Source organism: Telmatherina bonti (assembly GCF_933228915.1).
Source record: "Telmatherina bonti genome assembly, chromosome: 22".
Taxonomy (NCBI): domain Eukaryota; kingdom Metazoa; phylum Chordata; class Actinopteri; order Atheriniformes; family Telmatherinidae; genus Telmatherina; species Telmatherina bonti.
In genome coordinates this window covers 33239622-33527979 of record NC_136631.1, presented here as the reverse complement: position 1 = coordinate 33527979, position 288358 = coordinate 33239622, and the positions used below count along the sequence as shown (strand labels likewise).

Below are 288358 nucleotides of genomic sequence, written 5' to 3'. Positions count from 1 at the left end.
GTTTTAACATCTCAGATGAGCATTAAAGCTGAGTAAAATCTTGGTTTCTATGTTGCAGTATGTCTCATGATGTGAATATAATGTATTTGTGAATGAAGACTAAACTTGAGCGAATGGTTTGAGCCTGTAACTGCCACAAAATGAACCATTTATGGATTCATTTTCATGACAGAATGAATCCACAAAGGGCTTTAAAATGTCTATGTATTCACAATCTGCCTGGTCCGAGGACACTTTGCAATTTAGAGTTGCTAAAGACTAAAAAAACTAAATCAATCCATGGAGAACTTTATTGTAAACCCAAAGAATCTGTCTTTAAACGACATTTAGTATTGAGACTGTAATGAGAAATGTTAGGTATGTTTTTTATTATTTTTTTAATATTTAAATTTAACATTTAATATTCATCTGTTTAATGTTGGAGTTTCCAGAGGTATGGAAATTTTCATAAGGCTGAAGTTACTGAGTTCAGTAAATACAGAATTTACATTTGTTAGAAAATATCATCTTTTACACCGGCACTACAGGATTTCAGTGTAACCCTGCTTCAACACACCTGACCCATATGAAATGGATCCAACAACCCATGAACTTCTGCACATTTGAGTCACGTGTGTCGCTGCAGGGAAGTGTTGAAGAGCTGCAGGGCTGCAGCCGTCGTGGTATCGAGTTAAATAGCTCTGTTTTACACCATCAGCATTTTCAGATCACTGATAGCAGAATGATTTTACACAGCAGCTGATCGATCAGGGTGATCAGCTGATATAACAGACAAGAAGAGTTACCTTTCAACACCAGAAGGACACCAGGCAAAGCCGTGCAGGAAGCCTGCAGCACGAAAAGAGACTGGTGTTGCTGCAACTTCTAGTTGCTTCGGCCTCATAATGAACAATGTTAGTGTAACATTGTCATGACAGTTGCTTATAAATATTATTACTTTTCTCCCACATCCACATGCTGCTGATACGACTGCGGTGTGACACTGACTGCAGCATTAACTACTAACTGAATTTGAGTCATAAAAGTAAAGAAGCTCTGGCTGGAAGACATGATGTTCCTTCATTCTTAGTGTGCGTCCAGTCACAACAGAGCACAGCACCTCTTATACTACTCAGTTGGTGGTCCGAGCTTGTTTTACGCCCTGGGCAAACATATATCCATAATTTGACATGGATATTGGTGGTAATGAAACATTTTCTTTTGCTCGTGCTCTGCTGTGCTGCACACACTGCTGCCCCTCGGCGATTGCCGCCCTGGGTGGCTGCCAATGTCGCCTTAATCATACAGCGTCTCCGCTTCTACTCAAACATTCAGAGTATTTTCCAGTATCAGCCGTGTCACTCCACCTCTTCTAATAATAATTAATGCCAGTACTCCATCAGTGGTCATGAATGAATACAAACTGACCCTTTTCTGCAGTGTTTATAAAGAAGGAAAAAAACCAGAGATGAATACTTGACAGTTGTAAATTTGAAAACAGAAAATGCAGAATCAAACAGATGCTTTTTCCTTACATTTAATCCATTCAGTCATATGGATTAGTTGCGTTTGTCTATTGACTGAAAAGAACTACAGATGTGGTTTCAAGCATTGAAAAATTCTCAAAATCTCTGAGGAATGTTGAATCTGTGACACCAAGAATTAAGACAGTCCTGAAAGAAAAGGTTGGTCCAACCAGGGTGGACTAAAAAGTTATCAGCAATCTGGCATGAAAGGAATTTTTCTTTCATGTTATTCATTACATCTGCCGAGGAGGTTATGTTTTACCAGCGTTTATCTGTTTGTTTGTCCGTTTGTGTTCAAAATTACTCAAAAAGTTATGAACAGATTTTCATGAAATTTTCAGGAGTTGATGGAAATGTGAAAAGGAAGAACTGATTTAATTTTGGTGGCGATCTGGATCACCGTTTGGATCCGGGAACTTTTCGAAGGCCTTGGCGGAGGTTTGCGCTCTGCAAGTGCTTTTCTAGTTCATTATATTTTGGGCATTATTTGTGATCTTTATTGTTTCAACCTAGTCCACCTTCATTTCAAAGCTGTAGATTAGTAAGGCCAATATTTCTGTGGCTTTCTCTCCATCGTGTAGTTGCTGTTTCCAAGCAGCTCCATCTGTCATGACTCATGGAGTGTCACTAAATGAGCAGACGCCAAGCTGCAGTGAGTATACTGATATTTGCTGGAAGCACAGTGTTTGAGACCAGTTCACCAGCAGTGTCATTTAGTGCAAGCTTGAATTCATTTTTAGTATATTGCTGCCTCCAGGACAGAGCAATGCAGATGATTGGCTTTCACTGTATTTCCACACCAGGTTGAAAATGGCTAGTTCAACATTCATTTAAAGTTAATTGTGTGAGTCATTTCAAATAAAAAATCTATTAGGGAGAAAATATGAAAACAGCATACAGTCATGTGGAAGTATACACTCTTTCAAATACTAAATGTCAGGACATAACAAATGCTTGATCCCTTTTTGATCATGGCAAGTGGATGCAAGATAACACATCGTGCCATAATTTATCTAAAAAACGTGATAAACAATGCAGAAGCAGTGTGTAAAAGAGCAAAGTACACTATAAACACAGTACAGCATATGGACTTGATAAACTAATCATCATAATCTATAAAAGCAAATGTTTTACTGTCTGGTCTGCATTCAGCTAGCTATGTATTAACACAATGCCAGGGAGGAAAGACATCAGCAACTGACTCAAAACAAAGATGGCTCATGTTTCCAACCCAAATGGCCTCATGAGACTGTATTGTCCAGAACACTAGTTGCCTTGGTAACTCTTCACTGCGAGCTCACCCTTTAACTAGACTGTCCAATTTGCTGAGACAGGCTTCATTTATCATGCAAAGTGTTCAAGTTTTTGACAGTAAAACTGAAAAAAAATGACTGAAAAAGTTTGTTTTGAATGTTTGTCAAAATAAAGCCCATTCTCTCTCAAAGGGACTTGAAAGAGCAGGACAGCGTCAGTTTGGAAAGTTGCATCTGGAAAAAAAAAACAAGCCTTTTGGAGCCTACAGCTGTGATGGACTGGTCAGACAGAGATGGACGGGTGTACCTGCATCTCACCCAATGATTGCTGGGATAGACTCCAGCCTCCCCGCGACCATTAATCGGACTAAGCAGTTAAGAAAATGGACGGACGGACGGACGGACGGACGGATGGATGGACGGATGGATGGGAACAGACAAAACCAAGGTGGAGATTTTTTAACTGCATCCAAACCGCCACATTTGGAAAAAAAACAAAGACTATTTTAGTACCATTAACAATGAAGCACTGTTGTGGAAGGCTGATCGTTTGGCCTTTTCCTGCAGCCAGATGAACTGGACATCATGCTGTCACTAAGTGGACTTTGAATATGAGGCCACCTGACAGCTAAGGCTTGGCTAAAACTGGGTCACACAACAGGAAATAACCACAAAGACAGCAGCAAATCTGCAGCAAATAGCTGAAAAGATTGAAGTCAGTCAAAGTCCCGACCTTAAACTGATTGATTTGCTTTGGTGGTTCTTCAAAAGAGTCGTGCATAAACACATAGGAGCAAACCTCATTCATGTAAGTGAAGCAATTTCATCAAGAAATGTGGGTCCAAATTCCTCCACATGAACTTGAGAAACTTATTTGCGTCCAGGGGTAAATGAAGTTGTAGTTCCAGCATGTTTCATCAACACAACGTCTTCCCTTCTCATCATGAATCCCATTCAGATCTGGAGACATAAGCCTGTTACGCAGCACTGCCTGCCGAGCTCTTCAATTAATTTTGCTATTTTTTGTAAAAGCACATCAGTGAAATTAAATGTGATCAGGTATGCAGTGAAGCCAGTCCACACAGCACCGAGCCCAACTCCCATTCCCTCAACAAACCCCCTCAAAAAAAAAAACAATGAATCCAGCACAAAAATTACATGCAGTGTCATTTTCTCTGCATGATCACACAGATTTTCCTACTGCAGACTTTTGCAGAAAATGTGTGAGTTTATCTCTGCCATGTAGTGGAACTTCTTCAGCACCGACGCCGCTGTCAGCAGTACAAACAAAAAGCTGATTACAGAGCAGAATTATCTAGATTGCCAGTCTCTTTTAGCATCCGGAGATATCATAGCACCCAAGAACAGGGAAAGGTACTTGCCTCGCACACACTTGTTTATAAGATAATATCTTTTACGATAAGTCCCTATTCCCAAGCTCCGCCCCAAACAATATAAATGTATATGAGGGAAAACTAGGGCAAGCCTGAATCAGAATTTCAATAGACCACATTTTGTTTAGACTTGCAATTTTAGCAGTAAGCTCCACCACACCCAGAATATCAATCACAAGCTTTTTTTTTTTCTAATGTCCTCCAGACATGTTTGGCTTGGTGGAAGTGGTGCAAGGGAAAATATCTATATATCAATACAGAAAAAAAAAAAAACTCACTACCAGATGTCACAGGTTGTCACTTCTTTCAGCAACATGAATTATTCCTCTGATATGAAGCACCGGTGGCTCTCTCACTCCCCCACACTGCTATGAACACCACGACATTTCCCAGACCTCTGCACCTCCCCTCGACACATTAAAGGGAAACATTAACTGCCGTTCTGCTTGCTTATTCACTTTCACAGTTTTACTGGGACGACGCTCGGAGATGTTTGGCAGCAGAGGCTAAAAGAAGGAGAGAAGGCGATGATGGATCGTAAAGTATCAGGTTTATTGGACGTAATGGAGCTCTGCTTATGGGTAGAATAGTGATAGACTGAAATAGGAGTGTCAGCTGTGTGTTACAGAGGCCATAAAGCTCCCGGCTTCCTTTAGGGAGACGGTACTTTTGGGCAGGAAGCTGTGCTAGTCAGATGTTAGAGAAGAATTAGAAAAGATGGGTCAGCTTTGTAATGAGCTCAATTAAAGTTACTTAATATTCCAAGTCTGAATGGAGCTGCTTCTTAAGTTATGGCCTCAATTTGAGAGTTAATTGTAGGAAGATTTTCCCTCCAGAAAAGGAAACGACAGCCCTTTTTTCTTAAGATGTCACAGAATTATATTAAAGTTTGGAGAGCACCGCCCACTTTGAAATACTGGATCCTCTCTTCTGTTGTAGCAGCATCTGAATGTGGAGGTTTGTGGGTTGGTAGAGATGTGAGGAAGTTCAAATGACAGGCTGAACCAGTCTGACTGCTAGCCCTCACAGCTGATTGACTCCTGGCTCATCCTCATTAGTGAGTTTGGAGAGAAAAAGTTTCATGCAGGTGGAGTGGGGAGGGAGTTTCACAGAGCATGAAGGCCAAATGTGCTGCATCTCCTGACAATACCAAGGACACCATTCTGCCGACAACAGGACCGTGGCACAGACCTTGGCTCATATGAAATGCAGTTTCACATAATAGGCACGAGCTGGAAACTAATAAACCAACCTGATAATGAGGCTTTCCCTCAATTTCAGTGACATTTTTCCAATAAGAGTCATCTGTGTTTTTTAATAGACAACAAACATCTGCTCTGCTTTAGTGTAATTTGTTTGGTAATTGTTAGTAGCGAGCAGAGTGAGCAAATCCTGTTTTTTACTTTGTCAATACCTATTAAAGTTCTTAGAGGGGTAATAAGATGGTTAGTCATTCCTGTATACATTACTCTCATAACAGAACTGCTGAAGTTAGAGCGCAGTGCTCAGTACTCAGGAATGGGTATCTTTCCAGTTAAAGTAAAGCTATCTGGAGAAATGTTTGGCTAGTCCAGATGCAGCGCGGTGAATCATTTGCTGTCTCTGTGAAAACACCTTTAGAAACTTTCCTTTACAGATGCCTCTTGCACTCATGCTGGTAATTTATGGCAGGTTTCTATTTGCGTGTATTTGAACTGTTTCAAGATCCAATAATGACCTTAGCAAAGCCAGTGGGTGTCACTCCAGAGCAGAATAACCTCTGCAGATGATCCAGAATGCCGTAGCGCGTCTGGTTTTCAATCAATCCAAACGAACTCATGTCACTCCGCTGCTAATCGCACTCCGATGGCTTCCGGTTGAAGCACGCATCAAATTTAAAGCTTTGCTTCTGGCTTACAAAACAATAACTCAAACGGCTCCTGTCTATCTTCACTCCTTAATCCAGACCTACACTCACCCTCGACAGCCAAGTTCCACCAGTGAAAGACGCCTCGTGTTACCGCCAATACGTGGGACTAAACCTCTAGCTAGCCTCTTTTTCCTCTGTTGTACCACAATGGTGGAATGACCTGCCCAACTCTGTCCACTCTGCAGAGTCCTTATCTACTTTTAAGACTCAGCTCTTCAGGGAACACTTCAACACTTAGTATAGCTATTTGTCGAAAAGTTTGAGAACTTAGCCCAGTTCTTTGCAACAAACAGTATGATATTATTTCTTTGTACTTTAACATAGGTGATATTATGGGGTGAGAAGGGAGAAAACAAAACAAATAAAAAGCTTGTAGCACTTCATGTAAGGACCTGCGTCCAACTGGACAGTCCACCAGCACCTTCCTACGATGTCCTCTACTGTTTGATTTCGTGCGTGTGTTGTTCTCACTCGCTTTAGATAAAAGCGTCTGCTAAATGACTAGAATATTCCAAAATAAATCCAATTTCAGGAGGAATATAGATGGAAGAATTGATTTTAAGGCCAAAAATCCAGCTTGCGTTGGACTTAACAGAGACCTACATACACTTGAGAAACCTACGGTGACACACTGACTGCTGAAAAAGAAAATATATGCAAAAGAAAGGGAACAAGGGGAACTGTATGCTATTGTGGGATCATCACTTTAACCCTTTAAGGCCTGACTCATGAAAAATTAAAAAATATAGTTTTTCAAAAAATGTATTTGACAATTTACCAAGTTAGAACAAAAAATTACAAAAGAAGTTTTACCTTAAAGTGATGCTTAAGGTCTCAGAAGCTGTGTGTCATATATGTCACACTGGGCTCTGCTGGGTAAAAACTAGAGTATAAATTCATCAAGCAAATCACTGGGATGACAAGTTCTTCGCAGGTGCAAGTGATGCACGTAACACTAGTTTTCTGAGCTTTCTACAGTGTTATAGTGTTGAATACTCATCAGACATTTGAGCGGCACCGTTTTTAATCACCTAAACACGTTTGAGTTTTCCAGCACTCTCTACATTTGGTTGAAGAGAGTTTTTCCTACTTAAAAATTTTAGTGACGTCCCGAGGTAGGGATTCAGTGATTGGTCATCTTCTCTAGGTTGTGCATGTTCATGAGAAGAAAGCCACACCCACCCTCACTACTCCTAGCAGTTGACCAATCAGACGCAGCCTGCAGGCAGGACATGGGGAGGAGCTTTCTCTGTTCGGTTGTTTCTGGCAGAGGCTGATCTGAGAGGATCAATACAAAATGAATGGAGAGGTTTGTGAAAAATGCTTTATTATTTCTTGCCCTTCTGAACTTGCATATTAAAATAAATTGAACTGAAATGTGCATAATAGAGACACTAAGGCTGCGTTCACACTAAAGGCTGAAGTGACTTAAATCCGATGTTTTGGCCCTGTGCGACCTGTAACCGATCTTTTCTTAACAGTCTGAGCGACACAGATCTGATATTTTCGAATGCGACCCAGGCCGCTTGGATATGTGGTCCTAAATCCGACATGTATCTGATCTTTTGCCATGCGACTTCAGTCTGAACGATCAGGTCGCATTAATCCGACCGATGTGCCATTGACACACAACAAACATCATTATTCTGCATTTGTTGTTTATGAACTCTTTGCGCTCACATCACTCTCCCACCAATCCTGACTGCGACTCCGTACCCAAACGTTTCTCTCAGTTGTTGCTGCCACAGCTCCACAAAAGGCCTTCACCAAAAGTTTTACTTTCCTCTTCCGGAAACGTCTCCTTAAAACGAACCCATTCACAATGCTGTGGTTGGACAAAACTTTTAGCATTTTTTTTACTTTTACGGTTGGACCAAACGTTTAAAATAGCAAATGCTCTGCTGCCGTCCATATTTACGTCTGCAAACACAAAGGCATCACACACACACGCTCACTGCACGTCGCCCTGTCTTCTACACATGCGGGACGCTTCTGGTGCGCATGACATTCATACAGGAGATCACATACAAGTCACATTTGAACGGAAATGTGAACAGACTTTCAAAAAATTCAGATTTCACAAAAACATCTGATATGAACAGCAGCCCTGCAATCTGAACGTAGCCTGAATCTGAAGTTTTATCATGATAGTAGCGTTATTCTTGACATTCCACATCTCTCTCAGCTTTGCACCTTTTAACAAATGCTGAAAACCAGATGTTTGGCCAGTGAGCAAAAAAAAACGACATGCTGAATTTTTAAAGCTTGAAGGCTAGATTACAATTGTTATAAACACCCACAGTCTTTGATTTAATTTTGGATGATTAAACTAGAAAATTCAAGTTCACAGCCTTGTTAACTTGTCCATGAATCCCATACAAGAATCCACATTTTGAGCAATCAGCACCCTGGCTGAGAATATCCGTGGAACAATGTGGAGAGCAGAAGGTGGAGGAAGCACGGCAGAAAGCATTCAGTGGAAAGGCAAACACACTAATTATAACTTACAGCTTCAAGGTAGATAACCAAAAATGCTGCTGTGCAGAAAGACCATGAAATCCACGAGAAAGGGCAGAAAACCAGTACAGGGCTGAACACGAAGCAGATATTATAATGCAGTGAACCATGAAAGGAATCAAAGAGCTTTGGACAAAGAAGGAAGAATGGAAAGTTTACAGGCATTAAGAGATAAATTAGATTGGGATAAAGCAAGACCTTATTGTAATAAACATAAATAAATCAGGAGAATCTCCTCCAATGACAACAAAGGAATTAATTTAATCCATAAAGCAAATGAAGGTTGCAATTATGATTCATATCAGCATTTAATCAAGCCTTATCAACAAATAACACACGATTAACAAGATTCATAAAAGAAAAATGGGCAAAAACAACCAGAAGTTGGAGAATAATTGGCAATACATTTAAAAAGAAGAACGAAAAAAAGAAGAATGAAAAAGCTTCTATTTCACAATTAGGCTTTTCTTTATAATCATCCCTCAAATGGAAAAAAAAAAAGTAAACACTTAAACATATTGGAAAAACTGAATTATTTCAACAATAGCAATCATCTTTTGGGTTTATATATATATATATATATATATATATATATATATATATATATATATATATATATATATATATATATATATATATATAAACACATCTGTTTTGAAAAGACATTAATAAAGAGTTGGAAAAAGTACTGGGAAATGATTTGCTTGACAGTCTCCATTTTGCACCTTGATAATCTGTCAGATGAACACAGAAGGGAAAGGAGAAAACTTAGTTAAAATCTGAACAGTGGCTTCTGAAAAATCGATAACAAGGAAATGGACTAAGAGATTTATATGATGAAGAAACTGGCAAACAGAAGAAATGGAACAGATCATAGAGATGCACTGACCCACTTTTTTGGTTTTCTGACTTGATGTTGAGACCTTAAATTAGGACATTGATCGATAAACTGATTCCAACAGCAAATATTTTAACATGAACATTATTTTGATTATGAACAATGTTGTTGTTGGTGTGATTTTACTTTAATTAATCAAACACTTCTTAATAAAAATTTAAAAAAAAACAACTGATACCCTAAATTAATCCAACAAAAAGTTTTCTGAAAGAATTTCTGTGAAGAAACCTTCTGAAGTAAATCAAAGACAATGTGATTATAATTTAAATTTTTGAGTATTTAAAGTCCGAGTGAATGTGTTGAAAGAAAAAGCATGATGTACGTGGTCTGCAGTATCACTCGGAGGGCTTGTTTCTGCCGAAGACAACTTCTGGTCATAGAACCTGCTGTTCAGTGTGGCCACAACGTTTCCATGTAGCTGATTAGCAACAACTTTTAGTTCAGTCCAAAGATCCAACAAAGTTGTGAATCTATTTTTACAGCTTTATGTGTGTTAGTGAAGGTACGCTGTGAAATTAGTCCCCTCACACTCAAGAAGTTGCAGCATATAATAAAAACAACTGAGATTCCCACGTCCTCCTTCTGCTGCACGGCCATGCAGGGTTACTGCTTTTAGCTCGCACACTTTTCCAGCATTTTTTAGAAATCGAGTCAGTATTGGAGTCTGATACCGATATTAGATCATATCAGTCCCAACTCCACCAGACAGGGAATCAGCGACATTAGGAAAGAAAGAATGTACTGCAAGCAAAGCTCTGCAGTAACTTGCCAAAGGCAGGTTGAAATTAATCTCTGCATGTATAAGAGAACATGTATTTGCCATTTTGGAAGGTAATGAATAAGTTTTGTCTTTTTGCAGTGAACCAGAACAACCAACTCCCATCAGGGAGAATCGAATCTTCAGCTTCTCTGGCCGAAATGCCTGCAAGGAGGGGCGGGACTTTAGTTTGATTGCCTCACCATGCAACCAATCACATCCGAGGACAGACAAGACATACTGTTATGTGAAAGAAGCAAGTCGGGTTTCACATTGCAAAAACAGATGGGTGAGTTGGATATAAACTAAGCGGCAACCTCCAGCCGTTAAAAGTAAAGAATATGTGTCAAAATTGATAGTTCCACAGTTATCCTCTAGGGGCTCCAAAACAGAACAAATCCCCTTAGTCTCCGATGTTAAAAAGACCAACTTCACAGCAGAAATAAACATGTTACAGCCTGGTACAAAAAACATTTTAGGTTTAATAGGTCAAGTTTGTCTTCATGATGACTGTTGGGGTAGTAAATTTTTTTCTAACTCCTCCGTTTCGGAGTTATTTCATCTCATAATTTGGCATAATTTGGGGCGTGTCCTTTTGATTGACATGTACCCGATCTCCTGCTTCAACAAGGAGGAAAGTGGAACAACTGCCATTTTTAGCTGGTTAACAACATGATTTAGCTTTGGCCTGTTTACCTCCATTAGCTGGTTAGGTCCTGTTAGCTCCGGGTTAGTTCGGATAGCTCTTAGCTACAAGCAGGTCAGAGTTTGCTAGATGTCAATCATACACCCCACCCTCACAGCCCCCTCTCAGCTCTTTGCCCATTTGTATTTTTTTTTTTTTCTATTTTTTGTATTTGTATTTTCTGAGAAAGACGACACACATGACGCTGCCAAGATGATGATGGTAGGAGCCACCCAATGAGCTTCAGTTCAGCTCATTAGAAACCAATGGGTGACGTCACAGAAACTCCGACCATTTATCATAGTCTATGATGTAAATACAAGTACACTGAGAGAAAGTGAAGACATTAACAAAACATGTACCAGACATGGCAAAGCTGAGCAAAGAACTTCAGCAAGTCATGTTATCTAAACTTTCATAAATGCTAAATTTAAGAACCAGATCTTCTGGAAGAGACAAATCAATTAAGAGTTGGAACTCCCAACACTGTGTTGCATTCACCACATCTCCTACAAGCATTATTCCACAATTTACAGGCACTGTCTGTTTGGTCATTACTTTACTTGACTTACAATTTTCATGAAAAACAAAAACAACAACAAAACATTAATAAAAACAATTTCAATAAACATTAAAAAAAATAAATAAATAACCAAAACATTAAATAAACATACATAAAATGCATTCATTTCCACTAATTAATTTTTTGAACGTCTCCACAGGATACCTCATGGGATAACCCACAGGACATCCAACGGGACACTCCACAGGACACCCGTGGGACATCTTGTAGCTGAAAAATCATTTTTATAACAAATAAAATACCAAAAGACATAAATATAGAATTTGAAGCTGCAACCAAGACAAAGTCTAAAAAACAACAATAAATCTTGATACTAAGTGAGATAATAAACAAGATGCAGGTGTAGAAGTCAACAACTGAAACCTTGATACCAAACAAGATCACAAAGTAAACAAACAGAGAAGAGAATACGCAGACGCACGTCTGTTGGTTTTGGTTCCTTGGTGTTTTTTCTCACAGCTGGTTGGAGTTTACTCCCAGTCTGCATTCTGTTTGTCAGATCTCCCTTCAATATGTCCTATAATTTTCTCTGTTTCTCAGCAGTTCCTTCGCAGCACATCTTGTTTACTTCTGCTTTCTTTTGCTGTGTGTTGCACTACTGGCTCAATGTCTGTATGGACAGAATCTTGTTTATGTAATATTTAAAACATTTTTATTTCCTCATCTCACCTGAGATAGACACTATTTTCAAGTTACAAAATCAAACATAATGTGTGTTAACTGTCCAAGGACCTCGGGATGCTGCTGTATATTAAGTTGTATTTTCACACCTGTGGCCCTGACCCCAGCAGCATCAACGTTTATTCAATTAGCCATGATTTAGATGTTTTGTTAATTAGTGAGAAAAAATAATTACATTCATTCTCCAGCGTTTGAGGCCACATTTCCTCTTGGCTTGATCACAGCTGTGCCATTTAAAGCAGAAAAACCCAATTTGCGACTAAAAACGATATCATCTCCTGTGGCAAGAAACAGGTGGACAGAACAAGTTGCCACATTAGGGTCTTTACATAAACCCACAGTCACATTTCACCACAGCTCGACTTGCTCGGATTAATTAGCCTGGTTTTTTTTTGTTTTTTTTTTAGCTCCTGTTAGGTAAACATGAGAGTAAAACACTTGTGAGATCAAAGCTGATTATGTCAGATAAACTATTTTAGTAAAATCATATTTTTTGGACTCTGCAGATGATGGATGGATTTTATTTTGTAAATCTGGTGATATGAAGTTTGGTTCTGTTCATTGATTCTTGAGCATTGACTCAAATCAGTGGCTAATCAGCAGACTGGTGCAGAGTTTAATGTCAAGCTCTGCACCAGTCTGCTAATTAAGGCTGATGTGTGTCAGGTGTGTTGTAGCAGGAAAACTTTGCACATCCCCTCCTCCCAAGTTCTCTGGCGTTTCAAATTTGTCTTCAGTACAGAGAGTGAAAAAAAGTGCAAGTTTAATTGTTGGTATTTTTTCGACAATTATTGAGTTTCATTGATTCAGAAGAGACAGAAAAGCTGACAATGTGTTTATAGATCACACACTCATGGACCACTTTATTAGATTTGCCTGTCCAGTTGCCCATTAACATGAGCAGCTTATACACTGTAAAAATGAAAACTTGTGTTTGTTCAGCTTAATGTGTTTTTTAACTAAGATGAACTTAAAATATCCAATCGTATCATAAACTCATAATTGTGGTTTTCTTCAACTAAACTTTAAAAGTTTTCTGTATGAAGTTGGGCTTAACCAAAAAATTATGTTGGCAAAACAAAATTTTTCATTAGACCCGAGTGCACAACAGTCTAAGTCAGACCAACTACTGTTCATATGCTTTAAAAAGAAAAACTTAAACTTGTTCAGCTTACTATGACTTTTAAACAAATTGAACTTTAAATATTTCATTGCATCAGAAAATTATTTTTGTTTTCACAACTAAATATTATAAGCTTTTTGCTATGAACGTTTAGCATCAATAAGAGCTATTTCAATTTCCCACTTTTTTCAACTTATAACAATCTTGTAGAAACTGGTTATACGGACAATATATTTGGTCATTTCCCCAAACAGTCAAAAATACAAATGTTGTGCAAACGTAGGCTTGCGGTGTAAAGTTTTTTGGTTTTTTTTCAAACTTTATTTAACCAAACAGACACAAAATTACACAATCTATTCTCCGTACAAGTTGGTGTTTACTAAGTGGTCTTGAGTATTTGCGGGGGAAAGTTAACCTGAAGAAATAATTGACGTTGACGCAACACGAAAGTTTTCATGAGATGGATCAGATCCGGGTGAAGGTCGGGGCAACCGCCATCTTACCTGCTTAACAGAAACAACGGGGTCTACCAGAGTTGCAGGGGTCTTTACTACCACACAGCGCTTCAAGCTGCACTGTTCGTGGAATACTATCTGCATTTACGCTTTGACGGTGAGTAGTTTTGTTGTTTAATAAGTTTAATATCGGACTTAAGGTTGCGGGTTTATTTTTTCTATTGACGTATACAAAATGTGCTAACCGACACCAGTGTGCTAATGCGGTCAATAAGTGGACCGCATTCAACCTAGCTTACAATCTAGCTAACATAAGAAATGTTAGATATGGGGGATAGTTAAATATTATGTATGGTGAGGATTTAGCTACCCAAGAAACATTTTAATGCACGGCGATGTTATCCGAACCATGGCAACAGGTTTACCGGGTGCAACGCAAGTATGTTGACCGCTGCACACATATTTCAGGCTAGCCTGGAGGGTGGGAGGATTCGGAGGAAGAGTAGATAGCGAAATAGGCAAGTAAGTGTGTGCCGAAAATATGAACTGAGATTTTAGCTTGACTCATGTAAATTCCGTGTGTTAGTTGGGATCATGCTGACTGACAAAATGCTGCATGAGTGGGTTTATAAGATTAGTTGGCAGGCACTCTTATGTTTAGTAGCTACCAGTCTAATGTTCGGTTTCATGTAGTTATTTTATTTAACCTTTATTGTGAAAGCTAAACATTAAGAACAGGGTCTTATTTACAATGTTTCCCTGGCAAGTACCAATCAGGATAGGGGGAAAAAACAATACAAAAACACTTATATTACACATACATGTCAGTACATCATTAGAATTAAAAAGTAATGATAGTTTGTTTAGTACAAAACTTTTACTGGTCCAGTTAACTCAAGCTAGATAAAAATTAGCCCACTATATTAATGTTCATGTTGTATACTGTTAATGTTTATATATATATATATATATATATATATATATATATATATATATATATATATATATATATATATATGTATATAGGCTATGTATATCAAACAAAACTGTGAAATGTAATTCCAGTGTCAATAACCTATCTTCTTATTGCAGTTACTGTGGCTGTGCATCCAGTAACTGGAAAGGTGATGGTGGCCCCAAGGTGCTTGGTGCACTAAATGCCATTGTATGTTGTATTAATTCACTTGCTTAATAGATAGCTATTTTACACACTGGACTGCACTTTTTTTTTTTTTTTTTTTTTTTAACTTCATTTAATCATAGTACCAGATATCCTTCCTGTCAGCAGACATTGCTTTGTGGAACAAAAACTTTGTACTTCATAAACTGATTATTATTATTTTTGTTTATTCTTTTTTTTTAAAACAAACAAACAAACCTTTCTATTGCATTGAAATTTTCCTTCTGGGATAAAGTAATTTAATTTTAATTTAAGCCTGCATAGTTTGGAGGAGAATAAGTTGGGTTTTTTTTTTTTTTTTACTTTTTTTCTTTTTTTTTTTATTGTCTTGTGGGGGAGAATAAGTTATGTTAAGTTGTGTTACGTTATTAACACATTTCAAGTTTTCTGAAGTATATCAGCCCTCTGGCATTTATAAAGCCACTTTACAGTTAAAAAATTGGTACACGCTGAATAGTAGATTTTTGTTATTATAGAGGTTTGCATTATGTATCATAGAAACTATAGTTAACATAGTTAAACTGTAACTTTTTACCTTATTGAATTACTTTTTTTAATTAGTTAATATTGTGTGAAATATCTATTCTATTCAGGCTGCTCAACTTTCAGCTATGAACATTTCTAAGATAGGTTTGAAACCAAGAGTAATTTCTTTATTTGTTTGTTTTTAGGCTTTGTTACTTCAAGTAAACATCAACCCAAATCTGGTTCAGAAAGTCCAGCTTACTGAAACCCCTGAATCTGTCCTACAACTCTGAACTTGAACTTTACAATATAAAGACCTGGATAATGGGAATATACTTTCCAATTTGATGGACATTGCTTAGTTGCCTGCAGAAAGACCTGTCTTCTGCATTCTTTGGAATACAGAACCACAAGGGGTTTCTCCAGGATCTTCCATCTCTTCTCTTGATACAGCCAGTGTCAGCTCAGCAGCCTCATCCCACAGCTCATCTTCAATTATTCGGAGGATTATGCAAGACTATTCGCAGTGGTCCACACCCTTCCCTGTGCCTGCTTTCTCGTATGATGTTAAGACTTCGTAAGGGCAATGATGCATATTCCAAAACTGGCAGAGGATTAAGTGTAATAAGAGACATTAAGGAAATTGTACATAAACTGTTACAAGAAATATTTTCCATGAAAGCCTACCCTGACAAACATTATGTTGAATCTGTTGCCTCTGAACTTGTCAACAAATATCTTTGTCTTATGGAGCCTGGTAGCAGTAAAGTCTACGATGGCTGGACAACAAGCATAAGGTACAAGCTTGGGAACTACAGATCAAAGCTGCACCAGGCTGTATGTAATGAGGTTTGTGTAAACAAGAAGGGAAGGAAAGTTGATGATGATGTTAGGTTTTCCTTGAAAAAAGCCAATCAAGGAAAAGTAAATCATGTTCCGGATCATCAAGAGAATTAGGATGATGATACAGTTGAAGACCAAAGATGTGTCCTGGTGGATGCAATGAAGAAGTCCAAAGACATGGAACTCATCAGCCAAAAGATGGAGCTTCCATTTTCCCTCAGGAGAAAAGAGATTGTTGAGGTGGAGCCAATGGTGTTGGAGATTCAGGAGAGATGGCCAGCTCTATTTCTTGGAAAAACAGCCAAGAAATGTTTTATATGTTGTGTTTTTAAATCTATGCATATTTGAACGTGTAGACTTGCATACACAAAATTACACACACAATGACACAGTCACTGATTGTTGCATTGTTGGTTTTATATGGGCTATGTGTTTCTACAGGTTTGAGGACTTGATGGGAACCTTTAGAGCAGTTCTAGACCAGTACACTCAAGACTGCTGAAACTGTACCATGCCAGAAAGGGAGCCTTTGGTGATACAATGGAGGAACTATTGGATTGAGGCTTGAGGAACAGGTACACTCATGTACTGAACATCATCGTTATTTTGTATGTTATTATCTACATGATTTGGATTTATTAGGCCAAAAGACCAAGGGCCTCTCGAAAACCCCCTTGTTATTATTTGTAGTATTTTCAAAACAGACTTGCCTTTATTGGGGACCTGAACATCCCTCAAGACTCATGACATTTTGAATACCCCCCAAAAATTTCTTCATATAGCATCACTCAGCTTCTTTTTTAGTGTAATCAAGCTTTTATTAGCTATGTTTGAGTGTTAGTAAACATTATATTTATTTCCTGTTTATATAAAAACCTTATTTTTTGTGTCTAAAGACTTAGGACTATTAACATTAAAAAAAAAAAAAAAAACTTCAAATGAAAAAGTGAGCTCAGAACCAAGGTTTAATTTTTTTTTTTGTTTGTTTCAAACTTGGTTCATTAGGATTTTGTCAGGCATGCTACAGTCCTTTTTTTATTTCTAGAACTTATAATATGGTAATACATTCATAACTACACAATAAGACAAAGAAAAATATAAAGTGACAATAATAAATTTTAAAAAAAGTACTAAGCTGGCTAAGTGCTGGAGGGTGCTCCTTCTGGGGACTCCATTGTTCTGCTGGGGGACTTCAATGCTCACGTGGGCAATGACAGTGAGACCTGGAGGGGAGTGATTGGGAGGCATGGTCCCCCCCCCTCTGAACCCAAATGGTGTTTTGTTATTGGACTTCTGTGCTCGTCATGGATTGTCTATAACGAACACCATGTTCCAGCATAAGAGTGTCCATATGTACACCTGGCATCAGGATTCCCTGGGCGCAGTTCAATGATCGACTTTGTAGTCGTATCGTCGGACCTGCGGCCACATGCCTTGGACACTCGGGTGAAGAGGGGGGCGGAGCTGTCAACTGATCACCACCTGGTGGTGAGTTGGCTCAGATGGTGGGGGAGGAAGCCGGTCAGAGCTGGCAGGCCCAAACGTGTTGTGAGGGTCTGCTGGGAACGTCTGGCTGAGTCCCCTGTCAGAGCGAGCTTCAACTCCCACCTTCAGCAGAGCTTCGAACATGTCCCGGGTGAGGCGGGGGACATTGAGTCCGAATGGGCTGTGTTCCGTGCCTCTATTGCTGAGGCGGCCAGCCGGAGCTGTGGCTGCAAGGTCGTTGGTGCCTGTCGTGGCGGTGATCCCAGGACTCGTTGGTGGACACCAGCAGTGAGGGATGCAGTCAAGCTGAAGAAGGAGTCCTATCGGGCCTTCTTGGCCTGTGGGACTCTGGAGGCAGCTGATGGGTACCGACGGGCTAAGCGGCATGCGGCTTCGGCCGTTGCCGAGGCAAAAACTCGGGCATGGGAGGAGTTCGGCGAGGCCATGGAGAAAGACTTCCGGACGGCTTCGAGGAGATTCTGGTCCACCATCCGGCGGCTCAGGGGGGGGAAGCAGTGCTCCATCAATACTGTGTACAGTGGAGATGGGGAGCTGCTGACCTCAACTCGGGACGTTGTGGGTCGGTGGAGGGAATACTTCGAAGACCTCCTCAATCCTACCAACACGGCTTCCCATGAGGGAGCAGAGCTGGTGGACCCAGGGGTGGACTCTCCTATCTCTGGGGCTGAAGTCGCTGAGGTGGTCAAAAAGCTCCTTGGCGGCAAGGCCCCGGGGGTGGATGAGATCCGCCCGGAGTTCCTTAAGGCTCTGGATGCTGTGGGGCTGTCCTGGCTGACACGCCTCTGCAGCATCGCGTGGACATCGGGGGCAGTACCGCTGGATTGGCAGACTGGGGTGGTGGTCCCCCTTTTTAAGAAGGGGGACCGGAGGGTGTGTTCCAATTACAGGGGAATCACACTCCTGGAGTCCTGGGTCCTGGAGAGGAGGGTCCGCCGGATAGTCGAATCCCGGATTGAGGAGGAGCAGTGTGGTTTTCGTCCTGGTCGCGGAACAGTGGACCAGCTCTATACCCTCTCTGGGGTCCTGGGGGGGGGGGCATGGGAGTTTGCCCAACCAGTCTACATGTGCTTTGTGGACCTGGAGAAGGCATTCGACCGTGTCCCCCGGGGGCTCCTGTGGGGAGTACTCCGGGAGTATGGGGTACCGGACCCCCTTGTATGAACTGTCCGGTCCCTGTACGACAGGTGTCAGAGCTTGGTCCGCATTGCCGGTAGTAAGTCGGATTCGTTTCCGGTGAGGGTTGGACTCCGCCAAGGCTGCCCTTTATCACCGATTCTGTTCATAACTTATATGGACAGAATTTCTAGGCGCAGCCGAGGGGTTGAGGGGATCCGACTTGGTGGCCTCAGGATTGGGTCCCTGCTTTTTGCGGATGACGTGGTCCTGTTGGCTTCGTCTGGTCGTGATCTCCAGCTCTCGCTTGAGCGATTCGCGGCCGAGTGTGAAGCGGCTGGGATGAGAATCAGCACCTCAAAATCTGAGACCATGGTCCTCAGCCGGAACAGGGTGGATTGCCCTCTCCGGGTCGGGAGTCAGGTCCTGCCTCAAGTGGAGGAGTTTAAATATCTCGGGGTCTTGTTCACGAGTGAGGGAAGGATGGAGCGTGAGATCGACAGACGGATCGGTGCGGCGTCTGCAGTAATGCGGACTCTGCGCCGGTCTGTCGTGGTGAAGAAGGAGCTGAGCCAGAAGGCGAAGCTCTCGATTTATCAGTCGATCTACATTCCTACCCTCACCTATGGTCATGAGCTGTGGGTCGTGACCGAAAGAACGAGATCTCGTATACAGGCGGCTGAAATGAGTTTCCTCCGCAGGGTGGCCGGGCTCACCCTTAGAGATAGGGTGAGGAGCTCAGTCATCCGGGAGGGACTCAGAGTAGAGCCGCTGCTCCTTCGCATCGAGAGGAACCAGTTGAGGTGGCTCGGGCATCTGGTCAGAATGCCTCCTGGACGCCTCCCTGGTGAGGTGTTCCAGGCACGTCCCTCTGGGAGGAGACCCCGGGGAAGACCCAGGACACGCTGGAGGGATTATATCTCTCGGCTGGCCTGGGAACGCCTCGGGATCCCCCCCGCAGAGTTGGCAAATGTGGCTGGGGAGAGGGAAGTCTGGGCTTCCCTGCTTAGGCTGCTGCCCCCGCGACCCGACCCCAGATAAGCGGCAGAAGATGGATGGATGGATGGAAGCTGGCTAAGTAAAGACCAGTATTAGTACCAAGGGTCAGTTCAGTTAATTACAGCTCCAGAATAGTGTTGTTAAATGCAATAGTCAGCTTTCAGTCCCTATCTAAAAGTCACTTGCTTTCTTCCGTTATTTTCAGACATCGGACATTGTTCTGCACATGAAGAAAACTTGTCTGGAGGGGTTGCCCATATTTGTACGTGACACTTCTGAGAAGCTGTTATTGACATGCCTGGTAAGTGGAATATAGTTTTGTTTGTTTGTTTTTTTGTCACAAGGATAAATTTGCTGTTTGTTCTTATTCTTGTGCATGACACTGAATAAGATAAATGTTTATTATCAAATCAACTGAAATGTAATACAGTCTTCCCACTACATGCTGTGTGATTGCTAAGCATTTCAACTTTTGGTTTCAAAGGACACAGATCCAGATGACGAGCAGACCACGGCTGTCAAAATGGGTATCCTCACTGTTTGAGCAGATGACACTACACCTACTTCCATACCGACAGTGAACAATATTGCCATTCTGTTGGAAGAGTCCATTCTACTCAGAGACCTTTCAGATATCTCCACTACCTTTGCATATCCTTTTGGCCTGCTCTATGCATTGAACATGGAGTTCCCCAGACAACACAGCATATCTTCTTGGAACTTTCAAGCACTTCCTCACAGCATGTCAGAAGTTTGAAGACTAAACTCTTAGTCTAGGTTTTAAGAAGATGTGTTTCTTTTATTTCCTTTTTAGACACTAAAAGTGCCACAGCTATTCAGTTTTATCTCAGGCAAGGTCGGGTGTAACCATGCAGATTAATGTAATTTCATTCACCCATGTTAAAACAGTTGGCTCATTCTGGATAGTACTTTGCATTGTTTGTGAATTTGATCCTTTTTTATCGCCATTCAGTCAACCCCAGGGGCTTTGGACTGCTTTAATTTTTGTTTCTTTTTAAATATAAATGTAACACTAAAACTTTCAGCAACAACCTAAACTTTTGTGGCAAGTTTTAGTTTTTGCCAAAAAATAATTCAGATTTCCAACAACTTTAAAGCAAAATGTATTTTTTAATAGCATGATGAATGCTAACTCATCTCCTTTTTGCTTTCTTGTTTTCTAAAGTATGTCATTTGAGAAAGTTACTAAACATTTATATTGATTCTACCTGGGAATCTGTGAAGTGTTCAGTTGCACTGCTGTTTGTACAAAATAAGTGTTTGAACTGTTTTTATTTTGTTGTACACAGTAATAAGTTTACAAATTTTATTTAGCAATTTTGTTAACTGAACAGTTTTACATTTTACAGATGTGGAAACATTAATTTTGGGAACAAAATAAATATTTGGAAGGACTGATCTTTGTTTGCCATCTTTACCCAAAATTGTGAGTTTGTAAATATGTGGATAATGAATTGTCTTAACAAGAAAAAAATAGTTGGACCAACTGAAAGTTATTTTGTTCAAAACTTGAAAGTTTGAGTTGGATTTTAAATGTAAAAGTTTGAGTTTGGTTTAAAACGTAAAAGTTTGAGTTGGGTTCAAAACTCAAAAATCTAGTGCAGACGGTTGCCTTGAAATTTTGAGTTTTCTGAACTTTTTCATTTTTACAGTGTATAGTATGATGTCACAATACGTTGCTATGGTTCAAATGGAGGAAAGTAATAGAACGGCGATCAGTAACTTCTTATCTACTTTGATTTTCACACACAGCCATTTCTAGAGTTTAGGTGTGAAAAGAGAAAATATCCAGGGAGCAGCTGTCTGGACCTAAATGTCGTTTTGAAGTCAGCAGTCAGAGGAGACTGGACGGACTGGTTGGAGACGATAGAAAGGGAACAGGAACCTAAACAACCAAGGTAAACAGAATAATGTCTCTAAACACACAGCACGTCCAGCCTTGAAGCAGGTGGTCTCCAGCAGCAGAAGACCACACCGGCTGCCACTCCGGTCAGCGAAGAACAGGAAACTGAGGCTACAATTCACACACAGTCACCAGAACTGGACAATGGAGGATGGAGAAACGTTGCTGGTCTGATGAGTCTCCAGTTCAGCTCCACATTCACATGGTAGGATCAGAATCTGCTGGAAACATCATGAAGACATGGATCCATCCTGCCTTATAACAACAGTTTGGGCAAATAAAGGTAATTTAACATTATGGGGGATATTTTTGGCACACTTTGGACCCATTAGTACCATCTGTTGTTCAAACACTATAGCTTACATGAATATTGTTACTGACTGTCCATGCCCCACAGTGCAGCACTGTCTGATGTAAAAATGACTGGTAAAACCACAAGTCAGGCAGGGACAGGAGAGGTTGCAACATGAGACATATTCTTACGCTTTCAGTTAAAAATAGTTAAGCATCAAGATAACTGAGTTCTGAGAACACAATCTGCAAACAAAATAAAAGACAAACAAACGATGTGACAGGGTTCTGTGCTGTTCCTAATGATGACAGCGCAGTTGGGGCTCTGTTGACATGTTTTATTGCTACGTCCTCCAAAGTGCAGCAATATATACAGTGATACCAACCAATATGTACAATATTTAAAATATTAACTCATTTTTCCTTAACCTCTATTTGTTGTACACAGTAAATGTACATTTATAAATATCTCCTAATGGACATACATTTAAACAATCCCAACATCATCACAATCAACATTGTATACAAAAGATAAACATAATAATTAGACGCTATGCAGTGTTTCCGTGCGTCACTTGACAGAGACGTCACTGCAGCATCGCGACACACATCTGCATCTCAAGCGTGACTCGAACATTGCCTCGGTTTCCCCAAACTACCAGCAAACATGGCGACACACGATAAATAAACAACCCATTTGGTAGAAAGACAGTTAAGTGTGCACCCCTAATTGTCTGTGAACTCTAGGTGGAATGTTGGGAATGCGACTGTTAAGTGGTGTCATGTTCGCTGTTGGCGTGCCAGTACAACAGTAAGGTAAAACCATTAGTGTGTGTGGAAGGACGGGTGTGATGTTGGATTGCAGTAATCGTGACAAGGCCTCTTTGTCACAAACACTATACTAAGTTGTCAAAGCTCAGTCCACCATTAGGCTCTGACAGCCTTCACAAGAATACATATAAAGCCCTCCACAACCAGGCACCACTATATATCAAAGACCTCATAGTTCCTTATATACCAAGCAGAGTACTTCGTTTGCAGACTGCAGGCTTACTTGTGGTTCCTAGAGTGTCAAAGAGCCGAGCAGGAGGCAGAGCCTTTGGTTATCAGGCCCCTCTCTTATGGAATAAGCTCCCAGTTAGTGTTAGGGAAGCAGACACCCTCCCCACCTTTAAGACTAGGCTGAAGACTTATCTTTTTGATAAGTCCTATAGCTAGGGATGGTTAGCATCCCTTAGTTATGCTGCTATAGGTTTAGACTGCTGAGGGACATTTCCTGAAACACTGAGCTTCTTTCTCTCTCTTTATCTCTCTCTTTTACCCCCCCCCCCCCCCAATAACAGTATTGCATCATTAACATGTATGTCTCCTGTCTCAGCAAGTCTCCCTGGCCGGGAGTAGCAGTTCCTGTTGTCTGTTGTCTTTCTGTCCTCTTCCCCCCACACAGCAGAGGCAGATGGCTGCCTGTCCTGAGCCGGGTTCTGCCGGAGGTTTCCTTCCTGTTAAAAGGGAGTTTTTTCCTTCCCACTGTCGCCAGTGTGCTTGCTCAGGATGGGAGATTGAATTGGATCCTCCAACTCAATCTGTTGGTTTCCTTATATAGGCTGTTATGAATTAGCCTTCATTATATTTTCTTCTCTGTCCGTAAAGCGCCTTGAGATGGCATTGCCGTGATTTGACGCTATATAAATAAAGTTGAATTGAAAGTTGAATTGAATAAACCAAAGCACATGCAGGAAACCAGAACGTCCATAATGGCAAGATGTTTCCAACAAGCACACCTGAGATGAATGTCTGTCTTACTCAAGCATGGGGACTCACAGGTGGACAGCTGACAATCCAGTCAATCATTGATGGGTGATGGCACTTCCAACCACTCCCCATTCAGATCCATACTACTGACCAATCACATAGCTATCACAAAACACACATATTTACATAAATTCATTAAGGCCAAGGCCAGGGGCCGTAACAATGACCAACACCAGATCTCAAGGGCCACTGTCTTACAGGTCCTGCCTTCAGAGGCCCTTGAGGTTGACCTTTAGTAATCCTTGTTCCACTAGATGTCACAAAGCTCAGATCATCTCCAACTGCTTTATTCAACATGACGATGAGTTCACCGTACTCCAACGGTCTCCATAGTTACCAGGTCTCAGTCCAACAGAGCATCATGTGATGAAAATGGAGAGTCACATCATGGGTGTGCAGCAACTGTGTGATGCTGTCACACCAAAATGGCACAAAATCTCTAAAGGAATGTTTCCAACACCTTGTTGAATCTGTGACTAAGACTTTTCGGAAGTAAAAACGAGCTCCAGCCCAGTACAAGTAAGATCTAATTAATAAAGTCGCTGCAGAGTGTAAATGTAAAAAATTCCAGCAGCTGGACTGAATTAAATATTCTAATAATCAATACATTGAATTTAGCAGTCATGACCCTTCGTGCTTTGTGAAACAACCCTCCAGGCAGCCGACCTCATCAGAGTTACTTGCTTCATCGTTGTACCTCAGTCTGTTGGGTTTGTTATATCTCAGACCGTACAATAAAGACAGAGAGGAGGCTGTAAAGATAGGACCCTTCCTGGGCTGCGCTCCCGTCACTGAGAGCAAAACAAATTCATTGCCCAGTAATTGTTGCTGGGGAAACAGGGTGCTTGTAAAGATTTGTCAAATCACAATATGACACACCTTTTTATTAGGAGAATCTCAGCCTGATAAGAGATCTCTCCAATCCAACAACAGACTATAACAAGACAGAAAAACAATACAAACACATGAAGACAAGCAATACTATGACTGATGGTATAATACAAAATAACAAAGCAAAAGCCTGGTGTAAAGAAGATAATATTACACTGGGACTGAGGCCCACAGAAAAGCCTCCAGCTTCCATCTATTGATTGTGGATTTTTGGATGTTTTGTCGGATCATAAAGGCTTTTATCAAAGCCACCGTTGTGATCTGCCTCTTTTTAGCCCGCAAACAGAAATCTTCGACTTGTCGATATTCAAATGAGTCAACTCATCACATGTGAAATGTTCAGTGGCTGAAAATCAAGCCAAAATCATGGCTGATGCATGTGGGTTCATAATGTTACGTTTTCCAACTGCTTTTACTTTTCCTCCCAACACGTCAAAGTGGGCAACGTTTTCTGTGAAAGTTTGTGCAGTTGGAGGCTTCTAGGTGAGAATCCTATATTAGTCCAGCATGTGAATAATTTCTCTTCTTTTTAATATCTCTTTGGCACTTTTTACAATAAAATAAGCAGTTCTTGTACACCGTGCATTTGATTTCCATACAACATAACATCATTTACACATTGAACTAAGACTTAGTGCATAAGCCTCAGTTCTCGTAAGATCTTGTCCGTCTCAAGAGATTTTACGGAAATTGCTGCGTAAGCAAGGTAGACGCGTAGCGTTATTTTGGTGTTTTTCTAGTTGCTGCGGAGAATTCGCAATGACTATATTGCTTTTCTCCTTATTTTCTAAAACTTATTTTATCAGAAATTAACAGGTCACAACCCCCCCAAGTCACATCTGGAGGCATGTATGCGGAAAAAAAGTGTTTCGATTACACTTTTGCAGTTTGTTTTTATATCAACACTACTGAAAAATCACCTCATGACAGTGTGAAGACTCATTCATTCTCCTAACCGCTTAGTACAATGAAGGGTTGCGCGGAAGCTGGAGCCTATCCCAGCAGTCTTTGGGCGAAAAGGCAGGGTACACCCTAGACAGCTCGCCAAACAACCGCTTACACTCACTCCTAAGGGCAATTTAGAGTAACCAATTAACCCAACATGCATGTCTTTGGACAATGGAAGGAAGCCGGAGAACCCACGCATACATGGGGAGAATATGCAAACTCCACACAGAAAGGCCACTGTCCAAGCCTCCCCCAGCCGAGGATGGCACCAGCAACCTTCCTGCTGTGAGGCCACAGTGCTAACCAGTATGCCACCGTGCAGCTGAGCATATTTGAGACTGTAGATGTTTCCATTAGCGTTTTTTAATTGTGATATTTAGTTTTTGTGCAATTCTAGGTGTCATGGAAATGCACCTAATGTGTCTGAAGAATTTTATATAAAAGATATATTCTAAACAAGCTGTAGTGGTTCCATCTTTTTCTATTTGTACAGACATGAACTTAAAAAAATAATGTGCTGTCTGAGGCCTGTGGAGTCTGAAATGTATCTTGTTTTTAATTTCTGAGTATTGCAGTCTGACCTTGAGGTAAACTTTTTGGGATTTACACCCCTGGGCACATTGTCATCTGTCTAGAATGTTTTCCACTTGTAAATAATCTTCCTCACTGCAGAGTGATGAATATGTGATTGGAAATGACCTACAAATCCTCCCCAGATTGATGTGCAACACCAGTTGCTTCTGTAAGATCAATACTGGTGTCTTTCATCATTAACATTGTATTAGCACACAGCTGAAAGCATAAGACCAGCAAACTGACAAAGCTAATGATCGTCATTTAAGCAAGAGTTTGAGAGTTGATTAGCCTTTAGCTGAACTCAGTTTTTCCACACACTGCTTCTCCCTTACTCTTTATTAAATAAATAAATTTTGATCAATTGATCTCTCAATATGATCTCATGGTTCTGTGTACAAATGTATAAATGGATTCTTTGCGGCATTTAGCATGCTATTTACGTGCCTTTTCTGTGTGTGTCTCATTAAAATTTCATGCCAGATAGTTTGGATTAGGGTGAAATCACAGGGCTTGGCGTTCTCCTCTCAGTGTACACTGAGTGAATAATAATAATAATACACAATATGATTTGACATGCAATAGCTATGCCTTTTTATGGGAACAGACTGAATCTCCTACTAGATTCATAGAAGAGCAATTAATTTATTTCACGTTAGTTTTTCCAACCTGGGCTGTGATTTAGTTTTCGACTGGTTTTAGATGTTAATTTTTCACTAAAAATCAGTGACATACCAATCATAGTGAAGTAGCATGAAAAAACACATAACAACAGCACTTTTTTCTAGTAGAATATATTATTGCAATGTCTTGCTCTCTGCTCTTCCAACCACAGATTATTTCCAACCGAACTCAGCAGCACGTGTCATAACGAAGACCAGAGGATGGGAAAACATTGCATCTGTTTTAAAATCACTGCATTGGCTCGCCATGTGTTTCAGGATTGATTTTAAGATTCTTTTAGTAATTTATAAATGTCTTTATAAAGATCTTGGGCCTTCTCATTTAACTGATCTGCTTTTAGATTATCAACCCTCATGGTCTCTAAGGTCCTCTGGTACTGGCCTTTAAGTTGTTCCCAAGGTCTGATCCAAAACTTATGGGGAGGCCTTGTTTCTAAAATATGGCCCCCGACCGTTATCCTTATTTGAATTTGTCCTTGTGTTATTTTTCTGTGTTTTTACTGTTTTGATTTACTAAAGTGCACTCAAATTATTCACTCATTCATTCATTCATTCATTCATTCATTTTCTTAACTGCTTAGTTCATTTAATGGTGGCAGGGACGCTGAAGCTTATCCCAGCAATCAATGACTTCTGGTGGAAGTGTAGTGGTGTGTGTCACTTCCTGTACTGCCCGCTGCATTCAAGGTGCCAACTTCAACATTTAAACAGGTCTGAACATCCCAACATTGTCAAAATGTAATCATAGGAAAGGCAATGAAACACATAATTCAGAGGGTAACAACCACAAAAGGTTCAATTCCTGATGAATACAGATTACCCATGAGCCTTTACTGCTACTATTGACCTGTGAATCACAAGAAAAATATACATTTTTAGGATACTAAAATAATGTTAAACTTCATTAAACTTTAAACGTTAAACTTTGGGGCAAAGAAAAGTTCTTGTTTCCAATATGCAATGGACATATTTAAAGAATCCTGTAAAAAGTTAGAACGTAAAAATTCCTTCTAATTTTTTAAGGCACATTTAATGAAGGCACATTTAAGGCCCTGTTTTTGGAGACTTTCTTAGAGTGTATGACTACATTGAAATTAATCCAGGGTGATTGAGTCATAGGAGTACAGCTTGAAACAGGGCTGTTATTTCCTGCAAAACATATCCCAACATGAGCCTTGAGTGACCATGTGTGATCAGCTCTCAGTCACCCACTGAGAGTGTGATGTGAGTGTGCACCTTTTAACTAATTATACATTTGCGTTCATGATGCTGTTGCATTGCTGTCACTGCAGCTACCTTCATAGACTGTTTAAACGATGGACGGAGCCTCCATGACATCACCTGTAGGTTTCTGAAGAGCTGAACTGAAGCTCATTGGGCGGTTCCTACCATCGCCATATTAGCAGCGTCACATGTTCCGTCTCTCCTGGAAAAAACAAAAATTGGCCAAAAGGTAGGGCTGTGAGCATTAGGGTGGATGACTGACATCTATCAAACTCAACCAGGCTAAGTTAGCAGTTCAGAGCTAACTAAGCTAACCTGGAGCCAAACAGCGCTAACCAGCCAATGGAGGTAGGCGGGCTGAAGTTAAATCTTGCTGTAAACCAGATAAAAATCACAGTTGTGCAACATTTTCCTTCTTAAAGTGAGATAACGGGTAAACTTGGCCTTTTAAACTGAAAATGATTTTCGTACCAGGCTGTAAACATGTTTATTTCTGCTGTGAATTTGGTCTTTTTTAACATGTGAGTCTATGAGGATTTGCTCTGTTTTGGAACCCCTAGTGGAAGAAGGGGGGACTGCAGCTTTTTTCCTTCCACATAGGCTTCACTTTTTACCACCGGAGGTTGCCGCTCGGTTAATGTGAAAGATGCCTCCACCAAGGCAGAAGTCATGTAATTAACAGCATTTCCATGTCCATATGTCTGTTAGTTAATTCAAAAAGTTAATGACCAGACTCTGAAATGTCATCGTTTTAGTGAATTGATTTTTTTTACGAGTTAAATAACTATTTGTAATTAATGTAATAAAGTCTTAACCCTAGTGATTACAGTGATTACATTTTTATATTTTGGTTTTGTGGATAATCCAGTTTACCACCAGGATCCAGGATTTTTTTAAAAGGATCTTTGGGGAAAAAGGAATAATTTTTTAGAGATTCTGACTAAAACACAATACCATATAAAGTGCCTTGGCGGAGGTCTGCTCTCTCCCTGTAATAGACTTTTGTGCAGTTGCACAAAACTGATCAGAAAGAAACAAGGTATTTAAAAGGTATTGGTTTCACTCTGCAGACTAGAACATCATCTGGAGAGAAGAAAATATATTTAAAAAATCCATTGATCAACTTAATCTCCAACTACGTCTTGCAGAATTTGGCCTTCTGATTGCCTTCTGTTCACATGAGACTAACTTTTTTATAAAACTTGTCTTTTCAACTGCAGTAAAGCAACTGGAGTCACTTTTACTTTGTCTACACAGTCCCAACTTTTGTCTTCAAGGTGCCTTCCCCCCGCTGTGATCTAACTACAGCGAGGTTTGTTTAGCAGTAGTGTATAAATGCTAGGCTTGTTATTTGAAGTGTGTGTAGTCATGCTGATCTGCGTCTGTTAAAACATGATGGGGATTACAGTGTCTGTGCTTAATGAACTAGATTGAAATGTAAATGTGACTCACTTAAAAGCAGCTGTTTAATGCCGAGTTTGTTTGTACTTCTGCTTTAACAAGGACGCTGAGTGACCTTGTTTGAAGGCAGCGCGTTGGAAAACACTAGAGCTCAGATGCTGCAGGACAAAATTTTCCCTTTTTAAGCTGTCAAATGTGGACCTTAACATTTAGTTGCATTTAAAAGCCCTCAAATTCATGTACCTGTGAGGCCATTTAACACATTTACTATCACGACACTAAAAGCAATGGTGTCGGCTATGTCAATCACAACCAAAATACAGAGAAGCTTTTTATTACAACTCAAACCTCAGTCTTAGAGGTTGCTCTCTGTGAAACTAGAGGAACGAAAGCGTGGGTTCTTTGTCTCACTAATGTCACTCATTTTACTTTTAAAGCAGGTGCATTTTGGAAAATGTGCTCTTGAACTTAGCCTGCCTTGCGTTAATGGAAGCTGTGCTGTTGGAGGTGGAGGGCTGCAGCCCTCCAGGGATCCTTGATAAAAAGCCATTAGTCTCTTGTGGGCAATACCTGCTACTTTACAGTATATAATGGACTTAATATGCCGATCATGTAGCTTTGTGTTCTGTATGTTATCCAGCATACTGGGATTAATCCCTTAAGGCTGATAGATGCTAAATGAATATTTATGACCCTAAACAGTGAGGTTGACTACTGTAGACAAGCACACAAACTGCAGCCTTCCCATTCCACCACAGGGTTGTCTGAGTCCGCAAGGACATGAGTGCTTATGTGCTTTCAAACTGGCCGACATAATCAAATCCTCACACAAGCAAAGCACTTCACTGAAATATGAGTTGATAGATTTTTTTTTTAAGCGGTGAAATGATTCAACCTGAATGCACATTCACTGAGGGAACCAAATGGTTTGCTTAGTCTGTGATGACTGTCAGTGAGACTCATTTTGACCAGTGAAATTAAGCCCTTTCTGCCTCATTTGTAAAGTTATAAAACCCATAATTCCAGAAGAAGAGTGTGTGTTTGTCTCTCTCTGTGATGGACAAGCGACCGGTCCATGGTGTACCCTGCCTTTCGCCCAATGATTGCTGGAATAGGCTCAGGCTGCCCACAACCCTTTAAGTTAGGGTAGGTAATGTTGCTCAGAGACATTTATTTTTACTCTGGGTGAAGTGGTTTCTCGTCCTGATAGTAGTCTATACATTTTGTAATCATGAACTATAAGAAATATAGTTAGACCCCTCAGTTTACTGTAAATCTGTAAAAACTAACCAATCCAAACGTTCGACCGAAATGGAGTTGTTCATTTCTTATATTTTGTAAGCTTCTTCTCCCAGCTCCCCTCCTCCCCCTCCAGCAGCATATCCCCAACATTACCTACCCCAGCTTTAATAGGACTAAGTGGTTCAGAAAATGAATGAATAAATTTCAGAAGATGCAGCAGATTCTCTGAGAAGGCCTTCCCAGACAGCTGTGTTGTGCTGCAAGTGAATGTGATTGTTATCAGACAGAGTACTGATCATTATTGATATTCCCTTTAAAACCATAAGATATTTTATGTACGAGTACATAATGAATAAAAGAAAGTCTGTCTTTACAAGGTCTAACAATAAAACCTCAAATAAAAAATACATCAAATATTTGCATTTCATTTTTGTTTAGGTTTCTAACAAAAACTAAACCAAAATGCAGAAATAGCATTTCCTCCCAATCATTTAACTGCTTGTAAAACTCCTTTCAGCTGCAAAAACTTGACATGATTTTTTTGCATGATGTTATCAGTCTTGCAGATTGTTGTAGAAGAATTTTGGTGCACTTTTCTTTTTACAAGGTAATTTCAGTTCATTCACATTTGCATTGTTTGCTCATATACAATTCTCTTAAAGCAACAGTACAGAACTTTCCCAGCTTAAAATTCTGTGCAAATGACCCGTTTTGATGCTACACAGACATTTATTATGCACATTCCTGGATCTTTGACTGACTTGCGGAGTACCAAGGCTGAGAAACGGCACTTAACAGCTTTGTTTTCCAGCCTGGGGCATCACAGCCGCATTCTACTTTATACGCTGCATCACATGCCAGCAAGTGAATATCAATACACTGGCTGCTTTTAATGTTCACAGTGGCTGATGCAACAAAGAAACGCAACAGGACATTTTTAGAGGAAGAGTGGAGGAAAATAAAACGTGACATAGCAGGAGATGAGATGAGAGTCAACATTGGACTGACTTTTACTGGCTGGAGAGAGCTCAGAGAAGAGACATGATTTAAGAACCTTGGTAAGGGGCACTGCAGTGTGAAAATCTACCATAGCTCAGCAGTGCCAATTTAAGCCCCCACTATAGCATTTAATCAATCTTAAAGAACTTCAGGATGTTTGTTGCGATGGTTTTATTTTCCTTGTCGGCATCTCCATTGTCGATAGACTGTGTTTGGTATCATTGTCATGATACATGACCTAGTTTACCATAAGGTTTCTGTGGGTCTTTCTAGCTTTAGTTTGCTTTCCATAAAATGTTCACTGTGCCAAATGGACAAACATTTGTACTTTACTTTGCTCTTATTTAGCTTAAGAACATTGTTTTAATCTGTAGGAGGTTTAAGACTTTATAAACCTAAGTTGTGCTGCCATGTTCTTTATAGAGAACTTTCTCTGGAATTTCAGAAACTTTGCAAATAAGGAGGAGAAAGTACTCTGGCAAAGCACCTACATGCCTAAAATTAGCTTGTCGCAGAGAAAATACGAGAGTCAAGTAATAAATTTGTTGTTTGGGCATTACATTTGTGCATTTCCTATCCTATTCCAAGTCAGACCTAAGTTATTGTGCTGCATTTAGATGGGGGTGAAGATGAGCTTAATTCTGGGACTGGCTTCGGAGTAAAGCCAATGACCATGCAGTCATGATCAGTCCGCGGCCCTTCCCACATAAGTTGACCCAGGTTGCCTAACAACAAGCATGCTTACCATATACTTTATGGCAGGGGTGCCCAAGTCCAGTCCTCGAGATCTCCCATCCTGAGACCTTTAGATGCAACCCCTGTCCAGCACAGCTGGATCAAATAGCTGCATTCTTCTTCTGCATGTCATTCAGCTCTGCAGAGGCTGCTAACGGGCCACTTATTTGATTCAGGTGTGTTGGAGAAGGATTGCACCTCTAAACAGCAGGATGGTAGATCTCCAGGACCAGACTTGGGCACCCCTGCTTTATGGTGTTTTTTGTTTTGTTTTTTCCTTGGTGATGATGAGGATGGAGTGGGGTCAAACTGTTTTGATGCATTAAATAGGCTTACTGTATGGCAGCCATTGCCAAAATTCAGCATCAGTGCTACACAGCTCCACATTTTCCCTCCATATTTGAACAGTCTCTGGTTAGTACCTGCCTGCAGCATCAAAGGACTCCAAGAGTGACGTCTGTCTCGGCCTAGCAGCAAAGAATTGAAGTTTTACCCATGAAAAGTGTTGGTGTCATGCTCTGCCCACTGAGATGTGCACATCCACTGAGTAACCTGACAGCGTTTCAGATTTGCATTAAAGTCTTTCTGATGTCATCTTTAAGAATCTGAAATGGCTTTCATGGAAATGGTGAAATTCTCCCTCGTGACTGCCTGTTTGGTGATTTAGAGCACTTCTTAAAATGATTTTGCTGCAGTGCAGTTCAAACCACTGAGCTAACTCGCTCTCAATGATGTCAACCTAGCTGGAGTTGCACGAAATTGCAAATCAGTTGCTGGTGACAGTCTCTGTCATGTTTGCCACGAGTAAAAGAGAGAGAAGAGGGATGAGAAGAGAGGAAGCCCAAACAGTATCTAACACCTGCAAATAGAAACTGTCACAGCTTGATAACAAACCCAAAGGATGTCTCGCAGTACACACACTGAGCTCCATGGTGTTGCTGCTTAATGAGGTTTTCAATGACAAAATTGGATGCGATGGAAAGAAGAGTGGCATTTGCGAAGTGAATCAGATCTAGCTCCCATCTGTGACCTCTGTAAGGATCTGTAAGCCTCAGTGGCCATACCTTTATCTTCTTCCAGTGACCAAGATCTTATAGAGTATCATAAATGGAGTCACCGCCACAGCTGGATGCTCAGCTCTGCCTCTGATTTAGTGCAGGGAGATGGTCAGACGCTGGTGCAGCCTTGCATGACCAGAGGTAAATGAAACAGGAAACTGACCGCCTCATCTTCTCAAGGGTTGATGGGACAGTAGGGAGGTGGGCACGGTGATAGAGGGAATATAATTTACTAATGAGGACATGCTTGACGTCACCTGTGCTTGTGCAAACAGATAGGAGGGAGAGAAATGATGCATGTTTTATAAATGTGCCTGAACATGCATGCAGTTGATCCCTGCAGAGCCAGAGTGCTTGTCAGCCATCTTTGCAGTGTAATTTTACCTCCATACATAAAATATGTTCATGTCCTTCACTGAGTCTTGTATACATTCTAATGCACTGCCAACACTCAGAATTAATAAAGAAAAATATGAAGCCGCAACCTATGAAACACAGTGTAATTGCACATTCCCTGCAAACTCCAGCACACTCGCTTACACTGTCTTGGCTAACTGGCTCCATCATAAGCATAATTGTTCACATTGTGCACTATGCTACAGGGAATAGTTGAGAACTCAGGCCAGGTAAAGTTGCCAAATTGGAATGGCAAAAATAATGAACACAGAGATGACTGAGGAGATCAGAAATTGACTCTCCTCAAGGCCCACTCTCCTGCAGGTAGAAGACATTTCCCTGCTGTTTCAAATTAAATGGATTTCTTACAAACTCTGTAAAAGTCTGCTGTTAGGCCATTAATTTGAGTCAGGTGTGTTGAAGCAGGGCATCATTGAAAGTCTGCAGGGCAGTGACCCTTGAGGACCAGAGTTGGGATTACCAATGCCAATGGCATGTATGGCCCCTAAACTAAACTCCTAATTTTTACTGTTTTTAATACTCAGAAGTTAAATCTAGTCATATTGATCCCTACACAACAAGTCTTCACAAGTAAACGTTTTGCATGTCAAAGTCAAGACTTCATTAACTGAAGTCCAGATCAAGCTGCAAATGACTTTTAGTTGTTGTAAGTAATCTTCAGTGTGATGCCTGCTGTCTGTTGTGCTCAGAAGACTGAATTATAATATCCAAAGAATTTAAAATAAGTACTCACCTTCATCTAGCAGGAGTTTGTTACAGCTCTGATCTTTAGCTTAAACCAACAAATGTTCTCCAGACAATTTCTTTGCTTTTCTGAATTCAGAAAACCAGTAGATGAACATAACACAACATAATCAGCTCCTCAGACAAATTTTCAGAACTGATACTGCAGTTCATAGCATAAAGAGAAAGGCCAGTATGCTAGATCTTAGCGCAGGATCACCAGCTGTCCTGCAGGGTTCCTGCAGATTTCAGACGTTTCCCTGCTGCAACACACCTGATCCAAATGACAGCTTGTGGTAAAGCTCTGGACAAGCCTTTTATTGACTCATTAATAATTTGACTCAGCTGCATTGCAGGGTTAGTGGATCTTAAGGTCCCTAGTTTGTGATCCCTACACGACTGCATCAGGAAACTAAAGAGCTTTAAATGACAATGAGAAGCGTGTCAAAAATTGTTTATTTGAAACATTTTACATTTAATAATAACTCATGAGGACCTTGTTGCTGTAGCTGTTTGTACAGATATCAGAAACACAAACGACTGAAGAGGTGGGGGTGCAGTACCATGGATAATTTTAAAAAACCAAATGTACATTTGCATAAATTATCATGTTATAAAAACTTAAAATCTTATGTTTAGCAAGTATACGTCTGTGGTAACAATCTTTTTTTACTCAGCATCTTAATGGTTTGATCATACAAAGATTCAAGGGGTTTCAGAATTGTGTTGTTTGCTTTGACTAGTACAAGATATCATGAAGAAAGTATGACAAGATCAAAGTCAGAAGAAAATAGATCCTTTTGGTGTGATTGAATTTCTGATACATCTGGAATTAGCAAGATTGTATTTCAACGTGTGACTCGTGTTTTATTTGCTTTTTAAAGCTGAGTGCTGGATCCAGCGTAATATCATAGTTGAACTCCATTAACTCATTGGCTGCCAGGCCTTGTTATAGCAGAAAGCCCCATACTGCCAGCATTTTGGCTCAGAATGTTGAGTTCTGGGATTACAGATATGGATGACTGATTTGATTTGGCCGGTTGTGTGTGGCATGGTTGAAGCACGTTCTCAACGCATTGGGTGCGCACTTCGAGCGTGTGCTTTGAGGATGTTTTGATGCACGTGTTTGGCCATATTGGCGTCTTTTGGCATCTTTCACGTCAAAAGATGCCTTTGGTTGCCAGTGAGCCAGTGAAAAATTACTGAAAAATTGTAATTAAGTAAGAGTATCTTTACTTTGCTTAAATACTATCCAAGTTGAAACACCCACCAAAAAATCTTCTCTAGTAAAAGTAAATAATCTCTAAATTTTAAATTTACTTTGAGTAAAAGTTAATTAGTTACTTTCAATCATCTGATGTAAAAAAAGACAAGTCATAAATCCAATCCAACGCTGTTTCTAATAAACTGGAATACAGTTCATCAGAAAGAATTATGCCCACGCAAACCCACGCACTTCTGTGCACGTACATGCATGTCCGCACATTTTCCTTTTAGTGGACATCAAGCGTGACCAAAGCAGATGAATAGTAGAAATGGACAATCAGTGAAATTCATTATCATGCCTGTTCAGACTGATGTTTTTTCCTGCATTTTATTTTTTACTCAGTACCAGAGGATGTTTCCACGTTAAAATACTTAGGTCAAAATGTACTCGAGTACACATGAAATATCTATTTCAAAAACTACTTTTAAAAATGACAAATTACTCACAAAAACTCGTTTTTTACTCAGTAACAGGGAACGTTTCCACTGTAAAATACTTGGGCCAAAATGTACTTGAGTATACGTAAAATTACCCATTTCAAAAAATACTTAAAAAGTTAAATTACTCACAAAAACTACTTAATTACATTAATGTGAGTAACTCTGCCAACAAGTTAACTTTTATTTTTTTAACTTTTTTATTTTTTTAACACAGGAAACCAGAACTAAAATACAAAACAAGAAACCAAGACCGAAACCACAGGACATAGAACATGCCCATTTCCCCACCTTCTTCATTATGGCGGATAATCTTTCAGTCATTTGTTCAGCATCATTCCCATGTGCATAAATGACATCTGATTTTCTATCATCAGGGAGCAGTGGACCTAAAACAGAACCTTCCGGTACTCCCATGGTCAATTCTTTGTTTCTGACACTGCATTATTTATGCTTCGGGACAACAAAATGACATGCACACTGAGAAGATGAAGAAGGAGAAACTAATTAAAAGGTAAACACAATGTTGCATACTGTCACATCTCTGAGATGCACTTTGACACTGGCAGCAGAAGCCTGCAGGGTAATGCTTCTGTAAGTCCTGCTGTGTTTTTCTGCAGGAATGACATGAGGCACATCATACCAAAAGTGAACAAATAAATAAAATAAAATTTCTCAGCAGTGTAGCTTTGACCGAATGCTTTTATGAAAGGTGTTCATGCTCTCCGAGAACCCCTAACCATGGCAGTCAACTTCCACTTCAAGCACGTTGGGGGTTATTCATTCAGAGCATATTAAATTTTTCTCTGTCAGTTTAGATTGTCTGGACAGGTAAGAAGAATAGGTTTCAGAGAGTCCAGGTCGGTCACTCTGTCGGTGATTGCGTAACACATGTTGATAAAATATGCCGAGAACCTTTTGAAAGTCATTCATATTCTAGTTTTTCACCTGTTTAAATTCTCCTCAGCTCCTTCAAAAAGAAAACAGGAATAAAAAACTACTTTCCAAAAGTAGTTTCCGCAGTGAACAACATTGTCTCATACATACCACTTCTGCTTGTTGCAGCACTTTAAAACAAAAAAAAACCAAAAAAAAAAAAAACCAGCTACACCATGTAACGCTGACAGAGAGGTAAATGTTCACACCCACGATATTGTGTTTTATGGCTGCAGCATTAAATCAAATTGAAATGTTTTGGATGTACTGCTGCAGAATTTTATGCAAATTCCCTGCAATTCAGCCTGACATATTTTTGTATCCCTGGAAACCTGGGGGATCTCCACTCAAGCTCAAAAGCAGTCAGGCAGATTTTAGTGATGATAATACAGAGGGGTCGACTGGTGGTTTAAAAAGAAAAAACAGCACAATGATGTTTCTTGTGGGTTGAAAGGACAGAATACAAATGCATGTTCACTTCTCCCTGGAGAGAAGCGGAAGCTGGCCCAGAGTCAGAAACATCAGTCAACATAAACACCCTAAAATATGCAAAACACAGTTTTAAAGTGTGTTTAAACACAATTTATTTCAGGAAACGTTTCTTTGAAATATAAGCCTGAAAGCAGGATGATAAATGTAACATCAGTAAACATGTCAGGTTTACAAATTCAGTCAGGTTTGATCTGTCCAAATCTAATTTTTTGTGACTTCTCAGCTCACAATGGTCACGTTTACATGGAAATAAACCTTCTCTTCAATGTTGTCACAGGGCACTTTACATACACAAATCAACACACACATCATTTCAAGCCAATTCATACATATCCTGTAATAGAAACCAACTGATTGCATCGAGTCATGACTTGGATCCAATCCACCATCCAGAGCTGCACGAGGCGACAGTGGGAAGGAAAAAACTCCCCTTTAACAGGAAGAAAACCTCCGGCAGAACCCGGCTCAGGGAGGGCAGCCATCTGCCTCGACTGGTTGGGGTGGAGAGGACAGGAAAGACAGATCAACATGTACAACTGCACTTATTCAGGAAGACCTGCGGAAAAAAGGAGGAATAAGTTAGAGACGGCAATATTGGCATATATTTATACATTAATATATTAGAGAAATAGAGCGAGGTACTTCTCAGTGTATCAGGTAACATCCCCATTGCTACATAAGTAATGGATGACTAGACTACCCATAACTATAAGAGCAATGAGCAGAACCTGGACAGTTGGGTCCCGTACATGCAGACTCCAACTCAGGAGATGCTCATATCCTAACTATAAGAATCATGGAAAAGGAAGGTTTTCAGCTCCATCTTAAAGGTGTGGAGGGAGTCTGCCTCCTGAACCCACAGTGGGAGCATGAAATAGCATGAAATAGCATTTTAGCATGAAATAGAACATAAAACTCCAAAGATTCAGACAACTTGACTTAGCAGGAAACACAATGACTATTCCTTTTATAGAAACAGGCTAAGTCAGTTCCTCGGCTGAATTTCATGTCAGCATCAGAATATCATTTCTCTTCTGCTAAAAAGTACCTCAATGTTGTTTCTGTACTACACTTTAAAACAAAGTTGGCTGGTCTTGATGTGTGAGGATAAAACTCAGTACCAGTCCAGAGCTTCTGGCAGGAGCGAACATGAAATAAACATTTTTAGACTTTTTAAGTGCAGCTGATCCAAACATTAACCTGGTCAGACATGATAGTGTGTCTCTGGATGCTAAAACAGCTGACACAAGCAGGAATAACACCACTCACAATACAGACAAGAATGTTAAAGATTTTCTCCACCAACTAAACTATAACTTGATGAAGTCAAGTAAGGATTAAACGACGAGGAGCTGTGTATTACACGGTTATAATGCAGAACGTGGCATGTAGAACACCGCGATGCACAGCAGAAGTGCATTATAATAATGCTAGAATCCCAGTTGTTTAATCGTAACACGGTCCCACACAGTACACATTTTATAACAAACATTTATTTATTTCTTTTTACAAAACTTGCTAAATACACTAAAATATAACCATTTCATGTTGGCCTTAATGTACTTTTAATGCTAAATAACCGTCAAGCATCTACATCTCGTTTCTGTCCTTCACCTTTCAAGAGCCAGCTAATCTGAATCAGCTGATTAACACGTTGCTATGGTGATGCTTTTAACGGAGTGATTTTACAGTGATTTAACTCCCTGAACTGCCTGTATGTATATAGAAAAATAATGCACACCGGCTAGCATTAGAATTATCACTGAGCGTTGCATAAAGATTATTAAAGCAAATGTTACCAAATGCATAGCTAACGGTGTAGAGTGTGATTTAGTGACCGTTTTTATGAGCTATACATGAAGATGACAGAGCATCTTACAGATTTCAGCAAATTTTTTAGACATGTAAAATTCATGTCAAATTAAAGCTTTTTTCATTTACAATGGAAAACAAATATATAAGCATTAAATAAATATTAAGAACTATATTGTGTAGAGTAATATAATCATTTTGACTGAAATTCTATCATCCCTTTCTGGTATTTGATGGTTTCTGTTCCAGACTTTGTTCATTGCTGCATAATTGGAAAATTTAAATGAATTTTATATTTTACTTTGAGCTACGCAGCACCAGGCCTCATGAAAATAAACTCTCTTCTCAGGTTTCACTTTCACCACTTTTTATTCAGTACGGTTATTGTCAAAAGTCCATTATTAAAACAAATATGTACAATCAGTGTGGCGACACTGATAACAAGGTTCTTTTCCTCATCTCTGTAATGAATGGAATAATCAGCTCAGTGAGGCTGCTGTCCAAAGAACGTCAGCACTAAACCATTTCTCAGCCACGCTCCTTCTCCCCCAATGAGCTCATTAGTGTGCTGCTGAAAGTTGCACACCACTGCTTTATAAAGTATTTATTGTTTAATTTTTTTTCTTTTTTTGTCAACTCTTTCTTGTTGACTTTGTTTGCACTGCAGTGTCGTTCACAATTCTCTTTACCTTGCTACATCACACTGTATGTGTCTCTGATATGGTTGCTTTTCTTTAGTTAAACAACTTATTGGCATCATGGAGTAAAACTACTCGGATTAAATAAAGAAATAAGTGCGGGATCATATTGTAAACTATTGAGATTCATTATACTGAAAGAGCAAGTTTTCCTCAGATCTTCATTCCACTAACCATGTTTTCACACTAAAGATAGCATAAACTTACACTTACTGGTCACTTTATAAGATGCATATTACATGATTGTGGAAACTATGACATGAAGCATCACACAGTTGCTGCACATTCATGATGACATCCCAAAGCTGCTCTGTTGGACTGAGATCTGGTGACTGTGGAGCCGTTGGAGGACAGTGAACTCATCGTCATGGTGGAGATGATGTGAGCTTTGTGACATGGTGCATCATCCTGCTGGAAGTTTCCATCAGAAGATGCTCCACTGTGCTCAGAAAGGGACGGACATGGTCAGCAGCAGGACTCAGGCTGTGGTGGGTAAACCATGCCATGTTGCTTCTAAAGGGCCCAAAGTGAGGCAAGAAAAAATCCCCACATCATTACACCAGTGGCAGCCTGAAGCTTTGATCTAAGGCACAATGGAACTGTTCACCATCTAAAGGTGGAGCTGAAATGGACCATTTCAGTCACAGTTTCTTTTCAGACCAGCAACAATTTTCCATCTTCTATTGTCCAGTTCTGGGGCTTCATTTATAAAGTTTCACGCACAAAACCCAGTGCACACCAATTATAGTCAACTGCTGGGATTTACAACAGGGAACACGACTGGGCGGTAAAATGTCCCTACCTCCACACCCTGGCATACGCACAAAATCTGGACAAACAGGAATTGCTGACACCAAAGGCAAAAAATAAAACCAAAGAAACTGTGTGAAATTTGAGACATTTGTCTAAAATTAAATACAAACTTTCACACATAATGTTGTACATTAACATTATTTGCAAAAATTGAGAAAATGCATATTTGATTTTCTTACTCCACAACGTAAAACTCAACCACTAAAATCTGTTCTGAAACGAAGCGGTTCTACATGACAAGTAGGAACACCAGTATTTTAACAATAAAAAAAACTGGAGTCAGAGACGTCTCATTTATGTACGTTCATTTTATAATCGGAAACAAAGGAATAAACCACCTGTAGCATCATCCAGGGCCTCTGGCATCTGGTTCCAGCGTATCTGTTGACTTGTATTTTCCCTGCCAGCTTCAAATCTGTGCAAGTGAGTGAGTAGCACCCCCTTCCTTCCTGGCGAACATACTGAATTGGGAAGGTTTTTTGCCCCGCATTTCCTAGTCATCATTGCTCCAGACTTAAATAAAATGAATGGCAGTGTGGCTTTCCTTAGCTTTTGTTTAATTTGAAGATTTAACTTCATTCATTCATTCGCTTTCTGAGACTGCTTAGCCTATTTAAGATTTAAATTGGATTAACTTGACTGATTTTCCCTCCATCCATTTTGCCCAACTTGGTGTAGCTGGAAAGCTGGGGCCTATCCCAGCTATTTTTAAGCACGAGGCATACCCTGGACAGGTTGCCAGTCCATCACAGGCCCAACAGGGATGGCGGGAGGAAGCTGGAGTACCCAAACATACAAGGGGAGAACATGCAAATTCCACACAGAAAGGCCACTGTTCAAACCGCCTCAAAACAAGGCTCAAACCAGTGACCTTCTTGCTGTGAGGCCACTGTGGTAAACCACTTTGCCATTATCCAGGCAGTGAAACTGAATATTATTTACTTGGGTTCTTTTGTATTTATGAATTCTTGGGGGTAATTAAAACCCTTACACTGAAAAGGTCATCATGGTTAACCAGTTTGATTCCTCACAATCATCAGTCTCTGAATACTCAGACCAACAGCATTCCAATTCAAAGTCACTTAAATCTCCTTTCTTCCTCATCTTGATGCTCAGTTTGAACTTCCGCAAGACATATTGAACATGTCAAGATGACTAAACTCATTGATTTGCTGCCATGTGTAAATCTCCTAACTTTGTTAGTTTTCTGCCCACTGCAGGCTAATGGATCAAATTTAAATCAACAACATAAAACAACATTAAATGTAATTCATGCACCATGTATAGATGAACAGATAAGGTAAAGGCTACATGAGAGGTCAGACATTTCTACAGGTTTTTTTTTTCTGTCTGTGAATTTGTGTCTACATCCACATTAGATGAGCAGGGATGAGGATGCAGATGAGGAAGCACATCTAACATGATGAAGCCATGCAATAAAATCATTTTACTTTTCTACAGTCATTTTCTATCTTATCATTAAAAATGAAAGATGACTGACAACATGGGAGTGGTTCATATAATTTTCTCCCAGACAATTGTAGGGTCTTATATATTGCCCAATATATGGCACTATAGAATATATTCATCTGGCTTTTTAACTACCCAGATACCAATCTGATCACAGTTTCTGTGGGAATCTACAAAGACCCAACCCCACCACCAGACCCAGCAGCAGAACAAAATGAGAGTGAGGACATTCCATATTTTCAGGGGTGCATACGCTTCCACCTACATTTTGTCTGCCTCAGGCTTAACAAGTGGCTCCATGGCGACTGCTATGGTATTTACAAATCATGTTGCATCCCTAAAAAGGGGCATTTAATCCTAAAATATAAAACAAAAAATACAGTAGTGTGTTGTTGTGTACATTTATTCCATTCAAAAGTCAAGAACAGCAACAGAGGCTGGAGCATACAGAGCAGAAACTTCCAGCTTCACTTATCTCAGAAACACAAGCAGCGATGTCAAACTGAAGGTAGTTACAGAAGCTAGGAGGCACACGCAGCAACAAAGCACCCCCCCTCTGCCTGGAAATAATGAAATTTAATTTGACTAAAAGTACAAATGCTAATTAGCACTGCTACTCGTGCTCCCTTGCCACAGCTAACCATGCTAGCATGATTATTAACTCAAGTGTAACTTTGGTGTTTACGTTTCCAGTAGAAGTGGAGCAGTATGGCGCTGCATCCTGGTCGCTCACGTCTGCACTGTCATATTTTCTTGTATTTTTGTGGAAATAATTTTGTACATTTTATTTTTCTGACCAGAGGTAACAAAAGACAATTTACTGCTCCGGCTATTGGTGACCATGATGATTTTACTCAATGACCCGCCTCCCTTCAGCTGTAATTGGTTAACAATTGTATGTTGGTTGGACTATAGGACTGACAAATCAAAGTACATAGGTTTAATAGCAGATAGATACTCCAACAAAAACTAACAAAACTCAAATTAGGAAACCTTGCTTTTAGTCTAGGGTGGGCACAGCTGACTTAATTCCCCCAGGACTACCCACCACCTTCAGGCACTTGTGGGTCTGTCTGTCTGAAGGTGTGCTGGTACAAAACACTCTAGGATACCCTGGAATGGTGTTTGTCCACATTGTGATTAGTAAGACCTCCTCAAAAATATACTGGTGGTCATTTTTATGTCAGATGAGTGAACAGCCAATGCATCCAGCAACAGAAGCGTCAGTTTTCCCACAACATAATAGTATGTCCACTATGTTTCGGATGAATACACTTCGATTCCAAATAAATTTTACGAATATTTGCTTCAGTGTAACAGAAACCACCATGTTTCCATTGTTCCAGATCAGTCTAAATGATCTTCCACCGTAATTTTAACAGTCCAAACTGTAAGAATGACAAAGCTGATATGTCATGATATAATCTTCATTGCTTATTTTTTGGTCTCTGAATCTGTTTGGGGTTTTTTTTTAATGGAAAATTTTTTTTTTAATGTTTTGTAACTTTATCGGTCTGACAGGTTTTATTTTTGCTGATTTAATGATTTTTGACACATTTAAAACGTGAAGATAATATAAAATAAAGTCCAAATGGAAAGATTAGCAGAAAACTGCATCTCCCAAAGATCAGATTGTGAGCAAAACTGGAATGTCTGTTTTGAACATAGGAAGAAAGATAATGGATAAGTCATCATCATTTACTGATATATCTTCTGTCCAGCAGCTGCTAAATGTCCACCAGTATGTCTCTGCGGTTGGACTGTCAAACTCCCATCCATAGATGTGATTGTGCTTTTGTGATGCTGAAACATAGCATGCATGCCAAATCAAGTTACCCAGGATAAATAATATGGAGCCAGATTAGTGGCAGCAAAGATTGTATTTGTATTGCATAAATTTGAATTTGTCACCCTCCCGTTAAGCTCTTGATCTGAATACTGAATTTGTGGAATAAACAAGCTCTAAAAATTGAAGCAAATTTAAAGGATTACAGTTTGCTCCAGTTACATTTTAAATAAACTTAACATGTCTTGTTGATGCATCTGTTACAATTGGTTATCTTCTTCTCTTCCCTCTGCTATTTCTCAAGATTTGGACGAACTTCAGGCAGTCCATATAATTAAACCATTATTATTTAGCTCCTTCTCATCCCACAGCAGCAGCTCTGACATATTGGAGCATGGACATGGCTGTTTTGGGAGTGTCCTGCACTGCCTAGCTCTGGGATGTTGGCAGTGAAGTGTTTTGGTCTTGTTGAATGTAGGGTTGGTTTGTTTGTGGATTGGTCTTGGTCAAGCGTAGCCTATAGATGATTGATCCAATTGGGATGTGGGGACTTTCTTGTCAAAACACCAAAGCAACTCTGTTCCCCAGCACATATGTGGCTGGGTATGTTATCCCTGGCGGGTCACCCATGTGTATTTTCCTCCATAGCTGTCTACAGTAATGGTTGTACATGTCAAAGAAAACTCCCCAATCAACGACCTGACATTTGCCATAAATGGTAAATGTCATTCATTTCACCTGTCACTAGTTTTAATGTTGTGGCTGATTAAAAACACTTTACAAGATCTGAACTTTCTGGGTAAAAGGTCATTGCAACTCCCATTTTTAAAAAGAAAACTTGGAAATTTGCAAAGTTTTCCCACTAATTTGAACTAATTTATTTCTTACAGTGGATCATAAAAAACTTGAAGATAACTTTTACTTTTATTTTCATTCACAATATACACACTGTGGTATTTGAAATATTTTCCTACACCTATGTTGTATTGACCCTTGCAAGAATCGGGCCGACTGTTGTGGGCCAATGTTAATCAGTTGTAATGGTTGGTTATATGGTTAAAATGTCGTTTCTATCGATCTATACAAGACTTGGACACATATTTAGTGTTCAAGTGAAATGTTGTATATATTGTTCATTTTTTTAAAATTTGTATGAAACATGATCATATGTTTATTGTTCAAGTATAATGGACTACCTCTGGAAGTTTAAGGCTTACTACAGAAACAGATACGGATACCCTCCTGGTCCTTTCTGTGTGTGTGTGAGTGTGTGTGTGTGTGTGTGTGTGTGATTTCTACAACTCTCTGCCAAACTGATACATGTGTATTGTAATGCGATAACATTACAGGGTAATAAACTTTGCAAATGTGATATTTTATTGAATTGTTAGCAGACCACAACTATATGATCCAATGGAAGGAAAACTAGAGGATGCAAAGAAACAGTTTTAACAATATTAAAATCTCTGAGGTATGTTTACAAACCTTACTCAATCCATGACACCAAGAATGAAGACAGTTCTGAAGATGAAAAGGGGGTCCAACCCAGTGATTGTAAGGTAGATCTGATTAAAAAAAATGACCAGGGGACGTATGCTGTATAAGGTTAAAAAAAAAAAAAAAAAAAAAAAACTAAATCCCATTTTGAGCCTTCATTGTGTGTGTTTTGTTCTTCGGTATAACTCAGTAATGTTATGGTCTCTTGTTTCTATGTATAAACTCTACATAATGCAAACAGAAATTTGATTATGTTATTTAAAGTTGATACGGCATAGTGTTTTGTCACCTTTCAAGGAGAAATGTTTGCAAACCAGTGGCTTTAAGATTAAATTCACTGCTTTAAAGTAGCACTTTTTGTGAATTTTGTGATCTTAAAAAATGTTTTGGATTTCTATTTGATGGTACGGTGACATTTATTATGTACATTCCCAGAGTTGCCCTGGAGCCTCCGGAGGCTAAGAAACAACACTTCACATCTTTTTAAGTCATATTCCAGCGGAGTTTCGCTTTACGCATCACATTACACCCCAGCAACTGGATACCAACACACTGCTTTGAACTCACACTGTGGCTGATTTGTCAAAAGAAACCAAGATAATTTTATTGGGAGGGGAAAAATACAGAAAGTGGCAAAACAAAACACAAGACGGGTCAACATCAGACTGACTTTTACCTACTGGATGGGGCTCAGAGTAGAAGTAGGATGAACGATGGATGAGGAATTCCTCACTAAGGGGCGCCTCACTAAGAAAATCTGCCAGAGTTCTGTAGTGCTTCTTAAACAGTAAGCTATTTTCCATTATAATCTGTGTTTTTTTCTTTTTTTAAAGAAGTTTTACAGGAACTACTTTCTAATCAATTTTTTCTACCCAGATTCCTTCATTTTGAAAACTGCTGGAGGCCAAAATACCCAAATATTATTTCCACCATTGCTTATTCTCATCTTCAATTTTTAATTTGTTTGAGGGAAATGTGTTTTATTTAATCTTTTACAAGGCACATTCTTGCACATTACCATCAGCACAGTGGAAGCTTTCCTCTACACCATCTATCAATTTTTATTACTCTAAGAAAAATTGTGATTCAAAGTAGAAACCAGAGCTTGCGATGATTCAGGGAAAACACGTATATAACTAGTAAAAAAGAACAAACATACTATAGTGTGAGTAATGTATTTCAAATGCACCTGTGTTTTGTTTTGTATTTTGTTTTTTAAGTCACTCTACACCTACAATATTCCCTAACATATTGCTTTTTTTCCAATAAACAAAACAGTGAACTCTGACAACACATAAAAAAGGCAGATTTAGCTTGCTGTGTTGTACTTGGCATGACGGGCTAAATACTAAAAGCAATGATCCACTTATGAGAAAATGTCATATTTTTATACTTCACCACATCTGCCTGTTTAAGAATTCAGCACTTTTGGCTGCTTCAGGGACACACAGTCCTCTTATGGCTGTCTGAGGGGAAAATAATCACACAGGTTGAAATGGGGTTGGGGAGGGGACTATTTTCTTACTCTTCCAGTCAGAGATAATGTTGCTCGTCAGTAATTATTGATATCAAGAGCAGGGGGAGAAAGCTTTATCTCATGAAATGACATCAGCTCCCCTGATAGCAAATTTAGAGGTCGACTGCACCTCAAGTGTTCTTGAAGGCTTGAATCCAAGACGTGAAAACTTTCTGACACGATGGCTGCTTCGTTGCTTGATGTAGGGACACCGCTGTACTTGCTGTGAACATGACCAACAATCTTCCACTCTTTTGGTTATGATCCTGAACTGCCATGGTTTAACTAATGATAGGATATGAGAACTTCAACACTATTGAACAAGTTTCGCAGGCGATATCTTGTGGCAGAGAGCTGCTATGTTCTGGGATTTTCCTCTGCTATATCTGCACATCTTTTACAGTTGGTTACTGACCGTATTAGGTTGTGGCATCTGCCGTTGGCCAATGCTGGACCAGGATCAAGCAAGCAAGCTTCTTGCTGCTTCCTGCAGCTAGCCAAACGCTATAGTTCCATGCTCAGTTTAGTTTGTACTGTGTACTCCAGCTAGACCAGGGGTCGGCAACCCGCGGCTCTAGAGCTGCATGCGGCTCTTTAGCGCCGCCCTAGTGGCTCCCTGGAGCTTTTTCAAAAATATTTTTAAAAAATGGAGAAAGATATATATTTTTGTTTTGATCTGGTTCTGTAGGAGGACAAACATGACACAAACATTCTTAACGTTTTCCAGCGCTGTAAAAATGTGTAGAATAAATATTAAATTTCAACATTTCTGTCAAGGAAGATTTGCGCCAGCCTGCGACTCACATAGCCTATCAGCAGGGCGGGAGGAGGCAGGTGGCGTTGTAAACAAAACCGGGGCTGTGTGATGGGACATGGATCCCAAAGGGGAAAAGAGAAAATTAACCGAGGAGAACAGAGGATTCAACATTTCTTGGACTGCATTTGTATTAATTGCCAACGCGGAAGGATTGCCTGAATGTTTGCTCTGTAGCGAGAAGTTGTCAAATAACAAAAAGAGTCATGTGGAAAGACATTTCCAGGGAAAGCATGCTACATTTGCAGCCAGTACCCAGTTGGGAGTGACACAAATTGTGCGATTGCATTACTGCTGGAGAAATTAGAGAAGCGCAAAAATAGATTTAAGTGGATTGCATCTCCAAACTCCACTACTGCTGCAAGTTTAGTTGCAACCCGGGAGATAATAAAGCGTAGAAAACCGTTCACAGATGGTGACTACATGAAGGAGTCAGTCATCAACATATCAGGACACGTATTTCCAGACTTCAGAAAGAAAACCGAGATCATACAGAAAATCAAAGACATGCACCTCCCCGCTAAGACAGTGAAGGAAAGGACCATTAAAATGGCGGCAACATCACCGATCAGCAAATCAAGGACATTAATTCAGCACAAGTTACATCTTACATGTTGAGAAACTGACCAGTGATGTCCGACAACAGAAGTCACATTAAACGGGTAAGAACATCATCCTTCATAGACACAGACTGAGTAACAAAGTGGATGTTTTTATGAAATGATTTCTGATTTTTGTCAGTATATATGTGGAATGACACGTGGTAATGGTGCTCAGGTCGGAGGATAGCTGCGTTGGTTGCGTGTCTAAAGAGAAGAGGATGCTGCTGCGTTTTACCCTTGCACCGACTTGCTTGGCATTTGCACAGTAATCAAAAGTATTAATTTGATTTATTGGTTTATTTTTTATAAATGCAGGCAGCGTTTTATTGCGCTCTGTTTGTTGCCCAGATAAGGGGCGCATTATGCACATTCCATTTTGTTGTTTTTTTTTCGAATCCTCAAAATAAAAATGACATAAAAAAATCGGATTCCTATATTGCATTTTTTTAATTTCATCAAAGCAACAAAACATAACTCATTAATATAGTAATGAAGTTAAACATGAGACGGCATCGTACAACAGAGTAGTCACGTGGTGCGTCGTTCTCTACAGGATGCGCTGCAGGGAAATAAACATTTTATCATTAAGGCTCATTATGTATTTGTAGCCAACTTAGTCATTTTCATAGTAGGCTAATATGGCTAATATAGATGCATAAAGCATGTGTTGCCTTCATGATAAGGCTTATATTAGGCTTTTATTTTTTTGTGGCTCCCGACATATTTGTTTTTTGTTTTTTTGGTCCAATATGGCTCTTTCAACATTTTGCTGTTGTAGCCTACTAATACCTCATCGTTTTCTAGCTTTGTGTTTCACCTTTCTGCACAGAACCTTCAAGTAAAATATGCAGTTGATTCAGTAAATAACAATTGCCAATATTACAATTTATCTTAAGTGGTGTGATAAAATTTTAATGCATGATATGATGCAATATTACAATGACACACACAGTACTTTTAGAACTTGAAAAGTACTCAGGGGACAGACTTCCACCAAGAATTGACTTGAAATTTCAGTCAATTTGGGGTAATACTAACTTTCAGTAACTGTATGAACTTATGATTATAGCATTAAATCTACTGGATCATATTTACTGTGCATGATAAGGCAAAAATGTTAAAACAGTGTTTATCAAACACATGCCTTATAATCTGTCAATAAGGCAATACAACAAAGGCATGTTTCTTTTCTCTTCTCTCAACACAGCTTAGTAACAGCATAATCAATTGATCAACTAATCATTTGAAATATTTTCAAATATCATCTCTGTCACATGATCGCTTGAACCAAACGTATGATTTGATGGAGGAGAACTGCTGTGTATTTTTGGATAAAGTCGAGGCTAAAAGGAGCTGTACATGATGTGGACCATTTACAATTAAGCAGAGGTCTAAATTCCAACACACTGAAGTTAAAAGAACCGAGTTATTTTTGTGCTTGTTCATTTCTGTCCGTTGTGTTTAATTTCTCTTCTGCATGTATAAGTCACTGACTCGAGGTTTTGTGCTACCGCATGAATATTAGTTTAAAACATAGCCAGCAAACAAATGGCATTTCAAACCCTGATCCGTAACTAACACCCCCCCCCCAAAAGAGAAAAAGAAGAAGTTGGCTAATTGCTCCTTTGGTTGTGAAAAAGTTTCACAAATATTGCAAGACCTATAACTTCCTTAAAGGCAAATTAAACGGGAAAATTATTTCATTTGTGTCAGGAAAATAACAAGGCTCCCTCTTTTTGCATCTCGCTAATGAATGGAATAATTAGGTCTCTCAGGCTACTCTTGAATAACCGTCAGCATTAAACCATTTCTCATCTTGACTCCCTCTCCCCAGATGGCCTCATTGATTTATCCATTTCCACGCATCATTGCTACGTTTCTGAAATATGCCACTGCAAATACATCATGAAAACAGCCACAGAGTTGCAGAGGGTGCACTGTTTCTTTTTTTGCACTGCTTTTCGGACACCATCTGTTTCATCACCTGCCCTTTGCAATGGCGAGGTATTACTGCACTAACAGTACAAGGATGGCTCCCTCATCCCTCAGTCTTGTCTCCATTTTTTGCTTTTCTTTCAACATTTCTTGTTACAGTTAAAGCCTCCAATGTGAGCTGGTCCTGCAGTAGACGGACACACCTGGAGGCAAGGCCTTTTTTATTCAGCTTCGCCTTCAAAAGGTTTTCATTGTAGTTGCAAAGTCTAGTAACAAGTTGGCATTTTGATGACATGGCCTGCACTATGGGAGTAAATCAGAAATATGTTACCCATCACAAACTGTACACACTGTCCATCCTTAAGGATTCACAGACAGGGTCTCGTGAATTACAAGCAGTAGTAAAGACATAAAGCCTTCCAGCAAAGGCAAAAGAAACTGCCTGTCAATGCACTCAAATAAAACAGACTATCCTTGAAGTTTTAAAAGAAAACATGCTCTTTATGAATTAAGTCCTCTTTCAAAAAGACAAGTTACTGAGTCATTGATCTATATGGAACATATTTTCTATTCTTCCATTGCTTTTATAAGAAATCCACTGCAACAGCCAAGATGTTCTGTAAATCAAATAATAGACATGGACATTAATATTGTAAACTCAAGTCCTGGTAATGTCTGGATATTTTATTTCATAGCATTTTAATTCTAAACAGTAGAAAACAAATAGAAAATATTCCTGGACAAAACTGAACAGACTTTAATTTAATGTGTCAATTTAAGTCCTAAAAGCTCCAGCTGTCCACAAGATATTATGGTACATTTAACGTTTTATATGTTTTCATTCACAATGTTCATCAAAAGACATTAATATCTGACAGTCAGCAAATAGAAGGTAACAGAGGTGTTAACCTCCTATGTGAGGCCCAATCATGCTGCATTTTCTTTTGGATGTGTGTGTGTGTGTGTGTGTGTGTGGTGGTGGTGGTGAGGCTTGCGGGGGAACGACTGAGGCAGATGTCATTGCTGCCCACAGAGAAGAGTAAAACGACTTTTATGTAATTGTCCAAAAGTCTCCAATAACACCAGAAGACATCAGTAGATATGCCAGTTGTTGGTTTTTTTTTTTCTAAACAGAGAAAACTCATAAAATACGGCTCCAAAGTCACTAAGCTGTTAGCCAAGCTCTGACATATGCATCAGTGTGATCACCAGGAAATCATGCAGCACTTACAAGTGTTCCAGGGTGTTAGGAGTGGTCCACATCGCACATCCCCACCTGTCATGTTTTTGCCATCCTGATCTCCTGGCGCTCATCATTGGTAACTCGATCCACCTGCTGGCTTCCTAATTGCCTCTGCTACCTCATTCAGTTCACCTGGTTTCCTTTTCTCTCACTGCCTACTTAAGCTCCCTCCAATCCCTCCTTTTCTGCCAGATAATAATCAGACCTATGTCTAGTTTTGTTCCAGCGTTCTACGGATTGATCCTCAGTTGCCGACCTTCTGCTTTATGCCCCTGGATTACCCTCCTTGCCTTGCCCTCGACGGACACCGCAACTTTTCGGATCTTCTGGTTACCGACCCTGCCTGTCTTTGGATCTCTGAGCCTTGTCGTTGCCTGGACGAGTATTTTGCCATCCTGTTTACCTCCCAGCTGTTGCCTGGTTTCTTCTGCAGACCATTCCCCCGGACTGATCTTCTGTTCATACTCCTCCACCAATAAACTGGTCATTTGTCCAGAACTCCCTGTGTGTGGCTGAATTAAGGATCCTCAGGGTAACTCATTACACCCACCCCCGCCCCCAAAATACACAATGGTTGCTGACACAACCCTTTCACACTTTTACCTTCAATGCTGTCCTTTAATTTATTCTATATCCATATTTAGCAAAGTTGTTTTAACTGCAGTGATTTATTTGATTTTGTTTGTATCTGAAAACATGATTTTACTGACCTTGGTGGAAAATCTACTTAACTTTGCCGCTCAGTCTGTCGGAATGAGCTGAAAAGTAGATGAGTGGTTTAAATCGAGTCAATGCACTTTTAATTCATTTGGCAGTGATTTCATTCTTATGATTCCACTACTTTTTAATTTTATGTTAATGTATATCTTTTGTTGACCTTTTAAATGGATATACAACCAAACATTTCTGAATTATGATCAAATGAGTTGTTCTCGGGGAAAAAAAAAAGACCCATGCAACAGATAACCATACAATTTGCATGTGGACCACATCATTATATTTGCTACTGCATTCTACAGAGTTGGAGCTAAGCATGTGGCCTAGATAAACATGCCATTTTTACTTTCCATCTGTATAAGTTCTAGGAATTTATTGCCGAATCCATTAATAGCTGGGCGACATTTTCGGTACACAGAATTCGTTTCATAGAATTCTATCAAGTGAGCTGCACAGCACCGAGAATTTTACGCTCTAACATCAAATGAGACGTGCTGAGTTTCATTCCAGTCAGATCTCAAATCACTGCTCACAAACAATGCTTTTTCCACCTTTAAAGAAAAAGCACAGGGAGTGTATTGTCACAGAGCAGCTTTTATAGCCCACCACAGGAGCTGAATATGAAGATGGCAGAATGTCAGGGAGGCAGCGAGGAAAGGACCATCGGTTTGTGTTGGAAGTCTTCCCACAGGTTTACAGTGTAATGTGTAATGAACTGAGTTTATTTCAAGTAAATGATCATGGATTGCTGCTGTCCTGATGAAGAAGACAGTGACTCATAATTAGATTATAAATAATATTATTTTAAATGTTTGAATTAGACATAAACTCTGTTCTGATGGGTTTAGTTATACCTAGGTGACCACACATAATAGTGGAGATTCTCTGTAATGTTAATCCCTGTGAATCGGCCATGTTAGTAATTTGCAACGAAATAATTCTCTCACAAATTACCTACAATATATTTAACTCTGAGGTTCTGTGACATCTCTGTGGTTTGCTCAGAAATGGATGAGATCTGATATGTATTTGTTTCCTGGACCCATTTTGTTTCCATTTTTGAAAAGGATGGATGTTGCCTTAGTGTTTTGACAGCTTTTTGGGGTCTTAGACCAGCAAGACCCAATTGGCCCATAACCTACGGAGGCAAAAAGCCTGAAAAAGAGCAACATAGGGAACAGATGGTGGATCAGTTTATGCACTGCAATGTGTAGTAAAAGTATTTTACTGATTGTACCAGCCACTTCCATCCATAGATGTAAATCCAGATGTGATTCATATAACTACACAAACAAGTGTTTTACTGAACGCGGAAGTTGGAGCTACAGCGCTGCGCTTTCTGCTTCGCACCCAACGACACCAGGAGCGTTTCAGGGCACAATGTCTCTGCTGTGTCTGGATTCTCTCGCACTCAATCACACAATCGTTGCTGCACTTATGGAGATCCATCCATCCATTTTGTTAGCCGTTTCATCCTATTTAGTGTTGCAGGGAAGCTGGAGTCTATCCCAGCAATCATTGGGCGAAAGGCAGGGTGCACCCTGGACAGGTCGCCAGTCCATCACTGGGTCACTAATGGGCATTTAAAGTGAAAATAAACCAGCAAACACTGATATGGCCAGTTCGACATGTGTCATGTGCTTTCTCTTTGATCTCTGCTCTTTACATTGACATCGTATCCGGTAGATGTCTGTGAACTTCGGTTAATTATCAGACCTCTGCTGTCCTGTAATTGGTTGGAGCTACAGTATTAGAAAGAAGTTTAGGTATGTTAATCTCAATTCTGATAATCTGATACCTGCGATCAAATCAAACCAAATCAAAGATACTTTATTAACCCCCCGAGGGGAAATTCAAAGTTCAAGGTGATTATGGTTTCTACATTTCCAATCCAACTTGAATTTTTCACAACTCCAGATATCAAGTTTATGATCAGATTTTTGGTTCAATGTTTTCTATTTTCCTTTAACTTTTGGACTGTGTTGGAGTTTTTCCCTGCTTTTGCTTTCACACCATTTAGGATTAAAGTAGAAGGGTGGGGTTTAATTTACTTATATTCTTAGGTTAAGAAGTTGCAGTTAGAAGGGTTGAGATTCTATCCATGTTCTCAGTAGATTTAGGGTGAGAACATGAGAAACAGGATAGACACGGATACATGGACATTGTTTTTTACACCAAAACACTCAAAGGGGAAAAGTTGCCATCTATTTTTTTTTTTTTTTTAATAATTTTTACTAACCAAAAACTGCAATGTTTTATTGTGTTAGAGATGTAAGCACACATTTCCTGATGAGACTGAAATATTACTTTTAAGATATCTGTCATAGAAAGACCATCAGGGTCTTACCACATTAGTACAAATATTGTAACTGGCATCCCAGCTGTTTGTTTTCAAGCTGCAGATAATAACGTAGATTAAGGATACAATGTTTCAAACTCATGACTACATTATGGAATCTGAAAAAGAGTTTGTGCCTTTAAAATTAAAGCCATCTCCGCTGCTAACTTCACAGTACCCTCACCTCTTTCTATAACCCAGTATCTAAATATAGTGAGCACAAATTAGGAGATTATTCATTAAGGAGACATAGTGGACCTTTTATAAAGTTCTTTTATTTCACAAAGAAAATGTAAAAAGTTAAATGTGACTTCTGCCAGGAAAGTAATTAAAGCATGTCCTTGCAGAAAATGTTGGTGGAACTAATGACAGGCTGAACTTAACACTGTAGCCATCACCGTCAGCACTGCTGTTAACCTCTTAAACCATGGATTAATCCCACTTCAGGATGCAAGATTCCAACCAATACCCATGGAACTGAACCTGTTGAAGCAATGCCTTTAAACATAACTTTAATAGAGTGAGATAACATTGAACTCAGCACTGTGGCACTCATTGCTCTCAGCTCTACTGCTGAATGCTTCAGTGGTCCAACTTCCTCCATTCCAGCTGTCCAGGATGAAAACCAAAATGAACTTTTTAATGAGCTGGATTACAGACACATACTGTGGATCCAGTCCAACAACCAACATGTGAAATAATCATGAAAACTTGATCTACTGATTCAAGTTAACCCACAGGCTTTTCCTGTTCATTCATGCTGCTGGAGTGGAAAATAACTCCACAGAAGAACAGATTCTCGCTGGACATCATGTTTTGTGAGTTGCATTTAAAAGGCAGAAAATCCACATCTTAAGGTCAAAGAGGTTGTTTACACATGTCTGTCAGTCAGCCTAAGTTATACCTTTGCATTCATTCATCTTCTGAAATCTGATTAAGGGTTGCGGGGAAGCTGGAGCCTATCCCAGCAGCCTTCAGGCGAAAGGCGGGGTACACCCTGGACAGCTCGCAAGTCCATCACAGGGCCCTAATTTTTGTTTTGCTTCTAGTTTAGAGGAAATAGAAATGCTCACAATTTTGTCAAATTGCGCTCAATGCTAGTACTCAATACTTTTACACTTTTCAAAATTCTAGATCTAGATCAAACTGTTTCAAATCCGTGCCAATTAGCAATAAAGAGTACACACACACACACACACACACACACACACATCTATAAATATATATATATATATATATATATATATATATATATATATATATATATATATATACATATATATGATTATATATATATATATATATATATATATATATATATATATATATAAATATAAATATAAATATAAATGAATTTGACACGATAGACCACACAACTACTATCTAAAGCACAAAGCAGAAAACTACACAAATGGCTTAGCTGCAATATGTGAAAAATAAGTTTGATGTGCAGGTAATATGTGGGGTTCCACAAGGATCAGCTAAACTCTTTGTATTCTATAGCCTAGAAGCAATATTTGTAATTTTTCAAGATTGTTTGATTTGACTTGTTGATGACACAAATTTGGTTGTGCACCAGTGGAAATTTAAACCAGCTTCTGGATACAGTGCTGACAGAGTTGGATGCTTTGAAACAGTTCAGTGTCAATAAATGATCTTAACTAAACTAAATAGTTTCATAGTTCCACACATTGTGTGAAGTTTGGGGAAGAGCATATCAAACAATCAAAGAACAAATATTTTTGTTGCAAAAGAAACGAATTAGGCTCATAAACAGAGCTGATTATTGCAAGCAAACATTAACAATTCCTAAACTTTAAGGTTTTCAATTTTACAAAGTCATAGACTAGAAAGCTGCTTCTCTGAAGTACAAAGCACACAAGTAGATACTGCCATGCTGGAGTTGTTTCAGACCAGACAATGTGACTATGAGCTGAGAGGCTGAGAGGCATGTTGACAAAAACTGGAAGCAAAACAAAGCAATTTGTGTTTCCGTTTATGGAGTTAGTTTGTAGAAAGGATTAGAAACAAGAATAAAAGAATTGTTTAAATAATTGTTTGAACACATTGTGTATGTGTCGAAGGATGATTTAACAATACAATTTGAAGTAGCAGTACTCCTACAGGAGTACAGTTTTTGGCTACTCACATTTGGTTTGTATTTCCTAATATAATATGATGGTATGACGGAAGTTATTTAAGTTGGCACATGAAAAAATAAATCAAGTTTTTGACGTGATATACAGTTGTTTCCCTTTCAGCTTGTCCCTCTGAAGGGGTCGCCACAGGGGATCATTGTTCAGATGAATTGGCACATGTTTTACACCAGATGCCCTTCCTGAAGCAACCCTCTGCATTCATTCAGGTTTGGGACCCACAGAGAACAATCCTCCTTGGGGATGCGGCAGTTTAGGGGCGCAGGACTCAAACCATCAACCTCCAGGTCACAAGACAAGCAGCTCTACCACTTGGGCCACTGCCACCCCCTGACTTGATATACAGTACAACTTTGATATAGAAGATTTCCTCTGCAGCAAGCTGACTTAAAGATGCCCATTTCCATAAAACAAGCCACAGTGGACCCTGACTCGCCCGGACGCTGGCTGGTTGCACACCCATATCAAAATCCGTCTTTAGTCACCTGTTAGGCTTTGAATTAATCAAACTTTAATAACATTTGCATTTTTCTGGTAAAACTCTGCCCTCTTGTGGTGAAAATGTTTGAAGTGTAAATACATAAACAACACCTTTAACTTATTGGAACTATTTTTACTCAGAACGGAACTTGAACTGCAAAATGAAAACATTTTTATTTGTGTACGCCGATGGTCTTCACAACTTCCATTTGGCATTTAAGAGTTCCTGTTTCGTCATTGGCAAGTCTTCTACATGTTGTAAATGTGTGAAGTCCTTGCAGACCACCAGGTTGATAAGACATAGGATAACAAAAAGAGGACCCTAGATTTAAAGCAGAATAAGATGCTGAGAGAAATTCAAGTGAAACTGTGTGAGACTGAGACAAGACGAATATACCAGAATAAGAGAGAGCTGGATGCTGGATTGCAGTCAACCTTGTGTCATTATCATGTAACTGTGGCTTTGTTGCCCAGCCAGTCTTTATTTATGCAGTGTGGCCTTCGAAGCTGTTCCAGCATCTGATTCAGCTCCATCACTGCTCAATAGAAGGACTACAAAGTGACTCCATCACAGTCGTGCAGTCCCACTGAAATGGCGATGTGTAGGTGGTGCAGCACCATTCTCTCCATTTTAATTTCTTTCCTTCTCTAATTTCTCTCTCCATGTGTCTGAACGAGACTATAGAAATCGTTTTGAGAAATAGAAACAACTCAGAAGTGGGCATTCATTTGAATACATGAACACATCTCTTCAAGCCCATGGTAAGTGTGTTCTAGTTCACAGCTAACCCAGCAGGTGTTTGTCACACATCCTCTCCTGGCTTATGACATCAGAATCATAAATATTTTAAATGGCAAGCATCTTTGTTGAGCGACAGAGAGTCAGCTGGAGTGAAGGCAGGGATGCAGAAGATATTGTTCTGGAGGGATTTGATCCAAAGTGGGGAGCTTGATGTTTGAGTCGTAGGGCAGAGGTGGGAATCAATGTGCAATCTTTTATGGCATACTCTGTAATTTGGGGGTGCTTTTAGTGGAGGGATTGACCTGTTTCAAAGGAAATAACTCAGTGAAATCTTGTTCTAAGCTACACTTCTGAACTTGGGTGGATTTTCACACTTTTGCCCTTTGTGATGAAAGCTAATTCACGAGCAAGGACCGTGCCATGACGGTGTAAGCTGAAAGTGATTTTATTAGGCAGAAGGAAGGAGGATGTGGAGTGGACAAAGTAGCAGCAAAGTAGTGAGCCAGTCAGGGAGAGTCAGGGTGGCGTTGCCATGTTGGATTTTCAGGAGACTAGCATGATTCCCCACCAGATGCTAACTGTAAGAAAAATGGCAGAAGGGATGGAAAAAGGTAAAAATGAAAAACAAAATAGAAGACAATGAGTCAGGAGAGACAGAAGCAGCAGAGGAATGGAAGGAAAATAATAATAGAAAAGAAAAGAAGGACTAAGGTAAAGTGAAGGAAGCACAAACAAAAGAAAATGAAGGGGGGTCAGGGATGGGGAGAGATAAGGAGAGAGGCTGGCAGGAAAATGGAAGGCATGGGGGTGGACGATTGATATCTTTCAAACTCTGAGCTGCCTGTAGGTAAGAGCTAACTGAGTTAACCTGGAGGTAATAGGAGGTAATGGGAGCTAACCAGCTAACAGAGGTAAGCAGGCTAACGGTGTGTTCAGACCAAACGCATTTTGAGCGTCGAAAGCGCTCAAAACTCTGAACACTCAACGCTGCTCACTAAACTGCCACTTTTGTGTCCGACGCCCAAAACGCTCCAGACGCTCCCGTCGCATCTGCAGCAAGCGGAAAACGCAGCGGACAAGAGAGGGGGAAAGGCGGCGCTTTCCTTCCGGTCAGTCTGAATGATGGTGGATTCAGTAGAGATATGGCATGATTTTATTTATTAAATAAAGCTAGAAACATTGTCGTAGGGCAGTAATAGTCACTGTTAATGCAACAAGAGCCGCACTCAGCAGAGAACCACTCCCCCCCCTAAACAAAGCGTTGCCAGGCAACGTGTCCAGCTACGTTACCAAATCAGAAACATTCAGCTTTTTAGCAATGAACGGTAATCCTCAATATTGCACGGAGTAATGGCGTCTCAGCCCCGTGTCTGGGTTCACCACAAGAATCCTCCAGGAGCTGCGAGCTGATCGCTCTGATTGGTTGACGGAACACGTCGAGCTTAAAAAATTTCTTAAATTTTCAGCGCGGAATGCCGACGCCCAAAACACGACGCGAGAAAGCTTGACGCCCCATTGCCGCGCCTCCACATAGACTTTACATGGAAACCTGCCGCTCTTGACGCTCAAAATGCGTTTGGTCTGAACACACCGTTAAGCTGAGTCACGCTAGTCTGCTAGTCACACAAGTCTGGCTAAAAAATATGGTTGAGCTGCACTCTGCCTTCTGTTAATAAAGAGGATGTGCTGCAGTTATGCCAATTTCAAGATTAAACTACTTCTAAAGGTATAATTTATACCTTCAGAATTCTGCAACCCTTCCACCTCCTACCAGCAATGTTTATTTAAACATGTTAATTCTGCTGTGAAGTTGGTCTTTTCAACATCGGACTCTATAGGACTTGTCTCGTATTTAGAGCCCCTAATGGATGAGTTTTATAACTGCATTTTTTTTTTTTTTTCCACTTTTTTAGAGGACTAACTTTTAACCCCCGGAGTTGCTGCTTGGTCTTGCATGTAATCTTTTCTTTAAGCTCTTTCAAGCAGGTTAAGATTTGTCCAACATTGGCTTGCTTTTTCATTTTCTTTCTTTCGTTTTCTTGCTTCCTCTGATCATGTAAGCTTTATATGACTGAGTAAGCCATGGTAGATTCGAAATGGCCAGTGTGTTGATGTCCAGTTAATGGTATGTGAGTAAGTACCAAACAAAGCTCCACACTGGAAAAACAAAGAAAGTTGGGAAGCACAGTTTCTCAGCCCCAGGATTCTGCAAGCACCAACGGCTCCAGGAAGACACTGTGCCATTGTGCCACCAATACAAGTCAATAGAACACAGTTTAAGTTGCCATACTCATGTAATATTGTTTGAAACCAAAATTACTGTTCTGTCTTTTTAAGATCAGGGATCTGAGGAAGTTTCAACTTGATGCATATCTGTACAACCATCACAAATCTGCAACACTTGTTTGTTTTCCTATCTGTTAAATCTGCCTTTTGTAAGAACATTGTGTGTTTTTCACCATGTTTTCTTGCTGCCAAACCGGAGGAATATATGTGGAAAAAAAAAACTTTTGTGATGAAAATCTAAAACCAAAACATTTAAACATCAATCCTGCATTTTCCTGCATTTTTACTTCATAAACCTGTTGAATTATACTGAGAGTAACATATCACATAGTTTTTTCTTTCAAATTATTTAAATCAATTTTTTGATGAATGATGAATGAATCTATCAAACCATCGTACAAGATCGTACAACTCTAATCAAACGCATTGATCAATATTGGATGTGCCAGAACTTCCTTCAGTTAAACAACAACAAAACTGAAATTACAGTTTATGGAGCTGAAGAAAAAAGGTTAAAAGTCAACAATCAGGTCAAGATAAAAAAAATTTGAAAACCAGCTATGAAGCCAAAAATCTGCAGAGCTCCCCTGTGGGGGCAGATCCAGCACCATTCACACACCATTCACAGCGCCATGCATTGGGGAAATGCATCAAAGATTTTTTTCTGAATAAAATGCACAACGAAATCGTCCAACAGCGCATCATAACAACTGTGTGGATCGCGCTATAAATACCTACCCCATTAAATACCACAAAGCACACTCATTAAACAATCACACAATCTCATGACCTTTTCATAAAAACAACATCCTTTCCAGTTAATAATACCCCTGTGAATGCTTTGGCACAGTCTGCTGAGTTTAATATGAACAATATTAATAAACACCTATGATACGCCCATTGCGTGTGTACTTTTAATAGAAAGACTTATAATCTTGAGATGAATGTTATGTTCATGTTTTTATAATAACTACATGGCTACATGCTTCTTCTTAATCTAATCGCCTTCCCGGTGGCGTTGGGTGGGGGAGGAGTGGATGTGGGAAAGTTTGTTTTCTCCTGCGTGGAAGTGGAGGTAGCCTGAGTGGAAGCTGCACAGCAACTGTTGTCACGCTGCAGCCAGACCATCTCAGAGTCCTGCACTCATACCTGCATTTCAGCATCACCAGACAGTTATGAAGTCGCTTTTAATCACTTTAAAGAACATATCGAGGATAAAAAAGACTGATGTCCCAGCAGGATTTAGATAAAACTTGACCATGTATTTAGCCTTAACTGAAGCAAACTCTGTTAAATAAAGACAGAACAGGGCGGTTTGGGATCTGATTCAGTTGTAATAACTGTCTGAACATGCAGCATTCAAGCTGTAGTTCCTGTACAACTAAAAATATTTTCATATTACATGTTTAAGGGAATAATATTCCTGTGTACCTTAAAGGAACTCATAAATCTAACGTGGACATACACACACACTCTGTTGCCTGTTTAATAACGCAACATCTGCCAACTTCAGGCAGATGACTGGAGCTGCTGTGCTGCATCCCGTGTGATTTGCCTCAGATGTTCATGCTACATATCTAACATCCCCATCTAACATGGGTGGCCTGTTTAAGCTGCATACCTCCTCCCTTGCTAGACTACTACGAACTGCACTACTGCGACGCTCTCCTTACAGGTCCAGAATGTTGCTGCACGAGTCATCACCAAGACCAAGGAAGGGGATTATAAAGGTCTTTCTGTCAGTCAAACATGACAATAAAACCCTGTAAGTGTATAAAGCACTGGATAGTTTTCAGGATCTTCTGGTCTGTTGTGAACCAACCAGATCCCTCGTCATCTGGGTCAGGTGTACTTTCTGTTCCCAGCATAGACTGTATATAGAGATGGGCGGAGCCTCCGTGACATCACCTGTAGGTTTCTGAAGAGCTGAATTGAAGCTTGGTGGGCGGTTCCTACCATCGCCATCTTGGCAGGGGCATGTGTGTCATCTCGCCCGGAAAATACATATATGGGCAAAGAGGTGGAGCTGAGAGGGGGGCTGTGAGCGTCATGGTGGATGATTGACATCGAGCGAACTCCGAGCTTTCTGTAGCTAAAAGCTAACTGAGCTAACCTGGAGCTAACAGGAGCTAACCAGCTAACAGAGGTAAGCGAGCTAAAGCTAAATCACGTTGTTAACTGGCTAAAAACTGCGGTTGTTCTACGTTCTTCTGACTTGGAGCAGGAGATCGGGTACCTATCAATCAAAAGGACACGCCCCTAAATATGCCGAACTTCGAGATTAAATTACTTTTAAATGGGCGAGTTAGAAAAAAATTTACTCCCCCACAGTTGTCATGAAGGTAAACCTGACCTGTTAAACCTAAAATGAATTTTTGATCCAGACATGTTTATTTCTGCTGTGAAGTTGGTCTTTTTAACATGGGAGTCTATGGGGATTCGTTCTGTTTTGCAGCCCCTAGTGGATGAAGGGGGAACTGCAGTTTTATGCACTTCCGCATAGGCTTCACTTTTAACAACCGGAGGTTCCTGCTTGGTTCCCAGAGTCAGACCTAAACATGGAGGCGGCGATCAGTTTTTATGCTCCTCGCTTGCGGAACAAACTCCCAGAAACCTGCAGGTCTGATGAAGCTCTCAGCCGTTTCAGTCATTTCCTTCATTTTCTGTCCTGCTGAGTCAAATCCGGGTTACAGATCAGTGCTTTTACATCAAAGCTAAAAACTTATTTGCTGCTTTCTATCGAAACAACTGCTCATTTCTCACACTGGAACTTTTTATTTTCATGCATTTCATCTACGTTACTCTTGTTTTATTTGATTTTTTTACAGGTTGTTTTTAAAGCTTCCAGCACTCTGCACTCTCAAAAACAGAGGTACAAGATCAGGACATTTCTGTACCTATAGGTACATTTTAAAGAAATGTTCTCTCAAAAGTACAATACTGGTCTTTAAGAGACCAGAAGCACCTTCAGAGTACGAAAAAGGGTTCAAAGTGACATAAAGTACAAATTTGTACCATTTCGACCATAAGGGTACCTGCAGCATTGAAAAATGTAAAGTTAATGGCTGTAATGTTACAAACTAGAGCAGAGTTGAGTGATGACAGTAGAACTACTTAACAGTCATTTACTACACCAGACAATGAAGGTCAGATGCTGCAAACTAAGTGTATGGCTGGTCAGTATTTTGAGTTTTTGAAGATTATTTCTAGATTAAAGATAAGATAATATTGCTAAGTGGAATGGACCAGGCCTAATCCTGTGGAAACATAAAAAAACATAACTTGATAAGGTGAGGTTGAACTTGATAAGGTACAAAAATAGACCAGAACTGAAGGGTACAGAAATGTCTCTCAAAAGAGTACACCCCCAGCGACAAGCATTCGTACCTTTTTAGGTACAAGCTGGTACCTCTATTTTTGAGTGTGTGCTGCAATGCTTCATGTTTAGTAAAGCACTTTGAATTGTCGTGTTCATCCAGTGCGCTTTACAAATAAACTTGCTTTTATTCAAACTGCGTTCATGAACAATAAGGGATTATTATGCCTCTAAATAATACAATTTTAGAGCATTAAATGATATTTACAGCCAGGAACAATGGATTTAACAGATATTTCCATCTTTAAAGTTTATTCCGGCTTGTGGAGCTGCTATTGTACATAATTTAGAAGCTCAGGAAAGTAATGAATCTTCAGGCTAAAGAGGAAACTTTGGAAATGCATCAGACAAAATGGGAAACCAGCAAGTAAAACTGCAGTCTGTGAACAACACATAAAATTGTCTTTGGCCAACAAATTCTACATACATCGCACTGCCTGCTGCATTTTTCCCACCGCCTCAGTGCAAGCTAAGCCTCAGAGTTCTGTTGTGCCCACTCTTCCAGGAAGAAAGTCAATGTTTGTTGTGTCTGAGGTGTGGAAGCTTTGTCTCCTTTGGAAAATGAAGACCTTTCCTGTAATCTAAAAACATTTTTTCCTTTTCTTTTTGTTTTGCATAAAAACTGCATGAATATGCTTCTGAATAAATTGCCCCTGAGGTGTGGTAAAATTTCCAAGAATTAGCTGAAGGAGGCGAAACAACTCCCAACAGAGCAGCTGCTCAAACATTCATTCCTCAACTATGAAAGTCAAACCACTTGTGAAAATAATTCAGACCAGTTTTTAAGTGCAGTTTTGACTAAATATTCTGGGCAAATAGTTCAACTTCTTAATGAAAAAAAGTAGGTTATTTCTCAAAATAATCAGAGTAGAGACCGACCTCAGTGTCAATCATGCCTGCTGTCCTGAAAACGCAGATTAAAATAGATTATTCTTGGTGGTGTTCTGGAAGATGAGCACATTAGACAGCAGGCTGCTTCAAAAAGCCCCTGCTGACTGCAAGATGATGGTCTCTTTACTTTTACCATTAACAGGCAGGACACCGTGAGTCTGCCTCTGTTTTTACTGCCTGCTTCTGCTGAAAGATCGTTTCAACTGCCTCCAAATTCATGACTGACTGAGGTAGTTTATCTTTTTTTGGGGAGGGGGTGTATAACCTACTTATAGAGAACTGTGGATATCCACCAGCCCATATGCACCATTATACTCAGGTTTGTTATTTCCATTTCATGGCGGGATGAAATAGGCTATTGATTTAACTTGTCCTATTTCAACTTTGGCCAAGATTGGATTTTTTCCCCCCAAACGAGCTGGGATGGGCAGCTCCGGCCGGCCCGCCGTGGGAGCAGGAGATCACAAGGACTGAGAGAGTGCAAATCGACGCGCCCGTGATTCCTCCGCAGTTTCCAGGCGGCGCGCAGGTGGAGGCGGACAGGAGAGGAGACAGCAGCTCGGGACGGATGAGGCGCGCTGGGATGCCCAACACGCGCACGGCTCGATCCGCGTGAGGAACCAACTGTCTGCCTTTTTGGCTTGGCGTGACATTATCTCGGAGCTGTGACCCGTTTCCCCCCACCCCCTCCTCCTCCAACGACTAAAAAGTTTGAGTGGTAAAAAAGGATGCTGCGCTCCGCGGATGCTTTCCACGCAGTGCTGTGGATTCCGGCGTGATCCTGAGTGGCCAGTCATCACATGAGAAACAGCTGCGACTCCTTTTCCTCTCAATCTCGGTGCCAATTACAACAGAGGGTCTTTTTATTATTATTATTATTATTATTATTATCCCCACGCATCAGCAGTCGCCCCAGGATTGCGTCCACATGATTTAACGTCGCGCGCCATCATGGACTTCCTCGGACTGTACTTCTTGCAGCTCGCGCTCGTCGGTAAGTTGATCCACACTTGAAATGCAAACAGTCAACTTGCACAGAATGGAAGTGATGTGATGGGAATGGTCGCTGCGGAAGGTGTGTGACCTGTTTTCAGCCTAGAGTCGTGCTTACTGGGAGCACTGGTTTGGTTTGTGAGCGTAAAGTTGAAACGGGATTTGCTGCGGATGCAGCAGAAACCAGAGATGGAAGACTCAGACCAGTCGGAAATAAAGAGAAGAAGGCTTACTAATGTTAACTGGTGTGTGTGTGTGTGTGTATATGTGTGTGAATCACGCACGTCTGTTCACGGACGGATTCATGAAAAAAGGGAGTAAATATCTAAAAAAAAAATGTGTTGGGGAAAAAAAAAACATTGACAGTTGGAACCAGCGTGTCTGTGTTGTAGTGCGCGCGTGTGCACGCGCGTCTGCACCTGCCTCTGCAGGTAAATTGTGGCGGCTGGGCGGCGCGCATCGGAAAAGCCAGTCTTGTTTCGTGCGCGCGCGCGTGTTTGCACGCGAGGGTCGAGCGCGTGCGTGTTGTTTGTGTAAAAGTGGTTTAATAAGACAGGAATCAAAGTGGTGTGTGCGATCAAATCAAACAGTGAGTTCATCAGCAGTGACCGCCAGCACTGCACACACACACACACACACACACACACACACACACACACGCACACACACACACACACACACACACACACACTGCAATCTCATTACAGATCCTGCATGCCTCATTCTGCCAAGTGGGGCAAGTCATGTTCAATGTCAGTTCTGTTTTCAACTTGTCAAATTCATCTGTGATTTCTTTTTTATTTTTTTATTTTTATTTTTATTTTTTTTCTTGATTTTACTGCAATATTATCCAAGAAGAAACAAACTTCCCTGCAGAGCACCGCAGGCTGGAAACAGGACGTGCAGGCAGGAGGGGATTTGTATTCCAAAGATTTATAGCCTAAATGATGAGAGCTCCACATCTCAGGCTCCATTTCCTTTTGCTGCAGCTGTGATTTCAGCCACTCCGGAGGGTGTGTGTGTGTGTGTGTGTGTGTGTGTGTGTGTGCGTGTGTGTGGGGTATTTTAATGCACCCCCAGCTTGCAGCCCTGCAAGATGGGGGTGCATTAAAATCCTGGGGTTCCTTTACAAGATGTTCTACTACCACCCCCCCCCCCCCCCCCCCCACCCCCCCCCAACCCTGTCTTGCCTCACTTTTCACATCATATGTAAAACATGTGTCACCGTGCCGTGCTGTCACTCAAGATATGAGCGGGGTGGATAAGTGGAAGCTGGATGCGTCGGGAGGGGGAGGCAGTCATTGCTTGTCTTTCCTCCGCTGATATTCTCACCTTGTCAAAGAGATGTGTCAGAGTTTCCCTGGCAGGGACTCATGATCCCGTCCATCAAGCGCCTGCAGAGGTAGGCACACTGGAGGTGGAGAAAAGATCAAAGCAAAGCAGGAAACCTTTGCCTAGATGTTGGAAAAGGACGAGACAAAGGTGGTCTGTTTGATTGTGCAGGTTTGGGCTGAGGCTTTCAGTCTGTGTGTTCTATAAGCAGCTTTCTGCTCCCAGCATATAAAGACATGCAACTTTACAACACGCCTGGATTAACCAAGCTTTAAGTACTGCCTGTGGTGTCTGGGGCGGCGATAATTTCCATCCAATCTAATGATCGTCGCTCTCTGATGAAGCGTGTTGTATGAAGTTGATGAATGTGAGATTAGCTTGCTGCACTATTGCATATCATTAACTCGTGAGGCTAAACTTGCACAATAAAAATTTTTTTAAAAAATGGAGGGAAACCATGCATATGTATTGTTCACATTTAACATCTTTACTGCCCAGTCATGTGATGCTTCAGTGATTATCTGCGTGCGTGGCTGTGAACAGTTTGTAGTCATTATTGTAATTAGCTGATCAGGTTTATTTGCATGTTTCTCTTCTCTTAGTGAAAAAAAACCCTACAGCCATGTGAAATGAAGTGCACCCTTTTTTAAATACTGAACTTTTACATATCAAGGCAAAAAGATTAAAAAAACATCTGGTCCAAATCCTGTCAAGTCAGAGCAAAGGGCGCCATGTTGACTCTGCAGAACTCATGTAGCATGTTAAATGTTAAAAATCTGGCCTGGAAGGAATTTGCAGAAAGAAAGATTCTTTTGAAAGAACATGGAAACATGCATTATGTTTTCCATGTTGTGATAAATAAGATGTCTGTAAAAATATCCTGTTTATCACCGAGCACAGAATATCAGTTAAATAAGCGCAAATCATCTGTCAAGCACGGTGGTGGAGGGATGGCGATCTGGGCTTGCTTTGTAACCACGGAGCTTGGACACCTTGCTGTCCCTACGTGTGTTTCCATTACATCTAGAATTGCGCAAAAACTAAATATCACAATAAAACAAAACGCTAATCGAAACATTTTGAAAAAAGTCTCAAATGTCAATAAAAAGTTTTTATACTGTAAAAAGGTGTTGTTGTATTTTTTTTTTTTCCAGACGTTTTGATATAAAAACATATCACAAAAGTGGAATAGAATTTTTTTTTTTTTTTTGCATTTATGTGTCTTTGGATGTGACGTCAGGGATTCATTTCCGGTAAAGATGGCACAGCGTTGAACAAACAGCAGATTTTCAAAGTTTAGAAAATAAATCGAGGGAGAAAAGCTACAAAAACGGTAGCAAACTCTCCGCAGCTACTAGAAAACCCCAAAATAACGCTACATGTCCACCTTGCATGAGCCGCAATTCTCGTAAGATCTTGTGAGACGGACGAGATTTTATGAGACTTGAGGCTAATGCACCAAGCACCGGTCAGTGAAAGACCCGCAAATTGTGATTGTTGTTTGTCAAAACTTACAAATAACGCTTTTATTTTGTAAAATAATGTAATGGAAACGCAGCTACTGAGTCGACCAAGATCTCTTCTGCATTACGGGTGTTAGAGTTTATTTATGTACTGAAATATTACAATATTTTGTGTGATGATATTATATCCATATTTAAAAGCAGTGTATTAGTTATTGTGAAGAGTTAGCTCTATATGCAAACAATAACAACAGTGTTTTGTTTTTGTGTTGCACTTAAATTTTACTTGTTTTTTTTTTTTTGTTTTGTTTTGTTTTGTTTTTTTTTGCTCAAGTTTACTTTAAGATTCCTAAAACTTTCATTTTTATACATAAAGATGTATATGTTAAAACAATATCCGTAAAATTTTGTACCAAGCAAACTTTTTCTGGTAAATACTTTGAAAATGAAAACTGATATATTTTATAAAACTATTTCAAATCTTTACTAAAAATGTAGATTTTATTTTCTCCATTACTCCTGTCAAGAGTAAATTCTTTTCTATGTTCTGTGGCAAACTGTATTCAGTAAGTTGATGTCAAGCATGTAACAGCTTTGTTCTTCCTTACTAATAAATAATCAGTAGTAAAGTATTGCGATTTGTCCCAATATATTGTGATATATCACATTATATCACATTGTTACTTCTTTATTATGAAACATATCATATTGCCAGATTCTACACACCCCTATTCTGATACTAAAAGTACTTTAAACCTTTGAACGTTGAGAGTTGGTGATGTTACCAGGTTGTTGCACCATCTCAGAAGACATTTAACGGATTTGTGAGCGCCTTTGAATTTCTTATAAAAGAATAAAGACACAAACCCAATGTAAAAACATGTGAACGCCAGCAGTTTTGGTGATTGTGATTGATATACCAATTTTTATGAACAAGCCCGTTGTAACAACGTAATTATTAATGACAACTTTTTGCTGCCTAATTAGAAAACTGAAAGACAAAATATGTTATTAAAGTTTTTAATAAAGTCAACAATGGTCTTGAAATCCGGAATCTCTGTTAATTGTGAGTTCGCTGTTTAGGAAGATAAGATAAAAAAAGTCCTTGTTTAGAGTACAACTGGAAGGCACCGTTAAGTTTGAGTCCATCTGACAGCTAAAGCTTAGCTTAGCTGAAGCGACCCAAAAAGAAAAGAATCAAAGTTTTGCAGTGATCTAGTTAAAGTCCAAACCTCAACCTGATCTAAAGCCTGTGGTGGTGCCGAGAGAGAGGGTTACATAAACAAGACCTCAATGAACTGAAGCAACGCTAGAGAGAAGAGTGGGTCAATATTCCTCCAGGTCAATGTGAGACTGAAAACATCACAGAAAACGATTACCTCCATCTTATTGCAGCGAAAGGTGGTTCTGCATGCAGCTGAACCATGGGCGGTATCTTTGTTTGCAAACCTTGAACTAAATAATTCCTTTTTCACCACAACCCATTAGTGTTTCATAACGTGTCAGAGAGTTTTTACAGCAGAGTTGGAGTGTGACTGGCAGAAATATTAATGCTTAGAAATGATAATGGATGGCATGTGTGTGTTGTCCATAAACAGCTGAAGGTAACTGGCTCCATGACTACTGGTGTGAGGTGGTGATGTGATGGATTATATCACCTTAGACTGGGGGTCCAGTAGTGAAAGTGACTGATACAAGTGCAGACAGAAACTGTTACTATATAAAGGTCTTTATGTCGGCCGTTTTAACAAGTAGCCAATAAACTGTCAACAATATCAGTGAAAATATCCACAATGGTTATAATGACGGATATTTTTAGTTTAAAATTGTAAAATGTTACTAAATAGTCTCCATTTAGAGACTCAGCTAACAAACTGGTTGGTTACATGATAAATATTTGATGAAGGATGGTGTCAGTAGAGCTGCAATGTAACACTTCTCATGATTTTATATTGAAGAGACTCCAGAGCCGAGTCACGCAAAAAAAAAACAATTATAGTATTTAGACTGCAGCACTGAGAGCAAACTGACTGCTGATTACTGCCGATCATTAAGGTAATTATTCATTACTGTCCAAATGAATACACTGTACAAAACAGCTCTCCAATACTTCCTATCATATGTGGTTTCCAGATTCATTTTGTCTGCAGAACGAAGCAAATCCTCATGTCTGCAGGATGTCCCTTTTACTGTAACACTCAGAGATGTAAATCATTGTTTCTGTTGGGATTTTTGCTTCAGTTCCAAGACAGACGATGGAAAATAAAGTTCTCCTTCGGCATCTGTACTGAATTAGGAGAAGATGTAGTTGTGAAAACACACTGCAATTTAGGATATCTCCCTTTGATCTTGTAGCTTTATTGGATTTTGGTGAATTAAGACTTTATTTCGCGTACAGACACAAATGTGTGTCTCCCCTGATAGAGATCTCTGTTCATTATTAAATACTTACGCAGTTGGGATGGTGGAGATTTACTAAGAAATGTAAATTACTAGACTTTCTGATTATTCATTCATTCATTTTCCAAATCAGGGTTGCAGGGAAGCTGGAGCCTATCCCAGCTGGCTTTGGGCGAAAGGGAGGGTACACCCTGGACAGCTCGCCAGTCCATCGCAGAGCGACTTTCTGATTAGAATTACCTAAACATTTTTCTGCTAATAATCAAAAAAGCATAATTTAAGTTGCAACAGTCACAACTTTCTTCATAAAGTCTGTTTTTTTTAAAGGTCTTTTTTAAAGGTGTAACGATTTCAATTTTTAAAAATTTTTTGTTTGATTGGTTTCTAAGAACTGTAACCAACTGCATAGAAACATGTTGATCAACACTAAGTATCGCACAGTGAAATAATGACTGTTACATCATCTTTACATTTTCAAGGTGTTCTCGATCTCTCCCTGGAAACCTATAAATAAACACCGATGCAGTTACTTAACAGCGATATTTTTATATATGAGATTGAACTGAAAGGGAATTATCATGTATACCAGAAATGTCTTTTGTAAAAGTGATTACTGCTTTGGGATTAGCTTTCATCAGGATGTGTGAATGGCATGAAATGAAATGAAATCATTCTGCTAACATAACGCCTGACAGGCATCCTCTGTTTGGTATTTGGGTATTTTGGGAATCAGGGTTCAATTTTAATCTGTTAGTCTCTTTCTTAAGGCTTTTCTCAAATGAATTGTGTATAAATACCCAACAAAGCTCCTGTCAGTCTAATATTTTTCAGTTTTTTGTTGTCAATGAAATGAGTCTGAAAGTGTGACCATGTGGCTTATTAAGACTTGTGGTTCAATGCGTCTTCAGGCTGCTGCACAGCTCTATTACCTGTTCAAATCTAATAACTACAAGTTTATGGGCTAAAGATGAATATCCACATGAATCAGACATTAAAACAGCATTTAGTATGGCTTATTTATCTATTTAATTGTAACCTATAGTAAAATTGTAGATTACAGTTGTAACAGTTGATTGTGCTTTTGTTGCTTTTCTCTGCTGTCAAATAAACAGAGTGGAAGCAGATGGCATTTTTAAAAAAACCTTTATTTATACACACACAGTCTCATTAACAAGACATACCTGTTTGCCTAACTGAGCATGCAGATCTTTGTATGGTGGGAGGAAGAACCGACACACAAATGGGCAGAATTTTGCACATAGAAAGTGAAACAAAAATCAGAAAAAAGCACCAAGTTGAAAGAGTTAAAAGTTAAATGACAGAATTTAAAAAGATTGTTGGAAAAAATAATTTTCCAGTGTTTACCTGCTGGTTAAACATAAACATAGGCTAAAAACAATGTTCTTGCTCTGATAACCAGCCAGTCAGTGAGTGCATTGGCAAACATAAATCATCACGAACTGTCAGATACAAAAACAAAACTTTAACTTTGAAACAATATTACTTTAAGTTTCTGGGTTAGGGTTAGGAAAAACCATATTCATTGTGCTTTGCTTTATGGCACTGTGGCACACACTAGAAAATGGATATCAACATGTTGGCCATTTTAAAGTCAAAATCGGAATGACTTTTACTGGTTGGAGAGAGCTCAGAAAAGACGCAGGGTGTAAGATGTTAAGTGGTGCGACGGTGCCAAAAGTCTGTTAAAAGCAGCCGTGTTCCCTCTCAATCTTACTCTCATGCAAACATCCACGGGCATCATGGCGGACACAGTGACCAAAAAGTGCCTCATACAAAGTCAGACAACCAAAGCCCAAAATGCTGAGTTTTGTTTGTTTACACAACCTTATCTGATATCATCTGCACAATTTGCACTATCCATAGATCCGAAGTGAAAACCCAGAGGACTCACACAGGTATTCTGAGAAGTTCTTTGTCCATAGAGTACCCCCTATGGGTCAGAGCACTTCTAGTGGCACAAGCAACTAAAATCTATGGAGCAGCTCATTTTAACACAGTTTATTTCTAATACTTCTTATTGAAAGTTTCTTTAAGATGATTTCCTGGACTCGAAGCTAACGGTACAATGCTTGATTTTCTGTCCTTTCTTTTAACTAAAAGCTAAAATGAAAAAACAAACTAGAAACACTAAACTGGTTAAAAAAATGTGTGATAAATGGGCCATGCAGACGCTACAGTTGGCAAATATGAACCAGCTAATGGTAACAAATCAGCTAACCTAAATCCTCAGCTTCCATTCGCTGATTCAAAGAGGAGTTTGGAGCATCAGCCAAGCTCAGACAGGCACGGTGCTGCATCTCAGGAGCCGAGAACAGAATTATCCCAACCCGGGGCTGTATGCGGACCCTGCATCTGCTGCTTTAACTTTTGCCTAATTGGTCTCCAAGAAACAATGAGGGGAGATGGGATGTGTGTTCAGAAAAGTGTAGAATAGATGCACTAGGTGCAGATAATTTCCTCGTGCTCGCGCTGATGGAGAGAGTCCACAGAACTTGGCTATTGCAGTTGTATTTCTGGCATTATGATGAATGGAAATCCAATATTCTTTTTGCTTGTAGCTCAGGTTTGTTCACTGTTGAGGGAAATGGTGGGCTAGTAGGTGAAATAGTGACCAGAGATACTTTTGAGCCAACCAGCTGTTAACGGTAAGAGGAAAAGGAAAATGGCTGCCTGCTGGAAAATGATCAACTTTTTTATGCAGCTTGATCTCTGTCACTGCAATCAATCCTTCCATTCAGTTTGCTGTTAATGAAAAGTCATCAACCAAAGCAACGTCAATGAAGAGGAAATGTAAAGAATGAACATAGTTTTGCCTTTTTTGAGAGTTTCACGACACAACTATGACTCTCCAGAGGAAGAGTGAAAGACATTATGCGGACCATAAGATGAATATTTTATTCCACACAAATAGCTTCCTAATTACCAACTCACACACAGTCTCAGCTAAGTTAACCCACATTCAGCTTCACACACACTCACATACACAGAATGGCCTTCAGTGCAACTGAACCAGCGCCTTCTGTTACTGTCAGCAGTTATTTAGCCTAATCATGATGTTTTGTATGAGAATGAATAAATAATTTCTCCTCACATGTTTGCTAACCTTGAATTCTGACAGAGAATATTATGAGGTTTTGCAAGAGTGCCCTTTATGCATTTATTCTAACAAAAAAAAAAAGCCCCAAAATGTTTAATTCATACTCGGAGCCCTTTAACAGCAGGCTCTCTTGGCTGATGCAGCTTTGCAAAGTTACCTGATTTTCCTTATAGCAGGTGCTCCTCTGTGGCTTTAAGTTCCTCTGACAGGGAAGAAGCGAGAGGGTGTTGTCAGTGAATTACTGGAGCAAACATAGCAGGAAGAGGAAGAATGTGAATAAGCTGCGTCTGACAGCCAGAGATGGGATTTGTTTTTTCTGTGTGGTTGGAGGTATCTTAGGCTTCTGGCATCGGATGAGGCGTATCCTTTGTAGAGCGCCTCACACTAACTGAATTGCTTTTTTGGATCCCTGTTGTGTTTGACTACATTTTTTTTTGCCTTAAATCTACTGCGTTTGCCCCTCAGAATCCACTAAGACGTCTGATTATTGTTTATGTAGAAGATTTGTTGCTTCACCTCCCTGAAGAGACAATAAACTGATTTCTGTCACTGATCTGCAGCTCCTGTTCTCACTTTTCCTGACATTATTTGTCTCCTTCAATCTATCTTTTCAGTTTATTGATGTCTTTTAACAGCTTTGAGAAAAAGAAGAGAAAAAGGAGCTTAAAAAAACAGTTGTCCTTCATCTGTCATTGTGACCCATCGACAGACGAACTATAAAGCCAGATAGCTAAGGGTGGGTTTCATTGTTATTTCACTGGCATTTGTTGTTCTTCTCACCGCATTCTGCTCTCTCCACCAGGAAGAGGAACACTGTATGTAAAAGAGCAGATGGATGTAATTACAGGCCATCGGTGCTGAAGAAAAGAAGGAGAATCGAAGATGGAGATAAACAGAGTGAAGCAAACTGCAGCACTAACGCTGGCAGGGAGGATTTTGCGCGGTGAAACTAAAATGACAGTGCTCCTTATTATGTTAAAACCCTGTCATTTCCACTGGCTTTTGTTGAGGGACGATTATGCCACAGAGACAATTACCCTGCCCTCGCCACGCTAAAAGGATGTGGCATTTACTGCCAGTGCATTCCATCGTGACATGTTTAATTTCGTAATCAAAAGGCTGTAAAGCGGTCCAAGCTGATTGTGAGAAAGCAATTAATCACAAGAAAAAGTTTAGTGAGTGGTGAAAAAGGTAGCATTGAGTTGACTTGGCAGAGAGAGAGAGAGAGAGAACGAGTAATGAAACGAGCCTGCGAGGATTCAAGGTCCTTCATCGAGTGTTCTCAGTACTTAGGGCTGTGAGAGGGTCTGCCAGTGAATCTGTAAGTATAAGAAACGGTGTAGTGTTATGATTGGCGCAAGCCATTATTCAGTCCTGCACAATAAAGATTCTTATTCTGCCGAACATGTTGTTGAGAGCTGTTCTGAAGGTGATAATCACACTTTCCAAAGACAAGGCCAAGAAAAAAAAAAACTTTGATAGTCACGAGGCTATAATATCCACTTGTACAATCCTGCGCATTAATCACATGCTGCCTCAGCGCCAGTCTGAGTAACCGAGCACGCCCTTCTTCATTTATCAGATTTTCAGCCTGAACACCATATGGACTCAGAACTTGCTTAGAAATGGTGTGAAGTCTTGACGAAGGCAGCTTTAAATGGTGTAACATGTCTGTCTGTGAGTCACAAAGAAAGCAGCGATTTCTTTTCTGATACTGGAAGACATATGGTAGAAATGGATTATGACATAATATATTGTGTATTTTATTTTAAAAAGCAACTTTTAGTTAAGTATGTAATGAGAGGCGGCCAAGACCAACAACATTTATTGACAGCTAAATTGACGGTGAGCAGTATTAAAATGTTGTAATTCAAGAAGAATCTTTAGCATTGTTAGTCTCAGTTGTCTCTTGATTAGATCCAGATTGAAGAGATGATTGTAGATTTTAGGAGCAGTGGGGATAAGCCAAACACTACTTCCATCCTGGGAGAATATACGAAAACCTGACATACCTGTTCATCTGGACTAGACCCCACAGAGACAAGAGCAGGCAGAGCTGGTGCCGCTCCAGAGTTCGAACAACCACACAGTTCCTATTGGCTTAAAAAAGCACAAAAATTTCATTAAAGACAATTCACACTTGGGACACTCGCTGTTTGATTAACAGGAGGTTTCCTTCCTGTTAATAGGGAGTTTTTTCCTTCCCACTGTCGCCAGTGTGCTTCTTTAGGATGGGAGATTGAGTTGGACTCAACTCAATCTGTTGGTTTCCTTATATAGGCTGTTATGAATTGGCTTTTACTATGTTTTTTTCTGTCTGTAAAGCATCTTGAGATGGTATTGCTGTGATTTGACGCTATATAAATAAAGTTGAATTGAATTGAATTATATATTTATTTGCTTGCTTGCCAACAGTTTACTCAGTTATTTCCTGTACCAAACCAAATATACACAAAAAAGCGTACAGTAATATAATTAGAACTTTATGTGTTGTCACAAACACAAGTAGTTTAAAGTCTGCACTATCAACCTACCATGAAGTAGAAGTGCTGCAAGGTTGCATCTTGTTGCTACATAGTGTTAAATCAGTCATGCGATTTGCTTGCATCAATGTGTGCATTAAAGACATATCAAAGACATGATGCCAGAACTTTAGTCCAGTGAGACATTATCTTACAGGTTTTGACTAAATAAAAGTGATATTTTTAAAATTTCAACAAAGTTGAACACAATTTGCAGGTGTTTCTTTGAGGAGGATGAGGATACTAAACATTTTACATTTTTGGAGCGGTTATCTCAGTGCCGCGACTTTTCAAAGCGCTTCTTCCTCATTTGACTTCCTAATTCCTCGTAAAACTCTGCATTTTGCTGTTGTTTGTCATCAGGGATGGTTATTTTTCCTCTTATTATTTGTAGAAATATTTCAGTCTCGCTCTCTGTCCATACAGACCACGTCATCTTTACTAGAAATATATGGACATGTGACCCCTACATGTATGTAAATGGAAAAAAATGTTTCCATTGCACTTTTGTAATCTATAACAATAAGTCTGAAAAAACACCTTATGTGTATTTATATATTTTTTTTTTGTGTGTAATATTTGAGTATTTTTTTATGTTTTTTTTTTTTTCCTTTAGCCTTTGCACAATTTTGGAATCGATAGAAACGCAGATAGAAATGATCACTTGAAGAAAATGAGTCAATAATAAAATGGACTTTCATTCCAATGTAACAGAGGTCTCCAACACCACTCCTTGTGAGCTGCCACCTGACAGGTTTTTCTGTTTCCCTGCTACAACACACTTGATTCAAATGAAAAGGTTCTCCAAGAACTTTTCATCTTCTGCACCTGCCTGTTAATGAGCCATTGATCAGGTGTGTTGCAGCGGGGAAACACTAAAACCTGCAGGATGGTACCGGAGTTGGAGATCCCTGCAATATAAGCCATCCTGAAAACCAACAGAGCAGCAAATCTCTTAATTGAAATTTGGTTCATTTTTTGCTTAATGTCTCTCTTTGGCTTTTTCCCAATCATGAGCGATTTTCTATTTTTGAAGCAAATTTTCTATTTGCTTCATTGTAAAATGGAAAATGTTCAGTAATAAACTGAAATCTTTTAAATTAGATTTTTTTTTTTCTTCCTACCAAATGAAAAAAGGTCAGGCATCACATTTAGGTCGGTTCATATTCAACATTTTTTTCCTTGTGAACTCTCAGTGAATCTGAGCTGACGACACACTCCAGGAGTCGAAATGGGATGACACTGCGCAGCCTCTTCTGCAGGGGCCTCGGGATCAGGGGAGCTAATTGCTTTCTAATCAGAGCTGCAGCTTCTGTGATGGAGTTCCGCTCAGTCTGTCCTGAAATATATAAAGGAGTGGTGAGAAATTAAGATTCAGGAATCCGGTTCGAGGCCAGGCTGTTGGCTGACTACACCATCAGGAGGGGGAAGAGCCCGGGATGTGCAGAAATGTGCCAAATCGCTGCAGGCGATCCACCCAGCCTGTCGCAGACATGTGCCAGATAGCATTTATGAAGGCTAATGAAAGAGTTTGTATGGTTACATGGTTTCAACTCTGTACTGTGCTGTGTGCCACCAAGCTGTCTTTTCTTTTTCCTTTTTTTTTTTGTCTAAAATGTTCCACACCATCGACCAGGCAGATGGAAAAACAGACTAACAGAAAAAAAAAAAGACAGATTTGATAAAGATACAAGATGTAAGTCTGGCAATAATAGTTGTATATTTGTGTACTTTCTTGTTTTTTTCAGAGGTTATTCCTCTACATCTAATTAAATTGCTTACATCCAGCATATCTGTAGTTTTTCCATGAAAACGTATATAAATACCAGATGTTACACATTATCTGTTTGTGTTTGTGTGACCTTGTGTTCGCTCAGCCATATCATATATCTTGTTGAAAACAGCACTTCAGTCATTTTTAGGGTGTTTAAAGCTGTTTATAAGTGAAAGGATTTGCTTGTGTGCAATTCTGCTGTCATATCTCCCACATATGTCTGCACAAACCACATGAGACAGAAACCTGCTGGTAGTTTGAAGGACTGAAACACAATGCTATTATAATAAACTACAAATTATACAATTATCTCTGTTAAACATTTGTGGACACTAAACTTATGTGTAGCTTTTGATATTTCCGAAGTAGGAATTTTTTTAAGAATCCAGTTCTCAAAGTTTAATAATAAGTTTCACAAGTACTTTACACGACTTGTCATTTATCTTGGGAAGACTTTCCCCTTGGAACGTGTCCAAAAATGCATAACCATAAAACTGCAAACCCAAAGAAAGAAGCAAACATTGAAAGATTTTGGAATATCTGCAGATTTAGGCTGAATTCATATAAACAGTTTTCTGGTTTTTCCACCCCTGATTTTGTCAGACTTTTTGTCATCCTAAACAGCTTGCTAGCTTGTTGTCGGCTGAATCCATCAGGACTTCGAGCACATACAAGATTGTTATTATGGTGAACAGAGAAAGTTTCTTTTTCAAACCCACAGTTTATTCACATTGCTGTTGACAGGCAGGGAACCTCCATTTGTATGTGATGCTGTCCTCCAAACTAATGAGTCTCATTATAGAAAATAATATCCAGGTATACACTGAGTTTTTTCTTTACTCAGTTGTATTGACATATCAATAACATGACCATAATGAACAATAATGAATACAGTACTAAATAAATAAATAATCGTAAGAGCAGCAGAATAAACTATAAACTCTGTGAAGCCATGCTTGTAAACAGAAATTGCTAATTCAGCATTGCTTTTCAGACACTGCAAAGCCACAACAGGTGCTGTCAATAAACCCTGCAATGTTATTTTTAGAAGTGCTTTCTTCTGGTCTCTTTTGCACAGAAATGTGTGAATATGGGCTTAAAATCCAAATCATGAAGAATGCAATGCTCAGTGACTAAAAGGTCACTGACTATGTTTACCCAGTGTGCAGCTGAAATATGTTTTTGAAAGATAGTCTCTGTTGTTTTTGTGCCTCAGACGCAGACATATCAGTGCTTTTATTTTGACAAGCTATCGGTCACATTTGTGCCCGGTAAGCAGATACTTTGGACCAGTCTAAGTCATCCCCCAGAGGCTCTTTTTACATTTATTTCTCCTCGTTCTGTTTGTCATGAGCTGATTTTCTGTTGGAAGGACCACTCTGTTGGCAGATATCTTCCACCTGTCTCTCTGCCAAAGCGGTAACACAAGAACTAATTGACACATGGGGAGTGAGATTTGGCATGGTGGCAACTGATTCATTTGGATCAATAGCAGTCTCAAGTTTGCACAAGAGAACTTACAAGTTTCATAACAATTGGACTTTTTAGGGAATTTTGTCTCAGAAATGATCGACACCGAAACTCCATGGGCTCCTGGGCTTCCAGGTAAGCCCATGCATTAAGGTGTTACTAGCAAAGAATTCTCTGTCCCATGCTTAAAGACAAGAGCTAGCTCAAGCCTTGCCAATGAAAAGAAGAAAAGGGTTCTGAATGGGATGGTTTGTGGCAGCAGAAAGTATTTGTCACAGTGTGGTCAAAGCTTCACCAAGCTAAACTCTGGTTTATCGCTGCAGAGTGGATCATCTTCCTTTAGCTAAGCTGATAAATCCTGCCTTCAAGGTTCTTTTGATCCCGCACATCTACATACAGTTTTATAACATTTATTTCAGAGGGGACTTTCAGAGTCTTGTGATTGGCATTCTGCACATATTATAATGAGTTTGTGTTTCTTTGGTACATTTAGTTACTTTAAAGCTATTTATTACAGAGGGTAGCTTAATCTATGGTGCTTAAATATTGATGGGCTTTTTAGATAAGTCAAAATGATTGGGACAAAGTCTCCTTTAATATTTTGTCTTCCTTCTCAAGGCTAATGACAATGTAGCAAAGATTAGCAAATGAGACTCTGCAACTTATTTGGTGTAGCTCAGCTGAAGGAACCAGAAAACAAATATGTGGTAATTCATGGTTAAGCTGTTTGTGTATCCGTGTCTATTGTCTACTGTCTATTCGTGTAACAGATGATTGTGAAATGCTGAAACCCTGTGGTAGCTCCAAGTCTTGGAAGAAGAGCTAATCTTTTACCAGGCATCTTATGAGCTGTAAGGTGATTAGTCCAGATGTTGTAGACACATGAAGGGAACAAATGGAAGCTGCCACTACAAACAATGTCTTTAAAAATATACTGCAGAACTTTTGCTATTTTTCCCGTCATGCACCCCCTTTAATTAAGCATCCATCTTGCATCCTACCTGACCTGTTTGCTCTCTCCAGCCAGCAAAAGACAATCTTACGATGACTCTTGTTTTGTCCCTTCCTCTCTTTTAATCTTCTTGCACTTCTTTGCTGCATCAACGACAATGCGTGTTTAAAACAGCCAATTCGTTATCATACCATGAAGGGGAATGACATGTAGTGTCCCAGTTTAAAAAATTCTATTGTGCGGTTCTTCAGCAGTGGGACTTCACTTGATGTGGGCTGCATGGAGGCGTAGTGGTTAGCACTGTGGCCTCACAGCAAGAAGGTCACTGGGTCAATCCTTGGTTGGAGCAAGGTTTGTGTGTAAATATCTGTGTGGAATTTGCATGTTCTTCCTATGCATGCATGGGTTCTCTCAGGGTACTCCGGCTTCCTCCGGTTAGGTTAATTGGTTACTCTAGGTTGCCCTTTGAAATGAGCGTGTGTGGTTGTTTTTCTCTGTGTGGCCCTGTGATGGGCCAGGGTGTACCCTGCCCTTCGCCCAAAGGCTTCTGGGATAGGCTCCAGCTTCCCCACGACCCTTCATTGGATTAAGTGGTTAGGAAAATGAATTAATTCTGGACCATCATCAAAATGAGTCATAAACATATGTTTTAAAAGTCGGAAAGTTACGGAGTGGGTCTTTAAATTATATTCATATAAACAAATGTTTTTTGCTCATGTCACTGAAATTACTGTGAAATGTTGAGTTTTCTATGGAGTTTGTTTCATTACGAAAACCTCCAAACTGTGTTGCAAATCTAGCTGGAAATAATGCTCATGACCTTTGACTTCTCTGAGGAGCCTTGAAAAGGACAATTCAGGGCTAAGTTAGGGTTTATTTATTATGAATAGCACAGAAAGCACAGTACAAAAAGACAAATAAAGCTGAGAATACAAATAAGGACAACATTAATTTCATTAAGTTAGCCAGGAGCCGTTCGTTCAGTGGGGATTTTTTATAATATATCATGGATAGAAAGAATTTATTAGTGTTCTGATCATTTCACTTGAATGCAAAGTTGAATCATTATGCTTCTTCATAATTACTCTGTGGTTTGAACATTTAATATAAAGCTAATGTTTGAAGTGCTAAGCAGAGTCATTCTGTGTAAACAGATTTAAAGAAAGATCCTGATGGACTACATTTCTAGATCACTGAAGGACAAATGTCAAGGATTCTCTGAAAGCCTTACCCCATCATATCATGAAAGTTTAAGGATGACTTTACGAGTCCTTGGTGTTCTCAAACTACACAATCTGTCAAAGAAGTGCATAAAAAAGATAGACCACATTTATACAATATGCTGGTTTTTTTTACTGATATCTCTTGAATGTGTTGTGCAATGTGTTTTTATAAAAGAATAGCAAAGCTTCAAACAGCAGAAAATACTACTGGGTCGTCCACCAGTAGCCATAAAATTAACAGCAAGTTTTCTTTAGCTGTTGTGTTGTCAGAAGCAACATAAGTCCAGATGTTTGGACTGTTCCATGATGTGTCTCCTAAAGGTAAGGACTTCTTCATTCCTTAAGAAGGAAGAAGCTTAGCAGAACCAAGGAAGCCTGCACTCCTGATTTGGTTAAGCCCCGACAAATAAGGGGGAAAAATCAGAGTGATGGGTGCCTCAACTGGTTGGGTGGTTGTCCCATGTTCTGATGAGAAAGTTCCTTAATTCAAAGGGTTAGCTGATGATGGTATGATGATACTCAGCCAGTTTAATGGAAAAAAGTGAAAAGTTAACAAAGTAGATGTTTTAGAGATTAAAGTGTAAGTACGCCCCTTATTTTTTGGTAACTCCCAGCACTGTCAAATTTTTTGTGATAGTGTGAGGTCTGGGAGGTGATGCCCACTCCTTAGTAAGAAAAATGGCTATTATTGGCTATTATTCCGAGAAGTCTATAAATTATTTCATTATTTATATTACATAATCAGTCTGGTAGATATTGAAATGGAATAATGTTGTGGTTGAGTAAATAGTGAAGAAATAATATCCTAAATATGTTAAGGATGTCTGCGATGGACTGGCGAGCTGTCCAGGGTGTACCCTGCCTGTCGCCCAAAGCCGGCTGGGATAGGCTCCAGCTTCCCCGCGACCCTGAATTGGTTCGGAAAATGAATGAATGAATGAATGTTAAGGATGTAAGAAAAATTTTCTTTGTTAGTTGTAGTTTTTGTAAAGTCTATCTTATTTTTTAATTAAAAATCTACAATATGTCAGTTTAACTTTTAATGTTTCATTAAGGGTGCAATCACATCAGGATGGTCCGCTAGACTTGGTCCTATTGGGGACTCGGCTCAGTTGTAAGGGGGTCCATACAGACTGAGATTGTTTTCACGCTGCACTTTGGTCAAATGAGTCAAATATTTAGAATGATGTGCCCCAATTTCCACCAAAGGTGGCGCTGCACTAGTATTTAGCAAAGAGAGGACAAGACCCAGGTGAAGAAGAAAACTTGTTGTGAGTTAAACATGGAGATAAAACTATGGCTGTTTTTGTTTTATCTTGTCTTATGCAAGTATAATGCAGAAACACACTGCAACAATGTATGCAGTATGAACAACAGACAAAGCAGAGAACTCTTAACGCCATTGCTATGTATTTACCCACAATGCAATGCTACACCAAATGCAGGAAGTGACTTCCTTTGTAGTCCGCTTCCTGTATTTGGTCAGCTTGAAATAGGCCGAGACCATCATTTGTAGTCGGACTGAGTCCACTGTTTTTTTTTATCTGAATCAGAATTTGTTTGGCTCATTCACGTTTCCCCAAAACCAAGCTGACTTTCTGGACAAACGGACTTGGATTCCAATCAGAAAGGCTGATGTGAATGTGTCCTAAGAAGGATTAATATCTGACAGTAAGCCTGGGTCGGATCAGCCAGTGTCAACTGTGTGCATTTCATTTCCAGCCTGGTCATGGAGCAGAGGTGAGCATCTAATGGTTTAACTAGAACTGGGAGATATGACTGCGGCTGTGCAAGTACCGAGCCTCTTCTGCTCACTGGGAAGAAAAGGAAACTATACATGCTTTTACGTCAGTCTCTAACAGTCTCCACTAACAAAATAAAAAGACACTAGTTTTGTTGCTAGTTGCATTTTTGAAAGAGTCCCCAGAAGGGTTAGAAAACTTGCTAGATATAGTGAAAAAGTCACTAAGTTAGTAGCACTGGGTCTGGGAGGGATCAGGGGGTGGACGGTGGGCGGATGGTGAATACACAGGCAGTAATGACTGAATGACCGACAGCAGCTCAGCGGCTACTGGCCTTTAAGGTGGAAACATGCAGATATACAAAGCAGCTACACCACAGAAAGATCTTTCCCCCTCCAGAATCCCCTCAGCTACACAACACAGTGGTGGAAGAACAAGCTGGCCCTGAACTGTATCCATCTGAGCCTTTAGCGTGGTTCCTGCAGCTCCGACAGGATCTGGCCTGCTGCAGGTTGTGGCCGCCGCCGGAAGTATCGCTGCAAGTCGCCGCTGCTACGAGTTGAGCTAACAGGTGGTTAGGAGCAACAGGTGAAGAAAGTCAGCTGTTACTTTTACACACCTCTGCATCACGTTTGAGTGGGAGAAACAAAACCTGGTTTTATGCTTGTAGGGAGCATTTTTAGTCATTTTATGACCCACAAAATCCCAATTAAAAAAAAACAAACAAAACACAATAGAGGTGGTTTTCATCACAATAACGTGATACAATGTCATAAAACAGATGGAAAGGTAACAATGTAACAACTGCAGTAACCATGATGGGCTGAGTAGTACTGAGGACTTTCATATGTTTTTACTGAAATTCTTGTAAACAAACTTAATAACACCTTTCAGCTACTAATAATGTTCAACAGAATTTAAAATCTGAGTCGCAAGAAGACAGAAGAACCATAAAAAAAAAAAAAAAAAAAAAAAAATGCCTGGAGTCATAAAGTGCCATCATTTAATCTTGGGGAGGATGTGTGACATCAGTATGGGAGTTAGATAACAAGTTTAATGTTGGTATTATCATGTCTAACTGGTCTTTCTATGCTATAAATACATGTATGTCCTGCAGGCATCCAGTTCTATGTGAAAATCTCTCACGGCTTTCTGCAGGTCTCCACATAATCTGAGGAAAAAGATGGGGCAACCCCTTCCTATCGCTGCAGAGTGGATCATCTTCCTTTAGCTAAGCTGATAAATCCTGCCTTCAAGGTTCTTTTGATCCCGCACATCTACATACAGTTTTATAACATTTATTTCAGAGGGGACTTTCGGAGTCTTGTGATTGGCATTCTGCACATATTATAATGAGTTTGTGTTTCTTTGGTACATTTAGTTACTGGTTTGTAATTTCTCATGCTGAGACGGAAATGGGCTTATTAGGGGAGAAGGGGTTTTTTGTGGTGTGCTGGTTTCTATATAACAAGTAGCTGAAAAAATAAGATTTAATAACATTCTCCCATGAGTCTTACTGCCTTTAAGGTCTTACTTTTTAGGTTCTTTATTTTGTACAAAGCAGTCTTTAAGATTTTATTGCACTGGTGTGAAAGCTTGGGAACGAGTGTAAATAGGATTAGGTAGCAGTGAATGATACAAAGTGGTCTAATTAAATCCCTCTCAATGTGAATTTAATTTCCCAAGGCCTCATGACATCCTGTATGTGACAAGAGAGCCTCCCCTCTTTGTCTTTGTCTCGGCAAATTGCAATTAGGAAGCGGGTGCTTGTCGGCGTGCGAGTCAATCACAGTTAAAGCCGGTGTTTTAGGGACTTTATTGACTTCAGACATTTCAATTGGCCTTGCTTGGACTAACAGACAGTCAACAGGTATTGAGCCTTTCTTTAAAAGTGCCCTCTTGCAACTACAGTGTTTAATTGTTCTGAAAAATATCGATGCTTTTCATGCAGCTTTGGTAGTGCAGCTGCATCTTCATCCAATTAGCAACAGTAACAGCTGCTAAAGTGATTTTCATCTCTTTTAAAAATTGATTAGAGTTTCTTCTGCTGTTTTCTACAACTGATCACCGTGCTTTGACAGATGCTAATAAGGTCCTTTTTCTTTTTAGTTATTGTCAGCAGCAGCGGGAGTAAATACAGCAGTGTAGGAGGAGGGTTAACATCTACAGCTGGTTTTGTCCTTTTTGTAGGTTGAAGAACATAGTTATAACCACTTTATAACCACTTTTTTTGCCAAAACACAAATATATGCACATGCATGTACCCCCCCCCTGCCTCCTGCATCTGCTAGTGCCGGCTTGCCTTCCACCGTCATCTGCTGCTCCGTCAGAAAGCCTTATTTATTTTGAGAAGACTTTTTTCCCTGATACGTTCTCTCATGTGGAACACTGAATATAAGATATAAAACCCATCTGCCTAGTGACTTCGGGCGATGGCAAGATCAAACAACAGAGCGAGTGGAAGAGGAACTGAGAGATAGACGGGAGGAGAGGAAGAAAACCCAAGACAGTGTTTGGGGGGAAAATATTGGAAGTCCTTTTCCAGATGATTGCAGGCTTGCCTTCATCCCTGCAGCCATGTCTCATCTTTAGGTTTAATTAGCTGCTTTTAACTCCTTCTTTTGCTCGTCCCATCATGGACCCATCGCTGCAGGCCTTTGCTACTGACGTAAGACCCGGCCTCACCGCTATTCATCTAAGGTCAATCCCAGTGATGCCGTCACGGTTCCCGTTTATTTGATAATCCACCATATCATTTATCCCCATATGGTCAAGTATTGAATTTTTCCCTTTTCTCCTGCAGTGACATGAAGCCCAGCTTTAAGAGTAAAATCTGCCATCAAAACTCTGGTGTTTTTTTTTTTTTTTTACTTCTTAATAGAATAAAAGGATCGTGACAACACAACCTGTGAGGTTATTCGCTTGTCTTTTAGAGATACAACTTGAATATATCTGAGTAAGGCATGTTAGGGTCACTGTCGCACTTTGAGACAGCTAAAAAAAAAAAGCAGAGCTTGGAGGATGCTTTAGCAGATTGGCTGCAAATAAAGCGATAGCCCCTCTTTACCTGTCAAGTGTCATGACCTCTTGTCTGATCAGCAACCTGAGACAAACCCGAGGTTCCATGTTCACAGCTCAGAACGAGATTCTGTCCGATCTTGATAACAACTTGATTGGATGAAAGCCATTGAGCCGCAGAAGAATTCTCTTCAGTGTACTTCGGCCTTCACAGGGTTCATGAGGTTTCGGCTCCCATCAATATCGTTTAAGGACTTACACAGTGTACCAGTTCCCCAGTGCTCTGGGAGCTGTGTTGTAGTACGCTCCTGAGTGGGGTGGGGGTGGGGAAGAGCTAAAAGTCCTGTCAGACCAAGAGGCTGGCTGGTGAGGCGGCCAAGAACCTGCCAGCGATGCAGCCGTGAGAGATGATGAAGCGCAACCAAGGTTTTACTGAAACTTGAGCGTGGCTGACAACTGGAATGAATGAGATCGTTGGTGTCTCTGGTTTCTTTCCCTCCTCCAGGCCTGTTTTTATTATTACTTATTCACACAGTGTAATAATGTTGCTTTAATTTCCTTCTCTATCAATTTGGAAACTTGCTTGTTTGAGTGTAAATTATATAAAAAAAATAAAATAATTCCATGACAATAAAAAAGAAAGAGATGGTGGTGGATCAACTTGACTATGCTGAGGATACGTACAACCTCTTCTAGATCCAGGAAATCTTTTTTTACCTGTAATAAGGAAGGAAACATATGGAAATATCCAAACACACATCTAGTCTGCAGCATTCTCCGCTGGTCTCATTGATTTGATGTATAAAATCTGATATCGCAGATCCTCACGCAGGTTTTAAGGTGACGACAACCTCTGATCATCCAGTGATGTAACTCAGCCTTCGACAGGACTCATGAAATGTTCCTCTTTGCTTATTAAATCCTCTGACTGGAGCCATGCAACACTCATCCACAGCCGAGTCATTACGGTTTATTGAGATGGGACAGCATGCTCATCCATGCCTGACTGAATCATTCCCATTCATCCCCAACTTTCTTCCATCCCTGCTGGTTTTGAAGACAGGGGCTGCCAGGTTCATCTGTTTGCCTGTCTCCAGACTTGTTAGAGGCCTCTGTCAGGCTTGTTACTGAGCCTGCTGATCCGTGGCCATAAACCTGTGCAAAGGTGGAGGAGCATTTGCCAACTGGAGCTTTACACAGCTGTTGGATGAGTTGCTGCAAGCCCAACATCTCCCTCAATTCATTACTGACACCGGTAGCAGAAGCCGAGCTGTTAGCAGCAGAAAATACATCATCAAATCAGCATTTCAGCACGCTCGTGTCTGCCTCTTGAATTTATAAAGCAGACTTCGGCGTGCAGCTGATAGAGGCTCACTTTCTTGCATTGACGATATTGGATTGTATCTGAATCATTTTGTGTAATGATCCCAAAGTAATGGTCTGTGTTTGTGTTGCTCAATAAAAGCAATGAACTGGTACCGCTCCCCAGTCCTATAATCTCCTACTGTCCTCCAGCGCTTTATTGCATCCAGGTCCACTGGCTTTAATATCCTGGTTTGTTGAATTGCCGCATTTTGCTGCCGGCTACACTGATTTGTTTCCAGCGGTTGCTATAATTGCTCCTCATGGAGTCAGTTTTTGTTTTTTGTTTTTTTTTCACTTGTGATGTTTACCAGACAAAACACGATAAGGAACAGTCTACCCGAGGAGATGAAGATGAATCTGATCCGAAGGGAAATCTTTTCTGGATCAACCCCATTAATTACTAATGGAGGATTTCCATTTTGGTACAATGGTGAGGTCAGTTCATGTTAAGTACGCTCCACACATGTGATTTGACATTTAATGAGGCCTTAAATGAGAGGAAAAAGATGTTTATTCTTCTTAAGAATGATTATTTCCTTCCTTAACTTTTTTTTGCTGTTTTTGCTTTGATAAACCTTTCTGGATGCTTCTTTTTAACAAGCGGGGTGTGATTAATTTGACTCCCTTCACTGCGAGCTTCGTCAAATAGATGTTACCTGTGCCTGGTTTGGTGTTATCTGTCTTTGCTCAGTGCTTGCATTAACAGCGAGCCACTGTTTGCGAACAAAGCGGCAGCTTCCTGTGTTGACTCCATCACTCTCCGAAGCTGCTGCAAACCCTCCATCGACACCTGCTCTGAAAATAGCCCTTGAAAAAACTCCATCCACGAGTCAGGCAACGCTGGATGCACAAATGTTTTTCAAGCACTGTAGGGAAAAAAAGAAGGAGGAAAAAAAAGGTGTTTCTTCTCTCAGGGTCCCTGGAGAAATGTCCCTGCTGACCCTTCTTAATGCTCTTGTCTGTGGGAAACACAGCGATGGGAATAGAGACGAGGGGACACTGGGGGAGAAAGTTCAGAATCAGAATCCAAGTGGGGATGAAATGAGAGAGCTGACTGAAAGAAGGATTAAAAGGTGACGCAGGGGCTGAACATCAGACGGACCAATGGCAAGATAGAGGAAGAGTTGGTTGAGAGAATGTAGACAAGATTAATTAACTAATTCCAAACAGCATTTTCTATTAAAGCTGCTGTCATTCTCCCTGAGCGACTCAATGTGCCTTGTTGTTAGAGTTTTCGGTGCACGTGAAAGTATGAAATGCCGGCATTGTGTAGCATTCTAGTCATTAGATACAAAGCATGACTGCTACATATTCTTTAAAATGCAGATGTGAATTAAAAAGATGATTTAAGCAGAGAATACAATGTGCATCGTGGACAGGTGTATGCATGTGTATGATGAGTTTTCTGTAATAGCCGGGTACATGGAAGGACTGGGCAGATTGATCCAAATATTGATAGTATCTAGGCCTGTCGCTATAAGCAATAAGTCAATGAATCGCACGATATGAAAAAATGTGCGCAATAAGTTTGCTGGACATAATCATTTTTATTTGTGTTTTTTCTCGTTACGTTTGTTTTAAGACAATATGAACTAAATACGGTAATGCAACAAGCTTCCATCTGCACTTAAAACACAACCGACGACTGCAGTGGTCCCAGCTGGGAACAAAAAGAGCTTGACAAACAGGCTATCTCCATTTTCCCAACAGTCCAGGATCACTGCAGTGTTTAACCAACAATGAACTACCAACAGGACCATCCAACATGGCGTGCACTCAGACAGCGTGGTTGGTAAAGCCATGCTGTCCTTTAATATTGTTAAAAAGCGACATTTTTAAAAAAGCTGCGAACATTTTACAGCCAGTATGAATTGCCTGAATGAAAATTCATGTTACAAACGGCATTTCCACAACTTTACAATGACATGAAAAATGACATTTTACCATTCCACCTCTGGTAAAGTCCAATTTCCCCTAATATTGACCATAGACTATGTCAAGTAGAAAACATGTCCCCTTGTATGAGCTGACCATAGACTATGTAACGGTGTTACATGGTGTTTAGAGACCGAATGTTCCAGATAACCACGTTGACAAAACCCCAGGAGAAATCCTAATGTGTTTCAGCAGACTGGGGACTAGAACAGCATAAACTAGTCTGCACATCGAGTTAAATGTTCTTTAGAAATTAAAGTATGTTGATCATTGAACAGGTGTACTTGTATTGTAATATTCTTGTTATTTTAGTTAAAAATGGTCTCAAAATGTCAACAATAATCGCTTAGCACAATAATATCGTCTATCGCAATAATTTCTGAGACAATTAATCACATGGCAAAATTTGTCACCATGACAGGCCTGATAGTATCGATACCAAGGCTAGTATCAGTTTCAATCTGGTGAGATTGATATTTCTCGTGCAGCGGAATTAGACGCTGCAAAAACCCAAAGAATGTTAAAGAGAACCAACAAATGGTACGTTTTCTCTCTGACATCATTATTCTCAAATAACTGGGTCATAAAAAGTGTCAGCGTGTGGAGGTGTGAACCCAAATGCAGGACAGTTAGAACAACATTTTTATTCACTAACTTGACAGACAAAACAGGTGACTGTAGACACGTTAGAACGAACACAATGAACCAGCAGTGGGAACAGAAACAAAGCGGTAAAAATACAGAGAAACAAAACAAGACATGGGTTTAATGAATCAACTAACTGAGTCAAGGTGAAATTAATGAACAGGAACGCAAAACAGGAAACCAGAGATGAGGGAACTAAGCAAGGAAAACTACAAAATAAAAGAGGAAACCAGAACTAAAAAGACAAAAAGTCCAAACCATGACAAGAAGAGTTTTTATTAAATAACTTTTGACGTTGTTGGTGTTGTTGGTTTATATCAGAGATCTCCAACTCCAGCAGATCTTAGTGTTTCCCCGCTGCAACTTGGTGACCCCTGGCTTATATGGTTTACAGACAAAGAAACTTAGAATTTCTTTAATGAAAAAAAGTTTTACTTAATGTTTTTTGTACTTTTTTTTTTGTTTGTTTTAACTGTGATCATATTCATCATAAAAAATAAAAGCAAAATCATTATATGACTGTGAAATTTCACTGAAAAAGTATCAGTACTAATGTCTTTATCAACTATTCTTGCCCTGGATTTACTTGGGATGGAACTGATTCTAAAATTTGCAGGATCCCTCAGCTCTAAAACGTGGAGACGCACGTTGCCATGTATTACAACACGCAGGACTTGGCAGGAATAAATGGCAACGTCGTCTTTAAGAAGTTCACTGGCCCTGAAATAGCTCACTGGAAGTCTCTGCAGCAGCTGCTTGAGGAACTTGGAGCGGAGTTTATTGAGCAGAAACAGCTGGAATAAGGAGGACCACAGCAGGTGGAGCTTCATTTAAAAGTGCAGCTGACTCCTAAACGGAGGGGTTGTATGGAGGAGCTGCATTTGCAGCAGATGTAAGTAGTGCCAGTTGCAGGAATGAGATCGGTACCGGTCACATCTTTTAAACATTTGAATAAACCTCTTTTCAAATACTTTAAAATATAAATATTGTTGCCATCATGTAGTTATCTTCTGTCTGTGTGTTCCCTATTACTTTATTTAATGCCTGTTCATAAATATTTAAGCAATTTGATGATTAGATTTTCTTTGCTTCTGATTTAAATAAATAGTAAATGAATAAATAAATAGTATATTATTTTCTAAAATGAAGAGACAAAAAATAGCTTTTCTAGATTTGTTATAATATTTTTAAGGAAAAACAAGCTATAAGAAAAGGCAGCTGATTCATCATTACCCCTTTGATAAGTGCTGCAAATTTGTGACACACCACTTATAAAAAAAAAAAAAAAAAGAAATGCGTAGAGTGCTACTTTGGTGAAGAAAAGGATGTTTTGCTGCTCTTCACTTTAGGGATTCAAATAGAAATGATGCAAAAACATCTGAGGCACACAGGAGGATGAAGCTTACAAAGCCTTTATTACAACACAGCTAGTCTGATACAAACTTGCTAACCTGTTTTTGCCAAGAGGGTTTTCATCAGAGCGAGAGGCAAAATGTTTGTCAGTCGACTCAGATCATTATCAAATGGGCAGTCAAAGATGGCTGCTTAGTTTGAGCAGGTAGGCGGTCACATGATAAGCAGTAACAAAGTCAAAGACATGTCAGATTCTGTACAAGAGTTCTGCACAAGTTAACAGGGTTAATTCAGCAGTTAAACAAAAAACAAGAAAATAATCCACATAAATAGTTCTGAATAAAAATGATCAACTGATCAATGTTTAAGTACTAATTATAGCACATGATGTTCTCTAACAAGATCATCAATCTATTAAAGAAAAGAAGTGTCTGAACCATGAATTGACCACTAAATGTTGTAAATTACACCTTATATGTAAATAATCTCTCATCTCATCATGTTGATATTTAGACCTCATCAGACCAAAACTTGTCAACCTGTAACTCGACAAGTTAATGAGATGTTGACGTTTTCATTTGTCTTAGTTTTTGTTTTATTAAACTGTCTGAGGCTGCATGGTGGCATAGTGGTTAGCACCGTGGCCTCGCAGCAAGAAGGTTGCTGGTTCAGTCCTTGGCTGGGGATCCTTCTGTGTAGAATTTGCATGTTCTCTCCATGTATGCATGGGTTCTCTCCGGGTGCTCAGGCTTACTCCCACCGTCCAAAGACATGCATGATAGGTTGATTGGTTACTCTAAATTGCCCCTAGGAGTGAGTGAGAGTGGTTGTTTGTCTCTGTGTGACCCTGCGATGGATGGCGAGCTGTCCAGGGTGTCCCCTGCCTTTTGCCCAAAGACTCCGGCTTCCTGCGACCCTTCATCAGACTAAGCGTTCAGGATAATGAATGAAAAACTGTCTGAAACTAAGAAATAACCATCAGATAATTCTACTTAAATGTCCTCAATCTAACATAGCATGAACTTTTAGCATTTTCTGTATATCCGTCTGAAAGCTGATTATCAACGTATATTTACACACGTGATATTTTGAGCTTGACAGTGGACTAAGAAATAACTTCTAAGACAATCTAAGACAACACAGAACTCACAGTTGCAAAAGAAATCCAGTTTTCCGTTCACTTCCAGCTTTTTTTTAAAATTCAATTTCTTTATATTTTATTAATTTGCTTAGTATAACTATTTGTATTAATTCACTTAATTATGTATTTATTTTAGATTATTTATTTAATATGTACTATATTTATGTATTTTAATTTATTCATGTCTATTTCTTTTTGATATATATTTCCATAGTTTTTACTGTTTATTTTTTTATTTTATTTTTATATCATTATAAATAAATTCGGGCATAAAGGGGTCAAACGTTAAACATTAGTTAGTGAATTAAATATAGTGTAAAAAAAAAATCATTTAAAACTATAAAAAGCCTTTTCTCACATGCTTCCATAGAGGAGGAAAAAAAACCCGGTATCACTAATGAGAATATTCAACGCTGCCGTCAGTAACGTATGTATGAAAAGATGTGTACACACAGACGGCTGCGCATCTGTGGTGTGTGTCTATGCTGATCAATGCCTGTTGCAGCAGCGGTCAGGAAACTGTTGCTGTGCAATTATAGAGCAGATAGAATAGCAGGTGGTTGTGTAAACACAGAGCTGGTGTGTTTGGGTACAGCAGGAATTTCTCCAGATCGCTGAAGCCAAAGAAGGATGAGAACTGAGAGGAGGAGGACGAGGAGGAGGAGGAGGAGGTGTGTGGGGTGAGAGGCCGGCCACCAGGAGACAGTGATTAAAGATTGATCAAGGCGGTTGTTACTTTTTTTCAAGGTGAGATCTCAGTTCAGAGGGATGGAAGGCCCTCGTCTTCACCTCCTCACCTCCTCCTCTACAGATTTGGCTTCTGTTTGTTTCTTTTGCTCTTCGATTCTCTTCGGGTAAGAAGTTATAAAAGAAAAAACAGGAATGAGGCAGAGCTTGAGCAGCAGGAGGTCTCAGATTAGGGGTTTTTTTTTTCTTCTTCTTCTGTAGTTTGCAGTTTCTCTCAGACTTGTCTCGGTGGACTTTTCTGGCGAGTGGTTATGAGGTTTTAAAACGTGTAGAACTACATTATGTCTGTCAGCATCATCAAACATTGACTAAACATGCCTTCTGGCATTAATCTTCACATGCTCTCTTATTTATGGCAGAAACATTCAATCTTTTCATCTTTCTTCACCACCACACTGCTGCTGGATGAAAAACGTGAGGTTTTTCATGCTGTTATGACAAAGCCTTACTGACTCTTACAAAGCCATGAGCTCGGTTCTCTCATGCACTCAGAACAATGAGCAGGATAGTTAGCATGTGCTAATTTCACATTATTACTTTCCCACTCCTGGGAGTCATTTTTAATATTTAAATCCATCCTCAGTACATCTATGACGCAAAAGATTTGGACTTTTATTTTTTATTTTTGTAGCTTTGCAGCCAACTGCACATGAGGTGGGTAAATCGAGAGCTATCTTCTACTTAATAGCTGTCAAGGTGCCCTTAATCAAATCTTAGAGGAGAATTGCTCCTTTGACAAATTTACACCGTTTAAAATCATCAGTGATTTCCAGGTATGGTTCTCTAAACCTGATGTCTTTTATTTTGTTCCATCAACTTTCTCAGTCAGACCCATCTTTCTCTAATTTGATGATTTACTGTTTTCTCACAGGTCCTTAAACAGTGTAAGTGTTTGTTGGAAACAAATCAAACTGTTGTAAAAGTGAACATTGATAGGATCAGTTTCAGTCAGTCCATCACCAGTTAATGTTCTCCCATCCATTTTTCTTTTATTTGGAGTGTCAGATTTTCCCCTCTTTCACTAAATCTCAACACTTTTTTCTTGAACTTTCAAAAAATGATTTCTAGTTTGAACCTTTAGCTGGTTGCAATGTGTCACTGCCACCACCAGGTGGCGACGATTTACCAAGCTGCTTACGAAGCGGCTAAGAAAAACACCTGAAGAAGAATGTACCATTATTGATATCTTTGAACTGGATTACTGGGGTTTTTTTTTTTCCAAAAATCCCCAATACATCTTTTATTTCAGAGCCTAAGAAATGTGCAAAAGCAACAACAAGAACCACAAAAACGTTATAAGGAGCTTAAAAAAAATAAACAAACTTTAATGTCATAAGTTTATATGTTATGCTGTTATGTCATAACACACACCCTAGTCAGTGGCTTCATCACATGAAAATGTAAGTTTAAAGTGAGATGCTAGAACATGTGGTGGACTAGCTAAATGTATGCTTTACAACAGGTTTATTGACAGTTCCCAGAGTTTGAAGAAATAATTGAGGCAGAGTTTGCAGTTCCATAGATTAAAAACCATCAGCATAAGAGTGAAAAACTAAATGTAGAAAACAGTTGTGGAAGCTAAAGCCATGACTGAGTAGCATGCTATCAGGACTGTGCCTTACTTAGCTACTGAACACTGAGGACTAAATGGAACATTATGCGTACGTTTAACACAATGGTGTTTAATGAAGATCAATTATCTGTATTGTAAGTAAAGTTTAGCCTTTTCAACAAATCTTGCCTTATTGTGGGCAACTGTGAGAGAATCAGGGTGGTCTCGCAAAGGGAGCAGAGGAAGCATCCAGTTAGCAGCTAAACAAAGAATGAAAAAAACAACACAAAGCCCAACAAGCAGACTTGGCAGAACTGCCATTTCCTGCTGCAAAAAGGAAGAAGCAAACAACCGCTGGCCATGATTTATTCATTAGTTCAGCAGTCTCCAACTTCGGTCCTCCTGAGCTACCATCAGGTAGTGTTTCCCTGCTGCAACACACTTGATTCAAATGAAAAGCTTCTGCAACAACTTGTCATCTTCTGCACCTGCCTGTTAATGAGCCGTTGATTTGGGTCAGGTGTGTCCCAGCGAAGAAACACTAAAACCTGCAGGATGGTAGCGCACGAGGACCCCTGATCTAGCTAGTAAAGGACAAATACATCACAAGCTAACGCTAACTGAGTTACTTTATTTAAATAAAAATGCATTACAGTATGAATTACTGACAAAAGTAACGTCATCACAACATTGGAAGTAATTGGTCGGGTTAAGCAGATCAATCCATATGTTGATAATATTAGTATCGGTATTGTTCGATACCAGTGTACTGAGATGAATATTTTTTCTTGCGAGTATTTTGGAGGCAAAAACTTACAGATTGTGAATGAATCAATCAACCAATAGTAGCTTTTGGTTCTGAATTTATGTTTCTCAAACAACTGTGTGATTAAAAGGGCAATAACATAGTTATTTGAATAATTAGTGACACTGTTGATATTGTTTTTATATTGTTTAAAAAAAAGAGGCTTCAATTAAAATGTTTGTTTGTGATGATTGTGCACCTGATGATTTGTTTAAAAGAAGTTTTAACAAATATATTTGTACTTTGTTTTGTTTTGGTCATCAACAAGATCAATAATTAAACAGAAAAACGTATATATGCCCTCAGAAATACTGAGGGCATGGCAAATGCACATACATGACCTATCAGTATTTCTGTTTATCCATTTTCTTCATTGTATTTTGAGTTTGTATTGCAAACCCCACATCTGTTAGCCTCCATGTTGTAACTGTAGATGTAGGTGGATGTAGTTTGCTTGTGTCTGCTGTGCACTGGGTACTGTGTTAAATTGTTCTTTAAAGGGTAAATAAAGCCAATAAACTGAACTATTTCAAGCTTTATTAAATGAAAGATATGCGTATCAGTCTGACAGATTTAATGTGAGTGAAAATAACAGCTTCGAAACAACAATTAATCCAGCCAATGCGTTGAATACAGGAATTAATTCTGATTTCATTTGAAGACAGGGAAATTTTAAATGTAGCGTCTCCTCATTTTAAGGCTCTGATCACATCAATGTGCTTTTCAGCAACTATCTGACAGGAAAGGGTCACCTGTGTGCAGGTGCACAATCATCACAACCCAGTTTTTCTCACTTTCCTTTCAGCCAAAACTTTAATGTCAGAACACTTTTCTTTCTTTTTTCTTCCCACCACTCTGACCTTTTTCATTTGTTCTATTTAAATCTGATACATTTGATTGAAATTTAATTAACTCCCCCAGCAGAATCCTCATTGTCCTCAGATGTATAAAAAGATTTTTGAATGCATCTGCCCTTTTCAGCAAGTCTGTAAAACCATTTGGTAAAACATTCACCCCGGTAACGTTTACTGAATTGCATTAGAACAGCAGCTTGTCCAATTAAGCAGATGGAACAGTCCTTAAAAACATTTCTGCTGACTATTTAAACACACAGAGTATGTTTTATTTTCCTGGTTACGGGTAAGCAACACAGCTCACAGCTAAAAGTAGGATTTGAAGTCCCTGCAACCATGTTGTTGTATAACAACTCGATATAATTTTTGACGTTTTCAGAAGAGTTAACGGCGTTTTCCCAGACTTTGAAGCACTACTTCAGCCAGCAGGTTTCTGGATCACATTGCTCACAACTTTCTTGTAGTATTTAGCTCTGTGTTGGAGTTATGCTACTGTTATGGCCATGAGTTTGCTGGTCTGCAGAGCTGAATGCAATTGGAGAGACTCCGGAGCCCACCAACAATTGGCTGCCTTCCCTCGTCTCTGCCAGTTCCATCATGGCTCAGGATTGATGGACATCATCCCAGGCTCTTTCCCCATTGACCACACATAAGGACACCTTCCTACTTAAGGATTGTCATCACTGGATTCCAGGGCAGCTGTGTCTGATTGTGACTCAGTTTGCCACCTTCTTCTTGGCATTGACTGACAAAGAGCTGTGAATTACAGAAATGGTCTTTGGCTTTTCTTTGTGGTTGGCTGTCTTAGCCTGGGTTTTTTGGTCTGTGGTTCCAGAAATTTTGATTGGATTTTGATGTTTTGTAAAATAGTAGATTTTGCTCATGTCATTGGAAGTTTTAAGTTGTTACTTATGTTTCTTTGATTTGAATCACTTTGAAGTAAAATCCCATTTTTATCTGCACTTTTAGTTTCTTTTGGGTTCCAACCCCCTTTTTCCTTAGATACCACGGGGGCTATAACATAATGGATGGGGGCTTGTCCGGGATTTGAACCCAGGGCATCCCACATATACCTCACATTCAGAGAAGAGACTGCAGCAATAAATGTCAAATTTCAGCAACATATTTCTTCTAAAACAATTATGTTTTAGATTAATGCAGAAATACAGTTACTTATTATTATTTTAGGAAATACCAGGTAGGTCTGTTTTACCTTAAGAAAGGTGTTGGAAATGTTCCTCAGACACTTTGCTCCATATTGAAATGAAGCATCACACAGTTGAGAGAATATCCCATTCCAGTATATCCCAAAGCTGCTCTGCTGCATGTAGACCTGGTGACTTTGGAGGCCGTTGGAGGACAGTGAACTCATCGTCATGGTGGAGATGATGTGAGCTTTGTGACATGGTGCATCATCCTGCCGGAAGTTTCCATCAGAAGATGCTACACTGTGCTCATAAAGGGATGGACATGGTCAGCAGCAATACTCTGGCAGACTGTGGTGGTGGAAAGAAAAGAAAATCCCCCACACCATTACAGCACCTTCACCACTCTGAATTGTTGATATAAGGCAGGATGGATCCATCTTTTGATGATGTTTTCAGTAGATTCTGATCCGACCATGTGAATGTGGAGCTAAAATGGAGACCAGCAACATTTCTCCATCTTCAATTGTCCAGTTCTGGTGAGTCTATGTGAACTCTAGCCTCAGTTTCCTGTTCTTGACTGACAGGAGAGGCACCCGGTGTGGTCTTCTGCTGCTGTAGACCATCTGCTTGATGGTCAGATGTGTTGTTTGTTCAGAGATGATATTCTTCATATCTTGGTTGGAACCAGTGCTTATCTGACTTCCTGTTGTCTTTCTATCATCTCCAATCAGTCTGTCCATTCTGCTCTGACCTCTGACATCACCTAGACATTCTGGTCTAGACAACTCCTGCTCGCTGGATGTTTTCTCTTCTCAGACCGACAACCATGCCACATTCAAAGCTCCTTACATCCCATTTTTCTCCATTCTGATGCTCAGTTTAACTTAAACAAGTCATCTTATCCATGTCTACTTGACTAAACAAATGTAGTTGTGTGATTGTCTGATTAAGTATTTAACTAAACAAGCAGTTGAACAGGTGTTGGTGAATCTATATTATGCTTTGATTTGGTCTCTGAACCTGAATAGCTAACGATAAATGCTTTAAACAGTCATCAAGTAAACAAAAGTAGGTCTAAAAATCAAAGAAAGTTTGCAGTGCTCTCTACTTTGGGACACTTGGGGATTGGGGAAGGGGGGGTTGCACAACAACGTTAACAGAGAGATTTCAGATCAGCTCAAATGATCCATATTAATGAGGCGAGCAGCTCAAAGTTTCTTTTGAATGGTGCAAATTGCTTAGAAGTTAAATGCCAAATGTGCACTGCAGATATAGCACGTCATCTACCTTCCAGCTGAGGACGAAGTGAACATGGAGGAACTCAGACTCTGAGCTTTAGGCTGGAGAAAAATCTTGTTCACACATGACTTCTGATGGATTTTTAACCTGCATTTGTGGGTTTCAGGGTGAACTGTGTTCACAGCTGGTGATTTCCATGTAGAATCATGTCTGTTTTTCACATACTGCTGCCTGAAGATTACGGACATCCAATCCATTTTCTTTTCTTTTACCCCCTTTTGATGCTTATGCACTGTAGAAAATCTATTCCAAATGTGCAATTTGTAGATGCAGTTTTTTTTTTTTTTTTTTTTGCATATTCTTATTTTACTTCTAAGTGACTGCTTTTCTAATGTGCTACTTATGTGAATGACTCAGATTTTTTTTCTATTGAGATATTTTTCTATGATCAAGCTTAAGATGAGTTAATATTATTTCAATAATTAATTTTTTTTTACATGTTTTGTGGTGAAGATTATTTTTAAAAATACTTTATTTACGTTTTTCATTTATTTAAAAGGGACCATGTATAATTTTAAACATAAAGTTGTAATTTGATGCATCGTACCATGGTTAGCCTGAGGCTAATTTACATCTCCAGTCCCCTGATAGGGCCCACTAAATACCATAAAATATCACACATGTTATGTAGTTACACCCCTAACTCACCCAGGCACAAACACACATTTTGACAGCACAATAAGAAAATACAAAAGAATGAAATTTATTGAAATAGACATTAGTGGTTTGGGTGGTTTTTGAAAACATTTTCAATCATTTTAAAATATTGTTATGGATTTTATGAATTTAAAACATTTTATGAAGGTGCAGCTACATAATTTATTTGTGAAGTGGCTTTAAAAGAAAAGACAGATAGTCCAAAGGTTGTGCAGCAAAAACGTGTCTTACAGTTTTAGATGGAAGCTCCTTATGTAGTATAAAGGACTAGCAGGCAGTGGTGTCAAAAGTATATGCAGTTATACATAATTAAAACAAACATGCATCTTTATGTATGCTCGGCAGCACTTAATAACATTTGAACTCTGACATGATTATGTAAAGCTCATTACAGTCAGCAAACATACGTGTTGCTGCTATGTGCACACCTTGGCATGTAACCATATGGACATGGAAGAAAAAAACTCCACCCAAGGTCCACAAACCCACATCCACAGTAATACACAGTCTTAAACACTCACACATACAATAGACGTGTATACATATTATTTCACACTGTTCACATCAAGCTCATACACGATGAATCACACAGGCACACTTTTAAATAGCTGCCAACAAGACTAATGGTGCGACACTGGTGAAAAGAAAGAAGAAAAAAAAAGCTTTTCATTTACACCCTGCAGAGCCATCACATGGTGTATTCACTTCAGAGACGAACAGCACGTCCGCTCCTGAATGCAGCATCCACTGCTGGTCACAGCTGCATTTTTTTATTGCTTTTTTTTTGTGACGCATAAACAGAAACTTATCCTTAAGAGACATTTGTTATTGGAGTTGCACATGTTTGCTTTATGCTGTTATTTCTTTCTGCAGCTACATTTGATGCTGTATTCATGGTGGAGATATTTCATAGCTGTGTTGGACCTGTGGAGTCGATTTTACACCTTGTTTCAAAGTTCCCACATGGCGCCTCCGGCTGTTAACAAGGACTGAAGTATTTTTCTGTTCTAGAGAAGCATTTTAATCAGAGCACCTTTGCTGTATACTGTATATGGATGCAGTTTTTAGTAAAACGGCCCACCTTTGCTCAGTTTGCTGCTTTTGACTTCCTGACTCCAGAGCTTCAAAACTCCAATTATTCTCCTCACTTTATTATAGAATGAACATAAATCCTTATTTCCGATCCTGGTTCATGCAACTGTAATTTAGTTATTGGTTCAAATAAATCAGCTTTAAATGCAGAGTAGGTTCCTGAGTTGCAGTAAAAACTGATTTTTTTCTGACTCGGGAGAATTTGTTGAATTGATTTGATTGTGTTTGTTCAAATAACCAGTCATTTAGCAGGATAAGACATTTTTAAAGGAGAACCGTGTAGCTGGTTGAATAAATTTCTGTTTCAAAAGGCAGAATTGGAGCTAGTGAGAGCTGACGCTGTATCAGCATGCACGTTGGCCATCTCTAAGTATTGATTTCCAGTACAGTCTGAGAGAAAAGTTGCTTTGAAGTTTCATAACTTCCCTGATGTCCTTTGTGCCTCTGATCCCAGAAAGAACACTTCAAAATTTAAATGGAAGAGCGGTGAAGGGAGTGAGGATCTATTTCGCTTGTTCTGAGTGAAAAAGAGCAGCGTGTTGGTGGGATTTCTTTCTGGATCACTCAATTACATCATGTTTAGCTCTTGTGTAAGGTCGTGGCAACAGTTTTCCCTCCATAACTGACTAATGTGATGTCTCACTCATGGTTTGAGTGTTCATTCTTTTTTTATTTTTTTTTTTTGGGGGGTGTTAAATGTATTATTAACGTGTATATATTGTAGTATGTTATGTGCTGTTTATACCGTGTATGTACATACTGGGTAGAACAGTTGTAACAAAAACAAAATAAGGCAAATGTTGATTAAATAAATTTGTTAGTTGGATGCCTAAAATAAAATATAAATATTTGTGTACAGGTGCTCCACACAATAATAATAATAATAATAATAATAATAATAATAATAATAATAATAATAATAATAATAAAAAAAAGGGAACAAAGTTAAAAATTACAAATAAAAAATAAATACTTCACCAATAATAACCATATTTATTATTTTCCTTATCATTAAAATATTACATTAATAATAAATAAATAAATAAAAATGTGTTGCTGTGCATCTGCCCCACTGATCTTCCAATGTTTAATTTGTATTCAGTAACAGCTGATTGGATAAAATCCCTTTGAGAAAATAAATGAAAAGAAGGCCCAGTCCCACCTCAGACAGGCAAAGCGAGCGCATTAGTCTTAAGGCCTGTTCCTGCTCCCTTGCAGACATAAATGGAGACTTTCTTTTCAAATCTTGTTTCATTTCAGATCTTGTCAATTATTCTCCTCACTTTTTTTTTTTTAATTTTTTGTCTTGTCCAGCATTTAAACAAGCAGACTGATGTTCTGGATGCTGTGTTCTGCTAAGCAAATTTATTTTGCCAAGGGGAACTTTTATAGATGTAATGATCCCCTTGTATTTCTTGATTCTTATTTTATTTTTCTATTTGCTTTGGATAATAGTTTGTATTACAGAGTTTATGCTGCTGGACCTGACCGGAAAGGACAGGGAAGGGGCAGAAAGAGAACAGAAAAGAGAACATTAAAAACAAAAAGAGATCAATGCATACACGTATATGCACATACATACCCACCTACATATATATGTATATACACTCGCACATACAGTATATACATATACATACATACATACATACACACATACATATATATATATACATACATATACACATACATATCCATGCACATACATACAGACATATACCTACATACATATGTACACACACATACCCACCCACACACATAGATATATACACCCACACAAGCCAACTCTAGATTCATGGTCCCTGTGGAGAACAAAACCATTGACAATCAGGAGGACCAGAAACTAGCAAGTTAAATCAGAAAGACAGAAAGAGAGCTACCTGCTGTTAATGAATAAACTTGCTGGATGACTCAGTGACTGTGACACATGCAGAACATTCATGCAGAACATTTAGAGTGGAACGTGTTCAGAGAAGAGTGATCATGCCAATTTGACCCCGCCCGCCTAGGGCTAGAGGCAGGCCAGCAGAACCCAGAGACCCGGGTAACCGACAGTCACCCCCAGGCACAGACCCCAACCACCCCACTCCAGAGCCAGCCATGCATCTGCCCAGGAGGTGGCGAAGGAGGTCCCCAACCAGAGTCCCCCGCAGTCAGGGGGAACAGGGCCCCAGCAGGCCCAGGCCGGCAAGGGCCGATCCCGCCGGGCACCGGTCACCCAGGGCAGACAGAGCGCAGGCCCCAGGGCCCCAAGAGCCCGAGAGCAGCCCCCCCGCCCCCCGCAGGCAGAGGGTACAGCCCACACCGACGGAGGACCAGGATCCCCAGACCGCCACCTAGCGGCAGCCAGGTTGTACCCCAGTGCACCAGCTGCGCTCCCCCGGGTACAGGAGACCACCCCCCCCACCACCAAACCACACACACATATACATGCATACCCTCCCTCCCCCAACACGCACTCCCCTCTCAACCCCCATCCACACACCCCTCCGTAATCCACACACATCTCCCATCACATACACACCCCCACCCCACCTCTACTCACTCACCCATACAAAGTCACACAAACCCCTACCGACCCCTCCACCCCATCCCGCCCCCACACATGCTCACACCCCGCCACCCCATCCCTCTACTTCTACCCAACCACACATGCCCCACCAAACACCCCTCCACCACCCACAGCCCCCCCACAGACACCCTCACTCCTCCAACACAGGCACACCCCATTACATACAACCCACCCACCAACATACCCCTCCACACACACACACCACACACACACACATCTACTCATCCGCACACATCCCTATCCCCTCACCCCCCTACCCACCTATATCTCCAACCCTAATCCCCCCCCAGCCACCGCACCATCCATCTGTAACCCCATACACCCACTCCCACACATCCTCACCTCCCCCCTCCATCATGTCCCATTTGAGATACCTCAGAGGGGGCAGAGGACAGGATGGCCCCGATCAGGGCCCCCATAATTACCGCCCACCACTCCCAGCGTCCCCCCCACCACTCCACAGATGCAGCTGACCCAGCACCCCCACAGGGCCGGCGACAACCTTCCTACAGCCAGGCCAGCCCAGACTTAGGTCTAATGGACGGCACTCTTCCCCCACCTGTACCCCCCCCCCCCAGGTAAGCCCCGAGAATAGGGGCATGAGAGGACCCTATCGCCCCTGCCTCCCCCCCCCGCTTATGACTGATTGTGAAAGTATGTATTGGTTGCAATTAAATTGAGGGCAGTGCCACGCGGTGTTGGGAGAGGGAACCACCTAAGCAGCCCCGCCCACCATACACCGCATGCCCCCCCCCCCCCCCCCCCCCCCCCCCCCAATCATGTGAGTCGTCAGTGTTTTGGTGTTTGGTGTCTAAGTGTAATTAAACTGGGAGGTGAGCCGGAGGCTGGGTGCAGCGATAAAGACCACCTTGATGGCCTTTCTCACCACCCAGCGCCACGTGCACACCTCCCAATACCCTGCCTGTGTGTGATGGGGAGCGGGGAGGAAGAGGGGTCGAGGGATTTAAGTCTGGAGGAAAGTGAGCTTTCCTCCAGAAGGTGAGCCGCTCGTGGCACTAGGCCATGCCCCCCCTCCCAGGGCCTCCCAAGGACCAGGACAAGCCAGGGGCTCTAACCAGAGAGTCATCACCGACCCAAGAGGGGACCAACTCACCACACGCAGAAGGGGGGCACGAGGACAAAGAGGAGGCGGGGCGGCAGAAGGGAATCCCAGACCGATTGTCCACCGCCCCCTCACACACAGAGGACACCCCCCACCTGGGGACATGAAGTCCCCCCTTGTCCACACGTCGGCACTTTCACACACATCCGCCACTGTCTCAGCACACACACCTACAGCCACACACACACTTCCCGACACATACAGGTCCACCCAGCCACACATTCAGCCCACCCTCAAAACCATCCTCCTGACCCCCACGTCACATCCAAATCTCCCCCCCCCATCCATCACATCTTATCCACCAACCCACCACACACATGCACCACCCACTCCCCCATACATACACCCCTGCCCCATCGCCCCCCCCCCCCACACACACGTATGCATGTACTACCGCCACTCCCCACATACATGCATCACCCCACTCCCCCACACACATGGCACTACCCACCCCCCCCACAGATACCACAACACCCCCCCCCACAAACACACACCCACGCACACCCATATACATGCACCACCGCCACTCCCCCCCACACACGCATCATCACACTTCCCTACCCACACACATCCACACACCTGTGTACCGCCACCAGTCCTCAACACACACCCCTCCACACACACACACATCCCATCCACACTATCAAACACCCCCCACTCCCCAAGTCCCAGGGTCGCAACCAGGCACCAGAGCATGTACCTGCCCGCCGCCGCAGCGGCAGGTCCAGGTCAGCCCAGCCCCCCCCCGGCACAAGCCGACCCCCCACCCCCAAGAGACAAGGGACAACCCCGGGCACCGGAGCCCGGGACCCCGCCCAGCCCACCCCACGGCGGCACAGGCACCCGTTATGGAGTCAAGCCCGCCAACCCATCACCCATCAGCGACCTCGCCCCGCCGCCGCGTGGCAACTCCAGCCGCCGGCCCATCCAGGTCCACCGTAGGGCTAGAAACCTAGCAACCCCAGCAGTGGAGCAGTCAAATCCCCCCCCCAGGAGCCCACCACAGACCCACAGCCTCCAGAGACCCCCAACCGGCCACCAACCCCGAGCGCAATAAGGTCACGTTCTCCCCCCATACTAAGTGATGGAGCTGATCACAGGGGACCAGAGGGAATGAAGTTCAGCTGACTGATCCCTTGAGGAGGCAGACATCATCTCCATACTGATGTGATCTAATAAGAGATTTCTGAACTGCTGGATACACAGACTTTGTTTGCTTTTCCAGTTTAGAAGGATAGTTTTCTTTGCAATACATAAACTGGTGAGGATTAAGTTTGCAGAATTAAATTCTATGTTAATTTCACCCAAGTGACCCAGTAAGCCAAGTTTGGGGTTTGTAGGGATGTTACATTTGAAGCAATTTGACAGATCTTTACATACCTGAAACCAGAATTCCTGGACAGGTGGGTAAGACCACAAAGCATGGTAGTAGCTGTCAATTGTGTTGCCAGTGCAATGTGGACAGATGTTTGATTGTGACAGACCCATCCTGAACATCCTGTGTCCTGTATAATGAGTTCTATGCAGAATTTTAAATTGTATTAGTTGCATGTTTGAATTCTTAGTCATTGTAAATGTATTTGAACAGATTTGTGACCATTCATTTTGGTCAAAGTTACTGGATAAGTCTGCTTCCCATTTAGAAGTTGGGAGACATATGGAATCGTCTAGCTTTGATAGTAATCTATATATTTTGGATAACAGTTTCGGGGCATTGAGATTTAAGAATTCTGCAGCCCTGATAGGTAGCTGCAAGTTTAATTGATCAGGGGTGTATTTCTTACCTATAATAGATTTAAGTTGGTGGTATTCTAAGAATTTTGTGCTGCTGATTTCATATCGTGAAGTAATTATATCAAAAGGGAGAAAGTTCCCGTTTTCTATTAAATGTTCTGTTTTATTCCTTTATTCTTCCACTGAGGGAAGTTTATCATTTTCCGGTTTTGCTGGATGTCGGGATTGTTCCAAATAGGTGTAAGTTTGCATGGAATAAGCAAGGACTTGGTTAGTTTAAGAAATTCCCACCAGGCCATTAGTGAGGAGCTGATATTAATGCTTTTAAAGTATTTTTGGCGTTTGACAGCTGTGCTGATAAATGGCAGGTCTGAAATTGCCACATCCTCACACATAGCTTCTTCTATATTTAGCCATGGTTCATCTAGATAGCTAGGTTTAAGCCATTTAGAGATGTAGTCTGTTGCTTATAAAGTAATTTTGGAAATTAGGCAAGTCTAAGCCACCGCTATCTTTAGTCTTCTGGAGTGTTTTTAGACTAATCCGTGGTGGTTTGTCTTTCCAGAGAAATCTAGTAACATGAGAGTCCAGCGATTTAAACCAGGTCGATGGAGGTTTAATGGGGATCATTGAAAACAGATAATTGATTTTAGGTAGAATCATCATTTTTATAGTGGCAACTTATTCTCCTCACTTTAATGTATAATGAATATATTTCCATATTCTCTTTCCTGGTTGTGTGAGACATGTGTCTTCTATGTTGCCGTAGTTGTAAAGTCAGGCCACTAGGGGGCAGTGGTGAGTTCTGAGTTGTCTTCCATGTTTTAACACTGGTTGTTTGCGCTGCTGTAAGCTCATTTATAACCACCCAGAAGTAAAAGAATAAAAACGTAGAATTTTTTTTCATTTGTCCTCAACTTCTTGTCCATCTTCTTCAGATGCTTTTTATTTAGCAGTTTTTTTTTAAATTTCAACTTCAATTCAACTTTATTTATATAGCGTCAAATCACGGCAATGCCATCTCAAGACGCTTTACAGACAGAGGGGAAAACATAATGAAGGCCAATTCATAACAGCCTATATAAGGAAACCAACAGATTGAGTTGAGTCCAACTCAATCTCCCATCCTGAGCAAGCACACTGGCGACAGTGGGAAGGAAAAAACTCCCTTTTAACAGGAAGGAAACCTCCGGCAGAACCCGGCTCAGGACAGGCAGCCATCTGCCTCTGCTGTGTGGGGGGAAGAGGACAGAAAGACAACAGACAACAGGAACTGCTACTCCCGGCCAGGGAGACCTGCTGAGACAGGAGACATACATGTTAATGATGCAACACTGTTATGGTGGGGGGGGGGGGGGGGGGGGGTAAAAGAAAGAGATAAAGAGAAAAAGAAAGAAGCTCAGTGTATCAGGAAATGTCCCTCAGCAGTCTAAACCTATAGCAGCATAACTAAGGGATGCTAACCATCCCTAGCTATAGGACTTATCAAAAAGATAAGTCTTCAGCCTAGTCTTAAAGGTGGGGAGGGTGTCTGCTTCCCTAACACTAACTGGGAGCTTATTCCATAAGAGAGGGGCCTGATAACCAAAGGCTCTGCCTCCTGCTCGGCTCTTTGAGACTCTAGGAACCACAAGTAAGCCTGCAGTCTGCGAACGAAGTACTCTGCTTGGTATATAAGGAACAATGAGGTCTTTGATATATAGTGGTGCCTGGTTGTGGAGGGCTTTATATGTAAGGAGAAGGATTTTAAATTCTATTCTAGATTCAACAGGCAGCCAATGAAGAGAGGCTAAAACTGGAGAAATATGATCTCTCCTGCTGGTTCTGGTCAGGACTCTGGCTGCAGAATTCTGGATCAGCTGAAGGCTTTTCAGGGCATATTTAGGACAGCCCAGTAATAGAGAGTTACAGTAATCTAGTCTCGAAGTAACAAAAGCGTATTTGTCTTCTTCCTGTACCTCTTCTTCTTCTTCTCTGGTTTGTTCCTTCTACTGGTGTCATATTTACAAATCAACACTGATTCGAGTGGTATTCCCGAGCGGCAACCTCCGGCGGTTAAAAGTGAAGCCTATGCAGAAGTGCATAAAACTGCAGTTCCCCCTTCATCCGCTAGGGGCTGCAAAACAGAACAAATCCCCATAGACTCCCATGTTAAAAAGACCAACTTCAAAATAAACATGTTTACAGCCTGGTTCAAAAATCCATTTTCGGTTTATAGGTCAGGTTTACTTTCATGACAACTGTGGGGGGAGTGAATTTTTGCCTAATTAGCCCGTTTAAAAGTAATTTAATCTTGAAGTTCGGCATATTTGGGGGCGTGTCATTTTGATTGACAGGTACCGATCTCCGGCTTCAAGTCCGAAGAACGTAGAACAACCGCGGTTTTTAGCCAGTTAACAACATGACTTAGTGTTAGCCCGCTTACTTCCGTTAGCTGGTTAGCTCCCATTATCTCGAGGGATAGCTCAGTTAGCTTTAAGCTAAAGAAAGCTCGGAGTTCGCTCGATGTCAATCATCTGCCATGACGTTCACGGCTCCCCTCTCAGCTCCACCTCTTTGCCCATATTTGTATTTTCTAGGCGAGACGATGCACATGACGCTGCCAAGATGACGACAGTAGGAACCACCCACCGAGCTTCAATTCAGCTCTTCAGAAACCTATGAGCGATGTCACGGAGGCTCCGTCCATCTCTTTATATACAGTCTATGGGTACGCCTCCATTTTTGGCATCAAATGACAGATAGCTAAGCTTCTTGAAAACGGACCAAATTACATGCATAATCGATGCAGGAGATGGACAAAAATGTCTGCGGCAGACATAAATGGGTCTTAACAGAACTATAAAGAGTTATTTGAGAGCAGAGCTTCCAACAGAATGATGTATTGTTGATGTAAGACCAAGCATCGTCGTAGCTTGTGCTAGCTTCTTGATAGGGGTTTTAAACTTTACCCATTAAGCTTCTCAACAAGTAGTAAAGTCCATGATCTGGATCTCTTTTTTCCTCTCCACTTCCTTTTAATAGGAGTCTGTCTAAGTTTGTGGCTGTGTTGATGTCGCACAACCAGAAAAGAGGAAGCAACTCCCACTTTTATCTTTGTGTTAGATGTGTAAATGTGCAGAAAGGTAAGTCTTCCAGAGGGTTTTATGAAGGATGAAGAAAGACGAGTGCGGTTAAAGGACTGGATCTGTGCTTCTGTGTTTCTGTGTTGCACTGTGGGTGTCGGGGGTATTTTTAAATGCACAAGGCTCAAGTGGTTAACACCCATCAGCAACAATTAGAGAAAACAATCTCAGTGATAGTCGGATATTTTTGGGTCAAAATATTCCAGAAGCTTCTTTGTTGGTGTTTATGGACAATATACAGAAATAAAAGACTTGAAGATGTTTTATTTACTTTTGTCCGGTAGTTATGTATTCAGTTGTTCTGGAGCTGACTGCATCATCATGTAAAATATATAAATAAATGAATAAAAATCTCTTCAGTTTTCAGTTAAAGCTAGTTTCAATAACCAGCAGCAGACATAAACACTGTTTCTATTCTTCATCCAGGAAGTTTTCATCTGATCGATCATTTTCTCATCTGTTCTGTTCCACTTCTTCCTCAAACTCCGTAGGATCAATGTTGCTGTAATATTCATCAGTTTGTCCGTTTGACATGTTTATTTTATTAAGAAATAACAGTTTTTGAAAGTCAGAATGATTCCTTCTAACTCGCTGCATGCTTTTAGCGGCTTTAAACGGCTGAATGGTTGATAATAAAGTCAAAAATCTGTGGTGTACGTGATCGTATCTCAGTCAGTCGGAGCTAAAATACCAGGGGGGGGATTTTTTGTTTTGGAAATTGGCTCTGACTATCATACTGCACATTTATGTTTTTATGCTCCTTGATGTGCATTATCCTTTTCTACACAGTTAAACAGTACAACTAAGAAACAATTCCTGAAATTAATAAACGAACCAAATATAAATATAAATTGCAAATAAATTGATAAATTCTTTTTTTTTTTTTCCAAATAAAATTATAAATTATTCCGGGATGCTTTTTTTTCTTCTTTACAATACCATCCTTATCATTATGGGAGCTCTTTACAAATTTTAAACATTATTTGCTTATTTTAAATACATTTTTCTCGTGAACCTTAGTTTCTTTACCACATTTCTAAACACAGTTTGCATATTACAGCTCCATTAAGTCTCCAGCTGCTTTTATGTCCAATGAATGTCTTCCTGAGCCGTGTCAGTCAGACAGAGCAGATGCTGACAGGCTGACATCATACCTGATCTGATATACCTCCAACCACACCTGGTTACTTCTTCTGACTGTTTCTTCATCTGGATAGAATAAATGTAAAATAAATTTCACTTCAACAACTGATGAATTCATTTTAAACAGTTCAGCCTGATCTTATTTGGATTAATTTCTGAGGCATATTTAATATATTTAACTTTATTTGACTAAGATGGCGTTGCTTATTCTCCTGTGACCAGCCAACGTCAACAGACAGAAAGAGGAAGAAAGTAAACACGAACAAAGCAGCAGAGGAAATGAAGTTACAAACATCTCCAGGCTACTCTGTTCGTTTCTGTTGTTGCCACACTGGTTTGAATGGTGCTCTCATTAAGAAGCCCCATTATATCTGTATAGTCAGTAAGTAAGAAGCCGTGTTTATGTTTCATTGCAGACACATATCACGTTTACATGGTTCTGAAGAAGTCGGACAGAGATGCTATTAAGTAAAATAACTGCATTAAGACAAGACAACAGCGTCAAAGTAAGAAGATTTAATAGAGAAACACAACATGAAGCAAGCGTTCACGCTTTACTCATCACACATTCTCTCTTCACCCCACTGCCTTTCTTTCTTCTTCTCTCCCTGGTTTCCCTCGACTTCTCCTGATCCTTCACAATGACAATATTATTCACAGTTGTTTGAGTTCATATCTTTGACCCTCGCGGCAGTGATAAGGTTGTGGGCTTTCTATGGAGCTGGTGGCTGGTTGCCCACCAATCCGACACCGACACACACCTGACTGCTTGTAAATTGTGAATGGTGGTGTGACCTGAAGAGCAGCAGACTGACCTGTAATTAAACCCCAGCGCTGTCTTTCCTCCTCTCACCTTTACTCCCCACTAACCCTCCTTGTCCCGGTGTCTCGCTTTCTCTTTCAGGATGACCTCTTTCTGTTCGGCTTGGCCCAGTCTTTTCCTCGTCGTTTCTGTTTCCTAAATCTTTCCCAGTATTTAGGTTCATGTACATGAAAAAGCACAGATTGTTCATTTCTAACCTGGTTGGTGCTGCAGTCTTATCTTTCCGGCGTACTAAACAGAAATATCTCAGTAAAAATCTGATGATAGAAAATGATACATCTTGATGATATTTTTTAAAATATTGCTAAAAAAGTTTTACACTCTCATTCGATGCCTTTTCCGAAGTGTCAGTATAAAAGTCCATCGCATAAGTTGTAATGTAATCACTTGTTTCGTATTTAAAGGACGGGACGTTGAAGGTCATGTAACCAGTCCATATTAGGAGAAGAAGGTGGGGTGTGTATGTGTGATTCAGAGGGGGAGACCAAAATCTTTCTACAAATAATTAAAGAGAAAGATATAACCGCCTTCCTTCATAGCAAACAACAGCAACATGCAGAGGGTTTACAAGAAGTCAGAAAGAGAAATGGGTGAGAAGGGCTTCAAAAAGCTGAGGCAAATCCTCCGCAGTAAGTGGAAAACGGTGAAACAACGCTACCTGGCATGAGCTGTAATTCTCATCAATTCTTTTGAGCTATTGTGAGGAAGATGTGTTTCCATGGCAACATAAAATTCATTAAAATGCTAGTGCTGCAGTTAGGGTCACATGTTGGGCCTTATGACTTCTATGATGTAGAAAACAAAGACAGCATGGCAGAACTAAACTGGAATCAGTTGTAAAATGTGGAATTTGCTCATATATGGGTGTCACACAATATGAATATGAAACACAATAAAAACCCTTTTAATCATCTAAAAAATCTTTAATATTCCATTTGAAATAAAAAAAAAATGGCCACAGAAAAATCTTTCAAAAGTTGTATCTTTTTCTGGTGAAGAATTTCAAACAAGCATTCCCAGAAAAAGACAGCGGCCTCCATTAAACTCATCCCAAGGGTTTCAGCCGTGCCTGGAGGCGGTTCTGGAGAAAATCCCTGGAAAAACTACATCAGCATCAGGCACTTTAAGCCACTTGTACAAAACTATATATATATATATATATATATATATATATATATATATATATATATATATATATATATATATATATACAAATATATATATATATATATATATATATATATATATATATATATATATATATATATATATATATATGTATATATGTATATATATATGTATAATATGTATATTATTTAATAGGATAGGATATTTAGCATACATTCCTGTTGAAACATTTTTATATACACCTACCACACATTTAGACTTGTATCGTGTGACATAAAAAACACAAAATCCAGAAGGGAAATAAAAATTTAACTGAGCCAGCATGCTTGTTAAAGGACACAAGAGACATCGGTGACATCTTTAATTTCCACTGCTGGGATGTGACCCACATGCTTCATCATACATGTACAATATGTAGTGAAGAGTTCATCTAAGACACTCTCCAGACTGTGCAAGGACATGCTGAAAGAAAAGCTAAGTTAAACAATTAGTTTAAATAATAAAAATGGAAAACAGAAACTAAATAATAATGAGAACACCAAAGACAACAGAAGTATTTGCAAAATGTCCTAAAGTATATAAATGCAAATATATCACAGCCCCCTCCTTTCAGCTGCAACAAAAGCAGGAACAGAAACCAAACCCACAAGTATGGTTGTAAACTTGTATCTGACGTAGTTTCATTAGTTTAAGATGATGTACACACGTAGCCAAAAATTGTGTTTTGCTCCGACCACTAAAAGAAATTATTTTATTCCCCCTGATCTTGTTTTTCAAAAACAAATCCATCCACACCTATCCACATAACCGCGTTAATCCTTTATAGTGCACTCAATGAAATAGCTTGAAATTAGAAAATTTAACTTAAAATTGTCCTTCTGGTATGTACCAAGACCTCCATTCTGTTGTTACAATAACAATAACAAAAATAAAAAAAATAGTTTCATTCTAAATATAATAGAAAATAAAGTGATCAAAAATAGTCCCTTGCCTCATAAAGGGTTAAACACATTTATAAGCATATCAAACCTCTAGGCGGCAGTAGTGTCGCTAATCCTATCCAATCAGAACGACCTTCGTTTAACAACGTCACTTCCACAAAACACAAAACACAAAACACGCCTCAAATGTGATCTGGTTAGGTGGCGGAAAATAACTGTCCTCAAACTAATCCTTCGCTGTTGGTCGTCTACGTGGAGCCGTCCTGACAGCAGTGTAAAAACAAACACAAAGTGCCTGGATGATGGATAACGTTGTTTTGAGGATGTCCATGTTGTTGAAAACAAATGCTGCATAAGTGACATGGTATTTTTTGTCGCAGACAAATGAAGCTTCAAAACCTACAACTCCAGTTATAATGTCCACATGCAGATACACAAGTATTTGCTCACTCAGGATACGCATTATCTTTGGTCGGTTTTTTAAAGAATTACTTTTGATTCCATTAATCTGCATTTTTGTGTGGATGACAGGCTAAAGTGAATAAAATATCTTTGTTTTGTGAGATGCCCTGCTACGTGTGGACAAGGCCTCAGACTTTCACAGAGCTTTTAGGAAAATGTCCCTGCAATGGGACAGATTAGTACTTTTAAAGGATGTAAAAGTTTTGCTGGACTTTGTTCTCCACCGTCTGACCGTCATCTGGCAACAGGCAGCAGCTCAAACCGTAGCAGCAACTTGCAGCAGCTCTTGCAGCAGCTCAAACCGTAGCAGCAACTTGCAGCAGCTCTTGCAGCAGCTCAAACCGTAGCAGCAACTTGCAGCAGCTCAAACCGTAGCGGCAACTTGCAGCAGCTCTTGCAGCAGCTCAAACCGTAGCAGCAACTTGCAGCAGCTCTTGCAGCAGCTCAAACCGTAGCAGCAACTTGCAGCAGCTCTTGCAGCAGCTCAAACCGTAGCAGCAACTTGCAGCAGCTCTTGCAGCAGCTCAAACCGTAGCAGCAACTTGCAGCAGCTCTTGCAGCAGCTCAAACCGTAGCAGCAACTTGCAGCAGCTCTTGCAGCAGCTCAAACCGTAGCAACAACTTGCAGCAGCTCTTGCAGCAGTGCGCTGTTGCACATCAGCACTAAAGACTTGGATTGAAACAGTTCAGGACCACCTTGTTCTTTCTCCACACACCCCCACACCTGTACTTTCTGGACTTTTTCAAAGTTTGGCAACACAAAAAGTAGTGGGCGTACACATACTTTAAGGCAATGACGTAATATTTGCAAAATATGCTAAATATGTTTAACTAAAGACGAGATTTGTTTCTGGTTCTGGGCCTGATTAAGGTGTGTTAAGGAGTGAGAATAAAATCCCCCCTGAATCTTGTTTTAGGTTTCAGGCTTGCAAAACGTTTCAGTCCAGACACCAGAACCCTTACTGGGGTACGTAGACTGGGTAGTGAGTTTTTAACAGTTTAAACAACTGAGATTTAATCTCAGCTTTAATCGCTCAGACAGAAAACACACATCTGAAGCAATTCTTCCTTCTCAAACTGGTAACAGACACATTGGAAACCAAGTTTCTGACCAGCTTAATGGGACACTTCTGTGGGATGTCCTTCTGTTCCTTTTCCGTCATGAAGTTGGATCATCATTCTCTCTGTAGTGGCCGGTGTCATCATGGGATCGCGGCCTTTCCTTCGGGCCTCACCTGTCATCATCCCCGCTTGCAAGCATCAATCAATACACACAGAAAAGCTTTCCTCACAGTTTTATGCGTCTTATCTGTCTGTTTCAGGTTCAGCAGAGCAGTTGCCACTAATATTCTCACATAACAACATTAAATAAATGCCACTGCCTAAATGAGTAATATAATTTTGTGCAGATTAAAATGACAAACTCAACGCAGCAGCATTGACTGTAATCCTTATCTGTCTTGTTAATTTATGGAAACCAAATGCAATTAATAGAAAAAAAATAGATGAATTGGTAATAAAACATGTCTTGCTTTCCTTCACAAGCGGCTGCAGATCCCCCACTTTTCATTATTAAAAAGCGACAAAATGTCAACTTTATATTTGCATATTTCCATTTAAAGTGCACAATTAATGACTCAGTAGTGATGCTGTAATAGGAGAGACCCTCTGCTTAGTATTGATATGTATTAGGCTATTATCACACCAAGCGAAAGCAGTCTGCCATGCTTAATCATCAAGTCCATTCAAATGTTTATATTTTCAGCCTGATCATGAGGCACGAGTGCACGCTTAATGTTTCCTCAGCGTGGTTCACAGTGACAGATCGGGCACTGGATTGGATGATGACTGTGTGCTGATGGAAATTATTCAACATTTATCAAAGTTGGCAGAGATCAACAGGAGAGGTTTGCATAAATAAGCCTTTCCCTGCAGCGCTCGGTGCTAACCGAGTCTGTTTGTAGGTGGACGGATTTTCAGATGGTTCGTGCGTGCGTGGGCAGGCCGGCTACTCATTAGCATATTCACTTGAGAAATTTGAAGCTAAAAACTGCTCACATTAACCTGTCCTCCATCTTCAGCACACACACACATGCATATATCTGCATGCTTGTCAACACAAGCATGTTTTTTCCGCTCAGACATGCACACGTATACACATCCCAGACTCTCTTACTCATATTCACATCTCACTTTTAGAGTCCTCAAGTGTGCTGTTTGATAAATCTTCCTCTTAAGTCTATTATCCACGGAATGCTCTGGTGGCACGAAAAGCCGCTTTGAAGTCCTCCAGCCTATCCCTGCTTATTCTTCAGCGTGAAAACATGGATGCCACTCTGCAACTCTGCTGCCTGCTCAACACACATGTACAATGTGATGCTCGAAAAGTTCTAGTGCCAGGTGTAGGATTTGGACATCATTCAAAAGCATGTTTTCTTCTACTTTAAAAGAAAACAGATAATTTGTTTCTCATGTCAGCTAACTGGCTTTTTTTTTTTTAAAGAGTGGATGATATCAGTCTTCACCACATGTCAACGAAAAACTGAAGTGGAAATTGGGTTTTTGTTCAGATGTTGAATTTAAACATTGGATTATGGTGCTGATATTTAATATAAATATTGACCACCAACGCTGTGATGGACTGGCGGCCTGTCCAGGGTGTACCCCTCCTCTTTCCCAATGATTGCTGGGACACACTCCAGATTCCCTGCAGCCCTTAATTGGCGTAAGCAGTTAGAAAGCATAGATGGATGGATGGACAGATGTATGGATGGATGGATGCATGGATGGATGGACGGATGGATGGACGGATGGATGGATGGATGGATGGATGAATGGATGAATGGATGGACGGATGGATGGATGGATGCATGGACGGATGGATGGATGGATGAATGGATGAATGGATGGACGGATGGATGGATGGACGGATGGATGCATGGACGGATGGATGGATGGACGGATGGATGGATGGATGGATGGATGGATGGATGGATGGACGGATGGATGGATGGATGAATGGATGAATGGATGGACGGATGGATGGATGGATGGATGGATGCATGGACGGATGGATGGATGGATGGATGAATGGATGAATGGATGAATGGATGGACGGATGGATGGATGGATGGATGGATGCATGGACGGATGGATGGATGGATGGATGGATGAATGGATGGATGGATGGATGGATGGATGGATGGACGGACGGATGGATGGATGGATGGATGGATGGATGCATGGACGGATGGATGGATGGATGAATGGATGAATGGATGAATGGATGGATGGATGGACGGATGGATGGATGGATGAATGGATGAATGGATGGACGGACGGATGGATGGATGGACGGATGGATGGATGCATGGACGGATGGATGGATGGATGGATGGATGGATGGATGAATGGATGGATGGACATTGGCTACCAAACAATGTATTTTGTTCATCTGACGTATGATAAATGACCTGTTCAGAGGCTATCACAATCTTTCGGGATAAATTCTAGTAATGGATTTGAATCCCCCCCCCCCATGGATATAGTTGCTCTCGCTGTCCACAGTATTAGTAGCAGGTTGGACCCACATTTTCTTTCAGACCTACCTTCATTCTTGGTGTCACAGATTGGACAAGGTGTTGGGAACATCCGTCTGACGCTTTGCTCTCTATTGACATGAAGAAGCATTATACAGTTTCTGCACATGATAAGAATCTCCCAAAGCTGCTCTGCTGGATGTAGATCTGGTGACTGTGGAGGTCGTTGGAGTACAGCGAACTCATCATCATGGTGGAGAGGATGTGAGCTTTGTGACACGGAGCATCACAGTGTTTGAGAAAAGTTGCTAAAAAAACAGACAAACACACAGATGGACAGACAAATAAACACGGGTGAAAACACAACCTCCAGGACGGAGGTAATAACTTCACATGTGTGTTCAACTACATGTAAAATCATACGATCCTTTGAGAGTTCACACCAGCACACATCAAGCAGATCAGACTTATTGTCTTTTATAAGTGTGGACATGTGGGGGACATACTCTGACAGGCGACGAAGGCATCAAGCCTGATATTGGGGATATTGTTTCTGTAAAAAGAGATCTGTGGGTGGAGGGAGGTGGGCGACCTGCAGTTTGCGTTACATGAATTTGGGATCAGGAATAATTATGTGTGTTTTTAATTAGGTTCGGTTAAATACTTGGGTATGTTGAGGCTTATTTTTAATTAAATGTTAAAGTTATTTTATTTGGATTTTTACAAACTGTTGTTATGATGTGAAGCTCTTTGCGCTGCTCCTTAGTATGAAAAGTGCTTCATAATTATGTTCAGAATTGAGTGAACTTAACTTCTTCAAGTATTTCTCCAATGGAAACCAAAGTCACAAACTTATAAGGATTCAGAGTAAAAGTATGCTTTGTGTTTGGAGGTGAGATTAAAACAAACTTATTGCAAAGGTGGGAAAACCCTGGAAAACCAATGCAATTAAAAAAGATGTCAGAAATATTTGAGGTGCAAATCCTGAAGCAATCAGAGTCTCGAGTCACAAGTCATTGTAAATGAGCCACATATGTTGCACCTGTAATCTCTGGTTGGCTTCTGATGTGCCTTTCATGAAGTCTTTCACACCCAGAGTGACAAGGACCGTCTTATATACGTGCAACATCAATGTGGGATTTAGTGTCTTGCTAAATAATGATTTTTTTTCACAAGTTACCTAAAAAAAAAGTGATAATTAAAATATAGAAATGTTCGAATACAAGTAAATAGAAAAAATGAGAAAATGAACCAAAATAAAATGTGTATGTTTCTCTCAGATGTATCACTTTATTTTAAATGTGATATTATCTGTAGTTTTTGTTTTATAACCAGCTGAACTCAGTTGTTGGGATGACATGAGCTTTTGGTTTATTTAAAGCGTGAAGTTAAAACGCTGCTTTTAGTTTCTTTTCTTCAGATGACAAAAAACACAAACCAACACGGTGGTTTCTGTCTTTAATGGAGGCAGAGAGACATTTGGACAGTGACACAGATATGATGAGAGGCTTTTAAAAAATAACTCACATAGCATAAAAGTGAGTTTCCAGATAAATAACATCTTGTTGATTTATGTTTGGGGAATCTGAGGATAAGCCGGCAACAAACATAATTTTTAAGTAATACCATATTAGTAATATAGTAATACTGACAATATATATATATATATATATATATATATATATATATATATATATATATATATATATATATAGATGTAGATATATAGCAAAGTATGACAATGTATGAAACGTGCCATAAGACTGGGAGTGTGACAAACTGGTTACGCAGACCTCTCTTCAGAGAGAAGCTCTGAAAATACTGGAATAAAAAGTATTTTCTTTTGTTTTTACTATACTTTATTTGTTGTAGCTTTAACAAAATTCTCCCTGACTGACTATAGTGATTTAGAGACTGAAAGTTTATGACAATAATTATGGATATTTACACCTATTAACATTATATTACAACAATGGTTTAGTCCACACCTGCACCAGCTGATGGAGCTCCAGGATGTGATCAGGAAGCCAAAAGCAGGAGGAAAGAAAATCTCTGTCATTGAGAATGGAACAGAAGCCGACCACAAAATGAAAAGAAATGAGGAAAAATGACGTAAAGAGAAGCAGCTGATGTCCATGAGAGGACAGCGGGACACCCGAGCTAACACAGTTAGGAACTGTGTCAGGCAACAGGCTAATAACTAGGCTATGACAATTAATCCACAGTTAATCATAACCAACATTCAGAACATCATTTATCTTGCTCATGTCAATTATTTCAAATGTTTAAATATTTTTATTTCCCTTGAATATATAAATAAACATGAATTAAATGACCATACATATTTAAGCGGTGTGTGCTTCCTTTCACTTTTGTCAGTGTTTTCTCTTTTATTACAAAAATATTTGCAACAAAAAGTTGCAATAAAATGATACTGAAATAAATGCTCATTAACCTAATCGAGGGAACGTGTTCAGTTCATATTGATTTGAGGTCATATTGTCCAAATTCATCAGCATAATTTACAGCAGTTATTAACAGTTGTGCCACTGAGCTTTATATTGATATGATATTTTATTTTACTAATTTTACTTTACCATTGATCAGTTAGCCTTCCAGTAAGCAGTCTGAGAGCTTCTGGACTCTGAAATGCTGATCAAACTCAGATTTATCCAATCTGGACTTAGACTTGACATCCCAGAGGGACTCCAGGTCAGTGTGGAAGTTCTGTGTTATGATTTGCTGGAGCAAGAAAACACACTTCTTCAGGTCAAAACAATCCCATCACCAATTTACTCAACAGCTAAACGGACAACAGCCTTCAGATCCTCAGCTGTGACACGACTTCTTATAGACACAGCTTTACTGGACGCACCATCAGCTGCTTCTGCACAAAACCCAAATCTCTGACACCAGCAAGATGCTCCTGCTGCTCATCACATCTTCTTTAAACACATCCAGCAGGAATATTTATCTTTTTGTGGATTTTTAAAACTTTTTCGGGTATTATTATTATGATGTAATGGCTCATGGTAATGAGTTAGAGAAGGCAGGTCTATTAATGAGTTTTCTGTAAAAGGTTTGAAGGAAGTTGGATCTATTTCTACACTCGCTTCTTTTATGCATATTTAGTTTTTATAATAAAATTATTGCATTTTTAAGCTTCCCAGCTATGGTTTAAGTTCCCAGACACACATTTCACAAAGCAAACAGACATTTAGTCAAATGGAGCGGCTTTTCTGCAGCTTCCTAATTGTAACCCCAAGGAATAAGAACAGAACCAGTAGAACTCCTCCTACACATAGCTTTAAATTTACACAAAACCAGCCGAATCACCACCAACCTTCAGAGCTCCCCGCAGATATTACACAAACATCTTGGTTTGTACAGTAAAAATATTACCTACTGCTCTTTGGGCTTGACATGTCTTCAGTATTTCTGTAGGAACTTGTTCTCCTTCTGCAATAAAAGAAGTAAAAGGCAAACCTGTTAACCCCACAGTGTTGAAACACTTAATCTGTTCAGACTGAACAACTTTATCAACTTTTGTCATCCCTGCAGTTCCCAGAATTATACCTTCCTCTCAATAAATGCTGTTATTTGTCCTCCAGAAGCTCTCAGCACACCGACGTTGGGAGTGTTAGGAAAGGTCAAGGCTCCAGCTCCACCTGAAGACTTAGTCTGAGCCGTCAGAATAAATCAAACAGAGATGTGTTGAGACTTTTTTTTTTTTTTATAAACAAGTTGTTGCAACTTCCTGAAGGATAAATGAAATTTCTGTCAACCCTTCTGTCATTTTTGGGAAAAGTCGAGTCTTTCGCTATCTGTTCATCATACCTGCATTCATGTGCTGCTTTGTTTGGACATTTTCTCGTTTAGTTAGTTCATCTCTGTGTGTGTGTGTGTGTGTGTGTGTGTGTGTGTGTGTGTGTGTGTGTAAAGAGTGGGGCTTTATTGCAATTAATTAATGACCAAAAAGGTAACGCATTAAAAAGTCACAGTTTGCTTTCCAAACAATGTGGAACGTTTGTCAAAGTACGATTTCCTGGTACAGCGATAATACTGATGCGCACGTCAACTTAGCGACTTCGCTGCCATGTTTTCCAGTTTTCAGCCCTCTAGTGATGTTTTTTAGAAAAAATGGCAGCTGTTTACAAATTTCGCAACTTTTTCTGGTGTTATTGGAGCTCAGTTTGGCCAGGATCATCTCCTTTCTTTTCTACTGTTTTGAATTGAAATGCATTAAAATGCACATTTCCAGACGTTACTGGAGCCTGAATTTACTCTATTATTGTCTGTGTCTGTTGTTGATTCTAGGGTGAATTTGGGGGTTACTCCTTGATGCTCCTGACTCTCATCATTGACACATTAAAACATCAGTAAAACAGCTCAGTTCCCTTTAACGACGCATCTCTTCTCCAACACGCCTGAATCTAACAGCTAAATTCCCTCATCTGCATGTCATGCAGCTCTGCAAAGGCCCAGTAATGAGTCAGTCAATTCATTCAGACGTGCTGGACACATCTAAACATTGCAGAATGGTAGATCTCAAGGAGCGAATACCTCAGTTCTAAAGGATAATCTGGTACCAGATGCTCTTACTGAATGGAAAACCTGAGTTTAGTTTAGTTATATTTGTCGGACAGGTTGGAGAACTTAGCCCAGTTCTTTGCAACAAACATAATGGTTTTAATGATATTGTGGGGTGGGAAGGAAGAAAAACAGTCCAGCAAAGAGCTGCGTCCAACTGGACAGTCCACTAGCATCTTCCTACGATGTCCTCTACTGTTTGATTTCCTGCTTGTGTTGTTCTCACTCATATGTAAGTCGCTTTGGATAAAAGCATCTGCGAAATGACTGTAAAACCTCACAAAATTTTAATCGAGTTTAGTAGAAAAGGGCTGAAATATTTTTTGCTTATCAATGGAGAGAAACCAGCAGGAAGAGGTTGCATGTCCCAGTGGGGAGATTGGAGATCAGAGTAGAGCAGGGATCCTAAATCCTGGTCCCTGAGGACCGGTGTCCTGCAGGTTTTCCATGCATCCCTGCTGCAACACACCTGATTCAGATCAATGTGTATTTAGCAGACCTGTGGAGCTTGTCTGAGTCTGAGTCAGATGTGATCCAGGCCCTTCGAGGACCAGGATTTAGGGTCCCTGATGTAACATAATAGTAGCTACGTTTCCATCACATCTACAACTGCTCAAAAACTAAATATTGCAATAAAAAAACGCTAACAGAAACACCTACATTTAAACAAAAAGCCTCATATATTGCTAAAGAGTTTTTACGCTCTCATGAGGGTGTTATGTCGCAAAAGTGTAACGGAAACACCTTTTCCGCATTTACTTGTCCCTAGACGTGGCGTGGGAATCATGACCAGTTCATATCCGGTAAAGATGGAACAAACAACAGCAAATATCAGAGTTTCAGAAAAGAAAATGAAGGAGAAAAGCTTCAGAAAGACGGAGCAAATTCTCCGCAGCAAGTAGGAAACGCCAAAATAACACTACGTGTCTACCTCGTATCAGTTGCAACTGGGGCTTACGCACTAAACACTGTTCAATGGAAACACCTGCAAACAACCTGTTGTTGTTTGTCGAAGCTTAGAAACATCACTTTTATTTTGCAAAAACAATGTAATGGAAACGCAGCTAGAAGAACCCCATAGTGGGAAATTTACAGCCTCTGATGAGAATTTGTCATTAAGTAAAACTGCAAACAAAACTGAATGATTCTTCTGGAACTGAAAAGTTGTGTTACAGCATGGAAACCTGCAGAAATCAGTCCAAGCCAACAAAAAACAGTGACAGGCTGAGATTTTCAGAGCAGGAAGTTACTTTAGACACTTAAATATGTGCTGTTAAGCACAGAAACTAGGATTTTTACCATCATTTGCCCCCTCTAAACACTGAACAGAAGTCACTGTCAGTGCTCTGGCTGCAGCAGAAGGATGTTTTTATTATTTATTTTTTATCTCTTTGCATATATTTCCACTGACCTCCCCTAAAACATGCTGCGCTCTCATAAAATCAGCGCAACAGGAGCTAAAAAAGAGCACATTAGTCCTTGTACAAACCAGACATGCAAACAGATAAAACAGATGATAGATAAGAGGTTATGCAAGTCTCTCCGACAGATTTACCCAGGATGTCTTTCACTGATTTTTTTTTCCAGCTAAATAAACACAAGTTCCTCAAATCAGAAATATGACTAACCATGAAAAGACCTCATGAGACGGAGAAGCTCTGCAGAAAATATAGACGTAGATCCCTGAAAAAGCTGCTGCATAATCAGGTAAAAGTGTGATTAGAAGCGAGGGTGATGTAATATGTGAGAAGGGCTCCTTTTCCTCACTCCACAAAGCAAAACTAATATTTAAATATCATTGGCATTTCCATATCAGACATCAGGGTGGATTATTAGATGTGTGGGGCAGAGATTTATATTTAAAGTAGGAAGGCAGGTCGGAAAGACAAAAAAAGACATGGAGACAGGCAGGACAAACCCAGGAAAGACATTGCCCACAAGTGCACATAGAGATGGTGTGACAACACATTTAAAGACACAGAGAGAGAGAGTGTGTGTGACAAGGCTCTGAGGAAAACACACATGCAAAGAGACAGACAGCAGACAGGCTGCTCTTTTCATGGATCATTCTGCCGGGGATCAGGGGAGGGATAGGGCTTCTCAGCAGATGGAATATATATCACGTCTGGCTCCACATTCACTACCTAGTCACAGCTGAGGAGCAGCGAGATGGCTGGGACAGATCCGGGCTGCACAACACACACCAAGCGGACTGGGACGTGCCGCGACTCAGACTTGCATGATGGTGATGAAGGCCTTGTCACCAACCTGTCACTCGCCATTCATACAGCCCGGTCCAGCCGCCAGCCAGAGACGGCACAAAATGGCCCACTAATGAATACAAGACAGCTTTTAGAGCTTTACTGGCTTTCTGGTGCAACTTGCAAGTGGAGCTACTGGAGTGTTTTATGTTATTTGGTTTCATGGATACACATCCACAATCCGGTGGGCTTTACTTCCAATCTGTCACGCTGCCTGTCAAACGGCTTTGGTGCAGACGGTTGACAGCAGGGACAAGACAAATGTTGCCGTTGACACATCTGGAATCAAGACAACAAAAATGACCCACTAAAGTAAACATACACACACTAAACAACTCAGTAATAGTTTGTCCAGACTACAAGTGACAGAACTACAAACGTAAGCGAGTTTAAAGTTTTCTTACAAGCGTTGCCGTCGGTACCTGAAGTTTTTGCAGCGTGAGACATTTCTCTTCATGAAATGTCTGTAAACTTTCAAAGTCATGAAAACTTTTTGTCATTCAAAGACATTTGGTGGAAAAATAATAAAAAAGAATGATGGATCCGGTCAAGGTCAACCAAGGCTGGAACTCGTCCCTATTGCAAAGCATTTTCAAGAGTACTTATACGTCCATTTCTGACTATTTTTTATTATGACTTTGTCCACATCGAGTTTTACAGACACTCCTCATTCCTTTTCTTTTTTCCTTTTCCTTCAGTACACATAGGTATTCTCAAGGACTGTTCATAACCCTCCAAACTCCTAGTGAATACAATATTATTTATAGAAAATAAATAAATAAATCAAAGTACAATTAGGTATGCTAAAGCAAAACAACATCTCGGCCTTTGTTAACCAGTTCCTCAGCCGGTGTCCGCTGCAGTCAGATGGTAAAAAATAAATATTATGGCAAACTGTCAATTATTTTCATCACATCATTTCTAGTCTATTATTAAATTTATCAGATAAGGTTACATTTTTCTGATATTTTTGAAAATAAAAACCTTATTATCCAAATTTATATCTGACATGTTGATTGACTGTTTCTCAGCAGCAAAATGTTTTATGTCAGTTCATGTAAAGAATGCAGGTATATTGGCATCTTGGGGGGTTGGGGGGTCTTCTGTTTAGTATTTGGTCTCAGTATTCTGCAGGGGATAAAACTAAAATAAGTTCCCAAACTTTTTGATCAGTAATTCATATTTCTCTCTCTTTTTTTTTTCAAAGGGTTGCTTCACTTCTCACTTTTACCATCCACATTAAAAAATAGACTTTTCAAGGGGGTAAAAGACAAGATTGTGTTTCACACAAGCAGCAACCTCCAGTGGTTAAAAGTGAAGCCTATGCAGAAGTGCATAAAACTGCAGTTCCCCCTTCATCCACTAGGGGCTCTAAAACAGAGCAAATCCCCATCGACTCCCATGTTAAAAAGACCAACTTCACAGCAGGAATAAACATGTTTACAGCCTGGTTCAAAAATTCCTTCTAGCTTTAATAAGTCAGGTTAACCTTCATAGCAACTGTTGGGGAAGTGAACTTTTTTCTAACTTCTATGTTTAGAAATAATCTCGAAATTTGGCATATTTAAGGGCGTGTCCTTTTGATTGACAGATATCCAATCTCCCGCTTCAAGAAGGAGGAATGTAGGAATATTTTAGCTGGTTAACAGTGTGATTTAACTTTAGCCCACCTATCTCCATTAGCTGGTTAGCTCCTGTTAGCTCGGGGTTAGCTTGGTTATCTCTTAGCTATAGGCAGCTCAGAGTTTAGATGTCACTCATGCACCCCCCAACTCACACCCCCCCCTCTCTACCTCTTTGCCCATTTTTGTATTTTCTGGGAGAGACGACATGCGTGACCCTGCCTAGATGGTGATGGTAGGAACCACCCAATGAGCTTCAATTCAACTCTTCAGACGTCACAGAGGGTCCGTCCATCTTTTTATACATACATTTATACATATCTATGGTTTTAACAGTGTTTTGAATGAAGTTTTAAATAAATTATCATTCAAAAAGGTCACAGAAACTGTATGGATGAAATATGATTAAAGAATAAATCAGCTTTGTGCATTTTTCTTCTTGGAATGACAGACTGGAAGAAAAAAACACAAGAAAATGTGGACTTTTGCTACAAAGACACGTTTAACTGTGAAAGAGGGCTAGATTACATCTGAAGTCACTTAAGGTTACCTTTATACTTTGTAACCTTTACTTTATTCACAGAACAGCATATCATTTCTGTACCAAACACTGTAGAGTTTTGCATTGGTATACGCACATGCAGGTGAGCACACTCCCACCTGTTGACAGGGAGTGTGCATGGGAAATTATTTTGTGCCAAGCAGCTGAAAAACAGACATAACTTTGCCAGGTAGGGAAGATGGAAATTATTACTCTCCTCTGAGTATCAGCTGTAGTTCACCTGCACTGTTATTACAGCAAAAACTGCATGACTGCTGAGAACTGTGTGTTCATTTGTGGAGCGCACAAAAGGTAAATAAGCAGAACAGAGCTTAAAACTGATCCAACATTTGTTGTAGGTTTTAGTAATATTAATATGTTTTCTGTAACATCTGTGCTGAGTAAAACTGATGTTATTCACTGCATTGGTGGATTTAAGACGTCAAACTTTTTCTGGCACATTATTTCTGTCGTTGAAAGTAAATGAAAGTAGATGAATCTGTGATCAGGCTTTAGGTGCACCAGGTCATTGCACAAAGCGAAAGATGAGTTATTTTAGCCCGCCACTGTTTATCAGGACCATATGTACCTTATATGTACGAAACATACATAAATGATCAAAACAAACTAAAACCTTGCATCCCCCGGCAGGTACTGGTCAGGGTGGGACAGGCCAGAATGCATATTGTTGTATTTCCACCATAGACTGTGAGATGGATGTAGCCTCCGTGACGTCACCCGTTTCTGAAGAACTGCATTGAAGCTCGGTGGGCGGTTTCTAACATCGGCATGTTGGCAGCGTCATGCATGTCATCTTGCCCAGAAAATACATATATGGGCAAAGAGGTAGAGCTGAGAGGGGAGCCGTGAGCGCATTGGCAGATTATTGACACCAAGCGAACTTCGGGCTTTCTGTAGCTAAGAGCTAACCAAGCTAACTCGGAGATAACAGGAGCTAACCAGCTAATGAAGGTAAGCGGGCTAAAGCTAAGTCACGTTGTTAACCATCTTAAAACTGTGGTTGTTCTATGTTCTTCTGACTTAAAGCCAGAGATTGGTACCTGTCAATCAAAAGGACACGCCCCCAAATATGCCAAACTTCAAGATTAAATTACTTTTAAACGGGCGAGTTAGAAAAAAATTAATTCCCCCCACAGTTGTCATGAAGGTAAACCTGACCTATAAACTGAAAATGGATTTTTGAACCAGGCTGTAAACATGTTTATATCTGCTGTGAAGTTGGCCTTTTTAACATGGGAGTCTATGGGGATTTGCTCTGTTTTGCAGCCCCTAGTGGATGACAGGGGAACTGCAGCATTATGCACTTCCGCATTGGCTTCACTTTTAACCGCCGGAGGTTGCTGCTTGGTTTCCACACATTAAAAACCGGGAAGGGTACCGTCATATTTATCCTGACCCACCCTGAGTTTTTAAGACCCTTCGGTTGGGTTACCAATCTAACCGATCCGAGCAACAAAGATGTAGCTTGTTGTTCACTTATCATAAAACCTGAAGTTAGAAGACTGAAGACTTGTTTTAAAAATGACATTTTTTCTCATTGAAGGTAAAATTCCAAACAACAAAAGAGAACAGAGCGCAGTATTTCTTTGCTATCACACAGGTTCAGTCAGTAAATATTTCTCAGCATACAAGAGAGCTTTGAGGTAAACAGCCTCCTTTCGAAGTACACACGCTGATTTTATAAGTACAGTGTTTCATTATCACTGATACTGGTTCTTATATTTCCTTGGTATTGGAAATATAGTTATTTTAACTGCATTGCACCCCACTAGAAGACATCTGATGTATTTCGGTTGCAAGATAAAGCCTGGCTGCAACCCCTGGTTGGAGCATCCAACCTGAATCCAACACCACCCACACTCTCCAACTGCTCTGGGTCAGTGGTTGTATGTCATAGCCTGTAAAGCAACATGGGAAACCAATAACATGCTTCAATTTATCATGTCACAACAAGAGGCTGCCTGACGTTTTAGACATGGAAGAATCATCAGGATATGTGACAAGTTAAAAATATTCATATATGATTCCTATTAGCTTTAATTATTCTACAGTCTGCAGAAAACAGATGATGAAACACCATTTTATATTCCTCAGTCATTTCCAACAGATAAATATGTTTTTCCGTTCTTCCAAGCTGAAGTACTCATGTTATTTCAGCTTAGTATTCTGGACACGATACACAGTATTTACCTGAAAGTAATTAAGTCTCATAATGCGTCTCTATGAGCCTCCAAAGCCAGACAGAAAGACCCAGTCCAGAGTTTTTCTGCTGTCCTTATAACTGAAGGGGAAAGCATCAACGCCCTGTGATGATTTCTCCCTCTACAATCCTGCACAAGCCAGGATATTTAACGATCCATTTCCTGGTTAGAAGAAGAGCAGCAGTTTAACAGGATGGGAAACTGCTCATTTATAGCCAGACAGTATCTCCTTCCCCCTTGTCTCTTCACCGCATCTTCTCTTAATCTGCCTTTCTTCACTTCCCTCTCGTTCCACCAGGGCTGCCGCCTGGCAGAGGCTGGTCAGCCAAATTAGTCCAATTAGAAGGACTCATTTAGGGCTGTTTGAGAGGGCTCAGCTGCTCTTCTGGGGTGGTGAATCATTTATACCCCAAATTGCAGCGCTTCCCTTTGTGTCTGTGGCCTCTGTTTCTTCCTGCAGAAATAGGGCATCTCCATGCCGGCAGTCCACCTCTACGCAGTGGTGAGAAGCATCAGTTAGTGAACTGAGTCTGGGCCAGCTTGCTTATGGATATTATCCATCATCCTGTCACAGCTTTTAATTCAACGCAGTGCTGAAGCCTTTTAAAGGGGCTTGACCTGCATAAGTTGCCGTTTGTGTTTTCATAGAAAGGTCAGTCCATTTACCAACGACACATTTAAGGAACATGATTATTGCTAAGCGTGTTGTCCTGTGGTTCAGAGGCTAAGTGTGGGTTGGCAGGGTGCTTTCGACTCAGACTGCTGGGTTAAGCCAAACACAAACACAGCAGAGCAACAAGCCAGTGCTCGTAAAACATGTGTATCTATTTGTTGCAAAGTAAAGAAAACGGGAATCTGTGAGTGTGATTCCCCACAGTGCTCCAGCGCCTCAGAATCAATACTGTAATCGAAACAAAAGAGCATCCAGCAACCGTCCTGGGCATAAAAATAGTACATTAATGAGAAAAAAATGCAATATTTATGTGTGTATGTGGGATTTTGCTCATGCTTTACGTGCATGCAGGGATCTGTAGATGTGTGTCCAAAATGCAACATAAATCTGCAGCATGTGGCTTCCTCTGTATGCAGTACTTATCTCGGTGTTTGTATGAATATTTGATTTGCGTTTATTATCACGTGTATGTAAATGTGGATCCAAGGATTTTTATGTGTCCGCTGTGTAATCATGGAGGACATGAGCTAATCTGAAGGGAGGGGCAGAGCAACAGAGGAGCTGAGGTATCAGGTACGGCTAACAAGGCTAGCGCTGCCAGCTATGCACACTGTCAACCCCCTACACAGGCCACAGGGAAATCGCCCACCATCGTGAGATTAGGACTGCAGGAAGCCGGAGGCAAGCTGACAGTCCATTGTATCATTAACAGACATCTATCTCCAGTTCCTGCACACTCTGTCGTTTAGCATTCAGTGCGATACAAGCAAAGGGGAATTCAAGGTTCTACAATTATCTTGACTGTGTTATTGTACTCTGGCTGTAATACGGAAAAATTTAGACTTTGCAAAGCTGAGAATAAATCAAAAGATCAGTGATATTGTCCTTAAACCATAAGAACCCAGTGGGACATTTATGGTACATGCAGTTTCTGAGACATTTGGCAGCATTTTATGGTAGAAACTTTGCTCCAAATCCTGTGGAAAACAATCTGATTTCTGTCTTCTGTCCCTGAATGGACACCACAAAGCAGAAGATTCTACTAAAAGATGCTGACTTATTAGTGATAATAAATGGTAAATATCCGTACAAATATTTGGTACCTTTTATTTTACATTTTGTTAAAAGAATAAATAAAGACCTGAAACCTAAAAAATGGACTTACTTGATCTTTTTTTTTTTCATGGGTTGGGTCTTTATGGATTATCAAAGAAAGAATTTACTCTGTTTATTTTATAGCAGCAAGACTTTTTTCATAAGGCTGGAAGGAACAACCTTTTCATTGCAAAAACCAAAATGTACATAGGTCAGTTTATTTATTTATGTTTCATTATGGAAGTCCGTCAAGTCAGATTCCTTTCAGGCTGGGATGTACTAGCTGATAGAAAGTATCCGAGGTGGAGGGTGACTGATTACATGTATTCACATTACTTACTATTACTATTAGTTTTTGTAAGTTATTTGTGAATCTTAAGTAGTTTATGACATGGGTAAATTTAATTGTACTTAGGTACATTTTGACCCAAAGACTTTACTTCACTACATTGTAAACCTTAATTTCAATTTCAGTTTAGCAGTTTTATTGTCCCCACTGGGGAAACTCCATTTACAGACAGGTTTTTCCAAACATCGCCCTATAAAATCTATTGGATATCAACCATGACTGTCCACAAAAAGTTTCAACAGGAAGAGAAAGAAAGAAAAAAAACTGAAAAGAAAATAAGACAGGAAAAACGGCATCAATAATGCTTGAATCCTCTGTTACTGAGTAGAAAATAAATACAGGGAATAAACATCAGCCTGAAGAGGCATCATGCCGAACGTCGTGGATTGTCCATCTCCGCTGCTCAGCTACTTCAGTCACGTTAAACTTCCACTGAAACAAAATGTGTGGATGTGTGAGTGCGTGTCTGGGGTTTTGTTTTGTTATTACTTACTGAAGAACTGTTTCAAAGTTTGTAAAAACAGTGTTGAATTGGACTCATGACTCGTCTTTTGTTTACAGCTAATGGAAAAGTGACTACCGTATTTTTGCGACAATAAGACACACTTAAAAGCCGCTGATTTTCGCAGAATATCTGCAGTGCGCCTTTTAACCTGGTGCACCTTCTGTGTGTGCTGAATCCCAAAATACGTAAAAATATTGTTGTGTGACTTCAATAAGCACTCCGCTTGATTGACTGTAAGACCCTTTCCTGCTGTCATAAGGGTGTAATACGAGGAGAAAATGAAAAAGTGGCTGAGAGAGGTGTATGTAAAGAGATCGGGTAGTTTTTTTCATGCATCACTGTCTCCATGTGACTCCATGCAAACCCATATCACTGCTGAAAAATCAAGTAAAGCAAATGAATTCTGAGCTTTTCATCATCCCAGGAGGACTAACGAAAGAACTACAACCGCTGGATATTGGCATAGCATTTAAAGCTAAGTTGCAAGAGTCACAGGCACGATGGACGAGAGACGGAAAACACGCCTTCACAAAGACTGGGAGGAAAAGTCGGGGGAGTTATGCATGTTAACCACCATGTGTGAGTGGATTGTGGATACCTGGACTAATGTATCTCCATCGATTGTTGTCCGAGCGTCTGCAAAGCTGGTATAATCTTTGAACAGCCGCCCAGCAACAACACTGACTGACAATGAAGAGAGAGAACCCGGCAGGCTTGATGGCGAAATTGCTGTTTAATTCCAACAGAAGATGAGGACTTTGACGGATTTATTACAACACACTGATAATAAAAAAAAAAAGTGTGTGTATTTTAAAATAAGTACTGGTACTGTTGTTGAATAAAGTTCGACTAAACTCACCGTTTTGCTTCCAGGACTTTGTTTTACTTTCGTATTAGCATACGCCCAATAACATGGCGCGCCTTATGCGTGACCCAAAGACAAAAATAGACCCAGTAACTGAGGCTGCGTCTTATAATGCTGTGCATCTTATGGGCGCCAAAATACGGTAACTAACTTTCCCTCAAAGGAAATTTAAAGTTTGTACTTTTTTACTTTTATTTGAGTTCATGTTTCGATCCATACTTTTAATTTTACTGTAGTAGAATTTAAGCAAAGTAAAGATAGTTTTACTTAGTTACAGTTTAGTAGTACCATGGCTGCCACGCGTTCCTAGCCTTCGTTTGGCATGTAGGCCGCTCACGTTGCAAGTTGCAATATTGATCTGAACACTAGAGGCGCTCATGAACAAAAGCATGAAGATTAGATCAAACTAAACACGACTGCCACATCGATGGTCAACAGCACAGCACTGCTCCACACGTATGAGCTGGGAAAAGTTTCTATTTTAACATAACTCAGATTAAAAGAGAGACATTTTTAGATGACTTTTAATCTGAAATAAGAGTATAACAACAACAACAAAAACTATGATCTGCATCCATTCAACAGCATAGATGTAAACTGGAAACATCCAGGTTGTGGTAACAATTAAACTGACTGATCCGTTTAGTCTGCGATGGACTGGCGATCTGTCCAGGGTGTACCCTGCCTTTCGCCCAAAGACTGCTGGGATAGGCTCCAGCTTCCCCGTGAGCCTTAATCGGACTAAGCGGTTAGGATAATGAATGAATGAATGAATGAATGACCCATTTACCAGTAGCAGCTGTTATGTGTCATATATAAACTAATATGACTGAAAACAGCATCTCTGATGATTATGATTCATTGTTATCATATAAATGTAGTCATACTTCATTATTTACACTTAAAGCTTCATTCATTATATCAGTGAAGAGTGCCTTTATGTGCAGTCATGACTAATCTGACCAGGGACTGAACTCTCATCGGGCTAATCTCTCCACCTACCGTACAGATCGACCAACACATAGGCTGTAATTATCAGATTATCAACCCCTGGCAAAGCCTTTATCAAATACAAATCTTAATGTATTCTGACACTCTTAAGATAAGGAAAAACTAAATATGTAGTCAACTCTCTTAGAGGACACAGAAAATTACTTAAAAATCTCAATGTCTCCCATTTTTCCCTTATATGTTGTTGGACTGTGTGGTTGTTGTTTGTCTATAACAATGGAGGTAAGCATCTTAAAAAGCCACCAATATTAGATGGGTGTGTGACATGTAGCATGAAGATTTGATGGATGTTTATGCTACACAGGATGCAGCACAGCAGCTTGAGTCTTCTACCTGGAAGGTGTCGCGTTATTAGTTCATAACAGGAAACATAATGCATGCATGTGGACATTCCATTAATTACTTCCTTTAAGATATACAGGAATATTATTCCCTTAAATATGTGATATCATAAAATATTGCAGATTTTTACTTGCACAGGAAAGGGAACTTTAATTTTGGTCTCGAGGCCACTATTTCAGATAAATATTACTACTGAAGCACCAAAATGCAAAACCAGTCAGTTATGTAATGATTTCACGAAATTTTTACACTTTGTTGTATTCTAAAACCTTTAATCTAGTGGTGTAGTGATTCCTCAAGATGTGGGTATATTCTCTTTTTTTTTCTTTAAAGTGGAAAAAAAAAGAGAGAAAGTATCCCAGAAAAACACTGTTTCAGGCTCATAGATATGCATACGTATATATTTATTACGCATATGGGGTGGGGGAATCAAATCGAAAAAATGGGTTATCGGGATTTTTTTGCTTTACAATTATATTTTAAAAATATATTATTTTAAAAATCTTTTTTAATATAAATAAAAAAATCCATTATAAAATTTTTGCCATTTTTGTTGTTTTTATTAATCTTTTTACTTGTCTTTTTGGGCATTATAGCAGCAGAATGATGGTCTGGCTACTGTGTTGTTTTTTCCTCATTGAAATGAAGAAAAATGACTAGAAAAACATGTTTTGTACATTTTTTGTTTAGTTTTGTTTTCAATCTCCACAAAAATCGTCAAAATTGAAGAATTGCACAAATCGTGATTTAAATTGAATGGGCATCCAAAAAATCGTAATAGAATCAAATTTGGACAAAAGCATATTGTTGCAGCTCTACTATATGATCAGGCTAAAGCTAGGGAGCGGCTGGCTAGCTGCGCCAGTGGCGTACATTCATGGGGACATTTCTAATGGTAAAAGCAGCATCACCAGGGGCTTAAGTCAAACACTAAAAATATTTGAGTATTTATTTTAAAAAGAATTTTATCTTAACAATTTCTTTTTAGCTGAACCACTAGACCACCCCTCATAATTTTTCATCCTGCCAGCGGAGATGTCTTTTCTTTTGTTGGAAGATTGCTGCATAGATATCGTCGGCCGTCCCTGGTTTCAGCCGAGGTCTCATGGTTGGTGGTTACCAACGTACACTGTTCCTGATCAGCTCATCATTTTTCCAGCCTAATTTCAAAATACCAACTGTGAGATGCAAAAAATGAGGTTTGAAAAAATGTAACTGGGACAGCCTTCATGGCATTACGCCAAATAACAAATGGTGGCTCATCGCCAGGATACGTTGGGCAGCCAACTGGGAAAACAGTGAGATAATATTGCCAGATTATCACTTCGTTCAGCCTTCACTTGAACCATTTATATCCTTTTTATTTTTGATAGAATCGCTCTTCTGTGGCCACCTCACATGGAAGCTCCCAGCTTTCCCATCAGAATTCCTCCAACCGAGAACTTTCTGACCGACGGCTGAGACACTGACTGATTACGTTACACCACCCTGATTTATCCATCCATTCATTCATTTTCTATGTTCCACTTATCCCAGCTCAGGGCCGTAAGGAAACTGGATCCTACCCCAGCAATTAGCAGAGGCACCCTGATTCGAAACAGCATAAATAACCCTGAAGAATAAGCTTAAGTCTGTGTTTCCAAGCTATTTTGTTTTTAACTCTGAACAAGATGGTGCATGTCAGCTTGCTTGGGATTAATGTGATACTGTTGAAAAAGCTGGGACAAATAACAGGGAAAAAAAGGAAAAAGATGAGGTATTTATTCAGTGCTTTTTTTTTTTTATCTCACTGCAGGATTTGGGCACACCAGAAGGGATTAGTGCGCTGTGAGTCTTATTTTAAGGGTGTGCTTACATTTTTAACAGAAAAAATCACATTCATAAGAAGTGACTCTGGAAAAGCCTCGTCCCCTGGATGTGGCGCTCAACGGGGCAGTAAAACTGCTGAGGATACTTCCAAGGCCTTTGGCTGTGTGGAGATGTGTAATGTTTGGCTGTGAAAATGCTTTATCGAAGGTGAAACACCAGGCTGATCACACATCTCCTTACACCGTTATGTAAAGTGTAACCGCTCAGGATTATCCACGCCCACACACCATCCATCTAGTGGCCATCCACCCACCCAGCCATGCCAGTTTATCTACCCATCTTTCCTTCCATCTATCCATTTTCCTCTCTGTCGCGTTCTCTGATCTGCTACCCAATCATAATCAGGCAGCCCTCAGAGGCAAAGCAGAGTCTTTTATCTCAATCAGCCACTTGCCACGTTGCTATCACCCACACCATCTCCGGACCTCCTGCATAAAATCACATATTACATATTTTCCCTCCCCACTCGCTGCTCATGCAAGCACCAGCTGACCCCCACTCAGGCCTCTCCTCTCGGTCATGCCTTCGCTTTTAACTGCTGCTCTTTCAGGAGATGAGCTGTCTGTTTATGAAAGCAACTTGCAATTTCCTGATTAGTGAAGGCAGGAAAAACTTCCCAGCGACCTGCTGAGTAAGTATATGCATTATGTCTTTGAGCCTTCGGGCTAATCACGTCATGGCTCATCGACGGTCTCTAGTTCAAAAACACTTTTTAAAGTGAACACGGTGTGGACACGGTGTGTGTGTGTGTGTTTGTTTTAAATGCCTGCATGGATTGTTTGCAGTGCAACTTAGTTGCTGAGATGTTGAATTTAAAAGGTTTGACAGCAGGCCACCACATGTCTATCAGCCATGTATGTAATTATTTTTACACCAATTTAGTAAAGGATAGATCAGAAAACTCATAAAAAACAACAATTTCACAGTCAACAGGGATGGGGGGGAACCTGGAGGGCCTCTTATGAAACAGCGAACTTCAAAACCAAAATATGGAATAGTAATGAGTAAAAATGAATAAACAATTCAGTATATTAAATATATTAAATCAGATTCGGGGCTAAGACACAATAAAAAAAAAAAAAACTTATACGATAAGAAAATAATAATATAGATAATATATAATATAAATTAAGTAAAGCAAAAACTGACATGCACAGCAAAGAAAAAAAAAACTGTGCCAAAGTTTAATAATGCAAACAATCATCAACTATCTGACATTAGAAGTCAAAATGCTATATTATTGCTGAAAGATCTGAGACCACTCGCAAACAGGGTTTAGATAAATCTGATTACTTTAGCTAGCATGTAGTTCCTTTACAATCTTCTGAACTGCATTCAAACATTGGACTTGTTGATTCAACATCCTCTTGATTAATTGTCTGATATGACGCCGACGTATAAATTCTGCCATCTAGAAGAGTTCAATTCTACAATGGAGCCAGAATCAACCACACAATCCAGCTACCAGATAAAAAGCTAGCTGGACGCTAAAGCTAATGTTAACTCAATAAATCACACATCTCTCTCTCTCTCTCTCTCTCTCTCTCTCTCTCTCTCTCTCTCTCTCTCTCTCTCTATATATATATATATATATATATATATATATATATATATATATATATATATATATATATATATATATATATATATATATATATATATATATTACTTATATAACTAAAAGTTTCCGGAGTGAAAACACATTAAACTATTTTTTCATTTGGCAACTTTTTAGAATAAAAAAAAAAAAACAATCTAAAAGAACAGTTTACAATATGTTATTCTAGGATACATTATGATACGATTCAATATGTTTTGATACATTACGATACAATATGTTAAATCACAATACATTATGATACAATACACAGCAATACAATACAAAACGTTATGATGCGTTATGGTACAATACGATAGGATGTAGTGTGAAAATATGTGCCGCACTAACAACATCTTTATTGTCAGAAATTTGTTTTGCATCACATCAGCAATAATTTACGCGCAGGAAAACACAAGAAGTTAAACAGAGTAACACTTTTACATCATTACCAACAAAAACTTCTGACACAAACCCACACAAACACACACTCTATACTTTTTTCCACCTACAAAAAAACAAAAAACAAATCCATCATCCAAACAAAAGGCTGTAAGTTTCAGTAGGTTTTCCATTTGTATTTTATGTATCTGCTGCAAGACAGCAGAGGTCAAACATTTCTGCTGACTCCTGCTGTTCCTCTTGAGCTTCCACAACAAACAAACAAAACCAACATATTTCCAACCCAACGCGTGATGGTCTTATGAGTTTCAGAATTAAAAAGCAAAGCTGGGACAGTCCATATAGACACTGCCATTTACAGATGGTGGTTTTTACTGAATCTCCACTAGTTTGCAGTAGCGTACCAGCTCAACACCTGGTGCACGTTTGTTGAGGCTGCAAATTCAATTTTCACACCTAGCCTGCAGCAGATCGCAAGCTCGGCGTTTACACTGCGATTAATTGTAATTAATACACAATTATCGTCTCATTAATCAGATTAAAAGCTGTAATCATTTGGCAACCCAAACTTTGGGAGAAGATAATGATAGGATTCAGTCAATTAGACATGAACATTAAAGTGTGTTTGCAGTTAACCATACAGTATGTAGGTGTCTGTCCCTGTCTGTACAAGTGTGTCCGTATCTAATCCAAGGCTGTGGGAGAGCGACAGGGACACTGTACCTCACAGTTTCACTGAGATAATTGGGACCTTTTCCCAGGTGATTACCATTCAGAAGGAGTTAGGATCAAAGCCAGGGCACCCTGGCAGCTGAGGAGAGAGGCCATGGCTGCCTTCAGTAATCTCTTCAGATAAACCGCTATCCGTGCCTGCGAGCCTGCGGGGATCCGACCGTCCCATTCTTTACCTGATTCTGCCTCGCTGTCACCAAAGGCAGACCCCGGTTACACTTGCCAATTTGATAAGATTTCAGAGATAAGAATTACATGAAAATATTTCAGTTTGAATCAATCAGCCAAGTGAATAAACACAGTGGCTGAATTATCAGGAAGGACACGACAAGGGTGAATTTAAAAAAAAACAAAAAAAAAACAAGAAGAATACAGCAGATCGAAGCTTGCTAAACAGACTGAAGATAATTTTCTGAAAACTGAGAAGATCATTTAAAAGCAGTATTAGCTTGTCTGCCTTCTCATACTGTTATGTTTTGGAAATTTTCATCAGACAAGGACGGCCCATGTAACGCTCCAATCATTCTGACATTAGCAGAGATGGGTTAGAGCGCTCGCAAACATTCATCACATCACTAAGTGAAATCAAGATGTAAACATGCTGTTGATGATTGAGACATTGTTATTCTATCAGAGATCTTTCCAAGACACAATCTCATATAATTACATGACACAATAATGAGATTATCTGGAGTGGGAGGGTTTACAAAGCATTCAGAGAATCTGAGGAAAACTGCACATAAGTGGCGAGGCCGAAAACCAGCACTGAATACCCATGATTGGGAATGGATTATTAATGTTTTCCAAAAAAAAAAAAAATTAATAATAACTAAATAAATAAAGTTTATCAGTCTTAGAATTGATTATCTTGTCTTTTTTATTCAATTCAGTTTAGGTTAAAAATTATTTCTAAATCATTGTATTCTGTTTTTCTTATTATAGGAATTAAGGTTGTTTCTACATATTGATCTGTTTCGAAATAAGTTACCTATCAACAAATAAGCCTGATGTTTTTTTTTGTTGTTTTTATTTTTTTTTTATTTTTTATTAACATCACTAAATGTTGTTGTTTTTTGTGGGGTTTTTTTTTTGTTTTTTTTTAAATCAACGTCTGTTTAATTCCAATTATTTAAAATTCCTGATGACACCTGATTTACAATGTATTACAGAGGTGTCCAGCTCCAGTCCTCGGGGGCCACGCTCCTGCAGGTTTTCCATATATCCCTTCAAAACACCTGACTCACATAAGTCAGTCATTGTGCAGAACTTCATTGGCTGTTGGATCAGTTTAATGGAAACCAAATGTGTTGGAACAGGGATCCATGGAAAACCTGCAAAACAACAGCCCTTAAGGACCGCCTTTGGACACCCCTGAACAGCTATAAATGATCTAAATGTAGCCTTATTGAACTGATGTGAGGCCAGCACACGCACACACATTACTCCAAGCAGAAGTCATGCTCCATATCCTCTCCATCATCAACTGGATAGACCCACCTGACTGATGTCTGACAGGCTTAGCAGCACCTGTTCCTCTTTTCTCCTCATCATCACCTGACACATCACACACCTCACATTGCACGTTGTTGATGTCTTTGGAGCTGAAATATCTCCACACTTTTCGGACTGAGTAAGCAGCGCACTGCTGTTACCGAACACTTTGATTTGTCTCACTTATTATGGCAGCCGGAAGAAAAAGTAGTTCCTACCAACTGGGTACAATTTAGATGAGATCCTAATAGCACAGTTATTTTACACTTTGTTCCTGCTAATGATTAGCTACATGTCCATCCATCCATCCATCCATCCATCCATCCATCCATCCATCCATCCATCTACCGTTTATCTGAGGTTGGAGCGCGGGGGAAGAAGACTAAGCAGGAAAGCCCAGACTTCCCTCTCTCCAGCCACATTTGCCAACTCTGCAGGGGAGATCTCTGGGTGTTACCAGGCCAGGCGAGAGACATAATCCCTCCAGCATGTCATATTTATACAGACATATTTATCCAGAATAATTTAAACCAACATTTTAACATTTTGAGAATTAACTCTAATTCCAATAATATTTCTTTAGTCATGACTCATAGGCAGATTTTACTTCAAGGATATTCAGTGTAAACACCGTGGTATGGATGCATCAGGAGTCTGTTATGGTTCATGTCAGTCTCTACACTGTTGTCTGTGTGTGCAAAAACCATAGGGTGGATCAAACCAAGAGTCAAGACTTATTCAGGATGCCATCTGAGCCTCAAAGGGTGGAGCTGGGCCGTCTGAAGTTGCTTAAAGGAGCGTGTTGTCATTTCTCCTCTCCATCATGGACAAGGACCAGCCTGTAAACAGATGCTGTGGTTAGCCAGCAAGTCCAACCGCAGAAAAAAAACCCATGGCTCCACTGAATGTCACCACAGGTTCTTCTTTTACATCAGAATCCAGCAAAACAATCCTAGCTCAGTCTGTTGAAATGTCACTAGCTTGCCAAAGCAGCAGGAGCAGGCTGCAATGACACAGCAACTTTTAGTTTTTTGGTTTTTTTTTGCTAAATCCTCCGGCAAACTCAACTAGAACAGCCATCCACAAACTTGAGAGTACCACCAAAGTGTTGATTATATATAATAGAACTCAGGTTGTGTGTTCCAGAAATAACTGAGGGACACCTTGTAGTTGAGCATAAGATGCTGCTTTTTATTGTTAGGTTGAGTCCTGGTCTGAAGAACATGGTTCGCTCTTCTTATACTCAAACAATAAGAGTGTATTTTCCTCAGTGTCAACCCAAGTCACTCCACCTCTTCTCTACACCAGTAACACCATACAGTCCTTAGAAATTAAACTTGAGTTCCCTCAATCATATCTTGCATTACTGTGGTAACAGAAAAATATGGAGAAAAAACTGAAAAAAAAAAAAAAAAAAACTACAAAAACTGCAGTTCCCCCTCCAAAACAGAGCAAATCCCCATAGACTCCCATGTTAAAAAGACCAACTTCACAGCCGAAATAAACATGTTTACTGCAGACATAAACATGTTTACAGCCTGGTACAAAAATCCATTTTAGGTTTAATAGGTCAGGTTTACCTTCACGACAACAACATTTTTTTTCTAACTCCCCCTTTAAAAGTAATTCAATCTTGAGATTCGGCGTATTTAGGAGCGTGTTGTTTTGATTGACAGGTACCCGATCTCCCGCTTCAAGTAATAAGAATGCAGAACAACCGTGCTGCAACAACATGGCTAAAAACGTGAACCATTTTTAGCCATGACTTACACTTTAAAGTAAAGCTTTAGCCTGCTTACCTTCGCTAGCTGTTTAACTCCTGTTAGCTCCTGGTTAACTTAGTTAGCTCTTAGCTACAGGCAGCTCGGAGTTCGCTTAATGTCAATCATCCCCCCACGTTCACAGCCCTGCTCTCATCTCTACCTCTTAGCCCATATTTGTATTTTCCGAGAGAGACGACACGTATGACGCTACAAAGATGGTGGTGGTAGGAACCGCTTATCAAGCTTCAATTCAGCTCTTCAGAAATCTATTGGTGATATTATGGAGGCACCGTTCATCTTTTCATATAATTTAAATGGGCCTTTGTTACTGTTTTAAGCAGAATTGTATGAAGTACATCAATAGTCAGTGTCTTACAGGTGGTAGCGATCCATCAGATCACTCGCAGTTGGGAAAAACAGGAACATGGGAGCTAATCTAAGAGCTAATGGTCAGTTAGTTTCATAGTTTCACAGCTTAAATGACATTTCACATGCATTTAAATTTAAACATCAGCCCTTCTGCATAGAAGGCGAGTTGACTTTATATTCTTCAGCTTTTCTTCAGATTTTCATTCTTCTCCTCAGCATATTGTTCTGCTCGTGTTAGCTGCCATTTTGGCTCTAAGCTGCATGACAGTCCATGCGGAAAGCTTGGAAACTCTATGTGGCTTTAGAATATTCACTGCGTTGACCCTGAAGTCAATATTTCAGCAGAACAAACCCAACGATAAGCATCATATCCACAATCTGTGCTCACAGAGATGCCACAGATGGAAGTCACATGAATCAGTCTCCAAGGTATTTCGTCTCCTTCTTTTGAGGAGTCAACATGACTTTTTTCACCAGCTGGTTACAGATTAGATAAACGCCACAATAGCTACATATCAACACTTAAAGACCGCCAAGACTGTTCTTTTTATTTTTTACTCCTCATATCTTTGTCATTTGTATGCTACTGCAGTTCACCTTTTAAAGCCCAGAAAGCAGGCAGCCCTTTGAATGTAAATACATGTAGACCTTATCTCAAGGCTTGCTCCATGAACACATCCCTGGCAGAGCGGGAAGGGGGGGGGGAATCAGGCAGCATTATTCACAGCCACAAATGAAACTGTAGCCCCAGAAGAGAACACACACATACACACACACACCTGACCTGGCCTTCTGTTCACGCTGTTTTCACATCTTTCAGCTCCTATAAATCCTTGCATGGCTGTAGCCGTGCATACTGAGCAACTCGCCATGTCTCTGTGGACTGGCTCCAGCCAGCTCACATTAGCAATGAGAACCGCTTGTGTAAGAACGTTACAACAGATCTGTGTGAGGCGCGGAGCATGAGCAGGAGCTGAAACGTCTGGCGTGCAGTCGGCACGGCGAAGTTTTCTCTGCAAACAGACTCCAGGTGGACTGCTTGTCTTATAAAGATAATTCCAGAGGTGTTTTTATTTTCACCGCTGGAACACAGTTTAGCACAGCAGGGGGTGGAAGTAACTAACAGAATATCAGCAGGAGGATGAAAATGTGTTGTGTTCATATGATGTTTTTAAGCAAGTACTGATAATAGAGATGTGGTGAATAGAAATATGCAAAGATCGTTTACAGTAGTGCTTTGACACACCGGCCTGATCAATGCAAAACGTTCCAAACTATCCGACAGACAAAGAACTGCAACAGCAGGTTAGAAACGGCTTTGCAACCACATCTACAGCACGTGGTTTGGTTTGGGAGAACATCACGGTCTGCTTTAACGTGCACAACTTAGCGTCCCACTGAGCTGAAATCTGATGCCAAATGCATTTCTTCTGCCAAAGATTTCAACCAATTATTGTTTTTTTTAATAAATTACTTTGGCAGAAATAACCTGTTTTATGTTTGTTAGACGTTTCTAAAAATCTAGCTGATGTTAGAGTTTTGTTTTTGTCTTTGTGTGACACAACTGTGTTATTTGATCATCAGAAAATGAAGACAAAACAACTGACTATTCAGGACTTTTTGTAACATTAATGGGAAAGTTCTTATTCACTGAACAAAGTGCAGATTTCATCAGTGGAAAAATTGTTATCATTTTTATTCATAATGTCTAAGAATTAAACGGTCGCCACAGATTGAGCAGTTTAACCTGCTGTGAGGATTTCTTTGTTTATTTTATTTACTGACTAATTTTATCCACTTCTCAGTCCTTAATATGCTTGCTGCGTTTTAAGGTGTTTAATATCTATGATGTTTGTTGTCGCTATGTGTACAACAGTTGTTAGTCACAGTTTTCTTTCTTCTTGTTTGCTTTATTAGATTTTATCCTGGTTTTGATGGAATATTTTCCATGGTTTAATCTGGGCTGAAGTTGAGTTGTGTTGTAGCAAGCTTATTGGAAAAGCTCCGCTAGCATAACAAACCTGTGTAGTGTTACAGTAGATACAAGCTGGAACCGTAGAGCAGGCAAAACTGATTAAAAATCCATTTTATTTGTTTCACAGTGATCTCGATAAAATATCTGCTAGTAGTTCTTGCTAATAGTGTCATTCCAAAGAAAACTTAAGTCTGTGGTGGGGCATAATTGATCATCAGACTGGTTATTGTTTATGAATGTTTTTGTTTAATTGGTATTAGGATGGAGTTAAAGGGTTAACAAGGCAGAGTAATAACTTCCGTTTAGTCAATACCATTCTTCTGCCTACTTTTGCCAGGAGAACCCAGTGTGACATAAATGATACATCCTAGGGGTGGGAAATCGGATTAAAAAAACTGAATACTGGAATATTTTGCTTCACAATTTTATAAATATATAGTTCTGTTAGAAAAATCTTTTTTTTTTCAAATAAATAAAAATAATCTATAAAAGTTGTTAGTATTTTTATTGTTTTTATTGATCTTTTTACTTGACTTATTGGACATGATAGCAGCAGAATGATGACTGGCTACTGTGTTGGTTTTTTCCTCATTGAAATCAAGAAAAATGATTTTTTTTTTTCTTTTTGTTTTGTTTTTTGTCTTCAAAAATCAGCAAATTAAAAAAAACTTGTAAGAATAGTAATTTAAATCAAAGCAGCCCCCAAAATGTCAGAGTCGAATTGAATCGGGATGAAAGCATATCATCACAGCCCTAAAACATCCAGTTTCTGAGACATTTAAATCACTTTATGCTGCAAACGTTGCTTGAAATCCTGTGGAAAACCAACGGGTTTTTGTCTTCTGCCTCAAAAAAAGCAGAAAGCAGAAGATTACAATAGAAAAAGTTTGACGTATCACATGGTAATACTGGTGAATATCTCGAAAAGAAATGTGGTACTTCTATTTTTAAAGGGATAAATAAAGACTTCATGGTAAAGAAATTTGACATATCTTCACATTTTTTTCATGGGTCTGGTCTTTATGGGTTAAAAAAAACAAAGGCTGACTTGAAGATTCTGCTCAAGTAAACACATAAAGCCGTGAAAAAAAACACTAAGTGAGAGTATAGAGAGTATATAGTAAAGGAGAGACAGGGAACAAATATGGAAGTAAATGTATAAGATGCAGTGTCTGAACAGATGCTTGATTCTGTGAGCCTATGAGCAAAGCAAAGATCTCTGTAACACCTTCATGAATGTTTCCATGTTTGCAAATTCCATCCAGAAACCAGGCCTCTGAGCCTGCAGGCTCTCACCCTTTGCTAGGATATCCTGCTGCAGTCTCGCCCTCTGGGAAGCGAGGGCAGCAGCTACAATCCTGATGTGAATACAGAGCCAGAGCTTTAGTCAATAAATCACTGGCCATGACTGATGTGCTTGAACATTGAACTTAAGTGTTTGAAAATGTGGCACATTCTCTACAGAGTCACATTCAGAGCTTTCTGGCAGCGCAGATGGACTCAGAAGCAGGGATAAGACAGAGTGCACGCTTTGCTCACGGAGCCACATATTTATAGAATATCACAGAAACAAATCTGCTTCTTACAGCTGTATCACATACAGTCCACACTTCAGGTATCAAGTTTGCCGACACTGTGAAGTGCTAATATGTTCCGATGACCTGATTGGGCCTGAAAGCGGTCTCGTGTATTATTTCATATCAAAATATAGCGTTTCAGCATTAAAACTGTTTTCTTCTGAGTCATTGTTATGACTCACTGACTCCAATGTGCAAATCCTCCATCGCAGAACTGTCATGAAGCGCGAAGGGGCTGAAAACCAGACTTCACAGTTTCTTTTTGCAGCCTGGTAAAACACGTTGTGTTGCTGTGCGGAGGCACATCACATGCCGACAAGACCAGAAAGTCTTTCTATAATGAACAAAAGTTGGAAAAAATGAAAAACCACTGTGGCAGGGGTTGCAGACACCAGAGATAACACAGTAAGAAGAAGTCAGGGGGACTAAGGATTGGTGATTTATATTAATTTTCAAATTTTTAATCTAGTAATCTAATTATATTGGAAGCGTTTGCTCGATATGTGATGCTCTTGTTTTAACCAGCAACCGTTTGCTAACCAGGAGAAAATCACCTAAAAGGCTTTCTTGTTGTTAAGCTCTGGTACAAATTATCTTGAATTAGGCTACTTTGGATTTGGAGCTTTCAACAAAAGGTTCATCCACAAATCAACAAGCAACAGATGTTGACATCAAAACTATCTTTAATAATGAGCGCACTGGCTTTTTTTCAAACAGGATGCAATATGGAGGCTATGCTAGCTGTTGTTGCTACTGTATCTAATAACCAGTTATATTCAATTCAACGTTTTATATTCTCTTTTCTTTTCCATAATATATTGGCAAATTCCAAAAAACAACAATGTAAAATATACTCCAGAGTTACAACAAGTACTACACAACCATTATAGTACATTTTATGTAAAAAGTTAGCGCATACTGGTCATGCTGTGTGGCGACGCGTCGCTTTGACGGTCAAGTTGTTCAGATTTCTCATCATTCTAATGTTTGTGGAGAAATAGCATAACAACATAATCCTACATGTTATTTCTGAGAGATTTATATGGATCCCTTGCAGATAAATATCAGCCGTCTCGCCATCATTTCATGACTGCAATGCAAATTTTATTTTTATTTTCTATTTTTTTGTTTCATAGTTGATGTCATGTTCAAATAAACTTCTCAATAAATTGTTTTCCACGCAGAAGTTGTCAACAACAGCAACTCCTGTCATTTTCCACACTTCCCAAATGTGTACAAAGGCGAATATCAACTTTGTTTCTCATAAAACAAGACGTATTCCTAGCCTTAACCTCCGTCCTGCCAGGTTGATGTTTGTATCTAATTCTCTACTTCATGAATAAAACTAGCGGCGTGTACGTACGGCCTCGTGTCTCATCATCCTGCTAACACAGTAACGGCTACAATCTGTCGGAGAAATGTATGAAGCTTGTTTAATCTTTAATGCTTGTATTCATCAGTGCATTTGTGCTGCATGTGTCCAGATGGTTCTACAGAGAAACATCCCCCCTGTCTCTTCCTTCCTTCACAGTGTTCTCACTACAGCACAAATGCCATCACTTCAACCAAGGAATATTTATGGTAGACTACCATGTGGGGGATAGATGGATTTGAATTGCAAATGGGAAGAAGTAAGAATTAAGTAGCGACAGTGACATTGGTAGGATGTGGCTTGTAAGCTAAAAGATTTGGATTTGTAATTACATCTTCTTTGCAATTTAAATAATTTCTTTCTACACATTCCCATCAATGTCCATCTCTGGGGTTTACTTCCAGCTGTTTGCACATTTTTAGGTCTTACTGGGTAAAAAAATAAATATCTAACACAGTTAAGCAAATTTAAGGCAGTCTTGCAGGGAAGTTATGGGACTTCAACAACAATCAGCAACAAACTGAAACTGAACAAGCTCAGCATCATAATGCTGGTTAGTGTAAACAGAAATATTAGAGTTGAGACTTTAAAGACACACTACAGAACTTTTGCCATTTTTCCCGTAACGTGCCCCCTATCAACGGCTAATGCGGCCTCCATCTTGCATCCTACCTGAACTGTGAGCTCTCTCCAGCACAGACTGTATATAAAGAGATGGGCGGAGCCTCTGTGACGTCACCCGTAGGTTTCTGAAAAGCTGAATTGAAGCTCGGTGGGCGGTTCCTACCATCGCCATGTTGGCAGCGTCATGCGCTTCATCTCACCCGGAAAATACAAATATGGGCAAAGAGGTGGAGCTGAGAGGGGAGTCGTGAGTGTCATGGTGGATGATTGACACTGAGCGAACTCCGAGCGTTCTGTAGATAAGAGCTAACCGAGCTAACCCGGAGATAACAGGAGCTAACCAGCTAACGGAGGTAAGCGGGCTAAAGCTAAGTCACGTTGTTAATTGGTTAAAAACCGCGGTTGTTCTACGTTCTTCTTACTTGAAGCACGAGATTGGATAACTGTCCATCAAAGGACACGCCCCTAAATATGCCGAACTTCGAGATTAAATTACTTTTAAACGGGCGAGTTAGAAAAAAATTCACTCCCCCCACAGTTGTCATGAAGGTAAACCTGACCTATTAAACCTAAAATGGATTTTTGAACCAGGATGTAAACATGTTTATTTCTGCTGTGAAGTTGGTCTTTTTAACATGGGAGTTTATGGGGATTTGCTCTGTTTTCATCCCTAGTGGATGAAGGGGGAACTGCAGTTTTATGCACTTCCGCATAGGCTTCACTTCTAACCACCAGAGGTTGCCGCTTGCTCTCCAGCCAGCAAAGCTTACAATAAATTCTTTTTTTTTTTCTTTTTGTCCCTTTCTCTCCTCAATCTTCTTGTGTTTCTTCGCTGAATCGGTGACTTTGCATGTTTAAAAACAGCCGGTGCTGTTTTCTAGCATGAAGCAGGACTTTGCTGCAATATCATGCAGTGTCCTGGATAAAAAAGTTGTGTCGCAGTTTCTCAGAACGCAGCTGTGTACACAACCAGACAAAACTTTGGACACAGTTATCCACTGGATTTAATAGAACAATGTGTCCAAACTTTTGACTGGTAAGGCAACAGCTGCTCCAAAAATACACACGGTAGACGTCACTGTGTCATGAAAGAAGTCCAGAACGTGGAGTTTTAAGGTCAGAAAGTGACACAATGTGCCCTTAAAGAACTAATTACAATTAATTATTTACTGAAAAATGAATGTCTTGAAAGCATTAACGGCTTTAATGGCAGAACGTTTGTCAGCGCTCAGTTCCCTGGTACGTCGATTACACTGATGCACGCTGTACACCGCTGCTGAAAAACTTTGGCGCTATCATTTTTAGACTCCTGTTTTACCAACAGCACATGCAACTATCAAAAAGTCTAGTGACTTCTTCTGGTGAAAACACAGACTTTTGGTGAGTTTCACGTGAACAGAAGCGTTTGCTTTCTAAGCTCCTCCCCCATCCATAAGAGCACGCTAGAAGCTTGGTCCTCATGCAGCGTCCAGCTTCCAGCTGCGGTCAGAGCTGGAGGTGATCGCCTCTGCTGCAGGACCAGACTGAAGCCACAACAGTCTGCTTTACTGTCACATGTTCACCTCTGTTCATGAAGAGGAAGAAAACATTAAAAGTAATCTAACATGTAGGAGAATGGAACTGTTAGTTAAATTATTTTCATTTTAAGTCTGTTCAGTTTTAGTCAGGAATTTCTTTGTACTGTTTTGAATAGAAATTAAATTAAATGTATGTTTCTGGACATTATTAGAGCCTGAGTTTACAATATTAATTAATATTAATTAATTAATATGAATATGATTAGTTTACAATGTTAATATCTGCATCTATTATAGGATTTAGTCATCCACTAAAATCCATTTAAATTAAATAATTTGTTTTTTGGATCAAATCTGTAATTAAAACCTTAATAAAAATTAAAAAATGTGAAATTAGATTTTTTTCAATCAAATCTCTCAATCAAAGGAGCCAATCCCAGTAATTTGCTGGTGAGACGAAGGGGACACCCTGGACAGGTTGCCAGTTCAACACAGAGATGGACAAGCAGTCATGCACACTCATAGGGAGATTTTAGTGATCATTTAACTTAACATGCATGTTCGTGGACTGGAGGAAGAAGGTGTACCAAGTTTAAAACATTTTACTGCGTCTCTAAGCAAACTGTTGAACTTTTAACTGTTTAGTGTCGTCTCAAGACTCATCTGCCTACAGATGGTGTACAGCAGCTGGTGTCTCTCCTGTCAGTAAGAACAGGAAACTGAGGCTACAATTCTCCAGTTCAGCTCCACATCCACATGGTAGAATCAGAAGTAGGTGGAAAGGATCCATCCTGCCTTTTATCAACAGTTCATGCTTCTGATGGTCTGGGGCAGGGATCCTCAATCCTGATCTTCAAGCCCAGTGTCCTGCAGGTTTTCCCAGTGTCCCTGCTGGAACACACCTGACTCAGACTCAGACAAGCTCTGCATACGTCTGCTAAACATACATTGGTTTGAATCAAGAGTGTTGCAGCTGGAATGCTTGGAAAACCTGCAGGCGGTCCTCGAGGACCTGGATTGAGCATATCTGGTCTAGGGATCATTTTTAGCACACTTTGGGTCCTGTAGAAACATGACGAGTTCACTGTCCTCCAACGGCCTCCACAGTCACCAGATCTCAGTCCAGCAGAGCAGCTTTGGGATGTGGTGGAACCGGAGATTCTCATCATGATGTGCAGCAACTGTGTGATGCTTCATGTCAATACGAAGCAAAATCTCTGAGGAATGTTTCTATCACACAAATAACAAAAGCCGTTCTGCAGTGAAAAGGGGGTCCAGCCTGGGACCAGTAAGGTGGAGCTAATAGAGGGAACACTGAGTGTGTCTGTAATGTTAAAAATCAATCAAATGAATTAATTTAAAACGGAAAACAACCTAAAATGAACGAGAAGTGAACAGAATATCTTGGGTAGAATAACAGAACTCTATCAGCTCTTTGTTCAGTAAATAGTCAGTTTTTACAAAATAATCTGGTTAGAAATCCAATTGATAAATAATAAATGACTAAATATAAAATGCTTGGTTATCACTGAATAACTTCTCATTAAACAGGCTCTTAGCAAGGAATTGAACCGTTACAGGAGTTTTGACTGAACTCAGAGACACTTCAGGCCCTTCAGTGGGTGTGGGAAGAAACCAGTCCATGTTGCGAAATGAGTGCATCCAGTAGATTTGCCCTACATGCAAATGGAAACATTTTTGGGAGCAAAATGAATGATATAGGAAATATGAGACAGAAAACTAGCATAATGTATGATTGTGCATGTTGGCATTTGTCATTGCTTACACAACATGCACCGAACCCTAACCCCCCATCTAGATCTGCTAAGTCAGTCCTGACCTGTAACATACTAAATCAAAGCCTCTTCAGCCACTTGATGTTTATGATGATACACGCCTCGTGGGTATTTCCTAATCCTCATCATTACATCAGCCTTAAAGCCATCATTTAACATGAAGTGTCACCCTGTTAAAGCTGAGGTGTCTGGAGAAATGTAACTCAGTTCGTCCCTGTGTCGTATCAATGGACCCAAAGGCAGGACTTGCTCCAAATGACAACAGCAGCTGCCCAGGAATGGAGTGCACACCTTACAAGCCAAAACCAAACAGATGCTAGTCTTACATGCACACATGTACGCAAAAACAACAGAGAGAGCGGATGGAACATCTGCACCAGTAAAATTCTTTAAACATATGTTGAATTTGGTTAATCGTTCAGCAGAAATCTGATTATGACTTAATTTATCATTTAGAAACTCCTGATCTCTGGGTTAACTCCTAATCTGCACACATTCAGAGAGTATACACCAATCCAATCCAACTTTATTTATAGAGCACATAGTTGACCAAAGTGCTGCACTCAGTCCTGGGCTAAACAACCCGTATAAACATCATGCTAAAGAGTAGAATAATATACCATAAAAGCAATTAAATCACCAGCAGCATTAACATGCAATAAAACAATAAAACTTGATCAAATAAAACATAAAAAGAAGTCAACAACAATTTAAGCTGTTTTAGGTCACTGAATGGCAACTTTAGACAATAGTGTCATTTCCTCTTTCTTTATGCTTATAAATCTGGCAGTGCTTATAAAATCATTTCTGATCTATCTCTCTCTCTCTCTCTCTCTCTCTATCTATCTATATATATCTATACATATATATATATATATATATATATATATATATATATATATATATATATATATATATATATATCTGTCTTTTTTTCTTTGTGTGTGTGTGTGTGTGTGTGTGTGTTTCTTTTTGTGATATGGATCCTTCTGGGTCTGATATAAAGAAAAAAAGTATCATCAGATTTTTTGCAAATGACAAATATTAAAGACACTTTCCAGTAAATTCATCCAAAAGTCAAACTTGTGATGTTCAGACAAGCGGCACAAAACCCAAAAACCCGTCTCCAAATCTTTAGACCAGCGTTAGATGCTGAAGTTTAAACAATGACTGAACCGTTGTGGTTTGGTAAGAAGGGCTGCAAGAGAAATAATAAAACTCTAACTTATCTAAAAGGGATTTCTACAAAGGAGACAATAGCTCAGCTTTGCAAAGATGCATGACCTGAAAAACTGTCACAAGGCCGGGAGTCTGCAACCTACAGCTCTGTAGCTGCAAGTGGCGATTTGACCTTCCACATTGGCTGAAAAAAGAAATACCAACCAATGTTTTTAAATGTACACTACCAGTCAAAAGTTTGGACACACTTTCCCATTGGATTTAATGGGAAAGTGAGTCCAACCTTTTGACTGGTAGTGTAGGTTGTTTTTGCAATTTTCTAAAAGTTTCATTTTTTTAAATGATTTTAAAACCTAAAATAGAAAAAAAAAAATGTGGCCTTTGTAACCAGCAAATTTCCTACAGTATATATTTATCTAAAATGATAAATTGACCTATTTCAAAAGCTCATTTACAGCCCTAAAGTTTTATTTAGCTGTGCTGATGGCAAAAATGGCTCTTTGGATTGAAAAGCTTGACGACCCCTGGACTAGACCAAAGTGGACAGTTCCAGCCTCACTGGAACAATATCAAACAACATCAGTACAATCACATGATTCCAGTTGCCAGCTGTGGTGGAGGAGGCATGATGTGGGCCTGTTTTGCAGCTACATTGCCTGATACTTCGCCGTCACTGAGTGGACCATGAGCTCTTCCATCAGTCTGACAGCTGCATCACGACTAAAACTGGGTAACTGGACAACACAACAATAATAAAATGATGTGGCGGGATCTTCTAAAAGCTGTGCATAAGATAAATATCCACAAACATTATTTAAAGCCAAATTGTTAAGTAAAGTCCAAAATTCCTCTGCAACCATGTAAGATTTATATCATTCATTTATATCATATCATTTCATCCAGAAAATGATTAGTGGAAGTCGTTGCTCCTATTTTTATCCAATTCTCCACCTGGAAGGCCCAGATTGTTTTAAGACTATGAAACACAACTAAATTGAATCAAGTTTTCAGAATATGTTTGCATGTGTGAAGCTGACAGAGTGAATATTTGTACTCTGAACTTACAAATGAGGTCATGAAGCAAATGCAAATTCACACACAAATATTATCCACAACACTCGCTTTCCTCTTGCAGGCGAAGTCATTAGCTTCAGCACTTGCACCACATGTGCTCCACTGCTTCCGAGCCTCAGCTGACAGCCGAACCGCTTGAGTCGTTGTCATCATTGCAGTCCATGACAGGGCCACTTCGCTGCCTGAGAAGTGTAAATCCTGCATCAGCACTGACTGCTCTCGTGGGCCTGCTGCTGCTGACACATCGTGTCACTCCTCATCATCTTCCCCAGGTTGACAGCTCGTCACTTTTCTCTGTCCTGCTGCCTGGCTGCTTTGAGCCCGACCAGCTACCGAAGGGGCCAAGCCAACGTGGCGTGTAACAAGCTGGAATTGCAACAGTGGGACTACCTTTAGCCCAGGTGTTAATCCTCCCTTTCCTTCTCTGTGAAGAGCTCCATTCCTTCATACTTGACTTCTAATGACAGGATTTTATACGACATTTAATAGTTTAAAACATTTTTTTCCCCTTCATGTTAAAGCTGAAGTCATTAGGTACCATTGTGTAATAAAATAGCACTCTCAATATGAGACTAATACAGAAACATTCATTCATTCATTCATTATCCTAACCGCTTAGTCCGATGAAGAGTCGTAGGGAAGCTGGAGCCTATCCCAGCGGTCTTTGTGCGAAAAGCAGGGTACACCCTGGCCAACTCACCAGGCCATCGCAGGTAATACAGTAACAATCAGCGACAATATCAGGCCTATAGCTAATGCTTATCACCTCTCAGAAAGTGTGAACCATACCTGTCAGCTTTAGATCCTCTTCTCTCCAAGAACAACACTGTCTAACACTGGAAAGTTTGCAGCAAATTGCTGACATGTTCTGTAATTTCTGCCATTGGAGATGACGCCCACTGACGGACACATGCACGGTATAATGCAGCTTCCTCTGTCAGTGGAAGTAATGTGCCAGTCATACCACTGCAAGCCTTGACACGTTGGATAATCATGATGAAGAGTTTCCAGAGAATATATGGAGGAACAGATTAATGGACAGATTGGAATGAAAGTTGGTTCAGATTGAGAATGATGCCTGATGCTTCACTTAGGAGAGTCAACCAGAAATCCAGGTATTCCAGTGGGAATCTCCACCAGAATATGTGAAGTTGATATCACAACATAAATGGTTAAGATGCCAGTTGTATTCTATTTTGCTTTTTTAGAGTTGGAGGCTGCATATCCGTCTTCTGTTCAACGCAGAAGACGGATATGCAGATGGACATAGTTTTCTTCATCTCATGCATCAGTTACATGCATAATTTATGTTTTCATGAGGTGTCGCTGTTCAACACTCGATGCAGAAAACATAACAATACCACCAGAAAAACCTTGGGGGGCAGAGTTGAGTTGCATAGCTGACGTGCAACCAGCACAAGTAACAGAGAAGAACAAGAACTTGAAGACGACGAAACAGAAACCACCAAATAAAAGTACCTGAGGAAGATGCAGAAGAAGAAAACTGCTAAAAACTTTGTGGGTTTATTTATTTATTCTACTGTTTTTGTGCTGTTGTTAAAAGCTTTATGGCGGTGCATCACCGTTACCAACCTGCAGAATAAATAAGTGGACTCTGAACTCAGCACTGGCCACTAGTGCATAAACGGACTTGACAACTGTGGCAACGTAAAAAACACATGAAGGTAAGAACGTATGAAAATGTTTGAAGCAGATGTCCCCGTTTATGTATGCAAGGAAACAAAAATGAACCTTCACTCAGGGATTTTGTTTCTTCATTCTAACTGTATGATCATCTTTTCACATCATTTCATCCAAACTCGTCAACAAATGCTGAACACCATCCATCCACCACAAGTTTAAAATACATTTCTACATTTAAGATGGAAGCATCTTTAATATGAAATTAAGACTTAAAGATACACATTGAAAATTAGACAGTCTGATGATCCCTACCCTCCCTCTCTTTGCAGATCTTCCATTTGAAAAAGCTGATAGAAATTATTCTTTCTGTTGCTGCACAGTAGAGCAGTTTGTCTACAGCAATGCCCAACCTGCCTTTTGCATTCTGATTTCAGGATACAATAGTTAGAAAGGCTTTTGTTTCCTAAGGACTAAAGTCAGCAAAGCATTGTTTTCTTCACTGAAACAGGTTTAACATTAATATTTCACTCATAACATTTTTCTAATGCAGTTTTACATTAGTTTAACATGTTTATGAATGTTTTACATTAACTTATGTTTTTAAGACTTATACACCTTTGAAAAAAAACAAGCTGGGATAACCCCAATTTTCACCTCCACTCATTGCATCAGTATCCCAAAGGAAACAAGTAATGGCATTATTATAATAATAATAATTATCATTGTATCTTACAGGCCGCTCTGGACTTCAGTTTGATTACCGGATATAATTAATTAATAGATAGATAGATAGATAGATAGATAGATAGATAGATAGATAGATAGATAGATAGATAGATAGACAGACAGACAGATACTTTATTCATCCCAGGGGGGAAATTCAGGGTGTTCCAACAGCTCCTTTAAATAAATAAATAAATAAATAAATAATAATGACTGTTTATTATTATAATGGGACGATAGCATCATCCCCAGACAGTCCTGTAAAAATTCTCAACAATTTTTTTTAGATCCTCCTGCTGAGATGTTTTGTGTAAAGAAAAAGTCAATAATACCTACAGTATTATGTAGAACAGTAGAATGTAAGAGTAGAATGTAAAGTGAACGTTAACGTGTGCACCCAGGTGTTGTGTTGCCATTAAAACACCCACAACTGTTTCAGAGGCATCTAAAACTGGACTAAGTGCACTTTGAAAATGTTCACATTGCATTCAAGGTGAGGTGGGTCTCAGTGTATAAAATTATTTAAAACCACTGCAGTACTTGAACGGTTAGTTAGCTAGAGTTTAAACCTGTTTAGCCCCAGTAAGAAAGGTTGTATTAACTTTAGGAATTCATTAAGGAGATCAGAAGGTTAACATTTATACTTCTAAATGTAGGATTACATGATAGTTTGCAAATGTTAATTTACTCACTTCCGAAACTGTTTACATTGCAAGCATGTTAGCGTGTTGTTGATGTTAGCATCTAGCAGATAAGATCTCTGAGCATCTGTAATCCTTTTTTAAAGCTGGGTTTGTGTTAGTATACCACATATTTTGGAGTTGAATTCATTAGGATATTAAAAGAAAATTGTACTTGTCATGAATAACTAACACCTATAATTGTATTCAGAGAGGTTATTTGCTAAAGCATGCTTGCATCTTCCTCTTTTTTGATCTGACCTAAATGCAGAATTAGTTTAAACAGTGTATAATGGCAGGAAGCCGCTGTTGGTTTGATGCTTTTCACTGCTTTTTCTGCTTCTGCTGGTGATTTTTCAGCCTCCTTCTATTTCCCAGAGGAGTCATTCTGCAAACCTTCGTCATTTTATTGTGAGCTGATGGACTAAAATGGCGTCAACGCTCAGATATTTTATGGAAACCAGGTCACTGAATCCTCCAGAGAGCACACGCACACACAGATGCACACGCACCTAAATAGTTTTGGGACTCTGTTATAGTGGGAATTCATCAAGGATTTATATTTAGTGCAGGACACTCGCTGTATTAGAATCAAACCTGTGGTAGCAGTGCTGAGAACCAGCTGGCATCTCACAGCAAAAACATTCCTCTATCACCATTTCAAAGCAGGATGTTTGTGGGATTCTCCCTAAAGGTTATCGATCATAAACGCTCTGTTTCTGATATCTTATCTCCAGCGTCAGTGGTAATCCAGTTTAGCTGACTTGCTGGAAATGAAAGTCAGAAAAAGATAAATGGTGGCCCAAAAAAAACAAAGTTACTTTCTATACTTTTTTATTAGAACTCATTTAGCCTCTTCATGTAACTACAGCACACATAAATATTTCTGATTGCAGCAATTATTCTCACTATGTTTGTGCTACAGTTTGTTACTAATTGAGTTAACCTCTGTTATTTAAAGAAAAAAAAAACCTTTTAGCTCAGCTCCTATCTTAATTTTATCACCCTCAAGATATTTTTATTCTTATCTGTTCTAATTGCTTCTGGGTTTATTTGATTTCGCCTTTACTTTTTAACTCCTGATGATCCTCCACTCTGTGAGCTTTGCCTTCTTGATCTATAGGATGGTTGCAATGGTGATCACCCTTGTTTGAATGGTCGGGGGTCATGCACTGCAGACTCCAGTCTTCCCTGACCCGGGTGGTTCCTGACGTGGTACCCTCTGAGTGAGCTGGCTTCTGGTGTATATAGATTCCAAAGATATCATTTCTTCGCAGTAGAAATGGGCGATACGACACATTTAGGTATCAGTCCGATACCAAGTAAATGTGGGGCAAGTATCGATAATACTGATACTGGTACTGATATCTTTTACTAAAACTTTTTCAGTCATTTAATGTATCGATCAGAATTAGAATAAGACACATCACAAACATTTTTGTTAAAACATTTTTCTATTGAAATAGATTAAGATTGAGTTAAGCCTTTTTGTTTGTAAAATAATAATAATAATAATAATTAGTTATTCAAATAACAAAATCATAAAATAATTCTGTTTTTATCACACAGTTATCAGTCAGAAGCAAAACCTGCTATTGGTTGGTTCTCATTCGCATCTAAAACATGCCTCATCTTGCTGAAATGAAACGATACTGATACTGGCCTTGGTATCGATACTGTAGATAATTGTATCGATCCGACCAGCCTTACCTCACAGCAACATGAATCGAGGTTTTCATTTCTATTAATATTTTTATGCCTATGTTGACTTTAGAGACAGTAACGGGGGATGGGAGTTTATTATTTGTGCCAAACGTGTTTGTTTGTGAGCCCATGATGAGGTGTGTGTTTTTAAATTGTTGCTTTATACTCTGGTGTGTGACGGGTCTTAAATATGCATAAATTGTTAAAGCATATTGTGTTGATTTTCACATGAAAAGAGCTTCATAAATCAAATTGGATTTGATCTATGTGCAGTAAATAACATTAAATCCTTCTCCAGCAGTTATTACTCTTTAATATTCATATTTTGGCTCTTAAAAAATCTCATTGCAAAGTTTTTGCTTTGTAAAAAGACCCATTTCACCATAAAATGTAAAATGCTTTACGTATGACTTAACACCTTTTACAAAGGTGTTAATTTGCTCTGTACTGATTAATGACAGTAATGACTGCAGCTACTATCAGGTAACTCAACCACGTGCGTTTTTATCAGAGCAATTCTCAAGAAGTAGAAAAAAGAAGGTTGGATTATAGACGGCGCTCTACAAGGAGAAGTATCAGAACAGTTATATGTTTCCATCACTTTCTAAGACTCTCTTGTGAGTTTTTTTTCTCATAATGTGTGTTGCTTTTGCTCCTGATGTATGAATGCACACACAGCCATTTAGGGACACTTTCACAAAATGAAATCAATGAGTTTGAAAATTGCTTTAGACAAGAAGTGCTGAATATAATGACTTATTCAACAAATTTGTGGATGTCCCTAAAATTTCATGGAGGCAATGCCTCCTTCCACACAAAGAAATGCATCGTTCAATTTAGCTCCTATTAAAACCACTTATTTTTCTCTGCATTGAAGCTAGCCAAGCTTCAACAAAGTAGTACTTGAGAGAGCGACTTTACCTCCCACTCCGTCAATGAAAGGCGATGAAATGCCAAGTTGTGTCACATCTATGTTTAATATTTGAAATGATCCAAAGGATCACGACCAGATCTAGAGCTTAGAGAAGGATTCTCTGTGTGTTCAGGTTGTTATGCTTGCATCTGATGCATCTGAGGCTTCAACAAAAGACCTAAATTTAAAAAGAAAAACTATTTATAGAAATGGAAGAATAGAAGTGTGAGTGATATTATGTGACAGACTGGTCTGATTTAAGCTGACAACCCTCTGCTCTGAATGTGACGGTGTCAGCCAGTCACACGGCTGACGACTGAAACTTCCCTGCAAGAGCAGCAACTTGTGTTAGTATCAAAAACAGTGGAGGAGAATGTTATTACAAACGGATATGCATGGCCTTATCTATTTTATTTTTAGTAATTGTATTTATGAAAGTGCTCAAATAAGTTCATTTTTGTTTTTTTTTAAAAATATATTTAACTAAATTTTACACCGTATAGTTTAGCAGCCTCCCTCCGAAGCATCATCTTGCTGCAGAAACTTGAAATTTATCAGCTTTAGGCTCTATCCCCTCCATCAGAAAGAGAAAGAGTAAAACTGATTAAAAAATAACTTTAAAAGTAAATTCCACAATCATAAAATAGTCACAAATATTAACTGCAAATTCCTTGTTAAGGCCCATTTATGCTCAACACAGAAGATGGACAGATTAAAACATGTCCTGCATCACGTGTATAATTTTGTGTTTTTTAAAGGGGCTTACTATCCGTCACTTAAAGCAGAAAATGGAGTAATACCACTGGAAATCACAGGATGTGTTGAGATGCACACTACCAGTCAAAGGCTTGGAAACACTTTCCCATTAAATCCAGAGGAAAGTGTTTCCAAACTTTTGACTGGTAATGTATAGCTGACACACAACTGGCAAAAAGAAAAAACCAGAGAAGAAGAGGAACAGGAAGACGATGACACAGAAACCACCTAAATAAAAAGAAGACATAGAGGAAGTTGAGGAGAACGTTACCGCTAACAATCTGCGTCAAAACGTGGACGAGAACTCTGAACTCACCACTGCTGGCTAGCGCATGAACTGACTTAACTACGGCAACATAAAAGACACGTGGGAGCAGGCCTGGATGTTTGGACGATAGAAAATGTCTGTTTTTTCATATGAAAGTCTCTATCATTTACGCCACAACAAGGTGCTTTACTGCAGTGTTTTACGTCAAGAGCGCTTTACGCCATGCACACTGCAATACATAAACAAACATGGAGGAAGACGGTAGCAGACGTGTTTCAGAGCAGGATTATTCACTAAAAAGATGACCAGCCAACCCAAACCGATGAGCTTGTTCCTAAAAGAGGGGAAATTTCTGTCGCATGGATGCGGTTTGGATGTAAAAAGGCTGACGTGGAACCGACAACAGACTGTTGTCTCAACAATGGACTCCAACACAAATAACTTATTTTATCACTTGCACAAGAATCAGGATAAAGAATACAGAAAGTCAGCGAGCAAAAGTTGCATCAGCAGCGTGGAGTGGTGGCAAAAGCACTCATAATAAACTCCAGATGTAAACGCTGCAACAGGCTTTTACCAGTGAGACGCCATACGGTCAAAGTTCCCCCAGATGGAAGGAGATCACTGCTAACGTTGCCAAGCAACCTTTGACACATAACTGATGACTGACATAGAATTACACAAACAATTTGATATCGTTATGTATATTGTTATGGGAATAAAACATGAGCTATATTGGGGTATGAGATTTTGGTCGTGATTGCCAAATGACTCTAAAATAGAAGCTTTGATTCTTATAAGAGAGCCGAATCATTGAAAAGATGCAAACTTCCCATCACTGGCTGCAGCCATACCCAGTACTGTTTAATTAAAACTTGGTTTGGGCATTTAAAACAGTAAATGCAAACTGATGATCTAAACTAATCTCGTTTTACACTGCCTGTAAGATGCTTACGTCCATCCTGGTGCAGGAAATGGTCCTGGCTCCACTTAAAACATTAATGCAGTAGTGATGTACTTCTGTATGTACATGTTGCCACAAAGTGAACCAAGTGAGCCTTAAAACTAGAATTTTCAGGACTTCGGAGCAGAATAATTGAGTCATTAGTTTTGATCAAGGACCTATCAGCTGCTGGAAGACATATTAAGGTAATTTTGTAGTACAAGTTAAAGTAAGTGAAATCCTCTTGGATTTACTGGAGGATTCGTTTTCCTCTTTGGTGCATTGTGATAAAAAATGCCTTAATATGTTAAAAGAAACCAAACAGTGAAGAATGAATCCAAGAAGGAAATAGCATTAACTAAATCTACTGCGTGCAATAGACTGTAGCTGATAAAGCTAACACGATTTACCAGAAAAAACAATATTAGCTTTTAACTTTTGTGCATTTTGTTTCCAATGAGCGTAATCCATACCTAAGCAGGCACAAAAGCAGCAGGCTTGGTCTCCGAGGCCCCTCATTACCCCATTGACCCAACTTCTCACAACCCAAATCCCGCTGATATGTACAAGGAAGCATTGATTACATTTTGTCTTTCCATCTAATCCCGCCGAGTACACGATCCGTTAATGTTTAAATCAAAATCAATACATAACTTAATCATTCACACTCGTCTCTAATTTGTTTGTCACAATCGATTGCCGTGGCCTGAGCGTAATACCGGCCTCTCTCTCCGTCAATTAAGCCGTGTGATGTGAGCAGACTGTAGCTGCCACAGCCGAGGGGTGAGAGAGGGAGGCGGGGGGGGGGGGGGAGGGGGGGGGGGGGGGAGTTTATGATCTGCCCTGCTGACATTATGATCTATCAAATAGTATGACCTTGGGGATATTAAGTACTAACTAATACAGACATATTTGCAGTAGAAATGAAGTGACAGGAATGATTTCTCATCCATCCTTGTGCATGTTATGAAGAATGTAATTAAAACACGGCTGTTATTCATCCGCTCAGGTACATCCACAGCACAGCACGCAGCAGCAAGCGCTATAAAGCTTCATATACGGCGCATGTGGTCGGGATGAAGTCATAACTTAGAAAAGAAATAGTCCAATTAAAAGAGAATGGTTGGTTCTGAAGCGACAATAACTATTATGTTGCAGGAGCAAAGCAATACAAACACGTTAAATAAGAAAAGGAAACCTCTTGCGGCATTAATATGCTGGAATTCTTTGGTTTCTTTGGTCATAAACAGCTGAAGAGAAATGGTACGACTCCAAACCACAACTTCCTGACATCAGATGGGAAAATGATTTGATAATAACTGCAGACTCCTCGTCGTTTTATTGACAGCACGGATCCTTTCATGTTTGCTGTTCCCACATGGAAGCCCTGTGTCAGCAATGTGAGGCGATGATAACCTCGGGTGGTGATTACAGTTTATTTAAACCCAACTTTCTGTTTTTTTCCTTTTCCTGCAGCACTGTGCATTGGTGCAGCGCTGCACTACGGACGCGGCTTTGGATTCTCTCACGCCACGCGAGCCCGGCGCCTATAGAAGTCCTTGATCAAGCCTGAGCTCGTTTCAGACTCGTTTTATACAAGTCCCTTTGAAACAAATTAAACCGAAAACTGCCGATGTTGGGGAAATTTGCAGGTATCAGTGGATTCCTTCCCAACAGCCTGGGTATTGAAAGATCTAATGCAGTGTCAGTGTTTTGGAGCCTTTGAGGGGTTTATGGTAAGTAGTTCCAGATTGGCTTATCTGAAACAAAGAAGCAACGCTCGGTGACAGTGTTTAGGGGAGGATTTTTTTTTTTTTTTACAGGAACGACTCCATTTCTAAAGAAACATAAGATTATATGTAAAAGACCAATTCAAATGAGAAAGAATTCAAGGATTTGCATCATATTTAGATCCTGAATTCAAGAAGAAACTGTAAAAAAAAGTAGAAGTTAGTAGAGATTAAAATGCTTTACAATCACCCTGAAAGCATCTAGAATAACTATAATATCAAATCAATGTTTTCAGTCAGTAGCAATAATAAATGTCACCTGCTGAACTCTGACTCCACAGTCCCCAAGTTTATTTACCCTCCATATTCATATTCAGAGGTATGTAAAGATCTTCCTTCTGGATGGGAGTAATTTGCTTGAAATGTGGTCGTAAATCCAGCCAACTGCTGCAGCTTTACAAGGAATGTAGGATTTCAGAGCAGAGTCAGGAGGGATCTGCCTTCCATTTAAAGACGCCGCGCTCGGTGATGAGGCAGACGGCGCTGGAGATCACAGCAGATTTAAGAGTAATGAAAACATTATGATCAGTGTAAAATCAGGAGGAAAGCCACCACCGAGCATAGCTCTGCTTCATTTCTTACGAACCATAAATCCTCAAAGCATTCATTTCTTCACACAGGAGGGTTGAATATGAGCCCGGTGCTGCTGATAAAATCCCTTGATTCAGTTATCACCACCAATAAAAGAAGACGTTTTTGCATCTTGCTGCTCTGCAACCATCATGTGTGCATTAAAACAGTCCCAAGTAGGGCTGCACAATTAATTGGATTTTGATTTTGGCCACCATTAAATAAACCTGACCGTCAACGATATTTACATTCATAACATTCATAACGTGAGTTCTGCTGCAGCGTCTCTGATCACTCAGGTTCAGTAGTCTGCCAACCACCAGGGGGCGAACGCGTGGTTAAGGCTTCATTAAGCTGCCTAAATACCAAGTGTGGCACCGTTTACCAGCAGCTTGTTAAAGTGGAACTATTCTGTGCATTTCAGGCTAATTTATTTTTATTTCTGAGCTCAGAAGGGCTGGGATTGATCGAGTTATTGTCACAAATCGCTTTATTTACTTCAGACTACATCGACACTACATCGGGAGCGCGCACCGCACCTGCTTTCACCGTCATTGTAACATCTCATAAACAGAAGGATTAGGCTCATATGAACTCAATAAAAAAACAAACTACAATGTCAACACATAGCATACAGCCCTACATGTTGGAACCTGAATCAGAGCCTGAAAACGAAGTGGAAAACAGCAACCCACAGCAACGAATGCAGCAGGATGTCTCTCTTTGGTAAACTCACCAGCCATCGTTGGAAATAACTTTATCCCACGTTTTCCACCCGCCTGATGTATTTGTACATGCCCTTGTTAACCAGTAGAAGGTAACCAATCACCGAACCTTATCCCCCGGGACGTCACAAGGATTTCCAAGTAGAAAAAACTCTCTAAAACCACGCATTTTTCGTCGCCATGGAAACCAAACAGAGAGAGTGCTGGAACTCAAACTCAAACTCAAACATGCGTTTAGGTGATAAAAAACAGTGCCGTTCACATGTCTGATGAGGATTCAACACTGTAACACTGTAGAAAGCTCAGAAAACTCCAAATACCAGAACAGCACCACTTTAGGTATTGTTGGATTGGTTGGATTGTGAGGTGGGCGTGGTTAACACGGAAAAGCATAAAGTGGTAAGATGCTGCTACCGCATTTTTCCTGTTGCAGGTAAAAAGGAATGTTTTGCTTGATTAAGCAGCTGACCAAGTTGGTAAAAAATATGAATATTTTTACAACATGTGGAATTAAACTACACAAACCCCGCCGCATGCACAACATGCCCTGCCTCTGACAAAGTTGCTCAGTAAATATGAAATAAGCAGATTCAATGCACAAAAAGCAAACATTGACGCCTGTATTGATCCCTGCTGCTCAGACGAAGCTTCTTGTGGAGGATGTAACAAGTTTTAGACTGATGAGAGCAAGTCATGTGAGGAATGGAAAATACAGCTGTATCAGAACACTGGATAAGAAATATGAGATCTCTTTGTGTAATTATTTCTACAAAGGGGCGTTGCCTTGCTGAAAAGTATGGAAGGAATAGCTTATATATATAGCACTCCCTCGCTATATATATATATATATATATATATATATATATATATATATATATATATATATATATATATATATATATATATACATATATATAGAAAGACTTCTTTTTTCATTAAAAAATAACATGGTAACACAATGTGAACTTACATCTGAAATTAATGAAATGTCTTCCTGACAGACAAAACCAAAGTGGGGATGTCTGGTCAGACCACACATCAGCATATCAGCACAATATGCTGCGTTTTCACCTCACACAGGCTGTCCAGGTGGTGGAGGGTCGATTATCCCGTCTTATTTTAGTCACAGGACCTGGAACCGCTGTAGTTACTAAGATAATGAACTCCATTTAACACCAAAGTATTTGGAGATAAACATGAAGCCATCTGTCCAACTCGGTTTACACTGTGTTGCAACAGGGCAATGATTCCAGAAAACTTAAACTAGACAATGGAAAAGTCAAAGTCCAGGCCTCAACCTGTTTAAGATGCTGTGCTGGGACCAAAGGAAGATGTGCATAGACGAAAATGAAGGGAAGCAACACTTTAAAGAACGTACAATGAGCCAGAATGTCCCAGTGATGTCGGACTGACATTGTCACTCTGAAAATGACTCAGTCATTACTTTCCTTTAGAAAAGTGCTTCTGTATTCAGACTTGGCTGATCTGAAGTTTTTCTTTTCTCATTTTAAGATCTGATCTGTGAAATCTGTGAATACCCGACTCATAATATGTACGCCGATGTGTAATGTTCAGTAAACCACAGTTAAATACATCTACACACAGGCTACAGCTAGCTTACACTGTTATTCTTATTATTGTCACCACTAACAATCACATGTCATATAAGTTATTGTATTAAGGGGGGTTTTTTTGTTATAAGAATGACAGAAGTTTGGCCATTTTCTGCAACAGAAGGGTTATTGTTGTGCACATTATCACATCTGTCACTGTGTTTCCACTAGAAACAGTTTCCAAAACGGTTGCAGATGGGAAATGTAATGCTACATGGTGACACAAAACACCACGAGTCTGCAGCTCAGTGCTGATAATGGACAGAAATGTGCAGCGAGCGGGTCTTTAAGTCACGTTTTCATACACAAATTTTAACGTTTTACTAAGCAAATAGCTTGATGTAAGAAAAATGATTTACTCTCATATCTTCTCAGCGGCTCTCATGATGATTTGCATGGCTGGAACCTTTACAGATAATAGATGTCATCCCTCTTTTTCCCACTTCTAACAACTCTGAAGCCATCTGCATTCAGAGAGTGATGGGGAGAGATGGCGAGTGGAGTCAGGAGTGGGCCGGCTGGGGGAATGAGCTGCGGCCTTCGTCTCAGAGTGGAATCGATTGCTTGTACAAGTCAAAGGAAATGAGAGAGATCTGACCACCCTTGGATTGGCTGGAATGACTGTGAGGAAGAATCATAAGGGAGAGAGCTTTCCAGCCAAAGTGTGTGTTTGTGTGAAACATTGATCTGATGAAGTGCGATTAGAAGATATACTCTTTTTTTTTTTTCCAGTGTTCAGAGACGTTATGTGGGCTTATTTATGTGTTACAAAGGAAAAAAGAGTGAATGAAAACCACATTAGTGGAAAATTATTCCCAGTCTGGCATTTGCATGACCATGTGAATTTACTTTAATCAAATCAAATCAAACTTTATTTCTGTAGCACTTTTTGTGCTTAAAAACAATACAAAGTGCTTTACATAAAAAAAACAATTTACATTGAAATAGATAACACATACACCCATAGTCCCCTTTCACCCACCCACAACAACCCGCACCCATGCCTTATTAGCCCTATAACAGGTTTAGTAAGTGAAGGCATCATTAATGGACATTAAAGGTGTCAACACGGTTCAGGTTGATCGATTTTCCGATATTCTGACAGTTTGTGTTTCCAGTGTTGGAACTGGGTGGCTGTGTGTGACGTGTGGAAACTCCACCATTTCACAGACTGGACAGGTGTGAAGATGTGAGAAAGTCAGGTCTGCAGGCTCTACTGATTTTCTACCCACTTCTATCATGCCCAGGGTTTACAACTTAGCACCAAGCGATGGAACTGCTGCTCGGACCGCACTGTTATCGTCTTCATATATACTGTATGAGTACTTTGCCTTCAGATGTGTTTGCTGTACAATAACTTGAAGTTTAAGTATTTTGGTGAAATGCATAGAAGCGGAAAACGTTGCTTTCAGAGACGCTTCTTTGTTCCGAGCCAAAGTCGGGACTTATTTTGCTGCTAAAGTTGAAAGACGTGGACGGAGCTGCACTGAATGATAAGGAAATGATCAAAAAAAAAAAAAAAATACATTACTTTATAGCGTGTTGAATATTTCACAGTCCCTTCAGGTTTTTGCTGAATTTTTTCTTTCTGATTATTTCAACCTAAAAAGCCAGATTCTTTCGCAACTTTTGAGACAATTGTTTTTTTTTGTTTGTTTGTTTTTTTTTTGTTTTTTCGCTAAAGCACCTAAAATCTTTTTAAATATTATCATATTTACTGGATAAACAAATATAATCTATAATAATGCAAATTCTTACCATTTAAATACTGAAGTAACACAGTGTTTTTCACTATTTGGCAATGAGCTCTTGAATCTGCAACCTATTCAAACATTCGCAACGTCACGATCTCCGTCATCATCAGTCTTCGCCTTTCAGACATTCTCTGGAGACGTTTTCCTGACAAAAAATGTTTCTTTCATTTGTCTTCCACCACGATGTTGCAAAACATTTTACCTCCACCTTCTGCGGAAAAAGTATTTTGAGGCAGGTGTAGTACTGGGAAACCCCACCTCGAGTGTAAGTTGTGGTGATGAGGTATAATTGTCGCGTGCCCGAGAGTCAATCTGAAACTCTGACACTTTAAAGTTACCAGAAATCAATTTAAAAACTTAAAATGGTTAAAAAATCCTGACAACGCCACCTAGAGAATTTGTAGAGCTGTAGGGCTCTAACCTGCAGGTTCTTTAAAAAAAAAATCCAAAACTAAAAGTCGACAATTTATTTACAATAAAACTGAAACAAATTAAATAAAACGGATGATGCCTAAAATAGTCCAGTAAGTCTAAGAGGGACTAGGTCTAGAAATCCAGACCTAGTCCCTCTTTGTTGCTTCCCTCGGCAGAGTCACGCGCCGCAAGCGTTGCTGGTCTGCCGTCCTTCCTAGGGTGACCAGATCTTCTCTCACCAAATGTGGACAAAGACGATGAAACTGTGGGACAATGTGAGATTTCACTCTGTCATGACAAAGCTTTAAAAAAAAAACAAAAAAAAAAACCCTTTCTATTCTGGTCTTTGGTAAAATCTCTATCCAAACATAACAAATCGTTGTTTTATAACTTTTTTAATTGAAATTCAAGTTCTCTGACAAAGGGAAACAGTAAAGCTTGCATATTATTTCCTTGTTCCTTTCACGTTATCAAGAATCAAACAGAATTAGCAGTCGAGGCTTTTCGCAGGAACACGTCCATTGACTGGGAAGCCTCTCTCTGAGTAGCGCGTCTTTTTTGTGACTCTCGTAATTTTGGTGCCGTTTCACGTCATACTCTCCGCCGTGTGACACGGAAAAATTACTCTGACAAACATCACAAAATACCTCACAGTCTCCTGGAACATGTTTAACCCATGAATAAATGCTTTCCCAGTCTTTGTTGTAACAAAACTTCCTTTTCTTCTTCACTGCGGTCGTCTCCCTGTCCTCCATGATCGATCGGTTTATTTTTCTATTTATTTATTTTCGTCAGTGGGTGCACCAGTGCCTCCTATAGGTGCGTTAAGTCCCACCTCCTAGTTTGATTGACATGAGTGTCAATCAAATCAGCAGGCGGTGTGATGTGACAGCTGTCAAATATTTTGCCACACACAATTAGTAGAAGCCGGTTTTGTTTTGTTTGTTGTTTTTTTTTCCTTCACAAAAGTAAAGCCTGGTCGTAACAATGCAGGACAGCGCCCCATTTTATGGGACGTGTCAAAAGTAATAGAAATGTAGCACGATCCCGCACAAAGCGTGACATCTGGCCACCTGTCGCTGGTCCTCCTGGGCGGAGGCCAAAGTACCGACCCGGGCTGGAGCGTTCACGCCGAGCGGGTATCAGCTGCTGTGTCAGAGGCAACGGTGTCTCGTGGTGCAGACCTTCCTCACGTGCGCTTCCCTGTCTGCCGCACCTGTTGCTCATCTGCAAATTACTGCAAACAACTAACAGGATTAAATAAAACATTCTGCGATATTAAAACATGCATAAAAAGCACCATCGACCCTGACTCTGTCACATAATACTTCATTTATCTGCTGTAAAACTTTTTATTCCCATTTCTTTGGTTCCCATACACATAGTTGTAAGCTGGGTTGATACCAGTGCAGCATCTGCACACAGTAGAGCTGGCACAGTAATGCTGTCATGTTGCAGTTTCTCTTCTGCAGTTACCTCACAGATTTAGTGAGAAGTGTCAGAAATCCACAAACATGTTGTCACAAAGCAAACAATGACAAGCGAGTACTTCTGCGTAAGTACTCGCTGGAGTTTACTTTGTATGCAAACCTACGAGGAGCGTACAGCAGCAACACCATAACCAACCACATGCAGACGCCACGGAAGTAATATTCCAGCTTTATACCTTTAAAGTCTAAGTACACCCCATTTTTTTTTGCACAACTTCACCCACCCCCAAATTCCAAATATGCCTGAAACTTGTGGAAGTAGGAGGTTTTGGGAGGGATTATGGGGCAGAGAGTGGGTGGGTTGTGAATGCAAAAGCAGAAATGATTGAATAACAGAGCAGGAAGATGAACTCACGAAGCACCAGAATCTCTGCAGCTACACGGTGCAGTGGTGGAAGAACAAGGTGGTCCTGAACCGTATCAGTCTGAGCCGCTAGCACTGCGATGCTAGCTAGCGACGACAGCTCTGGCAGGTCTGGGTGGTCGCAGGTTATTGAGGCAGCTACGGGAAGGGCTGCTGTGACAATCTGAGCTGCTGTTTGTCACTAGACCAGGATCAGCAGGTAAACAATAAACAAATTTTTCTTTTACACCCCTCAGAAAGCCCAAATCCGTCCCGTTGCAGCCGTACTTTATAAAAAAAACTCTGTAAATGTCTGAAAATGTGAAACTTGTAAATCTACATCAGATAGGATCCCATCTGTATCACCGATGATGATCCCATCGGTGGATGCTGTTTCCATGCCTACAATGCAAAAAACTGCCTTCTTTTGCATCTGGGGGGGGGCATTGGGGTAACCTTAGACCCACAAAAATCTATTTTTGTGGGTCTATTAAAGAAATGAAAAAGGAATCAAATTTTTACAATTTAATTGTGGTTTTCCTCTAAATTAAGTAAAACTATGTTGTTTACAGCTCACAAAACTGTGGGTGCTCGACCCCTTTATGGTAAAAATCAGGTTTTGCTCTGTACAGGTTAGTCTTCACACAGTCAGGCCTGCTTCTGTAGCTTTTACCAAGAACTATAAATATCCCGGAAACCTGATGGTTAAAATGCTTTTCTTTGAGCTACTTGGTCCGAGCAGCTCTTGAGTGATTTTGCCTCCTACAGTGGTCTGCAGACTTGATTTATTTACTGGAGATGGATGCTCACAGTTCCATGAAAGAGGTTTCAAAAGATCTTTTGTTGCACGACGCTTCCAGTGTGATCAGATGTGAAGGAAAGGAGAGCACTTCCTGCAAAGATGAACTTTTATCTCCACTGGAGAGGTCAAAGCCATTAACTGAGACCTTCCAGCGTATTGAATTATAAACTTAAGTGGGTGAGTTACACTATAAAAGTGCAATCTGAGCTTTTTCATGTTCAGTGGCAAGAAGAAAACTAATAACGGTCTCAAGTGCCACCCATAACTGTCAAATGTTTGGAGAGGTCAGTTTAAGAAAGTACATGAGCTGAAAGGACTTTCATCCCACCCAGGCTGGTGGAGGGGAGAGGCTTTAACACGAGGAGACAGAGGTGGGGTTGGAGGCTGCAGGCTGGGGGGCTTCAGTGGAAATGGAGGCCACAGATCTGTTTGTTTGGGGATTAGGCCGGGATTAAGCCTCTAATTCCTTTCCCTCGCGTGCATAATTGAAAAATGTGTCCCCCCCATCGAGGAAGGATGAGAGGCCATCGAGTTTGAGCCCCTTGCTGTAGGTGTTTTTTTTTTTAAGCTTTGGGACTTTGGCCTTTCCTTCCCATCTGGGGGGGGGATCTATCTGACTGCATCCACACAGCTGCATCCAACCAGAGTGCCTCATCCGTGGCTTCACTGAACATTTTTCCTTTCTGCATCTCTGCACTCATCATACCCCCCCCCCCCCCACCCCCCCCACCCCCACCCCCTCCAGAGGAAACTAAATCTGCCTGTTAATTCTTGTCACCTTGCAACCTCGCAATCAGGTATAACTGCATAACTGTGTGTTTAAAAGGCCTCACAGATCTGCATTTATCCAAGACTCTGGGACCAGTTGAAGTCCTGACAATCCATCGTAAAGGATGTTTTATATCCTTCAAGTCTTTGGATGTATCTGGCACTGAATGATGATGTCGTCGGGTGGATGATGAAGCAGCCTGGGATGTTTTACCATAAATCACATCAGATTGGAGCCCTGTGACAGAGGTATATTCTATTTGTCAAATGAACATGTGAGGATCTCGCTGCCATCAGGATGGGGCACAATATGTTTAAAATACCATAAATCTGGACATTTTTTCCTTTTTTTCTTCCATTTTTCTTTGTTTTGCCAGCAGAGTTAAATGACTCCAGAAATCATTTCTGACTTTCATCTTAACTCTTGACAAAACACATAAAGTCCATTGATGAGGCCGATTGTTCTTTTTCCTCATAAAAGCTGGAAGCTCAGCTTCATCTAATAGAAGGTATGAGAACACTTTGACATGAAAATGCTTTTCATCTCAGGGCTGAAACTCAACTTCCTCCAGTATTTTGCTCTTTTCTGTTGTTTTTTTTTTTTTGTTTTTTTTAATCTCTTAGTATTTGTGTGTTCAGTTTTGAAATATCACGTTTAAAAGTCAGCAGTATCTTAAAAGACAGAAAAATCTGTCTGTTTGAATAATTGATGATTTCCTCTTCATCAACTATCTATTTCCATGGTGCCTTAGAGCCAACACTTCCCAATGGCCAACATTTAATTCCTATTGCAGCTGCTGTTATGACTTAGCTCTATGAATATAAACCGTATGAATATAAAAGAGATGAAAAAGAAGCAGAAAAGGTTCCCTGAATGTTTGAAGGTTTCGACACATCAACAGAATTAGCTTGAAACAGAATTTAAAATTAGTCTTTGATATTTTCGGGAATCCCACATCAGCAACAAAGTTGATCTTACCTCCCTGCTCGGCCAGCCAAGATAAAGAAGGTAGCATGAAGTTATTTCATCCCTTCTGCAGTTAATTATGAGTTTGTCTATTAAATGATATGTTGATATTTGCTCGGGGCTAATTAATTACATCCATTTGCCTGCTGAGCTGCAGATGCCTAATTGAAAATGCAGATTAGAAAGAGTGAGTTTGTCAGAATGTCAGGAATGATTTCACCTTTTGAGAGAAGTCTGAAAGGCTTATGATTAACTGAGAGTCAGTGATGGCATTTTTGATGATTTTTCTCATACACTTTAATCAGAATTCAAACTTCCTGGCTAAAAAATGTCTGCCATTCAGATGAAATATCTTTCCCCAAAGGTTGATTAAAGGTGAACGGCGCTACATTTAGCATATGAAATAGTTGTTGTAAGGAGATGTAGAAGGCACACAACTGAACTGGCAGATTTTTTTTTTTTTACTTTTTTCTTTGTACTCCTCATGACAAAACCTAATTCAGCATCCGATTTGCATCCTGTCTCTTCTCTGAGCTCTATCTCGGCAGTAAAAGTCAGTCCAATAATGAGTCTGTTCTGTCACTTTTTCTGTCTTTTCCTTACTGACTCCAAAAACATCATTTTCTGGTTTTTTTTTTGTTTTGTTTTTTTTGTATTAGCCATAATGTGCAACCAATACCGCCAGTGTGTTGATAGCCAGCCTGTAAGGTGTTGTAGGGCTGCTCGATTATGACAAAAATTACAATTACGATTATTTTGACTGAAATTAACATCTCAATTATTTAACACAAATATCCAGTATTTTTTAACAACGCTGCGCGTCGTGGTGTTCTAGACTCCGTGTCGCACATTAAAACCGTCTAATGCACGGTTCCAAGTTGTTTAATCCGCTTTTACCGCTTATATAGGAACTATTTTATGTACGTTTTATGACCAAACAACCGCTGTCAGGCTGCAGCACGTTTCTCTCATTCACCTGTTAAAAGACGGCTGATCTGAACCAGCTGGTTAACGTGTTGCTATGGTAACGCCCCGTAATGGAGGGATATTACAGTGATTTAACTGGCCGAACTATGTATAGGAAAATAATGCAGCCAGTTGTCACTGACAATGGTATAAAGTATGTTTAGGTGAACTTCCACAACCTACTGCAGTTATTCTACATTGACCTGCAGCCGGAGCCGACTGAGACTGGCCGCCTGGGAGTGCTTTAGGACGGGAGAGGCTCCCGCTGCTCCTTCCTTACAGTAACTGCAGAACAATTCCATTCCTAAACGAATGAATGCCATCCTGTTCAGTAAAAACAGCCAAAGTTTCGTGATGTTCAAAGTTTCCTAATGCAAACTGTGCATATTTACAAACCCCACAAGTTTTAAAGAGGTGACGCCGCGTTGCAAAGACAATACAGAAGATGAAGAGAAGAATAATAAGCCTATGTTATGCTGCTAATGCTGTTTTTACAAAGCAATGACATTATGGTGTGTGTTTAGTTTCTCATATGATATATCTCCCTTGTTTGATTGGTTTTGGTTCAATAAAAAACTCTGTAAATGTCACCTGTTGCTTAGTCTGTATTAACCCAATAAAAACTGTGAAGTTTTTCCCTCCTTTTTAGGGTCACATGAAACCTATATGTGGAATTTTTTTATTTTTTTTTAGAATTACCGTCGATTAAAACATACTTAATTCCCTTTTATTATATGCAGTAGATTTACAGTGCTGCACATAAACAGTTAATCCAGGCCTTGTCACAGAGATGTTTAAAAGCTGTTAAAATGGAAAGAAATGTGTCTGTAAAATGAGAAAAGGGCAGGAGCCTCAAACATCTGCAGGTATTTTACTATGCAGGAAATTAAACTTTAACACAGCTGCTGTATGCCTTGCATTGCAAAGAAAGATGGTTTTCTTATGGCAAACTACATATATATATATATATATATATATATATATATATATATATATATATATATATATATATATATATATATATATATATATATATATGTAAAGCTTTGAGTTGACGCTTGTTAATTATATCACGCACTGATGTACTGAACTTTGTTTTTTCTGATAAAACGTGCTGATGGGAAGAGGACGCTTCATACCATATAAATACCATAATAAAGCTGTTAACCTAGACTTTCTACATCATGCTTTAGCCGTCATTACTCTTGTTTCATTTGGCTTTCTGCACCTGAATTCCAGCTGCAGTCATGGGATTTTCTTTAAATTCTCCTGGTCTTGTTTCTGTACATTAAAATTATTCAAATGCTGCTGTAATATGTCAGATTTTATGGGTTTTTTTAGGGGGGCGGCATTCGCCTTCATCTGATGAGAGCGCTGATTGCAAGCTCAGAGAGAGGGAATGACAAGCAGCAAAGGTCACCTGACAGAGTCGGGCTGGAAACATTGCGATTACACACTCGGCATCTGAAACCCTTGGGCCATCAGGATGACCCATTTGTATCATCCTCCGCTTGTCAGCATGAACTTCAAACACCACCAGAATCAAACTGCACAGCTCTCCTCTCAAAACATTGTGCTTACAGTTTGTGTAGCTTATTTTGATTGTGGTGTCGTGTTTTATGAAGATTTTCTGCTCTTTCAGTTTCATGTGTTCCTCATGTTGTGCTGAATGTGCAAAATATGATCCATTTAGTCCTCTTTCAGCATACATTCACTGCAAACTGTATACAGTACTTTTTATAATTCTCTCACTTCTTTTCTAAACTACAACAGATTTTTTACTGAAGCTGTCCCCGCTCTCCTGCAACCCTCTTTCCATTCGAAATACAAACCACAAAGGAGAGTTTGCAAAAAAAAAAAAAAAAAAAAAAAACAGCAGTAAAGTCTTGAATCTAAACAAAACACACAAGTATTTTAGCACTTCTGTGTTTTATGTGTCCATTCTTTCATGCAACACTTTACCGATGTTCCGGCCAAGAGGAATTAGCCAAATCAGATGTCACTGAGACCTAGAATTCCTAGTTGTCATTTTTGCAGCACTCCTCACGTTTTATTAAATGTTTGGTTCCAAAGTTCCCCAGTAGAGCACAAGTCAGGATTACACATGTACCAAGTCCAGTCCTGGTATCCTCTTCTGGTCTTTGTTTGCATTGCCTGAATAAACAAGGCATGCTTGGCAGCATTCACTGATCTAAACTCTCCATCACACCTTTACCAACCATCACAGGACCCGGCTTTTGGTTTTCTTTGTGAAAATAGTGAATGATTGTAAAAGTCTTTGCATCTGGTTTGCATCATGCTTGAATCTTCAAAACAGCACATCTCAAATTCAGTCTGTGGTCAGATGTTCATTCAAGGCCAGAGGTGGGGAACCCTGTTCATCAAGGGCCAGAATTCTGTAGGTTTTCCCTGGTCCAGAACACCTGATTCAAATGAATGAATGGAATCAGCAGCTGATCAATATCTGCAGAGTGATTCATTTATTTGAATGTGGTGTGTTGGAACCGGGAGACATGGAGAACTGTGAGGATGAGGGCCATGGTTCCCCACCCCTGCTCTAGGCACCCTTGATCCCAAAGACATTGATGTCACTTTGTTAAAATGTTTACATAAAACTTATTTCCAAAAGTTTAGTGGAACTATTATGTTCATTTCAGGCTAATTTACTTTTATTTCTGAGCCCAGAAGGGCTGGGATTGATGGAGTTATTGCCACAAATCGCTTTATTTACTTCAGACCGACTCTCTCCGTAGGCTGTCAGATCAGCCTGCGGGCAAAACGAGTGGATCGAGACTCTTCCACATTAAGCCCCGCCTCCCGCCACTGCACTACATCGGGAGCGCGCACCGCACTCTCTTTGGTAAACTCACCAGCCATCGTTGGAAATAACTTTATCCCACGTTTTCCACCCGCCTGATGTATTTGTACATGCCCTTGTTAACCAGTAGAAGGTAACCAATCACCGAACCTTATCCCCCGGGACGTCACAAGGATTTCCAAGTAGAAAAAAACTCTCTAAAACCACGCGGTTTTCGTCGCCATGGAAACCGAACGGAGAGCGTGCTGGAACTCAAACTCAAACTTAAACATGGGTTTAGGTGATAAAAAAAAACGGTGTCGTTCACATGTCTGATGAGGATTCAACACTGTAACACTGTAGAAAGCTCAGAAAACTCCAAATACCAGAATAGCACCACTTTAAAGTAGCATTTCTAAATGTAGCTTATTACTGAAGTGCTTAAACAGGTTATACATGGTAATGCATTGCTCATACTGCGTTTCCATTACCACAAGAAATGTACAAAACCTAAAGATTGAAAAAGGGAAAAACAAGAAAAACGGTGATTAAACACTTACATTTCAAAAAACCTTAAATATCACTGGAAGTTTTTACACTCTGACGAGGTGGTTTTTCAGACGTGTCAGTATGGAAAGACTTGTGATGGAAATATTTGTTTACACGAGGACAGCAGCAGCAGTACAGGCAACCAAAATGCTCCAGAATGTTGTGGATCTCCATCATCGTCTAAGTTAAGTCTCACAGGACGAGATTTATTCTACGAAAATGAAGCTTTTACACTAATTTCTATTCAGTGGAAACACCTGCAAATCGCACCAGTACTTTGTCAGGTACATCTTTTAAATAGTGGTTTTATTTTGAGAAAAACCAACGTTTAGTTGTTGATGAACGATGTTTTTCCATGTGGAAACATCTTCATGTGCATTTCTGCTCTCTTTACATGCATCATTATGTCTTTCCTCTGTGCTCCTATACTTTCATGCCTCCCTTATGTTGGCACGGTTGTTGAACAATACATCCCAGTTTTGAGCCTGCAGAGTTCACCTCTGACTTTCCAAGTCTCTTTTTATCAGTGGTGAACATGGAGACAGGGGAGGAGTTGATGATCATGTACCCTGAAAAGAGATATAAAGAGTCAGCGCAGTGATGGGGTTTGTCTCTTCCTCTACCTTTTTCTTACTGTTGCTCGTCTGTCATCAGATGTATTGCTTCGTATGCCGTTTATTCTGTCAGGCTTTGCATCTGCAACGGCTACAAAGACCAGATTCCACTTGTAAATGCTGCAGCAGATGAACCAAACGCCCTGTATCTGTCATCTGCATCGGTTGAAGTTTGCGTCTGTCCAGGTTTGTGCCTTTGACTTTTTTGCACCAAAATTCCTCCAGATTCTTTCCAACCCTTTAAAATCTGAGAACCTCCGATTGGGGGGCATGTGGTGCCAGAATGGCTCATTTGGAGACTTCACCTGGATTGAAAACTCTCCATTTCTGTGTTTCACTCCATCAGAGTTGGTTTCTGTAGAGATTATGTTCAGATGTCTACAGCTTTACAGCTACATTGTTCTAAAAGGAATGGTCACATTTCCCTGGAGAGTAGTTTTTTTTAGGCAAGTCTGAAATGTTTTACATTTGTGTGTGTGACATCTTGATTTATTCTTCACCAGTGGCATAGTTTGCTGTTATTATATTGACAATTACACATCCTATGAAATCTCCCTTTATCATGACTAAAATTATGGCTCAGCAATATGGCAATATGTCTTATGTGAAATGTCTACAACTTTATATAAGGCTCTATTGTTTATGCCACGGTTATGTGTTTTCCTGTAATATTTTACATCAAGATGACTGCAATACATGAACAAACATGGAGGAAGACTGGAGCAGATGCGTTTCAGAGCAGGGTAATTCACTAAAAGATGAGCAGCCAACCCAAACCAATGAGTTTGTTCTTAAAAGAGGGGCAACTCTTGTCGCATGGATGTGGTTTGGATATAAAAAGACCGACGTGGAACAGACAAGAGAAGTTTGTAAAATATGCCAGCTCCCATTCCCGACAACAACTCTAACACAACTAACTTCAATTTTATCACCTGCTCAAGAATCATAACAAAGACTACAGAGTCAAGGAGCAAAAGCTGCATCAGCAGCGTGGAGTGGTGGCGAAAAGCGCTTATAATGAATTCCAGAAGCAAACGCTGCAACAGGTATTTTACCTGAGGAACGCCAGTTCCTGCATGTAGAAGGGGATCACTGCTACCGATGCCAAGAATATCTGACAAATAACCATAGACCGTATATGAAAGATGGACGAGCCTCCGGCGGTTTCAAGTGAAGCCTATGCAGAAGTGCATAAAACTGCAGTTCCCCCTTCATCCACTAGGGGCTGCAAAACAAAGCAAATCCCCATAGACTCCCATGTTAAAAAGACCAACTTCACAGCAGAAATAAACATGTTTACAGCAGAAATAAACATGTTTACAGCCCTGTTCAAAAATCCATTTTAGGTTTAACAGGTCAAGTTTACCTTCATGACAACTGTGGGGGGAGTGAATTTTTGTCTAACTCGCCCATTTAAAAGTAATTTAATCTCAAAGTTCTGCAAATTTAGGGGTGTGTCCTTTTGACAGGTACCAATCTCTGGCTTCAAGTCAGAAGAACGTAGAACAACCGCGTTTTTTAGCCGGTTAACAACGTGACTTAGCTTTAGCCCGCTTATCTTCATTAGCTGGTTAGCTCCTGTTATCTCCGGGTTAGCTCGGTTAGCTTTAGCTACAGAAAGCTCGGAGTTCACTCAATGTCAGTCATCCACCATGATGCTCACAGGCCCCCTCTCAGCTCCACCTCTTTGCCCATATTTGTATTTTCCTGGTGTGACATCACGCATGGCCCTACCAAGATGGTGATGGTAGGAACCGCCCATCGAGCTTCAATTCAGCTCTTCAGAAACCTACAGTCTATGCAAATAACTGATGATGACTAATTAACATAAAAATACACAAAAAATGTGATATGGTTGTGTAAATCGCTATGAGGGTATAAAATGAGCTGTATCTGGGAATGAGATTTTGGTCATATCCTCCAGCCCTAATTCAAACTGTGGTTGAGCTGTACTCGTTGTAATCTTGAGACAGAGGTCAAATAGCTGATTGTTTAATAATATTATAAACTATAGAGATAGAAACATACAAATATCTTCCTGTTTTTCATGAAGAAAATTAAACATTTAAAAGATTCTTAAATGAACTTATTGACAAAAGGGGAGATTGTCTGTCCACCTTTGTTCCTTAAAGATTTACTTTTACCCATTTAAAACCAATTTTGAGCCTTAAATTTTCTCAGTTTTGGCTTTTTAACTAATAAATCTACATTAACAAGTTAAATGAAGCAGATGAGATGAAGGACATATTTTAAGACCGCTGCGATGAAATGAAAGTTTAAGTAATTGTAATTCTGTTTCTTTTTTCCTCCCTTTATCCTTATTGTTGGAATTTTTTCAGCGTTTCCTATACCATCCAGATGTTTTCAGATTTTCAGTTGTGTCCAGAAGCAAAAATGCAACAATTTAGAAAGAAAAACAAAGTTGTTCTGATGACCGACAGCATCTTTCATACAAATCAAAGGGAAAAAACTGAATGTTTTTATTTCTATGAAATAAGAAAGAGACTTGGTGTAGAATTGTTCAAGCTATAAGTCTGCATGAGTTGAGTGTTTGTTGACTGTATATACATGAACTTTCCCACCCTCCCTGCAGTGCATCTGCAGGTTTACACTGTTCATATTACAGTCTTATCAAGCAAATGACAATAGACCCGCTGCATGATGGTGGCTGCAGGGCGGCTGGAATCAAAATGGACAAGGTCAAGTACGACACTCCCAGTTTTGAAAAAGAGCCTAGTGAGCTTTTCTTCTAGCCTAACTAGGATGCCAACACAATCTGACATATGTCAGAACTGGGCCACACTTTCAGGCAGCTACCAGGCAGCAGTGGAGCAGTGCCGCAAGAAGCCTTGCTTACCGAAAAATTAGCTATATATGTCCATGTGGCAGAAAAAACAAGTAAAAGTGTCTCAGAAAAGCACCCAAGGCGCAATCTGTGTAAGAGAGCATGAGCGTGAGGAGTACTAAGAAAAAAAAATCTATCATTTGGCCAGACCAGCTTTCCAAGGCACCACTCAATCCCATGTCATTTTAGTGAAGTGGACCGCGACACATCAGTGTGCTGCTGGGAATCTCAAATACGACATGTTGGAAGAACGGAGAGAGAGAGGAGGGCGTGGGTAGATTCACCTCTGGATATCACTGATAATTAAAGTGAATCGCACCACAAAATGCTTCCAAATAAAGTGTATTTCACCAGAGGTTCAGGTTATAAACCAGCAAAATCGTGTATAATACATATGTGTATAATGGTAAACAAACATAAAAGCGTTTTAACAGCTGATGCCAATACAAATGTACATTAAGAGGTGATCAACTTTGAAAATAAAGCAAGGAAATGTGAGGAGAAACAAGACAGAAAAATCCTCCCTGACCATCAATGCGTGAAGCAGCCAGATGCAAGATGAAGTTTTTTTGGCCTCCTGCTACGTTGCTACTGATTCACAGGATAATCGTTTGCAGTTTTTAGTCTTCCTGAACTAACAACTGTTTTCATTCAGTACATCATGCCATCTAATTAATTAGCGTGTTGGTTTGTGTTTGTGAGCCGAGTTCAGCCAAGGATGCAACACCGGTCAGAACCGTGTAATGAGTTACCCTGAGGATCCGTAATTCAGCCACACACAGAGAGTTCTGGACAAATGACCAGTTTATTGGTGGAGGAGTATGAACAGAAGATCAGTCCAGGGGAGTGGTCTGCAGAAGAAACCAGGCAACAGCTGGGAGGTAAACAGGATGGCAAAATACTCATCCAGGCAAAGACAAGGCTCAGAGATCCAAAGACAGGCAGGGTCGGTAACCAGAAGATCCGAAAGGTAGCGGTATCCGTCGAGGGCAAGGCAAGGAGGGTAATCCAGGGGCATGAAGCAGAGGGTCGGCAACTGAGGAACAATCCGTAGAACGCCGGAACACAACTAGACATAGCTCTGATTATTATCTGGCAGAAAAGGAGGGATTGGAGGGAGCTTAAGTAGGCAGTGAGAGAAAAGGAAACCAGGTGAACTGAATGAGGTAGCAGAGGCAATTAGGAAGCCAGCAGGTGGATCGAGTTACCAATGATGAGCGCCAGGAGATCAGGGTGGCAAAAACATGACAGAACCGTCCCTGCAGGTTGGGAATCAATGGAGCTTTATTCACAATCACTGGGGTTTTTTTTAGACTTTTTGGATCTTTTGAGAAATGATCACTGCAGTGGGATGGATTTGTGCTTTCGAGGGCTGTAAAAGTAACACCCGACTTTATTCGTTACCTGCTGATCCTCTTACAGTGGCACTTTTTGCAGCTGCCAGAACCGGCCGCAAGTCAGCACGGTTTGCCAGATCCTGCCGGAGCCATAGCAACACGTTGCACCAACGGCTCAGACCGATACGGTTCAGGACCACCTTGTTCTTCCGCTGCTGTGTTGTGTAGTTCAGAGGACTCTGGGGGGAGCCGTGAATCTGGACCACTTCCCATCTTGCTAGTGGCTTTTGGACTGCTAACCCTAACCACTGTAAACCCTTTGAGACCCCCCCAAGCTCACCCTCCCCCAGGCCGTGCAGCTTCTTCCATTTTCCAAAATTTGACAGCGTGTGGAGTTATGCTACAAGAGGGGGGTATACTTCAACTATATTACATCTGCTGATAAGAACCGTTCGTGCTGCATTGATTCATCATGCGGCATGATGCGGCAGGGGCTGCCTGGCTTGACGGTACGTTAGCATCTTGTTCTGCTAGGGGCAGTGTGAAGTTTCCATAAACAACCCGTACAGGTTTACAGCCTCACATTGTGACAAGGTTTAACATAAGGCTTTAGCAGAGATACACAGGGGTCTAATACTTAACTGTTGGGGCCATTAGTATTCTGAGGAACAACAGCGTGACGCATAGCCTTAATAAATTTGCATTATTTATTAGGACTGTGCAAACTTTCTGTGGGAAGCCCCTGCATATATATCACTCTCTCTGTGAGAGAAAAGCCTCCTGAGGAGTTCCTGTCCTGCAGAAACTTTTTCTGCTTGCAACTCTCAAAGATAAAGTGCTGTGTCCTCATAAAAGTCGGGCAGTGAGGAGGCTCTTGTCCAAAAGGGTGAACTTAATTGTTAACCAGTAGATCAGAGACACCAGCGTACTGCTGAAAGGTCGAGAAATTCCTCCAGCAACATAATCAATCTGCAAGCCATGATGACTGAGAGACTCATCTTGTGTAAATGCTCTCTCCCCCCTCAAATTATTAGACATTACCACAGGCTGAAACGTTCATCACCTGAGGAAAAACATCTCTTTTCACCGGCAACAGCGATGAGGATGTTTCTTTTCTTAATGGCTGTTGGAGGAATTAATATTTTATTGGTGATGAAGTTTTCTTCTTCACGTTCTTTAACCTGAAACTAACGGGTGAGAGGAATTCAGTTAAGACTCCATTTTAACTGGGACACCAGCCACTGCTTGTACTTGCTTGGTAACCAAGCTGAATCTGCTTATGATGCAGTGCATTTGGCACAAATCAGCTCCTCCAGCCTGAACCACAGAAAACACCTCTCTGTGCCTTGTGATGCATTAAATCTTAACATGTCCAGAGGCTGAGATTTGAGCTGCTTTTTTTGGGGGTCCAATTCTCGTAGATTTGGACTCAACATACAGGTCATGATGGATACCATGGCACAACACAATCATTTTTTTAAAGCTGTGGAAAATGGGAATGAAACATGAGAAGGCATCAATAAGCACAAAAGCAGGCTATTTTAGTCTGGCATTCTGGTTTCCCAGCATGGTTTCTGCATTGCAGGACCCCATTCAGCTGCAGATGGGCTCAAACAAACAAACAGGATGGTGGTTCTTTGTAATGACTTTTTTCTCAGGAGATTACGAACAGGGACCCTCCACTGCGGTGCAATGTTAAGAAAAGCTTTTTCACCGGCGACTTGGATACATGTATGCTGTTTTGTTCTTTTGAGTGGGGGGGTTGTTTGTTTTAAACAAAGAGGTATTAAAAGTAATTATGCCAGCAAGATAAACATAATTAGCTCAGCATGAAACTCCATGCATATTGCCGTGAATTTTGTAGCGCTAATTATCTTGGTATGGTTCAAATTAAAATCATCCTCTCGTATCATTCAGGTTCCCTCTGGATTATTCATGTTTGCAGATTATCTCATACAAAAGCATTTACATCTGAATTTCATGGATCCATTACCGACGTTTAAAAACTTTTCCTGCACAAGAAACTTGTGTCATTGTGTCATTTTAGCAATAGAAGGAACAGGGTACGAGCTTTGCCTAAGTTTGCACCATTAATAGCAGCTTTTAATATAAAATTATGTGGATTCAACCACTGAAATGTTACTGAATCCAAACAATCTCTTTCTACAGTTCACGTCTGACCTTTTAAAACTAAACAACTATTTACTGCAAATGCTTTCAAGCTGAAATTGCATTTTGCAGCATGGACTAAATCACAGACATGCTTTGGAGAACCAGGAATGTCTAAAGATGAGATTGGCGTTCTCACATAAAACATAAACAAGTTGGATACTGAAGTCAGATGACATTCAGAGGTAGGTCCTCGACTACTGTAGAAGTTCTGCACCAGTCGTTCATTGAGTCTGATTTGAGTCAAGTGTGTTGCAGCAGGGAAACTCCCAACACTTGCAGGACTGCAAGTCAGATCCCGTCTGACAACAGAAGCAAGTGATTAATCAAAAAACCAAAACCTTCCCCAGCCATACATCCAAAGAGCCCTGGAATTGGCTCTTCTTGGTCAGTCCATTGCAGAAATGCTTCTCTGAATAAGTGGAAATTATATTTAACATCCAGTAACAGGTGAAAAATATTTTGGTAAACTGGTATCATTTCAAAAAATCTTTCATTACTACTTCAGGTTAGTGATGTCAAAAAGAGATTTCTACTTCAAATGGAACATAAAAATAGTCCTTTTGCATCAAATGTGATCATATAAATTATTATAAATAAATTTATTAACAAGTTTGCTATTTTTAGGACTTTTCCCTGAAGTTTTTAGTTGTTGAAAGTCAACAAAACAGTTCAACGTGTTTTATATCTGACTTCTGTGGAACGTCCATGAAGGCAAACGAGGCGAGGGTCTTCGGGGATTCAGCCGTTGTGAAACCACTGAGGGGATTTGCAGCATATGCTGACATCGCCCACTTACACCCTCTGTAATTCTTGTGACACAGAGGCTCTGAGGAAAATGAAAAGGGAGGGACAGAAGAAGAAGATGTAGAGAGTGTCGCCTGAGTGCTGCGATGCTGCTGCCTCAGCCTTGTGTGCCATTCTGAGCATCAGCTTGATTAATGAGCTTTAGCTACCAAGGGTCCATCTCTTGGAGGCAACACAGATCGATACGCAATGAAATCTCGCTGGGAGAAGGCCTCCTCACGGCCCCTGCGGCTTTGTCTGAGATCTCAGGTGATTGAAACATCCACAGCATGTTTGTTACAACACAGACTCACATGTGACGGCTTGAAAGAGTCCAGAGTTGAGCAGTTCTGCATCTCAGGAGACCGTAGTGGATTGTTTGATATGAAACAACACGCTTCAGTTCGTGCGTTTAAATCAGAGTGCCCTTTGGCACAGTCCTGGAAAAGACAGACTTCTTCAGGAGCACACAAGTGTGTTATTCAGGCTCTTTACGCTGCATGATTCCCTGCATGGCTGAAATATTTAGTCTTTCTCTGGAGCCTGCTTTCATGCCCTTTCCTGAAAAGACAAACCATTAAATGTCTCATGGGGGTTTAATTATTTTGGCAGAAAGACAAGTCTGTCTCCTGTTCAGATTTGGGACCAGTTGGGGTCAATAGCATGAAGTCAATATTTCTTTGTGTGAAGGAGAGAATGCTGGGATTTACGAGCCCACATTGGGAACGGATTTTAAATGGAAGAATGATTGTTGGTATTGAACACTTATGTATTCTAAATGGGGAAATTTTGTTCAGGCTATTTCAGGGAGAGTAAGTGGTGCCAGTGTTGTTCCTGTAAAAGCCGTTTGACTGCAGGCTTTACTCAGTAGAATTTCCCTCCGTCAAATTCTTCCCTGATCATGTTTTCTGAGTGCGGTTCACTAAGGGTCGTGTCGTTGGTTTTTCCATCCTCATACAAATTCAGGGGACTTGCCCAAGTTTCTCCCCAAAACATATAAACAATTACAAAGTTTCTCAGCTGTGAAGGTATCATCATCAAAGTCAGTCACAAAGAAAATTAAACTTCTTTTCTCTTTGTGCTCAGTTTTGCTGATACCCTCCATATGTGCACAGTTTCATTCCTCCTTAAAGGTCCCATAGTACAGGGATCCCCAACCCTGGTCCTCAAGGACCGGTGTCCTGCAGGTTTTCCAAGTGTTCCTGCTGGAACACATCTGATTCATGCTCAAACAAGCTCTGCACACATCTACTAAATACACATTGATTTGAATCAGGTGTGCTGAGGTCATAAGGGAAAAAGAACTCAGACTTACTTGTTCAAGCCCACATTTGCTAAAAAGTGGAGTAAGAGAGAAAGAGTTGACAGATTTTCCATATTTTTGGGCCACATACACACAATATAGACAGAAAGGAAAGCAAATTTAGCATAATATGAGACATTTAACCCTTTAAAATGTAACCTAATTTTTTTTTTTTTTTTTTTTTTTTTTGCCTGTTTTTCTTAAACATGTAGTCTGTTCTTTTTATTTTATCATTAATATTATTTTGGATTTGTACCGTATCTCACGGTGAAATAGGTTGAAGATATTGTAGTGTAAGCTTCTGGTTCCTGATGTCCATTAGTGGGCAGAAGACATCACCAGGCTGTTTACAACAGGACTTTCAGCAAAGTTTTTGCCATAAAGTGATGCAAAAGGTCTCAGAAACTGGATATATCCATATAATATGTTTAGGTAATGAACTCTGGATTTGAGATATTGTGCAGCAATGTAACTAAAGCCAGGCTCATGGCTTCAACGTTAAACTTTAACATTAGCCAAAGTTAAACAGTGTTGCTGTTTATTACACAGACACTGTTAGGAAAATTATCTACTTTTTTTGTATATGTATACATATGTATATTTTTATCCCTGTCCAGCATCGTAACATGCAGGACGTTGTGTGTGAATGGTGTGTGCCGGAGCATCACACCCTGATACTTTAGATCCTTGCTATTTCTAAATGTTATGAAAATGTCCTGGTTACTGATGCAGCCTTCCAAAACAAATCCCTTTCACACATTTCATTTTATTCCTTCTGCATTTCTTTACTTTATAGTTACTTATGTCTTCTACTGCTTTTAAAAGGGACTAATATCACTGGTGCTGTAAACATAATAAACTACGTTTTTATTAATGGAATTCCTTTATTGGGCAATCGTGAGTTATTGATTTAGATTCAGTTCATTTAATGAGTGTATTTTTAATAGCCTTGGGATGTTGGCATCTGCTTCATTAGCGCTGCTGTTGGAGAACGGAGGCTCTTTGACATTCTTCCTCTTTCTGTTTTATATAATGCATCTGTTTCAGCAAACCTAAATGCATCACTTTCTATGATGTAACCGTGAACTATTTTTATTACTGTAATAAGTAGCTGCAGCATTTAAATTTCCTTACCAGAAACAGATTGCGCATCATTACTTCCAGGATTTTTTTTGCTGCTGGAAGTTTTATGATTTATTTGGATGGTCAGCCATGTCTGTTATTTGTATACTGTTTTTTTCTGATAACTTTCATGACCTTGATGCTATTTTGAGTTAATTTTCTTCTTAACTTCATTAAGCTGGCTGCTATCAGCCCTTAGTGCTGTGGTTACAGATAGGTGTACAGCTGTTGTCATTATAGAACCCCAGTTTTAATCAATGACTGGTAGCATTATTGTCAAATTTAACATTAGTCCAGACATCTGCTGCCACTTTACAGGTGGAATAGCTACGCGGGACATATTTGACGTATCTTAGCTGCGTACTGGGGATTTTTTTCAGACATAATGCAGATTATGTTATGAAAAGATCTTCATTTGAATAGATTCTCACTGAAGGCCTCAGGGAGTTACATGGTTGACAGTGTGACTTTGCCCAAACCCAAGTTTCTTATGATGATCATTGTGAAAAGCCTTTCCGACTAACAACTAACCATAGCCGCATGAACACGCCCAGTTTGACTGGATGTTAGCCGAACTGGATGAATTAACCTTTTTGTTTAGCTTTGTTTTCCGTTTTTGTCCTTTTTGTTAGAATTGGGGAATGATTTTCTGTTTTAATTAAACAAAAATTAAAAGAAAAATCATTAATTTGTGGGAAATCAAGTAAAGTGTATGCTACTATCTGTAATAATCTCTTACTGTTACCACAAGGTGCTGTCAGTGTACCAAGCTATGGTACAAAATATGTGATGCATTAAGATCTTACAGTCAGATTACAAATTTCAGAAACATGCAGAGCCAAACAAATGTCAAAAAAATAAATGACAATTAGGTCAGTGTTGCCTCTGTAACTTAAAGCTGAACTATTATGTGCATTTCAGGATAATTTATTTTTATTTCTGAAACCAGAAGGGCTGGGATTGATCGAGTTATTGTCACAAATGGCTTTATTTACTTCAGACCGACCCTCTCCGTAGGCTGTCAGATCAAAACGACAGGATTGAGATTCTTCCGCATTAAGCCCCGCCTCCCACCTGATATAAGTTGCCACTGATTGGTCAGCTGCCACTGCACTACATCGGGAGCGCGCACCGCACCTGCTTTCACCGTCATTGTAACGTCTCATAAACAGAAGGATTAGGCTCATATGAACTCAATAAAAAAAACAAAATACCATGTCAACACATAGCATACAGTCCTACATGTTGGAACCTGAATCAGAGCCTGAAAACGAAGTGGAAAACAGCAACCCACAGCAACGAATGCAGCAGGATGTCTCTCTTTGGTAAACTCACCAGCCATCGTTGGAAATAACTTTATCCCACGTTTTCCACCCGCCTGATGTATTTGTACATGCCCTTGTTAACCAGTAGAAGGTAACCAATCACCGAACCTTATCCCCCGGGACGTCACAAGGATTTCCAAGTAGAAAAAACTCTAAAATGACGTGTTTTTCGTCACCATGGAAACCGAACGGAGAGAGTGCTGGAACTCAAACTCAAACTCAAACATGAGTTTAGGTGATAAAAAACGGTGCCGTTCACATGTCTGATGAGGATTCAACACTGTAACACTGTAGAAAGCTCAGAAAACTCAAATTACCATAACAGGACCCCTTTAAAGTTAGTGTCATAAACCCGCTGTGTGGCAGCAAAGCGTCCACAAATCAGCAGTCAGCAGCTAGTTTTCCAACCAGATAAAGCAAATACCCGACCTCATTGCAAAGATGATCGATAAAAACGTGACAGAGTTTACAGTCCCATCAAGAAAAACCATCAGCACAAGACTGAGGAAGCTGATCATGATGTTATTGGTCAGCTGCACACAGCGACATTCATAGACAAAGCCTTTAGTGGACTTGCATGTAACAGATGTCATGTATAACATGTTATTATGTAGCTAACTGAGCTATGCAGGCTGTACCGTGACTCTCGCCTGCTAACTGCTCCAGCTTCCCCAGCACCCTGAACTGGCTTAAGCAGTATAGAAAATAAATGAAAGAATGAACTGAGTGATGCAGAGGACAGTTCTACAGACCATAGCTAAGCTAGAACTGCACACGGCTTCTGAATGTACACACTGGAGCAGTAAATAGAAAAGTTACATGTGTACACTTACATGGGGGGGGGGGGTTAAAAATGATTGAATAATTCTGTTTTAAGAGTATTTTTGCTGGAAAAAACTCATCCTTACATTATGTTACTTTGTGATGCTACCGTAGTAACACGGCTAGTGTTTGCTGATGAAGTCTCATTTTCCTGTTGCTAATAGCAACTGTTTGGAACAGAAAATTAGCAAAACTAAACCCGAAAGGTTTTCAAAAACTATAAACTAAATCAAATATGAAAAATGGAACAGTGGTCACTAATTAGGTGGATATTTTATATATGACTTTACACATATGTTACATTCATGTGTCAAAAATGCTGATATTGCTGATGTTTTACTGGGTTTTTGACGTGTTAAAAGTGAATCAACATTCATACAACTTAAAACAATTCAATTCAACTTTATTTGTATAGCGTCGCTTCACAACAATGTTGTCACAGGACACTTTACATACACAAATCAACATGCACATAATTTCAAGCCAATTCATACACTAATAGAAACCAACTGACTGCAATCCCCCATCACACTGCTGGTCATTTAAAACACGTCTTTATTAAAAGTTGTGCCTTCAGCCAAACAAAACTGCACATACATGAAGTGTTTAGCAGGTTAGAACGAACACAATTGAGACGTCTGGACCAAAACAGCACGAACCGTTCTGAAGTTTCCCAACCTTGTCAACAATTTAGCATCTGGTTTCTCATTGTCCCAACATCCTCAGTGTGCCACCACGATGCTGCTTGCTTTTGTTACAGCCACATCACATCCCTTCAAAATCTATTAAATCAATGCAAATGTCAGTTTTTTAAGTGCAGCACACACACACACACAGATGGTTTCCACTTGACACAAATTAGCCACACAGTTTTCCTCTGCCCGCTTACATCAAAGTTACATATTCCTCAATTATATAATCCCTTTTCTTCCTCATGGGAGCCTTTGAATAAGCCCATGGCATGGCCTCATAGTAATGAATTAACTTTTAGCTTTATCCAGGTCAACAGCAGACAACTTCCTCTTTTGGGGTTGGGGAGTCTGAGGAGGGGGGGAATAAATGATCATGAAGCATATTTAAAAGCATATTTTTGTGAAGTCTTTTGGGAGCATTTTATCAGTCTTTCCTGCTAACTCTTCTAAATTGACTGTATTAAAGCTGTTATTTTCCTTTAGACGTAAAAGTGCAAAGGCTCCTCCATTCTTCAGAGGAAAGAGCATTATGTGCAGACGCGATGCCTTCGGTCCCATCCTTTTAATAAATGTAAGCCTTTTTTTACAACTGGAAAATGTTTTTCCAGTCTGTAAGATAAGCTCATATGAAAAATCACTGTTCTTCATCTATTTTCTGCAATAAATGGAGAACATTTGTCACAGCAAACAGGCTGATATAAAACCGTTCTTTGTAGAAAACAAACCAGAGTTCTTACAGCCGCCTGCTTAGCTGGAAGAAGCAGAAACGTGTTTGCTTGTGTGTCCCTGAAAGGTAACCGAACAAAGACCAACAGAAGATGGTGTTATGCGCAGCTTGTAAATACAAAAAAACATCATCAGAAACATGCAAAACCAAAACTTTGACTAAAAAAATTGAAGTCAGAAAAATTAAAATGGTTTTTCTTTTTTTTAACTTAAATATATTTCGGTGCAAACACATCTTGTTCACCTTATTTGCTTACTCATGGATCCATTTATTTATCCATCCATTTATTTTCCTTTTTATTCAGTTATTTATCAATATCAAATCCATAACTCAAGTTTGCATAATACACTGAATATAAAACAACAAACAAAACTCACACCTACTTTTCCTCTCTTATATACACACTATCCGCCTCCGTCTGGTCGAGAACCGCCACTGACCTTGACCACAGAAACGGCCCAGATCCAGGTAGACCGAGATCCACACCACAGCCACATGCAGCCATCCAGACAAAAGTCATCCCCATGGCAACAACCCTGCAGACCAAGCAGGCAAAGCTCCCATGGAGGATACCCACGAGGACAACACTGCAGTTGAAAATGTCAAGAATAGAAAATCAAATAAAAAAGGAAAAATCAAATAAGAACAACAAGTATAAAAGTTTAGATAAATGAGTTCAGGAAAAATGTGCCTATTTAAAAAAAACTATGTAAACAGAAGGGATAAAGTTACAAGAGAGGCCTTTTTTAGATAACTGAGGACATGAGTAAATAAAGGCAACAGCTAAATAAAGCATAGTAATGAAATAAAGCAAATTAATTTAAAAAGTTACATCCAACTAGTTATTTTTATTTAATTCTTTTTATTTATTTCCAAGTAATATGTAGGCTGCAAGGCTGAAACAAGCGAAAAGTATTCGAGGAAGATTTAAGCTTCATATTCTCTATATTTTTCTCTATTTTTTCTCTCTATATATTCTAGTTTTTCTTATGTATTTCTTTATGAATTCATTAAATGTGACTATTTTCAATTGGTGCAGCACAACTAAAGCTGAACTGATGGAACAGATTAGATGAAGATGCAGGATGTTTCTGTCTTGATGAAGAAGTTCCAACCAAAACAAGTTAACCAACACCTCCAGATCCTATTAAATAAAATCCAGAAGCAGCTCAGCTCAGCTGTTGGATATTTTATAAACCTCTTCAGTCTGGTTTCTTTGAGGACATGAGGAGTTGATGAAGGCAAGGGTAACACAGGGTCTGGATCCAGTCTGCACTGTCCTGCTGTTTGCATACAGTAGCATTTTGCAGCCCAGTTATTGAACTTGAGATTTCACTGGCAAAGGCCAGCAAAAAGAGGCCCAGGTTGCAAATATCCAGTTATGATTAAAACATGCATATCCACTCTTGGTAATTGCAAAGCTGCTCTGCATGCAGATGGGGCCTCATAATTCTGGGCTCATGAATTGGTTCTAAGAGGCATCTGCATACATAAAGTAAAGCTGCATGCACAATAGAAAAGATAATTAAACTTTCATCTCGTTGGGGTGCACAGAAGGCTATCTTTGCTGTTCAAGCACAAAGGCATCCGATTTAGTTTTCACTGCTGTGAGTTTTGACTCAAATTAAGGTTGAAGGTGCCATATTCCACATGGTGTGTCCTTCTGCGCTCGTCTGCAGGGGGAATCTGAGGAGTTAAAGCTAGACCTTGTGTGTGAATCTGTGGCTTCCTCGGAGCCTTTACTCGTAACCAAGCTGCTTTTATCCTTAATAGAAACATTAAAGACAGAGAGCTTAATCTGCATCGAATCCCACAGTCCTCTGACCTCCAGTCAGACCAGACAGACCTCTAATCAAGCACAACCTGGTAAGTATGAGGGGGTTTGGCAGGCTTTTAGAGATAAAGAAGGATTTTTAAGTGTGTAATCATGAAACCAGAGAGCAGGTGCTAATAACTTCATTAACAGTACTTCTGAAGTGAACAAAGCAACTGTAAAATGGTGTTAAAAGGTACTTGAGACTGTGTCACTTACACACAACCCTCCTACTGCACATATGCTCACTTTTTTTGAGTGCTTCTTTAAGTTATTGAGACCGTTTTTGTAACAACATTTCATGGCAGCACATGTTGAACTGTTGGAAAGCCTGTTTAAAGGTTTTGTTAGGAAAATACATGTTTGCAGATTGAGTCTATGAAAAACCTGCTGATCTTCTCAGATGATGGCAAACAGCTCATTCTGGCATTGGTTCTTATTTGGCCACGTGGATTGGATGATTGAAGTCTGAAGAAACACAACTTGTTGGCAATTCAACATATTTTTCATTTAACCTCACAAATTTGCAGTAAAGCTCTTCTGGCCTTTGTTTATTTTATTTCTTTATATTTAGGTCTTCTATGTTATTTATTTATTTGCATTTTTTTTGCTCTTATTTTGAAAGTTTTGCAGCTATACGTGCCAAGCATATTTCTGAGGTCAAGTAATCAGAGTCACAAAAAAGCAGAGGTGACGGGTTGCAGCAGTGGCTCCTGCCCCAACCCTAACCCTAACCCTAACCTGAGATGTGTGGATGCAGTGATATGTTTTAGAGAGTAGATTAAATTATATCTTTTTAAACTTGTGTATGTCTAAATTATTTCCTTTAATTTAATTTAATTTAATTTTATTTAATTTAATTTTATTTTCATTTTTCATATTTTTAATCTTTTTATTTGTTTTATTTTTATGTACTTTGTATTTTTAACCTTAAATTGTGTGATATGTATAAAGAGTTACTTGCTTATTCATGCATGTATTTCTTTATTGTTTGTGTATTTATTTGTCATTTTGCTGTATATGATATTTCCTCTACTGATTAGCAGCCTTGTCTCCCCGCCATCCTCCCTTCGCGCCATCACATCGGCCCTCATTAACCAACAGACATGGAAATGAGAGCACATCTCTTCGCAGGAATGATTTGATCAATGTGTTGTTCACTAAACGTGTGTACCAGACCAATCCCAGCGTAGGAATGATGAGCCCTTAGTAAATGCAGCAGCTGAAATCCATTGTCATTTGCATGTTGCACCATTAAATATTTACCCACTGGAGGTTAAAACCATGGAGAGGAGACGTTCTGCCAAGAAAAGAAGCTTTTCAGAGGTTGAGATCAAAACTCTCACTTGTGAGATGGAAAACAATAAAGAGGTTCTGTTTGGCAGCCTAAAAACCAGTTAATGGCATGCACAAAAAATGCACCATTGAAGCGGATCATGGAGGCTGTTCATAGCCTTGTCGTTGTTGAACAAATGGAAGAGGCAGCAGGAGGTGGACGTGTTCTGGAAAATGGTTTTAATAAATGACAAGACTACAAAACCCAAAGATCATGACAGATTTGTTTGTATTTATTAATGTGGTTTCAAACTGAAGTGAATCAGGAATTGTGGGCTTCTTCATTTAATCTGAGATATTAGAGTTTCCTTGTGTGGGCACTGCAGAGGCTGGTAATCATATTTGTTGAGCAACTGTTGAGTGCATCGGTGTGCACTGTGAGTCGTTTCAGTTAGATGTTTTCTTTTATTCTATTCTCTTCATTTTGGGAATCCATTTTAATGTTGTTTTGTAAAATGGGTTCATTCTGGGTGCTGAATATGTGGCTTGGATGGCAGTTTGACGTTTGTTTAATGATTTTTTCAGCTGCAAATCCTCACTGACTCAAACTTATATGATCTCTGCCATGAGATTTGAATGCAGTCATTTACCTTGTATAATAAGGGCTGCATGGTGGCGTAGTGCAGCACTGTGGTCTCACAGCAAGAAAGTCGCTGATTGGAGCCTCAGCTGGGGGGAGGTTCTCACAATGTTCTCCATTTGTAAGCGTGGGTTCTCTGCAGGTACTCTGGCTTCCTCCCACCATCCAAAGACATGCATGTTTGGTTAACTGAATACTCTTAATTGTCCCTAGGAGTAAATGTGAGTGTGAACTCAACCAGTCGAGGCAGATGGCTGCCCTCCCTGAGCCGGGTTCTGCCGGAGGTTTTCTTCCTGTTAAGGGGGAGTTTTTTCCTTCCCACTGTCGCCTCGTGCAGCTCAGGATGGGGGATTGGATCAAAGTCATGACTCGATGCAATCAGTTGGTTTCTGTTATAGAATATGTATGAATTGGCTTGAAATGATGTGGATGTTGATTCGTGTATGTAAAGTGTCCTGTGACAACATTGTTGTGAAGTGGCGCTGTACAAATAAAGTTGAATTGAACTGAATTGAATTGAATGGTTGTTTATTTCTCTGTGTGGACATGTGATGGACCTGTCCAGGGTGTACATTCCTCTCGCCCAATGATTGCTGGAATAGACTCCACCTTCCCCGCGACCCTTAATTGGACTAAGCGGCTAAAAAAATGGATGGATGTTCTTTCGCCTGTGTGGAAATCGTTATGGTTAGGGTCCCCTTGACATTGTCTCCAGAAGATGCTTTTACTCTCTTGGTGAAACAATCAGCATCGTGCCTTCAACATCTTCTTCACACTTCGATCCTTCTGTAGAAGAAAGAATCTAAGCTCACTGTGCACGACTTTCCTCAATACACCCACACTCTCGTGCACATGTTGCTGCTCATGACTGTCAGCACCCGGGTACCAAGTTCAAAAGCTGAATCAGCTGTTTGACATTAAAGTAATTTGGCAATTTTTTCATGGGCTCAACCCACATACTCAACTCTGCAGCCCGTCCCACAAATGCATTGTGCTTACCAATGTGACGGCATTTAAAAGGGAAATAATTCAACTTTTTGTTACCATGAACGATTGTTACAGCAAAGAAATATTCCACCAAATGCTCATTTTTGGGGTTTATACTCAGAGATGAGGTGAAATTATTATGACTACCCACATGCAAAAAACATATCTATTACAAGATGAGGAGCGGAGGTGGTGATTACATGCCACATTTCCCTAAAAATAAATGAAAAGCAAACACTTGGAAACTATGCAATGTTCACTCTGCATATGTTCACAGTCTCATTCACTCCCAGATGATTAATTTCTTTAAAATCCCTTTTCCACTCCTTTTTATTTTAAAATTAAAAGCCCAAAGTGAAGCCTTGTTTTCCAGTTTCTTCAGGCTGTACATCCAGAAATACAAACCTGCCAGTGAATCACAAGTCGCATTTACTGAGTCTAATTCAGAGGCAGGACAGTCCTCAGAAATCATCAGGGTGTGAACATCTTAGAACGCACACAGAATCTTAAATAAAGCATAATATGATGAGGAAATCACAGCTCTGCTTCCCTCTCAGTCCCTCTAAGAGCTGATATTTGGTTGTGAAAGAAATGCTGGTGAAGAGAGACCACTCTGCGTGCTCCGCCTGGCTTCAGCTGCTGCAGCCACGCAGCACCACCCACACACTCACATCCACGCCGAAATAAAGCTCACTTCCAATTCCTCTCATGCACCGCTTGCAGAGCCAGTGTGGACCAGCTTCTCTGCTGCTAGTGAATAGTTAGAGCAGCAGCAGTTCACCTCGTCTCACAGAGTTTCATCATTACCGTATCCAGAAGAGTTTCCTTTTCTTTCTCAACCTTTTCTTTTCTCGCCACAAGCCGATGCAGCTTCCCTGACTGCGGTTAGCACTGCCTTCACTCCACAGCTTCACTGTTTCTGCAGCTGCAGACGGCGGCTTCAGAGAATAGATTGCAAGAGATTTGGAGACCCTTATCAGAGGTGTAAATCTCGGCACAGATCACAATAAGATGTATGAGTTCAATGTTTGCTGAGATCACAAATGTGTCGTGTTTTTTATTTAATTCATGATACGGCGATCAATAGGAGACAATTTCTCAGGTTGATTTTACACATACAGTCACAAAAAAGCAATAAAATATCACATTGTACTTTTATTACTGATTTTAATCAGACATTTAAATGGATATCTATGTTATTTTTATAAAGATAGATTGTGTCACAATCTGCATTTTAAAAAAAAAAAAAAAAGTTTTTACAAAGAAAACTTAAAAGAAAGAACATAATTTTAGCTGATTTCCATGCTTTGGTTCCCCTGAGGACGACTAATGCAGCATCCTTCTTGTATCCTGTCTCTTCTCTGAGCTCTGTCTAGCCAGTAAAAGTCAGGCTGATGTTAACATGTTTCCTATCGTTTGTTCTACATAACTAAACATTTAAAATCCTTGAATTAAGCAGATCATTTAAAAAGAAGACATATCCAAGAAATCTGATATGACCTTTTTAACGTGGGGATTTATGAGGATTTGGTCTGTTTTGGAGCCCCTAGTGGATGAGGGGGGACTGCAATTATTGGCACTTCTGCATCGGCTTCACTGCTAACTAACGGAGTTTGCCGCTTGGTCTTTCTTCTTTTTTTTCCTTTTCATGTTTTGCCTATTGTGCAGCTTCCCAGCATTACAACAGTCCAAGGCAACAATGGGTGCAAAATAAAGGTCAGTGTACCATCAAAATAGATCAGTTTTAAGTTGTGTTAACATAATGTAGTGTTGCTATCTATCAGGATATAGAGTAAATATTATTATTGAGAGTCTCAAACTAAATAGAAAACCAAGTAAATACAGTCTGACATGATCCAAGTACTCACCACCTTTGGATATTGACATTTTCCTCATCAAATTAAACTCAATTGGTTTTTAGAACAGAGCAAATACACAATTGTAAGTGTTCATTCTCAGTCTCTTTAAGCCCAACTGATCCTTTCAAAAGGCTTAAAACACAAACATGTTCACCTACTTTAAAATAATGATGACACCAGGTGCTGCGGGGCTCAACTAGTTGAATGGCTACCACATACACAAAAACTACAGCTCCTCGGTGCAGCTGACAAGTTTGAATCCCAACCAGAGGCCCTAAGCTGCATGTCTGACCCTGCTCTATCTGACCCCCCCCCCCCCCACAATTCTCTGTCAGTTCAAACTTAATTTATCCTAAAGTCTGAATGAGAAACTTGGGTTGACAATTAAGAGATTTCAAACTTCTATTATTAGAGCTTATATATATATATAGATATATATAGATCAGGCCTGAATGTTTATCATTTTACGCACATTGAGAGCAAATTTGACCCCTAAACACCAATGAAAGGTCATGGAAGTTTGGTACACACAACAAGCCTGGCAAAAAATGATATATTAACTATGGTCCGCGTAGACTCCAGTGCAAAAATGGCTCCACTGGACATGGAGAAAATCCAAATATAAATTAGCTCTTGAACGTCTACTTTGAAGGACAACAAAATTTGCATGCGTGTAACATCCCAACCAAGGCAAAAAAGTCAATTGCTCACCAATTGCCATGGCGATTGGGTGTCCACCATTTTGGAGTTTCCTCCCATTTTTAATCCCATTTTTTTCACTTTATGCACATTATATTTGAGGGGATAATGCAATTGTCTTCAAATTTGGCAGAAAGCTTCCTGACAGGTTGGGGACCAAACACTGTTCAAATCGTTCTTATAGGACGAACTGTGAAAAAGTATGTAACGTGTTTTGCCATGAAACATGGTTTGCTCATATCTCCATAGAAACACATAGGATCTGCACCAAAATTGACAGCATTCATATTTGTTAGGTCCTTAACACATTACAGCCTGCCGAGTAAAGTATAGGTGGATTGTGGGTGGGTGGGGTGGGGGTGTGGGGTATATAGCTCGTACCCAATGGATGCCATTTGCAACTAATTGTCATTTTCATTTTTTTCATTTTTATTTTCTTGTTTTTTTTTAAATAAACTAACACATAATCAATTACAGTAAGTTCCCAAATTATACTGAAATAAACTGAAACATTGTGTGTGAAAAGATGAGAAGATAGCATTTGTCTTCAAAGATAAATCTTATTAAAACCTGTGATAAGCTGTATCAAAGGAAGATCCTTTCCCATGATAAAAATGAATAGTTAGAGGTGAAACTGGAGTCTCTGAGCTAACCTGGAGCTGCAGACAGCCAAGCAGCCTGCTGCTGACACGGCGCGAGTCTGGCTGGCCGCTTGTGTCCGACTTAATGGGTCTCTGCAGGACTCGTGTAATATTTGTGCTTGTCACTGTTTTCAGCAGGATAAGAGTTCTGGCTGGGTCCAGAGCTCCATCAGGTCAGCTCGTCCCTCTGCCTCATTAAAGAGACGCCTCTGGCTCCTGATTCATGATTTCAGACCGAAACTCCAGAACTTTCCTTCAACCTGTCAAAGATCACATTAATACAGCAATGCCCTCTGCTTACTCAGGTCATATTAGCATGAGAATATGGACATAAACAGCACCAGCAGCGGTGAAGAGGATAAAAAGAAATGTAGCAGATGATGGCCAAAATTCAATTCCCAAGTCAGTCTTGCACAGAGGCATCGCATCCATCTGAAGCCTGAACTTATTCCGCTGCTGCCACAAGATTCAAAGCGATGATTTGCTCATGCAGAATGGTTTTGCTCTCCAAGTGCGACAGAGCGTGAGGTAGTCGGAGTGGGACGGAAAGAGACCGGAGTGAATCTGTCAATACACATTATCGTTTCATGCTGATCTCATACGGAGCATAATGCTTCTCTAACTTTGATAAGGGGGATGGAAAAACCCATCGGTGCATCTTTTAATCCGCTGCCTTACATAATGAAACACCAAGTCACCTCCTGGCTCATCACGGGTCATCTCCCGAGGAGCGTGCGACCACAGAGCTGCGCAAGCAGCCACATCAGCGCCCCGTTTTCTCTTCTTGCAACATGAACATTAATTAACGCGCGTCCACACTCGGTAATTATGCAGGATAAATAATTGGCCAGTGATAGAAATAAAAGCGATCCATAAATCAGCGATGACACGCCGACCGTCTCACAAAACAAATGGCTCCATTTGCAAGTTTCAAGGTTAGCTCCTCGCTCCCTGAATTTCAGACGTCTGCCAACCTTTACCCTCAGAGTCAGCATATGTTTGGGGAGCTCTTTGTGAAAGTTATAATTGGAGGTTGGCAATGCATTTTCCTTTCAGGCTTGCAATCAGCCTGTCCTCGTCCCGTCGCTTCATCTGACCCGGCCGCTACATACAGGCAGAGGCCAGACACGCGTGCTCACATGTGCAGCATTAAGATTCGTTTATTAGCGCATTAAAAGCAATTCAAACCAAACACAAATGTATTTCATACAATGTTAAAATGAACTGCTTTTCTGCTGTGAAATGGGAGTTTGGGTGCAAATATCTGAAACTGTCAGCAACTAGAAATCTCAGCTTGCATGTAGTTTTGGCTGATTAACCGGTAAGTCATGATTTCCCAGTAAAACTGAGGCTTGTTTAGGGGCTAATGGAGGTTTCATCGACAATTCATCGACGCTAAATTTCATTGTCGACGTGTCACGTTATAAACGCCCGTAACGGCTTTGCTAATAAAACGCTGCATCAGGCAGATTAACAGCATTTACCAACCACGGCTTTTCAGACAGTATAAGAACTCTAAACACCAAGTAAACGACGCAAAGCACCACAGGAAGTGCTGGAGGCAGTGTTGTCATTTTGTGCAGCATCTTTGTTTAAACAATGAAGAAGAAACTGACGGCGGCGCAACTTATTTCCAACGTCTGGGAATATTTCACGCTAGACAAAGTGTCAAACAGGTGAGATGTGTCGTCTGCCACGCAGAGTCGGCGTACCACGGCGGCACGATGGAAATGAAAGCACCATGGAGTCATGGTTTCCAGCTTTCAAGATGACAAAGTTAGCATTAGCGAGTAGTGATGTGCTGTTGTTAGCTCTGTCAAAGAGCTTCTGTTTTTACCGCCATTTATCTGTTTGTGTTCAAGATAACTCAAAAAGTTATGGATAGATTTTCATGAAATTTTTTGGAGTTGTTAGAAATGTGAAAAGAAAGAAGTGATTTAGTTTTGGTGGTGATCTGGATCACCGTTTGGATTCAGGAATGTTTTAAATGACTCTGGCCCTTGTTTACCTACAAAACAGGCTTTTTCAACTTTATTTATTTATTTTTCAAGATGTAAATAATCATTTCAATGCAATTCTACAAACATTAAGATGTTAAATATATTTTTTTGTTTTCCTTTTGAGGCAAATTCTGTACAGCTTGGATATGACACTATAGCCAAGTTGGAATATTTAAAAATAAATTAGTAGTAAGCTGTTAAGCTTAAATTTAATATTCAACTGGTTCAGGATTTATTCCTTTAACTCACTAAAGGACATTATGTTGTGACCAACAGGGAATCGGGGGGGGGGGGGGGGGGGGGGGGGGACATTCACATGATAAAAATGATTAGAGTGGAGTAAAACATACTGTAAAAAAGAGCTTTGTCAACTGGAAGCACAGATGGTGGGCGTGACAGAAATAATCGTGACTAATCTATTAATCAAAAAAATTATTTATAGATTAGTTGACTATTAAAATAATCGTTAGTTGCAGCCCTTAGAGTTAGTAACTAACTGTTTATGTTTTCATGCTGATTGGTTAGTTGATTGGGAAGTTGTACCCACATAGTTCAAGAGAACTGCTGGTTCGTGGTGAGCAGAACGTTGTAGCGGGGGTGTTTTATCGCTCACTGGCTCTGGTGTGGACATAACGTCTGTCTGCGCTGGCGCTAGAGCGTGCAACAGTCCACGGTTGCCCTGCAGACTGTAAATGTTGTCATCCTCAGTAAAGGAAGTTAAATGTTACATCTCTTGCTTACTGGTTTTTCAAGCTGCACCCAGTCATCTAAACATCTCCTGTTAGCAAAGCTAATACGCAAAGAAGTCTGCAGCAAGTGTGTGATACCTCAACAGATTGTACCCTTCTTTGTGTTTATGGAGGTTTTTGTTTTATTGTTTTGTTTTTTTCTTTTCCCAGGCATGATCAACAGACACACTATCTCTGTGGTTTTAGAAAGTCATACAGAAATAGTTTATTGAATCTGAAGCAGAAACGGACATAAACTCAGACAGTTTAGCTTTAGAGCTGTGCAGGATGGTTCTCTGGACAAGAATAAGGTCATTTTTAATCTGCTGTTGATAAAAAGTTTGTTTACCGCATGTTTTACAGAAAACAGGTGTTCAGAGCCGTCCTCATAGTTTTACAGATGGACAAGAGTTATGTGTGAGTGTATGTGTGTAAAGTCATTTGTGCAAATGTGTGTAAATGCAGAAAGTAACTTTCCACTTTCCGCATCAGTAACTTGCTAACAGCAACTTCATTCGCGATATTCAGCGAGTTTTCTGATCCCCTCCAGCAGCTTGCTTTAAAACACAGACTGGTGACAAATCTAGTGACTTTTTCTGCTGTTATTGGACACTTTGAGAAGGATGTGAAAGCAGCATAGCTTACTTCTGCAACAGGTGCCGCCTTCATTACGAGAGCTTCAGTTTATAGTTTTATTCTTTCTTTCTATTGTTTGATTTAGTCGTTCACTAAAATTCACTTTAATTTAAAAAACGTTGCTTTTTAGGAGCAGATAACGTTGTCCAATTAATTAAAATAAATGAATTACAAAACCTCTAATTAATTAAATTACCTTTTTTACTTTAGTTTTTTTACTGACAGTTTTTCTTTCTCAAAAGGAACAAAAAGCTGCTTCTTGAAATGCAGTTTTTATCATTTCTTCTGCTGCATTGGCTGACCCTTGACCTCTGGTGGTTTAGTACGTTTTGGTTGCAGTGTTAAAAAATAAAACCTTTTATTTACAGCTCCTTATGTTTCAAACAGAAAGAGTAGGACAGCAGGAAATACCAAAATGCAGCAAAGTGGTTTCTAACAGTCTGGTGGGATCAGATTCAGCACCATGGACAGAGAAATGTTGTCCGCTATGAACCCAGAGAAACTGGGAATACAGTAATGAGTTATTTTTCACTGTTCTTTGATTAAGTGTTTATCAAATGGCACCAGTATGACGACGTCTTTTCCCTGCCATGTGCTGACAAACAGAGTAGGTGTCACATTAGAAGAAAACACCCTCCTTATGCAGACTATCGAGTGCTGCCTGAGATTTATTGGGTCAGGATGTTTACTGCTTCCTACCTACACATGAGGAACATTTCCAGCCTCAAACTGACACACTGCGTCTGAAATATCATAACCTGACAGTCATGTCGCTGCAGTGGCTTTCATCGAAGCCGTTTGGTCAGTGTGATGCAGCATGTTTTCCCTTCGTTTTCTTTCACTTTTTTTTCTCTCTTTTCAGGCTTCTTTTTCCTTTTTCTTTTTTTTTTTTTTAATCAAACTAACCAGCAATTCCTGACCCACCGCTGTTACGCTGCTTAAACATTGTTGAATTATTACACAGAAGCATATATTGTTTGTTGTTATTAATCATTATTATTGCTGTTGTTGTTATTGTTATTATTATTATTATTATTACTATTAGTAGTAGTAGTAGTAGTAGTAGTAGTAATTGTTAATAATAATAATTATTAATTGTTGCTGTTGTTGTTCTTTTCAGAGAAATGTGTCTTTTAGAGCAGACAGTGTTTTTTTGAAGAGATTACTGGAAATAACAAATGAAACCCTGATGGACCAGTACGGATGGTGTCTTAAAAACCAGACAACAGAAGCCATATGTAAAAACTAATTATGTATAATTCCATATTACTAAATCTGTGCACTTTTATAGTTTATTTTGATGCCTGATCGTTTAACAGAGTAAATAAAAGTGAAGAAATAACTGATTAGATTTGTGGTAACAAGCAACTGAATGGCTGTACCTAATAAAGTGGACATTGAGTGGAAATTTTAAGTTCAGTGAAGCTCTAATGGAGGCCAAAAACCGTGCTTTACATAATTCTCACACAAATTAAAACAATTATTGATAATTATTGCTCTTTTTGTTAGCTTTTCACCAGCATACCAACATGATAACTGCAGAGATTTATTAACTGCAGAGACAGACTAACCCAAATGCACCTTAAGATACAAAAAAAGGATCTAGTTTCATTAAATTTTATAAACTAGTAGCACCTTGTGAAGACTCTCCCTCTCAGGATTAAATAACGCCTGCAGAAATACATTCAAACAGATGTTTGTAGTAACCAGACAAACACCGGAACGATGCTGACAGACACATTTACAGTTAAAGCATGAAATTCTTGGCCAACACTGGTAAACACAGGCAGGTGGAAACTGGTGTGTAGCTGTAGGGAGGAAGAGGAGGGGGGCTTTTGGCGAGTGCGTTGAGAAATTCAGAGGAAACTGGAACCTAAATCTGCTATTTTCTGCGTGCCAGTCAGACTTTGCAGCACCTTGTCTCTTGAGGACAGTGAGAAAAATAGCAATGCAGAAGAATATAAATATCACAAGCAAAAAAACCGAAAGAAGTCTGCCAACAACAACAGTGTAACCCCTAAATATGTGTAAAATCCAAGTGGGAACAGGTACAGCAGAGGTGGGGTGGAGATATATAATAATTCTGCTTACGGATTTCCACCTGTAGCATTTTTGGTTTTGTTCTGTTATTTTCTAAATGATTGCAACTTTGGCTTTTTTTTCCAAACCATCTATTTATGTTTGTCCCAAATCTGATGAGGACGTGCTGCTCCAGCAAATGTTGCTTAACCTCTTGCACCCCAAGGGTCTTTTTAAGACTATGGCTTGGAAACGACATACACAGATAGAAATGCATATTTCTCTGTGATTCTTTATCCTCCCTAAAACATCTTGGTATCGTATTAAAGCTCACACTGGTAAGATTTTATCTGAAGTGAAATCATCACCATAGATTTTTCTGTTTTAATGTAAAGATGAAACATGAGAAAATGTTTTTAAAAAATTTCACCTATATATTTTTTAGAATTTATTATATATAAAAGCTTTAAAAATTGCCTTTGTAGACAAAAATATAATAAAACCTCAACATGCCTCAACATGTAGACAGTACCTGTGTAGCGTTACATAGAGCTAAAGCAAAGCACAACTAAGTTACAGAAAAGGTTCGGCATAGTTCGGCACAATTTGTCACAGTTTAGCACAATTCTGCACAGTCTGCCACAATTTGGCACAATCTAGCACAATTTGGCAAAGTTTGGCACAAGTGGCCATAGTTTGGCAGAATATGTCACAGTTTAGCAAAATCTGAACAGTTTGGCACAGTTTGGGACCATTTTTTAGGTATTGAAAGGCAGAAAACTTCATCTGCAGGTCTGAAAAAGATGTTTCCTCAATAATTGATTAATGAATAACTCAATTATTGATCATCCTGGTCATATAAAACCATAAGAATGGATGATGTTTGACTCATGGCGAGAAACAAACCAAACAAAATGAAATGAAGTTTGTGCAAAACATTTTGTGTGATGACAAACAGAACATGTTCAGTCAGGACATATGTCCTCAACAGTTCTGCTGAGCCATATTACTGTTTTTAAGACCCAGATTTTTCTGTGGGTTTTCCCTTTTTAGTCAGTTAATAGCATGACTTTGCTTCAGCCCACTTACCTCCGTTAGCTCCTGTTAGCTCCTGTTAGCTCCAGGTTAGTTCAGAAAGCTCTCAGCTACAGGCAAGTCGGAGTTTGCTAGATGTCAATCATCCATCCCAACACTCACAGACGTGCTGTCAGACATAAACATGTTTTCATCATTCAGTGGATCCAGTGGTCTCAGGTGCAGCAGTGACTACACTACAGGTGTCTACCTGAACATATGTGTATCAGTACTCTGATGTCACACTTTGACATCTGCCAGTCAAAATATCAGATTTGATACTTTTTGAGTATTGAGATACAAACTCCACTGGTACAAAACATGCCACTTGTTTTCACTTCTGAGTATCAGACAATGAAACTGCGTGTGAAGCTGAGCAACAGTTTCCTTCTGTGTCACATGACTACACCAGCCAATCAGATGTCATGATGATGCTGCTACTGTTAGTGATGATGAGGCTTTGTTCTGAAATTTTACTGCTTTTCTGCAGGTTATTGGATGTTACATTTTGCTATATTTATTATATTAATAATGTTACATTATTCTATGGTTTAATATTTTCATAGTTCTGTTTTAATACTCTTTTCAGGATGGGTTATTTTTGATAAAACAGCATTATTTAAAGTATGTTATTGTGTTTAATTTGTATTTCATATCCCCTTTGCAATTATACAACATTGCTCTCTGTTAAACTGTGGAGCAACAATTAAGGAGCAAGTTGTATCGATATGGGTATTAAATATCAATGAAAAAGTATCATATTTATTTTTCTTTGAGCAGCAGCTTTAGCTTGTGGGGCCCCCGGTTGTGGGGCCAGAAGGAACCGAGACAAGTTTCCAGCCATACAGACTTGATTTCATTTCTCAATATTGTCTCAATCACATTTAAAATTAGATTAGACTTTTGTGCAGAACTAAATCAGCAGCTCTGTCTTTGTAAAACCACCTACTGATCTGGTTCAAGTTATGCTGGCTGTCAGAGTTATGGTCTGATCATCTGATCACGGGTGCACATTAAAATGAGGGCTGAAGGGTTTAATGCAGCTAAATTAGTCTCATTCAGTGAGTTTCTCGCCTTGGCATGCTAATGAGAAGATAAAATGGCCAACTGTAGTTCATAAAACTGCTTTAACGGGTCTTTTTTGGTTTCATCTTTAGACTGAAAGCTGTGAAAGCTGAGGGCAGGATTATGTCAAGCAGATGACTTCATTTAACACACTTTGGTGTAACACAGAAAACCCACATGAGCCCCACATCTAGTATATACACATGTAAATAACATGTTCATCAGATGTTCCTTCACATGTGATTTATAATCACATTTGCTCCATATGCACATACAAATCTGAACCTTATGTGCAAATGTGTTTAGAACATTTTCACGTGTAAAAAACCAGTGAGACACATGTGGCTGACACCTGATAATCATAATAAAGTAAAAAGACAAATAAAAAAAAAAAATAATAAAAAAAAAAGACAAATAAATGTAATGGACAAGAGCCGTTACACTGTTTGTAACACAAGTTTGTAAACTTTGCAAGTAAAGGTGTTGTGACACCTGTTAATAAGCACAGGTGTGAAGAGCATCAAAAGAACATGTAAATCACATCGTCACCCTGGTAAAATAATGGCCAAAGTCATTTTTTAAGGTTTGTTAAAAAACACAAAAAACTAAGAAACCAAGAAACCAATTTTTTTTGTGTTTTTAGAAAAACATTTTAAAAACGACTTTGGCCTTCAAATAACTGGAGACTTAAAAAAGGAACAATAACTGAAAAAATTGCAAAAATATAATTTAGTAATATAAGACACTGTTTTTTCATTTAATTGAGTTGAAGAAGGAAAAAAGAAAACAAACAAATTGGTCCTGGACGAATTAGAGCACTTTTCTGTTGAACAGTGGGACAAAATACCTGTCAACAGGTGCAGAAGTCTGACTGAGAGGAACAGAAAACACCTGACTGGAGCGGAAACATTAAAGGATTGTTCAACTAAATATTACTTTATGAGTGATGGAATATGTAATAAATTATCTTGTTTGTTTGCTTTTTGAAAATCAAAGATTTCTATTGAACCAGAATTAGAAAATAATGTAATGATTTTCATAAAATTTTTATTTTTTTTATTACTTTTGTCAATTTCAGTTTATTTGACAGGCAGCTGTTGTTTTTTTTTCTTTAAAGGGGTGCTATTACGGTATTTGGAGTTTTCTGAGCTTTCTACAGTGTTACAGTGTTGAATCCTCATCAGACATGTGAACAACACTGTTTTTTATCACCTAAACTCAATCCACTCGTTTTGCCCGCAGGCTGATCTGACAGCCTACGGAGAGGGTCGGTCTGAAGTAAATAAAGCCATTTGTGACAATAACTCCATCAATCCCAGCCCTTCTGGTCTCAGAAATAAAAATAAATTAGCCTGAAATGCACATAATAGTTCCACTTTAATGAAAGGGTATGAATAAATATGAGCACAACTGTAAATCTGCAACAAAACAGGCAATTTCTGACAGGAAAAACAACAACTGGTCATCAGCTCGTTTCAAACGAACGTAAAAGAAAAGCAGGAAGGACAGACAGTAAGACCAGTATGTCATGGAGGAAGCGCTAAATCACGACCTTAACCTTTCTCCTTCCCTCTAACTATTACATCAGCAGTCCTGGCTGTCGTATGAGTACAACCAGAGAAAAAAAACCTTTGAAAGTACGCTGTCCTTCAGGTAGCGCCCTCGCCCCCATCCCCAGAGTGGACTTAGATCTATGTTGTCCAAATGAGCGGTCACCTTTTCATTCCCCACCTGCAGCCTGGCGGTCACCACCCTGCAGCACAGCTGTCATCAGACGTACAAACAGACTGTCTTCATAGCAGCGTGGATGTGTTTGCATTGTAACTAAGTGGGATTATAAAATGTGAGTCTAAAAATATCTGCTGAATATGACAGATTTTGTCATGGTAACTTTAGGTTAAAAGCTAACTGCAGCATGTCTGGCTTCAGCTTCGTGTAAATGGGTAAGACTTTTAAAAGGAAATGTTGGAGCCATTTGGGGTGATTTGGGAATATTTGAGCCCCAGACTGACTTTCTGTAGAAGCATCCTGGCATGGCCTGCTGGGGAGAGACTGATGGTGGGGTGACCTCTGAGCAGACCAAAGAGCATTGTGTGATTTCATGAAAAAAGCTGTAATATTTCATTTGGAATATGATTTCTTTAATTTACACTCTACCATAAACTAAATGACTAAATGTCAGTCTCAATCAGGTGTCTGTATTTTCCATTTTGGCCAGCTTTCTTATCCACAGACACGGTGTGATTAAAGATTTTAAAGGTCAGAATGACAGCACTCAGACAATGGATGTCACAAATAGCCTTGTTTCCCCAGATTGCTATCTAGCTGAGAAAATTGGCAACAATTACATTAGAACCACCTCCAAGCTCTTTCATCAAGTCCATGGATTTCCTGGCACTGAGGAAAAATATCCAATTCATGAAAACATCTTCTCCCAAGTCTCTCTTTTCCCAAAAGAGTGTTTTATTTACAAGCTGATGACATTTTAAGTGTATTTGTCCTCGAGGGTTGTGGTTTAAAACAGTGACAAAGCCAATTTTCATGCTAATCTACTTCATCACTACAGATCATAATTAAGGACCAGTTCTGTTGTGTCCGAGGAGCCATTAGTGCAGCTTAACACACGAATAATTCAAGGAGAGTGAAGATAGTAATATGTCTTGTTGACAACCAGTTGTTGTGTGGATTGTCACTTGGCAGGGTATAACAGGGTGCAGCTGGTAGGGTGGGTTCAGTGGCCTTCCGCACTCTGTGACCACGATTTTGGTCACTTTTAGGAATCAGTTCCAACTGATTTTCTTTTAAACCTTCATCAGGCAAGTGACTACTTTTGATCACTTTGTTTTCTTTCATTTTAAAAACATGTTACAACAGAATGGAGGTCTTGGTACATACCAGAAGGACAATTCTAGGTTTTAATTTTTAAAGGTATTTCATTGCCCTGAAAATGGGTTAAGGATGAAAAAAACAAAAAGGCAGATGTTTGTTTAGTTTCATTCGATTTTTAAGAAACATAATAACACAACGCAAGGCAAAGAAGACTGGATTCTAAGGTATATTACTCTCTACTCAAAGTTATTTGACAATAACTTTAAATCTATAACACTGCAAAAGTCTTTTAAACAGTCTTCTTTGTATTTTAGCATTTTGTACTATTGCTAAGCTAACAATGTGTTCTGCTAACACCGCTCGTCTTCAACTGTGCAAAACCCTTTTCTTCCCAAAATGATACAAAACAGCCGAATTTAACAACAAAACTTTTGCATTCTGTTGTAAGATTAGGCCATTCTGTATCATGTAATTGTACATTTACCCAGTGTATGTAATATGTCAGGTTTAAAAACTGCAAAATAGCAACTGTGAAGCGTCATTTATGGTAACTTATTTCAATAAATATGATGCTCAACACAGTAAGAGGAACATTCAAACATCTTAGATCTGGACCAGTAAAGTATACCAGTTAATAATCTTTATTCACTACACACTGTGTTAAATACTAAATAACATAAGAATTATCAGTGAAAATAAAAAAATAAAAAAAGAACCAACGCAAACATGTCTATAAATCAGCCAGTAAGGTTGAAACTGGGAAATGATCTGTAGCCACCACCTGCAGGATCTTTTCTTTATGGAGGTTGTCTCGCTAAAATCCTCTCATTTCCATCTGTTGTCTGATTCACAGTCACCGTTAGTTCCTAACTGCCCAGCAGCATCCAGAGGCTGAGAAACCGACACCATAGAGCAGGGGAAGGTAGCTCCGGTCCTCGAGTGCAACAATCCTGCAAATGTTAGGAGTTTCCCTGCAGCAACACACCTGGCACACATCAGAGCTAATCAGCAGAATTGTGAAGAGCCTGACAACCAAATCTGCACAAGTCTGCAAATTAGCCATTGATTTGAATCAAGCGTGTTGCAGCAGGGAAACTCCTAACATCTGCAGGACTGTGGCACTCGAGGAGTGGAGTTGCCTACCCCTACTATAAGACTTTTATATCCGGGATGAGACATGACGTTTCGCTTCATGATATAACAGGAACCTGCTGTTTTGAACACGCAACGTTGCTGATTCCGCAAAGAAATGCAAGAAGATTAAAAGAAAGAACTAACGGCTCAGGTACGATGCCAGATGGATGCCAAATGAATAGGGGGCGTGTGACGGGAAAATGGCAAAAGTTCTGTAGTGTGTCTTTGAGGTATTAGTAATGATTTTTTCTGTCTGCTTTTTTTTTATGAGCAGTGTTTCTATATTTGTGTCAAACGTCAAACATCACTACCCACTTCCTCCCCATGTGTGTTTTATGTTGGCAAGAGTGTTGGGCGGGGGGTTGTGCATTTGCAACGTTACTTGCGAAGGATTTAGGTAATGTTGCGTATGGCCTAACTTTTCAGGTGAATCTTTTACTTGAGATAAAGATTGAGCCCATTATTCATGAAACACAACAGTAGCTCCACTGAGGCCATCTTGCACACCTTACACCTCCAGTTAGGTCATAAATAATGAAAATCTTACGCTGACATTTTTTAAAACAACCTCTCGAAGGTAAAAAAAAAGAGTATTTGGCAGGATGGTTTGACGGTGCATGCCATCCAAGCAAAAGAAATAAGAAGCATTCTGTCAAAGAAAAAGGAATAAAACAAACAGGCGCTTTCTATTGACTAAAGCCAATAAACCAGAGGATGGTAGTAAAGCTGTGATTCAGTAAAAGAAGTAGCTGTCCCAACTGGAAAACTTTGACAAGGACAAATAACAATGCTGGTAAAACTTCAACAACACAGTGGAATATGTGAATGTATCTGGGATATAACTGGGAAGAAGACAGAAACGGCTGCTAACCATCAGTATCACGGTAACTTTCTGCAGCAGGAATAAACACTCATTCATTCCACACCATCACACTCACCAATACTTAGCATTGTGCTACTTGTGTGAGCTTTAATGGATATTGATGGGTGCAAAGTGCAAATAAACATCCATTTTAGCATAGTTGTCTGCACAAATTAGTCCTTAATGAATTGTTAAAAGAATGTCGACATTTTGTGATCTTTGCTGTCTCCAGGTATGACAGGTTTTGGTAGGACAGGTTAGTTCTCTGAACCACTGATTAGTGCTTGGCCCCTGCATGGATTTCCATCTTTATGAAACAATAAGTTTTACCTGCAACAGGCAGAGATTTAACAGATTTCCATGTAGTTGCAACTGATCAGGTAGACAAATCATTTTCCACTCGCTGGAAAACCATGTTCTGTTGATAATACATTTATTTTAGTAGTTTCTTTCCAAAAGGTTTGGAGTACCTCAGGGAATGCATTTTTAATTCTCTTTATGAATTTTATTATTTTGCTAACATTTTTATGGATATTTATGTCTACCTAGGAGCTGGTGGAGGTGATGTTTTTGCTGGCATTATAGCTCTGTTTGTTACCAGCTAGTGGACAGACGTGATCCATGACTTTTGTTGAAGGATTCTTTGTCAGTACAAGATAGGACTAATTTCAGTGTATATGCATATATTTCCACAATAATTGGTCAGGATGCTTGGACAGGATATGAAGCAGAAGTTTCCAACCAGTTTTACAAGCTATCAAAGATAGATCTGGATCCCAGCAAAATCCTGGATACTACCAACCAGAACAGGAAAAATAAGGGATCTTTGGGATTTTGATTACTGCAAGAGAACAAAAGATATGAACATGCAACCTACACCACAATACAGCCAAGACACTGTTGATTCATGATCATCCTCTAGTGAGCAGTGACACTATGGAACACGCATGTGCGTGCTGCTCCCTCATCAGACTGGGAAACACAACCCAACAACCAAGACTGGATTATCCAATAGGCCATATGGCCACAGGACCAGGGGCCCATGCCCACTTGGACCCCATGTAGGACAAACACCAGCAGTTTGGACATAAAACAAAAAGTATATAAAAGCCAGATAGTTACACCACAGTGTCCAGTGTGTTGCTATTGGTACCACTGGCTGAGAGATGTTAGAAATGTTGTTTCACAGTGTATCATTCACAATTTTCACAATGTTGCAGTGGGGAAGGGGGCCCCTGGAACACTTTGGGCCCAGGGACCTGTGCACTTTTAATCCGGCCCTGCCAACAACAACAACGCTGTGTGCTAGCCGCTAGTTCATCAGGCAGATGTAATCTCAATACTATACTGCATAATTATTTTACCCAAAACAGGTTTTGCCTCAACAGAACAAATACATTAAACAAAGGTTCCAGCAGTTTCAATTTGTTGAAAGATAACTCATCTGACCTTGAAATTCCTCCCAGCATCAATAATATTGACATAACAACTTCTTTTCCGTAGGATACCAAAAGATTCAAAGTTCACTTCAAACAACTACTTGAGGCAGATTTCAAAGAACCGTCAATATCCTCATTCAATTATTAAACACGGCTCCTTTTTCAATAGAAGAGGTATTGGTTCGATTTTCAGGGGAAACATGTTACTCCTTAAGAGCTGAAAGAAAAGCTACCACCTCTGCTTTTTAACTGTGTTTCCATTTAAATTCAGTCCTTGGCAATTATATCAGACACACACATCACAGTCAAATCACGCATTAGTGTCACGTCAACACTTTTTCTCTGTTGTTGCAACTGAGGCAGCCACCTTTTCATCATCTCTGTTAAAAGACAGTTTGTATTCACATGTACATTTCCAGGTAAGGACGCAGTTAAGAAGCATAGTCTGGATTTGTTTCTTTGGAAATTTTTTTTTTTTTTTTTTTTTTTTTTTAATCGGTTGTTTTTACAATTCAAAACATTGGCCACCCTGAGTCATAGTTCCTCTTTAATACAATCATTGCAGCTGTTATTTGTGAGAAATCTATCAAAACAGACTAAAATAGTTGCAGTTACACCAATAAGTTGCTGACTCTTAATTATTTAGGATTCTCTTTATGCCCTGTGATACATTAGCAACCTGTCCGGGGGGCACACCGTCTTTCACCAGCTCATCGTTAGGAAAGTTTGAAGCTCCCCATGAGCAGGACTGGAAATAACTCAGCTCTACCTCCCCCCATATCACTTTATTTTCCCCCAATAAACCTTCCACTAGAGCAGCCAAAGGTCTGGCACTCAGCCCCTCCTGTCCAAACATACCAGCTGCATGTTCTATCTCTGCAGTCAGCAGTATGATGTGTGGAGGGTACCACGCTGGATAACAACAGTCATGACTTTTCCCAGTAAAAACTGGGACCCTGTTTATCAGAGAGTTGCAGAATACCTGTACTGTCAAGTAACAGAACATCTGTACTGACCCCTCAGGTCATTTGGATCAGGTATTATATCACTTCCCACAGTCAGAAGCAGACATGGAGAAGCTGCATTCAGCTTCTATGTTGCACATGTCTGGAACAAACTCCCATAAAGCATCAGATCAGCTGGAACATCCAGGTTAAAGACCTTCCTGCTCTCAGCTGCACTTCAGTAGTTTCTATTCAAAGCTACAAGCGGTATAGAAGATGGATGGATGGTTGGATAGATGGATGGAAAGAAGGATGGATGGAAGGCTGGATGGATGGTGCGATGGATAGATGGAAGGATGGATTGATGGATGAATGGATGGATGGATGGATAGATGGATGGATGGATGGATGGATGGATGGATGGATGAATGGTTGGATGGAAGGGATGGATGGATGGATGGATGGATGGATGGATGGAAGGGATGGATGGATGGATGAATGGTTGGATAGATGGATGGAAGGAAGAATGGATGGATGGATGGATGGATGGATGGATGAATGGTTGGATGGAAGGGATGGATGGATGGATGAATGGTTGGATAGATGGAAGGAAGAATGGATGGAAAGCTGGATGGATGGATGGATGGATGGATGGATGAACGGTTGGATGGATGGATGGATGGATGGATGGATCCGGTCAGTAAAAATAAAGGCTTCTTCTCTCTTCCAGCCGACCAAACAGTGTAATTCCCTTAAATGTCAAAGGTCAGTCCATTTGCCCATGACCTGCACTTCTCCTCACAAATCCATTTACCTTGTCTTTACTGCTTTTATGTGGTTTGCTCTGGTTATGTGTCTCAGGAGAGGAACATTTAGTGTTCTTGCATTAGCTAAAATCTCCATCTGTTAACAAACTATCTCAGTCTGCTTGATGAGAACAGCAGTCTGCAGCCAGCGGCTCTGGAGCTGCAAGAGCCTATTTGCACCTTCCACAGTGGCTTATAAAGACAACAGCTAAAGAACTAACTGATGTTTTTAATATAGAAATAAAAAATCCAAGTTTCAGCTTTTTTCATTGGATAAACTTCCACAACATAACGACAGTCGTTATATTAATATATTTTTCTTGTCATAAGGTTGGAAAGATCTGGCTCGCTGCTTATTCATTTGTTTTATATCATTAATTTACATGCTTTATATAAGAAAGCATTTCTTTTTTTCTTTGTTTTTTTTGCAAAAGTTTTGTGTTTTTATTTAGTTTAGAGCTTAAAAATATAAATAAAATTGTGCTTTTTTACAACTGATTAATATAATTCTGTGGATAATTATCAGAAAATTAAAAGTTGTCATTGCAGCTCTAACTGGGTTCTTTTCAGGCTGAGGGCAACAAAAGGCTCTTTGGATTGTAGAAGTGCTGGAAGAAAAAAGCTTCACATAATCCTGCAGACTGAGATGGTCCCGCTGCCTCAGACCGGCACATTCCTGAGTTTTTCATGGATCAATTACAACATGTATCTCCATACAAAATTACCAAAAGTGGAAGCACTCAGAGCAGTGGAATGTTTTTCTGATGTGTATTCAATCCCTTGTTTACTTTCACCCCCAGTTCTCCACCACACTCCAGAAGAGCATCACTTTCCCACCACCTCACTTTAAAAGTGTCTTCATTTTCATAATGTGATATTTTTAGACTTTTTAGATTCAGTGATTAAAGTCTTAAAATTTTCTTTCATTTAATTTGAGTCTCTGTGTAATAATTTCATTTCATATTGTTCAACCAGCAGAGCTCAGAGTAAAATCTTTTTTAAAAAGCCTCAAAGGCTTTGCTTTTATTAGAAAACGGTGTAATAGGTCACGTCTTGGTTTGTCTAAGGTTGTATTTATCTATTCATAAAACCTAAAAAGTGTTTAATTTTTTAACTTGGCACTGAAAGAATCTTTCCTTCTCACATCAGTTCAGTTCTTCCGTTACAATTAAAGCCCTCTGAAGTTGCGGTCGCCTGCCTATTCTGAAGCTGTTTGGGAAAACTATTGACCATTTTCAGATGGATTAGTCACTAAGGGAATGAAAGAAAAGAAATTAGTATTCTGAATCTTGACCAGAGTGATCTGATGCTTCTCTGCTAAATTTCATCATGTTTTGCTGAATCGATGGTACGGAGCAAAAGGTCCCTCACTGCACACTTAAAGGACCAATTATTGTCCAAAGAAGTCTTTACACAAACTAAATGTAAAGCTTTCACTCCTGTGTGGATGAGACGTTCATTTACATCGTTGTAAATGTGTGTGTGTGGGTGTAAGGAGGATGTTGCTTTTCTGTTTTGCCAACTCTGGTGGGCATTATTAGCAGCAGAAAACAGAGCTCAGAAGAGAAGCCCCAGAAGACACTGTGAGCCATCTTGGTTAAAAAGTATTCAGGGAGATGCAGTTAGCTAATAAGAGACTACAATATATAGCAACAAAAGTGCAGTCCCTCAACAGTGCTGTCAAAGATTTACCAAACAATCCAAGTGCCTGTTATCCCTAATAGGATTCAAGATACTCTCCATAGCGAGTCATTCAACCGCACCGCTTCTGATGAAGATTAATACATTATTGTGCCTACTGGTTAAACCACAAACATAGAAACACAAACAGCCTGCAGAGCCCATTAGCTCGGAGAAAATAGACGTAACTCATCACTTGTGATCTGAGATCTTTGTTAGTTATCTCAGAGTAAATCTAAGAAACAAATAAAAGCTTGCTGCATCAACACTTTGACTTTGCATCAGAGAGATTTGATGCAATCTGTTATTTCTTTTAGCTGGGAAATTAAACTTTTCCTGCATTTTTTAAAAATTTCCAGAATATTTTTCTGAAATTTTCTGAAATGATTCTTTGAAGATTTTTGGATGTTTAAAAAAAGGAGCTCAGTGGTGCTAACGGCGTATTGCATTGTTCAGACTGCACGTCTTAATGCTCACTTACAGTATTTTGGTGCAATCCTGTTATTTATGTATTTATGTAATTATGTGCTCATTCACATAAATTCAATGTGATGCTGACGGACTCCGATGAGAACAGTTAATGGCTACGAATTGACCCACATCATCATGATGTCAAAAACTGTTTATGGAATATATCATCTATCAGTGTCTGCCTTGTCTCACACAAAGCTGTGATGCTTGTCTCACTTCAATGATGTGAAGTGCAGGTAGCCGTCAGGCTGGATCGGGTATGGTCAAGAAATTTTCACTTCAACTGTGAGGGGGGTCATTTAAATTGGTTTGGTGGTGCAGGGCAGGTTGGGGTGGGCAAGATCACTTTACATATGTGGTTGGAAAAAACAGACCCCATGCATCAGTAATGTAAAGTTGAATGACATGTTAAGCAACCGATGAAGCTGGCCTGCTGGGGCCACATTCACCTGAAGTATGAACATAACCTCCTTAGGTTATGTTCATTGCTCATTTATGCTCAATTTATGTACATTTAGCCATACATCCATATTCAAAGCCACCAAACCTCGCCTTTATGCATCCCATACAGGCTTTATGTTAAATACATCCCTGCATGTCTTTTTCATTCTTTGACTTGATCAAATGTTAGAACCAAGCGGCAACCTCTGTTGGTTAGAAGTGAAGCCTATGCAGAAGTGCATAAAACTGCAGTTCTCTCTTCATCCACTAGGGGCTGCAAAACAGAGCAAATCCCCATAGACTCCCATGTTAAAAAGACCAACTTCACAGCAGAAATAAACATGTTTACAGCCTGGTTTAAAAATCCATTTTCAGTTTAACAGGTCAGGTTTACCTTCATGGCAATTGTGGGGGGAGTGAATATTTTGTAACTCACCCATTTAAAAGTAATTTAATCCCAAAATTCTGCATACTTAGTGGCATGTTCTTTTGATTGACAGGTACCCAATCTCCCGCTTCAAGTAAGAAGAACATAGAACAACCATGGCTTTTTAGCTGGTTAACAACGTGACTTAGCTTTAGCCCGCTTATCTCCATTAGCTGGTTATCTTCTGTTATCTCTGGGTTAGCTCTGTTAGCTCTTAGCTACAGGCAGCTCAGAGTTTGCTAGATGTCATCCACCATGATGCTCACAGCCCCCCTCTCTTGCTCCACCTCTTTGCCCATATTTGTATTTTCCAGGCAAGACGACACGCATGACCCTGCCAAGATGGCGATGGTAGGAACCGCCCACCAAGCCGGCGGCTCAGTCCATCTTTTTATATACAGTCTATGGTTAGAACAACCCTGCCCTTTTCTGTAGCATTTCAACACTTCTGTGTTCTCTGTTCGGGTACATAACCACACAAGCTCTGAAAATACACTGAAACACAAACAATAACAATTACAAATGGATGGAATGAAATCTCTGTCCATATGTGTATAAATGAGAGACTAAGGTTGTGGTGGGCAGAGATGCAATATGAGGAGCTCACCAATGAAATTAAAGAATCTCTTGCACCTTATGATTGTCCATCCATCCATCTATCCATCCATGCATCCATCCATTTTCTTAACGGATTCATCCAATTAAGGATTGCAGGGAAACTGGAGCATATTCCAGCAATCATTGGGTGAGAGGCAGGATACACCTTGGACAGGTCACCAGTCCATCACAGCAGTATGATTGTGTAGAAACTAAAACAGGAAAATAAAGATGTATAAGAAGGAACTTATTTTTTATGCGTCTTGTAAGATGTTTTTGTTGAACTCGTCCTTTTCTTCAATTGCTGACATGACCTGACATTCTTTTCAATGGATCAATGTAAACATTTCTCCAAGATTATTTCCCCAATTCACTGAGCATCTTAGGAGTGACTACTAAATGACACTGTTTTATTTCAATGTCAAACCATCTGGATGGTTTCTGAGGAAAACCGGGGATGGAAACGTGTAATGTGATGGTGTACAAAAAAGGGAAGAACATATCTGAAAGTGAAGGAGCTGAAAACAGATTATTTACTGCTGTAGGATAAACAGGAAGGCATGCTGGGTGGAACGAATTTGAATGACAAGGCAAGTGATTTCTCCTAATTGGTTTTGACTGTCTGTCTTTGAACTGCTGGTGCTCTGCAGCTCAGTTTCTAGGCAAACAGTTATCTCTTGCAATCTCAAGTGCTGCTTAATTTCTCAGACAAATATCAAACCTCTCTCCACACTGGATTAGTTGCAATTTAATGTGATTTGCACTGCCACTTCTCAAGGGGGGCCGTTTATTTTTCCCTTAAAGAAACAAGGGAAGCCAAAGCTGGCTTTAGGGTGCCTATCTGCTCCACCTTGACTTTCAGAACACCCACACACACCACCCACATATCTGTTCCCACCTGCAGTTCAACATAGTTGCACAGGAGAAAATAACCAAGTGAAGCAAATTACCACAGGGATGAGATCAGACAAAATGCAAATCTGCATTTAGAGCTGGTAAAGTATCGAGACATGGGGGAGATTTTTCTGCTTTTTAAAAGGTATTTTCTCTTAAACTAAGAAAACTCCTGTGGAGTAAATTTGCATTTTGAAATAATACAAATATCTGCTTTCTTTACTTGAAATAAAGCACACAAAGTAAATGAGTTGTTAAAGATAGGATTTTTACTGGCAAGTTTGCCCATTTAGACCTCAATTAAAAAAAATTAGCTATTGTATCGCATGCTTTCTCATCATCATCCCCCTGTTCCTCCTGACGCCCCAGCAGTTAACCCATCTTATGCACCAGCACAGCAAGCGTCAGCTCAGGAGCCGGTTTTGTTGTGCCATTCTAGCAGTTTACCTGATCTAGATTCAGGTCCTCCATGGGAAGTTACGGCTTGAGTCGAGTTATAATGTGGTATTCTGACAGTTTTATGAGGCTATTGATGAGAAAATATCAAGCCCTCTCCCTTTATTGGAGTGATATCTTCACCCCTTATTACTTGACTGAGCTGTGATGGAAACAAATGTGATGCATATTTAATTACAAAACCAGCTCACAGCACAAGGAGTCTCATCTACTACCCAGCAACGCAGAAATAGTTTTACATATATACATATATACGGTATATATATATATATATATATATATATATATATATATATATATATATATATATATATATATATATATACATACATTAGGTATGTATATATAGATTAGGTCCCTTCAAATGAAGAAAGGGAAAACTACACGTTCTTTTCATGTTATTCACCAAAAGTCCTCCATACGATCAGAAGCGGGTGATAAACCTGTTGATGCTTGCTTTGTCTTTAAATAGAGTCACTGAAGGATCTGAAACACGGCAAAATATGGCACCAATGTTGCTAAGAGGCACCGTATCTGCTAATCCTACTTCTACATGTTGTTAAAATTAACAACATCCTACTTCTACGTTTACTAGATACTGATTTTACACCAGGGCTACACAATTCAGTCCTACAACAGCCACAACGTCCTATGACAGGTGTTTTATGAATTCCTGCTTCAACATACTTTACTCTAATTATTGATCAGGTGTTCAAGAAGGAATACATGGAAAACCTGCCAGATTATGGTGCCGTAGGACTGAATTGGGTAGCTCAGCAGTACACTTTTCCGGCTGCTTGTTATTGCACTCCATACCTCCCCCGCAATGGCTCTGAGGCCTCTTTGCACAGCCTGCCCTTGGGGTCCTGTCCGGTGTGTTATGCCTTGGCCTTCTCTTGTATTTTAACATCTACCTTAATTAGAGCATTGTGTGGCTTATATTAGCCATTTTTGGTATGAACTGATTTCAGCCACTTCTTTAAACCATATATGTATATGTGTTTTGTATTTTTTGTTTTTTTTTTTAATTAGATTAATGGCCGGATTGAAAAAATACTCTCTTGCCAAGAATGAGTCAGTTCTTTGGTAGCTGGGAATAAACAAACATTTACAGTCCTGTGGGTAATAAAGCATGCATGTGATTAGTGTCACATGAAATATAACAAGGGTAAATGGGTTGCCCCCTCCTCCCACGAATGATGCAGACCCTTTCTGGGCCAGTCAGTGTAAAATTTGACACTTTGTTTGGACTGGAGCTGCAAAATTTCAGTGTAATTCTGAGCATGTCAGGATGACTTGGAGAGAATTTAGCCAATGGCACCAGATGTATTTCATGTGACAAATGCATGAATTCATGATTCATGAACAATGTGCCCCCCTCAAGCCTTTGGGTTTATAAATGCAATTTTCAAATGTTGGTGTATAGTGGTTGGATGAATCCCTGGCTATGCTTTACCCATACTGACAAGAGATCTTCAAGGTTTTTCATTAGTTTACTTGACTCTGGAGAAATCCACCAATACTACTGGAAGCCAGTTTAGTTTAAACAATAATGGTTTATTTGTCTTTACAACCTGAAGTTAACTTCTTTGACTCTGGAGAGCTTTGACTGAATTGACAAACATTAATAATGTTCATTGCTTATATGTTCATTTTGAGAGTTAAAGGCATGAACACCACACAGTTATGAGAGGAAACCTACGTTATGCAAGTGGAAGTGGAAAGTGAAAAGTAAGTGGAAAACTCTAAAACTATCTGGCATGAGCCGCAATTCTCTCATTAGTCATCAACATTCTTTTACAGATTTTATGAGTCTTGCAGGTTATACAAACACCATTCAATGGAATCACCTGCAAATTACATTTGTAGTTTGTCAAAATTTTAGAAATATTGCTTTTATTTTGAAAAGAGCTGTAATGGAAATGCAGCTACTTAGAGCTGGCTACATCTTCCACAGCAGTTGGGCGGGAGGCATCTTTCTTACCCCTTGAAAGGCTTTTCTGTCGGCTGATGTGATGCAGCAAGTCAGCACAATAAAGAGCCGTCAGCAATCGGATGTCATGTTGGTTCTTCCTCAGAAGACATGAAGCGTCTTTGGCACCTTTTTAAACACTACTGTCATGTTGCTGGTCTTTGTTAGGTTACCCGAAATGCCCTCTCCAAGCAACTTGAATGAGGGGACCCGCCTCGTGAAATAGATGCTTCCCTTAGTCCCCTAAAGTCCATCATATCCTCTTTAGTGTGCTGCTGTTCAGTAAAAGCCTGTTTAGACCTTTGCTTTTCACTGTTAAAATGATATAAGCATGTTATCAGATCGGCATCAGCTCTTCTCACCTCACATCAACATGTTGTACTTGTGTAAACATTTTGTACTTTTATTTTCCAGATGTCCTTCAGCTTTACATCCTGTTCATACTGACTAGCACACACCAGCTAATTCAATATAGTTACATCACCAGGTTTTATTTCTCCTTGTAAGACGGTTTTTATTAAGTTTCTTTTTTTTTCTGATCCTTTTTTTTTTTTTTTCCAGTTCCTGGAATCCAAACCTTGAACTGAATGAATCGCCTCCTTTTAAGTTTAGATCCACCCTCAGTCAAACATTTAATTAACCACAAGCTAAACATGTTCTTGGATGAAAAAGAACCATTAACTCTTGACCTGCAGTTTTAAAGTCAGTGCTAAAGAAATAAAGAGAAAGATCATTCACAGGATCAGTCTCTTCAGAATGAACACAGCCTGATCTTTGTCTTGTTTTGTTCTACAGGCGTCCCACACATGGTTCTGTCTGCAGGCGGGAGGGACTGCCTGCGTGCCGGAGACACCTGTTCCAGCGATGACACCTGCAGCCCAAGGCTGCGCACCCTCAGGCAGTGTGTGGCGGGAGATGGCAGTGTCAAACTGGGGCCTGGGGCACGAAACCAGTGTGAGAATGCCATGACGGCGCTGCTCTCCACTCCTCTGCACGGCTGCCAATGCAAACGAGGGATGAAGAGGGAGAAGAACTGCCTGAGTATCTACTGGAGTCTTCACCAGTCCGTGCTGCACGGTACGGTTGGCATATGCACACAGAAACTGACGGTTGTGTGGTAGGCGGCAGCAGGTACAGTATGTTACTGGGATTATGGAGCATGTGCTGCCCATTACGTATAAATAAGGCTTCCGCCTCCACACAGCTCAACAGTAGATACCAGGCTCAAATGAAAAGAGTGATTATCGTGTCAGAAATAGGTCAAATGTAGAGCTCCTATTCCTTTTATTACACCCACATAGATTGTATTCGACCACTTTATGCTTAATTCTGTTGTTTGTTTGACTTTTATATTTAAATTTAAAACAGATTTTGGGCTTGAAAAATCTCCATTTCTGCACAATACTCATATTATTGGGTCAAAATATGATGGAAGTCACATACAAATATGGATCCATCTTATGGATGGCATGGTTTAAGCACCACAGTCTACCTGAGTATTGTTGCTGATGGTTTTTGGTCAGCTTTAAATGTATGTTTTAGATCAGGGATCCCAAACCCCGATCCTCAAGGCCCAGTGTCCTGCAGGTTTTCCTAGTGTTCCTGCTGGAACACACCAGACTCTGACTTTTAACACACATAGCTGGGCTTTTTAAAAACTGAATATCTACCCACCCTCCACCCAGTAAAGAAAAAATGAGTCCACACGACCTTGTTTTGCAAAAACACATCCATCTGCACATATCCACATAACCGCCTTGTTAAGCACTTTCATATGCATATCAACCCTTTAGGCGGCGGTAGCACCCCTAATCCTATCCAATCAGAATAACCTTTCATCTCATGACGTCACTTCCACAAAACAGGAAACATGCCTCAAATGTCTACGATGGATTGGCGAGCTGTCCAGGGTGTACCCCGCCATTTGCCCAAAGTCTGCTGGGATAAGCTCCAGCTTCCCCGCGACCCTTAATCACACAAAGAGGTTAGGATAGTGAATGAATAAATGAATGCCTCTAATGTGATATGGGGGTTAGGTGGCAGAAAATAATTGTCCTTAATGTCGTCCTTTGCCGTTGATAGTTTATGTGGAGCTTGTAAGAAAAAAACAATAGACAACAGTTAACGCTGTCGTGGAATTTATCTGATGAGAAATAAATCTAGAGATCAGCCATGCTCTGTCCAGTTTATTGACAATGCCCAGTTGTTGCGAGCGAGAGGTCTTGAGAGCTCTGCCCCTGCTCAGGGCATTACAGCAATCTTGAGGCATACACAAATAACCTTTGCCTGGCAGCACTAGTCAAAACACCTGCCATCAGATAACAACAGTCAAAGCTGAAACAGGCCTTGAACAGACATTCAGTTTTATGCATGAACCTACTAAAGCAAGCTTTCTGAACTACTTTAAACTATGTAGAATATATATTTTGTATTACATAAAAGAATCTTAATAAAGGAGTGACATATTAAAACTACACTATGTGCATAATTTTCACCACAAACGGCATCACAGTTTCGAGGACATCTATGCTGGCGAAAATGTGAAAGAGTTCTTGTGTTCAGAAAGCAGTGTGTTTACGGTTTTATTTTGAAAAGGCCAGACCTGAACTGTGCTGGTGAAGTTGTTGGGGATAGTTTTACAGTGGTGACTAATAGTAAAAGATGGCGGTTGTGCCAGTTCCGCAGAACTTCTTTGTGTTTTTGTTTTACATGGTACAAAAGTACAGGTGCATGAACAAGACCCTCGGTTACATGAACAAGGGTCGCACATGTGATATCATGGTATTTTCTGTCGCAGACGGTCACGTTTAAAAACCCAAAACCCCCAGATATATGTGTCCACACGCAGACATGCAAACAGGGTATTTGCAAATCTGAACATTAGTCAGAGGTTTTTAAAACCATCGTTTTTGAGTGTGTAATTCTGCGTTTTAGTGTGGATGACAGTATCTTCGTTTTGTGAGATACCCTGCTACATATGGACAAGGCCTCGGACTCAGACAAGCTCCACATCTGCTACATACACATTGATTTGAATCAGGTGTGTTGCAGCTGGGATACTTAGAAAACCTGCAGGACACTGGCCCTTGAGGACCTGGACTGAGGATCGCTGTTTCAGATAACAGGAGAAGTATTTTCTAAGAGCTGCTGAGATTCCTGCAGCAGACAATGAAAAAGCTGTTTACAACACACAAACAAAATGTCATCATCTTGCTTGTCTTATCTGAATAAATAAATTAGATCTCATTTGCCCAAAGTCATGACTGGACATTGTTATAGTTGGTCCATGACTCAAAATATTGTAAAATTTTCCAAACATTATGAATAACGATTTCATTATATAGTCCCCCGCAGAGATGCAACTAAGGTAATGAGCTGCTATCATGACAAAGTGACTCCATACATTTTGCTCCATAACGATGATCAGGCTCCAGGCCTCTGTGTGTTTGCCATCAGGCCCTATTTCCAACTCCTGCTCAGCATTTTTTAATTTAACTTAAAATGGTTATGAGGGAGAGATGCAGTTAGCAGTCCCCAGACTTCTGTTCAAGAAACCTCAAGTCAGATTTATTTATGAGGTTGACCCAAGTGCTGTGAGACAGGAATAAATAAATCAATTCTAAATGAATAAATCAGGGACACAAGAGGAGTGTTGAAAGTTAAAAACAAAAAGGGTCAAAATAAACATAACTGGGAAGCTGCTAGAGGGATGTCAGGACTTAAAGAGTCTATTTCCTTCGTTTCAGTGAGATTTATCTGCAGACACGATGCAAAGTCTGCACACCATTTTTACACCCAGTCCAAACACTTTGCCTCTTCGCTCTTACTTTTGAATAATCAGTGCTAAAAACAACACGATTAAGTAAAAAAACTCAACTTAGGTTTATCCTCAGCCACCAAATACAGTTTTATTTTTTTAAAAGGAAGAAAAAAATGCATTATTAAGATGCAACACTTATTCATGCTTGGCAAGTCCTGTCACGTCCAATCAACGCTGCCCTGCAGAACGCAGCACCCTATGAATAACCAGCTGACAATTTCCAACCATGGACTGTCAACCTAATGTTTTTACATTATGACAAACAATCCTGTTTCATGTTTTTGTACTGAGTGTACCAGTTACATTTAGAAAAAGGGTTTCTTTTGTCTTCTTTCATTATGATTTAGTAGATTAGCATTAACATATTAGCAGATCACATTTACATATCTCAAAAAGTTATGATTAAGTGCTTCAAGGCAAATAATCACACCTTATCAGGCACTTAATTAAGCATCAGCTCAGTTGGAATTTACAATTGAAATGGTTTAAATCAGATAAAAATGCATATTTATCCTGCTAATAGCAGGGTTTCTGTGTTTTTTTATGTTGGAAATTATTGTTAGTTTACTGCAAGTTGAACTACTTTATACAACAACTTTAAAGTTTCTAGGCTTGTTAACATGTTCATATGGTGGCTTTTTAATGAGGCACAACAATATGATCAAAATCAAGAGCCAACACCACAGCCGAGCATTTCATGGTGCACAAAGTTTAACTTGGGTAAAAGGAAAAAGTCAAAAGTGTCTCAGAACAGTAGAGCAGCTGCAGCAACGAACCAGGCAAAACAGAGGTTGAGCTCATTAACATTTTCACTATTGTGTGAAATGAGGGAAGCATGTGGAGTTGTATTTAATCCATAGAAAAGAAAACCAAAACTGAATTTAATCTGCATGTGTGAATGGCATACAAATTCAGTTTTCATCATCTTTAAAAGGAGATATACTTTGCCCTTTTTATGAGGTCATTTCCTGAGGATTTGCAAACCTCTGACATGCTGTGGTTAAAAAAAAACACATGTAAAAATCATTGGTTAACAGCACATCTTCACTGTAAAGCTCTGTTCACAGCAGCCTGGTTTCTGGACTCCACCCACCAATTCAAGATATCTCTTACCTGGAATCAAGAGTAATGATAGAGCAAAGTGAAATGTACACATAAATGATCCTCTTTAGTACTGCAAAGTGTGTCCTGCATAAGAGGACATATGAGCGTGAATGCTTGTTTGTCTCTCCGTGTGGCCCTGTGATGGACTGGCGACCAGTCCAGGGTGTACCTGCCTCTCACCCAGTAATTGCTGAGATAGGATTCACCCTTAATCGGACTAAGTGGTTCAGAAAATAATTGAAAAATTAATGAGTGAAGAGGACATACGTACGGTGGCTGAGAAGTGCAAAACACATTTACATGAAAAAATTAATCAAACTTTATTTATAAGCACTTTCCATGCAGGAGCATTTCAAAGTGCTTAACAACATAAAAACAGTTTCATACTTACGCACACACACACACACAGCTCAAACAACCCCACCTTTCCTCTGACCCAAAGGAAACAACCTTCGGGATTCCATGTCTGTATCTGGCTTGACACTGCTGTAAGGAAACGATATCTGTGGCTCCTTCCACATCAGGAGCTTCCCCAGGAATGACCACTGGAGACACAGTCACAGAAAACGCCCAGGCCGGGATCAGGGCACACACCACAGCCAAAAGGCTGCAGTGCACAACCCCAGCCATGATGACCCCCACCACAAATGGGGGTCGCTGGACCTCGCTGGTCAAACAGGCGCAGCCCCCAACGAGGAGGATCCCCATGAGGAAAACACTGGAGCTATAACGTTCAAAAGTACATATGATATGTCAAAAAATTAAGCAAAGCAATGATATATAAAAGATAAAAACACATGAACAAGTATGGAAACAAGTAACATTTAGGTGACACATTTACTTTTAAATAAATGTCATAAAAAATCTGCAAATTTAAAAACTAGTTTACATTTTAGAAAGAAATTACAAATAAAATACTACTCAAGTGCTGAGACAAATCTACAAGTAGTGAAAACAACTAATATAAAGGTTGAAACATGAGGACGGCTCTTAACTGGACACAACATCCGGAAATTCCGATCACATCTTGTAGTTTAAACAAATGATCTGCGGTTCGGCTACAAGCGGGAGGTCAGCGACACTCCTTAGAGGACAAGAACTGCATTGAACATGTTTTATTAATAAGGTCCAGAGAACGTTCGCACGACATGGGTAGCTCGTAGACGTGGGTAGCTCGTAGACGTGGGTAGCTCGTAGACGTGGGTAACTAGTAGACGTGGGTAACTCGTAAACATGGGTAGCGCGTAGACGTGGGTAGCTCGTAGACGTGGGTAACTCGTAAACATGGGTAGCGCGTAGACGTGGGTAGCTCGTAGACGTGGGTAACTCGTAAACATGGGTAGCGCGTAGACGTGGGTAGCGCGTACGCGTAGACGTGGGTAGCTCGTAGACGTGGGTAACTCATAAACATGGGTAGCGCGTAGACGTGGGTAACTTGTAAACATGGGTAGCGCGTAGACGTGGGTAACTCGTAAACATGGGTAGCGTGTAGACGTGGGTAGCGCGTAGACGTGGGTAGCGTGTAGACGTGGGTAGCGCGTAGACGTGGGTAACTCGTAAACATGGGTAGCATGTAGACGTGGGTAGCGCGTAGACGTGGGTAGCTCGTAGACGTGGGTAACTCGTAAACATGGGTAGCGTGTAGACGTGGGTAACTCATAAACATGGGTAGCTCGTAGACGTGGGTAACTCGTAAACATGGGTAGCGTGTAGACGTGGGTAGCGCGTAGACGTGGGTAGCTCGTAGACGTGGGTAACTCGTAAACATGGGTAGCGTGTAGACGTGGGTAACTCATAAACATGGGTAGCTCGTAGACGTGGGTAACTCGTAAACATGGGTAGCGTGTAGACGTGGGTAGCGCGTAGACGTGGGTAGCTCGTAGACGTGGGTAACTCGTAAACATGGGTAGCGTGTAGACGTGGGTAGCGCGTAGACGTGGGTAGCTCGTAGACGTGGGTAACTCGTAAACATGGGTAGCGTGTAGACGTGGGTAACTCATAAACATGGGTAGCTCGTAGACGTGGGTAACTCGTAAACATGGGTAGCGTGTAGACGTGGGTAGCGCGTAGACGTGGGTAGCTCGTAGACGTGGGTAACTCGTAAACATGGGTAGCGTGTAGACGTGGGTAACTCGTAGACGTGGGTAACTCGTAAACATGGGTAGCGCGTAGACGTGGGTAACTCGTAAACATGGGTAGCGCGTAGACGTGGGTAGCGCATAGACGTGGGTAGCGCGTAGACGTGGGTAGCTCGTAGACGTGGGTAGCTCGTAGACGTGGGTAACTCGTAGACGTGGGTAACTCGTAAACATGGGTAGCGCGTAGACGTGGGTAGCTCGTAGACGTGGGTAACTCGATAACATGGGTAGCGCGTAGACGTGGGTAGCTCGTAGACGTGGGTAACTCGTAAACATGGGTAGCGTGTAGACGTGGGTAACTCATAAACATGGGTAGCGCGTAGACGTGGTTAACTTGTAAACATGGGTAGCGCGTAGACGTGGGTAACTCGTAAACATGGGTAGCGTGTAGACGTGGGTAGCTCGTAGACGTGGGTAGCTCGTAGACATGGGTAGCTCGTAGACGTGGGTAGCTTGTAGACATGGGTAGCTCATGGACGTGGGTAGCGCGTAGACGTGGGTAGCTCGTAGACATGGGTAGCGCATAGGCGTGGGTAGCTCGTAGACGTGGGTAGGGCGTAGACGTGGGTAGCACCCAAGGTGCCTCCCGATGTGCCTGTCGGGGTATGATTGTGTGTGTGATTGGGTGAATGTGCCATGTAGTGTAAAGGACTTTGAGTAGTCGGCATGACTGGAAAAGCGCTGTATAAGTATGAGTCCATTTACCATCCACGAAGAAAGGCTGAAGTTGACAAAACATTATTCACATATGAAAACCTTTTTGAAACATGCTACTGACCTACAAATAATGTGTTTGGACTACAAGATGAGGTCATCGCCACATCACTTCCAGTATTCAGGACATTTCATTTCCAGTAAGAGCCTGCTAATGTTCATTTGTTTCGGGATTTGCATTTGCTTTTTACTACTTCTAGATTCGTCTCAGCTCTTGTGCAAGTAGTTAATATTTAGTAAATGTTTATTTGTGTAAATGTGTTTTGTCTTTCCCAGCTGCTGGACATGTAGTCCCTACCCAGACAACTCTCACCAGCTTAACAAACTAACTTCTCTCCTCTGTGTTGGCAGGACTCAGCCTGGTGGAGAGCTACCCATATGAACCAGAGGAAAGGGGCTCGGATTACGTCCGCCTGGCCTCCATCGCTGCAGGTGACTGAGAGATCAAGTGTTTCCAGGCTGCCTTAAGTTAGCAACACTAACAAGCAGAGAAAGTAGCCGTGACTGTCAAAAATCATCTTTTGCTGCCTACTATCAAGTTACATGCCAAACTAAATCCAGTTGTCATTCTGTATCATTTGGCAGAGTAGAGGAGGGGTATGCAGGTGGGTTTGTGGAGTGTTTGATGAGCTGCATTCCTCACCTTGCCTCCATCTTGCCTGTGAGCCGGTGGGCAAGCCGCAGGGTTGCTATGTGTGGCTGTTTGGCCTCAAGGCACGGATTAATTACCTATTTACTTTAATGCAGCTGGAAAAAGGGAAACTGGGTGAATAATGGGGAGAAAGACATTGTGTGGCGAGAAGAAAGAACCAGAAGAAAAATGTTGTGGCGAGAAAGAAAGACAAGTAGACGGAAATGGGAGAAAAAAATTAATTGGAGGCTAGACGCAACTGGTTTCTGCTGCACTTTTTCTCCATTAGGACGCTTTCACGAAATGGCCCTAGACTTTTCTTTCTTTGCTTTTTTTGTTGTTTTTTTATTTATTCATTTTTTTGTTTTCTATTGTATAGGACATGATGTCCTTTGCTTTTTCTCAGACAGTAATTACTCTCTGGGCGGGAACGGTCGCCACCAGTGAAGTCTAAACGATTTCCGGACAATCATTTCTATTTTTTGGTCTGCAAAATCTAAAACCAACATAAAGCCATTTTTAAGATTTTGTTCATTTCATTTAAACGATGTAACAAGTTAAAATGCCTCATTTCAATTTAGTTTTTTTTATTATAAAACAAAAATCAGGTGAAGGTTGTTTTTGTGTTTTAATTCTCACCTCTGAATGTAAAAGCCAGTCAGCAGCACATACGATGCCTGAAACGGCTTCGGATGAGCTGCAAATGATGAAAAATCTCTCAAAGGGGGGTTAAGACCTTTTGTGTAGACCATGTAATGATTTAAGCAAGTTTGAAATATAAAGCAAAGTTTCGCAACAGAAAAACTTTAAACGAAAACTGAACATCAGATGATTTCATTTGGTTTCCATGGCATAACAATCCGATGTGAGAACATTGAAAGCTTTCTACATCGTAGACAAATCACTCTTCTAAGAATCACTCTTTGGATTCAATATTCCCACATTTAATATTCATCACTGGTCTTGACGGTGCTTAGATATTTCATTCAGCACCAACTTCAAGGTACACTCCGACATGTAAAAGATAAAGATGCATCCGGTCGTTGGCATCAGCAGGTGATCACGCTCTCCCATCAGAGCTGAGCTAAGCGTTGCAACTCACTGCTTCCCTTTGATTTTCATTAATGTTCCTGAAGCTGTTTTCAAACACACAATGTTTCGGTAGGCTTACGCACCGTCACAGACAGAGCCAGTGTGGAAGTATCCAGAATTCAGCATGTAAAAGTTAAAACAGGACTTACTTTCAGATTTCTAGTCTGACGCACTGCAGACCCACCTTCCCAGGGATCTCCATCCTCCAGGCTGGACCACCTGATCCAGCCACTTAGCAAGCCTTCATGACCTCTAACAGTTCATCTGGTAGACACAGAAAAAACTCAATAATCCCCACCATCCTTACAGAGATGAGAAATCCATATAAACACCTGGCCTTTCTTCGATTTCTGCCACTCCAGCATCACATCACATCTGTTTGACATTAATTAGCTGGGAATACCCAAAGCAAGATGGCCAGAGCAACCTGGTGTGGCCGGTACTGTAACAGTACAGTGATAAAATGATAACTCATCTGTAGTCAAACAACATGGAAACTACAGGCCTTTAACATGTGGGACTCATTACACATGTTTTTTGTACCCTACTGATATAAAGAAACACAGAAAATTGAATTGAAGATGGTCTGTGGAACTCAGATCTCCACCATGACACTACTGCGGCCACATTGCTCTGCAATATCATACATGTTTATGTCATGTTTCAACACTTGTCCAGCCGCAGACTGACAGGAGTGGTCTGAAACAAGCTGTTCCAGCTGTGGTGGACAAGTCTAGCTCAGGTCAGAGGTCATACCAACATATTTCCTGTTGATTCAGATCCAGTAGTTTATGGTCATTTTTTAGTAATATCAAAACAGATACTAATCCACATTAAGAAAAAAAAAGTGTGCAACAATATGTTTCTTATGGGATTTGAAAATGAATAAAAACATCAAATACTTGAAAGAAATGCTTATAAACCAGCTAACCCATGTATGGAAGCCAAGAGCGGTCATGCTCTCATGTTTTTCATAATAATCATTTATCATTCATTTATCTTGTTATTCGGATGCAGGGTCAGTAAGGGGGCGGGAGCTGTTCCCAGTCCACCAGAGCACCAACCTAGTAAGACAAACATTTAACCAGACTCACATTCACTCCTAGCAAGACCTTAGAAGAGTGTCCAAAGTCTTCGAGGGCTACTGTCTGGCAGATTTTTACTGTATCCTCGCTTCCATTAAATAAATTCAATAGTCGATGAAGTTCTGCTCAGAGACATATTAGTTTGAGTCAAGTGGGTTGGAGCAAGGATACATGGCAAAACTTGCCAACCATTTGGACTGTGGGAGGAAGCTGAGACACATGCATACCTGTGGGTTGGTAGGAATGGGGGGGACATGGAAGATGTGAAAGAATGACACCCGAGGTGATTTTTACAGCATTTTATTAGCTAAAATGCTCAGATATTAAAACCAATATTTCAAATCAGCACTCCAGAGTATCAATACACCCATCCCTTAGACAAGTCTTCTATCTTTAAATGTTAGATTTCATGGGACGTAATCAGTTTTCCTCATCTGTTTCTTGTAGCCAAAGTTTACTTGTGCTCGCTCCAAGTCCCTGCAGACCAAACAGACTGCGCTCTCTGTTGCCTTTGCTTGTTTCGTGTCCTTTAACCTCGTCTGTAATTGGCTATAGTTCCTCACTGACGGCTCGCTTGACAACTTATGGATGGCAAGCAACCAAACATGCGAGGATCAGACAAGGCAGCAGCTGTTGGGCTGAAATGTGGATAAACTGTGAGAGAAAAACAGAAGACAGCTTGCAGACTGCAGGGTTTTATTTTTTTTTGTCACTTGACAGCTCCTTCAGATTTATGGCCAGAGACCGGGACATGTCCACGTTCCTCATAAATCACGTCTTCATAAACTTTCACACAAGCAACCAGTGGCTGCCTGAGAGGGACAGATTTGCCTCTGAAGAGAGCAGAACATGTCTATAGTGTGAAAATCATGCTTAAAATGTGGCATAAACTCAGCTTAAGGATGAGCTTCTTACAGTTATAGTCTCCACTTGGGACACATCACAGTGAAGATCAGTCATTAACCTAAAGATTGCTGCTTTATACCTGCAATGCATCAAAACCTCAGCCTCAGAAAGGTGAGGTCTGCACTCAGCAGGGATCAGCAACTCTGGACCTGGAGGGCCACAGTCCTGCAGATTTCCCTGCTGCAACACACCTGACTCAAGCTAAAAGGTCATTTAGAGGCTTGTAGAGAGGTTGACAGCAAGCTGTTGGAGAATCGTTTCACTGAATGCAACATGAAAATATCATCAACTGAGTCAAACTGGCTCACAGGAGAAGGTTTAGACAAAAAAAATCCTGTATTATTTACAACATGAAGAGGATTTAACAAAAACCAACTGATTTAAAAACAAATCAGTGACAAGATGTTTTGCAAAAAGTTAGCAAAAGCCAAAATAACAAACAAAACAAATCCCATGCCATCTCAAGTAAACTTACCTAGTCTAAAATAAATGAGAAAATAAAACCAGGTTCTTACCTCCCTACCTATCAAACATGGGAAAATTCAAAAGATGTAGCTCAGTGCTTTTCAACAAAAAAGTCTGACTTTACGCACCGCCAGCTGGATTCAGTGTAAAGGATGATATGTTCCGTCCCTCTGTAAAACAGCCAGTCGCACTTCGACCCATCTCCTCAGGCAGTCCAGTCCAGTAGGCGATGGCGCAGCTGTCGTCACTGACACACAGAACACTTACAAAGTAAAACATACACAACATAAAACCATCGCAGTCATAACAGGCTGGCAAATAATTAAAACCAGCAGAATAGTGGCTCATGACGGCTGAAGTTGAACACTTATTTTAGAGAAACTAAATCCAGCGAATCCTGGTTGTTTGCTGGGATCCTGCAACTTGAAAGAGAAGTTAGCAGGAGTGAGGTGCAGAAGGAAGACTTTTCTGAAAGCATTTTATGGTTGTTAAATTGGCAAAAGTAGCGTGTTCAGATTATAGCTGTGTTAGCATGAAGTCAGCCTCAGCCTCTTTCATTATCTTACCAAGTCATATTAAATTATGACAGAAGAGCTGTTTCCAGTACGGGCAGATGGTCGAACAAGTTAATTTCTTTTCACGTATTCACAACGACGCAGTAGATGGCCAGAAGGTAGCCTGAAGGTCATGTGGAGTACCAGCCGAACCTTTGCTGACCTAAAATTCCAGTAGCAACAACTGAGGAGTCAGAGGTTTGTGCATTGGACTGATGTACTTTTAAAGTGCATTTAAATACCTTTAAATGTTCTCACAGGTCCGTATTATCATATGAACTCCTAATTATTCATACTGACATTATATTTTAATAGATTTTAATGCTACCAACATCAGCACACACAACAAAAAAGACTGTAGTTGGGTAATTAGATTAAATTTTCATGAATAAATATATTGCACTATCAGCTATTTAATACCATGCGTAGTTATTTCAATTCAATTCAACTTTATTGGTACAGCGCCACTTCACAACAATGTTGTCACAGGGCACTTTACATACACATCATTTCAAGCCAGTTCATACAAATCCTATAATAGAAACCAACTGATTGCATCAAATCATGACTTGGATCCAATCCACCATCCTGAGCTGCACACGGCGACAGTGGGAAGGAAAAAACTCCCGTTTAACAGGAAGAAAACCTCCGGCAGAACCCGGCTCAGGGAGGGCAGCCATCTGCCTCGACTGGTTGGGGTGGAGACGACAGGAAAGACAGAACAACATGTACAACTGCATTTCCTGCGTTGGAATTAGCAGCTCTAGGTGATTCAACATTTATATAATCATACACTTCTCTAAAAGGAAATGCTGCTAAATTTGTCCGCAACGCGTGAGCTAACATTGACATAAGATTTAGCTAAAGTAGCTATTCTGTATCTACCCTCATCTCTAGTGACTATTTAGGGGAAACATATCACAGTGCTTGACCACCTGTTTTGATTGCACTTCTCTTCTTCCTTTCTTCTTCTATGTGCTCTGCGTACAACGGTTTGTGTCTTTCATTTTATGCTAATTAACTAGATCAGTTGAGCAAAGCGTGAGACTTAATTTAACACTTGCTGGTACATTTGGCTTGCAGGTGCAACACTATGAGAAAGACCGGCGTGTGAAGTGCCAGCAGAGGCTCAATGCTGTGGACTTCGCTGCCTTTCGCTCTTCATATGATCAGTGAAAGGTGTTGCATGACCAAATGTATCCCATGATCAGTGCAAACTGGTGAATTCCTGTAATAGACGTTTCTGTCCATTAATTTTTATCTTTTGACCCAATAACAGATGGTTTGCCAATACACTTATTATAAACGCTGAGGTCATTCCAGCTATTTACCCGGGAGACTCCAAGTTTGACAAAGCATGTCTTCTATGTGTCCCTCTCTCTGGGTAAAAAGCCTCGGGCCATACCTCCAGCTATCAGTCGCAAACCGTCTTCATTTCCATGGTTTGTAAACTGTTTCTGTCATGGATAAAGAGAAACACTGCCTGTGGCAAAACAGCTCTGAAAACTGTAGGAAAACCATCTTTACCCGGGACATGGACCCAGCTGTCTGGCTGATGTCTCTTTCACCTGGCCGACACAGTAGGCCCACGACTCGGGGAAAGATTTACCACCCTCGATTATTTTTTTTATTGCTTTTTCGGATTCTACTAAATGAAAAGTTAGGTCCTGTCAGAAGAGACTTTATGGATGTGGGGAGAAGTTGGATTGTGGATGGAGCACAATGTAAAGTCATAGATTCCCACTCAATGAATGAGAAAGATGTTATCCCGTAAGAGTTTCCCCATGACAGATCCAGCTTTCACAAAACAGTGATAGTTATTAGAGGACTTCAAAACTGACCTTATCTTTTCGTACATTCCTCTCTCATACACTCTATAGAGTTGACACACAACAATAGTCTCATCTTGACCTCATACATATGCTGCTTATTAACATGACGCCACCAGTTTTGGGCTCCTTTGACTTACAGCAATGCCTGACCAGAACTATACGTCTCCTCATAAATTTTACTCCAGTAACTACACAGGAGGTCAAAGTTGACATCCATGCCATGCATCTCGACAAGTCGACTGCCAAAACAACACAGGCGTGATTAATGGATGTTTTTCCTCCCTTATAGCATCTCTCCCTCAGAGTAATGACCCTTCTCCAAGATGCAAGACAGAGCCACAGCTCATCATATTTTAAGGAGTATTCAAATAACAGAGTGCTTCACCCTGCGCCCATTAATCAGCTAACTAAAGTCAAGTTGGCGGTGTTAAGAGACTGTTTCTCTTTAAACGGTACATGTTCTGCACCCAAAGAGAAGCTTTTTAATGCATCAGTGGGCTGTAAGAGTGGTACAAATTGTGTTTCCTTACAAGGATTTTCCACTTCATGCTCCCCTTGTTGGAAGAAAATATATCATCAGTTTGGATTTTCTCAGAGTCCACAATGCAACAAGTTGGTCACAGGCTGGAGAAACTGTGAGGAAATCAGTACTTTAGATTCAGATGGTACTTTAGTCCATGCCTTTAAATCCAGATGGCTGAATATGTAGCAGTTTTAGCTTCATTCTACTGCAACATTAACATACAAGGCTGCCGCTCTGGTATTGTTGATCTTTCATAAACATGACCATCTTAAGTCGCCTTAAGGATCATTTTTTTGAGTCTGTCTTCCGACTGTTAAACATGCACCCTTTATAAAAGACATTGCATTGTGCTCCATTATGAAGGATGATTCTGCCTCTCAGCAACATACATGACATTCATTCATTCATTCATTCATTTTCCGAACTGCTTATTCCAATTCAGGGTCACGGGGAAGCTGGAGCCTATCCCAGCTGGCTTTGGGCGACAGGCAGGGTACACCCTGGACAGCTCGCCAGTCCATTGCAGGGCCACACACAGAGAGACGAACAACCACACTCATGCTCACACTCACACTCACTCCTAGGGGCAATTTAGAGTGACCAATTAACCTAACATGCATGTCTTTGGATGGTGGGAGGAAGCTGGAGTACCCGGAGAAAACCCACGCATACACGGGGAGAACATGCAAACTCCACACAGAAAGGCCACTGACCAGCCAAGGATCAAACCAGTGACCTTCTTGCTGTGAGGCCACAGTGCTAACCACTGTGCCACCCTGCAGCCCCACATACATGACAATAGGAGAAAAAAAAAGTATTAAAAATGTCCATACAATGTTTAGAATAATATGGAATAATCCACCACTTCACCCTTATTCTGTTTATTATTTTCCAAACACTCATTTCATTGCCAGAAAATTGCTTAATATCACAGAGTTGGCAAAGCATAGGGGCAATGAAAGAGCAATAGTAAACATGTCACATTACTCTAAGCTGTTCAGAACCATCTAAATGTGTTTTAATGATGAGCAAGTGAATAGCAATGTGAAGATGGCTGGGTCTTTCCTAAGGTTACACACTCTGAAATGCACAGTTACGCTTAAAGGCCTGCAGTTCATATTGTAAAATAATGTAGTGTTAAATAACTGAGACGAGACGAGACGAGATTTAGGGTTGTATGAACATCTGACCTCCAATACGCAGAAAACCAGATTTTAAAACAGCTCAACTCAGTGGGTCACCAAAGATCAAACATGGGGCTGAATGTGGTATTTATATTAGGGGTGAGAATGCAACACATTAAATATGATTAATTAATTGCAGAAACATTAACTTGTTAAAAAAAAAAAAAAAAAGAGTAATGTATCCTAAACAACCTGGAATATTTGTGTAGTGCACCAATTCCTGGTACAACGATTACATCGATGCACACATCAGAGCTCGGCTAACGCAGTGTTGCTAACTTAGCCACTTTGTCGCTATTTTTAGAGGGTTTTCAGACCTCTCTAGTGATGCTGTTATTAAAAGCAACAAGTGATAAACCATGAGACTCTTCCTGGTGATATGGGAGGCTTTTGGAGCCTGATAGGAAAGCAAGCTTTGTTCACTCTTCTGAATGAGCAGTAGGTAATGTTGGGGAGCAGCAAGATGTGAAAGTGGCGCCCTGTCTTGGCTCCTCCCCCTCTGGTTTTGCTCCTTGCGTGATCCAAGGGTTTTTTCTTACCTCCACCATGGAGGTTATGCTTTTACCAACGTTTATATGTTTGTGTTCAAGATAACTCAAAAAGTTATGGACGGATTTTAATTAGATTTTCAGGAGTTGTTGGAAGTGTGAAAAGGAAGAACTGATTTATTGTTGGTGGTGATCTGGATCAGGAATTTTTTAAAGGCCTTGGGGGAGGTTTGCGTTCTCCGAGTGCTTTTCTAGCCCGCAGCTTTTTCCACCAACGATTTCTCTCTTTCCGAGCCAGGTCAGGAAATCCTTCCTTCATTTTCTCAGCCATGTTTGCCTTCCGAGTTTCTTCTTCACTACTTTGTATTTTCATCCTAACACGCTGTTTATACGCAGGGTGTGGCTATCAGGTATGCTCTGCAGGAGGGGGAGGAGCTTGGAGAAGAAGCTTACGAAATATAAGAAAGGAACAATTTTAATTCAGTCCGAACGTTTGGATTGGTCAGAGTTTTTACACATTTACAGTAAACTGAGGGGTCTAACTATATTTCTTATTGTTCGTGATTACAAAATGTGTAGACTACTATCAGGATGAGGAACCACTTCACCAGAGTAAGATTACCTACCACAGTTTTAAATGCATTTTTCCAGACATTACTAGAGTTCGACTTTGCAACATTAATGTTTGTGTGTTACTTGGGTCAGTTGTCTACAAAAGTCTTTTTTTAAAAAAAAAAAAACAACGTTGCCTTTTGGGGCAACTGCTGGTATGCTATTTAAATGTGATTAAATAAGATGAATAATAAAACCTCTAATTAATTATTTTTTTAATTAAAAAAAAAACTTGAATCGCACCCTTAATATATAGCAATATATAATTTGCATCAAATAATTTTGCATCAGACGCTGTTGGTGTTGCCTGAAAAACACCTATATTACTGCACGTTGTTGCAACCATGAGGACGACCAACACTGATCTCCCACTGATCAGCTGTGGAATGAAATATTGATAGTCTAGTCCTAAAACAGCAGTGTGAGCCAGGAAAACTGAATGGAAAGCCAGAAAAATGTTCTACATATTAAAAACAACAACTCCTGAAGAACTGATCAGCATATGGATACGTCGGCCTTCACTACCCATTTAGTACCAAACCAGTGCAAAATTCACTCTATAGACTACAGTACTGGTCTGAACCATAAGGGCAATAATCACACTGAATGTGAAGCACATTCAGGTTACATGTGATCAAATTTGCATGATAACTTAAAAAAATTTTGTCTGAAATTTGGGATGTTTTGCTTGGAAAAGATTAACTTTATTTGTGGCTCCAATTAAAAGTATTTAGCTTAACCGCCTGCAAGAATTCCTATCTGATTGACCTCTACACCCACTAGAACTCCTCTATACTGCCTGTAAAACTATGACTATTCAAGTAACACACAAAAAATTAAAAAGCAGCTATTTATCCTGCACAATTCAAAGGCAATTGTGTTTAGCCAGAATCAACAAGAAAAAAAAAGACTATTTTAAGATGTCTTGAATTGCTGCACATTGGACATTTCAACTACTGGACTCTTGTACCCTGTTTTGTTCATTTGATCTCAAAATAATTAATCAAATGGTAGTTGACCCAACTCAACTTAATGTAACACCTTTAAATGACGAACATAGAGCAAAAATAAAATTACAAACAAACAAACCAAGGTAAAAAGATGTCAATTATAAAGAGGAGAAATGAAAGACATCTAAAACAACTCATTAAATCAGCAAGAAGTCACAAATGTCCTCCGCCTGTTTCAGGCTTCTGCATCTCTGCAGAGGTTAACATGGATAAATTGAACAAATGGAGTGATAAAAGCTGAACTAATTTAGAGGTTTTATTTTCGGCTGTGCAGGCGAGGCCTCTGGGCATCACCATCTGCTCTCACAGTGCCACAAAAACCAGGCAGCATTAAACCAAATAGCTCAGGATCAATAGCTGAAGTATTGACTCACAGACATAAGTTTAAAGCATCGATTTAAAAATGGAGGGTGTGAGGACCCATAAAAGGTTAGCTGGTTCCAAAGTCCAGGTACCTGTAAACGTCCCCCTGGGAACAAGTAGACCAGCATACCGAGTGAAGAGTTCTTATCAGGTGAAAGGGAGCAGAAGTTCCTCTTGGATAGGTCTGAGTTTGCCCATTAAAGGCTTTGTATGTAATAAGAAGGATTTTATGAGTCTATTCTAATCCTTACAGGGTTGGTTAGCTCCACTTGCAGCAAAATAGGCCCTTTTTCAAGCCTCAGCTGGGCTCCTGTGAGCAGTTTGATTGCTCTCTCTGTGACTAAGCGGGATTTGTCCGCACGCTGTGAACATGTTCTGCATGAACTGATGAGTCCGAACTGTGTGGTTGTCTGTGTTAGCCCTGTGGTTGGTCAGTGTGCTTAATGACAGCTGGGAAAAGCTCCAGACCCTGAACTGGATTTTAAAAAAAAGGGGGGGGTTATAAGATGGATGGATCACAGAATGAAAATGGAAAAATGATCAACAGCATCAGTAAAACCAGGCTGCACTTGTTCCTGTGAGAAGCAGCCCAGCGCCGAGGCTGTTTTGGGGCACTTTGGATATAAATGAGAATTTTACATTAAAATGTGCACGTTGTCCTTCCCCATTAATGTGGCCATGAGATACGATTTGTCAAAGTCCACCCTCTCCTCCCTCCCAGGCTTCTGAGCATTAAGTTGAGAATACAGTAACCTGCGCTTTGTGCTGGGCTGTTAGCTCGCTCTCCAAGGTCATTCTTATTTTATATGACAGCTTGGTCAGAGTCGAAGTCACCAGGAGACACAACTACTGGCACTTTAGGAACTAATGAGCAGCACTATCTGCCAGAGGAGTTGAGCATCATCATGGCCATATTGACTTGAATGGAGAGAGGAGGACATGAACAGATGATAGTTTGGAAAATGATGCAGTTAAAAGAAAAAAAGATGCAATGGTTTCCACGGCTTCCACAGAGGAGACTCATTTACTGTGGAAGTCTGTGTGAGAACGAGCAGAGAGGGAGAGAGGAAGGGATGGACAAAGTTTGAGAAAAATAGACAAAAGACGCTGAGAGGAGAACGGGAAGACGGAGATGGACTAGTGAAGGCTGAGAGAAGAAAATGGCAAGAAACGGTGGGGGGAGTTTGGTGAGCAAGGGATGGATGGATGGATGGATGGATGGATGGATGGATGGATGGATGGATGGATGGATGGATGGATGGGAGTGGTAATAACAGACCTTGTTGTGTGGTGGGGAGATGGAAGAGCCACTTCTTCAGTGCTGCCAGTCTGCATTAACCCAGCAGAATGAAATATTCAGCCATTAGGCCTTGGCTGAAACAGTCAGCGCCCAGGCTCATGCAACATTCACACATCATTCATGTTCTATTTATTACAAGGAGACCTATTACATATAATCATCCTTTTGGTTTAGTTTGTTACTGAAGATGCACATTTTCTTTTTTTTTTTTCTTTTTTTTTTCCATCTGCAGATGCAACACTGCATCCAAGCCCAGAGGTGAAAGCGGCAAATCAATACCAGCTCCAATTAGGCCAAGAAATCATTTGTAAACATTGCCTGGGATTTTCTCAAACCACACAGAAGGATGAAAAGTTTTTTGCCGCTTTCTCGTTCTTCTTTTTTTTTTTTTTTTTTTAATGTTCTTTTATGTGTGTGTGTTTCCTTCCAGAGTCGGAAGTAACGACAGTGAATCGCTGCCTGGATGCTGCCAAGGCGTGTAACATAGATGAGACATGTCAGAAGCTTCGTACAGAGTACGTCTCAGCCTGCATCCAGCCGTCAGCCCGCTCGGGGCCATGTAACCGACCAAAATGCAATAAGGCGCTGAGGAAGTTCTTTGACCGTGTTCCTCCCGACTACACCCATGAGCTGCTGTTCTGTCCCTGCACTGACACAGCCTGCGCAGAGCGCCGCAGGCAAACCATCGTACCATCCTGCTCCTACGAAGAAAAAGAAAAGCCCAACTGTCTGGCTCAGCTGCGGATCTGCAAGGCCGACTACGTGTGCAGGTAGAAATCTCTCTTGTACTGCATGGACCTGCTGCAAAAAGCATCTTACACAAAGTTGAGATCAGAATCACAGTAAACTTTATTGTAAATTTGTCAGCTAAACAGTACATTTCCATGACACCAAGAGTTGTGCTAAAAACTAAATACCGCACTAAAAAAAACACTAATAGAAACATCTACATTTAAGAAAGCAAGTGTGAATGTGATAATGTGTAACTACTGATGTATAATGCAAAACAGCTGAAGATGTCACTGAAATTAGTGGCAGCACATTCCAGCTGCTAGCAGAGGTGCAGCATTTTTTTTCCAATCTGATAAAGTATAAAAGAAGTCCAAAGGAAAAAAATTGATGAAAGCTATTCTTGAAGAATAGAAAGTGATAAATTGTGTTGTGCAGAAATATTCAGAGAAGTGTTACTTGCTGGATTTGAACCTACAACATCCAGCATGACAGCTCATTTTCTCATAACCACTAGGCCACAATTCTGGCGACATCTACATGTGTGGACAAAAGCAAAACTTTTCTATTGAAGACCATGTTCAATGTTCTGGCAGAGCTATTGCAGAGTTTTGCTATTGCCATAGAAATGCCTTTTTAGAACTTCTATCTGTGTGTAATCAGCAGGATTGCTAAAAGGGAAAGGTTGAACTCAACTGCTTTGAAGTGAAGTGAAGCTAAAGATAGTTATAAATAGTGCAAAAGCACATACACTACTCACAAAAAGTTAGGGATATTTGGCTTTCAGGTGAAATTTATGGAAAATGCAATATGTTCATGCTACAGTGATATAATATCATAAAAGTAAGACATTTAAGTAGAAGGATGCACTACTGATTTCCTCATCTCAAAAAATTCTTTCAACACAAAAGGTAACAACAATGGTAGTTACACCACAACAAAAAATGTGAACGTCTCAATATCTGGTCATGTGCCCTTGAGCATCAATTACAGCTTGACAACGACGTCTCATGCTGTTCACAAGGCAACTTATTGCCTGCTGAGGCATGGCATCCCACTCTTCTTGAAGGGCAGCCCTCAGGTCATTGAGGTTCTGGGGTGCACGGTTTCGTGCCTCTACACGACGGCTCAGCTGATCCCACAGGTTTTCAATGGGATTCAGGTCTGGAGAGAGTGCAGGCCGTTCCATTTGAGGTACACCAGTCTCCAACAGCCGTTCCCTGATGATGCGGCCTCGATGAGCAGGAGCATTGTCCTCCATGAAGATGAAATTGGGCCTGTGCTGTTCATGTAGGGGCACAATCACTGGATTAATGATGTTATTCAGGTAGTATGGGCTTGTCACTGTACCATTCACAAAGTGTAGGGCAGTTCTGTACCAAGTGGACACCCCTGCCCACACTGTAACACCGCCACCACCAAAAGCTGGCCTGGTGACAACAGTGGCTGATGCATAGCGCTCTCCCTGACGTCTCCAACATCGTTGCCGGCCATCATTTCTGCTCAGTGTGAATCGACTTTCATCAGAGAACAGCACTGAGGCCCACTGGTTCCTCGTCCAGCGTAAATGCTCCCTGGCCCATGCAAGACGATGATGCCTGTGCCTGGTGGTGTGGTCAGGTACCCGTGCAGGTCGTCTAGCACGCAGACCACGCTGATGGAAACGGTTTGGAATGGTCTGACGTGACACTTGGGTGCCTCTCACCTCTCTTAAACGTGCCTGGAGTTGAGTGGCATTCATCATCCGGTTTCTCAGGGCAGTGTTCACAATGTAGCGGTCATCAGCACGGGATGTGGCCAAAGGACGTCCACTTCTAGGCCTTTCTGTGACTCTTCCAGTCTCTCCATATCTCTGTTGCAACCTGCTGATGACACTCTGTGACACTCCAAGCTCAGTGGCCACTTCTGTCTGAGAACGTCCTGTTTGAAGCATCGCAATGGCAAGGGACTGTTGTTCCATTGTTAGGTGTCGTCTTGGTCTCATGATGTCAAAATGTGAACAGCATGATGAGGACAACTGTTTAAACACCAGCTCTAATTGAACCAGGACATTTATTGGTCAATTCAAGGATCACACACCTGCCGTGATTTTTGCCGTTAAGCTCCTTGTTAGAGAACAGCAACTTGTGCAAAATTTATTGAAACATTTAACAGTTGGACATGTGCATTTAAAAGCTTAGAGAAGATCACATTAAGTTCACCTGTACAGGTTTGAATGCATTTTAGGCTTGTTGTGAAATTTCACCCAAAAGCTGAATATCCCTAACTTTTTGTGAATAGTGTATATCTGAATGAGCTGCAGAGTTTAATATTTGAATGGGTGAAGTAGCACGACAGACAGAGATGGTTGAAACCATGGTTTTCTGAGCATAAGTTTAACTATTAGGAGAAGAAGCACTATTATTCTACTTAATGCAGTACCGGAATTTAAAGCTGTGACCTTCTAAACCAGGGGTCACCAACTCCAGTCCTTGAGGGCTACCATCCTGCAGGTTTTAGTGTTTCCCCTTGTACAACACATTTGATCCAAGTGAAAAGGTTCTCCAAGAACTTGTTGTCATCTTCTGCACCTGCCTGTTAATGAGCCACTGGTTTGGGTCAGGTGTGATGTACCAGGAAAACAATAAAACCTGCAGGATGGCAGAATCTTCAGGACCAGAGATGGTGACCCTTGCTCTTAACCCCAGCCCTTTCATTAAACCACTACACCACCAGAAGACTTAACAGCACCTTGGCAATCTTTTTTTTTTTTTTTTTGCCATTGACCTGTTGGTCAACTGAAAAGCACCATAGACTGAATAGCGCGCAGTTTCTTTTCATTTCTGGTCTTAGAGTGCCATGTAGTGGCGATGAAAGGGAGCACTTTTCATTTTAGCTGCTGTTAATTGGTACTATTAAGAGGTACTGAGCTGACTTGATATAACAGGCCCGCCTTTCTTTTTTTTTAAAATACATTTAAAAAAGTCCCAGCTGATACTAACTATGCTGATTTAGTTTGTAACAAACAGATGTTGGTTGAAGAACACAGCTGGGAGCAATCATCTAACTTGAACCATTGTGAATTTAAGCAGCAATAAAAAGTAAAATACAAGAACTCATGTGAAACTTGCTGGTTACAAACCAACAGAAATTGATACACAGAGGCACAGAGAAACCTAAAACAAAAAGTTGCCAGTATTTTTAGGACTGTCATGTACCAGACTCTGGAAACTGGTGCATATAACAGCAGCAAAGCATGCTGGGAAGCTCCACGCACCACAACGTTGTCAATATTAATAGGGCTGCAATGAATCGGACACTGAAAACTGGTGCAGACCTCTAAACCCTGTAGAAGCAATTTGCAGCTCATTATGCAAAAACTGACCAATCCGCATTTGACGGGCTTTCAGCCAATCACAAGCCTGAATTTATTTTTACAAAACGCTAAATATCTCAAAATCTACAAAAGTTTGCCATAACAAAAGCCTCATACTTCATTCTCCTGAATGTACGGTACCCATCCATCCATCCATTTTCCAAACCACTTAGTTTGAGTACGGGTCGCGGGGAAGCTGGAGCCTATCCCAGACAGAGGCAGGGTACCCTCTGGACAAGCCGCCAGTTCATCGCAGTCCTGAATGTACTGAAGAGTTTAATATTTGAATGGCTGATGTGGCACAAACGTATTCACACTATTGAGTTCCTGTTTTTCTTTATTCTTTATTACTGAATTGAGATCCTGTTCTTTAAAATTATCACTGTGAATGCCCATTGGGTATAATAAAGAATAAAGAGAAACAGAAACTCAGTAGTGTGAATGAGATTAATCGTATTTCAGAGTTTTAGAAATGAGGGCAAAAAGCTTTGAAAAATCGTAGCAAATTCTCCACAGGAAGTAGAAAAGCCCAAAATAACGCTATGTGGCTACCTTGCATAAGCCGCAATCCTCGTAAAATTCCATCCAGTTGACGAGATTTTACCAGGAGAAGGAGGAGGAGGAGGAGAAGAACTGAGGCTTATGCAAACACTGTTCAATGGAAACACCTGCAAATCGCAATTGTTGTTTGTCAAAAACTTACAAATAATGCTTTTATTTCATGAAAAAATGCCATGGAAACATAGCTACTAACATTATATCAGACACACAAAGCATGCAAGTCTCAACAGCAAACCTCATGGTTTAATTACAATTCAGGGTGCTTTGATTCTATTATATATTTCACTTTCCAATGCATCTATTTTCCCCATTCAAGTTCATCGTACTTAAAAATACATGCCCATTAATCCAAGTTACCAAACAAACATATCTCTATCTTTTATTTATGTCAGCTCAATCCAACTCAGATCCGACTTATTTACCTGCAACAAGGATGTATACGCTTCTGCTCTGGTCTGTCTGTCTGTCAGCAGCTTTGTGCAACTACTGGACAGATTTTTGTGATTTTTATTTTTCTGAGACTGGATCTTGGTCTAACTTAGCTTCCATTAAAAGTTTGGATTTATCTGGCAGAAATTCCGTACCCAGGAATTCATACAAGGCTTCTTTACCACTGTGAGATAGAGATATTATGTAACATTTTTACACGTTAACACCAAGCATCATTATACTCATATCCTAATGGTGTTGTTTGTAAATATATATATATGGACATTTTTTCAGGTTGCTATATATTTAATACATATTTGACTTAATATTATTTCAAATACTAAAAGGCATGGTTTGATCACCAGTGAGTCAAATATATTTTAAGGGTGGGAAAATCAAATTTGAAAAATTGAATATCGGGATGTTTTGTTTCCCAATTTTAAAATGATTTTTTAAAAAGATTTTTTTTTTTTCAAATAAATAAAAACCCATTATAAAATTGTCATCATTATTGTTTTTATTGATCTGAATACTTGTCTTCTTGGGCATTATAGCAGCCAAATGATGGTCTGGCTGCTGTGTTGTTTTTTTCCTAATTAAAATTAGGAAAAATGGTGAGCAAAAAAGAGTTTTAGATGCTTTTTTGTTGTTTGTATGTTTTTAAATCTACAAAAATCAGCAATATTGAAGAATTGTGAGAATCGCAATGTAAATCAAAGCGGCATCAAAAATATTGGAATCGAATTGAATCAGGACAAAAGCATATCATCACAGCCCTTAATATTTAATATAATCTATGTACATAAAATTAATTTAGGGCCATAACATACACAACAGACATCTGCCAGCTGCTTGCTGGAGGTCTGAGCTCTCCAAGTGTTTTTCTAGATTCATATAATATTTTTCCATGGAATCAACAGGAAAAATGTGTTAGCTGTATTTAGGACTCTCATACCTGGGTTTATATTATTATATTTTATATAATAATACAATTATACTATTTAACCATATTATCATAATTATATTATTCATTTTATTACATTTTACTTTGGCTTTAAACAGCTCATGGAGTATCTACATCTTCTCCAGGACTTGTCCTTTCCCATTTCCATAAAAACTAAAATGTTCCAGAAACACCATCTGTCAGACTGAGCTTGGAGATGGTGGTTACAAACGCAGGATCAATGTGTTTAAAGAAGATTTTAATCAATCCCAGTCAGGCAGTGAGGAACATTATAAAGATATTCTGAGAGAAAGCCTGGTGGGGAAAGGCAAGACTACACAAGGAAGCTGACTATTAAACAGAGAATAAACACAGGTGCAACACATAAGCATAAAAAGGGGAACACAGGTGATCTCCATACTGGCAGGAGAATACTGGGAACTGGATTATGGGGTGGTGGTTTGTAGGCCGATGAGGCTGAGTGAACCAGAGGAGGAGCAGGCACGATGACTCCTTCAAGACCGCTGCGTAAATCTCACGCTCAGTAACAGCAACTGCAAGACTAGGTGCTGCCTTCTTGGCATTGTTTTTAAACATTTATGAATTAAGACTTACCGCATCACAAAGAATCAACAAAAATGTGAATAAGCGCACGCCTACCATAAACCTTAAACCACCTCTATGTAGGCAACACTTCATATTCAGACTGGAGCAAATGTCAAGGATCCTTAAATCAAATCCCAACCTAGAATTTGGAGCAATGTGGCTTTGCTTATCTGTATGTTGTCATGCTACAGGTTACATGCTCATCACACTAAGGCTGACACTCGTCAAAGCATAATATAGACATTAGATTCCAGTTAGAAGCTGTCAAACAAAAGATAAAATTGCCAATCCAGCCAAATGCGGATTGATTTGAAAAGCACTGGTGCTTTGAGGTGCTGCTTTGAAGCTCTGATGTCTTTGACTTTGAGAGGAGAAGCTGAGTCGTTTATACACGAAAAGACTAAAGTAAACAGCTTTTGTAGCAGCATAGGAAGTTCTTTTGTTTAACTTGTTAACAAGCACTCGCCTGAAGCTACAGGCATCCAGGATTTTGTTGGATGTCCCAACTTCTAAGAGGATTTGCCAGCTCTTTGTCTTGTCATGTGTTTTTAACCAGCCACATGGTTTTCTTTGATTTTCCTGCCGTTGGAAATATGAAAACCATTACAATCACACAGCTGGGAATGTGGACATGAGGCAAGGTGTCGTGATGAGGGTGCTGAGGTGTGGACCCAAATGCAGAGTACAGGCGGGGGTGCAGAATCAAGCAGGTTTTATTTTCAGATGCAGGAACTCAGGAGACACAAACCACAGAAGAAACTAAAACCCGCACAGGAGAACAGAAAACTAAGGGTATAAATACACTGAACAAAACGAGACACTGTTGACATGAATGAACAAACGAGAACAGGTGAAACTAATGAAACAAGACAAGGAAACAAGACACAAGGAAACTAAAAAGGAAAATCTATAAAATAAGACTGGAACTAAGACACAAAAAGTCCAAACCATAACACAAGGACATCATATAATGTGTTTGATGCTGAAAATTAGTGTTATAATGGTTAAAAATGTGAAAAATATTAAACAACTTTTGTGACTTGAACACGTGTTTAAATGCACCTGCAAATAGTACTTTGAATTCTACTTGCATTCTTGCACATGCTCACATTTTCACCAGCATAAACATTAACATTTCGCAAAGCAAACACATTTTTACTAATCTGGAATCTCGAAAAGTAAATATAAGGCTGCATGTGATAATCAAGAGGTAATGAGCGACTCTGTAAATTTTCCACTGCAGCTGCCAGATGAGGCATGGCAGGCAGTTCTGTGTGCAAACGCAATCCGAACCTTTGCACATCAGGCATGCATTTAATAATCTGCATGCACACAAAGGCTGTGAATCACAAGTTCAGTCATGAAACAGTATATTGACCCAGTGTTTGTGGATATTCTGACAAAATAGGATTCAAATTGAATTCATGGTCCATCAATCAAAATGACGCATCACATGCTGATTTATCACATTTATCACTTTCAGTCACAAAAAGCAACTAATCTTTTCTATATCAGCTCATTCACACATTTAAATAAAATTATTGTCACTTTAACAAAAATAGACTGTACCACATTTTGTTAAATTTTCTAAAGTAACACTGCTAAACTTTGTTCTTACATTGACAACGGATAACAACGGTTAATTCGACACCTGTCTTGCATCCTGTCTCTTCTCTGAGCTCTCTCCAGCCAGTAAAAGTCACACAGTTGTTGACTTGTGTGTCATCTGTTGCTCCTTCCCTCTTTTTTTATGATAATGTCCTCTTGTCTTTTTTTTTTTTTTTTTTTGGTTGAACCACTTAAAGTATTTCTTAATAAATGGGTGTGAATCATGAATCAAAATGATCCTGCTTCATATACCCTTTCACTTGGAAAAGAGAAGGTTGTGAAGGGTGGTTTCTCCTGCTCTCAATAAATTGCTAAAGGGATGTTTATAATAATGTATTAATATTGAAGCGCCATCTAAACAGGTCAGAAACATTAAGGTTTGTGGTCAGATATCAAATCAAATCAAAGATACTGTATTTATCCCCGAGAGGAAATTTAAGGTTCAAGCCAGTTCGTCCAAGGTTAGACATACAGACATTTACATTTGACAAGTTTACAGAACCAAACTAAAAATTCGGCCCTGCAGCCAGGTTTTACCGGCACTGCCTTATAAATGAGGAAAAGATGACATGAGGAAGGATGGGTGTGTGTTGACAAAAAAAAAAAAGTATCTCTACACTTCACCTAAAGGAGGAAGGATAAAGATGCAACAAAAAAACACACCTCTAAACATAAGCACAGATTCAGACAATAGACAACACACAATATGGGAGGGGGGGTGGGTAGGGTCTCCCAGACAGCCAGTGAGGTCGCAGCCAGCCAAGCAGCGCGCCCATCCAACTCGCCGTCCGTGAGTGGAGGGAGGGGCGAGTTCCAGAGAAGGCGGTGAGAGATAGGAGAGTGTGTCTGTAACAGTGTGCGTGAGTGTGTGAACTTTCCCCAGTGCATCTCTGCCACCTGAAGTAAATGTGGCCTTGAGAACTGAGTTCAGTTCCACAGGCCTGAAAAAGGGAGGGAGGGAGGGACACACACACACGTGACAACCAGCCTGCCCAAGACCAGTCAGGGAGCCAGATCCAGATAACAGCTTTGTTTTGGGTCAAGCTAAGCTTCGTTTGGCTCAGCTTTGAGTCCTTAGTGGTCTCTGTCGGACTCCAAAACAGCTGAATCGGGGGTCAGTTTCCACCAAAACCGAGCGACCGCTTCTCCAAGATGTTTCCCACTTACGGATAAGCTCCAGAACCACAACCAGCTCCAGTCACAGTCCAGTGCTGTCACGCATGAGTTCGAGTGCTAGTTGCTCGGCGTAGTCCATCACAGATCTTCCAGAATTTCCGAGACACCAGGAAACCGCACACACCAAACAGCAGAAACCCAGTTATCATAAATCCAATCACGCAGAAATCCTCCACAGAAAGAAGCAGCAGGCACACGACCTTCATCATGTATCCAGCAGCATGCATTCTGTCGGGACCTGCGGGCTCCCCTTCGCCCATTCTCCGGGGAAAAAAGATTTGATAAGTTGCATTGAGAGACCAGATAGTAAAGTTTACATGTCCTGTTTAGATATAACAGAGTAGATTATAGTTGAAACTTACCCCCATTTACAGCCCCAGACTAAATATTTTTAAAACCTGAATACAATAACCACATTGCTACAGTCTGACTTTATTATAATTGCACACCACACCTTTGGATCACGACATTTTCCAAATCAAATGAAATTAAGACATTTTGGTTGTTAGGAAGGACCAAATGGAAACAATTCCACATGTTCGTTATCCATACTTAGAGGATTACTGTACTGAAGTTTGATTCATATTTGCAGTTTGCATTGATGCTATAAATTATTTAATATGTGTATGATTGCATATCTGTGTATCCTTATCATATCAAACTTTATTTAGAAAGGACTTTAATGCATAACAGCAGCACAAAATGCTTAACATAATACAGGCAATCCTCAGTTTACAAACGAGTTCCGTTCCACGTAAGTCAAATTTTTATCCTTAAATACCCCATAATGCCCCCTTGATAACAAAATAACTATCTAAATACATGTATTATACATCATATTAATAGAAAAACAGTACAGGCAATTAAAATACACACTTAGGTGTCGCCTCAGCCTCCATGTCACACATCGTAAAAGCTCATATGGACCCTTGTAACTCCAAAACTTGCTCTATTTTTTATTTACATTTATTTAATGAGCGTCATAGAGTTGAAACATAGTAAGTCGAGAACCGCGTAACCCAAGGACCACCTGTAATATATAAAAAAAAAAAATAATAAAAAAAAAATAAAAAGGTTTTTGAATCTTAAAAGACAAGAAATCCACACCCAAGTTTACCACAAAACAATGCCACTAATACCCTGTCAACCTAACACACAGGCAGCTTTTTAAACATGAAAATGAATCAAATCTTTGAGAAAACAGATTTTTCTGTAGTCTGTAATAAGAGCCTGTGGGAAGTTATTAAAATTGCTTGATATTTATGTGTTGCATCACATTTGTGCGTACACAAAGGTTTCTTATTACATATTTGTAAAGAGTAGAAACACAGGTCTTGGTTCATTTGTAGAGGACCAAATACAGGAAGTGGACTAAAAACCAATTCCCTGTCAGCATTTGGTGTAGCATTGCATTGTGGGTAAAAACGTAGCGATCGCCCTCTGCCTCGTCTTGTGTTCATACTACGTCCATTGTCGTAGTGTATTTCTGCAGTATACTCGTATAAGACTAAATAAAAACCCAAAACAGCGATAGTTTCATCTCCATGTTTAACTCGCAAGTGGAGGAAACAGAGTTTTCTTCTTCACGCCCATCTTGTCCTCTCTTTTGCTAAATACTCTGGTGACCACTGTCACCCACCAGCCCATGCTTACTCAGGATGGTGGATTGAGCCCCAGAGAAGGTTTGATGCAATCGGTTGGTCGCATAATACTGATGAATACAGTCTGTTGCTGTATCTCCATGCTCACCAGTGTTCTGTTAACTGGGATTGTGTTCTGCTGATGCGGTGGCCTGCCACAGCGACTTTCCCTCAGGGCAGCGAGACACTTCATGTGTTTAGGAGGATGGGCCTGCCTGATTTGTTGTGTTTATATAGATTTTATAAGTGAGTTGTGCTTAATTAATGCAGTTGTGATACTCATTAACTGGTTTAATTAGTTCAGTTAAATTCTGAATTCATTTCTGAGGGAAGTGGCAGAGCAACAAGCCACCATGTAAAACAGTCTCTGCTATAAAAACAGCCATCATCACTTGGGGATTCACTTGTTGCCAGAATAGATTTCATGCCAGAATGACATTGGGTCCAGTAAGCTGACAGAAAATGGAGTGTGTGTGATGTTATCTGGATGTGTGTTTATTTAGTTTAAATCCTTGTTTATGTGAGACACTGATGAAAACAAATCTTTCATTCACATTTAAATGGCTTCCAAATTGTTCAATCAGAAAGCCAACAATGTCCTCAGCAAGTCATTAGGATTCATATGGTGTCTGTCTCAGGAACATGGAGTTCTCAGACCTATTCTGGCAGCCTCCTCTCTGACAGCAAATGGTCGCCAGCATTTAATCTAGTTCCTCTTCAAATGTCAGGAAGACAAAAGGCTTCATCTGTCATGGCCATCGATCAGACGTTCTTCTCCGCCACCGCCGCTCCGCTGAATGGAGCGTCTCAAGGCCCCGGCGCAGCCCAGTAATCCTGCACCAGTCAGCTGGCATTAACTGGCCGCCCGCGGAGGATGCATTCACTTACAGCACTGCCTATGAGTTTTATGCACGTCATTACAATGACATGACAAATGAGGGCAGAGCAGAGATTTGTGGTGCCCCGAAGGGATCCCGGTGCAAATGCTTGTAGATGGGTGGCCAGTGATGCGATATGATGGCCACGATAGCCTTGTATGATGATGATGGTTATGAGACTAGATGTCTGGGTGGCTGGCAGAGAAGGTAAGGTGGGGAAAGCAAAGCAGCTGTGGGAGAGAGCATTTATATAGAACATCCATATTTGTCTAATCTCCTCGTGGCCAGGCTTGCCAGACAGCACCCACGGTGTTTAGAGAGCAGAGCCAAGGCCAATCTTTGCCCCTCATTGACTCTTTACAGCCTGGCAGATTTCCAGGAGACTACTGGCTAGGGAAAGAGGTGATGAGAGGTGAAAAAAACAGGCATGAACGTCACCAGAGGTGACTGCATTGTGGTTTGAAGTGCGACAAAGGGAGAGCTGGTGAGGCGCAGAGGGAGTTGAGAGTTAGTGGAAGTATAGCTATGTGAAACCACATTGGAAGTTTTACATGGGTCATCAGGGTTGACATGAGGCGTGTGTCAGCCATGCACAAGTATTTATTTTTATTTATTTATTTTGAACTAAAAAAAGGACTTTTAAAAGAACAAATATTGGTTACAACAAACAACAAATAAAAATAAGCTTCTTAAGTTCAAAAAAGGGCCCTGCGATGGATTGGGAAGCTGTCCAGAGTGTACCCTGCCTTTCGCCCAATAAGGATAAGCTCCAGCTTCCCCGAAACCTTGAATTGGATTAAGTGGTTTAGAAAATGAATGAATGAATGAATGAAAGTTGTAAAAAGGGTTTTGGAAGAAGTTGGGCACTTATCTAGTCCAAAACCCCCGTATCGACACCGTAAAAATTTTCACAGCATGAAAAATACAGTAATACACATTAAATTCCATTACAATGAAACTTAAACAGTAAACAGTTGTAATACACACAATAAATCATAGAATTCAACATACATTGCTTTAAAAAATAATCTTACTTGCCTGATAACTTTTAATTATCTCATCTTTGATCATTTGTTTAAATTTTCCATTTGATTGACATGATTTTATTTCTTTACTGCAGCTGTTCAGATGATGCAGATGATGGATGACAAGTTTTTTGCTCCCACAGGTCGCGTTGGGCACAGTTCCAGTATGACTGCCAACCCTCGGAGCAGAGCGCCAGCGGATGCAAGCAGGAGAACCACGGAGCATGTCTGGTTGCGTACACCGGCCTGATAGGTAAGGACTGAACACTCCTGTGCCAGCTCTCCATGATGGATAGAGAACACAAAGGTTTCAGAGGGACGAAGGCGGAGAGCAGACAAATGCAGCAAACAAGGCTCCGAAGAATAAATCCAGGATTGTGATGAGGAGCGTGGCTGGATGATCGATGGAGAGCTGATTAATGTGGCCGCAGCGTGCCCAGCGAAATCACCCGCATTATGAGCAGCGCAATTACAACTATTGACGGGCTGTTTTGAGAGAATTATCCCAGACGTGATGAAGAGTGGAAGCATGTAGAGGCGTGTTACATGGATTTTTTCCATCAGATTACTTAACAAACTTAACAAAAGATCACAAAATTGACAAAAAGCAGCCGGCTTAACCAACAATATGCTGAACCAGTGCACTAACAGGAAAGGATAAAGGTTTCTGAGAAGCTGATGATGGAGAAAAGAAAGATACAGGAGTGAATAATAAGTTTCATATTTGTCATTCTGCTTCAAGGTACAGAATATGAACAGAAATAAAACATAAAGAGAAAACGTCAACAGCGGCGCCTCGACAGGATCAGAACACGGTGAAAGGAGAGAACTAAAGAAGGAAAACGTAGAGTTGGACCTGACCAGTAGAAGCTGCATCAAACAATCAAAGGTGTCCAAGTATTCCATCGTTTAGTCAATTAAGTTGTAAATCAGAAGATAAGGAAAATGTTGAAAATCAATGAGGTAAAAATTTTACCTTATTAAAGATAAAAAAAGAAATATGTCTTAAAATGAATGAGTTGCTGTTGTTTTCAGAAAATCCACAAAATTTAGTGAAATTCCTCATGAAAAGACAAAGAAAAGAAAAATCACACAGGAACCATCACCTAATTACCATGAAAACATGAAATAAAATAAAAAATGTAGTTTATTTTAAATGGTTTATTAAATTTTTGGTCCCATTGTTCACAAAACAAGCCCAAAACTGCTTCAAGAGCATTTCAGCAGGATGAAGCTTCTATCAAGTAAATAAAGGAGGTTTGTCACATTTATTCAGGCATTGGAGAAAACATTTTGATACTGGTTATTCTGAGGTACCTAAATGTCCCAAAACACCAAGAACATGTAAATAAACTTTATTAGAAACTTTAAACTTTCTTCTTTATTTAGAAACTTTAAATTTTATTATTATGTAACAGTTCTTTACAAACTTTAACTTTAACTTTTGTCTCCGCTGCCATCCATAATTCAAGTTTTTAGATAAAACATTTTCTCTTAAATAAGCTAAAAATTAAACATGACAGAGAAAAAAATCACTTGAAATTAGAAATTTAACCTAATTAAACTGAAATTAAACGTCACTTTGCCTCCTGCCTTTTCTTCTCTGTGAACCGCTCCTCATTCAGCAGCATCATCAAACTGAATATGAAGGTAAAAGTAGGCAGTGAGCTTTCTGTTCTCTTCCACTTGTAGGAGGTTCTTTTAACTCAAGCTGTCCGTACAAAGTATTCCACATCAACATCCCACACATGATGGAAAACTCTGGAGTCTGTTGTTTTTATTTTTTCCCTCCACATCACTTAATTATTATATGTATCTAGTTTAATTCAGTTTGTACTGCTTTAAATAGGAAGTTTGATATAAAAAAAAAAAGAATATCTGATGATTTATTCCTTTTTTTTTTTTTTAATTAGATGCGTTTTCAAATGCAGATATGCCTTGAACGAGGCCCTTTAAAGGGTACCTGAGCAGCTTTTGTATTTAAAACCTGTTGCATGATCCAGTATTGACCATGCTTTGCTGTTTGTATAGTAGAACAGTTGTGTAGATCATAAGTTTGATCACAATATGATATATGAATTATTCCATATAAAATATGTCTAGAGCTCAGTGCATTCTGCTAGCATTACTTTTAGTACTTTCAGGCTCGACTCCAGCAGAAATAAATAGAAAATTCTCTCTTTTTTTTGTCTGTTTTTTTACTTTTTAACAAAATGTAAAAAATAATAAGACTAAACTAAATACTTTGCATCTCTGTGAGGTTTATTACTGTGTGACATGTCACAGTAACTGGAGTACAAAACGGTGTTCACCAGAGGGCAAAAGACAAATATTAGATTATAACAGGGATGTGCAGGACTAATCGATCTGTCAAAATGGCACAAAGTCGAGCACTGCTTTTTAACGTCCCCTGAGGAGAGATGCAGTGTGTTTCACAGCGCAAAGACACTGAACTGTTTACACAGCTGTGGTATTACTAACAATGTGGCCCCTTTAAGGGCGAGCGAACGAGTTAAAGACGTGCGTCTGATGTGCAGAGCTTGACTGAGTCAGCGCAAGGCATGCAGAGTAGAAAAGCTGTAGCATAGCTTCCCATCTTAAAACCAGACCTGTAGCACACAGGTCTGGTTTTTGCTACAAGCTTCATCAATGCTGCATCTCCTCAACACTGTGTGGAATAAAACGGGTTAATCCTGAAACCAGCTGCAGCGTCGGCCCAGTAGGAAACACCTCGTCTGTGTCTCGCAGCTGCAGTCTGCAGGAGCAGCTATCTATGGTCCATTCAGCGGTAGCTGAGGGATGCTGAGGTCAGGTCATCTGGTGCAGCAGGTGCAGAGGTTCCTGCTCACCCCTCCTCCTCCCACCTCCTGTCCTGCTTTCTTACTGGTCAATGAAGGCAACTGCAGGGCACAAAAACTTCCTTCTGTTGTTTCTCTTGTTTGTTCCAGTTTTGTTAAATATGCAGTTAGCTATATACATATATATATATATATATATATATATATATATATATATATATATATATATATATAAATATATATATATATATATATATATATATATATATAAAGCAGCTCCCATATTGGATAAAATATTGACTAAGATAATGTGCTTTGTTAAAATAGCAGGTGGATATTTCGACTGCTTGGTCTCTACACCGGTCCACATCTGTCCACATCTGTCCCAGTCTAACTTGAAACAGCTGTAAGCGGTGCCACTGAGGACCGTTTTATAAAATACTGATTCAACTTTTGACTGAATCAGTGTGTCAGTGTGTGCTTATCTGGTTGGAAATGATGCGATTGCAGCTGCTTATAACAGGTTAAATATTGATGCGTGAGCTTTTAGTTAACTCCACATGGTAATAAAATGGGAGGCCTGCTGGACCAACGTACCTCCACAGGTCTGATGCTGCATGGTAAAGTGTGGAAATCCCTTTTAAAGCTGGGGAGGGTTTTATCAGTCTGAGTTGATTTGATTTTGTCATTTTCTAATGTTGCATGAATCACATGGTGAAGTTGCTGATGACTACTTCATTTACCGCGCAGCAAATACTGCTGCTGATGTATTATACCGCATGTATACATGCATGTGCATGCATTCTATTCTAGATTGCGCCGTCTGTTGGCAGCAAATTGTAGTAGCTCTGACTTGTTATCTTGATTTTTTACAAGTACAAAGTCTTTTCACAGATATTACCTTAATTTAGGTTTTTTTTTTTTCTGAGGATTTCATGCCGGTTCGGAGGGTGTGCTGCAAGGAAGATTTTTCATAGATTTTGCATATTTTTGGCTCTTTCAAGGCTTGTTATGACGAGTCTCCATGACAACGAAAGACTTGTTTACAATCGGGATCAACTGATTAACAAATCAGGATTTTCAGCGAAACAACACATCAAATCCTGATGGAGTTGAAAAGAAAGAGAAGAGGTTACAGGGTCGGAGTGAGACAAAGGACAAAGCGATGGAGATTTAAACCATTTCGCCCAACCGTCTTAATGGGTAGATCTGACCATAATCTGGTTCTTCTCACCTCCACCTACAAGCCCATCGTTCAGCAGCAACCAGTCATCACAAAGACTATCAAAATCTGGTCTGCTGAAGCTGAAGATGCTCTTAGAGGAGGCTCCATTCCTGCCAGCAGCCATCAGCCTTAGGAACAAGACCTCCTCAAATTAATAATTATATATTACAATATTGAATTTCCTTTTGGGGATTAATAAAGTATTTTTCATTTCATTTCTTTCATTTCATTCATTTCACTTTCATGTACTGCATGTACTACATTTAAGTTGCAGACAAAATGAGACGATCATATTAATCTCCTGCCATCATGAGCATAACCCTGTCCTGACTGTTGCACTGAACCTTTTTTATGAGAGGAAACATTACTGGTTGGTTTGTAGTTACGTGGGAATGTTGGTCAAATGAACTTTGTTGATTATTTAGTCGACATGTGTGTGCATGTATACTTTCACAAGTGTGAGCATATCCATTCATTCATTCATTATCCTAACCGCTTAGTCTAGTTTAGGTTCGCAGGGAGGCTGCAGCCTATCTCAGCAGTCTTTGGGCGAAAGGCGGGGTACACCCTGGACAGCTTGCCAGTCCATCTCAGGGCAGTGTGAGCACATGTATCCACTATATAGCTGAGGTAGCCTGAGTGAGGGTATGACTCCCATTCTGACTTTGTGGCCCAGTCCAGACCTGCCAGAAGAAGGACTTTTTGTACTACGGCTTGCCCTGGGCTTCATGCAGGCTTTGATGGCATTTACAGATAAATTCACATGCATGGTTTGTATAAAAGCTCATAAATGTTCATTGTCAACGTGTTGTAAATAAAACTATTTCCAGCATGTGGCTTTTTTACATCCTGTCTTGCTCGTAGTAGATATCTCACTTTGTACACCCCACTTCATACGTCCAGCTGTGAGAGCTCCATCTCTCCTGAAAACCTCCCGCTGGGGGGAACATGTGAGCAAACAATAGAAAAAGCCCAGACCAAATTGTCCACTCATTCCCCTGAACATCATTTATGAAACGGGCTTCAGCCTGTGCTCACCCTGCTGTCGTCTGTTCCTCTTTATATGCTTCTCACTTTACCTCCGAGCGAATGTCGTGCAGGCTAACATCCCAGTCTTAACCTGATTAGGCCAACGCTGGGATGATAGAAATTGCCATGTAGATGCCTTTATTTGATTACTGTAATCAGAGCGAGGTCATAATCAGGCTAAGCATAACAAGATTATACTGGGCAGAATTCTGCTTAAATAACATTAAACTCCTCTGTCACTGGTTTTTGCATTGATTCACAAACTGCATGTTTTATGAGGCGTTTATGAGACAGTCGTTGCTCAGACAGATGCAGAGCAGCAGGCGGGAGAGCCTGAATAACAAGAGGCAGCATAAAAATGTTAAATATTCTGCTCAGTTCAACAAAAATCAGAGATCAAATCAAATATTAAAGTGAGGTAAAGCAAGGTCAGACTCAGTCTGAGAACTTGCCTCATTCCAGGCGTTTGTTCTGTTTCTCTCCTCCACAGGAAGCACAATAACTCCCAACTACCTTGACAACTCCACATCCAACGTGGGACCCTGGTGCTCCTGCGCAGCAAGCGGCAACCACAGGGAACAATGCCACGACTTCCTCGCCTTTTTCCATGACAACGTCTGCCTGAGTGAGTAACAGCTGCTCAGAAAGACCTCTGGCAACAGCAGAGCAACGCCGACAAAAAACAACAACATAAGAACAAGCGTCAGATCTGAGACAATGAAGCAGCTGACCTGTTTCGAGGCTACGAGGCTTTTTGTGCCTGTTTGGTTCTGAGGAAACAGAGTCAGGTTTTGTTTGCGTGAAACCAGGTGAAGTTATGGAGCAGTGATCGGCTCCTGCAAACTGAATGTTTCCTGATTAAAACCAACGGATCATTAACAGACTGGTGCAGGACAAGCTGTTCATTTGAATCAGGTGTGTTGAAGGAGGGAAACATGCAGTACTTGTGTGATACCGAGCTGTGCTAGACAGGGATAATGGTAACATAATGGTTTTATTTTTATTTTGAATTATTCTGAATAATTTGGAATTAAAATATCAGTTTACATAGAAATCGTTATTACAATGTTTACATGGAAAACACTTTAATAGCCTTTATTTAATTCCACTGAAAGAGTTGGGAAGGGTCCTGACTGGAAGAGAGGACAGACATGACACATTCCCACTTCTTTTCTTTTTGGAAACACCATCCAGGAACATTTTCACTTTGATTTTTATGATAGCTTTGAAGACAGCTACTTAATTTGTCACAATGGCATGGAGGTGACGACCAAGATGCAGGAATAGGAGCCGGAGATGCACAATCTACATGTTTAATTCCAAATGAAACCGATGGCGAGTAAACTCAGGAGGCAAACACAAACAACGGACCGGCAACTGGGAACAGAAACCAAGGGGGATAAATAGCGAGAAACAGAACAAGATGCTGGTGAAATGGATGAATCTGAGACCAGGTGAATCTAATGAACGTGTTATGATGTGTATGTTGATTCGTGTATGTAAAGTGCCCTGTGACAACATTGTTGTGAAGCGGCGCTGTACAAATAAAGTTGAATTTAATTGAATTGAATTGAATTGAACAGTAACAAAGGCTAAAAGAGACACAAGTGGAAGACTGCAAACCAAAACAGGAAACCAGAAGTAAAACTACAAAACACACATCATGACATAACTCCGTCAGCTGAGGAGAAGAACCAGAACAACCAGAATTCATTTAAAGCAATGATTTGATTTAAAATCTGAATGAACCAGCCACTTACTTTAGATCTAGGTTTACTTTGAAAATGGTTGTTTTTATTTGGAATTAGATGTTTACAAGGTCATTCTTAATCATTTTAAAGAGGATTTCAATTTTGTTCAGAATTAAAGCTGGAATTAAAATGTGGCCAATCAAATGTCCCCATGTCCACTCAGCATCCCCAACTTTCGAGTTATCAAGTTAACTCATAAACTATGCTGCATTTTTAGCCAACTCACCAATGCAAAAGATGCACGTGCACCTGGATCCCAAAGGGGAAGTAAAACTTTTCAAATCGATACAAATCAATTATTAGTTAAATGTACTTATTTAGATTCTTGGACGGAAGTGACTCCCTGTACATCTGCATTACACACCTGAAGAAACCCTTTGTCTGAACACACTCCCCTTCCTCACTGTATTGTGTAGAGTGTGTGAAGAGTTGTCCATTATGTTCGGCTTCTTGTACAGTATCACCTCCAGTTTCCAGAAAAGAACCAGTTTACTGGACCAGTTCCTTCACTGTCTGATGCAGCTGCACCAGCAGATGATTTCTCTTTCCATAAAAGACCTCAGCTTGCTTCAGAAGATGAATCTGTTCTCTCCAGATGACAGCTTGTTGCATTTCCAGTCCAGTTTCTTGTCCAACTGAACTCACAAGTAAATCTGTTCATCCACCACCTCCGCCTCTTCTCCCAGGCTGGAAGTAGCGCTTTGCTTACTCCTGTTCCGCCCAAAACCTCCAATCTGTTGTTCATATTCAGTATGAAGGGTTGTCCCCACTCCATTCCACAAACCGGTTCCCTGTACTCAGCTTCTCGTCCATCACTGATAAACCCTACAAAAGCAGAGTCAGAGTATTTCTGCAGGCAGGATGTTGCGACGCTCATGCAGGAAGCTGTGATGGCTGACTGACAATGACAACATCACACGGTAGCACATCATGTGGTAAAGAAACCTTTTAGAAATTCCAGTATGTTGGAAAATAAAAAGGAGTTTCTGCATGAAGTTGCAAACGTACCGACGGACAGATAAATGCAGGAAAAACCATCAAAAAAACTAAAAAAATTAGTTTTTTTAGTGATCAATAAAGTATCTTTCATTTGTTTTCACTGACTGAAAATGTAAAGGTCCTTAGATTTCCACCAACTATCATATCTGGCGTCTCAGTAGCTGCCAGATCACACACCCACCCCTCTTCAATTGATTTCTTGTATTCATGATAATTCAGCTCACAGATAAGAAGTTATAATTGATTGCAGTGTGATGGTGAACGATCAACTATTTAGACATTAAAAAAAAAACAACATTTTTTAAAAGGAGAAATTCAATTGAAATAAGTGGAAAAACCTAATAATTTAGTTTCATTTTATCTCTTTTTACAAATAAAACTTCAGATGGCACAAAGTAATACATTACTTAATGTTTAATTCTTAATGTTTAATGGAAACAAAAAGATAATTAAAGACAAGTTTTTTTTAGTTACAGTTGAAGTAATGCAGCGTGACATTTTGATGGTGGATAAACTGCAGCTTGTGTTACATAAGAACGATCCACCAGTCCTCTGTTGTCTGTGATTTGTTGGAGGTTTTATTCATCTAGCATGAGCAACAAAAGCTGCTTTGATGATGGGAGCTCATCCCTCTGAATGAATGATGGCACCAGTGGCAGAAGAATGACACCAGGGACAAAGTAATACAAATAGCTGCTGCTGTCACAGACAGCAGAGTTTTTTTTAGGGTGATTATTTTTTTCTAACAAAAAGAAGACAAGTTCTTACAAAGCTGTCAGTCCGAGTCGCAACACATACCTCTCACTCCGGTGACAGGACCAGTAACATAAGATGTTACAAGGTGGTAAAACTTGAGGTCACTTTGTCAATATGTCCAGTTATTAGAGCTGTCAGTCGATTAAAATTGTCCTCCGTTAACTCGCTATTAATCACATATTAATCACAGATTTTCAATCTGTCTCTAAACATACCCTTACAAGATATTTATCCCTTTCTTTTTCATGTCTTGTTTGCTCTTGTGTACCTGCAGTTTTAGTTCAGTTTAGTTACTTTGTTTAACTCAAGCTGAATGACTTCACACACATAACATGCAGACATAACGCATCTGACAACCTCCCCATTGTGAAGAAACAAAACATAAACAGGGTTAAATATCCTGCAGGGCTCCAGCAGCGTTTCCAGCTTCTTCGGTTCATCCAGATCAGCTGCTGAAAGCTTTCTGCTTGCAGAGTTATCAGGACGTCTCTGCTGGAAGCTGCAATATTTCCACGAAGCAGAACCTTTATTCTGAAAAGTAAAACACTGTAAAACGAAGTGCTTGTGAATGTCCAAGGCTGATGTAAGTGTTGTAGCCCGAAGCGGCGATGTTGAGAGTCGTTAGATATAAAACACGGCTTGTGTGCGTGGAATGTTTAAACAGAGCCAGTCGTCACGGATTCTGTCCATCATGGACTGTCTTCAGAGGACGGCTTACTGAATGGTCAAGCAGGTGGGATTTGAGACGCAACACAGGTTATGTGGTTAACTTATTAACTTATTAACTACAACAATAGTTAAAAATAAATGAATGTTTTAAAGCTCAACTGTCCATGTAAAAGACCAATTGTGTGTCCATTTCTGCTGGAGAACCACTGCAACACTTCCTGAAGCCGTGCAGACAGAGCATCTAATAATCACACATTAAAGAAATTAACAGTGTTAACAGGAGTTTGAGTTAACGTGTTGATAACGCGTTAGCTATGACTGCCCAACCAGTTATGATACACTATTTAAGTATCAAATTCTATTTACTACTGAATGTTGCATCATGTTCTCTTTGCTAGTTGTCTAAAGTCTACAACCAGCGTCTCAGACCACCCTACGCATCTTCCAGACATTAATGACTACTTCATACAGTCCTTTAAGCTCTTCGGTGTATTAGAAGTGAAGTTTTCTGTACTTTTCTTTATGCTTCATATTGATAAACAGGTAAAAAGATAAATGGCTTCAATTAAACATATTCAGAACTTTAACCATTATAAACCTGATGTAACTGGATTTGTTACATAAAACGTGCATCTTCAAGGGTTTATCAGGACAAACTAATGAGAGGACACAGCCTTGGATTACTATAAAAGCCCTCACACATTATTTAATCAAATATAGAAGGAAAGAAAGTCAACCTTTCCTGCTTCCACTGAAGAGATTAGCTTCCACATGCTGCTGATCAAATATGATAACCAGGAATGATCACATAAAGTAGAGGCTTTGTTGTTTTGCTTTTCTGCAGCGTTCAGATGCATTTTACCAAGATGCCAAGGATGAAAGACATGAGCAACGATTTGGATCCATCTAGTGCTTTGCTTTATGCCTGTTCATACAGAGTGCGAGTGCACTTTAAGTCACCTTAACACTGTGGTGCAGCAGGAAGCTGTTTGAGGAGGGACCTTTTTCTCTGCTGCACCACTAAGCATGCCGTAGAGCAGTTGGAGTTACAGCAGATATTGATGTCGAGATGAAGTTTTATCCAGAGATATTTGGTTTAAAAAAGCAGAATAAAAGTCAGACGTGGACCAAGCAACCATTTACTGCGAATGCTGTTGAGCTGGCAAGTTGTTCCTGGAGGCAGCAGCACAAGCAATTTGTCATGCTGCCCTCACGAACATGCTTTGGAGTCAAAAGCATGTATAAAACCAAGACCAGTACACCCTCTACATCTGCAGGTGAAACTGGAAAAGCTTGAGGCATGAAGTACTGTCCACAACAAAAGAAAAGGAAGCTTTGGATGGATATAAGCACATTACATATGATCTGCAGAGAAAGACTGATTCAGGGCCGTCATGAAAAAAATAAATAAATGAAAATTCAAAACTGGCTCTTTTGAAAATGATCATGTTTATAATTTGTACTCCTCATTAATCCAAGTCTGCAGAGAGAAAAATGACTCAAATGGAATATATGTAAGATATTTGGCAGCCAGGATAAACAGGCTGGACTGATCATAAAATTCTATAAAGTGTTGCTAAAATCCATCAGCGAACTCAGTTACATGTAAAACACACACTACAGAACTTGTGTTATTTTCCCCGTCATGCACCCCCTGTCGACGGCTAATTCAGCATCTGTCTTGTATTCTATCTGACCTGTTAGCTCTCTCCAGCCAGCAAAACAAGATCTTACCATAAGTCTTGTTTTGTCTCTGTCTCTCTTTTAATCTTCTTGTGCTTCTTTGCTGGATCAGCAACGTTGCATGTTCAAAACAGCCAGTTCCTTATAACACACGTTGCCTCCTGGATGTAAAAGTTGTAGTGTTGGTTCTAGAAATGCACATGATAGATGTCGCTGTGCCATCCAAGTCAAAGACAAGGAGTTTTAAGCTCTAAAAGGTTATGGATTGTGTCTTTAAACGAGGTGTTGGGTATTTTTTTTGTATTCTACTTCATACTGTTGTCTTTAAGGGTGGCAGGAGTTTGAGTTAATGCGTTAATAACGCATTAGCTATGACTGCCCAACCAGTTATGATACAATATTTAAGTATCGAATTCTATTTACTACTGAATGTTGCATCATGTTCTCTTTGCTAGTTACCTAAAGTCTATAACCAGCATCTGAACAAATCCCAAGATTCTTCATTCTGAGCTTAAAAGTATGTGTTTGGCTTTTTTTTTTGTATCGCCATCACATCAAATATACACCTTCCTTACTTCCTGTAATTTATCTGATGAAAAGTAAATCCAGAAATCAACCATGTTCCGTCAAATTTATTGACAATGCACAGTTCTTGCAAGCGAGAGGTCTCGAGGGTTCTGCCCCTGCTCAGGCTGTTACAGCAATCTTTAGGCAGACACAAATAACCTTTGCCTGGCAGCACTAGTCAAAACAACTGCCAGCTTTAAGATAACAGTCAAAGCTGAAACAGGCCTTGAACAGAACATTCAGTTTTATGCATAAACCTACTAGAGCAAGCTTTCTTAACTACTATAAACTATGCAGAATATATAATTAGTACTACGTAAAAGGTCTTTAATAAAGGAGTAACACATTAAAACTATGCTATGTGTATAATTTCCACCACAATTGCACAACTTTGTTTCACTTCACACGCCACATCACACACTGGCAACTGGATATAAACACAAGGATTACTAAGAAGCACACTGTGGCTGATTCAAAGAAGCACAAGAGGACATACCTGCAGTCATTCAGTTGTATCTGTACAGTGATTGTTAAAAAGTGCAGCCAAATACTTGCCATATTCTTGCTTCAAAGTCATGGTACTAATCCCCTCACCATGGTGCAGCACTTTTATTTATTTATTTACACTAGTGGAGCAGTTCATTTCTCATGAAACCAACAGACTTTGTGTTTTGTGTTCAGGATGAGAAATACCTAGAGGGGCGTTGCAAGTTTTTTTCACATCATTCGTCAGATACTGAGGTTTTGTGACCCACGACACACTGTGGTCTACTTTCTCTACCCACCATTGTTGTTGCAGCATATTTGTTGATTTATATAATTTGTCCTAGAATATTTGCACCAATTTGTCCAAGTTTTGTTAGAAGTGCAGAAACTATTCACTTACTTAGCTGAGCTGCATAAAATGGCTCTCCTGGCTGGAAACTACAGCAATGCTGGATAAAGAGAGGAAGGACCAGAGCCAGAGAAATGATTTGATATCAGACTGACTTTTACTGTCTGGAGAGAGCTCAGAGTTCAGGTAGGCTACAAGAAGGATGCTGAATGAACATGGACCACTTTTGATCTGATCAAACATCCAGTCTGAATAAAAATGGATCATATAAACACCACAGCTGATCTGACAGGCCTTGACCGTGGAGGGGGGGGGGGGGGGGGGCATACCTGCCAAGTATCCAGTTTTGGTGGGAAATTCCCTTCTTTTATCTGTCTTTCACACACCATTCCCACATTGTTATTTTCCCAGAAATCTCTGGGATTTTCCATAATTTCCATAATTTCCCTTATTTTAAAATCCAAAAGTTGATCGATATGGGGAGGGAGGGGGGGCCAAAACAGCAGGCAAAAACAGCCATGTAAACACTCATTTTGGTGGTTCCTGTGATATATTTTGTTTCTGTGCATCCTTGAACCCCGTGGGGGTTACCTGATGAAAGAGTTTCAAAGAACATTCACAAAATAGTGGCGGATGCAACGTTTTTGTTCAAAACTGAAAGAGTGCAGGATTTTTGAGCATTTTGAAAATATAAAGGTTGAAAACACAAACAAAATAAAGATAAAAGATAAGGATAAAACCCCAGACAATAAAGGCACAAACTAAAGCATTATGATCATATTAAATCTGTCCATTGTTTAGGTACAACTTTACCTAGTTTCCATGGAAACGGGCCATCTGGAAACTCTGATCAGATTCAATTCAATCGGAAATATTAAATATTTTGATGTGTTAATGTTGCAATTGAGAAAATCTGCCAAAATTTCAGCCTTACCTCTGTAGGAGAGCTGTAGATAAACAGAAGCCAACAAACTTCAGTTAACTGAAGCAACACCAAGAAGAGTTAAACTGCTTCAGTTTTTCATTCTCCGATTCTGTAATGCAAGATGTCAAAATCTCTCTTCTTCACCACCACAGAAATGATCACAAGCACTTCATCCTGTAGCAAATTTGCTTAGTGGATGATTTTCAATAAACTCTTCATGTGCATCCTGTCACACAGGACTCAGACGTGCTCCGGCTGCTCTTGTCTGCCATTTACCACAAACTCCTCAGAGACCCAAAAAACAAACCTCATACCGTCTGGCTTTATTTCCCCACAATGTGAGCAGAAAAAAGGAAGAAAATTTCTCTTCAATCACCTGAACAAATAGTGGAAGTCAAGCAGGATATTAAGCCTGAGTAACTTTGTAATGGGGAAGATGATTCATGGAGCGGCGTGCCGTCCGCTCATCTCCAACAGAAGCCTCTGCTGCCAGCCACAGGCAGACCAGAGCGCTATGGGGTAGAAACCGTGCATTATGATTTGGCAAAGCACTTTAGAATTTAAGCCAATAACTGAGAAAATGAATCCGTCCTGCGAGAGCTCCTCAGCGTTGTTCTTTCCTCTCCATGTTCCTCTTGTAATCACACACAGCTTACAATCAGTGAAGTCTTACTCATTTCAACTACAGCCAAAAAACAATCCTTCCCTTCTGTGGAGCTTCTGTTTTAAAAGTGGACAGCACCCTAACTTAGCAACGTCTCACACACACACACACCTCCACTTGTGTTTGGGCCAGCTTGCTGAGACAGGACTTCTGATGGCCTTTGATGACTTTGTAATTGAGAGTAATTTGGTTTCCTGCCTCTAAACTAATGAGGCGAGCAGAGAGAATAGCATCGCGGAACAATACAGTTGTTTGCAGACAAGGGAGTGGAAAACTGCTGAGGAGGGAAAAAAAAGAAAAAAGTCCTCCCTCTCAGGAGTGAGTGCACTCAGGTTTTAAAAACAGGCATCACCTCCTCGTCACAGTAATAACAGTCAAATCACTATGCAGAACAGCAGCTCTGGACTTCTTCAGTTTGTCAGAGAAAAATGAGAGGACAGATGGAGGTGAAGCTAATTTATGTCTGCAGTTATCGGAAATTTTCTCTGAATGCTAAATCAGGAATGCAAGAAAAAGAAACTGCAAGGCGGGTCGGGGACAGCATGGTGGCATGAACAGAGCGCCGTTTGGCTTTGTACATAAATAACAACGCCCCTGGGGAATAAACTTACTAGTCAGAAATATGAGTGGAGGTGCTTAAAACAGCCACAAAGGATCTGTCACAACAGTTTACTGCTGAAGATATCAATTGGCACTTCGTTTCTGCATGACGGCGGGTGGCGAGCAGCTGGAGTTCCACCTCTCATCCTTCAGCCTGCCAGGGGATCGCTACATGCTGCCGAGCGGTAACTGCACACTCACAGCGCGCTGGCATACTGTTCCACCTGTCCCACCAACACTATCGACCCACAGCACCATTAGTATGCTGGTCCACTTCCCAATCTGCAGGCTGTGGATATATGTGTATGCTCAACTGGGGCCAGTAGGCGCTGTATGTATTCCTCTCTGCTATGCTGTATCTTGCATGACTCCCTAATACCTGTCGCTAAGAAGAGATGCTGCAGAAAAGCATGAAAACAGAACGCAGTGATGTGAAAATCATTCAAAACCGTCATTTAACTTGACGTTACGATGCTGAAATGTCCAGATGTGAGTCAGAAAGATGCCTGTAATTTTGTTTTAAACTGCTCGTACTTCCCTCGGTTTCCTGTGATACTGCTCCATCTGCTGTAGCAGGAGACGCAGAGACCCCTGGAAACAAACCCAATTACACGTGTTAAGGACACATGACACAAGAAGGCGCCGTGTCCATCGTTGCTGCAGAGCATAAATGGACCTTTAGTCTGATTTGGAATTATTCCACTTAGCATCATTTTCTAAGTTCTGGGTTTGTTTGGATGACATAGAAAATAAAAATCAATGTTCAGAACCAGGAGGGCAGCCTTGATGTGGAGGTATGCACCTGAGCCAAGGCTGGCAGGGCGACTGTAGCCTCGTCTGGTGACTGGTGAGGCAGGAGCAGGGTCCAACGGGGCAAGGAGTAGGGGGAGCAACATGGAAAGGAAAGCCGGCTGACAGAGAAAGAAGGACTCCTGTCTGGTGGACTGCGAGGCAAGGCAAGGCCTGGTATCCCCATTCTATTCTATTCTATTCTATTCTATTCTATTCTATTCTATTCTACTCTAAAGTCATTTATCAGACACTTTTCTCCAAAGCGACCTACATATGAGAGTGAGAACAACACAAGCAAGGCATCAAACAGTAGAGGACGTCATCGTACTTGTCAGACGCAGGTGTTGTCATGTAGTCCTACAAACAGCATGTTTTTTTTTGTTTGTTTGCTTGTTCCCTTGCCTCCCCGTAATAGTCCCTTTGTTAAAATACATAAACACTAGATCCCACAATGTCACCTCAGGCGGAGCTAATTCAGTTCCTGCAGCAGAGCATGGACCATCTCATGAAGGAACAGGTGGGATGGGGATTTCAGCTGAGCCGCACTAGATCCAGGATCATACTGGCGTGGATGGTGAATGGTCCAGGATTGTTCTGTCGTGGTCCATGATGAAGAATGGACCCAAATGCTGAATGAGAAAAGAAGCAGGCAGAGACTGGAACAAACAAAAGCCTGTAAAGATGGAAGATTCCAGAAACTTCTCCATCCCTGAAGAATTTAGATTATTCCAGCCTATATTTCCTTGTGGACACAACATGCTAAACGTTTACAGCAGCTTTCAGTATGACAGTAATGGTATAGTATATACTGTTTTTTGTAGGACTTACTGGATATATGTAGTTTCAGGGCTGCAGAAGCCTCAGCTTAGTGTGTTTTTGCACACGGTCGTTGACTCCATGACTGGACGCTGAAAGACTCACTGCAGAACTTTTCTCTGTGATGCGCCTCTATCGACGGCTGATCCTACCTACCTGTGAGGTCTCACCAACAGTAAAAGGCTTAACTCTTGTGTTATCTCTTGTTTCTTTCTCTCTCGTGCCCTCCCCACCTCTGATCTTCAATTAATCGACCACGGCGCTCCTTTAAAACGGCTAGCCAGTTTATATCTAACTGTTAGCATGTGATTCAACTTTATTCAATTCAACTTTATTTGTACAGCGCCACTTCACAACAATGTTGTCACAGGGCACTTTACATGCACAAATCAACATACACATCATTTCAAGCCAATTCATCCATATCATATAATAGAAACCAACTGATTGCATCGAGTCATGACTTGGATCCAATCCACCATCCTGAGCTGCACGAGGCGACAGTGGGAAGGAAAAAACTCCCCTTTAACCGGAAGAAAACCTCCGGCAGAACCCGGCTCAGGGAGGGCAGCCATCTGCCTCGACTGGTTGGGGTGGAGAGGACAGGAAAGACAGATCAACATGTACAACTGCACTTATTCAGGAAGACCTGCGGAAAAAAGGAGGAATAAGTTAGAGACGGCAATATTGTCATATATTTATACATTAATATATTAGAGAAATAGAGCGAGGTACTTCTCAGTGTATCAGGTAACATCCCCATTGCTACATAAGTAATGGATGGCTAGACTACCCATAACTATAAGAGCAATGAGCAGAACCTGGACAGTTGGGTCCCGTACATGTAGACTCCAACTCAGGTGCATCGGTTCATAAAACAAAACACAGCTGCAGAGTGAAGCGCCGCAGCTGAAAGAGTTTCAGAGCGCCGCTCCTCAACCTCGGGATGCTGCTGGGTAATGTCGGCTCCAGATATGGACATTATGGACATCACTCTGCTTTCAAACTAGTCAGTTTTAAGGTGAGAAAGTTGCATAATGTGCACATCTACCAGGACAGTCTGGGAAACTCTGTTTAACAGGAAAAATTCACACCCTCCTTTGGTTTGCTTTCACATTACGCTCTACCCTAGCAGACCAAACTGGCTGGATAATGTCATGCAGTTACAACAGAGGCTGACTGGGAGTAACCCCCCCTGTCCTGCATGTTTTATAGGCAACCCTACTTTAACACACCTGAATGAAATAAAGGCCTTGTTAACAGGCTGCAAAGAACTTGAGGAGGAAGTTCAATAACCTGACTCAGGTGCTTTTGAGGAGGAACGTGTATAGAACTAGCAGAGCAGGGGGGCCTGAGGACTGGATCTGAGAAACACTGGAGTAAACCAAGATTATGCAGTCTTGGGGTTTCTGTTTCGACTTTTATGTTATAGTTTTCACTCGAATCTGCCAGTATGAGAAGCACATTATGACACATTTACATTTCTTCCTCTCTTTGATGCACCTGATGGTCCATTTGCTTCCACATGGCCAACAACCTGCTAGAGAACCAAGACCAGCCATGAAGAAGACCAGAGTCCTCTTCATCGGTCTGCACCAGTGTGTGTGAATGAATGTTTGTTTAAAATGAGCATACACCTTTGGGAACATTTTGCTGCATCTAACACAACTACCTGAAACACACAAGCGCATCAGCACGATGTCACCTTGTTAAAGACGACTCATCTGTCAGACGTTTATATTCAGCTTAAAATCCTGAAGGTGTCACAGTGTTGGTGGAGGTGTGGACCCAAATGCAGGACAGAATGGCACGAGGCAGACGAGTTGCAGGAACAGGTTTAATACTTAAACTAAAATTCTCAAAACAGGTTGACCAGAAAACAAACGAACACAAGAATCAAACACAGGAAACTAAAGATAAACAAACACAATGAACCAGCTGACTAGAACTGAAACCAAGGGCTTCAAATCCAGACAGAAACAGAACAAGGTGCAGGTGTAATGAATCAACTAACTGAGTACAAATTAACTTAATGAGCAGGAAAGCAAAATAGGAAACAAGACACAAGGGAACTAAACAAGCAGAACTGCAACATAAAACAGGAAACCAGAACTAAAGACACAAAAAGTCCAAACCATGACAGAAGAATACAAAACTTTTTATAAAAAATATTCAGTATATTTTTCATTTCTAAACAACCCTGTCAAAAAGATGTAAAGACAGAATCTTGGGATGACGTGCAAGAATACGGGGAACTCTCTCCCACCAGTGAATGGCTGCAATCTCGCAGCTAAAAGGAACCGTGATGTTCTGGAAAAGTCCGTTTGAAGGCTCAGGACCACTTCTGAGAAAATCAAACCTTTCATGGGATTCACAAATGTAAGTTAGAAAACATATAACAAGACCTAGTCAAGTTTTTATGTAATGGAGCAAAGTGTTCCGCCTCTTTCACCACAGTCTGTGTTCTGCAAGACTTTCCAAACGCTGAACAACAGCGTGGCCCGAGGCAGGGGCAGGAGGGGGCAGCGCCCCCTTAAATAAACCCTTTCCCCTCTCAAATCGAGTTGCAGAAAAGGCACAAGCTTCCTAACCTCTCTCCCCCTCCACACCGAGCTGTATGCCAGCTCTACAGGATTTAGTGGTCAGCAACTGGACCGGCTGACAATGCGCGTTTCATGTCAATCTGCAGGCATGGTGCCGTTTACATCTGTGGCTGACGGATCTACGGTCCACATCTGTCTGCAACTCAGAGAATTTCCCTTCGCAGTAAATCCTTAAAATCCTTTAGAGTTGTAAAAAGCAAAGTTGGGAGTAAAAAGTGATTTGTAAATAACTGTATTTTTCTCTGTGAAATCACAACGATACCTCAGTGTGTTCTGAGCATGGTGGTAGCTGCGCTCGCTGTGGAAACACACACACACACACACACACACACACGGGTCATCCACTGTGTCCAGTCCATTTCCAGCAGCTGATGCTCAGTGTTGCATCAGTTGGGGGTGGGGGGGGGTTCGCATTGATTACCGGAGAATTTGTTTGCAAAAGCAGGCAACCTCAGGAGAATGGATCAATTTCTTATGATCCTGTGAGAAATCAATGTTCGTATGTCACACCCCGATACACCCCTGAAGGCTTAGATATCCTCTCACTAATAACCAACGAGACGCTGCCCAAATCTTCTGGTTTTATCGGCGAACAGATGGGATAACAGGTCGATTTTCATGTCTAAGCACCCACATCCATCTGAAAGCCTGAGCTCTGGATATTAATTGATGACTCTCTTGTTCATGTCTTCATTTGAGTGTATGTTAATTGAAGTGACTTTCATGCAAACGTAATCACTGCCGAGTTGGCCATTAGCTAAATGAAAATTAATGCTTATGGAAAAATAATTCATCTTATGATCTTAAGTCATTGTGGTTCCAGCAGATCTCAGAAGTTGATCTAATGAGTTTCCCCTGAAGTGTATAAAAGCATATAAATCCTACAGACTGTAAGTAATACTCGTTTAAATGCACATAATGCAGCATTGCTCCATGATACAGAGCAACATGGAGAAAATGGTCTGCTTGAATTGAATTTTAACAAGCCATTTGCGTCAGCATATGTGCTAAAAGGTCCGGTGAAGCTTTACCAGAAATAAATGTAAACTCTGGTATTTCTCTAATCAGGTTGCAGGGCTTTGCATGCTGTAGTCATTCACACTGGATCGGTTCGACAGCAGCAGTGTGTGTCACGGTCATCCTCTGCCCACTTGTCTTTCAGAGAAATAATCAGCACTGTTTGTTTAGATTTCCTTGAACAAGAACAAATTTGGGTCGTAAACCTCTTCAAGCTACATAAGTTAGTTTTTGTTTAGCTGGGTAAGGAAGCGAGTTGGTCTGACGCCATTCTTGTGAAAGCTAACACCCCTTTAGCCTCTTGTTCATAATCAGTTCCTCTCGTCTATAATAAGAAGCCAATTTTCGCTAATTAGGTAGCGACCTGCTCTGTGATTTAAATCTGGGCTGATTGATTTAATAAAAAAGAAGTCATTAGAACATGTTGAGCTGTAGCGTAGGACGAAGTGAGCCGACATCTACCAATCACAAACTCAACCTCTCAGTCTTCATAATACGTGTCACAGTCCTTGGGCCACACAATGAACCCAGCTGGGGGAGCGTGTGTGTGTGTGTGTGTGTGTGTGTGTGTGTGTGTGTGTGTGTGTGATGTTTTTAACAGACCAGCAGTCTTGATAGTCAACAACACGGGAAAAATGCCCATTACAAGATATTTTATTAATCCTTGTAACTGCATCAAATTTACTACCTTTTAGAGGCTTTTCTGTACAAAAATGTGCATGCACAAAGTGCTCGAGACTTCCAAATATTTACAGGATTTCAACCTTTTAAATGCAGTTTATTTAATTAATTTTGTTAAATGTCAAAAACTCTTTGCAAAAACATTTAATTAGAGAAAATTTTGCAAAAAATTAGTTAAATACACTATTGCTATCGGTTTTGGCTTTTTTAGTTACATAACTTTTACACAACATGCACATATTTTACATTAAACTCTTCTCTCACTCCAAATATCGAATGTTAAAAGGTGTCATGTGCAGTTTGTCATATCTTTGTTTGTTTGGCACAATCTGCAGTAAATCTTTCTGCATTTCTGAGTCAAACCTAAACCTTAAGGAAGACAGTGTCAGGGTACGCTTGATGTCACCAAACCATGTCGTGGCATAAGGAGCTTGTAAGTGGCCTCTCCCACATGTCTGTGATTTGGAATTATTATAGTTTCTCCAGACGTTAAATTTGCTGTTTGTAGAGCAGAGTTGTAAGGAGGAAGCAAGACATCCCGGCTGGGGTCAGCCTTAGATGAATAGAATAGAATAGAATAATTTACTTTTTCTTTTTTTAGGAGGGGGAACTGTGCACACATCTTTATCTGTTGATATTGAAAATTAAGACAAATGGGTACAGCAGATATAAATTTTTTTTTAAAAATCCAATATTGAAAATCCTTAGTAATAATTTATATGTACACCCTCCACTTTTGTGTAACTAAACCTTCAGTCAAATTTTGTAAAACACCACAAACTGAAGGTGTGTGTGTGTGTGTGTGTGTGTGTGTGTGTGTGTGTGTGTGTGTATGGTGGGAGGGGTGGGAGGGTAGACTGTGGGCAGACTAAATACAGACTAGCAAGATAGAAAAAAAAATAGATTCACAAAGCAGCTACACCACAGAAAGGTTTTTGAGGATGGAGATGTTTTTCCTCCAGAATACCCTCAGCTGCTCACCACACTGGTGGAAGAACGAGGTGTCCTGAACTGTATCAGTCAAGCGTTCCAGCTGGTTGAGGCAATAAGCTGAAATTGCTTCAGTTTTAGCTTGTTGTTTGTTGCCAGAGGGGGATCAGCATGTAAAGAATAAATTCCGGTGTGGCTTTTACACCCTCAACAGCACTAATCTGTCCCATTGCGGGGATATTTTCTCAAAGGCTTCATAAAAGTCTAAAAGTCTGAAACTAATCAATCAAGTTCACGTCCATACATACGTTGGTGGGTGTGGTTTCTGTCTGCAAGGTGAGCTTCATCTGGAAGGTGGTGGGGGGGTTGAGTTTCAAATTTCCTCATGCTGTAGAGGAGCACTTGGAAGTACAGCTCTATAGTGGTCTCTCTGAAAGACCCCACAAAACTGGTTTTGTCCTGTTGGAGGCGGGGGATTTTTTTCAATTCATTCATTTATTCATTCATTCATATTTTTCTATCCTGCCTAAACCAACTCAGGGTTGCAGGAAAGCTGGAGTCCACCCCAAAACTAACAGCAGGAGAGAGGAAATAACAATTTTAAAATACTTTTTTAAAAAAAATACTAACTAAACAGTATAGCTGGTTTGTGTCACAATTAATACTATGTCATATGGGGCATGGCCAGATTGACAGGCTGCCTCCAAAGCAGTGAAGCTGCTTCACGATGTGAAACAGTGAACTGTCTGAATGTGGAAAGACTAAACCTAAATTTTACAGGTAAATTATGTTTTAAATCATTTTAAACCCACAAAAATGTCAACTTTTGATCAATTGGAAAAAGAAAAAAAAAAGTGTTCATAATCCTAACAGCTCAAAAACATTCATTCATTTATTATCCTAACCACTTAGTCCTGTGAAGGGTCACAGAGAAGCAAAAGCTCAAAAACATATAATACTCATTTTAATCCACCAGTATACCACTATTTACCATGAATGTCAGGTTTTACTTCACATAAAAAATGTGGGATGTTTACATTTTTGGATGATGTCAGAATGAACATCAAGGCTGAGCTTTACAGGTGAACTTAATTTGATGTTTTCTAAATTGGTGAATGAACACAAACATTTGGAAGTATTTATTGCAGTATAAAGTGTTTGAACCAAAAGGACCCATTTCTGAATGTGCTGAGTCAATGACAGCTTGTGTTTAGTCCTCTTCACATTTATATCGCTAGCTAGCTAGCAAGTTAGTTTGCTAGCTTGCTAGCTCACTAGCTCGATAGATAGATAGATAGATAGATAGATAGATAGATAGATAGATAGATAGATAGATAGATAGATAGATAGATAGATAGATAGATAGATAGATAGATACTTCTGGCAGCAGAAGTTTAAGTAAGTAAAAATAAGATAAGTAAAAATAAAATACCTTATAAACATGTTAAAAATGACCAACAGTAGTAATAATAAATATGCTGATAGGAATTACTGTTGTGTATTTTAGTAAATTTGCCCTTAAAGCTGAATATGCTCAACTAAAATGCATAACTGAGGGCTGTAAATCCCTCTAAAAGTCCAAGTTAACATAAAATGGAATTTAAAAATTAATTTTATATTAAAAACTGAATAACATTGACTTAGTTTTCTAATTTATGTTTTTTCATTTTAACCTACGGGATTAGTCTGCAAGAACATGTAGTCTCAATACATTTAATGTTTCACATAAAATCCTATAAATATGGAAGTTTGTGGGTTATATGCAACCGACAAGATGTTTCTGGGATGTTGTAATGGGGACAAACTGAATACATAAATACTAAATAAAATCAGTCTTATTACTGTAACATGGATGGAGAAGAACTTCACGGTTCATGTTAAGTTAGTACATTTTCAGTCTTATACTCGCACGGAGGGGTTAAAAGAAGAGTGTAGCCTGCTTTAGCAACCAAAGCCATTCCATGGAGAAGTATTTCATAGGATCAATAGTACAAATCTGAGAATGCTGATGGTCTTAAAAACTGATTCCATATTGGACTATAGCTGTGTCTGAATGTCCACCCAATTCTCTACATGGTACCCTTGATAGTTCTCATACCATTTTCTAGGGATGTGACATAAATCAGTAGAGAAGTAGACCCCATAAGTAGTAGATATGTCTTCGGACACAGCTTGATTTTTATTTTTGGATTTCAGGAAGTGCTTCTCAGAGTGGAGGAAAGATCCTGTACAGCTGTATTTGCAGGAAGCACGTTGATCTCTGGGGGATTGTTGCACCAGCAAGAATCCTGTTTTGGTGGGTGGTGGAGGTGCAACGATTCATCCATCTACATTGATATATCGATCATTTCGTCAGTAAATGATATCCATCCAAAATGCAGGCATCATTCAAAAATGAAGAAAAACCATTTATCAAATGTAATTTTATTCTGAAAAGATTGCTATATTTCAAATTCTCCTTGAAGGTTTCTTTTCACTTATTTCATTTCTGTCTATTTTATAAGAACATTTTTATTTAAATTTAATTATTTAAATATCTGAGCTCATAAATAAAAATGTTAAATGATATTTTACCTGCTTAGAGATTTTGATATGGATGAAAAATACTGTTTAATTATGTCTGGTATTGTCTAATGATATCAGTCAGTAGATCATGAATCCAATCTTAATCAAATCATGAATTAATTTAGAATATCATCAAACATCCATTAAATAAATATATCATTCTGTGATCAAACTGGCAATTTACACCCCCAGTGGGTGGAAATTCAACTATCAGAGTGTCTGTTTTCTCGTCTAAAGTGATGTAAGATATGATGGAAGCAGGTTGATGAGAAACATTTTTAAACCAAGTAAAAATTTCCTCACAATGTTTATGTGTACATAGGCATATATGTGTATGTGTGTGTGTCCATTAGGTTTGTGTGGTTGAGTTTATGTCCATATGTGTCTATAAAATTATGTGTATGCATATGTTACAATGATAAATTTATTGTCATGTAGATTTGATGGGAAAGGAAGGGAAGGGTGGGGGGGGGCATGTCCATCCTGTTTTCAATAATGTACTCTATTAAAAAGGTTTGATTTGATTGCTAAAACAAATGTATTGACTTATTTTCCATTTTAAAAAAAAAAAAGCAAATTCTAATTAATCTGCAAAGATACAGACTTACCATGTTAAAATCTCAAAAGGTTCAAACCCTAAGTGGCCCGTTTTACCTGGTATCACTCCGTATGAACCACTGATGGGCTCTAAAACATCTGCAAAGGGCTCCGTTTGATCTGCTGAGATTCTGCAGCTTGTGTGTGACACTCCATTTGGTAGCCTGCAAAACTGAGCACAAAATCAGACTTAGATGACAGAAAGCTGTTATTGCCTTTTCTCAAAGTTTCTCAGCTCCTCATACGCAGCTCTCACAGAAGGAGCTTTAACCGAGCGCCTTTTCCTGCCTTTTAAAGCCCACATTGTTACATCTGACAGCAACATGCTGCTGAGAAGCAGATGTTGGAGGCTGAAACCCAGCAGGAAGGTTAAAGCAGAGTCGAGCTGCCTCTGTTTGGGAAATATTCCCTCTATCTTTTAATGCTGCCCCACGGCTATTTAGCAGGGCAGCAAGCTCACTGTCAGGGGACGATTATTCCTTTTACATTATGACCAGAGTTCTCATTTACAACTCAAATAAACAGTTGCATTTGCATTGTGTCCGACTTATGTACACAATTAAAAGTCAAGCATGAATCTGCCCGTGGCTCAGCCAGATAAACATTCCCACTGTGTGTTTCCATGTTATACATGCAAAAAGGAATTTTCTGCCTACACTGCAGACAGGAACAACATATTTTAGCTTATTCCCCAGGTATGCATAACAGCGTGTTACAGTTTCTTACACAAGAGACTCAGAGAAGCAGCAACATGCATACATTTGAAAATATAACTAGAAATAAATCTTCCAGAGACCTGCGTTTTTAGATATACTTTTCTTTTTATTCCCTCTTTGTTTTTTCTCCTTTTCAGGATATTTCACATCCTGTAAGGCCAAAGAATGCTTCTTTTTTTTCTTTTGTTTTTCTTTTAAAGCGAAGGCTGCCAGCTTATCTGATGTGTTTACAGTCTACAACTGATGTTGAGGACTAAAGAGAGTTTTGTTGCAGCTTTATGACTCATGATCAAAGGCTGACTGTTACAATTACAGTCCTCTGGTATGTAATTATTATGCGACTAATCACAGTCGAGAACAGGCATTGCTCATGTTAAGAGCAACAAAGTTTTCTTATTTAGCGCTCAGATGGTATGAAGGGAGTCACTTCTGTCTTATAATCAATGAATTATAGAAAAATCGGTTTCTCTTCCAGAAAACGCCATCTTAGCGTTCGGAAATGGATCGGATGTGAAAACCGGTGCCAGTCAGCCTACGATGCCCAGTCCAGCGACAGACAACCACATCCCACACTTGGTAACCACCGCCCCAGGCATCTCCATGGAAACAGAGCAGAACGTCCTGCGAGCACAGATACCTACTCAGGTGAGAAAGGATGCAGCGCTGAAAGGGTGATGTGCGACCTTTGTTCTGCACACTGAGACAGCTGTGGAGTCGACCTCGCTCAGAACTGGGTCGCACATCTGCACGGCGAGCAGGAGCGGCAGATGGACAGGTTCACACAAGCCAATGATTAAGATGTCATCACGTGCATGTTGCACAGAAATTGATTTAAAGAACTAAAACTACGTCCATCTATGAACGTCTGTTTGTCTGAACACCCCCTTCCCACCACCACAATGTGTCCAAACTTACTTTTATGAATTTGCTCATCACTTTTCCTTCACCTAAACATCAGTGTGGGAGTTTCAGACGCTGATGAGCTGAAATAAAATCTGACATTACACCCACTGCATATAAACGCCCAATACAAACCAACAAAAATTACAATGACCTATATTTAACTAGCAAAGTTAAGCTGTAACACTTGTTCATGTCATTTTTCAGCCAGAACTGAGCCAATATTTACAGTTCAGATCTACCTTCCCAGCTGTGTTATGTTATCTATTCAGCAGTGAAAAAAAGAGGTGAACAAAGCAGAGAGTGAAACTGAATGAAAAGAATTCAGTTTAAAAAAGCAGCAGATTTAGTGTAAATGAATGTTTTTATACTTTACTGGGGAAGAAACTGAACGCTTGTTGATCACAAACATACATGACACTTCCAAGCCAGCTGCAACGGCTATTCACTGCATCACATATCACAAGGGATCAAAAAATAGTGGCGTGGTGGTTAGCACTGCTAGAAGGTCGCTGGTTCGGTCCCCGGCTGGGGCGAGGCTTGAACAGTGGCCTTTCAGTGTGGAGTTTGCATGTTCTCCCCATGTATGCGTGGGTTCTCTGGCTTCCTCCCACCGTCCAAAGACATGCATGTTAAGTTGATTGGTTACTCTACATAGCCCAAAGGAGTGAGTCTGAGTGGCTGTTTGTGTCTGTGTGGCCCTGTCCAGGGTGTACCCTGCCTTTTGCCCACAGACTGCTGGGATAGGCTCCAGCTTCCCTGCGATCCTCTATCAGCCTAAGCCAGGGGTGTCAAACTCCAATCCTGCAGATGCTGCTGCAGATGGCTGCCTGTCCTTGGGCAGGGTTCTGCCGGAGGTTTCCTTTCTGTTAAAAGGGAGTTTTTTTCCTTCCCACTGTCGCCAGTGTGCTTGCTCAGGATGGGAGATTGAGTTGGACCTCCAACTCAATCTGTTGGTTTCCTTATATAGGCTGTTATGAATTGGCTTTCGTTATATTTTCTTCTCTGTCTGTAAAGCGTCTTGAGATGGCATTGCTGTGATTTGATGCTATATAAATAAAGTTGAATTGAATTGAATTGAATTCAATCCTTGAAGGCCACTATCCGGCAGGTTTTAGTTGTTTCCTTCTACCAACACAGCTGATTCAAATCAAATGAACCCAGCAGCTTCTTGTCAACCTTCTTAGACATTTCAGTCAGGTGTGTGGGAGCATGGAGACAACAAAAGCCTGCAGGATACCAGCCCTCCAGGACTGGAGTTTGACACCTGTGGCCTAAGCGGTTAGGATAATGAATGAAAACTGAAAATCAAACACTTTGTGATATTCTAATGGGCTTAAAAGTCAATATTCAATACAATCTACTCTTCAGAACTTTGAGACAATATTTCTGTCATTTCTCAGGCAAAGCAAGTTTATTTGTACTGACCGTTCATGCACAAGACAATTCAAAGTGCTTTATATAAAACATTAAAAACATGACACATGGTGTGAAATACATGAAAGACAACACAAATTGCAAATTCACAATAAAATCATTAATTACATTAAATAAATTAAAAGCAGAAATAACTTAAAAAGTTACTGTGCAGATTTCATGAAAGCATACGAGAAAAGAAATGTCTTTACCTTGATTTAATGTGTAGACAGCTGGTTGGAGTTTCATCTCCACTGCAGTTAGTTTCAGTTGTTAGCAGCATAACTGGTCTGCACTCTGGTCTGGTCTCTGGTCTGGTCTGTGGTCTGGTCTCTGGTCTGGTCTCTGGTCTGGTCTGTGGTCTGGTCTCTGGTCTGGTCTCTGGTCTGGTCTGTGGTCTGGTCTCTGGTCTGGTCTGTGGTCTGGTCTCTGGTCTGGTCTCTGGTCTGGTCTCTGGTCAGGACTCTGGTCTGGTCTCTGGTCTGGTCTGTGGTCTGGTCTCTGGTCAGGTCTGTGGTCTGGTCTGTGGTCTGGTCTCTGGTCTGGTCTCTGGTCAGGACTCTGGTCTGGTCTCTGGTCTGGTCTCTGGTCTGGTCTGTGGTCTGGTCTGTGGTCTGGTCTCTGGTCTGGTCTCTGGTCTGGTCTGTGGTCTGGTCTGTGGTCTGGTCTCTGGTCTGGTCTCTGGTCTGGTCTGTGGTCTGGTCTCTGGTCTGGTCTCTGGTCTGGTCTGTGGTCTGGTCTGTGGTCTGGTCTCTGGTCTGGTCTGTGGTCTGGTCTGTGGTCTGGTCTCTGGTCTGGTCTCTGGTCAGGACTCTGGTCTGGTCTGTGGTCTGGTCTGTGGTCTGGTCTCTGGTCTGGTCTGTGGTCTGGTCTGTGGTCTGGTCTCTGGTCTGGTCTGTGGTCTGGTCTGTGGTCTGGTCTGTGGTCTGGTCTCTGGTCTAGTCTCTGGTATGAACTCTGGTCTGGACTCTAGTCAGGACTCTGGTCTGGTCTTTGGTATGAACTCTGGTCTGGTCTCTGGTCTGGACTCTGGTCTGGTCTCTTTTCTGGTCTCTGGTCTGGTCTCTGGTCTGGAATCTGGTCTGGAATCTGGTCTGGTCTCTGGTCTGGTCTCTGGTTAGGTCTCTGGTCTGGAATCTGGTCAGGACTCTGGTCTGGTCTCTTTTCTGGTCTCTGGTCTGGAATCTGGTCTGGTCTCTGGTCTGGTCACTGGTCTGGAATCTGGTCTGGAATCTGGTCTGGACTCTGGTCTGGTCTCTGATCTGGAATCTGGTCTGGTCTCTGGTCTGGTCACTGGTCTGGAATCTGGTCTGGTCTCTGGTCTGGTCACTGGTCTGGTCTCTGGTCTCTGGTCTGGAATCTGGTCTGGAATCTGGTCTGGTCTCTGGTCTGGTCTCTGGTCTGTTCAGGTTGAAGGTTTAGACGGCGAAAAAGGAAAATCTTCAGAAACCAGAAGAACTATTCTGCTGTACAGCTGCTGAAATGACTCCATATGGACCATATTTACAAAAGCAAACATCTGAAATGAGGCCGTAAACAACAACTGAAATGTTTGGCGTGAATTTAAAGTGCACAGCCAGTCCTGCATTAAACATGACCGCTGTACTGCAGATTTTAATAATAGGGAGAAAACTTTTGAATAATCTAATTTTCTTGAGGCAAAAAAAATTTCGTTCCGTGCGCTTTGTTCCTAATGGGAAGTAAAAAACGCCGGAGATAACATAATTGACAATCTGCCAAGAGATATAAATAAACTTCATGAGCTAAATGTACAAGTAGGACGCACATATTTCCAGAGGGAAAACTGGAGAAAATGCCCAAAACCCAAATTACTTCTTTTTGCCTTACATCCTCCAAGCGACTCGTCTTTCTTACACACACACACACACACACACACACACACACACACTTGATTCAGTCTAAATCACTGTGTGACTTTGCTCTTTGTGCATCTACATATGCATGTAGATGCACAAAAAGTTATGCTTTGGTTTTGTCGGTTTAACTTGACATGAAGACCCTTCGTTGCTGCTTTCACTGCCTCTACCAGTCTATGTATGCAACTGGGAGGCAGTGAGGTCCCAGAACATCATCTTCTTTTGTCAATGGTGAGCTACCAATATGCAGTGTTGATGACTACATGTTTGATTTTCATCAGTTTCTCCAGAACAATCATCATAACTTGGACTCACATTGGTCATAAATGGTTTAACTGTCCAACTGCAGTAAATGCAGAATTACCAACCATTCATTCATTCATTTTCTGAACCGCTTAATCCAATTCAGGGTCGTGGGGAAGCTGGAGCCTATCCCAGCAGGCTTTGGGCGACAGGCAGGGTACACCCTGGATAGCTCACCAGTCCATGCAGTCCAGTTTCCTTTATTGTGTTTCCAAGAAGTCAGTATTAAACCTTTTCAGAGAGGTCAGTAGAATATGTAAAGGTTTACTGAAATAGTTTTAATGTCTGCACTGTAATGTCAGAAGGTGCCATGAAGGGTATTTTAACTCACATAACCCTCTGAAGTCATGCAAATACTACTATAATCATTTACACATAAAACCACAAATCACACATGCAAGCTAAATTTTACTTATTACCTGAATAAATTCACACATACGTTCAACTAAACCACACACACACATTTTATTATAAATTGTGTTTGGGTAGCACACTTTAAAATCTTATACATCAAGATGCTTCATAGTTCTGAGAAACAAGATTAAAAGCAAAAGTTCTAAACTAAAATAGGCATCAGACCACTGTTAACCCTCTGGGGACGCCGGCATCGTCGGCGATGCCAGGGACCATGTTGTGTTTAATCGAGCATAGCTGTCGAACCATAAAAGATAGAAACTTACTTTTTTCCCCCTCTTAATCGGGAGACTCCGGGCTTTCAGACGGTAGTTCCAGCATCACTGTAGCCCTTTCATAGGTGATACAGTGCTGTGTCAAAATAGATGTTCCAATCAGAGCCTTTGTCTTTGGCACATGACACGTGTTTGTCCAATCAGAGCTGACGATGCCTCAGGAAACGGCTCCAAACAGTGTCGATCACTCTGCATCGTGTCATTAGCAGTCGGATAGCTGCCTTCTGTATTTACAAGGCCGATAAATTATGAAAACAACAGCTTCAGTACCTTTAGGCATGCTTCAAAATTATAATACTCTTTATTTCAAGCAAAGGAGCCTCATTTACATAGCAGTTTATGATATTTCAGTTCAAAATAAAAAGTAAAAAAGAAAACAAGGTATAGGACATTAAGGGGCATTGAAAGGTGGTGCTAATCTCGCATGTAGTCCAGGCTGATCTCCCGCGAAGCCATGATGTTGTGATGGATGCAGTATGTCGTTTAGCGTCGTCTTGCTGAAATCTGCAAGGTCTTCTCTGAAAGAGACGTTGGATGTATTTTCAGCATTGATGGAACTTCACAGAAGTGAAGGCTGCCCGCGCCATAGACACTAACGCATCCCCATCCCATCAGAGAGGCAGGCTTTAGACGTCAATTAAATAAAAGGTGAATGAAGGTTGTTGGAAGCCGGAGGGGTGATCCAGATGCAGGAGAATCTCTGGGAGGAAAGGAAGATGATTAATGGGAATTCTAGTGGGGAAAAAAATCCAAGGCCCAGGCTGGAAGCAACTACGTTGCGGCCGTGAAGCCGCCATGCGAACCACCATACCTCCATGCAGCCCCTGGAGTTGTATTATAACACGGATTAAAATTGCTTATCATCTTGCATTTTTAGATTTTATGAAAGGCTCATCTCCAGATTTGTGTGTTTTCTTTCAGATCAATGAGAACGACAGATTGTGGGGCGACGATGGCGACTCCACCCTTCCCTCTCCGGGCCTTTTGGACCACGGCGGCCAGCCCGTCTGCCTCTCCCTGCCGCTCATCGTTGGCTGGCTGCTCTTGCTGCTGCTCTCCCAACCATGAAAAGGCCTCGGTCACTTGGCCTTTTACGGACAAAGTTCCAGATCCAGACAGGGAGGGGAGGGTTGGGGTGCGAGAGAGAAACAACTATTTCTGTGTGTCAAACAAAAGGTTGGAGGAAAGGGTCGGCTCTGTCCTGCCCCACTCCCCTCTCCCTCTTCGTCACAAAAGTCACACTTTATATCTTATTGTGGAACATGACCCTGAGCTGATGTGTTGTGAAGCCCACGCCCTTCTGGAGAGCAGCGAGAGGGTGCCAATGTCGCGCCAGCCGGTGGGAGGAAAAGAAGAAATACTCACATCATTCCCTGCTTCACACCTGCCCAGTCACAGACTTTCACACCCAACACACACTTGGACTTCTCTCATCTGGTTACAACATCCAAGCTGCAGCGAAAAAGGCCGGTGGGTTCAGAAGGTGTACAGTGAAGAGACACTGAAGATGCAGTGAAGGAAAACTCTAAACATATATATATATATATATATATATATATATATATATATATATATATATCTCGAACAAATGACTTCTCTTTTTTTTCCCTCTTTGGTTCTCGAACATTCCTCGATGTAAAAAAAAAGAAGAAAAAAAATTAAATGTTAAGACTTTACTCTCAGATGAAGTGTTACATAAGATTTAAGGTGGGACATGTGTGTGTTCATCCACATGCACCCGTTCAGCTCTGCTCTTTGTTTCCATTTATATTTCAGCAAACTGTGGCCTGAAATGTTAGGTGGAAGCACACGTTCATATCGAGTGGAATCACAGTGAAATTCTTTGATTGTTTGTTCTTGTGTGTCACGTTGAAGGTATGAAGAGTTCGTTTCCTAAACAAAGAAGTTATTTTAGAAAAATACTAAATTTATCAATCTAACAAAACTTAAAAAGATCTGTAATGGTGTTTTATGTTGTCAGAGAAGGAGCTAGAAGAAGTTTATCCTTAAATGTCCTGCTTTTTTTAAAGCTATGAATCATTTGGTATGAGTAGATGTCGCTTCTTGTAAATTTTGAATACCTCACTTTGGAAGGGAACTCTTCATTTATTCATTCATTAAGCTTTAAGTCAAAGACTTTGCGTCTATTCCTCTTCAGAGTTGTAAAATAAAAAGGGAAAAAAAAAAACAATCATGTGACTTTGGTGAAGCAGCAAGAGATTGAGACAAGTTTATATTTTTAAATGTATATCTGGACTTTGTTGCAAAGAAAATCGATATCTACGAACGGGTTTGAGACCAGTGCATTGGACTTTATGGGGGAAGCGGCGGGACGGAGATGGTGTGGATGCAGAAACAGAAGCATCTGCCTTTTTACGAGATGAAACCAGTGACCCATGCTGCCTGCTACCCACTGGGACCCTTGGCTTGACGTGGGACTTGGAAGTATTTACTGTTCTGTAAAAGCAGAGCTCTGCCTGGTGGAGTGGACATGTCTGCTTGAAGTGTTTCAGAGTTAAATGTACCGATGGGGGTTTGGGGCAATTATCCGTACCGCCACTGAATTCAATTTGTTCCACTACATTTTTAAATGATGCAACATATGCTGATTTTACCTGGAAGAAGAATGCATAGCCTGCAGCTGGATGTAGGCCTGATCAATCAATTAGGACCCAGTACAATAAAAACCAGAACGTCCCCACATATTAAGCACAACAGCTTCATTTTACAAGTCTTACAAGAAGCAATGCACGTTATTTTAAAATGAGGACCTATACGTAATTTAATATGTAAACAACTGTCTTAAAGGGCCAGTTCACTCACATGATGAATGTTGGTTTTATTTGCTCTCATTTCAGACAGATTGTTCTTTGCTTTTGCTGGTGCATCCATCCACATACATTTACCATCATAACATCACTAGATAATGTGGCTTTTGACAGCAAAACTCCAAGGCAACTGTCAGGATTAGGGCTGCATAATATATCAGGAATTTACAGTCGTGGCAATATTAGCCTGAAGTTGTTACACATTGTAGCAACTGTCTGAACTACGATGAATAGTCGGCCCTATTTGCATATTTTAAAGAAATGTCTGCGATTTCTCAGACATCAGTATGAGCATTAAAGATCATAAAGAAGATGCAGATCTGATCCGAATTGGTCACAGACTAACTTGCGAGTCTCTGACACACGCACCACCCATCGCACCAGGAACGAGTCAAAGCGTCCAATCAGATGCTTTAGTGCATATTTAATTATAAAGTGATAGAGTACACTTTACAGAATAAAAAGGAAGCATATGGTAGGGATTTAAAGACGATCTCCCTCTCCGAGCTCAAGCGTTTTATAGCCATGGCTCAAAGCACAGAGATACACACATTTCTTGGCACCATAGCCAAACTATTAGGTTATGCCATTATCATGAGCTTTCCACGGGGGCATATATGGTCAAGGCTTTTCTGCAACAGATCACTCACATCTAATTTTAAGGACTAGGTCACAATGTCTCTTTTAGTGTTTGCTACCACAGGAGGTATTGTCAACTCTGTTCTGTGTGAGTCAATGGCAAATCAAACGGCCTCTTTCTGGATTTTCCATGTAGACGCTAACAGCTGTGGTAATAGAGAACATGAAGTGAGCAGCGGGACAGTGGAAAGAAATGGGAAGAGCAATCAACCAATGAATGTAGAAGAAATTGTAGCTAAAAAGAAAAGCACGTTGGCTGTTTTGGCTAAAAGACGGGTGACTACAGGCACAGGAACAATGTAGGACATGCTGGGTACGCGACCACCAGCAGAAATGCATCGAATCTCTGCTGCTACATACAAGTAAAACCACAAAAATTGATGGACAAATCCAGCAGCCGCTTAGTTGCATCATCTCACTGCCATTCCTGAAAATCGTAATGACCTGATGTCTGCAGAGTGTAGACCCTGAGATCACCATGCATATCTGGACTGATGATGTTACTGATGAGAGCATCTTATCTGAAGTTATTCTGTTTATCATATCAGTCAAACATCAGAGCTTTAATGTAAACCGCTTTATCGGACAGAAACCACTTTTGCGTAATAATCTCAAATCTCATTCATTTTTAAAGAGTTAGGAAAGAATTAGCCTCAAATTTAGCAAAGAATGTTAATTTTCTATTTTATCTTTATTCTAGCTGCAGGACATCTGTGC

General features: G+C 40.1%; 1 protein-coding gene across 1 annotated transcript; it reads left to right on the top strand.

Annotated features, from left to right (window-relative positions):
* Window positions 1-66042: 66042 nt before the first annotated feature.
* On the top strand, window positions 66043-285242 carry gfra4a (GDNF family receptor alpha 4a; the record flags this gene model as incomplete). Its single annotated transcript, XM_079261769.1, has 8 exons — window positions 66043-66085; window positions 221796-222077; window positions 229128-229208; window positions 241252-241591; window positions 253915-254024; window positions 259314-259448; window positions 279465-279634; window positions 285096-285242. 8 exons carry the CDS (start codon window positions 66043-66045, stop codon window positions 285240-285242), a joined length of 1308 nt encoding a protein of 435 aa, XP_079117895.1.
* Window positions 285243-288358: the final 3116 nt, after the last annotated feature.